The sequence below is a fragment of the Coregonus clupeaformis genome, chromosome 6 (assembly GCF_020615455.1).
Source record: "Coregonus clupeaformis isolate EN_2021a chromosome 6, ASM2061545v1, whole genome shotgun sequence".
NCBI classification, from domain to species: Eukaryota; Metazoa; Chordata; class Actinopteri; order Salmoniformes; family Salmonidae; genus Coregonus; species Coregonus clupeaformis.
In genome coordinates, this window is record NC_059197.1 from 48,569,895 (window position 1) to 48,804,843 (window position 234,949).

General features: G+C 43.9%; 10 protein-coding genes across 13 annotated transcripts; 5 read left to right on the forward strand and 5 right to left on the reverse strand.

Annotated features, from left to right (window-relative positions):
* The first annotated feature begins 3,004 nt into the window (after positions 1-3,004).
* Positions 3,005-25,001, forward strand: si:ch211-11n16.2 (zinc finger FYVE domain-containing protein 1). Its single transcript, XM_041877592.2, has 11 exons — positions 3,005-3,229; positions 16,429-16,933; positions 18,571-18,791; positions 19,017-19,123; positions 19,806-19,914; positions 20,168-20,265; positions 20,521-20,638; positions 21,000-21,170; positions 21,526-21,715; positions 22,171-22,269; positions 22,490-25,001. Exons 1-11 carry the CDS (start codon positions 3,041-3,043, stop codon positions 22,720-22,722), a joined length of 2,040 nt encoding a protein of 679 aa, XP_041733526.1. The 5' UTR covers positions 3,005-3,040; the 3' UTR covers positions 22,723-25,001.
* An 8,869-nt stretch (positions 25,002-33,870) lies between these two features.
* On the reverse strand, positions 33,871-110,112 carry LOC121567503 (numb-like protein). 2 transcript variants are annotated; one of them, XM_041877594.1, is made up of 9 exons: positions 110,067-110,112; positions 57,322-57,472; positions 50,651-50,725; positions 45,035-45,109; positions 42,887-43,027; positions 42,256-42,463; positions 41,312-41,575; positions 37,701-37,880; positions 33,871-37,196 (listed from the first exon to the last, which is right to left on the reverse strand). In XM_041877594.1, exons 2-9 carry the CDS (start codon positions 57,445-57,447, stop codon positions 36,307-36,309), a joined length of 1,959 nt encoding a protein of 652 aa, XP_041733528.1. In that variant the 5' UTR covers positions 57,448-57,472; positions 110,067-110,112; the 3' UTR covers positions 33,871-36,306. The 2 variants fall into 2 exon arrangements, with proteins under 2 accessions (XP_041733528.1, XP_041733527.2); XM_041877593.2 differs by lacking the exon at positions 110,067-110,112 and adding an exon at positions 85,503-85,803.
* A 1,426-nt stretch (positions 110,113-111,538) lies between these two features.
* coq8b (coenzyme Q8B) lies at positions 111,539-120,368 on the reverse strand. Its single transcript, XM_041877595.2, has 15 exons — positions 120,251-120,368; positions 119,641-119,822; positions 119,101-119,427; positions 118,548-118,614; positions 117,974-118,045; positions 117,555-117,671; positions 117,274-117,359; positions 116,970-117,110; positions 116,514-116,595; positions 116,219-116,312; positions 115,730-115,871; positions 114,721-114,828; positions 113,041-113,106; positions 112,731-112,817; positions 111,539-112,437 (listed from the first exon to the last, which is right to left on the reverse strand). Exons 2-15 carry the CDS (start codon positions 119,818-119,820, stop codon positions 112,129-112,131), a joined length of 1,878 nt encoding a protein of 625 aa, XP_041733529.1. The 5' UTR covers positions 119,821-119,822; positions 120,251-120,368; the 3' UTR covers positions 111,539-112,128.
* Positions 120,369-128,249: 7,881 nt separating this feature from the next.
* On the forward strand, positions 128,250-140,545 carry LOC121567506 (F-box only protein 46). The gene is made up of 2 exons (XM_041877597.2): positions 128,250-128,655; positions 137,041-140,545. The coding sequence occupies exon 2, from the start codon at positions 137,157-137,159 to the stop codon at positions 139,203-139,205; it is 2,049 nt and encodes a 682-aa protein (XP_041733531.2). The 5' UTR covers positions 128,250-128,655; positions 137,041-137,156; the 3' UTR covers positions 139,206-140,545.
* Positions 140,546-140,627: 82 nt separating this feature from the next.
* slc5a2 (solute carrier family 5 member 2) lies at positions 140,628-155,866 on the reverse strand. Of its 2 annotated transcripts, XM_041877598.1 has the most exons (15): positions 155,605-155,866; positions 155,305-155,376; positions 148,333-148,437; positions 148,143-148,202; positions 147,944-148,048; positions 147,438-147,543; positions 146,441-146,521; positions 145,352-145,581; positions 144,927-145,062; positions 144,585-144,692; positions 144,251-144,401; positions 143,934-144,102; positions 141,850-142,065; positions 141,515-141,650; positions 140,628-141,309 (listed from the first exon to the last, which is right to left on the reverse strand). In XM_041877598.1, the coding sequence occupies exons 1-15, from the start codon at positions 155,713-155,715 to the stop codon at positions 141,092-141,094; spliced, it is 2,004 nt and encodes a 667-aa protein (XP_041733532.1). In that variant the 5' UTR covers positions 155,716-155,866; the 3' UTR covers positions 140,628-141,091. The 2 variants fall into 2 exon arrangements, with proteins under 2 accessions (XP_041733532.1, XP_041733533.1); XM_041877599.1 differs by lacking the exon at positions 147,944-148,048.
* A 1,041-nt stretch (positions 155,867-156,907) lies between these two features.
* On the reverse strand, positions 156,908-160,801 carry si:dkey-260j18.2 (uncharacterized protein LOC325231 homolog). The gene is made up of 5 exons (XM_041877602.1): positions 160,295-160,801; positions 159,793-159,946; positions 159,575-159,653; positions 159,152-159,379; positions 156,908-158,971 (listed from the first exon to the last, which is right to left on the reverse strand). Exons 2-5 carry the CDS (start codon positions 159,944-159,946, stop codon positions 157,486-157,488), a joined length of 1,947 nt encoding a protein of 648 aa, XP_041733536.1. The 5' UTR covers positions 160,295-160,801; the 3' UTR covers positions 156,908-157,485.
* Positions 160,802-161,039: 238 nt separating this feature from the next.
* Positions 161,040-166,183, forward strand: sars2 (seryl-tRNA synthetase 2, mitochondrial). Of its 2 annotated transcripts, none has more exons than XM_041878833.2 (16): positions 161,040-161,334; positions 161,634-161,741; positions 161,856-161,885; positions 161,991-162,131; positions 162,304-162,358; positions 162,460-162,523; positions 163,489-163,594; positions 163,914-163,961; positions 164,198-164,306; positions 164,466-164,511; positions 164,633-164,720; positions 164,840-164,952; positions 165,180-165,273; positions 165,433-165,525; positions 165,651-165,716; positions 165,846-166,183. In XM_041878833.2, exons 1-16 carry the CDS (start codon positions 161,065-161,067, stop codon positions 165,984-165,986), a joined length of 1,572 nt encoding a protein of 523 aa, XP_041734767.1. In that variant the 5' UTR covers positions 161,040-161,064; the 3' UTR covers positions 165,987-166,183. The 2 variants fall into 2 exon arrangements, with proteins under 2 accessions (XP_041734767.1, XP_041734768.1); XM_041878834.2 differs by having other exon boundaries at positions 161,646-161,741.
* A 2,702-nt stretch (positions 166,184-168,885) lies between these two features.
* Positions 168,886-184,322, forward strand: LOC121567509 (golgin subfamily A member 6-like protein 22). Its single transcript, XM_041877603.2, has 6 exons — positions 168,886-169,090; positions 178,045-178,076; positions 178,770-178,845; positions 180,808-180,867; positions 182,943-184,012; positions 184,181-184,322. The coding sequence occupies exons 1-6, from the start codon at positions 169,045-169,047 to the stop codon at positions 184,250-184,252; spliced, it is 1,356 nt and encodes a 451-aa protein (XP_041733537.1). The 5' UTR covers positions 168,886-169,044; the 3' UTR covers positions 184,253-184,322.
* Positions 184,323-193,020: 8,698 nt separating this feature from the next.
* LOC121568276 (proteasome subunit alpha type-6) lies at positions 193,021-198,368 on the forward strand. The gene is made up of 7 exons (XM_041878835.1): positions 193,021-193,320; positions 193,723-193,817; positions 194,118-194,199; positions 194,283-194,438; positions 197,300-197,478; positions 197,603-197,697; positions 197,884-198,368. The coding sequence occupies exons 1-7, from the start codon at positions 193,245-193,247 to the stop codon at positions 197,939-197,941; spliced, it is 741 nt and encodes a 246-aa protein (XP_041734769.1). The 5' UTR covers positions 193,021-193,244; the 3' UTR covers positions 197,942-198,368.
* Positions 198,369-215,925: 17,557 nt separating this feature from the next.
* Positions 215,926-219,121, reverse strand: LOC121567510 (homeobox protein otx5-like). The gene is made up of 3 exons (XM_041877604.2): positions 218,353-219,121; positions 217,035-217,186; positions 215,926-216,867 (listed from the first exon to the last, which is right to left on the reverse strand). The coding sequence occupies exons 1-3, from the start codon at positions 218,447-218,449 to the stop codon at positions 216,235-216,237; spliced, it is 882 nt and encodes a 293-aa protein (XP_041733538.1). The 5' UTR covers positions 218,450-219,121; the 3' UTR covers positions 215,926-216,234.
* Positions 219,122-234,949: the final 15,828 nt, after the last annotated feature.

Consider the following 234,949-nt stretch of genomic DNA (forward strand, 5'->3'; position numbering starts at 1 on the left):
CAGTGATAATCTTCATAGGCCAATTAATAATGATATCATCTATTCTAGGTGAGCCGATGCTGAATAGGTTTAATAATTGACCGTTTTGGGGGACAGTGGAGTAGGGAGGATAATTGATTATTTTAGGATTTGCCTCTTCATCTGTTGAACCAAGACAGTGGGCACAGCAGTGATGGGATTTCTCTCCACGTCAGTTTAGCAGCAGTGGCGCCACTGAAGCCACTCTGTGACGTGATATTTATAAATCTCTGCTAACAAATATTTAATGAACATTAGCAAGGTCATTCTATGGAAGGACTATTCCAATAGAATATACCCAGGCAGAAATTGTTCTGGATTTACTGTGGAGTGCATGACATACCAAGCAAAAGTGCACTAACTGCACATTTGGTCAAAAAATGTGTTACTGACATTTTTGATACATTCAATACATGCTTTATCATGTGGACGAATATCCTGCCTCCATTGTGTTGTGTTATGGAGAAAATGGTGGGTCATGTTTGTAGTAACTGCAAAAAAGTTACAGTGAAACCAAGGAAAGAAGCAGTAACTGCCATCACTCACATCAGTTACTGCCTTTTACCTTGGTTTCACTGAGCTTTGGGCTGCAGTGTCTATGGTTTACCTTGGTACTATTGATTGTTCTTTACTGATCCAAGTATCAAACTACACTACATTACCAAAAGTATGTGGACACCAGCTTGTCAAACATCTCATTCCAAAATCATGGCCATTAATATGGAGTTGGTCCCCCCTTTGCTGCTATAACAGCCTCCACTATTCTGGGAAGGCTTTCCACTAGATGTTGGAACATTGCTGCGATGACAGCCACAAGAGCATTAGTGAGGTCGGCACTGATGTTGGGCGATTAGGCCTGGCTCGCAGTCAGCGTTCCAATTCATCCCAAAGGTGTTAGATCAAATCAAATCAAATTTTATTTGTCACATACACGTGTTTAGCAGATGTTATTGTGGGTGTAGCGAAATGCTTGTGCTTCTAGCTCCGACAGTGCAGTAATATCTAACAAGTAATATCTAACAATTTCACAACATATACCTAATACACACAAATCTAGTAAGGAATGGAATTTAAGAATATATACAAATATGGACAAGCAATGACAGAGCGGCATGGACTAAGATACAGTAGAATATTATAGAATAGAATACAGTATATAAATATGAGATGACTAGGGCGGCAGGTAGCTTAGTGGGTAAGAGCGTTGTGCCAGTAACCGAAAGGTCGCTGGTTCTAATCCCCGAGCCGACTAGGTGAAATATCTGTCGATGTGCCCTTGAGCAAGGCACTTAACCCTAATTGCTCCTGTAAGTCGCTCTGGATAAGAGCGTCTGCTAAATGACCAAAAACAAAATTAAAAAAATAATAATAATAAATAAATAAAATAAAATAAATAATATATAATAATAAATAGTGAAAGATATGTAAACATAATTAAAGTGACTAGTGTTCAATTTCTTAATGTGGCCAGTGATTTCAATAGGCAGCAGCAGACTCTAATGTGCTAGTGATGGCTATTTAACAGTCTGATTTAACAGTCTTGAGATAGAAGCTGTTTTTCATTCTCTCGGTCCCAGCTGTGATGCACCTGATGCTCTCAATTGTGCATCTGTAAAAGTTTGTGAGGGTTTTAGGTGCCAAGCCAAATTTCTTCAGCCTCCTGAGGTTGAAGAGGCTCTGTTGCGCCTTCTTCACCACACTGTTTGCGTGGGTGGACCATTTCAGTTTGTCAGTGATGTGTACACCAAGGAACTTGAAGCTTTCCACCTTCGCCACCGCGGTCCCGTCGATGTGGATAGGGGGGTGCACCCTCTGCTGTTTCCTGAAGTCCACGATCATCTCCTTGAAGTCCACACATTCCTGCCGCCAAAAGGACCAACCGCATGGACAACCGGCAAGTACATTAAAATATAATTTTATTCAACATTCTGGCTTGTAGAGCCATGAGAGGAAACTTCCCTGATTCAAACGCTAATTTCTGCCAGTACTCAGGCCTATTTGATTTTTTAAAATATATACAAATATGGACAAGCAATGACAGAGCGGCATGGACTAAGATACAGTAGAATATTATAGGAAGGACTATTGGCTAAATTCTGCATACATTATTTACATGGAAATTCAAATAATTAAATGTTATTTTCAAGATAGTTAATACAAAAAAATAATGTACATACTGTATGTAGGCCTATTCCCCTAGAGCAGGGTTTCCCTAAATCGGTTCTCAGGATCCCAAGGGGTGCACGTTTTGTGATTTTTGCCCTAGCACTACACAGCTGGTTCAAATAATAAAACTTTTTTTTTTTTTTTTTTGGGGGCTTCTACTGAGCTAGAAACACATTGAATAACATATTCATACATGGAATATTTAATTAAAATAAAAAGGAAGTTTGTTTTGAAGTGTCTTTCCTATACCTCAGCGATATGAGAAAGATCAGGAAAATATTAGTAAAAATAAAATACTCATACAGTAGGCTCTCTTTTTTTCCCCTTCTTTTTCTTTTTACACTAAATTCTTCCATATATACAGTACTTCCTAGAGCAAAACCGACATGTATGCTACATGTTCGTGACATTCTCACCTTTCCATAGAGGGGTCATAATAGTTAGGAGTTATAACCTTTCGGATGCTACAGATGTTTTCGTGATAAGACCGATTTTCGGGAAGTCTCATGGTCTGACAAACACTGCTGTAGCTATGCCACCTTTCACCGCAGATGTGGAAGGCTGACATCGGCGGATGCAGTAAATTGAGACGCAGCCCATTGCAAAAAAACATATCTCTAGATTAAACGGAAGGATTTTTAGGTTTTTATTTTTACTATGCTAATTCGACTCTAGGCGGTCCAGCATCTAATCAGTTCAGTGGTTTTCACAAATCATGCCGTGTTCATTGATTTCGTGTCAATTTGCATATTCACCACAAGATGGTGGTGCTGCTGGGCATACGACAGAACGCTTCTCACGTAACTACGTTGTCTTTTGGGTGCTCCATTGCTGATGGCTCCTCCCTCAGCAATCCATGCGTTGTGTTGTTGTTATCTGGAGTGGGGGAAGTTTCTGCTACTGTCAGGCCAAGGATGGTTTAATAACAATGTCAGAAGTACTGATGAAAGAAATGGAGGATGTATCGCTTTGTCACATAAAAACAGAAGAACACCCGGAAAATGGTCGGAGTTTTCTTCTGGTTGACGAACAAGAAAATCTGCAGGTAACGACGTCTGTTTGCTAGCACTCAACTAACGTTAACTGGCTAGGCTACAAATAATGAAAACAAGTCCACACTGGTTGGTCAAAGGGTAACATTAGCCAGCTGTCATGTTTGTGTTAACAAAATTAAATATGTCACGTTGCCATCCCGTCTTGCACAACTAACAGCCAAACAACGGTGTTAGTTGGCTGTCGTTAACGTTACTCGTTATTTTGACATGGGCCTCGTGTAAGCTAACCTAACCTTGCTACGGTAGCAAATGAACAGTAACGTTAACTACTAGTAGGCTAGTATTTTGTAGAACTTTTGTCAATGGTCGACACGCAACTAACTTGATAGGCATGAACTAACTTAGCCATGTAAGTATGACTAGCTAGTCAAAGTTAACGTTAAAGATGGTTCGTTTTCAAAAGGGCTGGAGGATTATACCTTGTCTGTCACATAGAGAATTATAGAGGCCTCTAGTGACCAAAAGGCTATTTTAACATGCACAGCGCCATTGAGGGCTTCCGCCATTTTAAAGTAATCAAAGTAGTCAACTGGGTGGTGGTTCCAATGGGTTGTAGCCTCAATGGCGCTGCCCATGCTGTCACAGACGCTATAATGGCACATATATAAATATTAGTCCTCTATCTATCTCTATGGTCTGTCAGCATGACTGGCATTGTTTCAGTTTCCTTTCAGGAAAGTCCCCAATGACACACCACACTCTAGCTGCTTTTAGCAATGCTGGTGTATTTACATACACGTTGCTCCCAGTTGTATTGGGTTGCACAAAAACAGTCCGCAGGAAGCCAGAAGTTAAATACAATTCCAAATTGTACCGGTGGGCAGGATGGTTGGTCATTATGACTGGGGGGTATTTGAGACAAAATATTTTAATGATCGTATTATTAAACAGACTTTCCAAACGTGGGTCTGTTGCAGACCCACTTCCTCTCTGCTTACCTCATGTCAAAATAAAAGTCCCCCACAAGTTATTCATGGGCCAGCATCCCTGTGGAACGCTTTCGACACTTTGTAGAGTCCAGGGAGGGGTGAATTTGAAAGGCCTAAATTGTCCTATTAAACATTCCAGCTGTCTTGATATCCTAGCAAGAAACCATGTTGATATAGCAACGCTCCAAGAAACACACCTGCTCCAAAAGGACTCATAGAATAAAGAACCATTTGTACAAACTGGCTGCTTTTTCATCAACCCCAAACAAAACTAAAGGTGTAATCATAATCATACATAAGAAACTCAAAATTACCATCTTGGGCAAAGGAGACCAAGAAGGCAGAATCACTTTCCTTAAATGTATACATAATGGAAAGAAAATTGTCTTTATTAATGTGTACACTCCAAATTCATATGACCCTATGTTTTTTGATTCTCTGAATAGCATATTGTTAGAATTAACTGAATTCCATCTGGTTATTGGGACAGACATGAATGCCATTTTGGACATGTGGGACAAATCTAATAAGAATAACTACAATCCACATGCAACCAAGGCAATCCATTTACAACCTCATTGATGGCTGGCAAGCACATATTCCTAAAGCAAAAGAGTACACTTTCTACTCAAACAGGCAAAATCATTCTCGCAAATCAATTTCATACTACTATCGACACCTCTAGTTTCATTAAGAAAATAGAAATTCGACATAAGAGCTTGTCTGACCGCCACACTTACTACTGCCAACTTCAAATGTCAGATTCTCGTAAAAGAGCTGATGGCGTTTCAATGTTTCATAACTACAAAATCCTACATTATGTGATCAATTTGAGATTTAACTAAATTAATTCATAATGATAAATAAAAATTCAGTCGAAGACCCCGGGATTCTATGGGATGCCAGCAAAGGTTTTATTAAAAATAATAAAAATGCAACCGAGTTGAATAAATCACAAAAATATATCAGATTTGGAAATGTTGTTAAGTTTTGTCGTGGAAATTCTACACATGGGACACTCAAAGTAAATCTTAAATTAATCATTGTTTGTTATCAGCATGCTGGAGAGGTCGCAGTCAAACTTAGATGCATAAAGTACCAGTTTGAAGTGAGCTCCCTCGGGGCAGTCCCTTTTAGATCTCTTATACAGTGCATTCGGAAAGTATTCACACCCCTTCCCCTTTTCCACATTTTGTTACGTTACAGCCTTATTCTAAAATGGATTAAAAAATTAAAAATCCTCATAAATCTACACAGAATACCCCATAATGACAAAGCGAAAAGAGGTTTTTAGATTTTATAAAAAATAAAAACTGAAATACTTTATTTACCTAAGTGTTCAGACCCTTTGCTATGAGACTCGAAATTGAGCTCAGCTGCATCCTGTTTCCATTGATCGTCCTTGAGATGTTTCTACAACTTGATTGGAGTCCGCCTGTGGTAAATTCAATTGATTGGACATGATTTGGAAAGGCAGACACCTGTCTATATATAAGGTCCCACAGTTGACAATGTATGTCAGAGCAAAAACCAAGGCATGAGGTCGAAGGAACTGTCCATAGAGCGCCGAGACAGGATTGTGTTGAGGCACAGTGTGGGGAAGCATACCAAAACATTTCTGCAGCATTGAAGGTCCCCAAGAACACAGTGGCCTCCATCGTTCTTAAATGGAAGAAGTTTGGAACCCCCAAGACTCTTCCTAGAGCTGCCTGCCAGGCCAAACTGAGCAATCGGGGGAGAAGGGCCTTGGTCATTGAGGTGACCAAGAACCCGATGGTCACTCTGACAGAGCTCCAGAGTTCCTCTGTGGAGATGGGAGAACCTTCCAGAAGGACAACCATCTCTGCAGCACACAACCAATCAGGCCTTTATGGTAGAGTGGCCAGACGGAGGCCACTCATCAGTAGAAGGCACATGACAGCCCGCTTTGAGTTTTCCAAAAGGTACCTAAAGGACTCTGACCATGAGAAACAAGATTCTCTGGTCTGATGAAACCAAGATTGGACTCTTTGGCCTGAATGCCAAGCGTCACGTCTGGAGGAAACCTAGCACCATCCCTACGGTGGTGGCAGCATCATGCTGTGGGGATGTTTTTCAGCAGCAGGGACTGGGAGACTAGTCAGGATCGAGGGAAAGATGAACGGAGCAAAGTACAGAGAGGTCCTTGATGAAAACCTGCTCCAGAGCGCTCAGGACCTCAGACTGGGGCGGAGGTTCACCATCCAACAGGACAACGACCCTAAGCACACAGGTAAGACAATGCAGGAGTGGCTTCGGGACAAGTCTCTGAATATCCTTGAGTGGCCCAGCCAGAGCCCGCAGTTGAACCCGATCTAACATCACTGGAGAGACCTGAAAATAGCTGTGCAGCGACGCTCCCAATCCAACCTGACAGAGCTTGAGAGGATCTGCAGAGAAGAATGGGAGAAACTCCCCAAATACAGGTGTGCCAAGCTTGTAGCGTCAAACCCAAGAAGACTCAAGGCTGTAATCGCTGCCAAAGGTGCTTAAACAAAGTACTGAGTAAAGGGTCTGAATATTTATGTAAGTGTGATATTTAAGTTTTTAATTTTTTATACATTTGCTGACATTTCTAAAAACCTGTTTTTGCTTGATCATTATGGAGCATTGTGTGTAGATTGATGATGAAAGAAAACAATTGAATCAATTTTAGAATAAGGCTGTAACGTAACAAAATGTGGAAAAAGTCAAGGGGTCTGAATATTTTCCAAATGCACTGCTTACAGACACGTTACATAGGCATAGTTCATAGGGTTGGTTCCGGCATGTGTCTGGCACTGTCTCCTATCTTAACTTATAGAACATATTCTGGACGTTCTGCCAGATGGTCCTAAGGAGGGGGTCATGTCACCCCCCTCCCATATCTTTACCAAGGATTATTTATGACACTAAGACAAGATGAACATTTTCAAGGCTGTCTCTTCACATGATAACATTTTCCATCACATTCCTTCCTCTTATCACTCAATCTGTGATAATTATCATTACATTTTAATGTAAGCATTTAGATTTTAGCTTCTATATCAAATTACATGATTATAATGAATCATAATAAAGGTTATACTTCTTAATGGGAGTGAATCTAATTTAATTCATAATCATCATAATAAAGCTACAAATCTACAATCAAATAAGTAAGTAAACAAAATCAACGCATAAAACCACAGACACTTTCAAACCCTTCATTCTGGGTTGTACAATCTAACTTGTAAAACCATGGCTTAAGACCTTCGCTTCATATAGTTACACATGCTTCATTACACAATTTTATTTATGGATTCTGACATTGACAGTTCAGCTGGAGCTTTTGTCGCGAGTGGCATGTTAATGAGAGATCGGTATCTCAATGCATTTCTAGTCTAAAGTACTATACATTTTGCAGTGTGCAGACCTCCACAATCAACCTGATACCCCAAATAAACAATTTTGGATAAGCCTAAATCAATTACGGGCACTGTTGACCCTCCCGGCACTCATTCTTCTGCCATTCTTTAATTTTCTTCTTCAGATAGTGTTTCAGTTCGTCCTCCCAATGGCACATGTTCAAAGTGGATGGCCCTTGATAATGTCCCGATTTCTCTCACCTGAGCCGTCACTGCCCTTTACAGTCCATTATGTCTTGTCCATTTTCCTACCAGTACACCAGCAGCATGAGAGAAGTTTGGACGGGATCTCTCTCCATGCTCACTCCACGTGGACTAATGTCGCACTCCTGAGAGAAAAGGCATGAAAGAAAAGGCAGTTGATAGCTTCGACTGGATGCTGTGTACAGGTTGCTGGCTCGGACTCAGGAAGGACAGGGTCATGGTGAACACCATTGACGCCATTACTTCAGCCGGTTAGAGGGGGTGAGGCTCACACATTTTCGGTCGAATTATCCCTTCCATGCCATCTGTGGTCACCTTCGCCATAACCTCGAGAGAGGACAGACCAGAACAACAATTTAGTTTAGGGCATTTCTGGTTCAGGAAATCCAGACAAACTATTCCCTGTATGTCAAATTATTACTACTACCAATATTCTTAATACAAATGTCTAAGACAAATGTCAAAGAGACTAACAACACACAGTTGAAACCATTTTTTTTCTCCCAAATTGGCTTATACTCCCCTATCATGTTGGCGATCTCACTGCAGAGTTACAGGGTCAGGGAGTTAGAGGGCTAATCCTTAGGGAGAAATCCCGACCATCCACCAGACCCAATCTGGTGAGATTTGTATTGAAGGAAGACAAAAACAAAGAAAACAAAACAACAGCAATACACTTCTTCATATATCACTTGAGGTGGGGAAAACTTCAATCCATTTGGAGTAACTGTCAACCATTACCAACATATATTTTTTTCCTTTTACTGGCAGGCATGTGAAGAAAATCAATTTGCATATTTGCTAAAGAGCCCCAGGGGACTGGTAATTCAACCTTTGGACACGACTCACATCGTGATTCATTTACATTACATTTACATTTACGTCATTTAGCAGACATGCGTCCCAAAAAAACAACAACACTTCCTGTTAAATCAAAATAACAAATAAAATTAGAATTACAACCCTTGACTCCATAAGGAAATAATTGTATCCCATAAGGTAATGGTAAAATAGACTGTCCTTCTCGTGGTCCGAATCACACATAGGACTATTGCTAAATTATAAACTTCTTCCTAATTATTAGTGTTTACATAGTCCATTTAAATGTCACCCAGTGTCTCTAGTCTTTCTAGTGAGGGTGATAAGGCCTCACCAGAAACTCAGGTCAGAGGTCATTCAACCCCATTAAGTGAGTGTTTCATTCCCTGTACTTCAGACATTATTTAAAAACATTCCAAACATTTTGTGTACCAGCTTTACATTGGGGTTTTCAGTACATTTCTTATCAAGATAATTTACATGTGTGCAACCAAAACTCTGACAATAGATACTTCAGAAAATGTCATTTGTGTTCCCTTTAAGGTGCATCCTTTCTAACCTGTGAAAAACCCACTAAAATAAGACCCCACACAATAAATCAGTATTAACACCACTAACAAATATTCCTTAACAGGTGGGTTGTGTGTGGGTGCTAAAACAAACAAAATTGCCAGGACTTACTTATTTTGGGAGCTCCCTTAACAGCCGGATTGGGGTACCTTTATACTAACTGTTCTCCCAAGGCAAGTGCCTCAGAAAGCATCTTAACATTTTCCGTATTGACTGACCTTCATGTCTTAAAGTAATGATGGACTGTCATTTCCCTTTGCTTATTTGAGCTGTTCTTGCCACAATATGGACTTGGTCTTTTACCAAATAGGGCTATCTTCTGTATACCTCCTCCCCCCCACCTTGTCACAACACAACTGATTGGCTCAAACGCATTAAGACGGAAATAAATTCCACAAATTAACTTTTAAGAAGGCACACTTGTTAATTGAAATGCATTCCAGGTGACTACCTCATGAAGCTGGTTGAGAGAATACCAAGAGGGTGCAAAGCTGTCATCAAGGCAAAGGGTGGCTATTTTGAAGAATCTCAAAGATAAAATATATTTTGATTTGTTTAACACTTTTTTGGTTCCTACATGATTCCATATGTGTTATTTCATAGTTTTGATGTCTTCACTATATTATTCTACAATGTAGAAAATAGTAAAAATGACTTTTGACTGGTAGTGTAAGTCCTGGAAAAAGAAAATAAACACATCTTAATCAGTCCTAAAAATTCTTCATCTTAATTGAGTTTACTGCATCTTGGGCAGGAAGTCTTGATAAAACCATGCGTATACAGAATTATACTTCAGACACATCAGATGATACAGTGTCCCGTTAACTGGAATAGGCACCTTCTAAAGTAAACAATCCCAGAGCCCCTCTCTTCTAATCTTATATTTTTGACCTGTTGCATTGACATATGTCCCTGTGACATCAACTAGTCAATATATGAAACCTGTTGTTTAACAAATCTGCTAGTACCTTCAAAAAGTTGGTGTTGGCTTATTAGCTCAATATCCGGTACTAAAACATTTACTTGGATCTACTTCAATTCTGGACACAGTTCCACGTAATGGAAACAGATTATTGTTTTAGATGACATTACCTTCTTGCTTAAATCATTTGTGTTACCCAAACTATAGAATTGAGTAATAATAATTGGAAATTGTCAAAAACATATCTTATTCAATTATTCATACCTCTGTCCCAAATTTCCCACTATGTCCCTTACAGCCTGTTTGAGTTCAGTGAGGGCTGGCGGCTATCTTGTTCCACAGGAAACTTATGTCTAACCCAAACACCAGATGGCGACCTCTAATTTAATATCAGTCCCAATGCTCAATTCCTCTGTTCGTCATGTGACCTTGTATCGAAACATTATTTCTTCAAATTACTAAGATATTGCATTATTAGAGTGCTATCTGAAAGCCACTAATATTACCATTCACTTTGTTACTTTCACTAGTGTCCATATCTGTTTCCCTCAACTATGACTCCCTTCTTCCCAATAGGGAGCCCTTCTCAATCTCTACTGCTAATACACTCTGATCACTCTCAAACAATGTTCTGCTTTTCCCCCTATTGCAAGGTTTTAAACAAAACAACTTTCTCCATATTGGAAGGCATTGTTTTAATTTTAGTCTACCCTAACAATGTTACCTCTTAATATTTATTAACAATTTCTGTTGGATATTCACTTTCTCCTTCACACTTATTAAATATCTATTATTTTAAGATTAACATGTAATGCGCTGAATTTATAAAATACATCTGCCAGTTCAGAAGGGAAGAGAAACTTTGGAGGGAGCTTCCTTTTTTAAGGTAGCTCTCGAGACTAGTCTCTTTCTGGGATCAACTTTCACAATAACTGTCCTGGCACTGTCTATCAGTCCCCTATAGATGGCATGCTCTATCCAGGCTAAGTCACTACCTAGCAAGTTAAACTCTAGTAACCCATTATACATTGTTACTTTATCAAATCTAGTAACCCATTATACTATTCATTTCTCGTAATACTTTTTACACCACTTACGTACGTCTACGTATTGGGTGTGCAAGGTTTTTTTTATTTTTTTTATTTCTTTCTTTTTTTTTTCTTCTATTGTTACTTCATCAAATCTCTAGTAACCCATTATACTCGTCATTTGTTACTTTAGCTCTAGTAACCCATTATACTCGTCATTTGTTACTTTAGCTCTAGTAACCCATTATCATCTTCATATGTTACTTTATCTCTAGTAACAGCATATTCGGCAATAGTACTTTCTCCTTTCATATCTCCGCATACATAATAACGTTATACCATCAAACTCCACTGATGAGACATGTTATCCTCGTTACTAATGAGACGTGTTATTATGGTATCCTTGTTACTAATGAGACATGTTATCCTCGTTACTAATGAGACGTGTTATTATGGTATCCTTGTTACTAATGAGACATGTTATCCTCGTTACTAATGAGACGTGTTATTATGGTATCCTTGTTACTAATGAGACATGTTATCCTCGTTACTAATGAGACGTGTTATTATGGTATCCTTGTTACTAATGAGACATGTTATCCTCGTTATTAATGAGACGTGTTATTATGGTATCCTTGTTACTAATGAGACATGTTATCCTCGTTACTAATGAGACGTGTTATTATGGTATCCTTGTTACTAATGAGACATGTTATCCTCTACCTGTAGATCCAACAGGCAGTGGTGACTTAGGTATTTACATCCACACCACCCCATGTGCATCTTCAACGATTCCTAAATGCCTACAATAACAATAACACCTACACATTGGACACCCTAAGTCAAAATTAATAATTGTTTATTATCAGCATGCTGGAAAGGTCACAGTCAAACTTTAGATGCATAAAGTACTGGTCTGAAGTGAGCTCACTCGGGGCAGTCCCGTTAGATCTCTTATATACTGCTTACACAGACAAGTTACATAGGCATGGTTCATAGGGTTGGTTCCTGCATGTGTCTGACACCGTCTCCTATCTTAACTTCTAGAACATATTGAGGGTGCTCTTCCAGATGGTTCTATGGAGGGGGTCATGTCGCCCCCCCCTCATATCTTTACCAAGCACAGGCAGGAACCAAGGATTATTTATGACACTAAGACAAGATGAACATTTTCAAGGCTGTCTCTTCACATGATAACACACTGACCAAAGCGGGTTTGTTAAAAAGTGTTTATCCTCAGATAACCTGTTGTCGACTATTACATATCTTAGATGCTTCATCAGAAACAACATGATAGACTATAATGGTAATATCTCTGGTCTGTCTTGGAACATATGGGAATTGGCTCCAATTTCATTAATATGATTAAAATACTATATGCCAATCCCTCAGCCATAGTTATAACAGGCAATATCTGCTCTGCTCTGCTCAGAATCACTAGAAGCAGCAGACAAGGCAATCCAAATTCGCCTTTGCTATTCTTATTATCCATGGAAGCCCAGGCCATTCGTCAATCGAAGGAAATAACACACATTTCTCTAAAATCTACTGATCACTTCATCTGATTATACGCAGACAATATTTTACTATATCTACACAATGTATCACAATTGCTCCCAAACGCATTGAAGATCCTAGATAAATTCAGCTTAATCTCAAGCTACAACATGTATCTAACCAAATCGGCCCTACTGCCTCTCAAGACCTCATCTCTACCATCTCAGGACTCCATCTCTACCAATCATCTTAAGTATTTGGGAGTAGATATATTTCCTTCCTTAGATAAAACCATTGCCAGAAACTTTAACAGAATGCTCAAATCAATTCAATCCGACCTCAGTAGATGAAATAATAACATAGTTGCTTTAACCGGCAGAATATCTATTTTCAAAATGAATATATTGCCACTGCTGAATTTCTGTAGTTCAATGCTTCCCATTGTTCCCCGTTCTGTCTATTGGGATGAAATTTACAGTGCGGTTTAAAAATGTATATAGCAAGGTAAACGATTCAGGATCAAATCATTTTTTTTGACAAAGAGGGAAAGACTTAGGAGGACTACCCGTACCAATCTTTAAATTGTATTTCCGCCCCACACTAAATTGGTTTAGACATGATTCTTCTGCCCCCCTGGCCGAGTATAGAGATAAATATGGAGTCTCCAATTGCCCTGGAAGAGGTGGTCTTCACTGATATACAGTATCTCTTAAATAATGTAAACTACACTTTGGGCTTATTATTGCTCACACAATTTGTATTTGGCGCAAAATTGAAAAGCAATGTAACTGGGAATCAAAATGGCATGCCCATACTCCAATATTTCACAATAATGCCTTCTTATCTGGAGGGCGGCCTTTTGCATCCCCCCCAATGGTCCAAATGTGGAATCCTTATACCCTTACCGATATCATGGACAGCAAGAGTTTGAGAACATTCCAAAATTTGAAAGATACCCCACTCTTCCACCAAGGCACCTGAAAGTTCCTGGACATTTCTGGGGGGAATGGCCCTAGCCCTCCGATTCAACAGGTCCCAGACGTGCTCAATGGGATTGAGATCCGGGCTCTTCGCTGGCCATGGCAGAACACTGACATTCCTGTCTTGCAGGAAATCAAGCACAGAACGAGCAGTATGGCTGGTGGCATTGTCATGCTGGAGGGTCATGTCAGGATGAGCCTGCAGGAAGGGTACCACATGAGGGAGGAGGATGTCTTCCCTGTAACGCACAGCATTGAGATTGCCTGCAATGACAACAAGCTCAGTCTGATGATGCTGTGACACACCGCCCCAGACCATGACAGACCCTCCACCTCCAAATCGATCCCGCTCCAGAGTACAGGCCTCGGTGTAACGCTCATTCCTTCGACGATAAACGCAAATCTGACCATCACCCCTGGTGAGACTAAACCGCGACTCGTCAGTGAAGAGCACTTTTTGCCAGTCCTGTCTGGTCCAGTGATGGTGGATTTGTGCCCATAGGCGATGTTGTTGCCGGTGATGTCTGGTGAGTTCCTGCCTTACAACAGGCCTACAAGCCCTCAGTCCAGCCTCTCTCAGCCTATTGCGGACAGTCTGAGCACTGATGGAGAGATTGTGCGTTCCTGGTGTAACTCGGGCAGTTGTTGTTGCCATCCTGTACCTGTCCCGCAGGTGTGATGTACGGATGTACCGATCCTGTGCAGGTGTTACACGTGGTCTGACACTGCGAGGACGATCAGCTGTCCGTCCTGTCTCCCTGTAGCGCTGTCTTAGGCGTCTCACTGTACGGACATTGCAATTTATTGCCCTTGCCACATCTGCAGTCCTCATGCCTCCTTGCACATTCACACAGATGAGCAGGGACCCTGGGCATCTTTCTTTTGGTGTTTTTCAGAGTCAGTAGAAAGGCCTCTTTAGTGTCCTAAGTTTCCATAACTGTGACCTTAATTGCCTACCGTCTGTAAGCTGTTAGTGTCTTAACGACCGTTCCACAGGTGCATGTTCATTAATTGTTTATGGTTCGTTGAACAAGCATGGGAAACAGTGTTTAAACCCTTTACAATGAAGATCTGTGAAGTTATTTGGATTTTTACAAATTATCCTTGAAAGACAGGGTCCTGAAAAAGGGACTTTTCTTTTTTTGCTGAGTTTACATACACATTACCAGGCAACTCATTTTTTCTATATTTACAACTAAGGTCAGCTATGCTGGCCTATGGAGTCCCTTGGGAAATCCAACTACCGAACCATCCAATGATGGGATTTAAATAAATAAATAAATAAATTATCTGGGCTCCCGAATGGACTGATCTCTATAATATAGAAACATATTTTGGAAAGCTCATATTCTGAGCTAGCCATTAAAAAAGTATGGTCCACAGATCTAATTGAATCTGAACAATCCTTTAACTGGAAGAGAATATGGAAAAATATGACCTTGGCATCCCGTAAACCGAACCATCAACTTATACATTTAAAGTTTGTTCACAGACTGTATTTAACACCAAGGAAATGTTTAACATTGAAATTGGCCCCAACTGTTCACTGTGTCGCCTACATCAGGTAAGCACATTCCTTCATATGATGTGGGAGTGCCCTGCAGTTATATGCTAATGATGCAAAGTTTTAAAAATTCATTTAGAAGTACATGATTTTAAATATTCAATGCTTTGCATCTGTTATGTTACTTAATGATGATAGCCCATTGAATCTCTCAATAAATCATAGAATATTACTGCTGGCAGGCAGCACTGCTGGTGTGGGAGGCATGGTTTCTGGTTGGGGAGGGAAGATGCGGGCAGGTGGATGGAGACTGAGGAATGGGTTATCTTTATATGCATTTCTTTGATAATTTTTTGTACCTGTAACTCCCCCATAAAAATAAAACAAAATAAAAGTGGGTCACAAAAAATACAATAAACGTTCCTAAACCAGGGCTTTACGCTGACCTTTTTTTACAGGGAGCACGTGTGCGCCTAAGTTGAAAAATTAGGAGCACACAAAGAAATGTAGGAGGTCAAATAACTATTCTAAGTAACAAGCCGTTTTCTTTGTAGTAGTGGTGCAAGCATGACGGTCATGGCACCTGGGCTGCGGTACAGTGAAGTAATCATTGCAACAATTATCATCTGGGTGATGTTTTTTCTAGGCGCACTGATGCACCTAAATTCAAATTCCAGGTCGCACAGCAAAATATTTAGTCGCATATGCTATTTAATATGGTTGCACTGTAGAGCTCTGTAAACTGCATATAGTAAGTATCGTTTGGAGTAGAACAATTCTTTCTCGCTTATATGAATTAAGTTCCAATTACAAATGTTAAAAAAACTGCAACGCGTGTGAGGCGTATCATTGGAGCGTCGGGACATTTTCCTCACAAGGCTAAAGGGGATGTCCAATGGCTCAATGTAATGAAATGCAATTTGAGTCATGAATAAGGGTAAGGTTGAGCCTTGTGACTACTTTTCACCATAGTCAGTGTAAAGTTACTTCGATAACATAATTGTTAGGCCAAATGGTAATGTAGGAGCCATTTTGGCCTATTTATGTGGTAATTACATCTGCATGTATTCTCTCCAGACCGCTGTGATTCCATACTTCCTGGTCACCTGTGTGCCTATACATGTGACTCATGACCCAAATCGATATAGTGCCCTCTAGTGTACACATTAAGTGAAATAAAGATAGACAAACTATATCCACAACACAACAACCACATAAGTAAGCCAAAATTGCTCCTATATGTAAAGTAATATGACATGTATTTGACAACATAATATCCTACAGCTAACTATAACATAACTTGATCTCCCATCCTTTCCAACATCACCCCAGGTCCATGATGAGGCTCAGTTCCTGGAGAGGCTGGGCTGCGGGGACATGCAGGGCGTCAAGGTCCTCTCCATCTTTGGCAACACGGGCGACGGCAAGTCCCACACCCTCAACCATATCCTGTTTGGCGGGGATATCGTATTCTACACCTCCAAGTCCCCCAGCTCCTGCACAGTGGGCGTGTGGGCCGCCTTTGACCCCGGGCTGGGCCTGGTGGCTCTGGACACAGAGGGCCTGCTGGGGGCTGCGGCCAACCAGAACCAGCGCATGCGTCTGCTGCTGAAGGTGCTGGCCGTATCGGACGTGGTGGTGTACCGCACGCGGGCCGAGAGGCTGCACAACGACATGTTCCAGTTCCTAAGCAGCGCCTCAGGGGCCTACCTGAAGCACTTCACCCCTGAGCTGCGCGCCCTCTCCAGCCGCTGTGGCATGGACGTGCCCCTCTCCTCCCTGGGGCCGGCGGTCATCGTGTTCCAGGAGACCACCCACACCCAGCTACTGGGCCATGGTATGTACAGGAGAGGCCCAGTCACTAACATGCACCACATGCAATCATATACAGTTGAAGTCGGAAGTTTACATACACCTTAGCCAAATACATTTAAACTCAGTTTTTCACAATTCCTGACATTTCATCCTAGTAAAAATTCCCTGTCTTACGTCAGTTAGGATCACCACTTTATTTTAAGAATGTGAAATTTCAGAATAATAGTAGAGAGAATGATTTAGTTCAGCTTTGTTTATTTCAACACATTCCCAGTGGGTCAGAAGTTTACATACACTCAATTAGTATTTGGTAGCATTGCCTTTAAATTGTTTAACTTGGGTCAAACGTTTCGGGTAGCCTTCCACAAGCTTCCCACAATAAGTTGGGTGAATTTTGGCCCATTCCTCCTGACAGAGCTGGTGTAACTTAGTCAGGTTTGTAGGCCTCCTTGCTCGCACACGCATTTTCAGTTCTGCCCACAAATTTTCTATAGGATTGAGGTCAGGGCTTCGTGATGGCCGCTCCAAACCTTGACTTTGTTGTCCTTAAGCCATTTTGCCGCAACCTTTGGAAGACCCATTTTCGACCAAGCTTTAACTTCCTGACTGATGTATTGAGATGTTGCTTCAATATATCCACATCATTTTCCTTCCTCATGATGCCATCTATTTTGTGAAGGGCACCAGTCCCTCCTGCAGCAAAGCACCCCCACAGCATGATGCTGCCACCCCCGTGCCTCACGGTTGGGATGGTGTTCTTCAGCTTGCAAGCATTCCCTTTTTCCTCCAAACATAACGATGGTCATTATGGCCAAACAGTTCTATTTTTGTTTCGTCAGACCAGAGGCGTTTGGAAATTACTCCCAAGGATGAACCAGACTTGTGGAGGTCTACAATCTTTTTTTCTGAGGTCTTGGCTGATTTCTTTTGATTTTCCCATTTTGTCAATCAAAGAGGCACTGAGTTTGAAGGTAGGCCTTGAAATATATCCACAGGTACACCTCCAATTGACTCAAATGATGTCAATTAGCCTATCAGAAGCTTCTAAAGCCATGACATCATTTTCTGGAATTTTCCAAGCTGTTTAAAGGCACAGTCAACTTAGTGTATGTAAACTTCTGACCCACTGGAATTGTGATACAGTGAAATAATCTGTCTGTAAACAATTGTTGGAAAAATTACTTGTGTCATGCACAAAGTAGATGTCCTAACCGGCATGCCAAAACTAGTTTGTTAACAAGAAATTTGTGGAGTGGTTAAAAAACGAGTTTTAATGACTCCAACCTAAGTGTATGTAAACTTCCGACTTCAACTGTATTTCTATGCATGCATTACACAACAATTTGCTTATGAGTTGTGTTAGACAACACGTTGGGGAATGCTGTCATGTTGTTGTTGTTGTTGTTGCAGACTCATTTGCCCAAAGTAATTGCACCTTGGGGATCAATAAAAAAATTGTTTTTATTGAATTGAACAACAACACACTAACATATTATGTAAGGTCAGAATCACATCCAACCATCACACTGGCTTAGACACACCCACAGATACAGGTTTACCAACTACTACAGTCACACCCACACATGCTACACTATTTACACAACAGTCAGGTGTTTGTGGGAACTCAACCCATGATGTTGTCCTACTTTGTCCCCACAGAGCGAACAGATGTCCCTGGCTATGCAGACACTCAGCTCCAGAGGCGCTTCCATGACCTGGGCCTGGGTACAGAGGCCTTCAGCTCAGTGCAGTACGTGGGCACACAGACTATCACTCCTCCGACCAACTACTCTCTGCTCCTGGAGGCTGTACGCCAGCAAGTCAGGAACACTGCCACACGATCGCCCCGCCAACCGGCCATCGTCTTCAGCGCTCTGCAGGTCTTTGTGTGTTGAGATCTCGTTGCATTGTTGCATAATTCATTTGTTTGATAGACGGGTAATGCCGGTACTAGCGAATGTTAATGGGAATTGGGTGCTTGTCTGGGTAAATAGGCCTTTCCAAAACCAATTAATGTTTGTTTGTTTTGACCTCATGACCCTGCTTGGCTCCTCCCCTTCCACCCCTTGGTCTCCTCATCTCTCTCCTTCTCCCCTCCTCTCCAGGCCCTTAGTGACAGGTTCTGTGGGGAGATCTTAGATGACAAAATCCCCCTCTACTCCTTCTTCCCTGACGAATACTTCACCTGCTCTTCAGTCTGCCTCAGCTGCAAGTAAGTGACTTACCTGCATCTGCTGCATGCGTCTGCTCAAAGTAACTCTATCACATGAATCAAAACAAAATGGGGAGGGATTAACCTGAATTTGTCCAAAAGAAGCTCTCGTTTTCGTTGCAAACCATTTTCCATTGCAAAATGTTTTGCTACAGTGTGCACTAGTGAATGGTGTATTCACCTGCTGCACGTGACCAGGTAGTGCTAGGATATGTGTCCCTCCCAGATGGGTTGCCGCAAAGGAAGCATAAAAGTCTGTTTGTCCTATGTAAATCATACCTCTCTATGGGTTTTCATTCTGTACAGTACAGTGTCTTCTTTGACTTGGGAAATTTGAGCTAGATTAGAAACAGAATATTTTCCCTTAACACATTGGTGTTCATATCCAGAAATAGGCATTGGTTTAACAGGCTCTCACTGCTTGAGTATAAAGCCTTGTTTGTCCCCGTTATAAATGTGTTATGGTGCACGTCTAACATCTTAAGCCGCTAGGAGAAAAGGAGCAATGCCTTTTGGCCATCCACCAAAATGGCAGGTAATCAATCAATCAGAGATAGTCAGCCCAATAGTTACTGTACACCTTCACATTTTACACAAGTAACTTGGATGTTAGGTATGTGATGGATGGATTCAGCCATCCTTCTGATTTTTATAGGAGTTTTCCTTGTTTTCTTCCCCTCAGTATCCGCTGTAAGAACGGGATGAACCATCTAAGAGACAGGGTCCCTCACCTGGCAGACGGACTGTGTCAGTACGCTCACCAGTACAACAACAAGGTCCTCATCTGCAAGGTAAGCCATTTCACATATGGTCTATGTCTGTGATGGGACATAAGAGAGAAAGTTGAAAGCAATAATGACTTATTAATGTGATCTGAAAAGAAAATGGACAATAAAGTATTCTTCTATATACGATATAGGATTTAATCCTGTGGAGATGGTGTTGAACAATTTGAAGTACAAGCAAATGCATGAACCAAGGGTATGAAGCTAGCCTTAATCATATTTTGTGTGCTCTCTCCCTGATCTGGTCCTACCCACACAGAGGTGTTATGAGGGGGGCAGGGAGGTTATTGTCATTCCTAAAACCTCAGCCTCCACAGACAACCCCTGGTTTGGGCTGGCAAAGTTCGCCTGGTCTGGGTGAGTTGCTGATGTAATCTGGACTCTTTGCAGACACTGAGACACACACACAACACACACATTTACTTTTTGATGGTATAAAGATGTCCCTTTCAACCAGGCCTCTCGAATCCATTCAATAAAGTACCACTCATACACAGATACACACATCCAAACATAGAATCCACTCTGCCATCTAAGCTAATGCACTATATATTTCCTCCCCATCTCATCCTTTCCCCCACCACCCTCTCGATGGTGCCCCTGTCCTGCCAGGTATGTCCTGGAGTGTGGCAGCTGTGGCATCATCTACCGCAGCCGGCAGTACTGGCTGGGCAACCAGGACCCAGAGAGCGGCGTGGTGCGGCCTGAGGTCAAACACGTCTGGGAGGGGGTGAGCTGAGCCTCTCAGTCCTACACACCCTCACTGTACTGACAGGCACAACATACAAACAGTCACTCAAGCTCAATTGAAGTATCAGGGAGAATATTTTAGAGGCATTTGCGACAGGTTGGAATATATATACAAAGTCTCTGGCATATATTTAACTTTCAAAGTATGTCAGCTATCAAAGGTTAATAAAGATAATGTTACTTGCACTGGCAACGTCAACACTGCACACTGTACTTCAATGTGTCATGGTCATCATCAATTATGAATGGATGAATACACACTGCCAACATAGATATCAAATACATTCAAAGATGGCCTCCCTCTCCTCTGACCGTTGCTCTCTCTGTCTCTGTGTGTCCAGTCTGAGGCCTTCCTGACAGACCACCAGAATGCGGCCCAGAGGGTGCTGGATGGGATGAACTTTGTGATCCAGTCTGTGTCGGAGTACAGCACGGGCCCCACCAAGGCTGTCACCTCCTGGCTAACTGACCAGGTGGCCCCACCCTACTGGAGACCCAACACGGACATCACCGTGAGTCATCACTCTCACAGCATCAGAGTCTAGCATCATCATCGACCAGCAACATGGCATCTAGACCAGCAACACACACACAGGCTTTATGAACAGATAGCACAGCCTAAGAATAGCTGTTTTTATTGAGGCGATAGACCCAGTGCCCAAATACCGAAAGGATGCAGCATTAGTTCTAAACCCAATATATCATCATTATAGTGAGTAAAACCAACAATTGGCTGTTGTAATTCTCAAATGTGGCACTGAACAGAGTTGTTTGTGTGGTATGATATGGTTGTGAGTGTATAGTATAGTTTTGACTACTGACTCTTGACATTATAATCCATTATTGTGCTGTGTCCCTGTCCCCCAGGCGTGTCACTGCTGTAAGAAGCCCTTTGAGGAGGCGGAGAGGAAGCACCACTGTCGTTCGTGTGGTGAGGGCTTCTGCCAGGCCTGCTCCACCCGCAGGATGCCCGTGCCCGAGAGGGGCTGGGGCAGCACTCCCGTCCGGGTCTGTGACGCCTGCCACCGCCAGGGAGGGACTGACACCACCAACCAGGGTCAGCTAATGTTACCTCCACCAAAGTCTGGTTTAGGATCAGTGTTGGGTCATGGATGTTAATGTAAAAGCTAATGTTACCTCTCCAAAGTCTGTTTTAGGATCAGTGTTGGGTCATGGATGTTAATGTAAAAGCTGATATTACCTCCTACTTAGTCTGATTCAGGATCAGTTTTTAGGCAAATATTTTTTTGTAATAATACATTTGACTTACCAGCTTACTTTACATACTCACTTGGACCCATTGAGCTCTGGCCAAAAGTAGTACACTAACAAAGGGGATAGGGTGCCATTTGGGAGGCAAACGAGGTGTTTGATGTGAATAGTAAGTGTTCATTCATGTCTCCCTCGAGAAAGAGACGACTCATCTCAAGGGACTTCCTGGTTAAATAGAGGTTAAAAGAACGTGGTCCAGTGATCCTGATGGCTCTGTTGGTCCCTCTCTGTGTCCTGTAGTGGCTGTGGTGGAGCCGCGGGGGCTGATGGCCCGCAGGGTGACAGAGGTGGCCCAATCTACTCTAGACATGGTCACCACTGCAGTGGACTACCCTCTGTGTGAGTACAGCTAGTGTCATGTTGGAGCGTCGTGTTTGAGAAACGCATCACAGAAACACTTGGGAAAAACTTCACACCAGGAACCATTGACATTTTACAGTATATGCAGACAGAAATCCACAAGATACAGCATTTAATATTATATTATATTCGGCTCTGACTGCCAAAGGCAACTACTGTATAAACAAAGCTATTTATTTCTCTCTCCTCCATGTTCCAGGCTTTGTGAAGGGAGTGGCCCGGCCTGACTACTGGATCCCTGACCCCCAGATCGTGCAGTGCCACCAGTGCAGCAAAGCCTTCACCCCCAGTATGTCCAAGCACCACTGCCGGGCGTGTGGCCAGGGTGTCTGCAGCGGTTGCTCCTCCAAGAGCCGCCCCGTGCCCTCCCGTGGCTGGGACCACCCTGTCCGCGTCTGTGACGGCTGCGCCAGCCGCAAGGGCAGACTGTGAGGCAAGGGCAGAGACCAGGGACACTGCTGCTAGGCATCTGAAATCTAGTCAGACGCCACGGCACACTACATGTTGCTTATCTTTGTCTCCCTGTGCACTATGCCCCACTGACCTTCAAGAGAAAAATACCCAATCCAGGTGACCCCTGCCCTATGGGGAAGGTACTCGAGTGATGTCCTGAAGTAGCACTCTAAACATGGGACTGACTCATCTGAAATCGACTGCCTAAAACCAAGAACTGAACTAGCGGGACAAGAACTGGACTTCTGAAAATTGGAAAGCCGAGACAGTTGTAAAAAGCCCCCAACTGAGAAAGCCCCCAACCCCCCTCCCCCCAACCCAAACAACCCACTGTCTGCACTGAAAGACATTAGCCTGACAACTTTTCTGTTTGTATACAGAACTCTCCTTTACTTGCGACCGGGAAGAATCTTAATATCATTCTTATCTGTTGGGAATGGCTGAACATTGAGTTAGATTAGATTTTTAAAATGTAGATTAGATTTTAATTCAGGTGTGGGCTGTAGTGGCCAGCCAAGCCTTTGCCTCAGACCACATCAAGGAGTAACAGCCCTGTAACCATGGTAACCTGACAAGGAGACACAGGAAGTGACATCAAAACATGCTCTTCCTCCCTGATGCGATCTCAGGCAGTGTGCCATGGTTTGAGTTGATGCACAAGACAGGAAAATGAATAAAGATGTCACATGCAGACATTCCAGTTTACATGAGTACCCTTTTTGACACTGTTGTGCCGACCCCATCCATACTGTGCTGGCTCATGTATTTTCCATTAACATTGTCCTTCCCAGCATGGTTCCAGCAACTAGGGTGGATTATTAACCAGGTCAGTGCAGTACTGCTGGGCTCAGCTCACTAGTGTGAAAGGGGTATAGTAAGTATGTTAATTTAGGCTCTGCTTATCTTAACAGGTGTGCACTTTAGGGATCCATTGATGTTTGAAACAAGCACATTATTTTAATGAATACTGAGGGTTTAGTTAGTGATAAGGCACAAGAGGCAGTGCTGTATCATGAATACAGTCACAGGTAAATGGCGTTGTTCGGCCCCACGCTACAGCAGAGTCAACCCATTTGCCTGTGACTGTATTCATGACACAGCACTGCCTTGTGTGCCTTATTGCTTTTATAAATCTGTTACCAACATATTAAAATAACAGTGAAATACATATTTTCATTAACTTTATTTTGATAAGTGATTCCACCAGAAGATACAGTGCGGACAAAAATCTGGTGGTTAGTTATTTTGGTCATGTTGCTACAGATGCGACCCAGTCGTTAATGATTTTTGCATAGTCCGTTCTACTAAACAAAATGGTTGCTATGCAGGCTGGATAACGTTCGTGTCACTAGCTAGCCAACTTCAACTCAGTCACGTCAAACACTCGACCTGGAATGACAGTACATTTGCTGCATTTTCGTTTGAGCTGTTTTCTATTGGCATTTACTTGGATTTGTTAATGATAATGACGTTGATGCGTGAATTCGCCTAGCTCAGAAGAAGTTGTCTCGTCTGGTCATGGTGATCGAAATGCACAGATTATTTGCATTTTCAGTAATATCATCTATCCAGTATCCATTGATGTGACTGACATGACATGTTTGCCGAATTAAAAATGGAATTTCATTTCTCCATCAGATTTTATTCTCTTTACAAAGTACTGGATCCTATAATACTGGCCTTCTGTATAGTCATAACCAATTGTTGTTTTATTCAATGTGTATATACTATGAGATTCTGGGTATATGACAATCTTGATTTTTTAAAAGTCAGGCTTCACTGAATTTTAAATAACTTAAGCCATCCCACTGGGCACACACTGGTTGAATCAACGTTGGTTCAACGTTATTTGTCAACCTATTGTGATGTGGAATCTGTGGAAAACAAGTAATCAACCAGTACTGTTTTCATCTCATTTCAACCAGCGTTGTAAACATTGAAATTAGGGTAAAATTTCAACTTAAATACAATGACTTAACCTGACTAACAGGTTGTTACATCAATCAAATTTCAACATAATCATCAAAACTATGTATATGTTGAAATTGCGTTGAAAATTCCACATCCTATATTCAATATACAGTATATTGGCGTGGTTGAAATAGTTGAATTTCATATTTGATTGAAATTTGATTTAATTTGACCTTGTTTAAATGTTGATACTAAAATTGTATGTTTGAATCAACGTCATTGTGTCAATGTCATGCCATCAACCTAAATAAAGAGGTATATTTAAATAAAATTCAACCAGTATGTGACCAGTGGGATGTCTTTTTTTTTCTCCCAATGATATGTAATCATATATATATATATATATATATATATATATATACTGCTCAAAAAAATAAAGGGAACACTTAAACAACACATCCTAGATCTGAATGAATGAAATAATCTTATTAAATACTTTCTTCTTTACATAGTTGGATGTGCTGACAACAAAATCACACAAAAATTATCAATGGAAATCAAATGTATCAACCCATGGAGGTCTGGATTTGGAGTCACCCTCAAAATTAAAGTGGAAAACCACACTACAGGCTGATCCAACTTTGATGTAATGTCCTTAAAACAAGTCAAAATGACGCTCAGTAGTGTGTGTGGCCTCCACGTGCCTGTATGACCTCCCTACAACGCCTGGGCATGCTCCTGATGAGGTGGCGGATGGTCTCCTGAGGGATCTCCTCCCAGACCTGGACTAAAGCATCCGGCAACTCCTGGACAGTCTGTGGTGCAACGTGGCGTTGGTGGATGGAGCGAGACATGATGTCCCAGATGTGCTCAATTGGATTCAGGTCTGGGGAACGGGCGGGCCAGTCCATAGCATCAATGCCTTCCTTTTGCAGGAACTGCTGACACACTCCAGCCACATGAGGTCTAGCATTGTCTTGCATTAGGAGGAACCCAGGGCCAACCACACCAGCATATGGTCTCACAAGGGGTCTGAGGATCTCATCTCGGTACCTAATGGCAGTCAGGCTACCTCTGGCGAGCACATGGAGGGCTGTGTGGCCCCCCAAAGAAATGCCACCCCACACCATGACTGACCAACCGCCAAACCAGCCATGCTGGAGGATGTTGCAGGCAGCAGAACGTTCTCCACGGCGTCTCCAGACTCTGTCACGTCTGTCACGTGCTCAGTGTGAACCTGCTTTCATCTGTGAAGAGCACAGGGCGCCAGTGGCGAATTTGCCAATCTTGGTGTTCTCTGGCAAATGCCAAACGTCCTGCACGGTGTTGGGCTGTAAGCACAACCCCCACCTGTGGACGTCGGGCCCTCATACCACCCTCATGGAGTCTGTTTCTGACCGTTTGAGCAGACACATGCACATTTGTGGCCTGCTGGAGGTCATTTTGCAGGGCTCTGGCAGTGTTCCTCCTGCTCCTCCTTGCACAAAGGCGGAGGTAGCGGTCCTGCTGCTGGGTTGTTGCCCTCCTACGGCCTCCTCCACGTCTCCTGATGTACTGGCCTGTCTCCTGGTAGCTCCTCCATGCTCTGGACACTACGCTGACAGACACAGCAAACCTTCTTGCCACAGCTCACATTGATGTGCCATCCTGGATGAGCTGCACTACCTCAGCCACTTGTGTGGGTTGTAGACTCCGTCTCATGCTACCACTAGAGTGAAAGCACCGCCAGCATTCAAAAGTGACCAAAACATCAGCCAGGAAGCATAGGAACTGAGAAGTGGTCTGTGGTCACCACCTGCAGAACCACTTATTTTTTGGGGGTGTCTTGCTAATTGCCTATAATTTCCACCTGTTGTCTACTCCATTTGCACAACAGCATGTGACATTTATTGTCAATCAGTGTTGCTTCCTAAGTGGACAGTTTGATTTCACAGAAGTGTGATTGACTTGGAGTTACATTGTGTTGTTTAAGTGTTCCCTTTATTTTTTTGAGCAGTGTATATACATACACACACTACTGTTCAAAAGTTTGGGGTCACTTAGAAATGTCCTTGTTTTCCATGAAAACATACATGACATGAGTTTGAATAGGAAATATAGCAAAATGCATAGGAAAAGTAGTCATTGACAAGGTTAGAAATAATGATTTTTAATTGAAATAATTTTGTCCTTCAAACTTTGCTTTCGTCAAAGAATCCTCCATTTGCAGCAATTACAGCCTTGTAGACCTTTGGCATTCTAGTTGTCAATTTGTTGAGGTAATCTGAAGAGATTTCACCCCATGCTTCCTGAAGCATTTCCCACAAGTTGGATTGGCTTGAACTGCTGCCACAACAGCTCAATAGGGTTGAGATCCGATGACTGTGCTGGCCACTCCATTATAGACAGAATACCAGCTGACTGCTTCTTCCCTAAATAGTTCTTGCATAGTTTGGAGCTGTGCTTTGGGTCATTGTCCTGTTGTAGGAGGAAATTGGCTCCAATCAAGCGCCGTCCACAGGGTATGGCATGGCGTTGCAAAATGGAGTGATATCCTTCCTTCTTCAAGATCCCTTTTACCCTGTACAAATCTCCCACTTTACCACCACCAAAGCACCCCCAGACCATCACATTGCCTCCACCATGCTTGACAGATGGCATCAAGCACTCCTCCAGCATCTTTTCATTTGGTCTATGTCTCACAAATGTTCTTCTTTGTGATCCGAATACCTCAAACTTCGATTAGTCTGTCCATAACACTTTTTTCCAATCTTCCTCTATCCAGTGTCTGTGTTCTTTTGCCCATCTTAATCTTTTATTTTTATTGGCCAGTCTGAGATATGGCTTTTTCTTTGCAACTCTGCCACGAAGGTCAGCATCCCGGACTCGCCTCTTCACTGTTGACGTTGAGACTGGTGTTTTGCGGGTACTATTTAATGAAGCTGCCAGTTGAGGACCTGTGAGGCGTCTGTTTCTCAAACTAGACACTCTAATGTATTTGTCCTCTTGCTCAGTTGTGCACCGGGGCCTCCCACTCCTCTTTCTATTCTGGTTAGAGCCAGTTTGCGCTGTTCTGTGAAGGGAGTAGTACACAGCATTGTACGAGATCTTCAGTTTCTTGGCAATTTCTCGCATGGAATAGCCTTCATTTCTCAGAACAAGAATAGACTGACGAGTTTCAGAAGAAAGTTATTTCTTTCTAGCCATTTTGAGCCCACAATTGATGATGCTCCACATACTCAACTAGTCTCAAGGCCAGTTTTATTGCTTCTTTAATCAGCACAACAGTTTTCAGCTGTGCTAACATAATTGCAAAAGGGTTTTATAATGATCAATTAGCCTTTTAAAACGATAAACTTGGAATAGCAAACACAACGTGCCATTGGAACACAGGACTGATGGTTACTGATAATGGGCCTCTGTACGCCTATGTAGATATTCCATTAAAAATCAGCAGTTTCCAGCTACAATAGCCATTTACAACATTAACAATGTCAACACTGTATTTCTGATCAATTTTATGTTATTTTAATGGAGAAAAAAAATGCTTTTCTTTCGAAAACAAGGAAATTTGTAAGTGACCCCAAACTTTTGAACGGTAGTACATGTATTTTACATTTACATTTACGTCATTTAGCAGACGCTCTTATCCAGAGCGACTTACAAATTGGTGCATTCACCTTATAGCCAGTGGGATAACCACTTTACATAAAAAAAAATTGTGGGGTAAGGGGGGGGTTAGAAGGATTATTTTATCCTATCCCAGGTGTTCCTTAAAGAGGTGGGGTTTCAAATGTCTCCGGAAGGTGGTGAGTGACTCCGCTGTCCTGGCGTCGTTAGGGAGCTTGTTCCACCATTGGGGTGCCAGAGCAGCGAACAGTTTTGACTGGGCTGAGCGGGAACTGTGTGAATAATACATATAGCATCATTGGCTTTTCCTACACTCCTTTCTCTGACTAAGGGTACTGCTAATGTACTTTCAGACGAAACCACAAGTAGCACAGCCAGTAAGTAGGAAGATAGACAGGCAGACCACCAGTACTAGCTCTAGAAGGAAGTCTGACTGCGAGGTTGTCTCCATTGTGTACATATAGGCCATTAGCCCTGCAATTTCTCTAACCTCCACCAGGATCTATCCACCCTCAACCTTGTTCTTCAGAAATGTCAGGTGAAGCTTTAGAAAGAATTGAATTGCATAAGAATTTATGTGATGTCGGGTCAAGCTGTATAAAACCAGCTACAGTGGAGTGAAGGTATTAAGAACAGACCCGGGAACATAGATGGAGGTTCTGTTGACGGAGCGCCTTGGGCCATCGCTCTATTTCTTCCTCTGATTGGCTAGTTCCTGAAAGACCAAGGTCATGTGAAGGTGATTGGTCTGTTTTTCTGTGTAGGTTTCTCTCAGGGAAAACAGAGGGTGGTCATCAGACTAAGAGCCATGAAATGACAACAACAATTTCCTTGGATCAGACCAATTACAGTATATAAATGGATTTGGCCCATGCCATGAGGAGTTACATGCCCCTCGTGGAAAACATGCCTCCTTCACGGAAGGAACACATTATTACCCACAATTCCCATGTAAAGCTAAGACATAAACAGGAATTGTGCTATAGATTGATTAGAAATATGAAGTAGCTTACAACTAGGTATATTATTACAACAACTGTCTCATAGGTTTAGCATTGTAGCAGGGTTGGGGTCAATTGGAATTGAAGTCAGTCGATTCAGAAATGTAACTGAAATTCCAATTCAATAATTGAAAAAAGGGCTTATATTTCCAATGACTTCTCAATAAACTAAAATGGAGAACATACTGTATATCAAAGTTGTTTACATTTTATTGACCGACTTCAATTCGAATTGACCCCTGAATTGTAGCATACTGTAGGCAGAGGAAAGGTCACCAGTACAGCACCTGATCACCTACTGTATATCCATTATGGTCTAAAAGAGTCTGGATTAAGATAAAATACTGGATTAAATGAACCTGAACCAGCATAAAGGCTGAATTTTATCTTGATGTATGGTTCTGTTCTACTAATCCATTATAGTGGCATTGTGATTAGTAGGAGGGTTCAGTGAGCAGGATAGCAGGGATCTAAGTCTGCGTTTACACAGGCAGCTCAATTCTGATATTTGTTCCACTAATTGGTCTGTTGACCACATCAGATCATTTCACATCAGATATTTTCATCTTATCTGATTGGTCAAAAGATCGATTAGTGAATTAAAGATCAGAATTGGGCTGCCTGTGTGAACGCAGCCACAGTGAACTGTCCCCAGAACACCACCCAACCATGAAATTCATCACATAGCACACTGCAGGTACGGCCCACTGTGATTTGTGAGTTCTGGAGCATAATGGAGAGGTGATGGGGCCTATATTATATTATGACAGGAGAAATTAAATGCGTAGAGTGTAATCATGCACGTGCACACACAAACACACACACGGCTACAATTCCTACTCCAACTACATCATTTTATCAATGGGACTATAAGTGTGGACATAAGACAGGCTCTAAGACATATTCAACCTGCTGAAGGATATGGGACAAAATAGATTCCTATATTAGATGATGCCCCGACAATGACTAATGCAAAACGGATCAGTTGTGTAATGCTCAATAATCCTTTCTCGCCACTAGGTGGAGGTACATCAACAGCAATGTCATTCTCTGCCTGCAGCATCAAAACACAGTGACTGACAGTGACAGTGATTGGACAGGATTTCTTGAAGTAGGCAGCCTAGCCACTATAGCCTACATAACTACTGATATCATTTAACATAGTACGTTTTGACATCAATGGTTAATTCAATTGAATCTTGTCTGTTTTGAATGATGACTGAATGATGATGTACTGTTTATCCATGTTGGCTTACTGTAATACACGAATCACATGTAGAAGCAGGCAGCATGAGATCAGGATGGCAGACTGCAGATTAAACACACTAGTGATGACCTGACCCTTACTGCATCACATTCTGTACACCAGCTTTTAACAATTGCATAATGTCTTGCATCTGTTGTGTACACAGATTCAGACTGCAATGGAGGTGGTGAAAAATCTAAGCATTATGTTTGAAATGTATTAGGCATCTGTTCCAACTATGTAAGTCTCTTATCTTATTCCCAATGATGGTCATAATCGATAGTCCCCTACTGGAACAGGTAGTTATCATGTCCACATACTGTAGACTACCCATATTGGTCTATGGGTAGCCTATGTGGACATCATGCCCTCCCTGGGACACCCTGGCAGCAATCAGGCTTGGTATTTATGAATGACAACTGCTGGCAGGGGTTGGTAGGAGCTGGCAGGGGATGAAGTGGCGCCAGTGCGGTTGGGCAGTGCCAAGGCGCCAGTCAGAGCTCCAGGGCTGGGCACAGTGGTGGGGAAAAGAGTGGGAGGGGGTGAAGAAAAAGCACTGAGTATCCAACCAATCAGGCAACCAGTCAGGCCTCACAGGCAACAATATCAACCAACCTTTTAGAAGGGTGGAGGCTTTGTTTGTGTGCGTGTGGGTGTGGGTGGGTGGGTGGTTGGGTGGGTGCACATGCAAGCGTGCGTGCGTGCGTGCGTGCGTTTATATACACTACATGACCAAAAGTATGTGGACACCTGCTCATTCCAAAATCATGGGCATTAATATGGAGTTGGTCCCTCCTTTGCTGCTATAACAGCCTCCACTCTTCTGGGAAGGCTTTCCACTAGATGTTGGAACATTGCTGATGAGACTTTCCTCCATTCAGCCACAAGAGCATTTGTGAGGTCGGGCACTGATGTTGGGTGATTAGGCCTGGCTCGCAGTCGGCATTCCAATTCATCCCAAAGGTGTTCGATGGGGTTGAGGTCAGGGCTCTGAGCAGGCCAGACAAGTTCTTCCACAACGATCTCGAAAAATGATTTCTGTATGGACCTCACTTTGTGCACGGGGGCATTGTCATGCTGGAACAGGAAAGGGCCTTCCCCAAACTGTTGCCACAAAGTTGGAAGCACAGAATCGTCTAGAATGTCATTGTATGCTGTAGCGTTAATAATAATAATAATATGCCATTTAGCAGACGCTTTTATCCAAAGCGACTTACAGTCATGCGTGCATAAATTTTTTTGGTGTATGGGTGGTCCTGGGGTTAAGATGTCCCTTCACTGGAACCTTCAGCACTCGGCAGCCCCGTTCTGTGAGCTTGTGTGGCCTACCACTTTGCGGCTGAGTCATTGTTGCTCCTAGACATTTCCACTTCACAATAACAGCACTTACAGTTGACCGGGGCAGCTCTAGCAGGGCAGAAATCTGACGAACTGACTTGTTGGAAAGGTGGCATCCTATGACGGTGCCACGTTGAAAGCTACTGAGCTCTTCAGTAAGGCCATTTTGCTGCCAATGTTTGTCTATGGAGATTGCATGGCTGTGTGCTCGATTTTATACACATGTCAGCAACAGGTGTGGCTGATATAGCCAAATCCACTCATTTGAAGGGTTGTCCACATACTTTTGTATGTGTGTGTGTTTTGACACTTGAGGTTGCTTGGAGTCATCAGGCTTCAAACCACCATTCTTATACTGACGATAAAGGATTCTTTAAGCAACATAATAAATATAAAAATACACCATTCATATGTTCAAATGACCTTGTTGAATGACTGTATGTGTGATTAGCAGCCTGCTACAGGGAGAGAACAATAGGCTCTGAACTGATCAATGTCTAAACGTATGTAATTAATCTACTTAATTACCTTCCTCTCTCTACCTCAAGGACTTTAAAGGTCACATGCGAGCACTTACATTTCACATCCATAGCAATTACCAACGTTATTCTAATGGTGGTAAAGCAACATTTAACAGCTGTGAACTGTAAACAGATGTGTCACAGTATCCATACACCAATACTAAAAACAATAGCAGTGAATGTATTATCCGCTCATTCCACTATCTGGGTAAGAGCTGTTACACAAACATGATTACTGATTCTGATTATTCTATCACATGCTGCCATCACAGCACTGTGTGATGCACCAGATTGAAAGTAGATAAAAACCATTGCATAAATTTGCACAGGTTTTTATTTTTTAGGGGTTTGTTTTAATGAATAACTTTAGGGGATTATGCACCCATCTCATAAATTGAATTGGGGTAAAGTAGCAGCAGTAATACACATTAAGAAGATACCTGCAGGAAGTCATATTACAATACCTGGGCCCGTATTCATAAAGTGTCTCAGGGTAGGAGTGTTGATCTAGGATCAGGTCCCCCCTGTCTATGTAATCTTATTCATAATGATCTAAAAGGCAAAACTGATCCTAGATTAGCACCCCTACTCTGAGATGCTTTATGAATATGGGCCCTGCAGTACAGTATGTCCATAATAGAAACAGTGAGGAGTCTTAGATGACAGCTTCTCCTCAGGCCAGACAGACATCACCTAGGATTTGGCCTACATGTGAGCACATTAGTCTGCTTTATTATTTCCTTATGGCAGTTTAATTTATATATATATCGAGCTTTTTCTGCCTACTCTGGCAGTTTTGGGATGATTATAAATTACCCTTTCACTGCTGTGTCCATGGCAACCCATTTCCCTTGCACTGTTCTGTAGTGGTGGGGCCTGTCCTCGTTCTAACTGTCTGTCTCTGACTGTGTCTTTGTTGTGTTTCTTGTTGTCCCGTTTCTTCCTCAGCGCTGCAGTGAGCAGTAGGGGAAAGACAATGACGAGAGAGTTACTACTAAAATGACTCAAGTGTTGTGTGGCTGTCCTCTTTTTCATGGCCCTTGGGGAAGAAAAGGGGCCTTGTCTGGTCGCATTAGTGGCCTGAGCTTTTGTCAAGACACTGGAGAAGGCTGCTCGGGCTAATCTACGAGTCCTGTGAACAGTGGTAGAGTTGGCAAGTATAGACAAGGCGTTCAATAAGAGAGAATTATTCAATGCTTCACTCCATGACTTTCAGGGCATACAGTAGGTTTGAGATATAAAATACAGCTATGGAGAGAATTCACTGAATTTAATGACTGGTGCTGTTCAACTGTTGACCATCTTTAGAAGTAGACTATACATGAGTGATTTTTATGCCAATGGTACATGCATCCCCATTGGCACAGGGTGCAGATACATTTGACCTACTACTACTGGATCTTATGAATTGGTGGGGATAAGACAGGTACATGAACTGCATTAGGAGAAAGGCAGAGAGAGCATGATACAGAATGCAGAAACACAGACACCAACACTAGTATAATATTATATTATTTATTTATCTTTGTACAATGTAATTAAATACAAAATTCTGTAAATAAAGAATAAAAATAAACTCCACTGGTTTGTTATCACTACACTATGGTTTACAATCAAGTTTATGAGGTCATTTAGTTTCCTTATTTTGAACATCATTAACCTACATTTTAATTTAGAGGGTGTGCAAACAATGGGAATTTAACGAAATAAAAACAGCAATTTCATGAATAACTACGTCTTTTCTCTTAAAAGACAGGGAGAGAATTAATTTAGAAAATCAATTTGTCTAAACGAGCAAAAACATGGGCCCCTCACTGGTGATTTATATCTTTGGGAAAGCGAATGAATGTCAGTCAGTATTGTGCCGCATGTAAAAATGGCAAAGCCTGATTGGCCGAGTCCTAAGGAGTTAATGACCAGGAGAGCGGGATGGATGGAGCCTGTTTGTCTAGTTGTGATGTCCATTCAATAACACTGGTCCCCTGGGTCCCACTCCGTCTCACTCCCAGACACTCATGCTGTTTGGGGCAGGATTGTACATAAAGCAGTATAATGGCAAATAGCATAACGCATCCCATCTAAGCACATGCGTTTGCCCCGTCTTGACCTGCCAATGGAAGTCCTGCCAAGTGGGCTAAAATTCCGATATGGGGTTGTAGCTATAGTATACTGCATATTTATTGTCTAAAGTCACAGAAGGAAATGCTTGCCTTTTTTGAGAATATGATCAAACAGTAAAGTATTGTTTCTATGGAGCGCTAAATGCATGGTGAGTATCATTCTAACAGAAGTGCCTTTGTTTGGGAGCAGTGAAAGGAGTTTAAAGGAATGAAACAACCAGTCTGTTTAAAGTAACGTTGTTTGACAGTGCATTGCCTGTATGGTATTTGATTAATCCACCCTTTTCTTCCTTAATCTTTTCTCAGTTCATCACAGCCTTTCAATAGTCCACCTCCTCAAACTCATTCTCGTAAGTATGGCTTCGGTCTCTCCGTCTATCTTTCACCTTCTCGTTCTTTCTCTCTCCCCCGACTATCCGTATCACTTTCATGTCTTTGTTTGCCCTCTACAAAGATGGATGCCTTCCTCTGTCTGTTTAAAATGGTAAATGACTCATCACTTCCTCTAGGCATCTTTACTCAGCCTGGTAGAGCACACACAGCAGGTGCCATAACTTCTGCCCGTCACAATGGCCTCAGGACAAGAGCCTGGATCCAGAAGCCTCTACAAACTGACTGTAGTCCCATTATGTCAGAAGTGCAGCTTGACCCAGCCCACTGGGCACACACCGATTGAATCAACGTTGTATCCATGTCATTTCTATGAAATTGCGTTGAACCATCGTGGAATAGACGTTGAATTGACGTCTGTGCCCAGTGGGAGGCACTACTTTTGACCAAGGCCCTATACGGGAATATGGTGCCATTTCAAAACGCAGCCCCAGTGACTCGCCCCAAACTTACCCTCTTTATCTTACGACGTGCTCAAGCTCTCCTCTCTTGAATCTCAGGCTCAATATTTCTAAATAGACCCTCATAGCGTTGACTGACTACACTCGTACAGGGGTGACTACAACCATGTTTTAGAATATAATGCGAGACAACCAACCACGTTGGAATGTGCCGCACTACTTGGACCCTTTCCAGAATGTTCTAGGGTTCTAGTGTGTCTGCCCTGCAGGTGGAGTGGCACTGGGACAGTGGGGTGCATTAGGTCACCATAGTGATTTAGCTAACAGTGACTAATTTGGGTTGAATAGCAAATTGACGGTTCCACATGGATTGGGAATTAATAGCGAGTGAAAAAAGCATGCTATTTATTTACACTCGTTTCCAACCTCTCGTTTCATGACTCACTCCCTGTTTTTGCTCCCTCCGTTGCCGTAGTTACAGTTGCTAGTATTTCCCTCCTCTTTCCAGTTCCACAACAATAAATGCAGGGAGAAACAACACTGATTTTTAAAAACGATGTAAAACTTGAACGGTTCAAATCTAAGTAAAAATCATAAATATAACAATTTTTTGCCGCCAAACTGTCACTCTTATTGGTCGATGCCTCCTTTGGGGTCTCTACCATCGAGTTGTGTCATTGGCTAGTCAACCAGGGCCTTTGCTGTGCTTGGGTAACACCAACGTAATCTCTCTCAGTGTCCTGTGATGTGTCCATATTCTCTGGCTCCTCCACAGATCCCCACGCAGAACATGATTGCTAGAGAGCCAGTGGAATGCATCGCGAGGAGCCCCACACACAGTCATCATGTCCCCCCTGCATTCAGACCCAATTTACATCCTGGGGTCTCAACAGAGGAGAAAATCAAGAGGAGGGGGAGCGAAAGCATTTAGGGGCAGGGGGCTGGGGGGAAGTGGAGTGGTTCTGTCTTGTTGGGGGTCTGCATCATTATAGTCTATGCAGTGGCCCGACCTGGGTTAATACCGAGTTAAAGCTCGATCTCAAAGGTCTTTTGCAAGTCATTGGAGAAGGGGTTGGGCGCCGCCCTGGGTTGCGATTTGGTCTCCAGCGCGGCCCACTTTGCCTCGAAGCGATCAACCTCCTGGGCATTGGCTGGGGGCGGGTTGGCCTGCTGTGCGCCTTCCGGTGGCCAGCTACTGCTGCTGCCGCCGTTGCTGCTAATGCCGTTCTGCGTGATGGTGGCGGGGGAGGAGGTGGGAATGTTGTGGGGGAGGCCGTTGACGGTGGGATGAGCTCCGAAGGGTGGCATAGGGAACCCGCCCGGCTGGCCGGAGAAAGAGTGGCGGTGCCCACCGCTGAGCGTGCCCATTTTGGGCCCTGTGCCCATGCCCATGGAAGGCCCGCTGGTAGAGCCCCCTGCCGTGCAGAAGACATTAGCCACCATCTGGGAAGGCGTGATGCCCACCACAGGCACACTGGCATTGGAGTATGTCATGCTGTTGGCCAGGGTGGGCATGTAGGCCTGCATGGGTACAAACGCTGGCTGCAGGGGTGGCTGGGCATACATGCCCACGGGCACGGGAGTGGCATCAAACGCCAAAGGAAAGGGCTGCATGGAAGTGGGCAGGGAGCCAGGTACCCCTGGCATGGATGCCCCCATTAGGGGCACACCTGACATAGGTGGGCCAGACATAAGTGGGTTAGACATAGCTGCGCTTGACATGGGTGGCCCTGGAATGGCAGGGGTGGGCTGGATGGGTGGCAGGGGCAGGGTGGGGGTCTGTTGCTGGGCCTTGACGGCCTTGGCCACCTCCTCCAGCCAGCGCTCAGCCTCGGAGGGCGTCCTCCTGTGCCCGCTGTGGACAACCGGGGGAAGGGACTGGACCGGGGGCTCCGCCTGCACCCAGGAGGACGTGGCTGTGGGAGAGAAGAAGAGAATACCACGTCAATCACGTTACATCAACCCTGCTGCTGGATCTCTCTAGTGCTTTACCATGACAAGCACAGAGAACACACACACACACATCCTTTTCAGAAGCCTTTTCTGATTAGGGCCGGTATTCAATGCAAGGTGCGCTATATATATAACAAACTTTTGAGGGTTAAGCCAACATCCGCAGCGTTTACCATGAATTTGATCTCTACAAACATCGGGGAAAAGGCCTTTAAAAAGCTGCATTGCCGGCTGTATAGTGACCTGCGTTATAGCAAACCACAGATTGAATCCCGGCCTAGAGATACACACAAATAACTTACACTTTTCAGGCAAATCAGTCTTACAAGCATTAGAAGCAAATCAGCATTAGTAACATTACAAATACAAACACATTACAAATACAAAGTTGGAGTTGAGCTGTAAACTACATGTTAAGCCAGACTAGAGCTCATAGAGAGAGAATGATAAGGTAGTCAATGAGTTACCTTGCAGGGGGGCGGCTGGAGGGGGGATGGCTGGGGGCACAGTGCAGGCTGGCAGGCCGTTGGGGGTGGGGTTGGAGAAGAGTTCCTCAGAGGGCTTGGTGAAGGAATGGTTGATCTGGCTGCACAAAGCGTTGATGCTGCTGTCTGCCTCTCCACACACTGACAAATCAATCTCTGGGACTAAAGAGGAGGAGAAGGATTGAGGATTTGCTTTCCTTTTGATGATTTGATGGCAAGATTAAAGTCTTGAGCCAAACATACACTTACGTAAGTAAGTATTTGATCCCCTGCTGATTTTGTATGTTTGCCCGCTGACAAAGACATGATCAGTCTATAATTTTAATGGTAGGTTTATTCGAACAGTGAGAGACAGAATAACAACAAACAAATCCAGAAAAACGCATGTCAAAAATGTTATAAATTGATTTGCATTTTAATGAGGGAAAAAATAATTTGACCCCTCTGCAAAACATGACTTAGTACTTGGTGGCAAAACCCTAGTTGGCCACCAGGTTTGCACACATCTCAGGAGGGATTTTGTCCCACTCCTCTTTGCTGATTTTCTCCAAGTCATTAAGGTTTCGAGGCTGACGTTTGGCAACTCGAACCTTCAGCTCCCTCCACAGATTTTCTATGGGATTAAGGTCTGGAGACTGGCTAGACCACTCCAGGACCTTAATGTCCTTCTTCTTGAGCCACTCCTTTGTTGCCTTGGCCGTGTGTTTTGGGTCAATGTCATGCTGGAATACCCCTCCACGACCCATTTTCAATGCCCTGGCTGAGGGAAGGAGGTTCTCACCCAAGATTTGACGGTACATGGCCCCGTCCATCGTCCCTTTGATGCGGTGAAGTTGTCCTGTCCCCTTAGCAGAAAAACACCCCCAAAGCATAATGTTTCCACCTCCATGTTTGACGGTGGGGATGGTGTTCTTGGGGTCATAGGCAGCATTCCTCCTCCTCCAAACACGGCGAGTTGAGTTGATGCCAATGAGCTCGATTTTGGTCTCATCTGACCAAAACACTTTCACCCAGTTCTCTTCTGAATCATTCAGATGTTCATTGGCAAACTTCAGACGGGCCTGTATATGTGCTTTCTTGAGCAGGGGGACCTTGCGGGCGCTGCAGGATTTCAGTCCTTCACGGCGTAGTGTGTTACCAATTGTTTTCTTGGTGACTATGGTCCCAGCTGCCTTGAGATCATTGGCAAGATCCTCCTGTGTAGTTCTGGGCTGATTCCTCACTGTTCTCATGATCATTGCAACTCCACGAGGTGAGCTCTTGCATGGAGCCCCAGGCCGAGGGAAATTGACAGTTATTTTGTGTTTCTTCCATTTGCAAATAATTGCACCAATTGTTGTCACCTTCTCACCAAGCTGCTTGGCGATGGTCTTGTAGCCCATTCCAGCCTTGTGTAGGTCTACAATCTTGTCCCTGACATCCTTGGAGAGCTCTTTGGAGAGTTTGGAATCTGATTGATTGATTGCTTCTGTGGACAGGTGTATTTTATACAGGTAACAAACTGAGATTAGGAGCACTCCCTTTAAGAGTGTGCTCCTAATCTCAGCTCGTTACCTGTATAAAAGACACCTGGGAACCAGAACTCTTTCTGATTGAGAGGGGGTCAAATACTTATTTCCCTCATTAAAATGCAAATCAATTTATAACATTTTGACATGTGTTTTTCTGGATTTTTTTGTTGTTATTCTGTCTCTCACTGTTCAAATAAACCTACCATTAAAATTATAGACTGATCATTTTTTTGTCAGTGGGAAAACATACAAAATCAGCAGGGGATCAAATACTTTTTTCCCTCACTGTATATAATGATATAGGATTAAAGTACATGACACTGGATGTAAACATTTCGAAGCCCTTAATTGAAATGGAATCTGTTTCCATGGTCCTATGAGATCTACATAATCGTTTGCACTTCAAAGTAAGAAAATAAAAGTTCCTCTGTAACACACCCAACCAGTCTGTTTTTCATGCATGAGATTCCCTATAGCCTAAATCTTTAGTGTAGAAAACAGAGGAAAAACATTCAACATATCACCAGTAGATAAAAATAGCTAATCATTTGTGTAATTCCTCTATCAGTGACCTGTCCCTGACAGAGAGAGAGCTATGCCTGTGGAGAGCAGAGAGAGTTGTGGGGCCAATCAGAACCAGAGGGGTCAGTGGTGGATGTAATCCCTATGGAGCTGCTGCTGCACAGTTGCTCTGTTGGGTCCTATACATTAGGGCACACCGCAGCAAAATCTTTTGCAACGGAAAACAAAAATGGGCATTTCTTATTGGACAAGTTTAAGTAGTCACTCCCTGTTTCAGTCTGTTTTCTTCTGTTTGGTGCCTAATGAATATGACCCTGCTTAGAAGAACAACTCCAGGTACAGATGTAGAGTGTCTTTCTGTCTGGAGAGCCAGGCCCTGCTGCTTTGTTCATGACAGGCCTGCCTTGTAAGGTCTCTCTTTCTGAACATTTGATTGGCCCATAGGTTTCAGAGAGGACGGGAGCAGCTGTGGGGTTTCTCTGTGTAGTAGTGTAGTGTGTGTGTGTGTGTGTATGCCTGTGTGCGGGCATGCGTGTGTGTGTGTGTGTGCGTGTGTGCATCCTTGTGTGTGTGAGTGTGTGCATCATTGTGTGTGCGTGTGTGTGTGTTTGTGTGAACTACAATCCCTGGTTCTATGGCTGTGAGATGGGCTGGCTGGGGGCTGTCTCAGTGGACAAGACAGCTTTAAGGTCTAGTGAAGACTGCTGGTAGAACCCTGGATCATAGACAGATTGTTCACTGAGAGAGCTGGTGGACTACTGGGGAGGGGGGGAGGTAGTCAAGTTAGCTGCTACTGTGTGTGTGTGTGTGTACATGTGTCCTGTGCTTGCGTGTGTTCATGCTTGTGTGGCTACTATTGCTAGCTAAGTGCGTGTGTGGGTGTGCGCTTGTCTTCTATGCATGCGTGGGATTCAGATAGGGACAGATCCTATACGAAAGAGAGAATCTCTGTACACTATTCTACTACTGCTACTGCTACATACATTCATGTAAATAGATGTCAGGCACAATTGTGCTGCCTCCGGTCTCATAATAACTATAATCAACATAACTGAGAGGTTTAATATACCTCACTACAGCAGAAATAAAGCCATGCTGGGAATCCTTATTATTATACTTGTTAAAAATAACCATTACATGGACTCAGTAATCAGCCACAGCAATCAACAACAGCCTTAATAACACAGTAATGATCAACTTCACTGCTATTATGACCCCAATCAATCAATCCCTGGCTTCACTTGTTCCTGGTCAAATACTACTTTGGTATAATTATAAACACCACCATACGTTGTCATAAGGGTCCATAGTTTTTCCTGACCCATGATCTGACCAGGAAAAAGCCCTGAGTTATCCTTGGTCAGAACATGAAGGCAGGAAAACTCCAGGCACTGGTTGACATTAGCCTTTATTTCCAGGCTTCCTCCGAGTGATGAACACGACATGGAAGGGTGGCATTGCCGGACTATGTTGTCCTAGACTGGTGAGGCTGAACACTCTTTGTCCTAGTTCGTAGAATGCAGAGACTTAGCTAAGCTAACATAAACAGGTGAGGCTAACCTGGGTTCTTGCTCTGGAAATCGGCGGTCTTGCGCTGCAGGTTGGAAGGCAGGTCATTGAGGCGCAGCGAGAGCTGCCTCTTGAACGGCGAGTTCTTCCCGCTGAGGGCCGGGAAGCCCCGGAAGGAGCCCTGCCGCACCAGCTGCTCAATGGGCGCGTGGCGCCGCGGGATGGCGTGCTCCACCCCCTGCCCCAGAGGCGAGGCCGTGCCCTCAGGGGGTGAGGAGGTGCCAGGGGGGATGGCTGGGATGGTACACAGGGGCTCTGGAGACAGACAGAGGACAATGGCTATGGTTAATGTTGGACTACAATGACCTGGGTTAATGTTGGACTACAACGATCAGGGTTAATGTTGGACTACAATGACCTGGGTTAATGTTGGACTACAACGATCAGGGTTAATGTTGGACTACAATGACCAGGGTTAATGTTGGACTACAATGACCAGGGTTAATGTTAGACTACAATGACCAGGGTTAATGTTGGACTACAATGACCAGGGTTAATGTTGGACTACAATGACCAGGGTTAATGTTGGACTACAATGACCAGGGTTAATGTTAGACTACAATGACCAGGGTTAATGTTAGACTACAATGACCAGGGTTAATGTTGGACTACAATGACCAGGGTTAATGTTGGACTACAATGACCAAGGTTAATGTTGGACTATAATGACCATGGTTAATGTTGGACTACAACCAGTAACCACTACAGCCAATAACACTGATAAAGGTTACTACCAGCCAATATACAGTAGATGTGTTGTTACACTTCAGAGTGATTGAGGTGAACAACAGCAACCATCAACATCCTCCTGTTCCTGTTAGCTCTATAACATAGGCCACATTTGACTTTCCAGTAACTTTCCAGTGATACATTAGAATGTGAGTGACAGACGTGTCTGGCTGTGGGTCTGCTCTCCTTCTCCTGGTGAGTCATACCTTTCTTCTTGTCCTGCAGCTGCTTCATGATGTCATCGTGCTCGCCCCCCTGCTGGCTGGACGACGTCATGCGGAACGAGCCCTCGCGCACAAAGGAGGTGCGGCTGGCGTCGAACGAGGCTGTGACGCCACACTCCTTCTCGCGGCGCTGCTTCCTCTCCAGACAGGCGGCGAAGGCACAGCCCACGGCGTGGCTCATACGCTCGCCCTGGTGACCACAACACACCCAGTCAACACTCCTCCTCAACACCCTTTTGGTGTGCGTAGGTGGGCGCATGCGTGTGTGTAAAATTCTATTATGTGTGAATGGGCACTAATACTGAAAAAGCCTGAATATAGCCTAAAGCCAGTCAATTTCCCTACTGGAAAATGCTTTATCAAACCAGAACCATGTCTGTGAGGAATGACTTGGCACTCCATTTTCATTCCATTATGCTATAAAAGTGGTTATCACCCTGGAGGAAATGTGGCTCAGAGTGCCAGGAGGTCACAGTGGATAGCGCTCCAAGAAGCAATTGAGATAGAGATAACCCTAGCGTAATCCTTATCTTAATCCCTGGGCGAGCGATGCGGGGATTGAATTAATCTAGTCGCTGGGCCTGGGCCCACTCACACACACACACACCCTCACCGAGTCCTTCAGGGCCATGAAGCAGTGACAGATCCAGCGGCGTGTGGTGCCGTCACGGCAGATGTAGGAGAAGGCCTTGTCATAATTGCGGTCGGGCGCGCAGAAGGACACCTTCTCAATGGTCTGGTCTACGATGAGGTCCTAAAGACAAAGAGATTTGACCACGGCATAAATGAAACGTATCACATAAATTGGTAGCCCATAGAGAATGCATGTGATTAAAACACACATACTAAAATGTCAAATGTAATTATTTGCTGAGGAAAGATAATCTACCTAGAATCAACCTTTGTTACGCTCAAGCACTAGATCTTGTTTACGGCTCTACAAAACATGTTCTAAAACATGGACAACCACTTTGTTTTTCTCTTGTTCCAGAATCTGTATCAAGCTGGTTCAGGAGTCTCAGCTGGTGACTATAGGGAACTATAGGGTGAGGAAGGGGCCTCCTCTCTTACCCCCCCCCCCCCCCCACTAGTGGCCCCCGACAACCTTTGAGTCAGAGTGGAATGAGAGGGAAGAAAGAGATGAGAGGGAAGAAAGAGCTGAGAGGGAAGAAAGGGAGATGGGGTTCACACACTCATCCAGGCACTTCCTTCCACTCTTCTTTCTGGGAATAGGAAGAGGGGGATGAATGAAGCGGGCAAGGAATAAATAACAGTCTTTTCATTCAGAGACAATTAGTAGATGAAGAGAGGCTGGTGGTGGAAGTGAACGTCTGGTTATGTGTGTGTGTGTGTGTGCTGGGCTGGGTTGCCTAGGGGTGGGTGGAGGTGAGGGGGATAGCAAGGGGTGTGGGGTGGTGGGGGATGGAGGATCACTCAGAGGCATGTCACTGAAAAACTGAAAGGGGGCACAGTGCTGAGTCATGTCACATGAGTCAGATATGGAGGCGGAGGGAGAGGGGGCTTTCTTTCTCTGTGGCGGTGGTGTTCTTTGACATTGACTTTGAGAGGGCCAGGAGAGGGAGGGAGGGGAGGGTGAGGAGGGGAAATGGGGGGGTCAATTTGTGTACTGCCACACAGGAAACAAAAAAGACTGCTTAGTGGGACTGTTCCCCACCCTTCTTTTCTCTGGCCTGAAAAGAAAAGTGGGTAATTGCACTCATTTTTACATTTTTAGCAGACGCTCTTATCCAGAGCGACTTACAGTTAGTGAGTGCATATATTTTTCATACTGGCCCCCCGTGGGAAACAAACCCACAACCCTGGCGTTGCAAGCGCCATGCTCTACCAACTGAGCTACACGGGACCACTCGAGGTGTGTGTGTGTTTCTGTGTGTGTTTATTAAATACAAATAAAATGCTATGTGTGTGTGTGTGTACTGTGTCTCCCTCCCCTACCCAAAGCCCCCTTTGGCATCCATCAGTAACACATATCAAGTGTGAAAACTCAGCAGTCCGGTCTAAAGTAAATCTGGCCTGCGAGGATAAACACAGTCATCGGGACAGGCACACGGTGCGGTCCTTGTGCTCTGAGCCTGAAGGGTGACATCATCAATCTCAGCCCAGACTGAGAATGGCAGGTGACCTGGGAAAGGGGTAGAGAGAGACCTGCAGGGTGGGTAAGGAGAGGGGGGAGGGTAGCAGCCGAAGGGGGGAGAAGGTGCAGGGTATGGAAGTAGTGCTCAGGCTTCTGGGTAACTGCCAGCTTCTCGCCTGCTGAGCAGTTTTCTCTCTTTGTCTTTCCAACATACTTTTCCTACTATAGACGTAGGATCTTAATTTGAGGCAGTTTGCTACAGCAGAATATTTATTCTGCAGAAACAGGAATTGGGAATTATTATGTGGATTATAATTAATGGAAATGTTTGTAGGGGTTGATACATTTTTCGTAAGGGAACATCAAGTCTGAAATTTCAAAGTGAAAATTACAAACTTCAGAAGCCTTTTTAAACCTCAAATACCTCAAATACACTGCAAAGTTCTCCTGCATCAGAGTGATCAAATTAAGATCCTACATCTGTACACTTGCTCTGTCATACGAACTCTGGACTTACTGAGATAGAGACCACCAGCAGGGGTATCTATGGTCCCAGGCTGCTGTTTCATGTTTAGCCACTGTTTACATCTGGAAGCAGACTGTGCGTGTTTGTATGTATGATTATCACACACGTTTATGCTAACATCCCTGCAGGCACACTCTTACCTTGGTTTTGTCATCCACCACTCTGAGACCGTCTGCCGACACCCACAGCACTGCTTTCACTGTCTTCTTCCCACTCTGTGGAGAGACAGAGCGAGAGAGAGGGGGGGGTTCTGTAGTATTATAAATGCAAGAGTTCTAAACTTCCTTAATAAACACGTCTTGAGTAAAATCCAAACACCGCATGACTGATCATATTTCCACCCTACACACCCTGAAAGTTAAACATATCAACCAAAATAAGACCAAAATGTACGCTAGCTTTATTGACTTCCAAAAAGCATTTGATTCTATTTTGGCATACAGGACTGTTCTACAAAGTTAATGAAAGTGGTGTAGGGGGTAAAACATATGACACAATTAAATCTGACTGGCAATACGTGCAGCATCAAAATTAGCAAGAAAATAAGATCATTATTTAACCATGGGCGAGTCCTTCGCCAGGGTTGCAATCTCAGCCCTGCGTTCTTCAATATTTACATCAAAGAATTGGCCACTATTCTAGAAAAATCCTCAGCCCCTGATCTAAGTCTCCACAATTCAGAGGCTAAATGCCTGCTCTTCGCAGATGACCTGTGCCTGCTGTCACCCACAGCACATGGCCTACAGCAGAGCCTGGACCTGCTAGAGCAGTACTGCCAGACCTCAGGGAATTAGACCAAAGTTCTCAATTGGTACAAAATACATCCTACACACTACAAGATTTCACCGAATGGGACAAACACCCCATTGAAACCCTGCATGCAGAGTTCTGTAAGATTCTCCTACATGTCCAGAGGAAAACTACAAACAATATCCACTAATAATAAAAACTTTAAAAAATAGCTATTACGTTTTGGAAACATCTAAAATACAGTGACCCCCTCTCATATCATTACCAAGCTCTGCAATGCCAAGAGCTGAGAAAAAAAAAAAGTCCCCTCATCCAGCCGGTCCTGGGGCTGAGTTCACAAACCTGTTCTACTAACACACTGAAGCCTCAGGACCAGAACATCCAATCAATCAGAATAAACCAAATTACAACACAGTCTAAACAAAACTACATGACCTATTGGGAAACACAAGCACAAAACAAAATGCAGTGCTATCTGGCCCTAAATCGATAGTACACCATGGCAAACTATTTGGCCATGGTTACTGATCAAAACCTTACAAAAACCTTGACAAAGTACAGGCTCAGTGAGCACTAGCTTGCCATTGAGAAGGGTATACAGGAAAACCTGGCTCCCTATAGAGCAAAGGCTGTGCAACCACTGCACCACAGCAGAACTCGAGACAGAGATGCATTTCCTGACAAAATGTTTAAAAAAACAAAAAACAATTAGTGTCATTTCCCCAAATTTGAAACTCTTATTCAAGGTTTCAAAGACCTCTCTGATGAGAATAGGCTACCCGTCCTGCCAATAAAGCAATTTGAATTGAATTGAGAGGGAGAGAGAGACACAGAGAGAGAGAGAGAGAGAGAGAGAGAGAGAGAGACACAGAGAGAGAGAGAGAGAGAGAGAGAGACACAAGAGAGAGAGAGAGAGAGAGAGAGAGAGAGAGAGAGAGAGAGAGAGAGAGAGAGAGAGAGAGAGAGAGAGAGAGGGACACAGAGAGAGCGAGAGAGAGAAAGAGAAGGAGAGACAGAGAGATAGAAGGAGAGAGAGCGAGAGAGAGAAAGAGAGCGAGAGAGAGAGAAGGAGAGAGAGAGAGAGAGAGAGAGAGAGAGAGAGAGAGAGAGAGAGAGAGAGAGAGAGAGAGAGAGAGAGAGAGAGAGAGAGCGAGAGAGAGGGGAGAGAGAGAGCGGTGCCTGGTCTTGGGGCTAGGATTTAGCCCTGCTGCAACACTAGGGGCAGTAGCAGCACCAAGGGGCTTCCCCTCTCATCCAACACACTCACACCACACCACAGGGCCATTCTATCACTCCACCTGCCATCAGCAGTTGTGAACTTATCTGACTGATGCTGCAGGGCTGGTGCAGTCAGATCACCAGAGGCCTAAAACATATGGCTGTATAGTAGATCTAATGTTTTTCATTGTCCTCAAGTGGCAATAGTGGAATGTATGGCCTCGTTCTTCTGTTTCTCTGTAGGAGGCAGTAGATAAAGAAATAGAGGTGGGTATCCTAAAGAGGGGAGCCAGCTGGCTGTCTCTCTCCACAAGCCTCTCTATCTATTCAACAGCGGGCACTAGCAACAGAACAAGACCAGGCTAAAAATACCATCAAAATAAGAGGGTAGCTGGGAGAGCAGTCCTCCTGCACTCCAACTGAGGGGTGTGTGTGTGTGTGTATGTGTGTGTGTGTGTGTGTGTGAGTGAGAGAACGAGAGAGAGGAAGAGAGAGAGAGGAAGAGCGAGAGACGAGGGAGACTGAGCGTGCTGCAGGAAATGACTTTGAGAAAAAAAAAGCGTGGCAAACCGATAAAGCGTCAGTATTTTGCATAATCCCAAAGAGAAAGAGCGAGGGGAGTAAAGGAGAGGGGAAGGAAGAGAGTTGAGGCAGGGAGAGAGATGAACCAGAGGAGAGGAGTAGGAGGATGCAAAAGATAGGGAATCGTGGGAAAAATAAGGTAAAGCGATGGACAGAAGGTAGCAGGAGAGGAAGAGGAGGAGGAGAGCCTCTGAGAGAAGCTAAGAGTTGCTCCCTGACTACCAGCCAAAGGACAGACATTACAGCCAATCACTATCCTGCAGAACGAGAAAGAGAAAGAGAGAGAGAAAGAGAGGGAGAGAGAGAGGGAGAGGGGACTAAATGTTTGGAAAGGTAAAAAAAGTGACAAATGAGATGACAGGGTGCAGCAGACTTGCTGATGAAAGGAAAAAGGCTAAAGGATACACACACACACACACAGACACACACACACACACACACACAACTACCCTGCTGAGCAGTGGACAAAGCCCAAGGAAGACGATGGGAAAAAAAGGGTCAGGCTGGGAAAACAAACAAGACAGTGAAACACTGGAGCCGTCTCCAGGCTTCTCCGTGGGTCTAGGCCTGCTCTCTCGACTCCTTCCCCAAAGACAGAGCCCCAAGGGCGGGAGAGCCTGGGAGCTGACAGGGGGGTGTCACTTCCTTCCTGACCCCACTCTTACTGCATGCCACCCTATCCCCAAGACCATGTCTAGTATACCAGCCTTTTCAGCAGCACTGGCCCGGGCAGCAGCACATGCTATGGTCGCTTTCTCACTCTTTGCAGCTTGTGCTTTTGTGACCCCGCTTGTTCTGTGTCACACTGTTCGCACGGCCTGGGCGAGCCTGCATTCCCAGGGGGCCGAGCGGCTGGCGGCTGTTCTAAAGCTGTGATACGGTGATGGTCAGGTCTGAGTAGCTAAGCTCATTACTGAGTCTAAGGAGGGCTCAGCCCCGCCAGGAGAAGGAGCAAGGGGCTTAGATTAGGAATTTACTGCAGATGCTTGGGGTGGGATTGGGCTGAGCTTAAAGACAAAATAGAGGTACAGTGAGGGAAAAAAGTATTTGATCCCATGCTGATTTTGTACGTTTGCCAACTGACAAAGAAATGATCAGTCTATCATTTTAATGGTAGGTTTATTTGAACAGTGAGAGACAGAATAACAACAAAGAAATCCAGAAAAACGCATGTCAGAAATGTTATACATTGATTTGCATTTTAATGAGGGAAATACAGTGAGGGAAAAAAGTATTTGATCCCCTGCTGATTTTGTACGTTTGCCCACTGACAAAGAAATGATCAGTCTATAATTTTAATGGTAGGTTTATTTGAACAGTGAGACAGAATAACAACAAAAAAATCCAGAAAAACACATGTCAAAAATGTTATAAATTGATTTTCATTTTAATGAGGGAAATAAGTATTTGACCCCCTCTCAATCAGAAAGATTTCTGGCTCCCAGGTGTCTTTTATACAGGTAACGAGCTGAGATTAGGAGCACACTCTTAAAGGGAGTGCTCCTAATCTCAGCTTGTTACCTGTATAAAAGACACCTGTCCACAGAAGCAATCAATCAATCAGATTCCAAACTCTCCACCATGGCCAAGACCAAAGAGCTCTCCAAGGATGTCAGGGACAAGATTGTAGACCTACACAAGGCTGGAATGGGCTACAAGACCATCGCCAAGCAGCTTGGTGCAATTATTTGCAAATGGAAGAAACACAAAATAACTGTCAATCTCCCTCGGCCTGGGGCTCCATGCAAGATCTCACCTCGTGGAGTTGCAATGATCATGAGAACGGTGAGGAATCAGCCCAGAACTACACGGGAGGATCTTGTCAATGACCTCAAGGCAGCTGGGACCATAGTCACCAAGAAAACAATTGGTAACACACTACGCCGTGAAGGACTGAAATCCTGCAGCGCCCGCAAGGTCCCCCTGCTCAAGAAAGCACATATACAGGGCCGTCTGAAGTTTGCCAATGAACATCTGAATGATTCAGAGGAGAACTGGGTGAAAGTGTTGTGGTCAGATGAGACCAAAATCGAGCTCTTTGGCATCAACTCAACTTGCCGTGTTTGGAGGAGGAGGAATGCTGCCTATGACCCCAAGAACACCATCCCCACCGTCAAACATGGAGGTGGAAACATTATGCTTTGGGGGTGTTTTTCTGCTAAGGGGACAGGACAACTTCACAGCATCAAAGGGACGATGGACGGGGCCATGTACCGTCAAATCTTGGGTGAGAACCTCCTTCCCTCAGCCAGGGCATTGAAAATGGGTTGTGGATGGGTATTGCAGCATGACAATGCCCCAAAACACACGGCCATGGCAACAAAGGAGTGGCTCAAGAAGTAGCACATTAAGGTCCTGGAGTGGCCTAGCCAGTCTCCAGACCTTAATCCCATAGAAAATATGTGGAGGGAGCTGAAGGTTCGAGTTGCCAAACGTCAGGCTCAAAACCTTAATGACTTGGAGAAGATCTGCAAAGAGGAGTGGAACAAAATCCCTCCTGAGATGTGTGCAAACCTGGTGGCCAACTACAAGAAACATCTGACCTCTGTGATTGCCAACGAGAGTTTTGCCACCAAGTACTAAGTCATGTTTTGCAGAGGGGTCAAATACTTATTTCCCTCATTAAAATGCAAATCAATTCATAACATTTATGACATGCGTTTTTCTGGATTTTTTTGTTGTTATTCTGTCTCTCACTGTTCAAATAAACCTACCATTAAAATTATAGACTGATCATGCCTTTGTCAGTGGGGAAACGTACAAAATCAGCAGGGGATCAAATACTTTTTTCCCTCACTGTAGGTAGAGGGCCGAAGAGGAGATATGGATCTGGTGATAAGAGGTAAGAGGTGAGTAAGGGAACAGGGGGAATTGGAAGGAAAAAATCGAAACAGGTGAAATGAAAAAAGCAGACCAAATCTCAAGGGAGGGAGCAAGAGACTGCAGTGGTATCGGTGTATGTGTGTATGTGTGTGTGTGTGCATGCGTGTGTGTGTGCGTGCGTGTGTGTGTGTGAGTGTGAGTGCTTGCACGCATGTGTGTGTGTGTTGAACTACTGTAAAATGTGCAAGGTGCAGGATATGTTATAATGAGTTGATAACTCCACCTGGATAAGAATACCTGCCTAGACAACAAAACATGGCAGCTTACGTAAACAGAAATACAAGAGAGGTATCAGCAGGGGGTTAGAGTGGAGGGATACTTACAATTTTGAGCTTTTTCACAGCCTCCTCACACACATGCATCCCTCTGGATTCCTCCACCTCCACCAGACCCAGGTACTACAGATAGAGATGGAGAGAGAGAGAAAGAGAGATAGAGAGAGAGAAACAACGAGAGAGAGATGGAGACAGAGACAACAACAGAAAGAGAGAGAGAATGAGAGATACATTAAAACTCAGAGGGAGACGCAAAGGCTATTATGAAGATTTATACAAACTGCATGAACACACAAATATGCCCACGTACCCTATGCAATCTAGTTAATATCATCTACATTCACATTATTACAAAATAGTGTAAGTCAATCCATTGCAAAGTAAGCCGCCAGACTGTCAGCTGCTATTAATGAGGATGAATGAAAGAGACCTTTTTCGGATTAGATTTCCAGTCCCACAGAGTTCCCTGTGGTGCGTCGAAGGCCCTTGGAGAGACAATTAAGTTGCCAGAACTTTTTTTGTAAAATACAAACCCATTCCTCTGAGCCAAGCCAGCAAAGTGAAAAACATACCAAAAAGGTGCCTCAAATACAGTAGATTGTATATTATCTTTCCGCTCAATTTATTTTCATCACTGAGCAAATTTCAGGTCTCTGAGCGCAAACTTGAACAGTTGTGAAAATGCTGTGCAACTTCCGGTGCGCTATTACTGTGAACACCGAGGCTGTACCCTCTTTAAGTTAGTTTTAATAGTAGTCAAGTAGGCTACTGTGGCTATTTGATCATAATGTAGGCCTAACAGAGTGGCCTACCATCAAAAGCAATGGAGAAAATGCATCCTATAACATTTTTAAATGGAAATAGCTGTTCTATCGTTCAGCCTACAGTAGCAGCCAATGTGTGGTGTTCAGTGTAGGCCTACATTCCATGAGACCTTTGAAAAAAACATGCAGAACTTGACTTTAACCTGTTTATCCACTTGTCCTTCAGACAAGTAGGTGACTGTAACTGTTGTTTGATGCAAGAAACCACTTTACAAAATAAAATGCATCATTATTCCCATACCATTATTACAGAGAATTAGACAAATGATGCTACCCTCTGCCTATTGGCTACTTAGTTCATTCAAGCCTGTCTCAAAATACAACACTGCCCCTTTAAGACAAAAAAAAAGCTCCTTACCTGACTGGCTTTTCAAAGATGTCTAGAAATGCACACGTTTTGTGCTCTTGTAAGAAGCAACTCCTCCATTGCTGACTACAAATGATCTATAACTGGGCTAATAACTCACTAACTAGCAAAGGATATGAAAAAATTTACACATGTGCACACGTCGCTACATGTAGCTCTCGCTTAGATCTCAAAACAAGCGTATCTACTCATGACCGCTGATGCTGTAAAAACAGTCCAGTTCAAAGTGAATGGCACAGATCCATGTATGGCAATGGTCTATTTGCATATAGGCCTACGGCAGCTCTGATTGTTTATGCCGCACCTGTCTGTGTAGAGTACGGGCTGAGTCAATGCAATAGAATCCTACTCCGATGCGTTCCTACAACAAAATCTCTAGCATAGTTTGTTTTGTTTCGGTATGTTGCATTGAAAGTGGCTAATTTTGCGTTGATTTGATCACAATTCCCACAGTAAAGGGAAATGTTGATAGTGTTAACTAATGGTGAAAACTCTAGAAAGTAGTGAAGTTAAATCTCGTGCTACTCTGCTGCGTGCCCACGCGCAGTTTAGAGGGAACATTGGAGAGATGGAGATAAAGAGAGAAAGAAAGAGAGCGAGAGAGAGAGAGAGAGCGAGAGAGAGAGAGCGAGAGAGAGAGAGCGAGAGAGAGCGAGAGAGAGAGAGAGAGAAAGAGAGAGAGAGACACCTTGTGTAGCCATTGGCCTGCCTCCAAACACTGCTGATATGTGCTCCAAACAACTGCTGCTATGCTCTTGTAGCAAGATGGCACCGACAGACATATTCGCCTTGTTTCTAGCTCTATAAGCATTTCGCTGCACCTGCTATAACACCTGAAAATCTGTGTAAGCGACCAATAAACTTGTATTTGTATAGAACCTTTTTAACAGCTTTTGGAGGAGGACCACAAAGAACTTGCGGTGCGTTTGTAAACAACAGCTGTTCCAATGCGGCTGTAAACATCTAGCTAGCTAAGCTAGCTAACTTAGTCTAGTTCAGGGTAGATCGCGAGCTACCAGTAGCTCGCAGCCCAGCTATGAGTAGCTTGTCAAGCAATTATGAAAGTACATGCATTTTTTCATTTGTTCCATTGCAAACTGTCATAAACATAAAGCTCCCAGCTACTATCCAATCAAAGCCACATTTACATTATCCCACTCCAGTTTTGCCACTATTGGCTTAAAAAGCCAAACGTAAACTAATATCGGCCAATTAATTTCCAGCAATATTGCCCGTCTGTTTTGTGTGCGCGTTTGTTTATTACTCCATGTAGCCAATTAGCGGTGCTAATGATAACCGTCTTGTGGGTAGACAGAAAGACTTTCCCCAATAACCTTCTCAATTAAATGTTAAATGCAAAGTAGGCTTGCCTGACAGAACTATATCATGATTAGTTGTATCAATTGGGTGGCCATTGTTTTACAAACTCATGACGTGCTGCAGCAGTACACCTAACAACAGAAACATCGCTAGACCCACACCAAAGACAGTACAATATGAAGATAGGCTAAATCTGCTTCTCCGATAAGCCTCCCCGAACACACTTGTAGGTGATGTCATGGCGACATTGGCTAGCTAAGCTCATGAGTAGAAACACGTTATCGGTTCTAACGGTCGTCTCATGCCGAACTGCGCATGTGCAGGCCGTCAAATTTCGCTACACCCGCAATAACATCTGCTAAACACGTGTATGTGACCAATAAAATTTGATTTGATTTGAAATTAAAGGCACTCTTTCGATATAAAGTAGTTTTTTTACCAAAAAAAAACGTGTCAGTTTGTCACTCACGAGGTTGGAGTAATAACATGTTCAACTCCTTAAAAAATTGTCTCGAATCTAGGTTGTGCCTTTAGATTCCGAGAAAATTAACAACTAAGGAAGATTTTTTCACTTCTCTCATTTACTTCTCAAACCCAAACCCTGGCCTGGTCTGTTTGGTCTGTTTCGCAAGTGTTCCCGTAAGTCTTGCGATGTTGCGCCTCTGGGTTTAGAAACTCTGTGGCAACACATTCCTCTCTTGCTAGATGCGCAATTAAAGGGGAATTACACTCAAAAATCAAATATTTTTTTAACCTAAAAACTTTCTCTATGAATAATTGTCAATTTCCGTTGTTTCTCTTTGAATAATTGTACTATTGAGAGTAAAATACTGAAAACAATTCTAAACCAGGTCAAATAAAACTGCGAAAACAGAATTTGGGAAAATACAAAAGATAATTTCATGGGTCCTGTCATGCCAGATACTGTTTATTAACCATTATTTTACCAGCTATAATGACATCTCTTGTACACCAAGCACCCAGGGATGAGTTGCAGGGTAGAGTAGAAGAGAACAATGTCCTTATTTAAAAGCTATTTAAAAAATGTGTAGCTTGCGACATGCTTAATTTTTTAAAAGTAGCTCTCATGCTAGAAAAAGTTTGGAGACCCCTGGTCTAGTTGTTTTCTTACGGTTAAGGTTAGAATTTTGACCATAGTATTTGCAGGTGGGATGGTCCTGACGACCAGGGTTTAATCTATTTTTTCAAAAATGAATGTTTATAGATTTCCCAAAGAAGCATTTTGAAGAATCTCAAATATAAAATATATTTAGATTTGTTTAACACTTTTTTGGTTACTACATGATTCCATATGTGTTATTTCATAGTTTTGATGTCTTCACTATTATTCTACAATCTAAAAAATAGTACAAATAAAGAAAAACCCTTGAATGAGTAGGTGTGTCCAAACATTTGACTGGTAGTGTATATTTTTATGACACAAATGTTAGCTTGATCTGCTAAAAACAACAATGTTAGCTACCTAGCTAGTAGCTAAGCTAGTTAGTTAATGAACAGATTTTCAGTCCCAAAGAGAGAACTATGACAATACAAAAACACAATTGCAACGAAATATCAAATATTATATCACTTGAGAATAATGAAACAAGTCCTGGTCTAATTTCTATGTTTCCTAACCTCAGATACAGAGACCTGTGACATCTGCTAAACCCTGTCTGTGGATGAAGAACCATAAGAATGTCCCAGGTCCTGGAGAAACTGAAGGGTATATCTCCAATGGGCTATATATACTATTGGTTTACTGTTAGAATTGGTTGTAGGACTACAAAAATACTGTTAAAAGTAACAATGCATAGACCTAGAACATGCATAGCCAACCTTTCTCCTTGAGCTCTAGCTACTGGGTGTGCAGGTTTCTGTTCCAGCCCAAGCCCTGACATTATGCATATTATTTGTATTAGACACTATTCATTTAACTTTCTTCTTTGTATGATATTAAGTAAAGTGTTGATTCTTTGAATTAAGTTAGCGTATTTTTTGGTCATTGAACTTTCCCTGCTTGTCTGTTTTATTTGGTTGTCACTCACTCTCACTTTGTTTGATGATATTGCACAGCTGATGTCTTTGATCATTGGTGTGGGTGTAACAATCCCTGTATGGTTGCCCTAGGATGCAAACCCTGTCCACAACAGCACTTCATACCCAAAAAGAAATGTCCATTATTCTACCAAAACCATGTGACAACCAAATAAAACAGACAAACATGGAACATGTACTGTCCCAAAAATACACTGTAAATTCAAAGAATTACACTTTATTTCACATCATACAAAGAACGCCTATGTAAATGGTTAATGGGTTTAGACAACCATCTTACTCCAAAACAAGAGATGATTGAATAGTGTCAAATAATACTCAGAATGTCAGGGCTGTAATGAAGGTAAGCTATTAGGATGACATGCACAGGACAGAGACATTATTAGCAAATATCATTATGATGAGGGTGTGCAGAAAGGAATATTTTAAGGTTAATTTGATTGTCTTTCAAAATACATGTTGCTTGAAATAAAGTTGCAATTTGTTTGCTTCATGTTATGTATCATCCTGATGTAATTATATGCAGTTCAACATTATCACCACAAAGTGTCACCGCTAGCATTTGTACTATAGTCTAGCAGCTACCATTACTACAAACCAAACCACTTGCTAGGTCTCATAACATGAGGTTGATAATACATGCCTAGCACAAGCTAGCAGTTCATTAAAACTACAGTACGTTTCTTAATTGAAACTAAGTAGACAATACACTTAGGTAAAATATCGTTTCATTTTGAAGGAAGCAGATGGAGAGCTAGGAGAGAGATTGGTGAGGGGGAGAGATGGGTTGCTAGTGGGGTAATGACTGCTGCTAGATAACTTTTTTGAAAACAATGTGGCCGTCAAACATTGGACTCCTATGCTAGTTACATTTAATTTAGTTATATTTTTGGCTGTCGTGTTAGCTGGCTAACAAGTTGATCTTTCTCTACATTCACATTATGCTATCGCCGAGGTTATTTGCTGTGCTAGCCAAATGCAACACCACCAGAGCAAACGGATAATAAACAGGAAATAAACTTTGTCTGATGATTTTGTTTAGTGGCTCTGGTAGCAACAAGTCATTGTGTCTATATAACTCGTGTGTTTGTTTTTTTGGTTGGATCAAGAAATATGAACTTGTCATTTTGTCTAGCTAGCAATTATGGCGCGCTGTAGCACTGGATGTTTAGTGGGGAACCTCTTGGTTGTGCGTGCATATAGAACGTGTTATTGCTTTGAAAGTTGAAAAGGTCTATTGACTCCCCTCTAGCTCCCAGCCCTTTTACCAGCCTGGCATGCTCACCACTTTAGGGCCCCTTTTCCTGCTGGGGATCTGAAGCGTGCCATCATGGGTATTTTCCATTAGAAAGGTTCCCTCCTCTCTCCCCCCCTCCATCTCGCTCTCTCTCCCTCTCCCTCTCCCTCTCTATCGCTGGCGTCATCCCTCACTTCCCCCATCCCTCCTCCCCTGTGTCCCTCTTTCTCTGTCTCTTCTCTCTTACTGTTCACCTCTCTTCCTCCCTAGAGCAGCACTCTGATAGTAGGAATCTACTCCTCCACTATTCTGTTCTTTAAGGATCCATCCATCCTATGCATAGACTACAGCTGAGATTTTGGGGAACCAGAGTGGAATTACTCAGAGCGGGCTTACATACCACAATGCAGTGGGGCTGTCATATAATGCTTAATTGGGGAGAAAAAGGCAAATCCCCTCTGACAAATGAGGGGAAGAGAATCACGCAGCAGTTTCAGCAGGGAGGAGGTAGAATTGATCTATCCCCATCCACCCTTCGGCACTATTCACTATTGATCTCTCCCCATTCACTGGGCCTCCAGAAAGACTTAGAGACAGCTAAGTCTCATCACTAGAACTAGGCTCATCATTACAGTCAGGTTATGTTCTGTTCCACTGATCACACTGCCACAGGACTTAGGATAAGAGTTAGGATAGGAGTAAAAGTCTGAACTAAGTTAGATCTAAAGCTAGAGTTAAGTGTGATTTTGTAAGAGGAAATATAACTTCCTTCCCTGCTGTCACAGATAGTATGCCAATTGAATCTTATACCTCAACATTTTGAACCAAAAGCTTAAGAGTAATAAGAGTTAGGTTGAGGTTTAGTTAAGAGTCAGTTTAAGACCAGGTCCCAGGACAGGGGTCTCAGTCTTACCCTGACGGGGAAGTTGCATTTGCCCTTGCGTACGGCCTCCTCGTCGGCCTGCCACTGGTGAGGTCTACTGGCCTCAGGCACGTAGGTGGGCTTCTTCCTGCGCAGGCTCTGACGCAGCTTATTCATCTCCGGGGTCTGGGGCTCCCTGTTGCTATGGAGACAGAGACACACAGGGGGGCGAGGTCAGTATGTGTTAAGGGTGTGCTCGTGACAGCGAAGGGGCGGGAGAGCATTACCATAGGGGTGAAACGACAGTGACAAGAAATGACACCTCTGCTCTGAAAGCGAGAGAGACAACTATGGTGGCCCAGAGGGGCAAACTCTTTTTTAAAGAAAGAAAGCATTTGCCCCTATGGGGCTGTTGTCAACACTGTAACTGAGATAAATGAATGATACTATTGTTTTCACACAACTATCCTTTACAACCTAGTAATTTAATCCATATGATCATCATTAAATATCTATACAGAGCTATATCTATTAGATTAGTTTAATCACATTTCCATCAATGTTTAGGCTTGTAGGTAGAGCTACCCACAAAGCCCAGACATCCTGTGGACTTTGAACATCATAATTATTGCCAGATCTAAACACACACACACACACACACACAACCACACACACACACACACTCACACACACACACACACTTAATTAGGCCATTCAGCATGAATATCTAATTTGCATTGGTAATTTCAACATCTTCATAATGAAACATGATGACACTATCAAAACAAGCCCTGTATAAAAATGCTAATGAGTATTTTTTTGTGGGAGTCAGTTTCTCGCTCTACAAGTACCAGAAAAAGAGAAACATCTCAGAATATCGCACGGCCCAGTTTAAAGCGGAACAGACATCCTCTCAAATGATCTTACCATCTTGGGCATCTCGGCGGTCTTGCCCCAAGCTTCGGCATTCTTTTCTCCTGGACTTTCCAAAAGTGTGATCAGAAAGTATAATCAGCTGATCTAGATAAAGCTCTTCCAAAGCAATCTGTCAGCCCTGTAGAGCTGTTCTCCTCCCTTAAACACACAGGCCAAGCTTTATATACTGACTCAAACACACTGTTATTAGATAAGTCTATGACACACACATACACACACTCACCGCTTCCCATAAGCTCTGTCACCTTACGGGATGGGTAGCATGTGTGAGGCATGGCACGGCGGAAGTGACTGTGTGTGTAAGGTTGGGTGTGTGTACACGCACATTGGGATCTGTTTACGTGGTGCGTTTAAATGAGTCTGGTGTCGCTCACTCAAAGTGGCTTTACTCATCGTTGGCATGTGGCCTCTGCCAAGAGCGGCAGGTCCCTCAGAGGCCAGGCGGGAGGGGTGTTTCTGGGCAGCATGCCGGCAGCGTGGCACCTGGCCGGCGCCTCCCACTGGAGCAGGTGCGGGGGCGGGGGGGCGGCTGGCGTCAGATGGCCCCCAGGGAAGGAGCAGGGGAGTGGGCTTAGCACCCTGCCACAGGCCCCGGGACATGGGGGGACCAGCCCAGCCCAGGGAGGGGAGGGGCCAGCGCTCTGGGTGTTGTGCTCCAGTTTCAGGGCTGATCTAATCGACTTGCTATGAGGTCATGTGATCTAATGGCTGAGCTCCTGCCAAGGAGGCTGCAGAGGGACAGAGGGGAGGAGAAGTAGAGAGAGAGAGAGAGAGAGAGAGAGAGAGAGAGAGGAGTGTAAGAGAGGGTAACAGAGAAGGAGGGAGATTGAGAGAGTGGGGAAAAGGAGAGGAGAAGAGAAGAGGAAGACAAGATGAAGACGGGGCAGAGGGAGGGAGGGGACTTTGAAATCTCAATCTCATCTGATTGAGGTCACAGTGTTGCTGTGTGCCTCTCTCTGCCAGGGTGTCAACCCCCTGCACCCAGCGCCCTGCCACTCACCCCAGTCAGCATTCAGAGGGACCAAACTACAGCCAGAGGGCAGTGAAGGAAACTTTGACAACACTTCATCCCCCTTTACACCCTAACCTCTCATGCTTACCGTCTAACTTCTCATTGGCCTAGACTACTGTAGCTTTACAAAACATGCATCTCCAAGGCTGAGTACAGACAGACCGACACACAGACAGACACAGACATGCACACACTCAGGCCCAAGTCTCATCCAACGCCTTCCTGCAATGAGAACCAGCTGGAGTTCACAGTTCAGCACAACAAAAAAAGAAAGGAACAGAGAGAGAGAGAGAAAAAGAGAGTGTGAGTATCCCAGTCTACAAATCACTCACATAAATAAGACACACATGCATATTAAACGCACAAAAAAAAAGACATACAGTACGCACGTTTGTTTTACTATCCTTGTGGGGACCAAACAATTGATTCCCATTCAAAATTCAATTTTCCCTAACCCATAACCCTAAACCTAACCCTAACCATTAACTTAACCTTAACCTTAATACTAACCTTAACCCCAAACCCCTAACCTAACCCTAACCCTAACCCTAACCCTAACCCTAACCCTAGCCCCTAAGCCTAAAATAGCATTTTACATTGTGGGGACCGGCGAAGGACAGTAAAACCAGAAAAACACACACACACACACTGTATAGGCTTATGCCAAGTTTCAACTAAGAACAAATAGTTGCACCTCGCCCAATATGTTCATTTAAAGACATCTGGAAACATCTGAAGTACATTGTAACGGGAAAGTGTGTTTGGTCAGGGAATTACTTATGGCTTTTTGTCTTTCTTTTGTTTACCGTAGACTGAAGTCATCCTCCCGGTTTGCCCTCTCCCTCACCCCGGTTCTCTCCCCCTCTCTCTCTGACTCCCTTTGCCTTTCTCTCTCTGTCTCTCTCTGTCTCTCTCTCCCCCTCTCTCTCTGCCTCTCGCTCCCTCACACTGCCTCTGTCTCTCCCCCTCTCTCTCTGCCTCTCTCTCCCCCTCTCTCTGTCTCTCTCTCCCCCTCTCTCTCTGCCTCTCTCTCCCCCTCTCTCTCTGCCTCTCTCTCCCCCTCTCTCTCTGTCTCTCTCTCCCCCTCTCTCTCTGCCTCTCTCTCCCCCTCTCTCTCTGTCTCTCTCTCTCTCTCTCTGCCTCTCTGAGATTCACATTCACAACACTAATCAGGCAGGAAACACATTTTTAAAACACTACTAAAATATTGCACAGCACTGTTTAAGAGATCAATGTAAACATTCCGCACAGCACTCCATGTTTGGCAACGGAGACCTTTGAATGAAACAGCGACAATATAAGAGTTATTACAATGGAGGGAGGAGTGTGTGTGTATGTGTGTGTATGTGTGTGTGTGTGATGAGTATGCCCTTCAGCCAGAACAGCACCATTAGAACAGCATTCAGCTGGAGCCTGAGGGCAGACTGTCATGGCACCAATCACAGCCAATCAAAATAACCAGGAGGAGCCACCACACAGCTGGCCAATAACACAGAGCCAACCCAGCTGGCCAATAACACAGGGCGCACAAGAGTTAATGGAGACACACACACACCTAACACACACACACACATACAGTACTTTCCATCACCTATACCCATCCTCACTCACAGACTCCTCCTTCATACACACTCCTCCCTAAAACCCACTCCCACTGTTTGGCTGGCAGACATAACCACTGTGTCGCTGGATCTGTGAGCATCCAATGCCAAGTCCAACCCTCCCTGCATCTTAAGGTCTATTGTATTGTACAGTGTGAGGCACTGTGGGCTTCAGATACAGTGGGGAAAAAAAGTATTTAGTCAGCCACCAATTGTGCAAGTTCTCCCACTTAAATAGATGAGAGGGGCCTGTAATTTTCATCATAGGTACACGTCAACTATGACAGACAAAATGAGAAAAAAAATCCAGAAAATCACATTGTAGGATTTTTAATGAATTTATTTGCAAATTATGGTGGAAAATAAGTATTTGGTCAATAACAAAAGTTTCTCAATACTTTGTTTTATACCCTTTGTTGGCAATGACACAGGTCAAACGTTTTCTGTAAGTCTTCACAAGGTTTTCACACACTGTTGCTGGTATTTTGGCCCATTCCTCCATGCAGATCTCCTCTAGAGCAATGATGTTTTGGGGCTGTCGCTGGGCAACACGGACTTTCAACTCCCTCCAAAGATTTTCTATGGGGTTGAGATCTGGAGACTGGCTAGGCCACTCCAGGACCTTGAAATGCTTCTACGAAGCCACTCCTTCGTTGCCCGGGCGGTGTGTTTGGGATCATTGTCATGCTGAAAGACCCAGCCACGTTTCATCTTCAATGCCCTTGCTGATGGAAGGAGGTTTTTCCCTCAAAATCTCACGATACATGGCCCCATTCATTCTTTCCTTTACACGGATCAGTCGTCCTGGTCCCTTTGCAGAAAAACAGCCCCAAAGCATGATGTTTCCACCCCCATGCTTCACAGTAGGTATGGTGTTCTTTGGATGCAACTCAGCATTCTTTGTCCTCCAAACACGACGAGTTGAGTTTTTACCAAAAAGTTCTATTTTGGTTTCATCTGACCATATGACATTCTCCCAATCCTCTTCTGGATCATCCAAATGCACTCTAGCAAACTTCAGACGGGCCTGGACATGTACTGGCTTAAGCAGGGGGACACGTCTGGCACTGCAGTATTTGAGTCCCTGGCGGCGTAGTATGTTACTGATGGTAGGCTTTGTTACTTTGGTCCCAGCTCTCTGCAGGTCATTCACTAGGTCCCCCCGTGTGGTTCTGGGATTTTTGCTCACCGTTCTTGTGATCATTTTGACCCCACGGGGTGAGATCTTGCGTGGAGCCCCAGATCGAGGGAGATTATCAGTGGTCTTGTATGTCTTCCATTTCCTAATAATTGCTCCCACAGTTGATTTCTTCAAACCAAGCTGCTTACCTATTGCAGATTCAGTCTTCCCAGCCTGGTGCAGGTCTACAATTTAGTTTCTGGTGTCCTTTGACAGCTCTTTGGTCTTGGCCATAGTGGAGTTTGGAGTGTGACTGTTTGAGGTTGTGGACAGGTGTCTTTTATACTGATAACAAGTTCAAACAGGTGCCATTAATACAGGTAACGACTGGAGGACAGAGGAGCCTCTTAAAGAAGAAGTTACAGGTCTGTGAGAGCCAGAAATCTTGCTTGTTTGTAGGTGACCAAATACTTATTTTCCACCATAATTTGCAAATAAATTCATTAAAAATCATTTTTTTCCTCAATTTGTCTGTCATAGTTGACGTGTACCTATGATGAAAATTACAGGCCTCTCTCATCTTTTTAAGTGGGAGAACTTGCACAATTGGTGGCTGACTAAATACTTTTTTCCCCCACTGTATACATTCAAAGCCAATAAATAGTATTACTGTTATTCATTGTCATCATTATCAACACAAAACAGCAGCTATAAATGGCTGTTTACCAGCCGCAGGGATTCTATCCTCTCTCCCCCTCAGATACCCATCTCTCTCTCTCTCGCTCTCTTCAGCTCCTCTATCTTTCTCTCTCCCTCTCACTATCTCTCTCTCTCTTCTCTTGATTACCCATGTCCTCGCTCTCCTCCTTTCTCCTGTGTCTGAGGCTGCAGGAGGGAGATGCAGCAGTGGCATGTCCCTTTAAGAGTGTCTCTCTGAGAGTTGGACCTGCTCCATGGGTGGGAGAGAGAGAGAGAGAGAGAGAGAGAGAGAGAGAGAGAGAGAGAGAGAGAGAGAGAGAGAGAGAGAGAGAGAGAGAGAGAGAGAGAGAGAGAGAGAGAGAGAGAGAGAGAGAGAGAGAAATAGAGAGAACGAGAGAGAAATAGAGAGAAATAGAGAGAACGAGAGAGAGCGATAGAGTCAAGATGCAGCTGTGAGCTGGGAAAGCGACAGTCCTCTCCCACTGTGTGTCCCTGGCCAGCATTACCGTAAGCCGTCCAGACACACAGCTAGTAGGGCAACATACCACCCCGTATGGCAGTGTCTCCACAGGCAACATGGGATTGGGCTGGTTTAGGGGGTGGGTATTAGTGTGTGACGGTGTGCATAAACAACCTGTCTCTCTCTTGCTCTCTCTCTCGCTGAATGTCTCACTTTCTCTCTGTGCATCTGTCATACAAACCATTGCGTGTTGAATACCTCTGTTTTTACAACCTTTTCTATGGTTTTCTCTCCTTTGTGATTTAATCAACCTTCTTCCTCCCTCTATCTATGTCAGTCTGACCTATATTCCTCCTCTGCATCTCTCCATCACTTCCTCCTCCTCCTCCGTTCACCTTGCTCTAGCCACAGATATACAAGCCTGGAATCAGAGCACTAGATTACAGCTACATAGGATTTATTTTCTCTCTCAATCACAGTGCACATAAGCCCCTGAGATATTAACAACAGGAATCAGAGAAGTAGAGCAGGCGGTAGGGAGTGTGTGTGTCTGTGTGTGTGCATGCGTGTGTGTTTGTGTCAGAGAATATGAAGTGAAAATATATCAAAACAAGGCCAGTAGGTGATTATGAGAGAGACCAAAAGGGAACAACAACACACAAAGATGAGAAAGAGGTGTGTGTGTGTGTGTGTGTGTGTCTGTGTGTGTGTCTGTGTGTGTGTGTGTGTGTCTGTGTGTGTGTCTTGTGTGTGTCTGTGTGTGTGTGTGTGTGTGTGTGTGTGTGTGTGTGTGTGTGTGTGTGTGTGTGTGTGTGTGTGTGTGTGTGTATTAGTGGGTGGAGGTAAACGATGGCAAACATTTGCAGAAAGAGAGAAAGAGAATTGTGATAGAGAGGAGGAGTGGGAGGATAGGGGACAGGAACAAAGAGAGACAGATAGTGGTGAAACACAGCCAAATAAAACTAGGATGGACTAGAGCATAGTAAAACATCAGTAAAACAGAGTTTACACATTGGGCCACCACACATAAACACACAGCATTGAGGCCATTCGCAGTGGAACATCTGAGTACACACACACACAGACAGTGAATTTAGAGATAAACCATCCTGAATTCATTTGAGAGGGACCGACTTTCAATTTGACTATGGAAAATATGTATTTCTGTTCAAGCCTGTGGAAACAGTTTGAAACAAAACCACTCCACATGCTCACTAGGTTTGTACAACATTGGACTAGTTCGTTCAGTCACATTCACACAGCCTTCGGAGAGAGAAATATAGTTATCTCAGCAATGTATCATGGTCTCCCACAGTTAGAAAAGCCTGACCGCGGGGCAGGGAGCAGGGAAAACGTTTATCAAAGCGAATGGGAAATAGACCAACTAGCCGTCGTCAGGGGTAAGCCGCCGCCACACTGTGACAGACAGCTAATGATTTGATTCTACTGGAGATCAGGGGGCGTTGCGGGAACATTCCCCGGCCATGTCAAAAAGAGACAATTTACTGAGGGTGTGGTGAGGAAAAAAACGTATATTGTATTAAAACAGGAACCATCTTTATGATGTTACATGCATTATATTTTCTCGGCTCATCTGCCTTTCTCTGTGTATTTGATGTGGAGAAATACATTTTATTAATAGTTCACACACACACACTGTGCTGCCTCAGGATGATCCAATTTCCAGGGCCTCTCAGACACCAAATGTAAATACTGAGCAATATTTATATAATGAATATGAATTCGGAGGGAAATAATTATTACATATTAAAGCATTGGACCTCTCACTAAAGGCTTCAATCATACAAAAACTATACATAAATCCAAACTGGTTCTCTAATAGATTAGTAAGAATGGCTCACTCCGTGTTCAAGAATATGCTTTTTCCCTTCATTCAGATTACAGCCTCTCCCTTTCGGTTATTTGAAAACGAAATAATCTACAAAATATTGCTATTTCTATAACAAGCAATAGAAAGCTGGTTGCAAATTCAGTTTAATCCACCAGAAAAGACAGAACAAATAATACAACAAATATTGTGGTTAAACTCAAATATACTAATTGATAAAAAAAACATTATTTTTCACACAAAAAAAATATTTGTAAATGATATCATAAATAGGACATGCTGCTAACAAAAATAAATGGAAATGTCTGCTCTATCCAAAATTACAACCAACTGATTGAAGCATTACTGCAAAAATGTAGGAGGCCAGTGGAAAGGGGAGAAGGTAAGGAACTTGTCTGACGGCCCTGCATTAAAGACCAAAATTGTGATAAATAAAAAAGTATACCAATTTCATTTAAGGACCAAATTTACAGCTGCACCATACAGGTTGCAAAATGGTTAGGAGGAGATTTTCAATGTACTGATTCCATGACACATGGTTTATGAACTGATATACAGGACGATGCCGAATTCAAAATTCTTGCAACCAATAGAATGTTATATATATGTGGGGGATACAACCTTCCCAGCTGTGCAGGTTTTGCTGCGAGAGACAGAATCATTAGATCACTTGTATTGGTACTGCCCATATGTAAGGGGAAGGGGGATACCTAGTCAGTTGTACAATCAGAGAGGTGTGGAGGGCTGCCTTAATCAACATCCACGTCTTCAGCACCTGAGGAACAGTGGTTTAACTACCTTGCTCAGGGGCAGAACAACAGATTTTTACCTTGTCAGCTCGTGGATTCGATCCAGCAACCTTTCGGTTACTGGCCCAACGCTCCTACCCGCCAGGATACCTGCCGCCCCATGTAGCTTGTTTTTGGTTGCAGGTTCAGGAAAGGCTGAACAAAACATTTACTTGGAGCTAACTCTGCAAATAGCACTGCTGGGTGATTTGAAAAGTCATAGTCAATCGATCAATAATATAATAATACTCTTAGCAAAGGTGTTTATCTTTAATTAACAATCTGTAGAAACTATGAGAATAGAAAGGTTCAGAACTTTTGCGAAACATCACAGCACAGTAGAAATATATATGGCAGCTAGAAATCAATACTGGATGGTCTTCAGAGATCGGTGGTAGGGTTTGAGGGCAATGTTCGCAATGTTCCCTCTAATTTTTTTAGTCTGCTGAGCGCACTTGAACGCTGTGAGAATTCTGTGCAACTTCCAGCGCGCGTTTACTGTGAACACTGAGGCTGTACCCGCTTTAAGTTACAGTTTTAACAGTGGCCAAGTAGGCTACTGTGGCTATTTGAACATAATGTAAGCCTAGCATTGTGGCCTACCATCCAAAATAATGGAGAAAATGCATCCCATAACAAGGAGGTGACTGAAAATGTTATGTTGTTTGATGCAAGATACCACTTTACAAAATAAAATGCATTATTATTCCCATATCATTATTACAGAGAATGAGACAAATTATGCTACCCCCTTATTGGCGTAGGCTAATGGGGATCCTAATAAATCAAATAAATCAAATCAAATCAAAATTATTCAAGCCTGTCTCAAAATACAACACTGCCCCTTTAAGACAAAAAAAGCTCTTTACCTGACTCGCTTTTCAAAGATGTCTAGAAATGTAGACGTTTTGTGCTCTTGTAAGAAGCAATCACTCTCCTATTGCTGACTCCAAATTATCTATAACTGGGCTAATTACTCACTAACTAGCAAAGGATATGAACAAAATGTGCACACGTGGCTACATGCAGCTCTCGCTTTGATCTCAAAACAAGTGCATCTACTCACGACTGCTCATGCTGTAAACACAGTGCAGTTCAAAGTGAATGGCACAGATCCATATATGGCAATGGTCTATTTGCATATAGGCCTACGGCAGCTCTGATTGTTTATGCCGCACTTGTCTGTGTAGAGTACGGGCTGAGTCAATGCAATAGAATTCTACTCCGATGCATTCTGCCTACAACAATAGCTCTTGCATAGTTTGTTTTGTTTCGATATGTTGCATTGAAATTGGCTTATATTGCGTTGATTCGATCATAATTGCCACAGTAAAGGGAAACATTGATACTGTTAACAGGGAAAACTAGAACAGTGGTCAAGATCACTTTCTGAGTCAAAATGCAAGCCGAGATCTACTGCTCAGATTTTTTTAACATTACTTAAAAAACGTAAGCCTATGCAACATTAACCAATTAAAAACAGTACTGTTTTTGCAGTAAGCTATAAATTATCACCGCATATTGGCTTTGCTTGAATTGCCCTGCCAACGCATTGACGTTCCTGCCATTTGTGAAAATGTTATTTCAAAATTTGAGGTAGGCTATATGATCATACTGGTAATAGATCCGTTGTTGTATTAGTTGTGAGGCACAGCTGCGTGAGAATATGTTTAAATAATGTGCTATTTATTTTTATTTTACTGGGCTGACGGTGCCTGCATCTGATGGTCAGTCTCATCGGAGGGAGCGAGCAGCAGACTGAGGGTCCGCCTCTCAACATACCTCTACTCTCCCTTTCCTCCACTGACACTGACCAAAAAGGGTTACCGTCTTCCAGCTGATGGCGAAACTCGAGTCGCACCTCATTATTTCTGCCTCATGCACAAATTGATGTTGTTACTCCTATGAACAGAGGAAGTGAAATATTCCTTGATATTAAAAAAGACCCATGCCGCTAATAATAACAACAACGCAAGCCTATCGATACACTTTCCTACTCATTCATTACTGCTGCAGTGCTTGTTGTAGCGCTGAGTGGAAATAGGAATCATTTTTTTATTTTTTATTTCACCTTTATTTAACCAGGTAAGCCAGTTGAGAACAGGTTCTCATTTACAACTGCGACCTGGCCAAGATAAAGCAAAGTAGTGCAATAAAAACAACACAGAGTTACATATGGGGTAAAAAACATAAAGTCAGAAATACAACAGAAAATATATATACAGTGTGTGCAAATGTAGCAAGTTATGAAGGTAAGGCAATAAATAGGCTATAGTGCAGAATAATTACAATAGTATTAACACTGGAATGCTAGATGTGCAAGAGATTATGTGCAAATAGAGATACTGGGGTGCAAAAGAGCAAAATAAATAACAATATAGGGATGATATTTGTAATTTGTATTTGTAATTTATTTTGTACATAATGTTTATGCCATCGTCTCTTATAACCAAAAAGAGCTTCTGGATATCAGGACAGCGATTACTCACCTCGCATTGGACGAAGACTTTTTCTTCAACGAGTCGGACGCGAAGGATATTCTACAGACACCCGGCAAGGCCCAGATCCCCGTCATTCGCCTGAGGAAGAGACGGAGATATCGTGGACGTAGGTCGGGGTGCCTTGTAAGGATCCGACGGCGAGCGAGTAAACTGCCTCTCCCATCAATACTATTAGCCAACGTTCAATCTTTTGAGAATAAAATTGACGATTTAAGATTACGGTTATCCTACCAACGGGACATTAAAAACTGTAATATCTTATGTTTCACGGAGTCGTGGCTGAACGACAACAATGATACCATTCAGCTAGCAGGCTACACGCTACATCGGCAGGACAGAACGGCTGGCTCCGGTAAGACAAAGGGTGGCGGTCTCTGTATATTTGTAAACAACAGCTGGTGTACAAAATCAAATACTAAGGAAGTCTCGAGGTTTTGCTCGCCTGAGGTAGAGTATCTTATGATAAGCTGTAGACCACACTATTTACCAAGAGAGTTTTCAGCTATATTTTTCATAGCTGTCTATTTACCACCACAAACCAATGCTGGCATTAAGATTGCACTGAATGAGTTGTACAAGGCCATTAATCAACAGGAAAACGCTCATCCAGATGCAGCGCTCCTAGTGGCCGGGGACTTTAATGCAGGGAAACTTAAATCCGTTCTACCTAATTTCTACCAGCATGTCAAATGTGCAACCAGAGGAAAAAAACTCTAGACCACCTTTACTCCACACACAGAGACGCATACAAAGCTCTCCCTCGCCCTCCATTTGGCAAATCTGACCATAACTCTATCCTCCTGATTCCTGCTTATAAGCAAAAACTGAAGCAGGAAGCACCAGTGATTCGGTTAATAAAAAAGTGGTCAGATGACGCAGATGCCAAGCTACAGGACTGTTTTGCTAGCACAGACTGGAACATGTTCCGGGATTCTTCAGACAGCATTGAGGAGTACACCACATCAGTCACTGGCTTCATCAATAAGTGCATCGATGATGTCGTCCCCCACAGTGACCGTGACGTACATACCCCAACCAGAAGCCATGGATTACAGGCAACATCCGCACTGAGCTAAAGGGTAGAGCTGCCGCTTTCAAGGAACGGGACTCTAACCCGGAAGCTTATAAGAAATCCCGCTATGACCTCCGACGAACCATCAAACAGGCAAAGAGTCAATACAGGTCTAAGATTGAATCATACTACACTGGCTCTGACGCTCGTCGGATGTGGCAGGGCTTGAAAACTATTACAGACTACAAAGGGAAGCACAGCCGCGAGCTGCCCAGTGACACAAGCCTACCAGACGAGCTAAACCACTTCTATGCTCGCTCGAGGCAAGCAACACTGAAGCATGCATGAGAGCACCAGCTGTTCCGGACGACTATGTGATCACGCTCTCCGTAGCCGATGTGAGTAAGACTTTTAAGCAAGTCAACATTCACAAGGCCGCTGGGCCAGACGGATTACCAGGGCGTGTACTCCGAGCATGTGCTGACCAACTGGCAAGTGTCTTCACTGACATTTTCAACATGTCCCTGACCGAGTCTGTAATACCAACATGTTTCAAGCAGACCACCATAGTCCCCGTGCCCAAGAACTCTAAGATAACCTGCCTAAATGACTACCGACCCGTAGCACTGACGTCTGTAGCCATGAAGTGCTTTGAAAGACTGGTCATGGCTCACATCAACAGCATAATCCCAGAAACCCTAGACCCACTCCAATTTGCATACCGCCCCCAACAGATCCACAGATGATGCAATCTCTATCGCACTCCACACTGCCCTTTCCCACCTGGACAAGAGGAACACCTACGTGAGAATGCTATTCATTGACTACAGCTCAGCATTCAACACCATAGTGCCCTCTAAGCTCATCACTAAGCTAAGGATCCTGGGACTAAACACCTCCCTCTGCAACTGGATCCTGGACTTCCTGACGGGCCGCCCCCAGGTGGTAAGGGTAGGCAACAACACATCTGCCACACTGATCCTCAACACGGGGGCCCCTCAGGGGTGCGTGCTCAGTCCCCTCCTGTACTCTCTGTTCACCCATGACTGCATGGCCAGGCACGACTCCAACACCATCATTAAGTTTGCCGACGACACAACAGTGGTAGGCCTGATCACCGACAACGATGAGACAGCCTATAGGGAGGAGGTCAGAGATCTGGCCGTGTGGTGCCAGGACAACAACCTCTCCCTCAACGTGACCAAGACAAAGGAGATGATTGTGGACTACAGGAAAAAAAGAGGACTGAGCACGCCCCCATTCTCATCGACGGGGCTGTAGTGGAACAGGTTGAGAGCTTCAAGTTCCTTGGTGTCCACATCACCAACGAACTATCATGGTCCAAGCACACCAAGACAGTCGTGAAGAGGGCACGACAAAGCCTATTCCCCCTCAGGAGACTAAAAAGATTTGGCATGGGTCCTCAGATCCTCAAAAAATTCTACAGCTGCACCATCGAGAGCATCCTGACTGGTTGCATCACCGCCTGGTATGGCAACTGCTTGGCCTCTGACCGCAAGGCACTACAGAGGGTAGTGCGTACGGCCCAGTACATCACTGGGGCAAAGCTCCCTGCCATCCAAGACCTCTATACCAGGCGGTGTCAGAGGAAGGCCCTCAAAATTGTCAAAGACTCCAGCCACCCTAGTCATAGACTGTTCTCTCTGCTACCGCACGGCAAGCGGTACCGGAGTGCCAAGTCTAGGTCCAAAAGACTTCTCAACAGCTTCTACCCACAAGCCATAAGACTCCTGAACAGCTAATCATGGCTACCCGGACTATTTGCACTGCCCCCCCACCCCATCCTTTTTACGCTGCTGCTACTCTGTTAAGTATTTATGCATAGTCACTTTAACTCTACCCACATGTACATATTACCTCAACTACCTCAACTAGCCGGTGCCCCCGCACATTGACTCTGCACCGTTACCCCCTGTATATATAGCCTCCCTACTGTCACTTTATTTTACTTCTGCTCTTTGTATTTCTCAACACTTTTTTTTTTTTTTTTTTTTTTTTTTTTTGTTGTTGTTTTATTCTTACTTTTTTGTTTAAAATAAACGCACTGTTGGTTAAGGGCTGTAAGTAAGCATTTCACTGTAATGTCTGCACTTGTTGTATTCGGCGCATGTGACCAATAAAATTTGATTTGATTTGATTTGATTTGATGAGGTAGTTGGGTGGGCTAATTTCAGATGGGCTGTGTACAGGTGCAGTGATCGGTAAGGTGCTCTGACAACTGATGCTTAAAGTTATTGAGGGAGATAAGAGTCTCCAGCTTCAGAGATTTTTGCAATTCGTTCCAGTCATTGGCAGCAGAGAACTGGAAGGAATGGCGGCCAAAGGAGGTGTTGGCTTTGGGAATGACCAGTGAGATATACCTGCTGGAGCGCAGACTACGGGTGGGTGCTGCTATGGTGACCAATGAGCTAAGATAAGGCGGGGATTTGCCTAGCAGTGATTTATAGATGGCCTGGAGCCAGTGGGTTTGACGACGAACATGTAGTGAGGACCAGCCAACAAGAGCGTACAGGTCACAGTGGTGGGTAGTGTATGGGGCTTTGGAGACAAAACGGATGGCACTGTGATAGACTACATCCAATCTGCTGAGTAGAGTGTTGGAGGCTATTTTGTAAATGACATCGCCGAAGTCAAGGATCGGTAGGATAGTCAGTTTTACGAGGGCATGTTTGGCAGCATGAGTGAAGGAGGCTTTGTTGCGAAATAGGAAGCCGATTCTAGATTTAACTTTGGATTGGAGATTCTTTATGTGAGTCTGGAAGTTGAGTTTACAGTCTAACCAGACACCTAGGTATTTGTAGTTGTCCACATACTCTAGGTCAGACCCGTCGAGAGTGGTGATTCTAGTCGGGTGGGCGGGTGCCAGCAGCGTTCGATTGAAAAGCATGCATTTAGTTTTACTAGTGTTTAAGAGCAGTTGGAGGCTACTGAAGGATTGTTGTATGGCATTGAAGCTAGTTTGGAGGTTTGTTAACACAGTGTCCAATGAAGGGCCAGATGTATACAAAATGGTGTCGTCTGCGTAGAGGTGGATCTGAGAGTCACCAGCAGCAAGAGCGACATCATTGATATACACGGAGAAAAGTGTCGGCCCAAGAATTGAACCCTGTGGCACCCCCATAGAGACTGCCATAGGTCCAGACAACAGGCCCTCCGATTTGACACACTGAACTCTATCTGAGAAGTAGTTGGTGAACCAGGCGAGGCAGTCATTTGAGAAACCAAGGCTATTTAGTCTGCCAATAAGAATGCGGTGGTTGACAGAGTCGAAAGCCTTGGCCAGGTCGATGAAGACGGCTGCACAGTACTGTCTATTATCAATCGCGGTTATAATATCGTTTAGGACCTTGAGCGTGGCTGAAGTGCACCCGTGACCAGCTCGGAAACCGGATTGCATAGCGGAGAAGGTACGGTGGTATTCGAAATGGTCGATGATCTGTTTGTTAACTTGGCTTTCGAATACTTTCGAAAGGCAGGGCAGGATGGATATAGGTCTGTAGCAGTTTGGATCTAGAGTGTCACCCCCTTTGAAGAGGGGGATGACCGTGGCAGCTTTCCAATCTCTGGGGATCTCAGACGTTATGAAAGAGAGGTTGAACAGACTAGTAATAGGGGTTGCGACAATTTCGGCGGCTAGTTTTAGAAAGAAAGGGTCCAGATTGTCTAGCCCAGCTGATTTGTAGGGGTCCAGATTTTGCAGCGCTTTCAAAACATCAGCTGTCTGAATTTGTGTGAAGGAGAAGCGGGGGGGGCATGGGCAAGTTGCAGCAGAAGGTGCAGAGTTGGTGGCCGGGTTAGTGGTAGCCAGATGGAAAGCATGGCCAGCTGTAGCAAAATGCTTGTTGAAATTCTCGATTATTGTAGATTTATCGGTGGTGATAGTGTTTCCTAGCCTCAGTGCAGTGGGCAGCTGGGAGGAAGTGCTCTTATTCTCCATGGACTTTACAGTGTCCCAAAACTTTTTGGAGTTAGTGCTACAGGATGCAAATTTCTGTTTGAAAAAGTTAGCCTTTGCTTTCCTGACTGCTTGTGTATATTGGTTCCTAACTTCCCTGAAAAGTTGCATATCGCGGGGCTATTTGATGCTAATGCTGTACGCCACAGGATGTTTTTGTGCTGGTCAAGGGCAGTCAAGTCTGAGGAGAACCAGGGGCTATATCGGTTCTTAGTTCTGTATTTTTGAATGGGGCATGTTTATTTAAGATTGAGAGGAAATTACTTTTAAGGAACAACCAGGCATCCTCTACTGACGGAATGAGATCTATATCCATCCAGGATACCTGGGCCAGGTCAATTAGGAAGGCCTCCTCGCTAAAGTGTTTTAGGGAGCGTTTGACAGTGATGAGGGGTGGTCGTTTGACCGCGGACCCGTTACGGACGCAGGCAATAAGGCAGTGATCGCTGAGATCCTGGTTGAAGACAGCTGAGGTGTATTTAGAGGGTATGTTAGTCAGGATGATATCTATGAGGGTACCCATGTTTACGGATTTAGGGTTGTACCTGGTAGGTTCGTTGATAATTTGCGTGAGGTTGAGGGCATCTAGCTTGGATTGTAGGATGGCTGGGGTATTAAGCATATCCCAATTTAGGTCACCAAGCAGTACAAACTCTGAGGATAAATGGGGGGCAATCAATTCACATATGGTGTCCAGGGCACAGCTGGGGGCTGAGGGGGGTCTGTAGCAAGCGGCAACAGTGAGAGACTTATTTCTGGAAAGGTGGATTTTTAGAAGTAGAAGCTCAAACTGTTTGGGCACAGACCTGGATAGTATGATAGAGCTCTGCAGGCTATCTCTACAGTAGATTTGGCAGTTCTATCTAGACGGAAAATGTTATAGTTGGGGATGGAAATGTCAGCATTTTTGGTGGCCTTCCTGAGCCAGGATTCAGACACTGCTAGAACATCAGGGTTGGCAGAGTGTGCTAACGCAGTGAATAACTCAAACTTAGGAAGTAGACTTCTGATATTTATGTGCAAGAAACCAAGACTTTTGCGATTACAGAAGTCATCAAATGATAGCGCCTGGGGAGTAGGAGTGATACTGAGGGCTGCAGGGCCTGGGTTAGCCTCTACATCACCAGAGGAACAGAGGAGGACTAGAATAAGGATACGGCTAAAGGCTTTAAGAACTGGTCTTCTAGTGCGTTGGGTACATAGAATAAAGGGGGCAGATTTCCGGGTGTTATAGAAAAGATTCAGGGCATTATGTACAGACAAGGATATGGAAGGATATGAGTAAAGTGGAGGTAAACCTAAGCGTTGGGTAACAATGAAAGAGATAGCATCGCTGGAGGCATCAATTGAGTCGGTCTCCGCGTGTATAGGGGGAGGGGCAAAGGAGCTATCTAAGGCAGGTTTAGCTAGGCTGGGGGTCTACAGTGATATAGTACAATTAGAAATAACCGAAACAACAATAAACTAACCATGTTTGGGCTGAGGCTAAACATAAACAGGATGTAGTACCGTAAAAAGGAACAGTCCAGCAGATATCAGCTGTATAGCTGAGTTATCATAAGGTCCGGTGGTGAAGCACTAGTGAGTAAGAGGCCACGGCTAGCGTGTGCTAGCGGGCCAGGGCTAGCAGATGGATGGAATCTTCGTGGTTAACGTCGTAACCACATCAGACGATTTCGTCGGCAGACCAGTCGTGTAGGATCGGCGGGGCTCCGTGTCAACACTAGGTGGTCCCGTCCGGTTGACAGAGAGGTAGATAGCCGGGAGATGGGCCTAGCTCAGGATGATTAGCCAGACCACAGCGTCCGTTTTGTTGTAGCTAGCTGGTAGCGATGAATCCGGAGTTAAAGGTCCAGTGATTCAGTGATTCTGGCGGAAAAACTGATATGTTCTGGGTCGATAACGCGCTGTGCAGACTGGCCGAATATCCGGTGATCAATGTCCAGTGATTAAAATTAATCCCGCAGAAAAAAATCCAATGTTCTGGGTGAAACACCGCTAGCTGTGGCTAATAGAAAGTAGCTAGTTAGCTGGCTAGCTAGTTTCAACTGGAGATTCTAGATTCTAGATAAAGGTAGCTAAGTCAATAATAGAATCCGTTCCACATTGAGTGAGGCGGGTTGCAGGAAAGTATATCTTGTAGAAGGATGAAAAGTCTGATGGGGAAATATGTACGAAAAATAGGGTATTTACAGGCTATTTACAGACATACGATAAAAACACAACTGCACTACTACGCCATCTTGGATATCTAGAATGTGCATTTTATGGCTTATAAAAGTGTTGAATGTTTGACTCGGTACCGGTACCCCCTGTATATTTTTATATTTGTACTTTTATTTAGTAAATATTTTCTTAACACTTATTTTTCTTAAAAAGGCATTGTTGGTTAAGAGCTTGTAAGTAAGCATTTCACGGTAAGGTCTACAACTGTTGTATTCGGCGCATGTGACAAATAATATTTGATTTGATTTGAATACAAAGTGTTGACAGTGCTGAGTAAGAACTTAAACATGAACTCACTCATAAAAACAGTAGCTCTTTGCTGAAGTCATTGACAGTCTCTCTCTAGTCACGGTTTTAAACATTTTGAAAACTCACAGTATCAACTTTGCTGTAGCTTTCTTTTATGCCTGCTACGTTACTGCAGACACGGTCATCTGAGCCACCCGATTGGCCAATAGTAGGCCTATAATGCACTTGATTTGCTCTCCGTGCCCGCCGGGAAGGCAGAGGTTTTACCTTCAGACATATGAAATGGTTCAACATGGCAACATTTCGCCTACCCAACCCACAGGGCAGCTGAATCGGGTGCACCTACCACCAACAGCCTGAGACTAATACAAAAAATAGGAACCCAAGGCTTTATCGTTTGGTTTTTTACAGAAATGTTTGGCGATCGACTAGGAATGCCTTGGAGATCGACCAGTGGATCGATATCGACCGGTTGGTGACTGCTCTAGAAAGTTGAGTGAAGTTCAATCTCGTGGTTCTCTCTGTGGGCTGATATTTCTTCTGCAAGGCAGTCCCGGGGGAGCTGCGCGGTAGTCCCACGCAGCTTAGAGGGAACATTGGTTGAGGGTAGCTGAAGGCTGGGACTAAAAACAAACAAAAGATAACTAATGTAAAACATACTGTCTGTGAAATGTATGTAGTATGTATATGCTGGAAGTGGAAGCCTAAGTATTGTTGTCCATTAGTTTACTCCAATTAGGGGAGGAGTGGTAAGGTTAGGGAAAAATAATAAAGAAGGAAAGTATATTAATTTATTTACAAAAAAAATAATATATATATATACTGTATATGGGGGGATTGGAGATGTTGCAGACAAAACATTTTAATACTGAGAGACCCAGAGCACTCCCCCCTCTCTCCATCCCACATATCCAACCCCCCCTCCCTGTCACGGTATCAGCCGAGGCTGCTCCTCCTCCTTGCTCGGGCAGGCTTCGGCGTTCGTCGTCCCCGGAGTACTAGCTGCCACCGATCTATGTTTCTGTGTTTGACTTGTTTTGTCTTGATTGTGTACACCTGTTTCCTATTATGTTGTATTGTATTCCCTATTTAACCCTCTGTCGTTCATTGTGTGTTGTGTGTGATTGTTCTCGTCATTTTCGGCAGTTGCTAGTGTGCGGGTATTCCCCTCCCTGTTTGGAGGTTGTTTTGTATTCTGGTTACTTTGTTAGTAAAGTATCGTTTCCAGTAGCTCGGTGTCCTGTGTTTGACTTTGCCTACCGCATTCACGTCGCAATCTGACAGAATCACACACCTCTCATGGAGTCGGCAGGAGAGGCGGTGCCAGCTGGATCTATGGAGGCACGCGTTGAACACCAAGCGGCCATGATCCAGGCTCTCGGCACCGCCATGGAACGGGTGGTGAACACCATTGAGCGATGGGAAAGAGGGGGTCTACCTATACCCCCTCCAACGATACCACCACCATCGGCGATGCCCATCGTTTCACCTCCGGGGTCCAGTGGGATTCGGCTCTCGCTCCCGAGGGCTTATGATGGCACAGCGGCCGGGTGCCAGGGTTTCCTACTCCAGGTTGAACTCTACCTAGCAACCATTCACCCGGCGCCCTCGGGATACGAGAGCGTGTCCGCCCTCATCTCCTGTCTGTCCGGCAAGGCGCTGGAGTGGGCCAACGCCGAGTGGGGTGGGATAGATGCCGCTACGGTCAGCTATGCGGAGTTCACCCGCCGCTTCCGGGCAGTATTCGATCATCCACCAGAGGGTAAAGCGGCGGGTGAGCGTCTATTCCACCTTAGACAGGGGAGGAGGAGCGCGCAGGAGTTTGCGCTGGACTTCCGGCCGACCCCTATGGAGCTCGGGGGTGCTGGTGCTAGGGAGACCAGGAGGGAGACCAGGAGGGAGGCCGTCCCCTGCACCAACTGTGGCCGCAGAGGACACACTGCTGGTCGGTGCTGGGGAGGGTCTCCTAGGAATCGATGCAGTGGATGACGCACTGATGGGTCATTCCAGGTGAGTAGGCACCCAACTCACCCAGAGCTCTCTGTTGATCATATGTGTATTAAAGTGGTGTTTCCCGAGGTTTCTCCTCACTCCCAGCATAAGGCGCTAGTAGATTCAGGCGCAGCTGGGAATTTTATCGTTCGCCAGTTCACCTATAAGTTAGGGATTCCTTTCGTACCTGTTGATGTGCCCTTCCCTATTCATGCCCTAGATAGCCGCCCTTTGGGGTCAGGATTGATTAGGGAGGTCACGGTGCCTCTCCGGATGAAAACGCAGGAGGGACATGAGGAGATATTACGTTTGTATTTGATTGATTCTCCTGCGTTTGCCGTGGTGTTGGGGCTTCCCTGGTTAACATCTCATGACCCCAACATTTCATGGCAGCAGAGAGCTCTCAAGGGATGGTCTGATCAGTGTACTGGGCGGTGTGTAGGCGTTTCCGTAGGGGCAACGATGGTGGAAAGCCCGAACCAAGTTCCCACCTTGCACATTCCACCTGAGTATGCCAATTTGGCACTTGCCTTCAGTAAGAAGAAGGCGACTTAATTACCACCTCATCGACAGGGGGATTGTGCGATAGACCTCCAAGTAGGCGCTGCACTTCCACGTAGTCACGTGTATCCTCTGTCTCAGGAGGAGACGGCCACTATGTACACCTACGTCACCGAATCTCTGAGACAGGTTTACATACGGCCGTCCACTTCCCCTGCGTCCTCAAGTTTCTTTTTTGTGAAGAAGAAGGATGGGGGTTTACCGTCCTCTCCCTCTGATTGCTAGTATGACGGAGTCATTACACGGGGCGCGATTCTTCACAAAATTGGATCTCAGGAGCGCGTACAACCTGGTGCGCATTAGGGAGGGAAATGAGTGGAAGACAGCATTCAGTACCACCTCGGGTCACTATGAGTACCTCGTCATGCCATACGGTTTAATGAATGCTCCTTCAGTCTTCCAATCATTTGTGGACAAGATTTTCCGGGACTTGCATGGACAGGGTGTTGTGGTATATATTGATGACATTCTAATATACTCCGCTACACGAGCCGAGCATGTGTCCCTGGTGCGTCGAGTGCTTGGTAGACTGTTGGAGCATGACCTGTATGCGAAGGCGGAGAAATGTCTGTTCTTCCAGGAGTCCATCTCCTTCCTGGGACATCGGTTGTCCGCGTCAGGGGTAGAGATGGAGATTGACCGCGTTTCTGCCGTGCATAATTGGCAGACTCCCACCACGGTAAAGGAGGTGCAGCGCTTCTTGGGTTTTGCCAATTACTACCGGAGGTTTATCCGGGGCTTTGGACAGGTAGCAGCTCCCATTACCTCTCTGCTAAGGGGGGGGGTCCGGTGCGCCTGCAGTGGTCAGCTGAGGCGGGCAGGGCGTTTAAACGTCTGAAGGACCTGTTTACCTCGGCTCCGGTGCTGGCGCATCCGGATCCCTCTTTGGCATTCCAGGTGGAGGTGGACGCTTCCGAGGCTGGGATCGGCGCTGTGCTGTCTCAGCGCTCGGGTACGCCACCTAAACTCCGCCCCTGTGCTTTCTATTCTAAGAAGCTCAGTCCGGCGGAGCGCAATTATGACGTGGGGGACAGGGAGCTGCTAGCTGTGGTTCAAGCCCTGAAGGTGTGGAGACATTGGCTTGAGGGGGCTAAACACCCTTTTCTCATTCTGACTGACCATCGTAACCTGGAGTACATCCGGGCAGCGAGGAGGCTGAATCCTCGCCAGGCAAGGTGGTCTATGTTTCTCTCCCGCTTTGTATTTAAGCTCACCTATATACCAGGGTCACAGAACGCTAAGGCAGACGCCCTGTCCCGACTATATGACACAGAGGAGTGGTCCATTGAACCCACTCCCATACTCCCGGAGTCTTGTCTGGTGGCACCGGTGGTGTGGGAGGTTGATGCGGAAATCGAGCGGGCGTTACGTTCCGATCCTACTCCTCCACAGTGTCCAGAGGGTCGGAGGTACGTGCCGCTCGAGGTTCGCGATCGTTTGATATACTGGGCTCACACGTCACCCTCCTCTGGTCATCCGGGTATTGGTCGGACAGTGCACTGCCTTAGTGGGAAGTACTGGTGGCCAACATTAGCGAAGGACGTTAGGGTTTATGTTTCCTCCTGCTCGGTGTGCGCCCAGTGTAAGGCACCTAGACACCTGCCCAGGGGGAAGTTAAAACCCCTACCCGTTCCACAACGGCAGTGGTCTCACCTATCGGTGGATTTTGTCACGGACCTTCCCCCCTCCCAGGGGAACACTACGATCTTGGTCGTTGTGGATCGGTTTTCTAAAGCCTGCCGTCTCATTCCCCTGCCAGGTCTCCCTACTGCCCTACAAACTGCTGAGGCCCTGTTTACACACGTCTTCCGGCACTATGGGGTGCCTGAGGATATAGTGTCTGATCGGGGTCCCCAGTTCACCTCTAGAGTCTGGAGGCGTTTATGGAACGTCTGGGGGTCTCGATTAGCCTTACCTCAGGTTTTCACCCCGAGAGTAATGGGCAGGTGGAGAGAGTGAACCAGGATGTGGGTAGGTTTCTGAGGTCGTATTGCCAGGACCGTCAAGAGGAGTGGTCGGGATATATTCCCTGGGCAGAGATAGCCCAAAACTCACTCCGCCATTCGTCCACTAACCTTACGCCTTTCCAGTGTGTGCTAGGTTATCAGCCGGTTCTGGCACCTTGGCATCAGAGCCAGACCGAAGCCCCTGCGGTGGACGAGTGGTTTCGGCGCTCGGAAGAAACTTGGAACGCTGCGCATGTCCATCTGCATCGGGCTATCAGGCGGCAAAAGGCGAGCGCCGATCGCCACCACAGTGAGGCTCCGGTGTATGCACCGGGAGATCGGGTCTGGCTCTCGACCCGAAACCTGCCCCTTCGCCTGCCCTGCCGGAAGCTGGGTCGGCGGTTTGTGGGGCCATTTAAAGTCCTGAGGAGACTGAACAAGGTATGCTATAGGTTACAACTGCCCATTAATTACCGCATTAACCCCTCGTGCCATGTGTCTCTCCTCAGGCCGGTGGTGGCTGGTCCACTCCAGGAGAGTGAGGTACGAGAGGCTCCTCTGCCCCCGTTGGACATCGAGGGGGCTCCGGCGTACTCAGTCCGTTCCATCTTGGATTCGAGGTGTCGGACGGGGGCCTGCAGTATCTCGTGGAGTGGGAGGGTGCGGTCCGGAGGAACGGTGCTGGGTCCCCAGGAGGGACATCCTAGATCCCTCCATGTTGAGGGACTTCCACCGGAGTCATCCGACTCGCCCTGCTCCGCGTCCTCCTGGCCGTCCCCGAGGCCGGGGTCGGCGCACGGCTGGAGCCGCGCGTCAAGGGGGGCGTACTGTCACGGAATCAGCTGAGGCTGCTCCTCCTCCTTGCTCGGGCAGGCTTCGGCGTTCGTCGTCCCCGGAGTACTAGCTGCCACCGATCTATGTTTCTGTGTTTGACTTGTTTTGTCTTGATTGTGTACACCTGTTTCCTATTATGTTGTATTGTATTCCCTATTTAACCCTCTGTCGTTCATTGTGTGTTGTGTGTGATTGTTCTCGTCATTTTCGGCAGTTGCTAGTGTGCGGGTATTCCCCTCCCTGTTTGGAGGTTGTTTTGTATTCTGGTTACTTTGTTAGTAAAGTATCGTTTCCAGTAGCTCGGTGTCCTGCGTTTGACTTCGCCTACCGCATTCACGTCGCAATCTGACACTCCCGCCACCCCTTCTCTCTGTCTGTGTGTGTGTGTGGTTGTGGAATGAGGGAGCGGAACCAAGCCCACATAAACGGGGGCAGCAGTGTTTTGGCAACTGTCTGACCCTGGGTGAAGAGGTCAGCCCCACTTCATTCCAGTGATACACAACTTGGGGTCAGCGGCCCTTCCTGCTGATGTCACATTAGCCATAGTTCATTTGATACAGAGAAACCCCTGAGGAGAGGACAGGACAGAACTGTATAGGAACACTGCTAATACATCATCATCTGTAGTCTGTATTGGCAACACTACACTAATACAACAACAATGCCCTGGTGGTTACAGTACAGTATGAAGGTCTATACTGTGTACTGGAATGGGATGGTTATGCATATTATAATGAGCGTGGGCTGTGTGCGTGTGTGTGTGTGTGTGTGTGTGTGTGTGCGTGCGTGAAAGCTGATGTGGAGAGACAGCTGGGACAAAGGCTGCCATGTGTAGAGGCAGTCTTCAGCCTGACGGACTGACACTATCTCTCACCAGCACAGACTTCCTGTCTGCCTGGGACGTTCTCCTCTCTACCCCCCACCACCCTGTTCATCCACAGTTCACCAGCACTGGGTCCTAAAAAAAAATGGTTACTTGCGGGTGGGTCCTTATGAATATAACCCAGCTCTCTCCACCACTGTCACTATGCTAGCTACTGCCTGTAGCACCACCATCCATCACATAGCACCACTCTCTCACCCATCATTGTGTAACTAAACATTGCAAATGTTGCTTCTCCTCAATCCCCACCATACATAATTCCACCTTCACACTTACTCTACAGTACCTTTCCACCCCTCTCTCTCTTTCCCTGTCTCTCTCTCCATCCCCTCTCATAGTTCATCCAGCAGACACTCTCTCATTCCACGTCTACATTCATGTCACTTAGGCCGTGCCGTAATTCAATCACCCTCCAACACGGTAACATGAACCATGCATGCCTTGCGTAGGCTGTGATGGCAGTGTGGGCGACAGGCAGGACTGTGGACTCTGATGTAAGGTAGGTTATACTGATATATAACCTCTGACACAACACAACCACAGGGAACAACAAACACACACACATCGTACGCATGCAGCACACACACACAAACATATATCTACCCCCCCAACCCACCAACACACCCACACACCCACACTTCCAAACAGCGGTGACCCGGATGACCCGGATGGGTGCGGGGGTCAGAACACACAGGGCATCTGTTCTGGTGGTCAGATAATTCATGTACCTCGGCATGGCAACGGACATAATTAGCTTTAAACAGGCTGCGACACAAACACACCGTCCTTCCTGTGGCCCTAATGCAATTAGGAAGAAGAAGCCACAGGCCGAGAGGCTTCTGGGAAGACCACTGCTGAGAAGGTCCAAGGCCCAAACTCAATTAGACTGAGCCACAGGCTGGTCAATGAGTTAGTCAGTTGGTATAATGAGAATGATGCCATGCCCTGGTCTCTGGGTGCCTGTCACTTACACCACACTGCTCTGCTCTGCTGGTCTCTGGGATTCCTCAGCATATAAAGGACATGAATAAGGTGCATCACCATGACAACAGGTGAGGTGGTGGGACTCTGGAAGTAGTTCCACAAACCTACTAAAAGAACACCATATTAGTACTGAACACACCTAACAACACAGTCATGGGAATACGTTGAAAGTTGTCACATTATTGATTATTTATGGCTGTGGAGACACATTTCAAGTGCTAACAGCTAGTGTGAGGGAGGGTGCAAAAAAACAAAAAAATATTAAATGCATAAGTCATAACGCTAAAAGGCATTAAATGTGCCTCATCAGTATTTGTCTTGTTTCTGCAGAGGCAGCATTTTTCTCTACAGAAGATTAGTAACATTTACAGCTCAGAGAGCTTCCTGAATCCTACTGTAATGTAAGGCACAGTAAACAACGTGCTGCTATTCTGTAAGGCTACAGGTCAAAATAACCGTCTGCATGTGTATGTGGATAGGGTCAAGTTTCAGCGTGTGTGTGTGTGTGTCAGTGTGGACGTGTGTGCGTGCGAGTGTGCGTGGGATCTTCTGCTCTCTGTTTCCATTATATATACACATCATCGAAGAAGGGTTTGAGTGAGAGTGCCAACTGCCAAGGCCGATTTTAAATTTCCATAGTGATTCCATAGCAGTGACTTTCCAATTCTCAAACATACACCCACCCAGACCAGTACTACCAAGCATACATACTGCTAACTAGGAGAGAGCAAATTGACTTCCTATTACAGTCATTACTATTTAGTACCAATGCACATTTATCAAAGCATTTATCAGAATGTATATACAGTAAAGATACAGCAGCAGTGTCTAAGGAGTGTCATTTCATTTTCCGGCCACAAATCAATCTGCTTTCCCAACCACTTCCCTGCATCTCTGCCAAATAAACGATGACTCATCAAGGACATCAATATCAAATTGGACAGGAGAAACTTGAGACCAACAATTATCTAATATTGTATCAGCCTTTCAGATAAGATCACTGAGAGAGAGACACGTGGGTGCGTCCCAAATGGCAGCCTATTATCTATGTAGTGCACTACTTTTGACCAGGGCCCAAGTGGTGCACTACATAGGGAATAGGGTGCTGATTTGGGACACACCCACAGTGAGTCCTGTTAGGGAGCATTGTGGCTTGGGAATAACAAGCTAAGGGGTAATGGTAATACGGTATCGGTTTGCAAAGTGAAGGTAAGACTTTCTATACCAGGGGCACAGAGCCATGTAGAGCCTTTTATCATCTCATAGACCTGCTACAAAATATGAACATTTTGACTTATCATCTGTGTGGGTGGAGTAAATCCTACCCCAAGACTGTTTAATGTCCCTCCCTCTTCTCAATGTCCCTCCCAAACACACACAGTTGCCCTCATAGCTTAGTCACACTCCTCTGTCCCTCCCTTCCTTCACAAACACAGGCTAAGCCCTCAGCGAAGGGCCTCTGAGTGAAGATGAGATACACAAGCTTGTTCCAAGACGCAATGAAAGACATGGAGATTAACAACAAAAACGCCTAAATCCCCCTGTGCCCTTTGCGGCAGGCAGAGCGGGCAGAGAGAGATAGAGAGTGGGCATGGCCACCGTGGGCGGTCCAGCTGGTCCAGAGTGTGTGTGTGTGTGTGTGTGTGTGTAGGGGGGGTTGCTCCCTAAACAGCAGGGCTAATGTAAAAACCACTCAGACCGTACGGCATGCTATCTCGCATGTTATCCTCGCTCTCCTCTTTACCATGCCTTATCTGCCCAGGCTAGACCCAGGCTAGATCCAGGCTAGACCCAGGCTAGATCCAGGCTAGACCCAGGCTAGACGTCTGCCCCAAGCTACCTAATCCCAAGGAGCAATTCGGACAAGAGCAAGTGTGCAGACAGCACTCACATCTCACCCTCTTCAAACACACACACACACACACACACATCACACACACACAAACACACACATCACACACACACACAAACACACACATCATAAACACACACACACACGCAGGAAACAACGTATGAAAAACGCTTCCCTTTTATCTCTCGTCTCAACATAAGAGACGTGTTGCATTTGCCAATCACTCAAACAGACAAAAACAGTCCCACTTTCCTCCTGTGGCTGCTTAACATGGCTTGGCTACATGGCTTTTGCTGGCGCTGCGTCTTGTTCTTCTGTGGTAGTGGTAAGATGACTAAGATTCATCCTTTTCTGCTATGAAAAAACCCCTAAACATTTAATGTCGCACACTCAGCACATAAACAAATGCTGGGTCTTTTGGCATATCAATAGAGACTCTAATCTGCTCCATATGGGAGCGGGGTCTAATACAGCTGCTAAGACTATAAGCTCTTGGAATAAGCTAGTAGACGCCCCGTCAGTTTTGACAGCTGCTGAAATGGCTATGGCCAGTAATAACCGAGGCTAATGCTATCGCTAACAAGACACAAGCTAGAGCTAGGCTATTGACCTGTGTTTTTTGGTAGATAGGGTCAGTGTAGAGAGGAGAACAGATGGAAAGTCACTACCATACTGTAACACATCAGCCTATCTACTTACTGTAGCCTAATGTAACCACACCCCCCAACCCCCCCCAGCCACAAACACTCACCTTAGCTCGATGGCCTCCCCCATCTCAGCGCTCGAACTCATCTCAGAGCAGTGAAAGCAGAAGAAGAGGCAGAGAGTAGTAGAAGAAGAAGTGGAGAGACGATGATGATGATGATGATGGGTGTTCAAAAATGAGAAAAAGAGAACATCCTGAGACTCGCAGTAGCAGCAGCAGAGGAGAATTAAACTAACAGAACATGTGATGAAAATCTGCTCGGGGATCGGAGAGAGAGAGAGTGAGTGAGAGAGAGAGAGAGAGAGAAGAGAGAGAGAGAACCACACCTCTTCTTAAGGGATTAACTTGGAGAGAAGGCGACCGACACATTCACACATCCACACAGCCCCCTGTCACTGTGTGTGTAATGTGTATGTGTGTCTCTAACACACAAACACACACACACACACACACACACACACACACACACACACTCCTGTCTGAATTGCCAGTGAGAGGGATGGTTTGGTTTCAGTCTCTCCTAAACCTGTCCGAGAGGGGAGCAGGGATTGGGAGGATGAAGAGGAGGGACAGAGAGACACAGAGAGATGGAGAGAATGAGAGAGGATGAGAGAGGAGAGAGGGGAGCGGAGAGGTGATTAGGCTAGCTTCTGCGGGCGGTGACACAGTTTCATCTGCGATGGCCAGTGAGGCTGGAGGCTGCAGGCAGGGGCCTGGGATGGATGGGGAGGGTTTTTCTGTGGCTGCAGCCTGCAGCCTGGAGCCTGCCTGGTCACACGTTCACCTCTGCCTGCAGCCTTGGAGCCACTCATTCACTAAGCGCTTCACTGCTCCAAACACAAAGACACCCAGACCCAAAGACAGAGACAAGCAACCACCACCTTTCTCTCTCTGTCACTCTCCCTCCCCCTCCCCCTCCCCGTCTCCCTCCCACTCTCTCTCTCTCTCTGCTCCTCTGTTGTTGGTATATCTACAGCTGGAGAAGAGAGAGATGAAGGGAGAGAAAGAGGGAGCGAGAGATAGCTAGACCTATAAAAATAGACAGTGCGTGAGAGGAGGACAAATAAAGAAAGATAGAGATGAGATGTCAGAATTACTAAGAGAGAGAGGAGAGAGAGATAGAGACAGATAGCTACATACAATGAGAGACAGACAGAAAGAAAGTGTGTCCATCTGTGTTGTGTCATATACAGAGATTAGCTTGTTAATTCACTGTGGGCAAAGTGTACAGCGGTGAGCTGAGCTCACCCATAAGCCTATTAATGCTATAGTTATGGGACACAATGACCTCACATGCTGAATGGGAACACATACTGCTCAGATTCCTCCTTACGTAACAAAAAATGGCTTCCAAAGAATTCAATCAACCAGTGTTTTAACCTCACAATCACACCCTAACCTAACCATTCCCATGGTAGCACTAGCTTGGCTATTCACCACTCACCAGAGCCCTGTTCTTGCTGTTGATTACACTGGGGCTAACCATATAATTAGAATCTATGGAGCTAACTAGAGTGCACACCTAAACGAATTGTAGAAATTCAACCAATAATGTAAACATTACGAAAACCAGCAAAACTGTTTGAAAACAAACTATGAGTAACCTTCCACTGTGGATTCCATTAAAAAAATAAAAATAAAAATAAAAGTTTTCCCCATAGAATTAGGAATGAGAATACAGGATCTTGATGGTTTTTCCAACTGTGTTGTTGTTCTTTTTCCCCATGGGATCATGGAGTAGAGCAGAGGAAGGCAAACCGGCGACCCGCGGGCCAAAACCGGCCCGTGAGTGATTTTTATTTTTACCCCAACAGAAACAGCCATGCAGCCTGGTGAGGTGTGGGGTGCTGGACCGTGAGCCCTAGGCACTGTGAGCATTGATTGCTCTGTGTTGTTAATTGAATCTGTCCCAATTTCTCGTGACCCAAATGAAGGCCCACCAGTAGAGATGGCTTGGTGTGTGTGTGTGTGTGTGTGTGTACATGTTTACCTACATTATCAAGACCACAATGTCCTGACAAGTCACCAGAATGTCCTGACAAGGTAGGAAAACAATACACATTGGAAGGCTTAGGTTTAGGGTTTGGGTGGGGTTAAAGTTAGTGTTAGGGTTAGGGTTAGGTTTAGGGTTAGGGGTTAGGGAAAATAGGATTTTGAATGGAAATACAGTGCATTCGGAAAGTATTCAGACACCTTCTCTTTTTCCACATTTTGTTACGTTACAGCCATACTGAGCAATCGGCGGAGAAGGGCCTTGGTCAGGGAGGTGACCAAGAACCCGATGGTCACTCTGACAGAGCTCCAGAGTTTCTCTGTGGAGATGGGAGAACCTTCCAGAAGGACAACCATCTCTGCAGCACTCCACCAATCAGGCCTTTATGGTAGAGTGGCCAGACGGAAGCCACTCCTCAGTAAAAGGCACATGACAGCCCCCTTGGAGTTTGCCAAAAGGCACCTAAAGGACTCTCATACCATGAGAAACAAGATTCTCTGGTCTGATAAAACCAAGATTGAACTCTTTGGCCTGAATGCCAAGTGTCACGTCTGGAGGAAACCTGGCACCATCCCTACAGTGAAGCATGGTGGTGGCAGCATGTGGGGATGTTTTTCAGCAGCAGGGACTGGGAGAGTCAGGATCGAGGGAAAGATGAATGGAGGAAAGTACAGAGAGATCCTTGATGAAAACCTGCTCCAGCGCGCTCAGCAACTCAGACTGGGTCGAAGGTTCATCTTCCAACAGTACAATGACCCTAAGCACAGCCAAGACAATGCAGGAGTGGCTTCGGGACAAGTCTCTGAATGTCCTTGAGTGGCCCAGCCAGAGCCTGGACTTGAGATCCATTTTAGAATAAGGCTGTAACGTAACAAAATGTGGAAAAAGTCAATGGGTCTGAATACTTTCTGAATGCACTGTACATTTTTACTCCCCAAAAAGTCCTAGAAATTCACGAAAACAAAGCTGTGTGTGTACTCTGATGTTCCACTATAGAGTGGCCTCAATGCTGTGTGTTTATGTGTGGTGGCACAACGTGTAAACTCAAATGTTTTACTGATGTTTAACTATGCTAGTGTAAGCACAGGACCTGCGGTGGTAGACATATTCTTTCATGTCCATGAACCAACATACACGCGCAAACAAGCGCACACATACGCACTCACGAACAGCCGAAACAATTATGATCAAATAGCCTGCCAGTACAACACAGGAGGCTGCTAAGGGGAGGACGGCTCATAATAATGGCCAGAACGGATCGAATGGAATATATTTGATACCATTCCACCTGATCCGCTCCATCCTTTATTATGAGCCCGTCCTCCCCAATTAAGTTTGCTGTACAAACGCTCGATACTAAATAATTTGTGCTTGTGAAAAAAACATTAGACTCACATGCACTACCATGCAAACCCACAATACACATCCCACAGGGCACAAAGTGGTTGAATCAACGTTGTTTTAACTTAATTTGTCAACATATTGTGACGTGGAATCTACGTGGGAAATGCATTGGATTTGAAAAAGGTCATCAACTGTTGTTTTGAGGGCGGAATTTCAACAATAGGATTATGTCATCATGGTAGCCAATTTTCAACATAGACTTTTTATAAAATATGTTGAATTTGTACCTTTGAAACAACCTCAGATCTTCAACGTTATATCCACTATCAGAAGAAAAAAAACAGTAGGCTGGGTAACATCGCCTACTGGAGAACTGATCTATATACAGCTAACAATTTGGTTTCCCATCCAGGGTGTTAACCAAGCCCAACCCTGCTTAGCTTCTGTATTTGTCGCTGACTATTACAAATGTGCTATCGTGAGAGTATTGAGAGTGCTCTTAATAACTAGATTCCCTGTTGTTATCAAAGTAATTCCAAAGGGTAGGTTTAACAGAGAAAATGAAATGTAACCATACTTTCTAAGTCATTTATCATCAATATTTAGGCCTATGTAGGATTTGATAAGTCATCAACAGCTATTGTTTCAATTTAACACAGACAATACATAAAGGCCTGGGGTTTCAAGCTTAGATTAATTTCAAATGTAATCTTCAAGTTGTTAACTAATATGTTGGAGTCACGTCTCCATCTCAACCAAAAATCTAAGTTAAAGAATAGGACTAAATCAAATCAAACTTTAAATGCACTTTAAATGAAGTGTGATTTGATTTAGTCCTATTCTTTAAGTTAGATTTTTGGTTGAGATGGAGACGTGAATCCAACATATCAATTATTAATTTGTAGACATGAAATTAAAGCCAGTGGCACTAAGTCAGTGGCACAAAAAATACATCTCCTTCAAATGTTGACATTTCGTTGCGTTGACAACCAAACACAATCAATATCACTTTTACAATACATTAAGTAGCCTATCTAGCATTACAAACGAATGTAACAGTATTTATTCAACCTTAAAATTAGTAACACATCCATGGCCACATTCTGAGATTATGTAACTATAAATGTCTTCAAACGTAATCATAGAACACGTGCATGTTCAAGATATCATGCAAAGGTCGCAGGTCTGTGGAGATCTTCACAATATTTCTATAATAATCTGCGCAGAATCTCGAACAGCATTGAGCACTTTTAATGTAATCTCAACTGCAATCCAGGTCATTTGTTTTTGCTATTAGATGAAGCACAGTGATAACACATTGTTGTTGTATAAATACAAAATATCTGACATTGCATTCCCATTTGTACTTTGCTGTGCTTTTAAATGGTTGAAAGCGAAGTTATAACACATTTAGTTGACAACTAAACCAGAAATCTGACATAGTTTTTCTATTGGAATTTGGTTGTGCTTTTAAATGGTTGAAAGCGAAGTTATAACACATTTAGATGACAACTAAACCAAAAATCTGACATAGTATCTCTATTAATAATATGCCATTTAGCAGACGCTTTTATCCAAAGCGACTTACAGTCATGTGTGCATACATTTTTACATATGGGTGGTCCCGGGGATCGAACCCACTACCCTGGCGTTACAAGCGCCATGCTCTACCAATTGAGCTACAGAGGACCACGAATTTGGTTGTGCTTTTAAATGGTTGAATTCGGAATTCAACAAACTTCTGGCTGTCTTTTTGAGTGAGTGAATAAAGGTTGAAATCTCATTGATCAATGTCTCAACCAAATATTACGCAAATTTCCACATTGAAATTACGTGGAGTGCCCAGTGGGATGTGTGTACACAGGCAACCCCCCGAGCACGTGCTAGCACAATATAGGTTACACATAAATACCACTGCAAATTCAATAACTTACATATTCTCACGGTAGGCAGCAACACAGTACCAAAATATAACACAATAAATCACTAAGCCTTGTACAAATTCAAGTCAGACTCACATTATCAGACAATATCTGAGTACAAGGTTTTCTGAAAGTGCTCATCACATCTCTCCATTCTCAAACTCTGTGTCAGTTATTTTCATTGAACAGACTCAGCTTGTTCTCTCTCTTTCCCTCTCTTTCCCTTTTTCTATCCATGTCAGCGATTCCTCATCTCTTCTCACAACTCTCTCCCCCTCCTTATATCATCCTCCTTTTCCTACTCTCCTTCCAAATTTTAGACAAACTTTGGTTCTTCTTCTATACACAGTCTATGAAAAAAATATAGCCCTGTGTTTTCTTTTTGTATTCAACTTTATTGCACACGATTCTTCCAACATTATGGCAAGCCCAAACAGACAAACTATTTCCATGGGTTTGGGATGGAAATTAGAAGCCTGCACCAACTGCTGCTGGATTATGTAATTTCCTGAAACATACCACAAGCCGCAGGCATTTCCCAAACCTCAACAGCAAGTGTGTGTGCACACAAAGTACTTCCATACTCAAATGCAGTATACTGCTAGGAGTATACGAACACAGTACACTAAAGATACACTGGGCCAGTTTGAGAGTAATTATGTATGCAGTTGACTTGTGTTGCTATGCTACTATGATTCAAATATTATGTGCATGGATGAGCTCCAGTGTAAGTGTGCTTTCAGCCAGGCTCATGTCAAGTGTGTGTATCAATTGTCTGGGAATGGTTTGATCCAAAATTCCTGTTCGCCACACTGTATGAGAGACAGCTCAACTTCCCAAACGATTGTCACAAATCAGATACCTGTTTTCCTCTCCAATCAGCTAAACCCACATAAGCAAATAACTTGTGACTCTCCTCCTGTCCAATCATCTTCTGAGCTTCAGGACACAGCCCCACTGTCCGGTCCAGTGCTGGCCAGAGCCAAGGCCAGACACTCATCTAAAAAGCACGGGGATCGATGTGTGGCTCTGTTCAATGCCTATCCCTCTCTCTCTCTCCCTCCCTCTCTCCCTCTCTCGCTCCCTCTCTCTCTCTCCCTTTACAACCAAAAGCCTGTTCTGTTCCCCACTACAAAGACACATTGTCACCAATCTGGTAAAAAACCATGGAGGATAGTGTGTGTGAGTATGTGAGTGTACCTCTTTGCGGCATCCCAAAACATTCAGAATGCAGTCTATTTAACGGCACCAACCAACCATAAAGGAAATGCTCCAGCCTCTCTTTTTTACTGTCTGGTAAATAAACTGTGTCTCTCACTTGTAAATTGCCTGAGAGAGAGAGGATCGATGGCTTTCCTCTCTCCAGGGTGTGTGTGTGTGTGTGTGTGTGTGTGTGTGTGTGTGTGTGTGTGTGTGTGGTCGCGCGTGAGTGTGTGTGTGTGTGTGTGTGTGTGTGTGTGTGTGTGTGTGTGTGTGTGTGTGTGTGTGTGTGTGTGTGTGTGTGTGTGTGTGTGCGTGCGGAGGGGGCAGGCAGACTGAATTGGGTCACATGTCTGGTGGGCTAACAAAAGGACAGCAGTGAACCTGAGACCTGATATACAACACCAGTATTCTGCGCGCACACACACACACACACACACACACACACACACACACACACACACATAGACACACACACACACACACATAGATAGACACACACACACACACACACACACACACACACACACACACACACACACACACACACACACACACGACCACACATAGACACAGACACAGACACTCATAGTATCAAAATATAACACAATAAATCACTAAGCCTTGTACAAATTCAAGTCAGACTCACATTATCAGACAATATCTGAGTACAAGGTTTTCTGAAAGTGCTCATCACATCTCTCCATTCTCAAACTCTGTGTCAGTTCTTTTCATTGAACAGACTCAGCTTGTTCTCTCTCTTTCCCTCTCTTTCCCTTTTTCTATCCATGTCAGCGATTCCTCATCTCTTCTCACAACTCTCTCCCCCTCCTTATATCATCCTCCTTTTCCTACTCTCCTTCCAAATTTTAGACAAACTTTGGTTCTTCTTCTATACACAGTCTATGAAAACAATATAGCCCTGTGTTTTCTTTTTGTATTCAACTTTATTGCACACATGTGGGGCACTCAACCTCTAATTGTGTCCACAAGGCAGGTCATTGCAGACGGCTGTAATACTGCACATGGTACAGTTTGTTGATGTTGATGTTGAGTTCTCTGTCAGGCCTGTTTTCAGCACCTGAGGACTGGAGTGTTAGGCAAACCACTGACTGCTTGTCGTAGTAACAGAGTACTGCCCTATCTGTCTCCTCTTTCAGTCCCTCTCACAACTTGTATTTTCCCATCCTGTACACCTTGCTACTAGATTATCTTTAGCCTCCCTCCATCCTGCCCTCGTTCTCCTGTGTCTTTCCCAGTTGTGCTGTTTGATGCTGTTTGGTGGGGATCCTGAGTATAATGGCTGTGGCACGGGTCTGTCACGCTAGCAGACCTCTAGCTGTTCTCCACACAACACAGCCTTCTCTCCTATCCACATCCTCTCCCCCCACCCTCCCCTCCTCCTCCCCCTCCCCACCCTCCACCCCCAACCACGCCAAACCTCACTCTTGGTGCATGGCAACCGGCTCCCATGGCAACGACTGCTAGCTAGCATGGGCTTACGGGGAGAGAGAAAGAGAGAGAGAGAGACAGAGAGAGAGAGAGGGTGAGAGGGAGGGTGAGAGAGTAGTGATGGCTGTTGGGGAAAGAGGAGAAGAGGCTTAGGGAGGAAAAAGCGACGGAGAGAGAGTGAACAACAACAGAAATAACCCAAGAGCAGCTCTCTCACTCTCCCTCTCTCTACCACTCTGGGCCTGCTGCTACTTCAAAATGCTGCTAGTGCTGATCAGGTCTTTCCCAATTTGTCAGGTATTTGTCTCCTAATCCCTCGGCCTTCTGGGACTTTACTCCTCTCTGATGAGGTTGGCGCTGCTTTAACTTGAGATGAGATGAGAAGAATGCAAACACAACCTTGTGCTGAAGAGGAAACATGCCCGTGTTTACAGCAACAACACCTATTAATGACCAGGATCAGAGCAGAGAGTGAGACAGAGAGGGATGAGAGATAGAGAGACAGGGGAATGAGACAAGGCCAAGCTGAGCGAATGAGAGAGACAGAAACAGGGACTGATAGACAAAAGTAGTAGGATGCTGAAAACACTTACCCACCCACACACAGTCACACACACAGTCACACACACAGTCACACACACAGTCACACACACAGTCACAAACACAGTCACAAACACAGTCACACACACAGTCACACACACAGTCACACACACAGTCACAAACACAGTCACACACACAGTCACACACACAGTCACAGTCACAAACACAGTCACACACACAGTCACACACACAGTCACAAACACAGTCACACACACAGTCACACACACAGTCACAAACACAGTCACACACACAGTCACACACACAGTCACACACACAGTCACACACACAGTCACAAACACAGTCACACACACAGTCACACACACAGTCACACACACAGTCACAAACACAGTCACACACACAGTCACACACACAGTCACACACACAGTCACACACACAGTCACACACACAGTCACACACACCAAACCATTCAGAACCTGCTACTCTGGTGTTGAGAGGAGGGTGTGTGTTTACGCTGGGCCCACCCACACACATCAAATCACATTTTATTTATCAAATGCTTCATAAACAACAAGTGTAGACTTGAAATGCTTACATATGGGTTCTTTTCCAACAATGCAGAGTTAAAGATGAACAATAGTGACACGAGGAATAAATACACAGTGAATAACGATAAAGAAAAAAAATAACTTGGCTATATACAGGGAGTACCAGTACCGAGTCCATGTGCAGGGGTACGAGGTAATTGAGCAGCGTATGTGGTGAGTGGGAAAGTGTGTGTGTGTGTAGGTGTGTGTGTGTGTGTGGCATCAGTATGCATGTGTGCGCATGTTATGTGTGTGTGCGGGCGTATGAAGTGTGTGTGTGAAATCAAATCAAATGTTATTCGTCACATGCTTCGTAAACAACAACTTAGTGCAAAAAGGGTCAATGCAGATAGTCTGTAAAATATAGATGAAAACTCTCTTGGTAAAATAGTATGGTTTACAGCTTATCATGAGGTATTCTAACTCAGGCGAGCAGTACCTCGAGACTTCCTTAATATTAGAGATCGCGCACCAGCTGTTGTTAACAAAGACACACCCTTCCCCCCTAACAACGACACTAATAACCCTAATAACGACGCTGCCGTACGGTCTTGACGATGCATGGACAACCAGCTAGATGTATATTATCCATGTCCTTGTTCAGCCACGCCTCCGAGAAACATAGTGGGTGTGTATGTGTGTGTTGGGGTGTCAGTGTAAGTATGTGTGAGTGTGTTGGTAGAGTCCAGTGTGTGTGCATAGAGTCAGTGCAAGAGAGTCAGTGCAAAAAAGGTACATGCAGATATTCCGGGTAGCCATTTGATTAGCTATTTAGCAGTCTTGTTTAGCAGTCTTATGGCTTGGGGGTAGAAGCTGTTCAGGGTCCTGTTGGTTCCAGACTTGGTGCACTGGTACTATTTGCCATGCGGTAGCAGAGAGAACAGTCTATGGCTTGGGTGGCTGGAGTCTGACAATTTTTTGGGCCTTCCTCTGACACCGCCTGGTATAGAGGTCCTGGACGGCAGGGAGCTCGGCCCCAGTGATGTACGGGGCTGTACTCACCACGATCTGTAGCGCCTTGCGGACGTTTGCCTTGCAGTTGCCATACCAAGCGGTGATGCAGCTAGTCAAGAGTATAACTTTTGAGGGCCCATGCCAAATCTTTTCAGCCTCCTGAGGGGGAAGAGGTGCTGCTGTGCCCTCTTCACAACTGTGTGGGTGTGTGTGGACCATGTTAATTCCTTAGTGATGTGGACACCGAGGAAGTTGAGCTCTCGAGCCGTTCCACTGCAGCCCCATCGATGTGGATGGGGGCGTGCTCGTCCCTCCGTTTCCTATAATCCACGATCAAACCATTTGTCTTGCTGACGTTGAAGGAGAGGTTGTTGTCCTGGCACCACACTGCCAGGTCTCTGACCTCCTCCCTATAGGCTGTCTCATCGTCGTCGATGATCAGTCCTACCACCGTTGTGTCGTCATCAGACTTGATGATGGTGTTGGAGTCGTGCGCGACCACGCATTCGTGGTTGAACAGGGAGGGTACTGAGCACACACCCCTGAGGGGCCCCCGTGTTGAGGGTCAGCGTGGCGGATGTGTTGTTGCCTACCATCACCGCCAGGAGGCGGTCCATCGGGAAGTCCAGGATCCAGTTGCAGAGGGAGGTGTTCAGTCACATGGTCCTGAGCTTGGTGATGAGCTTGGAGGGAAATATGGTGTTGAACGCTGAGCTGTAGTCAATCAACAGCATTCTTACATATGTATTCCTTTTGTCCAGGTGGGTCAAGGCAGCGTGGAGTGCAATAGAGATTGTGTCATCTGTGGATCTGTTGGGGCAGTATGCGAATTGGTGTGGGTCCAGGGTGTCTGGGATGATGATGTTGATTTGAGCCATGACCAGCTTTTCAAAGCATTTCATGGCTATAGATGTGAGTGCTAAGGGGTATTAGTCATTTAGGCAGGTTACCTTGGCATGGGGACTATGTTGGCTGCTTGAAACAAGTTGGTATTACAGACCAGGTTGAAAATGTCAGTGAAGACACTTGCCAGCTGGTCTGCACATGCTCTGTGTACGCTTCCTGGTATTCCATCTGGCCCCGCAGCCTTGTGAATGTTAACCTCTTTAAAGTTCTTCCTCACATCAGCTAAGGAGAGCGAGATCAAACAGTCGTCCAGAACAGCTGGTGCTCTCATGAGGTGAGCATAGAAGGCATTTAGCTTGTCTGGTAGAACGTGCCCAGAAATCGTCTGGTAGAAAAGTGTCCCCGCCGAGCCCACTTGGCCTTCTCTCAAATATCAGCCTAATAGAAATGGAATTACTAGATCGGGTATTCCCCATTCAAGTCAATGAAACCATGATGGGTGGACCGGTGGCCGTTCTAGTAATCCTTTTTCTATGATCAGGGTCTCCTCAGAGAGAACACCGCTCACTTTTAATGAAAGCTTCCACTGCCGGCCGGGCACCACGTTTACATCCAGCACTGAGCGCCGGTCGTGTTTTACTGAGGGTGTGTGAATCTAATCCTGGGATATGATAGGCTGAACCGTGCTAGAGCCACATAGCGTGAGGCTAGCTACTGTTTTCACTAGGGATGCATAAGAGTTAGTCACTGGATGAACTAACTGCTACATGGCGGTGAGGAATAAGAGTGCATATCAATAACAGTATAGAAATATATGATAAAATTATATTTCAGCAGGCAGCAGGGGAGGAAGGTGTGTGATTTTCAAGCCGCAGGATTTTTCCATGCATCATATTCAGTATGTAAACATCCAGGACCTACATTTCACAACAACCACTAAAGCAGTTAACTGACCGCAAACGACCTATGAGAAGAAAACAAAGTGCTATCAGCTTCCACTTTCTTCCTCAACAGGTTTCACGCATGACATCACTTCCTGTCCCTCCCTCTCCCTCTCCATTTCATCCACACCACCCTCTTCATTGTGGAAAGATGGAGAGGTAGTGGTAGTGGTGACTGGGTATTTCTGTGTCTGTCTGGGCCATACCATCTGGTTTAAAAACTACACTCACATTCTTACAACATCCCTCTAAGGCTGTAGTTGGAGTGACAATGGCATGTTTAACTTTGTCTCGCTCTGATAGGGTGTAATGTGAATTACCTCATGGTAATATAGGAGGCCCCAGTGGTTTGACTGTCTGTCACACCCTGCCCTGCTCTGAGTGACTCACAGTAGGAGAGGAGAGAGTAGGAGTAGAGGCCCAAACACAGATGGCCCACAGCAGGGCTGGCCCAAATGGCCCCACCATGACAGCTAGCAGCGTACCCGATGGGGAGCAGAACCGCGGCACTTTGTAATGTTAATGGAGGGGGACAGCTGCCGGGAGTGGGGGCGAAGGGTGGAGGTGGGGTACGGGACCAGACAGGAGGGGGACACAAAGGAGGCAGAGTGAGCCCCATACAATCGCCCCCACGCACCAAAAAAGACCTTAAAGCCAGGTCGCTCTTAGCTTCTGACCGTTGACCCCAAGTGAACCCACACATGCGATGCGAGACAGCCAGGAATGCTTTCACCCTGGGCAGGCGGGCAGTCTGTTGTTGTGATCCACTGGGGGATCAGACAGTGGAGTTGGAGAGAGTGGAGTTAGGCTAGCTCGGAGAGATCGATAAGCTTTTACAGCAGCATGTCTCTGTGACTCTGTCTCCCTCCACTGTCTGTCTACAGGCGGGCGCTCTCACTGGAAGCTGAGGGAAAAGCTTGCAGAATTTTCTAGGGCAACGAGAACAGCAGGGTTCCCAGCAGCAGCAGCCTAAAAACAGGCAGCCAGTCACATCACCTAGCCAATCCTACATTTAACTGAAAGTGTTGAGGGTTCGTGCAGAAAGGCCCCACTGGGCACACACTGGTTGAATTTCAATGAAATTATGTTTAACCAACGTGGAATAGATGTTGAATTGACATCTGTGCCCAGTGGGTCCAGACTCGTGACCGAACATCTGGTGCCACACAAAAACAGGCTGACTTTTAAAAAATCCTGCCAAATTATTTAGTTCAGAACCATCCCTGCACCCTATAAGAGGAGGACTCACCCCTTAAATAGAGGTAAGGGGTAATTGTAGTAAACAACTTTGATTGCAGTTTGGCCGGTGGTGTTTTAGACGCAAGCCCTGTTCCCTGAATGACCTTGATGAAAACAGTATTGATCCCAAACTAATCCCAAACCAGGGCTGCAGTGGGTCAATGTCAATGTACACTTGTAACAGGGCAGAGAGCACTTATCCAGTGAGAGAGAGAGAGCGAGGAGAGAGAGAGAGAGAGAGAGAGAGAGAGAGAGAGAGAGAGAGAGAGAGAGACCAGTTGTTTAGTCTCGTTGCTATAAAACAAAGCGTCAGAGTGGAGAGTGGCCCGGAATCAACAAAAGACACTTTCAGCTCCTCAGGCTGAGAGGAGAGGAGAGGAGAGGAGAGGAGAGGAGAGGAGATGAGAGGAGAAGAGCGATAAGGAGAGGAGATTAAAGGAGAGGAGAGGAGAGGAGAGGAGAGAGGAAGAGAGGAGAGGAAGTGAGAGGAGAGAGGAGGAGAAGAGAGGAGAGAACGTCAATCTTCACTCCCTTACAGAATGGCCAGGGCAGGACAGAGAGGAATAACTCAGAGCCCAGGACACTCACAGCACCATGTCTCTCCACTCCCAAAACCCAGTGAGAAGACAGGCTAACTACAACAATGAGAATGCTCCCTAAACAAGCGTGCCAGGACAAAAGCAGGGATTTCTGGGCAGAGAGGGAGGGAGGGATCATGGGAGGAGTATGGGTCCACAGTGTGGGCAAAGCACAGATTAGAAGCACGAATCACAGATGGCCGCCGCTTCTCCTCTTTTCACTGTAGCGCCGCAAATAATTAACAGAGGTGTCCCCCTTTTCTCTTTTGTCAGCACGCGTCTATCAAATGAGAGCGTGTGTCCGACACAATGGCTGCCACACAAAGTCCCGCCCACCCCCCACCGTCACCGTGAATAGAGAGACACGTGCAACTTGTCAGAGATTGGAACAATGGGACAGGGGAGGGGAGGGAGGGAGGGTGTGGCATCAGGCCAGCACGCAGCAGCCCACCCTCGAGGCCACGGAGCCAGCCACTGGATTGTAACTACAGCCCCAGGCTTCTACCAGTCCTGGAGGCCTCCGAGGCACACAGCCAATACTTGATCAAACATTTGTCTCAAGGGGGATTGTATAGGTGTGTGTATGAGTGACAATGAGTGTGTGCGTAAGTGTATGTGAGTGTGCACACATAAGTGTATGTGTGTGCGTAAGTGTGTGCATGCGTAAGTGTGTGTGTGTAGTCAGGTTTGTTCAGTTGGTGGGAGAAGGAAAGTAAAGACCCTGGAACAGCTGGGTCGGGTCTGGGGGGACACAATAGAGAGAGAGAAGGGGGAGGGAAAGAGATGAGCAGGCAGGCAGCTAGGCCACCTCTCCAAAAGCTTGACAGGGGTCTTTTGTGACAGCAGCTGGTTTTGGAGGGGGTCAGACCAGCTCTGTCTCCATTGACCCTCCTTCCCCCTCCTCTCCCTCCCCCTCTCCTCCTCCTCCACTGCTCCCCATCCAAACAGTGCCAGCTGTAGGCTGGGGAGAGCGGCGAACAGAGATTTGAGGAGAGGGGTTTTCCTCAAACCAACTGCATGTGGTCATCTATCCCTGGTTCTTAACACTGAGCCTCATGCAGCCTCCCTTCACAATCCACCTGGCTTACTCCAGGACTAGCACTTACTCCAGGACTGTTTCATAGTCTTACTCTGTACTAATCCTAATCATACCCGTCTCTCACTCCACATCCACTTCAGCTTGAAAACGTGTAGTTATGGAAATAAAACTAGTGTCTATCTGACTATTCTCACATGACACTCGTAACAGGGAGCAGAAACACAGAGAGAAAGACAGAGAGTGAGAAAGACAGAGAGCGAGAGAGAGAGAGAGAGAGAGAGAGAGAGAGAGAGAGAGAGAGAGAGAGAGAGAGAGAGAGAGAGAGAGAGAGAGAGAGAGAGAGAGAGAGAGGGGGGGGAGAGAGTGTGAGGGGAGAGAGAGAGAGAGAGAGAGAGAGAGAGAGAGAGAGAGAGAGAGAGAGAGAGAGGAGAGAGAGAGTGAGAGAGAGAGAGTGAGTGAGAGAGAGAGAGAGAGAGAGAGAGAGAGAGCGACAGAGAGAGAGTAGAGCGAGAGAGAGAGAGAGAGAGAGAGAGAGAGAGAGAGAGAGAGAGAGAGAGAGAGAGAGAGAGAGAGAGAGAGAGAGAGAGAGAGAGAGGAGGCCAAAGATCTAATTGAGAGAGAGAGAGAGAGAGAGAGAGAGAGAGAGAGAGAGAGAGAGAGAGAGAGAGAGAGAGAGAGAGAGAGAGAAAGAGAGAGAGAGAGAGAGAGAGAGAGGAGGCCAAAGACCTAATTTCGCTGCCAGAGAATAAGCAGGGACAGGGTATGGATGGGGGAGTTGTTACGCAAGGCCTTGGCCCAGTCTCTCAGAGGACGAGTACAATGGTGAATGGGTGGTTAGAGAGACTGCACTGTCTGCAGAGGGATAGAAAGGAGCAACTTACTGTAAGTGTTACTGTAGTAATTGATACTGTAAGTGTTACTGTAGTAAGTGATACTGTAGTAAGTGATACTGTAAGTGTTACTGTAGTAAGTGATACTGTAACACTAGAATATAAATAGAATGAAATAACTTTATAATGTGTAACATACTGATGCATTCTGGGGGTGGGAGAAGTCTGATTCAGTGTGGGGCAGTCAGGTATATAGGCCCATGTTTGAGCCTAGTGTGATGCTACCTGAACATACTCTAACTCTACATCCATGCCATGTAGCTAGGCCTATAGTTTCTGGCTATATTCTTTCCAAAAGCACCTTAAACCCCAACCCACCTCAGACAGACTCCCACCGGCCAATCCCCAACCAACCACCACGATGTATGCCAACTCCACCCCCATCTCTCCATCCATCTACTTCCTCTGAAATGAATAGAGTTTTCTATAACAAAGTAATTCATAAATACCATCATAGCTAAATATATTTATACGAGCAGCCCTGTATGCCTCCTACTCCTGTCAATCTAAGCTTGGTCGGCTTTCCCTGAAACGGCCCGGAGAGTCTTCCAGAAAAGTCTGTAGTTTACCACCAGGCATGCACTCTTCTCTCACTCTCCTCTTGGATCGGATCGATGATAGGGAGGGAGGCCATGGCCATCTCCTCTCCCTGGAGGCAGCATGGCTGAATATTAGATAGAGACAGAATGCATTAGATAAGCGCCCGGGACCCAGATAGAAGCAGGGCCAGGCAGAACAGAGTAGTATGACTCAGGGAAGATCACACACCACCATGGAGATGGAGGAATGGAGGACGCTCGAACACAACAACACAACCACAGACACACCTACACAGCACAGACACAACAGGCATGTCTGTGTCCGACTCCTAGCTGCTCAGGCTTGTTAAGTTGAGACTGTCCAGAGAATGAGACAGAGATGGCGACATACAGTGTGTTCTCCTTACAACTGTATGTCGATCAGATCACACATTCCTGTAAAAATGCACAACGCTTCTGAGAGAGATCCTGTTGAGGAATGGGAAAACAACCGACATTGCATACATTCCAAGTTCCATTTCCACATGATGGAATGGAAGAGAGTGGCTCTTAAGTGCCTCATGGTATGGCAGCGATTGTGTTATTTTATTAGTGAATAACATTATCGGGCCCACACAGCCAAATTAATCACTGAGCGATGGAAATTAAGCCTCCTACAGAGTCGTAATGCATTACTTTAATTCACCAGTTCAAGGAGGAGCCTCGGGCACCATTTTACTACTTATATATTTGGATATGTTTGGAAATGTGAGACTCCCCTCCGTTGGATTGCGATACCCAAAAAGCAGCAGCTCGTAGTAAATGGAAAAAGCAAAACAAAAAGATCAGTGACCGTATTCATAAAGCATAAAGCTCAGAGCAGGACTGCTGATCTAGGATCAGGTCCCCCCTGTCCATATAGCCTAATTGTATTCAAAACTGATCCTAGATCAGCACTCCTATTCCGTAGCGCTTTATGAATACGGGCACAGGGTGTCTAGCCTACTAGCTACAGCCTTGGGATCTGCGTTGTTCTGTGAGATTCCTCTGCTTTTTGAAAAGTGTGTGTAACTATATTTCCCCTACTTGTCATGAAGGTCACATTGTGACCGAACCACCTTGTTATCTATGTAGCTGCATTGTAAATGGGAAGCCAGACAGGAGGAGTACACAAGATTTGTCTGAGGGAGGAGAACACTCTGCTGCCATGAATCACAAGCAGGGATTTTCCACAGAATCAGTTGGATTCATCGGCTGAGCTGGAACTGCAACAATCTCCTGCCAATACTAACCACAGAGGAGTTCAGTAAGGGCAGACACACAGAAACGTGCACGTGTGCACGTGCACGCACACACACACACATACACAGTGTAGTAGTGGGCTAAAAAAACGACAAGGAGTCATGATAGGCATATCTCACAACTGCCGGCTACATTCATGCCACCGGCACCATGTGTGTTTATGCGGCTGCTGCTGCTGTTGGGGGATTGGAACTGTGCTGCGCTGTCTGTCAAACCCTGTCTCTATGGAAATGGACACAGGCGGTGGATGGGAAGAAAACAGCATGTTAAGCAGCTCCTCCACCCACCATATCTCATACAGAGTCATAGAGAGAGACAGAACAGCTAGCTAGCTAACCACACCCAGACGAATGTCCAGTCCAGCGACAGCAGCACAGACACACAGAGACATGGACCAGAGACAGGGATCACAGACATGGACCAAAGACATGGACCACAGACATGGACCAGAGACATGGACCACAGACATGGACCAGAGACATGGACCACAGACATGGACCAGAGACATGGACCAGAGACATGGACCACAGATATGGACCAGAGACATGGACCACAGACATGGACCAGAGACATGGACCAGAGACATGGACCAGAGACATGGACCAGAGATATGGACCAGAGACATGGACCACAGACATGGACCAGAGACATGGACCAGAGACATGGACCAGAGACATGTACCAGAGACATGGACCAGAGACATGGACCAGAGACATGGACCAGAGACATGGACCAGAGATATGGACCAGAGACATGGACCACAGACATGGACCAGAGACATGGACCAGAGACATGGACCAGGCAGGCCTGAACAGCTTCCTCTGTGACTGTGGAGAGAAGCATTGTGCGAGGCTGTTGTGAGGATGTCAACAGAGCCCATATGAAAGGAGCAGTGTGGCTGTGTCTTTGAGGGTTCAAAGACATGCAGTCGGGGGGAGGAGCGGGAGGAGGGAGGGTGCTGTTTGGGGTTAGGATTTTCCTCTGGGTTTCTTGAAATGCCAAGCCGCGAAGCTGGAGCAACAACAAATTCCCCATGAGGAGCAGCCGGAACTGTAACCCACAAGCCCATCCATGTCAACAACAGCACAGGATCGGAAACATGAACTGAGCGACATACAGTATGCTATTCCTATTCACTTAGCCACTTAGCCTCAATTCCAGGCTTCCTGCACGAGAATTGGGACTGGGAGTCAAGTAACACGAGACTGCTATTCACATTGCTTAGCTGGTGGAAGTCATTGTTAGACAGTGTACTACTACTATAGGCTACAGGCAGGTGGAAGGAGATTGTATGGATATGGAGGGATAGTCATGGGGGCTGGCTTTATGAGCGAGACAATAACTCCCACCCCCTCCGCAGTGCAATTTGCCTGCAGCCGGGTCCTCATTTGACACCAAAACCTTTCATTACCTGCTCAGTTTCCAATCGGCTCTTCATGTGGCTCCTTCCTGGAATTTAATACCATCACACTTAAGCCCCTTTGAAGGCTGATGAGAAAGTGAAAGTGAGAAAGAGAGAGTGAAAGAGAGCAAGAGCAAGAGAGAAAAGAGACAGAAAGAGAATGCTAAATCCACATATGGCATGCTCAGCAGACATATTGATTTTGCACCAGGAGGTAAACAGAGAGAGAATGATGGGTAGACATATGTGATGATGTAGTATGTAGAGGAGGAATGGGAAGAATGGCTTTCATTACTCAGGATAGATGCTGAAGATATCAGCAGATACAATCTAAAGCTCCTCCAGCCTTCTCTCTCCTCTCCTCTCTTCCTCTTCAATTCCCTACAGCTCAACCTTCTGTATCAGCACTTCCTCAGCCTATGGGTAGAGCGAGTGCACTGGTCTGGTGTTTGAGCAGAGGACACTTCTCTGCTGCTGCTGCTAGTGTTAATTGATCCCCAGTGATGGATGCAATGCAGCCCTGGAGCCTTGCCTGGCCAGAGCTCTCTCCCTGGCTCTCTCTCAGGCGGGAGAGACTGTGGTGTGGACTGGCCTACTGGCTGAAGACTCTGAATGGCCCCAGCGCTCATCATGCAGGCACGACAGACAATGGCAGGCCTGTTTGTCTGTGGGCGCAGACTCTCTGTCTAGGGACGACCACTTCCCCCGTTCGATAACGGTAGAAGCTGAGGCATTAGGTCTATGTGAGTGACAGACAGGGTAGGCCAGAGGGGGGCTTTGAGAGGCAGACAGGCAGGCATGTTAGCTGTAGTCAATGTCCTGAAAAGGCCACTTTCTCCATTCAAATCCCTGAGGTTTCTCAGGGATACAGCAGGTCCTCAGTTTAAAGTGCAACTATCTTCAGAATCGGCAGAATAATGTGTTTTTATGACTTCTTTATGACTAAGTAGTAGGTTATCTCATGTAAACTGAAAGCACAATCTTCAATGAGCAACAATGATTGTTCCTGTAAGACACCAATAATGGGACCTGACCATGTAAGCCTGTAGGCCTACATCTTCATACGGGGAATGTATGCAGTTCCCAGGCAATGTGACCAGGTTTCTGTGTGATTCTGCCTCACACAGCAAGGACCTTCCACTATAACTTGGTTCCCATGCAGTTCCCACTCCCTCTGTGGAGGACATCATGGTCGGACATCTTAAAAAGGAAACCACCAAGTAACACATTCTAGACCCTCTATGAGCAAACAACTAGGATCTGGCCTCTTCTGCAGCTGAAAGATTGGTGTCGGTTATGAAATAAGATCCATCTCTCTCTCCCTCCCTCCTCCATCCCTCCTCCCTCCATCCTTCTCTCCCAACCCCCATCCTTCTCCTCCCCGTAACAGCTGGGTGACTCGGCCACATCTGGAGAGAAGCTGGGGGGTTGCAGACAGGCACACTGGGAGGCAGGGCTAAGAGGGGCATGGGAGGGCATAGAGGGGCAGAGTGTACAAGGTAAAGTGGGAGCGAAAGCATGCCGAATATCTCGTGTCGAAACAGATGCGCCAAATTGGCCATGATACCACCATGGCTACGGTGAGTAATGGCCATAAAAAGAGAAAAGAGCATGTCTCGTTAGCAAATTTACAACGAGTAGTCATCCAAAGCCAGCAGACTCTCCCAACAAAAAGATTTAAGCAAGCCTAAAATGGATGGAAACTGGATAGGAGATGTTGTACAGAGATGATGTGCAGCCAGAGTGCATCTCAGATGTAACTTTGATGTTGTAACCTTTTCTCAGGGCATGAGTCATTGTCTGTGACTTTCTACACAGCTGGAGGGATCACGCGTATCTGCTTTGGATCTCAATTAACTGTCTCTTCTAAAGCAGTTTCTTCTATTTCTGCACTCTGCCTGGCTTGAAAGGTAGAAAGCATTGCTTCTAAAGCACTGTTTTCAAAGGCAAAATACAGAGGCAGATACTAAACAAAAGAGAGTTACTTTCAGTCAAGTATCTTCAGTCAAGTATCTCGGTCAAGTATCTTCAGATGAGGCAAAGAAGTTTGAAGTGTGCCATCAAAACAACTTCTGAGTAGGCGCTGGTGCCGTCAGATCTGTGGCCTGAACTGTGATGTTCCAAATGAAGAAAGATTGAAACCTCAATGAAGATGACTCATGTCTTGAGCTTGATTGCTAAGGTTATAGCTAGAGTCATTTTCTCTGTAATATCAAATGAGGAACTGTGATAATGTCCTCTGCTCGTCCCAGGTGAGGGAGGACATGACGAAGCAGGGGTCAATCTTCAGTTCCGTCTCAGATGTGATTAGAGTGACAGGCCCTGATGGAGAATTGAATCTCACAAATATTTTAACCACCAACCGTGTTCCAAAATTAGACGCTTGACAGAGCAGAGATGTGCTCTGAGACACAGACACACACACACAGAGATATGCACACCAAGACACACACACACACACAAAACCTGCCAGGGACTACTGTTTACCCCAGAAAAAGTCCTTCCCTTCTGGCTGCTACCGTCCCCTCCTCTCTGTTCAGAGTTGCTTGCCTGGATGAGTTGGGATAATTCAGCCTGTGAAGTCATCCAATCCAACACCCACCCCCGCGAAAACCCCCAAAAGCACCCAGCCTCACCAACCCTACCCACCCCCCGCTCTGTCTCCCTTCTCTCCACTCTTGACGGAGCGAGATGAATAGCGTGCTCTGTGCTGGGCAGATTGTGCTTCAGAAAGTCCCGGTAGGCTGCACTTCTCTCCTGTCAGAAGACAGAGAGCTCTACCTCAAACTAAGCCCACCATGCAGAACAGAGTCAGACCTGTTCAACCGTGAACCTGTGTATCACACAAGATCATGATCCCAATCATCTCTTGGTGATTGCACTTGTTTGTCACACCGATGGCATGGCATTCATAAACACACTGACCACATCCAACTTGGACCTGCTAAGAAACAGCGATTCACTTTCTTGTTATCTGCAGCCAAAATGCCCCACTGAAGCAGAGGAATCACTGATTACCAGGGGAAATCGGCAGACGCAAACACACATGCATGATTGCTCTCACGCACCATTTCCTTCGCTCATTCACACACAAACACACACAAACACATACTCATACATTTCTTATATGCCTGTTGGAAATACACAGCCATTGAGTGCTCTAATGAAAATGACAATAGGCTGAATGCAATTAACCAGGTATAAACCCAATCACTTAGCATATAGGCACAGAGAAGATCAGAAAGTCCTGATGTACGAATGTCTGTGTACAGAATTGTGGGCAACAGCAGCTGACAGAAATACTAAATTGAGGAAGACAAGAGAATCTTCTGGCTCAAAGCTATGCACACGTTGATGTAATCATTTCCAATGACCTGAGGATTTTTCTGTTGGGCTGAGAGAGAACAGGAGAAAAATAGCTTTTTTGTCCCTGTTGGCTAATTCCCATCTCTCTCTCACTCTCTCTCCCTCTCTCTCCCTCTTTCTTCTGTGATTAATTCAGCCACCTAAAATAGACTGCTATAATTAATGCTAGTGGAGCGTAGTCCCTTTCACACAGACTCAGAGCGCAAACATGAGAATTGTCAAGAGGCTAACAAAAATAGCACATCCCAAAGTCACTTCCTTTAGTAACCTATATATCACTGGGCTGACAAAAAAGCCACCTCCCATGTTCTCGACTGGAAGAAACACTGCCGGTCAGAGTGGGGTGGAAGTTCAGCCCGTTGTATAGCAGTCACACCCTGATTATCACAAAGGGAGCAACGCCCTCCGCTGCCGGCTGCCGCTCAGCTCGCCGCTGATTGGATGACCTTTGACCCCCTCCCATTGTGGGACCAGCTGGTCTGTCCCTCCGTGTATCCGTCTGGCTAACAAAAGGGTGCCAACTTTAAACGCTGCAATCTAACTAAAAGGAAGGAGAAACAGTTTGGGGAGATGAGAGGTTGCAAGGCAATCAGTTGCTCTTTTAACTGTACATGCTCCTCACCCAAATCCTCAACCATTTCCTACTGGATACCAGCCAAGACAATAGGCCTAAGTTTAAAGTCATTGTATTACTGTGCTGCACCCAGGTCAGACCCAGCCCAGCCCTGGAGAGTCCTGCCCATGCAGCTGTCTAGCTACCCAGGCAGGTGGTCCTGGGTCCTGGGTCCTGGGTCCTGGGCTGAGCCACACTATCCCCATGTTAATGCTCGGCATGTGACACCAAGAAGGGGAAACCATAACACTCAGAGGCCAACAGACTGACAGACCCCCCGAAATAACATGACTCGCTGTGCTCAAGAATGTAAGGTATGCAATCAAGACACATGTAAAGAATGTTTTAATGCACTGTTGTTTATCGATACATTATATGCATACCTTTATGTCAACTGAAGCATTTAAACAGCTTTTTATTTTAAATTACAAATACATAGGGTACTCAAGAGATCATTCCTAGTGTTGCTTTGCACATTGGATGGTGGGGGTATTTCACGGGTGGGTGGCTTTGATGTAAAACTTGTCTTGAGTTGTCAACACTTTGGCCTCAAAGAGTCCTTGGGAAGATCTCAATTGCATACTCCTCGAGAGGGGAGGAACTCTGGCTTTCTCATCCAATGGGTTTTGAGAAGGAGACGAGTAGAGAGGAGAGAGGATGCGAGGACTATGCAATTGAGATCTACCCCTGTTCTCTGTCTCAGGGCGGAGTAACAGATCAATACAGCACATAAGCACCACCTGTCAATTTATTACATTCATTGATTCCTTTCAGACGGGCTGCTGAGTCAGATATTTTGCCTAATGGTGACAACACGGCCCCAATGGCAGGGCCTATAAGTATGGCCATGATGGGATGACAAGAAACTTGAGCGCCTGCTACAGTATGATGCATCCTCATCATCATCCCCAGCCTCAATCATCATTGGTTTCTAACAAGAGGATGAGTGTATAGTGTGGGGGACATCTGGGGTCAATTTCTGGACGCTGGTCTGGACCCATATCTCAGCCATCCTACCAGAGTATCAGAACCCGCAAGTCATTGTGTCATAGTATTACCATAGTGTTGGGTTTACAATTCAGTGAAACCAGTCATATATTCTGTATAATGTTAGTGTTGATCCCTCCATACCGGCCCTGGCCTGAAGTCTTTCTTCACCCATTCCCACATGGCAGGAAGGAAGGTCCACAGAACTGATGTGCTTTATAGCCTTCCATTACAATTAGGATATAGCCAAACTACACTTCCTTTCAGCTGCACCTATACTATTCCAGTTGACTGTTCCCTTCGCCATATCAAAGGATGCGGACAGGTAACCTACATGAGAGTACAAGGTGGTTCATTGCAGGCACGCGTCGTATAAAAATGCAGGGCGCGTTTTTGAAATGTTTTACTGTAGAGATGGATAGGCAAAAACTACTGCCGCACAGAACACGATAGAATATGTGTATATGGCTTTATTACACCAGACACAGATATTTCATACTTTACTTTTCAATAAAACCCAGATCATGTTTCCACACCACAAGCAGAATACAATGGTATACATCTGACTCGACAATGCAGAGGGGCTTGTAAGGGTGGTCTTGATTGAACCATAGGCTACTGCAGACACTGCAATTAGCATATTACATGCATATAAATAGCCTATTTCAAAATATTGGCTGCAGTTATTTTTTAATAGCTCTGAATTGTTTCGTATGTTGTTCCTACTAAGTGATCCCATTTCTTGGATTTGAAAACGAGGAAGACTTCGGAGACATCCACGCGCGGAGAATAATCCATTATTAACCATAAAAAATCAACAAAACATCAAGTCCCCATAAATAACGGTATGGGGTATAGGGAATATAGAGTGAACTCACCAATGAGAAGACTGAATAATTGTGTGAGTCCGTGCCGCCTGTTGTGTAATCCAATCCCAACGAAATATGGAAGAACATGTAATTTCAGAATGTCTTCATGAACATTGGATGGAGCGATGATGCGATGCGGGCAAGTGATCTTCTTGATGCAAATACTTGTACGAGTCAATCCGGTTATAATAAAATACAACAAAAAAACAAGACGAGCAGTAAATAACGATTTCGATAAATTTTTTGTAATCTTTATGCTTTAGTTGACTGTGCAGTTACTGTCGCACAGATTGGGTTCCTCTCCCAACTCCACTCGCTGGCCCTGCCTTCTGAGCGAGCCTATTTGCACGGACGCCCGGACATGCAAATGTACTCTACCCATTGATGTTTTACAAAAACACCACGGATCCATGTTTCAGACACTCTACAGCGCCACCGTGTGGTTGTATAATTCCAAAAAGTGACTACACTATTGCCACTTAAGTGACAGCTCTTTTCTTTCAAGTTGGATTATAGTAAACCTAAATTCGTATTGAAGACAAAAATAAATGGCCTTTAAATTGACACATCTGTTCTTGTCAGGCAGAAGATGCCATGCTGTCCTGCCTTCAAGATTGTGGATGAGAATCTACTGAATGGCTGATGTGTGGGCTAAAAAGCTTCAGAGATAAGTTCTGACTCTGAACATCCTAAAAAGTATCCAGATTTAGCTTCTATAAGAAATGTTTCATTTTTCCCCAAATGACTGTGGTTTCAGTAGACATCATCAGCATTTAGCAAGACACAGTGAAATGTGGTGCCTAATAAAATGTGTGATTTAGGGCCAAAATGTTCATGCCAATATAAACTAAAACCATCTGGTCATTATTAGCACCGTTGCAATCCAACTTTCCATTACCCAAAACTAAAACATCCCTGAGCCTTTCCTTTCCCAGAGTATGTAGTCATTACATCTTATTTGATAAATGTCTTGAGAAGTGGCAGTTAATACTAACACTCGTACTCGTTTGGCCCTACATGCGTACCTTAAAGCTTGTGACTACAGGACTGCAGCACAGCACTCCTATTCTCAAAGACAATACTTAATGTTTTCTAAACAAATACACTGATGTCTTATCATACTGTACTAGGGTTGAATAGGGTTCAGGTGCAAACTCAACTGTGGTAGAACATTATTGATAGCTTCAGGGTCAGACAGTAATAGCCTACTTAGTCAATATTCTACCTTGACAATCAGAGGTATGTCTGGTACAAGGACAAGGTAGATGGGCCAGAGATGACTAAACATAATGGCTTTTTACAGTTGGTGTCATCTAGCAGGGTTATTTTATCACACTGTTTTCAAGGACATCTTCTAGTGTTTCCATCAAACAGTCCTTTAAAATACATATAACACTGCTCTTCTGACATGCCATGGAAATACATTCACAAGACGGCTTAATAATGCAACAAAACAAGGCAGTGAAATAAGATTGCAACAATATCTGAAAGAGTAATCTTTGTAGTGTGTACAACAATGTCCAAATAACTTTTCAGTGTCAAACTGCCTTTTAGGACAAACACTTCCATTTTCAGAAACAAATGCGATGTTTCTGTGGCATTAACATGTGTGAGCACATATAATAATCAATCTGCATTAAATTGACAGTTCAATGGAAACCATTGGACCATGGCACATCATAAACACAACCCAACACTCAAAACATTATATTACCTTTTCCCTCAACAGACACAGCTCAAATCAGTTATATGTCCTTCATACCTTTACATCAAACAAATATTATTAACACCAATCTCAAGTGATTCAAACACACAAATGCCATAGAGTTTCTTTCTGTGTTTTTATACAAACAGAAGCTCCGCCTCCCACTCCTTACTGTCAGACCACCTCATTGAGTGGTCTTACAGTAACTGACAGAGTCAAAGTGCTGGGAGTCTGTGGATCACCCATGTAGTACAGTTACACTATCTTAAATAAACATAGTCCACAGCCATGGGAGTTGGACAGTCAGTTCTGCCCACTAGGGTGCTGTCTGAGAGGGTGACCACTAGCAATGACCTTTGACCCTATCTAGGCCTGAACTTGGGCAGATTGCTCCTTCTCCAGCCGCCGCTGTTGGTAGGAGTTGTAGATGTCCAGGAACATGTCCTTGCAGGCGATTTTGGCACCAAGCTTGGAACAGATGAGGAAGGAGCCGGCCATCTTGCGGTGCAGGGAGTAGGTCTCCTCGGGGGGCGGGGTGAGGCGGTGACGCAGCATGACGGGGATCAGGCTCTGGATCCGCTGCGTGGTGCTCTGGGTGCCAAAGTCAAAGGGTTCAGAGTTAGCGAAAGCCTCACCCAGGATCATCACCGCCTCCACGTGGGCATTCTGGAATGCCTGGGGAGAGAGGGCATTTTCAACACAACAACTCGGTAACACTCTGCATGTATAACGCTTTATTACTTGTTATAAGCATGTATGAACCTTCATTATGTCTTATTAGAAGGCTTATAATATTATGTTATGTCCCTCTGTTTTTTTAGTGACTCAAAAGTGTAGAACCCCATCCCAGTAGAAACAGGAGAAAGTGAACAGAGAGAGAGGGAAGGGTGATGTCATAAACCACACATAAAAAAAATGTATGTGCTTCATGACACCATGGTTTTCACTGCACAAAAATAACCTCTTACCTTGGCCTCAAACCCTGTGAGGAACTTGAGGTCCTTGGATTTCTCCAGCACTGTCTCCCTATCTCCGATGGAGGCTGCATGCACCACCTTAACACATACAGACCAACTTACTTCATCAAAAGATTTCAGAGAACAAAATCAAAGCCATTTGATATGCTGTGCTCCTGGGTCTAAAATATTAATGGGATCTGTCATTCATCAGGTATTTGTTAGTGCACACTGTAGCAAAACGTTGTCCAGGTAGTCCGTCCCTGCTTCGGTCCATTTTCTTCTGTTTGGTGTTTAATGCACACGACTCAGGTTAACTTACCTGTACATAATCATCTGTGAAGGCCTCAGGGTAATCCCGGCATGCACCAAAATCCAACAGAATAATCTGGAGACACAAAGTGGGCAGAGGTTTAACTACGTCACATCCCCACCAAAACAACAATCGCCATCATACATGTTCATAAATGCAGGGAATAAAGTGGTATGTTCTTATGACATTTCTTTTGTACATTTATTCAGTTATAAATCCATTATCAATCAATCAATCAATCAATTTTATTTTATATAGCCCTTCTTACATCAGCTAATATCTCGAAGTGCTGTACAGAAACCCAGCCTAAAACCCCAAACAGCTAGTAATGCAGGTGTAGAAGCACGGTGGCTAGGAAAAACTCCCTAGAAAGGCGAAAACCTAGGAAGAAACCTAGAGAGGAACCAGGCTATGAGGGGTGGCCAGTCCTCTTCTGGCTGTGCCGGGTGAAGATTATAACAGAACCATGCCAAGATGTTCAAAAATGTTCATAAGTGACAAGCATGGTCAAATAATAATCAGGAATAAATCTCAGTTGGCTTTTCATAGCCGATCATTAAGAGTTGAAAACAGCAGGTCTGGGACAGGTAGGGGTTCCATAACCGCAGGCAGAACAGTTGAAACTGGAATAGCAGCAAGGCCAGGCGGACTGGGGACAGCAAGGAGTCACCACGGCCGGTAGTCCCGACGTATGGTCCTAGGTGCTCAGGTCTCTCAGTTGGCTTTTCATAGCCGATCATTAAGAGTTGAAAACAGCAGGTCTGGGACAGGTAGGGGTTTCGTAACCGCAGGCAGAACAGTTGAAACTGGAATAGCAGCAAGGCCAGGCGGACTGGGGACAGCAAGGTGTCATCATGCCCGGTAGTCCTGACGTATGGTCCTAGGGCTCAGGTTCTCAGAGAGAAAGAGAGAGAGAATTAGAGAGAGCATACTTAAATTCACACAGGACACTGGATAAGACAGGAGAAGTACTCCAGGTATAACCAACTAACCCCAGCCCCCGACACATAAACTACTGCAGCATAAATACTGGAGGCTGAGACAGGAGCGGTCCCGGAGACACTGTGGCCCCATCCGAAGAAACCCCGGACAGGGCCAAACAGGAAGGATATAACCCCACCCACTCTGCCAAAGCACAGCCCCCGCACCACTAGAGGGATATCCTCAACCACCAACTTACAATCCTGAGACAAGGCCGAGTATAGCCCACAGAGGTCTCCACCACAGCACAAACCAAGGGGGGGCGCCAACCCAGACAGGAAGATCACGTCAGTAACTCAACCCACTCAAGTGACGCACCCCTCCCAGGGACGGCATGAAAGAGCACCAGCAAGCCATTATAAAGCTATTTAATACAAAAACAACATGCTTGAAGGTCAGAGTCATGTTATTAATGAATGACACAGGGGTTGAGTCCCCTGTAGCTCAGTTGGTAGAGCATGGCGCTTGCAACGCAAGGGTTGTGGGTTCGTTTCCCCACGGGGAGCCAGTATGAAAATGTATGCACTCACTAACTGTAAGTCGCTCTGGATAAGAGCGTCTGCTAAATGACAAAAATGTAAATGATGAGTCCCAAATGGCACCCTATTCCCTACATAATCAGTGGTCAAAAGTAGTGCACTATATAGGGAATAGGGTGCCATTTGGGACAACCCCAGCATCTTGTCACAGGCTCACTCGCCCTCTCACCTTGTTCTGCTCAGCGTTGTAAAAGAAGTTGGCCCAGTTGGGGTCCGTCTGCATGAAGCGGAACTCAAAGAGCTCTCTCAGACACAGCTGTAGGATGTTGAAGCAGATCTGTGGGGAGAAGAAATGACGGACCACAGGGGTCAGTTTACCACTCCTAGGCAGCATCCCAAATGGCACCCTATTGCACCAAATAGGGAACAGGGTGACATTTGAGACGCAGACCTACATAGTGAGAGGTATCAATGTCACCACTGAACTCGGGTTACTGCCCTCTGCTGGTCAAAAGAGCCATGTGTGTAGTGTTGCATCAGAAACGTGGTTTGAGCGTCCTTTTAAGCTTTAATAATGCTCTCAGTTTTAATTTCATCCCAATGCCGCAGGTGCTGAATCATGAGTGAACAGTTGTCTGCTAACAAAGTAAGAACCCTGGAGTCATTTAAAAACCAGATTCTACCATCAGATTCTACAATCACTTGAGCCATCTAATAAATATGAATGATTCCTCTACTACTGGGTGTAGAGACAATAGCATATGTGATTCATTGCTTCAGGATTTGGGGTAAACACCTAATTTCTTCATATCAATGACAACTGAGAAGAGCACACTATACTATACAGGAGTGATAGATTAACAACCTATCTAACGGTTAAGACAGGGTTTCCCAAACTCGGTCCTCGGGACCCCAAGGGGCGCACGTTTTGGTTTTTGCCCTAGCACTACACAGCTAATTCAAATAATCAACAAGCTTTGATCATTTGAATCAGCTCTGTAGTGTTAGGGCAAAAACCAAAACGTGCACCCCTTAGGGTACGGAGGACCGAGTTTGGGAAATGCTGGGTTAAGGCTAGTCATAGCTACAAAAAAGGTCTCCAGTCAGTCAACCAGTCACTGAGTTAGACTAAGGGTAGGCAATGATGTGGCCACAACCTCACCCCACAGCGCTACCAGGAAAAAGGCCATTCACCCAATGTTTATTCTCCTGGGTGGAGGTCAGAGGTCAGCTCTAACCTGATTCCTTGTCTCCTGATCCAGATCCACACAGTTGTCCAGCGGTACCCCTGACACCAGCTCCATGGCCAGAACCCTCCTTCCTGAGAGCTCGTCCACCACAAATGGCACATGGAAAAATGGGTCATCCGCCAAAAGTGACCTGAGGCAGACAGAAATCATTAATCTGCTAAACAGGACTGAGCTGGTACATTGCTACGCATCAATACACAACAGGCCCACAAATTGTACTACCATCAGATTTACAGTGCATTAGAGAGCGTATCATCCTGATAGGAACTGAACTAAATAAAGATAGAAATCACATAAATGAGGGCCAGCGTCCAATAAATACTGTGGAAAGTGGTATTTAAAGTGGTATTTAATTTATACTCACTGTTTAGTAACATTTGGATACACTAAGAGGACTACTAGCGGCTATTCAAGTTCATGATCGTCCATCTGAAGACACTTCATGCTTTATGACAGACACAGGGGTGTAGGGCCTACTTAAAATGCTTGGCACTCTCCGCCTCCCTCTTGTAGTCGCACTCCCACGCCAGCTCTCTTTGAAGGACCTCTAGACTACTGTCTGCAAACAAGCCTGCGAGAAAATAAATGTCAATATAAGTTGGCCATTTTCCCAAGTACTTGGATATCTTTCTCACTACAAAGCATTCAATGCAGAGAACCAATTATTATTTAAGAGTTTTGAGATTATTTTTGTAATGAAAAGCGCTATATAAATTTTATAAATTATTAGCATCATCGTCATTATAATACGTTTGGATTTCTTAACCCTTACCCTCTGGTAGAACAACACTCATCTTCAGCACAGACATCAGGTTGTTGATGTCACTGTGGATGCTCTCAGCTACTCCTGGGTACTGCAATGGAGAGAGAGAACAGACATCCAGAATTACATGAGAAAATATCAAAGACTGTCTGAGAATATCAATAATCTAATCTTAGAGCTCCCATGACTAAACACAGCGAGAATATCTTTACCAGAACAATAACCTTTTTTACAAGTTAGTGTTAAAAAAAGGCACCCAACCATTAACTAGGGGTTGGGATGTTAGGTAGATCGTTTTTTTCAGCCAAAGAGTAATAATCTACATTTTATAATGACAAATAGAACCTCCTCTATTCATGGGTCAGTGACTGATAACATTACTATTGCTACCATTACATACTATTGAACCTGGCATTGAAGCCTGGTTCTCTTTGGATGTCAAAGGATATGTATGGAATCCCTAACCTGGATCTTCATGGCGACCTCCCTCCCGTCCTGCAGCATCCCGTGATGCACCTGGCCAATGGAGGCAGCGGCGAAGGGCTTGTCCTCAAACGACGACAGCTTCTCCCTCCAGCCCGCACCTAGCTCCTCCTCCAGAACTTTCTGCAGTCACACAGCAGAGCTGAAATCAGTCTAAAAGTCCAATTCAATTCCAAAATGACTTACTAACAGTCATTGTAGTGGAACGTCAAATATTACAGTATGTCTATCTGTACTATACAATATCTGACGTTCAAGAAGACATTTTAGTGTATGCATGACTCACATTCATCTGCCAGGCGGGCATGAAGTCTGCGCTCTGTCGGACCCGCTCAAAGATCTTCTGTAGCTGGGGGTTTATGAAGGAGTTATCTACAGAGAAGAACACAACACCTGTTAAATTTACCTAGTATACATAATGTGTTCAATTGGTAATACTTTCCATAGGATATAATGTAGCATCTAGAATACCTTTATAGATGCAGCATAACCATACAACAAGTATTCCAATTGAATTCATCAAAGATAAATGTGGTGGGTGACAGAGGGGAGGGTAGATCATTATACCTTGTATACTGAGCATCTGTCCTATTTTGAGGGCTGCCCCTCTGACTTTGCACAAGGTGTCCACTATCCTCTCAGCATTGGCCTCGGACAGGAGAGGGGAGTCCAACAGGGCACCCTCTGAGAGAGACATGGATGAGTTTATTACGGAATCAGAATGAAGGAGAGAAGCAAACAGAGTGAAACAAACTAAGGTCTGAATTCATGAGCAAGGCCGGAGTAACTACACTCTTACATGAGAAATACTGTATATCATAACATACAATGGTGAACCAAGCCATATTGAGAGGAACTTCAATTAGTCTAGATTCAACACAATGCCAGCCTGGCAGACAATAAAATCAGGTGACCGTCTATCTTGCCACCTATCATGCAGCTTCTTCATCTCAGGGTCTGTTTCAGAGATGCATGGAGGAACCTACCTGCACGCTTGGCTCCCATAGACTGCTTCGCCACCTCTGCAATGGCACCTAGTCCCAACCCGACTGCCAGACCTGCCAACGAGACAGACATAAGGAACTATTGTAAGTGTGCCTACCACTATATGGATTCACTTCTGAGACACACACCGATCTCTCCTTCATCTGGCCATCATACACACTAACATGTACCATTTAAGATGAGTCACAGAGAGCTTGGTGTAAGTGATCATTTAGAGGTATACTTGACTCAAGGTCATAGGGACTGGGCTGTGCAATGATGTAATGACTATAATAGTTGATTTAAGAATGTACTAGAAATATTGATTAATTGTAATATAGCTGCATGCTATTTTTTACTTTAAAATGTATTTTTCTTAAAACTGCATTGTTGGTTAAGGGCTTGTAAGTAAGCATTTCACTGTAAGGTCTACACCTGTTGTATTCGGCGCATGTAACAAATAACATTTGATTTGATCTGTTGTATGGCATTCTATCAATATAATCCTATAGGTGTACCTAATAAAACTTCAATATCTGGGGGTGATTTCCATTCATTGCAGTGAAACTCTCTTACCCCCGAAGTTGACCAGCCTGCTGATTCTCGTGGCAGGGACCTTCCTCTCTCTTGCACGATCACTAAGCTGTAAAAATGAGACTTCCATTAAAACAATATCTAACACCAAACATAATCAAATTAGCAAATTTGAGCTACAACATCTACATTATTTTAGGCTAAAAGACCCCAGTCTCGGGCCAAAGGACAACACTGCACAGTAAGACATGTTACATAACATAACAAGGGCCTGAGAGACTACATGCCACCATGTTTCAGCTACAGCACATGCCTGGAACAATACAGTACCACATGGGTAGGCCTATATATAATTGGTTCATCCCTGAGGATATGTTTAGATTTACAATATTCATTAGAAGCACAATACAGTAGGCCTATGTATAAAGACAGCCATTCCATACCTCTTCAGAAATTGGGAAATAATTTCCTAATATAGCAGACCAACTTAACTTAACCCCCTAAGTCCCCATCATGATTTACAACTACAATGCCCGCCCAAAACCCAGTCAGTGGAACAGCCCAGACAATCAGGAGGTAAGCCTACGTCACTGACCTTCTGCTTAAGAATAGGCCTGGAGAGTGCCTGCTTGGACTCCCTGGCCTTCTTGATGTCCTCTGGGGTGAGTCTGGCCACTACCGAGTCATGGACAAACCTGGTGTGGCGTTGCGTCGAAGCGATGTGCAGGAACCGGGCACTTTGGCCGGGCCAGCCTGCTCTCCCTGGACCCCTGGCTGGGCTGAGAGGCACTCCGCTGGGCATCTCTGTGGCCCCTGGGCCTGGGGGGAATTCGGAACCCACCGCCCATTTAGCAGCCTCGTCCGGGTCCATTTCCTGCCATCCCTCAGCATCAGGGAACACATCCTCCTTGATAGACTGTTGCTGAATATGGAAAAAGTCACATTCAGTGCCTCATTCAATGTCACTGCAGACAATAGACACCATGGTGCATGTAATTGTATTTGGCAGAGTACTATAACATTTTATGTAGCCTAAAAGCTGAAAGGGGCATTGAACTGTGATCATGTCTCCAAAGTACATCTATCTATTTGATGTGTTCAGAAAGGCTCCCTTCTCTCCCCTGTTTGAACATACCATGGCAGTACCACCCATGACTGTGCCCATGGCGCCCTCGACCACCTCCTGGAAAGCTTTGACCCCAGTGCCCAGCGTGGAGTTACAGGCCATTAGCCTCAGCATCTCCCCCTGGGTGTTGGCAAACGCTTGGCCAACCTTCCCTGCTCCTCGCAGCACCTGAAACACCTCAGCTAGCATCTCTGCAAAGACACACACACGCACACACTTTAAACAATCTAGCTACCTATACATTTAGTTTAAGCTTAGCTTATCATTTTAAATGATTCAGTGTGCATGACATGTATTACACACGTGTGACTGCGACCTGCACTCCTCACGAGTAAGGCATTAGCTAGCTAAGGAACTTAAATCCTTTCCCAAAGACGTTGCCGTTTGATTACCAAGTGAAGATGGTGGTGCAGTTACAACACAATCGAATACAAGAGGCAAAATTACATTTTAAATTTGGGTATCGTTGAATGCATAGATTTAACCTAAACCTGTTGTTCACACTAGCTACTAAGTTAGCTAGCTAGGCTTCACACCCCAACATCAGAGCTTATGAATCACTTAGTTAACTTTAGCTAGCTTGTTTAAAATATACCGAGGAATTGTCAAAGTCACTTACTATGGATGAAGGGATGCTTTCTATAGAATTTGGAATAGCTGACGTCTGTCCTCTTGCCCGTGAAGTGAATGGGAGCTGTTTTGCAACACCTTTCAGACCCGGAAATAGAGGTTTGACTAAATTGACAGACCTGCCTGTGGTCCAACTGCGCCCCACGAAATAGGAGAAGGCGGGCGTAAAATCCCTAAACCAATCATACGCCACGTTTCAACGATTTAACGTGTGATTGACGGATGAAAGTCTGTCCACTAAACAAATCAGAGAAGTGAAAGGTGTGGCTACGGCAACCCAATGGCCAATAACTTTTTAAAGGGCGCATCATGTTGGAGCAGCACTAAAATGCACGGGTTTGGAATGTAGTTACAAAATCATGAGGATGGTGCTGATGCTCAGTGGCGTGTATTTATGGATGCCAACGGAAGCCAGGCTTCTCCAAAAAAAATTACCAAGGAAAAAAAGATTTACAAATAAATAAGGATTTATCTTTCGTCTCTTTGTGTTTCATAATTGTCATTCAATTTGCAAGACGCTGAATGTATCTCACCGGCGAGCGAAACAGCGCACTTCTGTCTCTGTATGTACATCTATCTGATCCTATGTTGTTGCAGCAGCAAGCCAGCGCCAGCCGTCGGGTCAAAAAGACTATGATCTTGTTGCCGCCCGTAGCATTGAATGCAAGGGAAGCCAGCGACCATTAGCTTCCCTTGATATTCTTTTTTTTTTTTTTTTTTACAATAATAGCCAATCAGCATTTAACTAAACTGAGAGAACTCAATTGGTAATGGTCCTGGAGCACCAAAACAAGGTGTCAAGGGAAGACAGTTTGGATTTGCCTTCACACCAATCACATCACATTAAGCCATACATCATTGACAAGGAAAAAACTTGAATTGTTGCGTCTTGTTGTCCTCAGGTGGCTGGCTAGCTAAAATTGGCCGTTTCCTAAATTAGCCATGGTCGGAGATAGCGATTGGACTTGTGGTTTTACTTAATTCTCCATACTGGCCAATAAAGGCGATTCTGATCCAATCATAAATTCATACAGTGTGCCTCTGGCTGAGAGGATAGAAGTTCAATATGTAGCTAGATGTAGTAGGCTAGCTAATGTTAACTATCTGGCTAAACGTTGTCCATGAAAGGAAGTTAGGCTAGGGAACAAGCATTTTAAGACAGGTAGCCTAAGACAACAAAAACTAAAAGCGTGTACTGTATGACAGAGTCATAGACGGTTTCAGCAACATGAAAGAGAAGGTGGCATTGGAGTTTCTCTTCAAGGAGGGTGAGTCAACATGTTTTTCTACTTAGGCACACACACACACATAATTCAGTAACATGGATAGCCATGTGATATTTCGCTTATGTTGATTGGACTAAATAGTTTTTGGAATCTTTTAGTTTTCTTTGCTACTTGCAGTAACTCTCCAGTGTTCTAAATCAATAGTTGTTTAGTAGTCCGAAAATCTCGGAAACATTAACTTGATTGACCATGATGTAGGTAATGTAAATGTTTTGTGATGAAACAAAGGTGTGGTTGAATTTATTCTGCCGCTGTGCCTTCTTACTGTCTCGGCCTTAGGCCTATATATTACAGTGTCAAGGCATATAAACTAAGGGGTTATAGAGCAAACAACGCGATAGAGCCCCACAGTGAAGGTGTCATAATACCCATAAAACCTAGCGGTCAAACAGGAAAATGGTTCCAATCGTTTTTCCAACAATCATTTTTCCCATAGGGGATTGTAGAAACACTTAAAATAAGGGCTGTGTTTTGTGTAGGCTTACCCTGGCGTGACGTTTTGATAACCATGTAAATCTCTCTCAGACAATGTGACTTTTATTAATATATTCGCCTCTATTTACTCTCAGATTCAAAAAAATGCTAATTAACATCAAACACATGGTTCCCAGGTGTTTGATGCCATTCCATTTGCTCCGTTCCGTCCATTATTATGAGCCCCCCAGCAGCTTCCGCTTATTCTTACCTTTGCCTCTTAGATCATCATGGCATTTGTAGTTCTTTATGATAGCCACATTAGCAGCTAATCAGCATTTCATTTTTGGAGGGTACAGGCAAATATATTGATATATTCTGCAAACATAGCCGCGGGAAGTAGGGGTGCTGAGGGTGATGCAGCGCCCCATAAAAAATGTAAATTTTTTACATAATTCCACAACAAGACTAGTGAACTAGGCCTTTATTACTCCTGTAATCCTTCACACTATTCTAATGAGCCCCTGAAACAAGGCCAATAATAATAACAAGTGTGCTTTGCCAATTTTTCTTTTTACATTTACATTTTGGTCATTTAGCAGACACTCTTATCCAGAGTGACTTACAGTCAGCACATTTAACTAAGGTAGATAAACAACTACATATCACAGTCATAGCAAGTAAAACATTTTTTGTTACTGAGAATGTTGTTATAGTGAAGGCGTGTAGTTGCAAATGTATTTTGTGTCGAAATTACAAAATACCTCAATATACCTGTATTTGATGTAAATACCGGAATGGAATATTTAGCTGGAATGGAATGTTCGTATCCTGTATAAAATGATCTGCTAAATGACTAAAATGTCAAATGTAAATGTTTTACATACAGATATCATATTACTGTATTTAATTATATTTGTTAAACATTTTTGTAAATATTGTGGTCACAAATGTATCATTTGTACAGTTCTTTATAAAAAATGTAGTTATTTGTTACATTTGACTGTGTAAAACCCAAAATCTAGCAGTACTACTTCTCTGAGAGTGAGGCAGATATATAGCATTTTGTAAAAAAAAAAAACATGATTATTTGTCTCTCTGAAATGGAAACCATCAAGTGATAGATTTTAAATAAATACATGGCTGTCATTGAACAACCCAATGCCATGATTACATAGCTTAGCTTTTGACTGCCTGCTACAAACCTGGCATGCTCCAACAGCTGTGCTCCTTTGTTGCCTACATTGGGCCATGTTTGTGCAATGAAAAAACATGACAATAATGTTACAAAATCATAGATAGTTTAACAAATATATATGTGAGGAAATGAAGTATTTGATCCCATGCTGATTTTGTACGTTTGCCCACTGACAAAGACATGATCAGTCTATAATTTTAATGGTAGGTTTATTTGAACAGTGACAGACAGAATAACAACAAAAAAATCCAGAAAAACGCATGTCAAAAATGTTATAAATTGATTTGCATTTTAATGAGGGAAATAAGTATTTGACCCCTCTGCAAAACATGACTTAGTACTTGGTGGCAAAACCCTTGTTGGCAATCACAGAGGTCAGACGTTTCTTGTAGTTGGCCACCAGGTTTACACACATCTCAGGAGGGATTTTGTCCCACTCCTCTTTGCAGATCTTCTCCAAGTCATTAAGGTTTCGAGGCTGACGTTTGGCAACTCTAACCTTCAGCTCCCTCCACAGAGTTTCTATGGGATTAAGGTCTGGAGACTGGCTAGACCACTCCAGGACCTTAATGTGCTTCTTCTTGAGCCACTCCTTTGTTGCCTTGGCCGTGTGTTTTGGGTCATTTTCATGCTGGAATACCCATCCACGACCCATTTTCAATGCCCTGGCTGAGGGAAGGAGGTTCTCACCCAAGATTTCACGGGACATGGCCCTGTCCATCGTCCCTTTGATGCTGTGAAGTTGTCCTTTCCCCTTAGCAGAAAAACACCCCCAAAGCATGTTTCCACCTCCATGTTTGACGGTGGGGATGGTGTTCTTGGGGTCATAGGCAGCATTCCTTCTCCTCCAAACACGGCGAGTTGAGTTGATGCCAAAGAGCTCGATATTGGTCTCATCTGACCACAACACTTTCACCCAGTTCTCCTCTGAATCATTCAGATGTTCATTGGCAAACTTCAGACAGGCCTGTATATGTGCTTTCTTGAGCAGGGGGACCTTGCGGGCACTGCAGGATTTCAGTCCTTCATGGCGTAGTGTGTTACCAATTGTTTTCTTGGTGACTATGGTCCCAGCTGCCTTGAGATCATTGACAAGATCCTCCCGTGTAGTTCTGGGCTGATTCCTCACCGTTCTCATGATCATTGCAACTCCACGAGGTGAGATCTTGCATGGAGCCCCAGGCCGAGGGAGATTGACAGTTATTTTGTGTTTCTTCCATTTGCGAATAATCGCACCAACTGTTGTCACCTTCTTGCCAAGCTGCTTGGCGATGGTCTTGTAGCCCATTCCAGCCTTGTGTAGGTCTACAATCTTGTCTCTGACATCCTTGGAGAGCTCTTTGGTATTGGCCATGGTGGAGAGTTTGGAATCTGATTGATTGATTGCTTCTGTGGACAGGTGTCTTTTATACAGGTAACAAGCTGAGATTAGGAGCACTCCCTTTAAGAGTGTGCTCCTAATCTCAGCTCGTTACCTGTATAAAAGACACCTGGGAGCCAGCAATCTTTCTGATTGAGAGGGGGTCAAATACTTATTTCCCTCATTAAAATGCAAATCAATTTATAACATTTTTGACATGCGTTTTTCTGGATTTTTTGTTGTTATTCTGTCTCTCACTGTTCAAATAAACCTACCATTAAAATTATAGACTGATCATTTCTTTGTCAGTGGGCAAACGTATAAAATCAGCAGGGGATCAAATACTTTTTTCCCACACTGTATGCAAACTTTGTACACTGTGGTGACCATAAAGCCATTTGAAAAGTATTAGATGCACTATGCAGAAATCACTCCGCCATTTCCTGGTTACTAAAATTCGAATAGTTTGCTTAATTTTAATTTATGTGACAAAACAAGCAGTTATTGTGTAGAGAATCATTGTACCATCTAAATCGCTGTGAAATATATTTTCCATAACCAAAAATATTGTATTTTCAGCTGTTTGAAGCTGGTGTACAAAACAGAACGTAAAATAAGCAAAAACGAAAGAAGCATTGAAAGAGCGCACATAGAACAGATCTACCGCTTCTTAGACTTGCTTTCAATGAGAATGACAGATCTATAACAAACATTTCTATGTGAATTTGGTCAGGTCGCCCAAAAAGGTACATATTGCAGCTTTAATGAGAATAATTTATATTTTGACATTACTGTGTGCAACTGTAACTATATGTGTAAGGGGGTCTGGGAGCACTTATTTTAAATGTACACAATTGTCCAGGCATTTATAAAGAAATTACATGGTAAGATGGTAATTACACAATAATAATAACTAGCCATAACAACAATACATTTACTACAAATAAGATAAATAAAAGGTTTAATGTTCAGTTTATGTGTATTTACATGCATGGTTCCGAGTGTGTGTGTTTGTGTGTGTGTGTGTGTGTGTGTGTGCATGATTGTGTGAGTGCACACTCATGCACGGAGCCCAACACTCGGAAGTTCCGTCTGGCCCTCTGCTGGACTGTATTAGCTGCTCTAAGCCAATAAAGCTCTTTTAATTGAATTGAGAGAGAGTTTTGTTTACTATCTACTTCACTTGCTTTGGCAATGTTAACATACAGTACGTTGGTGGTAGATTATCAGACACTCAAGAAGAAGGTCTGATTTCATTATTACATGAAACATGATACAAGTGGAAAATATAAAGATCCAGTCCATTTTAAAAATTGGCGGCCCCTTACACTTCAGTGTTGTGATGCATAAATTCTAGCAAAATGTATAGCGCGTAGAATTAAAAAGGTATTGTCGGACATTATTCATTCTAATCAGACAGGTTTTTTACATGGGCGATACATTGGAGATAATATAAGGCAAGTACTGGAAACAATAGAACACTATGAAAAATCTGGGAAACCAGGCCTACTATTCATAGCAGACTTCGAAAAGGCATTTGATAAAGTACAACTGGGGTTTATATATAAATGCCTGGAGCATTTCAATTTTGGACAATCTCTTATAAATTGGGTTACTACCATGGAAAGGTAAATACCTGTAAATTTGTGGAAAAATCACCCTGATTAACTCTTTAGTATTATCCCAGTTTACCTATTTGCTTATGGTCTTGCCTACGCCTAGCGAACAGTTTTTAAAATTATATGAGAAAAAAATATTCCATTTTATTTGGAACAGCAAGCCAGACAAAATTAAACGGCCCTATTTATATAATTAATATGAATTAGGAGGACAGAAATTATTAAATATTAAAGTATTAGACCAATCACTAAAAGCTTCAGTCATACAAAAATTATACTTAAATCCGAACTGGTTCTCTAGCAAACTAGTAAGATTGGGTGAGACAATGTTCAAGAAGGGACTTTTTCCCTTTATTCAGATTACAACCCCTCACTTTCAGGTATTTGAAAAGGAAATAATCTCCCAAATATCACTATTTCTAAAACAAGCCATAGAAAGTTGGTTACAATTTCAATGTCATCCTCCAGAAATGACAGAACAAATATTGCAACAAATATTGTGGTTAAACTGAAATACTATACTAATTGATAAAAAAAACGTTATTTTTTGAGAAAATGTTTAAAAAAGGTATAATCTTCGTAAAAAAAATATTATAGGTAGGAATGGTGGAGTTATGTCGCACATGCAGCTAACAAAAACATATGGAAATGTCTGCTCTACCCAAAATTACAACCAAATGCAGCATTACCGCAAAAATGGAAGAGGAAAGTGGAAGGAGGAAAAAGTAAGGAACTTGTCTGACGGCCTTGCATTAAAGAACATAATTGGTTAAAGAAAATTGTGATAAATAAAAAAGTTTACCAGTTAAGGACCAAAAGATTGACAGCCATCCCATATAGATTGCAAAATAGTTGGGAAGAGATTTTTGACGTGGCATAGTGTTTATGAACTGATACGCAAAACGACGCCGGATTCAAAACTTACAATTTTTCAATTTAAATTATTATATAAAATTCTTGCTACCAATAGAATGTTATTTGTATGGGGGATACAATCTTCCCAGCTCTGCAGATTTGGCTGTCAAGAGACAGAATCATTAGATCATTTGTTTTGGTACTGTCCATTTGTAGCTTATATTCTGGACACAGGTCCAGGAATGGTTGAAGGATTGCAATATTTGCATGGAGCTGACCCTGCAGATAGCACTACTGGGTGATCTGAAAAGTCATAGTCAATCGATCAATAATATAATAATACTTTTAGCAAAAATGTTTATTTTCAATTCACAAACTGTAGAAACAATGAGAATAGAAAGGTTCAGAACTTTTGTAAAACATCACAGTACAGTTGAAAAATATATGGCAAATAGAAATCCAATATGGATGATGGGAGGTGTTGAATGGAGCTGAAGGATGGGACTAATAACAACAACTAATAACAACAAGATAACTAGTGTAAGACATGCTGTGTCCATAATAAGTGTATAGGTTATATATTGTGAGCTTTTGTGAAAGAGCACAGTTAGAAAGATATGGCATATAGAAGCATACCAGATGGACATCATGAAAATTATTGGAGGAAGTTCAGGAGTAAAAACAAACAAAATATAATTATTGACTGTGTCCATAAAATGTATATAGTATGTATAAGCATGAAGTAGAGGCCTAAGCATTGTTGTTCACTAGTTTACTCCAATTAGGGAAGGGATGGTGGGGTTGGAAAGTAATAAAGGGAAATATATATATTTTTAAAGGTATGTATGTATATATATATATATGTATGTATATGTGAGAAAAAAAAGAAAAAAAACATATGGGGGATTGGAAGTGATGCAGACAATTACATTGATGGAAGTTACAATCTATCTGCAATATTAAAGCTGATCTACCCCCTAAAATAAAAAAAATAAAAAAATAAACTACCTAGAAACAAATAATAATAAAAAAAAATAATAATAATGTTAACATACGTTTCCCATGCCAATAAAGCCCTTAAATTGAAATTGAATTGAGAGAGAGATAGATGGAGAGGGGAGGGGTGAGAGCTGGGAGGGGTGAGAGCTAAGAGGGGGGGGGGGGGGTGAGTGGGGCCATATATGCCATATATGGACACACCATCGACTCTGCCTTGCTATTGGCTGTGGGCCTTGTGCAGCTGCCTATCAACAAGATGGCCTTCCTCTCCACCGATGTTCTGACTCTGATTATTTTGGTTGGTCAGAGAACAGACCGTAAAGGCCAGCCTGTGTCAGTTCTAAAAAGATAGCCAGATGAACGAGGAAGCGTGTGAAACAGGCTTAGGATCAGTACAGATAGTTTGTGTATAATCGAAAAACTGAAAGTATGCTTCAATGTTAACGTTAGGTTTATATTAGAAAGTACTATGCAGCCAGTTATATAGCCGTTACGTCCGTGGACACGTAAAAAAAAAAAAGATAACCCGAGTCACCTGCACCTCCATCATTGCTCAATCCGATTCCTCGGTCGGTTGTTGGGAGGAAAACGGTCCTACGACGGGGGGAACTTACTAGTGCTGTCATTGGCACTGTTGCAGGTCAAGAGCTTGCGGATCTACAGGTAAAATGACGAAAACATGAACAATTTCACTTTACGTTAGCAAAGCTTAGCTGCATTTCAACGTCGTTAGCCAGCAACACACAATATGGGTTCCATTGCAATTTTGTTTGGCTAACTAACGCGTTAGCCTAGCCATCACACGTTACACGATAAGCCTTAACGTAGTTGGCTAACTCGTTTTAATTTTTACTTCGAAGACAGATATGTGGTACCTATCAGTTAGCCGCGCCTTAGCGAGTGTTTGTAACAATGTATCAACGAGATTGTTGTTGGCGTCTTGGGCTATAACGCGCTAACTAACCTAACGTTAGCTGGCTAGCTAACTAGGCTAATTTAGATAACTTGGTAACGTTAAGCTAACTAGCAGCTAGGAAATGAAGTTGGTTAGCTAACGTTACTGTACCTAAATAGCTAGTTTTGATAGCTACCTAGCTAACGTTAGTGTTTACTTCTTTGGGGCCTGCACATCAGATAGTTGCTAGTTAGCATAAGTGATTAGCAGATAATTAACCTAATGTAAGCTAACATTAGTTAGCTAGTTAACCAATTTGGCTTATTAAGGTCCTAGGGGGTTAACGTTATAACGTTAGTTATAAGAATAACTAAACCATCTGGTTAAACCACAAGCTGGATTTCTAAATATTTCGTCCTAGCTAGCTAGATTGCGCAATTATTGTTACATTTTTATGATATTTTTGGTCATTTCAACTGACTGTTTGGTTGATCAGTGTTAGACGACTGAATAAACACCAGGGGCATGTCAATAATTAGTCCTTGGCTAATCATGATTACCCATGTTGACCACCTGTAAGTTACAACCTAATGGAAATGTTCCCCTCAATTCTGATGGTGCTTTGTTTATAGCTAGAGTACTTCCTCAGTGCAGTAACGTTTCTCTGTTTTGTTTGTTTGATTTTCAGCTTCTTGATTTAGCATTGGCTAGGTGACCACGTTTTCCAAACACTCTGGTAAATATCTTCTCTGAATTAAGATTCGAAGATGTCTGCAGAAACAATGGGGTGTCAGCTATGACACCTTGACTTTGAAAAATCTATATTGGTTATTGAACTACAAATATGTGAAGTGGATTTACAGCTGGTAACAGAATTGCGGTAAAATTATTGAATCATGGGTCCCTGATCTGTACTACACTGAAATAAATGCATCATTATGGATATTAAGGTGTTTTATCCTAAATAGGCACACAAATGTAGAAATGTGCAGTATAGACCTCTGCATATTTGGGTATTATTCTACACACTGGCTATTTTAATGAGCTCCGCCTCCCGAGTGGCGCAGTGGTCTAAGGCACTGCATCGCAGTGCTAGCTGTGCCACTAGAGATCCTGGTTCGAATCCAGGCTCTGTCGTAGCCGGCCGTGACCGGGAGACCCATGGGGCGGCGCACAATTGGCCCAGTGTCGTCCAGGGTAGGGGAGGGAATGGCCGGCAGGGATGTAGCTCAGTTGGTAGAGCATGGCGTTTGCAACGCCAGGGTTGTGGGTTCGTTTCCCACGGGGGGCCAGTATGAAAAAAAATATATATATAATAATAATAATGTATGCACTCACTAACTGTAAGTCGCTCTGGATAAGAGCGTCTGCTAAATGACAAAAAAAAATAAAAGACCAAATTTGTTTGGACTGGACCAAATTTGAACCAGTCATAGACGTCTGTTTCCCCTTTTCCCCTCAGAACAGCCTCAATTCGTCGGGTCATGGACTCTTCAAGGTGTCAAAAGCGTTCCACAGGGATGCTGGCCCATGTTGACACCAATGTTTCCCACAGTTGTCAAGTTGGGTGTATGTCCTTTGGGTGGTGGACCATTCCTGATACACACGAGAAACTGTTTAGCGTGAAAAACCCAGCAGCGTTGCAGTTCTTGACACAAACCGGTGCTCCTGGCACCTACTTCATACCCCGTTCAAAGACAATATTTTGTCTTGCCCATTCACCCTCTGAATGGCACACACACAATCCATGTCTCAATTGTCTCAAGGCTTAAAAATCCTTCTTTAACCTATCTCCTCCCCTTCATCTACACTGATTGGTGGATTTAACAAGTGACATCAATAAGGAATCATAGCTTTCACCTGGTCGAGTCTGTCATGGAAAGAGCAGGTATTCTTAATGTTTTGTATACTCAGTGTAGTTCAATAGAGTACAGTACATTAGTGTACGCAACTCTAGTGTGCTTTACTGTGTACTGTACTGAAGTCTATTCTACTGTGCTGTACTGAACTATACTTTAATCCATTTTTTTTTACTGTACACTACTGTACTGTGCTCTCCAGACTTGTGAAACAGTCTGTACTGAACCAAATCTGAACCAATCATGGACGTCTGTTTGGGCCAAATCAAGGCCGGTCTGGACCGGACAAAAAATCAACATCTGTAGATGTTGAAATCAAGGCCGGGGGGACTGACCAAATGTCTAATACTTTTTCGATGTCCGGTGTCGGTCGGTGCTCAGTGGGTAAGGAAGCTGATTACAGTAAATGAAAAGAGCAGGGGCTCATGGATAGTTGTCAGTAAGTAGCCGGGAGAGGTGACGTTAACTGGAGGAAGAGAGGGAGAGGTGTTGTCCAGGTTGTTTTCACACTTGCTTTGACCATCAGACGACAGAAAGAGAAAGAAAACCATTATGATTTGTGGAAGGGAGGACTAGCAGGTGACCCAACAGTGGTTTGTGACTACTATAATTTCCCATTGTAGCAAATTCAATTGCAGTAATTCCCTTAGAGATGTTTTGGGAAATTCTGTTACCAATTTGGTAAAATAATTTTGTGTTTTAATCACTTAATAATTCATAACCAAATAGATATTAGTAAAATCACTAACTAATATGTAGGTATACCTTTACTTGTTACTTTTGTGAGCTTTCATTATCCTCCCTCACGAGGGATAGATTTTGGAAAATATCTTAAAGATATGTGGGTTTTTGGTAACGGAATTAAGGCACAGTGCAATGTTTCTTAAACGTACACAAGGCAAATAATTCCTCCAAAACTAAATATAAATGTTGATATTAGCTGGCAGGGGTCTTCACATCAACATTATTGTGTTTTGATGTATTTCTAATACCTTTTTAAGACGCTTTCTGGTAGATGTTTTCTAAATCCCCTTTTCCATCTGTTTGAATAGAAATCGAAGCCTTAGGATAGAAAATGTATATATGCCTTAATTTCTTAAATATAGACTCCTAGCTTTCATTAGACACCAGATTTAACATGATCCTATGAACTTGTTGATGCTCAAGGGTCCTTTTACATTGAAATGCTCTCTTCTTTTCTCAAAGACGAAAGAAGTAATCGAACTACAGGAAAAGCACATGTTGTTGGTGAGCTGGTATCTGTTATTCAGCTGAGAACTAGGCCTATACATTTTGATCTTTGGTACTAGAATCAGAAGTATGGGAATAGTGGAGCAACGGGGCATTGAAACATAAAGCTTTGGGCTTCTTCATGATTAATCTTCACATGTAGGTCTATATTCAATCGTTAAATTCCAGGGCTCATCCATTGATGTGCCTGCTTGGGTCAGCCTAATATCCTCTCAGAATAGCCTGTATCAGTTTTGTATTGATAGGGTTTGCAATGTTTACAGATAAACAACAATTCACCATTTTGGCGACCACTGTCCTGGCCCTTACAACCAAGACTATTTGAGTAAGGGGGTTGATGTGGAACTCTTTTGGTTGAAGCCAAATGGTGGAAAGAAACAACCTGATGAAGAGCTATAGTTTAAAAGGAGTGCATAGACATCCATTGCAGTTCAGCGCAGTGCTGTTCACTGCCAGAGAAGCACAGCTGACAGACCAAAAACTTCTATAGCCAGCTTGTTTGCCTGACCCTCTCATGACAAAGACAATCTGGGTTCATTTTATCGGGGATGTGTGGAGTCCATTATTCTTGTAGAAGAGCATCATCAGCCTCACCTGCTGCCCGGGCTACTGTTGTATTGTCCCTGCAGGCGCAGCCAAGGCGAGGGCCAGTGGCCGGAGTAATTTATCACCTCCCTGCACAGTCCACCATTCTCAAAGCCTCTGAAAGGGAGAGGGGAGTATATCGCTAGAGGTGAACGAGGGGCCTGTCTGAATTATCTGAGGAGAGCCTGGAATTAGGATTTTTGTTTAACTGTTTTTTAGTATGAAAGGTCCTTCCCTGCTTAGTATGCATCAGCTGTTTCTTCTCAATATTATATTTTCTCTGTGATAGAATAGGAATGGTGTAGTGCTAAACATTCCTTCAATGCCTGAGACTATTCTAATGGTGATATTTTAGTGGCCGCAATGTTTCGGAATGTTCCAGATAGAAACGCACGTTTTAGAATTGAAATTTATTCGGTGGCTGTCATGTGGCAAATAGACAACCGCGTTTTGTTTCTATACATTCCCTGTTAAATCTGGAGCCTTCTGTTACGACGTTGAGCCTGCTGAATATGCTCCAACAGAAAGCCTCTGGATTGTTTGAGCGAGGTCATATGATGGAGGAATGAATCCTCCTGCATTGGTGTGTGTAGTTCAGTGGTCGGACAACGTGGGGAGCCAGTGAGAGACGAGCCTCTGGCACGGCACTCAGCGACTTCTGTACTGCTGCTTGGCATGGACAGGATTTGGAGGATTATGCAAAAAGCTTAACCAGCCTTAATTTGCAGGAATTGTTTCAAATGAGAAAAAACTGCATTATCATTGCAGAGGTTTTATCAGCTGTCAAGGAATGAAGATACAGATTTTCGGCGACGTCCGGGCCATGTTTTGGTCCATGAATATCACTCTGATACAATAAAGGGTCTACTAGTCTCATGTCCTCATATTTCGTTCACCGCTATTACTCATTACCTGTATTACTTATTAAGCCAGTATAGATGTCTTTAAACATACTGTTTGTATTTGATGGTGTCTCCCTGCAGAGTTCAACTTTGTTTCAGCTGGTATGGAGACAAGTGTAGAATAGCTAGCCTATAGGCCACTCATAAGAACCTAGAACTGCATACTGCAGGCCGTTTATTACCATTGTAGCATTTTACTACCACCTGTTCATCAGCTGCCTTACTTACTAATTACATTGCAGGGGATGCCGTGGGATAGCCTATTTATTGACAGTGATGACTACAGGATTGATTATAGCCACTGACTGCAGCCTCTGGGTGACTGGTAGCGCGACTGCTGCCCCCCTCCATCTCTCCATCTTCTGAAGCACTGTTGGTGGCTCTGAATAATAGATACTGGTCAATAGAGAGGGAATCTGACTGGAGCCAAATGAATCATTCACTGGCTGCCACTCACTGCCTCTATCTCACTCTGCTTCAGGAAGTGCCAGTGTTTATCACAACGATGGACAAACGGACTGACACTCACTGTTCCTGTTACGCCATCCAATCTTTTTATGGGGGGGGATAAAAACAAAGTGGGGTGGTGGCCCTGGGATGTACTTCATACAGGGAGTAATCTGCAGGCTCTTAGCTGGAGCTGTGTGATTATAAAGGCCTTAACCAACCCAGGAGTAGTTCTGGCCTCTGACGCACGCACACAAACAGCCTGGGTAGCAGACTGGTCAGTGGAGACATTCCTCTTCAGCCGAAGATAGACATTTCACATTGTCATGCTTTCAACTGGCTACAAGCAGATATAGGCCTAAGTTTGGCTGGTAAGAGTCACCTCAGGGTAGTGCTGTCTGGCTCAACTTGTTTGGTATCACGGGATGGAAAGAGTGGGGCTTGTTCAGTCTTTTTTACGAGATGTTAAATATATACAGTGAGCTCCATAATTCACTGGACAGTGACCATTCTTTTGTTATTTTGGTTCTGTACTCTAGCACTTTGAGTTTGAAAGGATACAATGACAATGAAGGTGAAGTGCAGACTGTCAGCTTTAATTTGAGGGTATTTTCATACATATCGGATGAACCGTTTACGAATTATAGAAGCTTTTTGTACATGGTCCCCCATTTTCGGGCATCAAAAATCATTGGACAGTTTAACATAATGTAGAATAAAGTAATCATTGTTAATATTTGGTCGCATATCCTTTGCATGCAATGACTGCTTGAAGTCTGCGATGCATCGCCATCACCAGACGCTGGGTATCTTCCCTGGTGATGCTCTGCCAGGCCTGTACTGCAGCCATCTTCAGTTCCTGCTTGTTTCGGGGACTTATTGCCTTAAGTCTCCTCTTCAGCATGTAAAATGCATGTTCAATTGGATTCAGATCTGGTGATTGACTCGGCCAGTCAAGGTTTTTCCACTTTTTGGCCATCAAAAACCCCTTTGTTGCTCTAGCAGTATGTTTAGGGTCATTGTCTTGTTGCGTGATTAAGTGCCGTCCAATGAGTTTGGAGGCATTTGGTTTTATCTGAGCAGATAAAATATTTCTGTAGACTTCAGAATTCATTGTTCTACTTCTGTCTGCAGTCACATCATCGATGAAGACAAGTGAGCCTGTTCCACTGGCAGCCATACAGGCCCAAGCCATAACACCCCCTCCACCATGTTTCATGGATGAGGTGGTATGCTTTGGATCATGGGCATTTCTTTTTTTTCTCCACACTTTTGTCTTTCCATCACTCTGGTACATGTTAATCTTTGTCTCATCTGTCCACAATATTTTTTTCCAGAACTCTTGGGGTTCTTTTAGGTGCTTTTTAGCGAACTGTAATCTTGCCTTTCTGTTCTTCAGGCTTATCAGTGGTTTGCATCTTGTAGTGTACCCTCTGTAGTCCTGCTGGTGTAGTCTTCTGCGTATGGTAGACTTTGACACATCTACACCTGCATCCAGGAGAGTGTTTTTGATCTGTTGGGCTGTTATCAGGGGTTTTTTTCTTCACCATAGAGAGTATTCTCCGGTCATCCACTACAGTGGTCTTCCTCTGTCTACCGGGTCTTTTGACATAATTGAGTTCACCGGTTGTTTTTTTCTTGTTAATGATGAACAAAACTGTTGACTTGGGCATGGCCAGGGTTTTTGCAATGTTCCTGAATGATTGATTTTCATTTCTGAGCCTTATGACGGCCAACTTCATTTGCATCGACACTGCTGTCTTCCTCATGTTGTCACACCCCAATAACAACCTCCAAAGGCAATAGCAACGTCTAGAATCATTACTATTCATCAACAGCTCTCCTGCATTCACTAACGACACAAATGAATACACCTGCCTAACGACACACATCTGTGAAGCCAATTTAACAAATACTTGTAGTACCTTAAAATGGGGGACCATGTACAAAAGGTGCTGTCATTTTCTAAACGGTTCATCCGATATGTATGAAAATACCCTCAAATTAAAGCTGACAGTCTGCACTTCACCCTCATTGTCATTGTATCCTTTCAAACTCAAAGTGCTAGAGTACAGAACCAAAATAACAAAACAATGGTCACTGTCCAATGAATTATGGAGCTCACTGTATGTATGTGTGTATGTATGTATGTATGTATGTGTATGTATGTGTATATATATATATATACTTGTTTTTTGACAGGGAAGTCGTACTGAGACTAGGGTCTCTTTACAGATGAGCCCTGCATAAATACATCAAACACATACAATATACAAAACATAATATGAAAAACAGACACATTTATAAACATAGAGGTCTAAAGGTCTTGTTGAAACAGTCTTGTGCCACTTGTTCCTCTTAAGCACCCAGTGCCACATTTTTGGCAGGGTAACATGAAATGGCACGGGCACCCTGGGTAAACGGTTTTCCTGCAGGCCGCAGCCAAGGTCCTTTAGACTCTGCCTGGCAGGCAACATCAATTCCACTACTCTCCCCTTGTAAAAATAGGCTAGGCATATGCCTTCCTTGTTCTTCCTCGACTCCTATTAGGCAGGTCCTCTTTGAAGCGTCGGGATGGGAATCCATTTGCCGTTTTATACCTCCCTTAATCCCCTCCTTTATTCCTCCCTTCATCTGCCCCAGACACAAGGCCCTGAAATGGAAGCCTTTAATTAGATTGAAAGCCTTCAAGGTGAGAGACTTGACTAATTGAGTTTAGGTGTTGAGGCTGTCTGAAAGCATGAGTCCACTTCCTTGGGCACTGCGACTTGGTTTCTGAACTGCCAAGAAGCTAGAAGCTGATTTTCCTATCATTTGCTGTGCTCTTGCTGTAAAGAACGGCTAGAAGGTGAAATATTTGATCCAGTGAATCTCTCACACCCTTCCATAGTGGTTGCTTCTGAATCAGCATGTCACAGAATTAGACTAGGTGACTTAGGTACATGTAGAATGCATGGGAAGAAATTGTCCCTAACATTTTTAGGAGATTTGTAATGTAATTACATTTGATGAAATGACATTACTCATGTTTGTCTCCCCCAGCTAGATGACCTATAATGATGTTGAATGTTGTAATACTGCTTTCTAACTCCTCTCTTTCTCCCTACAGATTGTATGCCCTCTTCCCGTGGCGGTGCCTGCTGGTTGGCACAAAGAGAATGAGTGGCGTGGTGCACAGCAGATGCCCAGCCTAGACTCCGCCGATATGCTTCCCTTCGGCCCGTGATGGACAGAGACACCTTCTCCCACATCCGACTGTGGTGCCCACGCCCCTTTGGCACCTACTCCCAGAACAAGCCCCGAAGCACGGGTACGGGGGGAAGTGGGGCAACCCCCTCCCTCTGCAAGGCTGACACTGCAGGGTGCACGTTGCTGGAGGCCGGAGGAGGCGTGGATGGCCAGGAGGAGGAGGAGGAGGATGCCGGTTCCGAGAACACTCCTCCAGACGCCGACCCAGCCTCAGCACCACATGCCCCTTCCACCCCTCCCGGCGCCACTCAGATGGAGGATGGAAGGGTGCTGCTGGACACCTGGTACGTCATCAAGCCGGGCAACACCAAGGAGAAGATTGCCTTCTTCGTGGCCCACCAGTTCAGTGGGGTGGGCCTGTCTCGACCCAGTGCCATAAAGGTGAAAGGGAACTGGGCCACGGACTGCACTAAGGCCAAGCGTAGGCGCCGCTGCTCCTCCTATGACCCCCCCGCCCGGGCCCAGACCAACGTTATCCCCGCCCCCCCGCCCCCAGAGGCCTCCACCCCAGAGGACGTCCCCGGCGTGAGTGAGACTGACCTGCTGTCCGTGGCTGAGATGGTGGCCCTGGTGGAGCAGCGTACAGCCATGGCCCTGCAGGGCATGGTGGCCCAGGGACAGACGGCCCCAGAACACCCCGAGCACACACTCCTGCGGGGCACAGTCTCCGACCCCAGCCCCATGGTATTCCTGTCAGAGAGCCCTGACCCCCCGCACCCCTCAAATGATGCCCTGGAGGAGGAGGAGGAGCAGGAGTCGCGGCGTGTGGCTCAGGCTGTAGCCCACTTTGAGTCCCAGCATCAGCTCCTGGAGAACACACTGAGGCCCGCTTCGGGCCTGGACTCCCCCAGGGAGAGGGAGCGGAGCGGGGACTCTGGCAGCGCTGGGCCCACCCACGGCCGAGGTGAAGTGAGGATTGCCTTCCGGGTGTCCAGCCTGGATCCTCGCTCGCAGTCGGAGCCCGCAGGCCGGCCCCGCTGCATGTTCATGAGCTGTGGGGGAGGAGGGGGGCAGGCAGGGGCCCGGGCCAAAGAGAAGATCACCTGTGATCTCTACCAGCTGGTCAGCCCCTCGTCACGGGACCCCAGCCTCCTGCTGGCCGGCTCTCCAAAAGCTGACCCCCATGGGGAGGGCCATACGGACCGGCCAGCCTCCAGCAGCCCCGACCCCAGCCAGGAGCTTGGCTCTGGGGAGAAGAAGCCTGTTGCCCGGGAGAGGGTGACTGGCTTCCACGTGGAGGTGGTGGTCACGGGTGCTGTGGACCAGTGTGTGTTCTATGGCAAGGACAGCACAGAGAATGTGCAAGAGGAGACTGTGTGTTTCGCCATACCCAGTGGGGCCAGCCCTGCCGACGGCTCAGAGGACCCCCCTCCAGGCCAGCTGTTCTTCCTGCAGCCCCAGAGAGGGTCTGACGAGGACAGTGGCACCGGCAGCAGCAGTGGAATGTGCTCTTTGGACTGCGCCAATAACAACGGTCCTGCTGGGGATGCTGCTGACCGGCCGGACTCCCCCCTGGCCGGCGTGGAGGACTGCTCTGACCCCTCCCTGTGCCGTCTCTACCGCCATGTCTCTCACGACTTCCTGGAGATCCGCTTCCAGATCCAGCGGCTGCTGGAGCCTCGTCAATACATGCTGCTGCTGCCCGACCACATCATGGTCAACATCTTCAGCTACCTGCCCACCCGCTCGCTGGCCGCCCTCAAGTGCACCTGCTACGACTTCAAGGTTCTGATTGAGACGTACGGTGTGCCCGCCACCGACTCGCGCTGGAACCAGGACCCGCTGTACCGCGACGACCCCTGCAAGCAGTGCAAGCGGCAGTACGAACGGGGCGACGTGTCGCTCTGCCGCTGGCACCCCAAACCTTACCACCACGACCTGCCTTATGGACGCTCCTATTGGATGTGCTGCCGGCGCACGGACAAGGACACACCGGGCTGCCGCGTGGGGCTGCATGACAACAACTGGGTACTGCAGCCCTGTGAGCTGGTGCAGACCCGCGCTAAGAGGGAGGACGGGAGGTAAAGGGGCCCTCCCCAGGTCCCAGCACCCCTCTTACTCCCTCTAGACCCCATTGCCCCTTGGTGGCACACTAAAGACCAGGGTTGGGGTCCTCTCCTGTGTTGTCAGCTCTCTCTCTCTCTGCTCGCTATCACCTTGTTCTGAGTTCTTAGCAGTCGACTAGCTTCCTGCTCGGTTGTTAGTACATGTGAAAACTGGACTCCTGATGAGTGGGCTCATGCTGGTGGTATGGTATGGTGCTGCATGGGGCCTGATGCTCAACATTTCTGCCTATTGGTCAAGTGACAGTCAAGTCCTAGCTATGCTGTCAGTACTGGAGCTGACCCCAACCTTACTGCCCAGAGGGCCAGCCACTGAGGACTAACTGGCTGGCTCACAGAGGGAGTCTGTGAAAGTTTAAAGGTCGAATGCAGCTGTTTTTATGTCAATATCAAATCATTTCTGGGTAACAATTAAGTACCTTACTGTGATTGTGATCAAAAAGAAAAACAAATAACATCTTAGCAAAGAGCAATTTCTCAAGCATGAATTTTTGCTAAGACTGTCTGGGACTGGTCTGATTGGGGAGGGGAATACTGAAAACTAGCTGTTGTTGGCAGAGAGGTTTTGAACTCTTTGTTTCTTATTGGTCTATTAACTAATTTACTGCCTGGTGATGACACCAGGCAGGCCAAAAATCCATCCCACCAAAACAGGCTGAAATTTCAGGCTGTGTTTTCAAACAGCTCTTACACTAAAAGGACATTATCTTGCATTTTCACAATTGCACAGTATAATTCCAACCTCAGTGCGAAAATGTATATAAAACACAGGAAAATCACGTTTTTGACTGCACTGGGACTTTAATGAATGAGACTCTTAACAGTGTGGGGGCAAGAGAAGGCAATTTGATGTCACTTTGTACAAAGGTTTTGACTGCTTGTTTAGCAATTTTTGTTTTTTGGTGTGTAAGCGAATGTTTGCTGTTCTTTCCTGTTTTTTGAGGACTATGTTCTACCTCCCTTCACTTCCTCTCTATTTTTTTAGCCCCTCCCCACTACCACTAACCCCCAGTCCCAACTCCCTGCTAGTCGGCAGAGGGCAGTCTTTGCCAAAGCCGTTGTTTGCTTCAATGCGGGTGAAAAGAAACACGGACCATAGAACTCTCTACACCAGCTTCCAGCCTTAACCCCACTGGTCCCGCTCACACTCCCCAAATCTGCAAAACCTTGACAAATACAGTATAGAAAACTTTGTTCACTTGACCCCTCTGACTGGGTATGGGAGACCACTGTAGGTTTCAGATGTACAATGCTAATGGGAATATGTGCTTCTCAAATAAACAGAAATGATTAAAACTGGAATATGACACCTGACACGTTTCTTTCTGCATGATGACTTGTGTTGGTAACTTGATTTATATTTTGATAGAGAAGATGCTACAGTGTAGGCCTAATTGAAAATCTATTGATAACATTGAAATATTGGTTATATTGATTTAATTTTGCTTATTTATAGATTAGAAATGATTTGTCTTCCACATGACTCAAGTTGAAGCAAGACAGTGACACTTGATATATGCAATGGCATCATATGGCCACTAGAGGGGAGAGATGTATATGCTAATGTACAGATTTAGCAAAGTAGTGTAGTTTATTGGTTGTCATACCCAATTTCATAACTTGAATTGCATTTTTATAATGATCGTATTACAAGAAAGGGACAAGAAAGTGCTACACAGGACTATATTTTTCATGAATAGATGTGTGCGTGTTTGTACATTGAGTAATGTGTTCACTAACAAAAGGTATGTGAAAGTTATGACATGTACTTTTGGTTTAATTCAGAATTTAGTGAGCATGACCAAAAGTGCAATTATCAATGGTCACATTCCTGTTTTACTAGCCCCCTCATGCATAGTAACCCCACAGGAAGACTGCCACGGCCATCATAACCAGGGCATTAGCATCAACAACATGCTTCCAGAAGGGCTCCTCACTGATGTCAGGCAGCTCTTTGGACGCCTCAGTAACCTCCTCCTCTGTGAGCTCTGGGGCTTGAGTGGCGCTGACGCCACAGAACCAGCCAATGATACGACAGATACCAGATTTGGGTTCTTCAGCATCCACTAACAAAGGAAAGAAATCAAAAACAATATTATGGGCTTGTTAGACATTGCAGCTGACTTTGCAGGTGAGTCAAGACTGACTGATCTACAAAACACCTTGCATAACAAATAACTAATCAGTCACTTTACCCACAATGCATCATGGATTTGATCCGCTCGACTGCGCCGTGTGTGTAGTGGTGGGGGGAGTACGTTTCTGTCATACCTGGGCTGTCCTCAGACTTGTGTCTGCTTTTCTCCTCTGCCTCCCTGCGTGCGATCCTCCCCTTCACTTCCTGCTTCCAGTCAAGGTCATCCCTCTCTTCCTTGGAGTGGCGGAGGCTGAACACGAGACGGTGGAGCTAGGAGAAGAGAAGTTCAGTTCTATCAGACGTCACTCACAGAGCATTAGATGGGGAGATGCATACCACCATAGGTTTATTCATCTGGGTTTATAGTAAGTTCTCATTATAGTGGGTAAGATTCCCCTGCATTAATGATATCTAATGGATATGGATGCAGGCATTTGATAAAACAGACTATGTTGAGGCAAGCACTCACATGTTTGTCATCTATGGCCGGTGTACAGTAGCTGACAAGCAGCACCAGGATGGAGGTGCAGAAGAAGAGGAGCACAGCGAAGTAGAGGTAATGAACCCCACACACCAGAGTGGGGCAGTCTGAGGGGAACAGGCAGCTGCCTGAGCCAAACCAAAACTCTGGCCCCATACGGCACAGCCCCATAGCTAGGCCCCCCATCAGGCCCCAAAACGCCCCCTGAAAGAAAGAAATTTCAATTTAGTACCAAAGTAATCAAAGAAGGAAAAGTTGTCTGGGCCTGTATTCATAAAGAGTCTCAGAGTAGGAGTGCTGATCTAGAATCAGTTTTGCATTTTAGATCATATTGAATAAGGTTATATGAACGGGGGGGGGGGGGCTGATTCGAGATCGGCAGTCCTGCCTTGTGAATACGGGCCCAGATGTCTCTCTCACATTCATAGGCTGCATCGCCAATGCTTTCCATATGTCCTCTCTCTCAACTATGCCCTCTCACAACAATTTGCTCTGTAACTACAGTCGTGGTCAAAAGTTGAGAATGACACAAATACTACTTTTCACAAAGTCTGCTGCATCAGTTTTGATGATGGCAATTTGCATATACTCCAGAATGTCATGAATGATCAGATGAATTGCAATTAATTGCAAAGTCCCTCTTTGCCATGAAAATGAACTTAATCCCCAAAAAAACATTTCCACTGCATTTCAGCCCTGCCACAAAAGGACCAGCTGCCATCATGTCAGTGATTCTCTCATTAACATAGGTGAGAGTGTTGACGAGGACAAGGCTGGAGATCACTCTGTCATGCTGATTGAGTTAGAATAACAGACTGGACGCTTTAAAAGGAGGGTGGTGCTTGAAATCATTGTTCTTCCTCTGTTAACCATGGTTACCTGCAAGGAAACACGTGCTTCACAGGCAAGGGCTTCACAGGCAAGGATATTGCTGCTAGTAAGATTGCACCTAAATCAACCATTTATCGGATCATGAAGAACTTCAAGGAGAGAGGTTCAATTGTTGTGAAGAAGGCGTCAGGGCACCCAAGAAAGTCCAGCAAGCGCCAGGACCGTCTCCTAAAGTTGATTCAGCTGCGGGATCGGGGCACCACCAGTGCAGAGCTTGCTCAGGAATGGCAGCAGGCAGGTGTGAGTGCATCTGCACGCACAGTGAGGCAAAGACTTTTGGAGGATGGCCTTGTGTCAAGAAGGGCAGCAAAGAAGCCACTTCACTCCAGGAAAAACATCAGGGACAGACTGATATTCTGTAAAAGATACAGGGATTGGACTGCTGAGGACTGGGGTAAAGTCATTTTCTCTGATGAATCCCCTTTCCGATTGTTTGGGGCATCCTGAAAACAACTTGTGACAAGGTGAGCGCTACCATCAGTCCTGTGCCATGCCAACAGTAAAGCATCCTGAGACCATTCATGTGTGGGGCTGCTTCTCAGCCTTGGGAGTGGGCTCACTCACAATTTTGCCTAAGAACACAGCCATGAATAAAGAATGGTCCCAACACATCCTCCGAGAGCAACTTCTCCCAACCATCCAAGAACAGTTTGGTGACGACCAATGCCTTTTCCAGCATGATGGAGCACCTTGCCATAAGGCAAAAGTGATAATTAAGTGGCTCGGGGAACAAAACATCAACATTTTGGGTCCATGGCCAGGAAACTCCCCAGACCTTAATCCCATTGAGAACTTGTGGTCGATCCTCAAGAGGCGGGTGGACAAACAAAAACCCACAAATTCTGACAAACTCCAAACATTGATTATGCAAGAATGTGCTGCCATCAGTCAGGATGTGGCCCAGAAGTTAATTGACAGCATGCCAGGGTGGATTGCAGAGGTCTTGAGAAAAGAAGGGTCAACACTGCAAATATTGACTCTTTGCATAAACTTAATGTAATTGTCAATAAAAGCCTTTGACACTTATGGAATGCTTGTAATTATACTTCAGTATACCATAGTAACATCTGACAAAAATATCTCATAACACTGAAGCAGCGAACTTTGTGAAGACCAATACTTGTGTCATTCTCAAAACTTTTGACCACGACTGTAGAACACAACACACCCTCTGACCTCACCTGCTCATTGACCCTCTTCACAAACACAGCCAGGAAGAAGACTGAGGCGATGGGCGGGGCCAGATAGCTGGTCACTGATTGGATGTAGTCAAACAGCTGACCGCTCTGGGCCGCTTGGACCACAGGGATCCAACAGATACTGACGGCTACGATGACGAGGACCCACACTCTGAGAGGGAGAGACAGAGTAAGTGAGGCAGCCATTTTATTGGAACATACATTATATTGACCTACTCCAGCAAATGGTCTGGGACAGCTGAACTTGTCTACCTAAACCAAGTTTTTCCTATGTAAACCAAGGGAAAAAAGGCCCAGACCTGCCAACGACCATGAGCTCGCTCTCTCTGGCCTGTGGTCTGAAGCGGGTCCAGATGTCCATGGTGAACAGCGTGCTGCTGCTGTTGAAGATGGAAGCCAGGGAGCTCATCAGGGCCGCCAGCATGACCGCCAGCATCAGGCCCCTCAGACCTGGGAGAGAGGAGATGGAGGGGGAGGGGGGAGGAAGATTAAGGTAAGATGATGGGAGAGATAACCATGGTAGCCATCGACACACAACTGCACGCAGTAAATTGTGTGTAAAAATATATATATACAGTAAAAGTGCCACCCAGATCTGAGCAACTAGTTCAGCAGAGGAGAGAGACTTCTCACCATCGGGCATCACAGAGACCACCAGTTTGGGGTAGGCGATGTTGGAGCAGCCCACCTCCGTCCCACACACCTGCTTACACACTTCTGGCACCACACAACCCACCTCATCTATCAGAGAGAAGACAGGCTCTGTAACCATAATGACAGGAGGAATAGAGAGGGAACACCACACACACACACTCTCATACATCTTCAGGGTAAAAGAGAGAGGCATCAAAAGTGTAACAAGCTGTCTTTTATTTAGTTTTTTGCTCTGTGCTTGTTTCCCTGTTGATGAACCTAAAAGATCAAACTCTCCATTCAACTCTGTCAATCCTATGATGGCTTATTTTGGGAACTCACCTGGGAAGAGCACGCGGCTGATCATTCCGGGGAACACCATAAGGAACATGGGGAGCAGTTTCAGGTATCCACACATGATGCAACCCGCCTTCACATGGGTCAGACTGCGGGCCGCCAGGCAGCGCTGCACGATCACCTATACACACACAGACATGGGGGAAGATTCCAGATCAACTCAACCAACGATTCAATCTTCCAATCTGATCCATGTTGTTTCACATCCAGCGAATTTAAGTATCTCACACCATAGCAACAGAATGAGCAGACCAGACATCAACATTATGTAACCCATTCAAATTAGATTCAGTCAGCAATGTGCCAACTTAAATCTAATCACCGTTTTGAATGGGTCATCTACAGTAAATGCACTATAAAATAAACGCACATATGAATTCCATCCACTGTGTTCCTATGAGCTTATTTACCTGGTCGGTGCACCAATACCAGCCGCCCACGATAGCGATGCCAAAGATGACCCCCGGCCAGGGCAGGTCCCCGGTCACAGGGTCCCTGAGCAGCTGAAAGGCGTCGTCTCGGGGGGTGAAGCACTGGGGGGTGATGTTGTAGCGCTGGGGCTCCAGGGACTGATTCTTGGAGGGCAGTGCTAACCTGTACTTCTCCAGCAGAGCGTTGTAGCCCCCCACCTCAAAGAAGGCTGAGGACAGGAAGAGAAAGGAGGAGGGACACACGCACAATGTCACATAGGGAGCAGAGGTCAGGAGGAGTGGACTGGGGGATCTATAGTGGGTCTACAGTGAAGCTGGATCAAGGAAGTGGTAGATGAGAGAGGAGGGAGGTTGGATGAAGGGAGTGAGTGAGTGAGGAAGGGCTGCACTAACACATCCACTGGACACAGCAGCTAATTCATCATGACCAGTTGAGTCATGAGTTAGAAATATTTATTAAAGTGTCACTCCACAATGATAGAATAGTTTACAATACAAAATACACATTTTAAAAGTCACATTGTGGACCACTCAAATAGAGTTTTGAGACACTAAATGCAGTCAGTCAAAACATCGTACAGTATTTCATTTGGAGGTACACTATCTTTAATACATGACAATCTATACAGCATTGGTATCAGTTATTATACATTACGTCATATATACACGTGTGCATAAACAAAAAGTACAGTGGTCTTGGGGGCTCCCGAGTGGCGCAGCGGTCCAAGGCACTGTATCTCAGTGCTTGAGGCGTCACTACTGACCCCCTGGTTTGATTCCAGGCTGTATCACAACCGGCTGTGAATGGGCGTCCCATAGGGCAGCGCACAATTGGCCCAGCGTCGTCCGGGTTTGGCCGCGGTAGGCCGTCATTGTAAATAAGAATTTGTTCTTAACTGACTTGCCTAGTTAAATAAAGGTAAAATAATAAATAAAAAAAGATAAAACCACATTTAAGCACTGATAAAGAAACGTCTCCATTTATTGTTACTCCGTCATGCGTTGAGTAACAAGTGGAGTCAACAAGGTGGAATGTGTGGCACTCTGGACACAGGACTCTGAATTTACCGAAACCTGTGAGGCTGAAGGCGCCAGCGATGATGACGAATGTCTGGACGGTGTCCGTGTACATCAGAGCAGCTAGGCCCCCTAGTGAGCAAAACAGATCATTACAGATTAATACGTTTCAAGTTTCAATGTCACATGCACAAGTACATTGAAACGCCTTTCTTGCAAACTCAAAACCCAACAATGCAATAATCAATAACAATATATTACTAGAAAAAAGCACACTAGAAATAAGAAATATAAAATACACAATAAAGTAAGTAAGCATACTATATACAGGAAATATTTTAAAAAGTCAGTTCCAATACGATATTTACATGTGCAGGGATACTGGAGTGATGGAGGTAGATATGTATAGGGGTAAGGTGACTAGACAACAATAACCCAGTTGATGAACAAACTACTGAGGTCATATAGTACAGGGTTTCCCAAACTCGATCCTGGGGCCCCCCCTGTGTGCACGTTTTGGTTTTTGTCCTAGCACTACACAGCTGATTCAAATAATCAAAGCTTGATGATAAGTTGGTTATTTGAAACAGCTGTGTAGTGCTGGGACAAAAAACAAAAGGTGCACCCAGGGGGGGCCCCAGGACCGAGTTTGGGAAACCCTGATCTAGGACAGTGTTTCCCAACTCCAGTACCCCCAACAGCACACATTTGTGTTGTAGCCCTGGACAAAAACACCTGATTCCACTTGTCAAGGGTTTGATGATAAGTTGACAAGTAGAATCAGCTGTGCTTGTCCGGGGCCACAACAATATGTACTGACTGTTGGGGGTACTGGAGGATACACACACAAAATAGAATGAGTCTATATTCACCTCTAGATGATCCTACACCCTACATTTGGGTCGTGGGTAACAGACAAAATGCCCAAGGCCCTGTTTTTTCCTATGGGTCATCTTTTCCAAACATGACCTCTCTTTAATCGTGGACAGCCTTTTCTACAACAAGTAATGAAAGCATTTTGTGTATAATTTGATCAAACAGATGTTACCTGTGACTGTGTACAGAGCTGTGATGGAGAGGAGGGCTATCACAGCCACATAGATGTTCCAGCCTAGAGCCTGTTGTATGAACACAGCCCCAGAGAACATGTCCACCTGGAGAGAGAGATGAGGATAGTCAGATTGGTTCATGGGTATGTTTATACCTCAATACCTTTTATACCTCAATCCAAATGACAGAACTGAGGAGACTTAGAAATACCACAGATACTATCAATATTGAAGAAAATGTAATGATAAAGGACTGTGGGGGAAGTTTATAGCATGTTACAAACAATACCCCATAGTTTTGTCCTAGACCAGGGCTCTACAACCCTGTTCCTGGAGAGCCACCCTCCTGTGGGATTTCGCTGTAACTCCAGTTGTAACTAACCTGATTCATGTTATCAACCAGCTAATAATTAGAATCAGGTGCGCTAGATTAGGGTTGGAGCAAAAACCTACTCTCCAGGTAGCTCTCCAGGAACAGGGTTGGGGAGCCCTGGTCTAGACTCACAGAGATCTTGGTGAAGATGTAGAGAAACAGAGAAATGACAGAGAGGTACAGACTGATCCTGGTTCCCCCAAACCTCTTCTTCAGGTACTGAGGCATTGTAATTACCTAAGCAACGGAAATGCAGAAATTACAGACAAATGGACACAAATCTCCCCAGTATGCCATGTTAGCTGGCATATAATGGTCTTGTGTAACTTACCCCCGCTGTGAGGTAGACGGGGACAAACAGCCAGCCCAATAGGAGCACGATAAACAAAGCCTGGGTAGAGAAAGAGGGCTCCAATGTCAGAAGAATCTCAATTTCCTGATCAGCACATATTACAAAGTATTGTCACACGTGTACTCGAAACCCTGTAATAACATATTTTAAGGGGGCCAATTATACTTACATTCCACTCAAACCCCCCCACAGCAATTCCACTGGCCGCTCCAGTACCAGCAAGGCCCACAAAGTGACCACTACCAATATTACTAGCAAACAGGGACGCTCCAACCTAGAGAGAGAGACGGGGGAGAACTGTTAAAGGAAAAACACATAATCATGATAATGTGGCATGTGACACTTTGCTTCTTGAAAATCCTGTATCTTGAGAACTTGACTGCTGACATGCAAAACATTTTGGGACTGTATCAACAGTGTACTAATTAAACAAATACCAAAAAATCATTTTGGAGTGGTATTGTCCTTTAACACACATACAGGCTGTAATGTAAAGTGCCTTGCAAAAGTATTCATCCCCCTTGGCGTTTTTCTTATTTTGTTGCATTACAACCTGTAATTTAAATTGATTTTTATTTGGATTTCATGTAATGGACATACACAAAATAGACCAAATTGGTGAAGTGAAATGAAAAAAATAACTTGGTTCAAAAAATTCTAAAAAATAAATAACGGAAAAGTGGTGCGTGCATATGTATTCACCCCCTTTGTTATGAAGCCCCTAAATAAGACCTGGTGCAACCACTTACCTTCAGAAGTCACATAATTAGTTAAATAAAGTCCACCTGTGTGCAATTTAAGTGTCACATGATCTCAGTATATACCAGAGGTGTGGACTCGAGTCATGTGACTTGGACTCGAGTCAGACTCGAGTCATGAATTTGATGACTTCAGACTCGACTCGACAAAATGTACAAAGACTTGCAACTCGACTTGGACTTTAACATCAATGACTCGTGACTTCACTTGGACTTGCGCCTTATGACTCGAGAAGACTTGCTACTTCCCATGAAAACTGGGGAAAAAATTTCACACGGCCGCGCCGCTCTCCGTTTATCTGCATCTGTGAAAAAAATGTGCACCATCCACCTGTATGCATACAGAGAGCGCGCGCGCCGCCGCACGTTATCCAATCACTGTAGTCCCACGTTGTTTTGATTCGACAGCATCTAAGCAGGCACATTGCAAGACAACCAATGAAGCACATCAAGCAACAACGCGCCAGTTGTCAAAATGATACCGAAGATAGTTTGGTTTGGCAATAAAAATTACGAGGTAGTCGACAAAAAACGAGTTGCAATCTGCAAAACATGCGGATCGAAGATTACAGACGGAGCTGCCACAACGTCCAACTTTGTTCGACACCTGAAGTTGCACAAAGAAAGGTAAGTTTTGAAACGAATGCTACGCACCTTATCGGATGTACCGTAACTTACTAGCTAGCTGCTGCATATTTACTGTATCAACGAGACAAACGCACGTCTCCCTTGCTGGTTCATGCTTACAAAAATATGGATTTTTGAACTGCTATTATATGGACATTCTAAAACGCTTTCGTGAAAAACGCTATAACGTTCTTTAATGTACTAAGACAGTGTTATTAAAAGACCAAACTCTGTAAATATCATATTAATAAAGTATACTATGTACAAAACATCAGATGAGCCCAGAATATGAACGCAAACACGTTTAATAACACGTTGCGTTTTCCTCCCATAGAAAACTATTATAAGAAAAGGCTTAACGTGTCTTAATATACTGAGACAGTAATATTAAAAGACCAAACTATAAATATCATATTAATAAAGTATACTAAATGTACACAAACATCAGATGAGGCCAGAATATGAACGCAAACACGTTTAACAACACGTTAAGAGTTCTCCTCCCATAGAAAACCATTATAAGAAAAGGCTTAACATGTCTTATGTAGGCTACTATGTATTCTGGGCTCATCTGATGTTTTGTACATAGTATACTTTATTGATATGATATTTACTTAGTTTGGTCTTTTAATAACACTGTCTTAGTACATAAGACACGTTAGCCTTTTCTTATAATGGTTTTCTATGGGAGGAAAACGCAACGTGTTATTAAACGTGTTTGCGTTCATATTCTGGGCTCATCTGATGTTTTGTACATAGTATGCTTTATTAATATGATATTTGCAGAGTTTGGTCTTATAATATTACTGTCTTAGTAGTATTAAGCATTAAGCAACGTTAAGCGTTTTTCACGTTAAGCGTTTTAGAATTCAGTTTCAGAGTTGCTGGTGTGCTGCCTCATTGAGGTCGTTTATGTAATTTTGGTTAATCACAACTAAGCAGAACTGTCGCTGAAGACAAAATATCACAATTAAACAATGAATGCACCCCCTTTCACAACTCGGATGTAGTTGGTGCATCCCTAAACCCATCCAAGTACAACAGGAAACATAGTAAGACGTATACATTGTAAAGAGGAAAATGATAACACAGTCACAGTAGATCCACCATTAGCCTCCCTTTTCATATCATGCCCAAACAGCAGACAGCGCATGGACAGAGTGCTACCGTAGTCTACAGTAGGTCTGTGAGGCAGCGCACCACTGGGATATATACAGTATATAATAAAATAATAACGATTATAGTAGTAATGTTCAGAGATGCAATAGATTATTATAGTGCAGTTCTTAACTAATGGGAATATTGTTTAGCTTATTTTTGGTTTAATTTGGTTTACTTTAGTTATTTAATTTATTCAATTATTTTGTTTTTCTATACTTTTCATGCCAACTTGCTATGGCCCCCCTAGAACCCCCTCGCGGCACCCAAGGGTCCCCGTCCCCACTTTGAAAACCACTGCTATAAAGCATATGACTTCAGTTTCTTGAGGGAAAGGGCTTTCTTATGAATTTTGAAGCAGTGAAAATATTCTTAATATTGCATACACTGAAATGTATTATCGGTAAACCGTAGTGTACAATAGGCAATGAATATTAACAAACAACATTGATATGAGTAAAGAGTAGTTTCAAATACAACATGTGTGGCTGTAAAGGATTTTCTGACATCTGTTTCATATTCTTCTCTGTTACAGGTATGAAGAATACCAGATGAACAAAATCATCGTAGATGAACCACAACAGCCTTCAATCTCACAATTCCTTGACACTCGTGTAGGGCGTTACAGCCTGACCCACCCACAGCAGAAGGCCATCTCCAATGCGATACTGTCTGACTTGATTATTGATTGCAATTTCCCTCTGTCTTATTGTGGAAAATAAGAGCTTTCGTCACTTTCTGGCTGTGCTGGACAGCAAGTATACCCCAGTATGTCGCCGAACGCTGACCACAAAAAAAGAGAGCCTTGCTGAGGAGAGACGGTCAAAGTTAAAAACTCAATTGAGCAACACTGACCATGTTTCAGTCACTGTGGACATTTGGTCTGATCGAAAGATGAGGGGATTCCTTGGTGTCACTGTGCACTGGATGGAGCGAGATGCAGAGTGGGTACAGCTAAAGACTAATCTCTTGGCCTGCAACCGCTTCAAAGGCTCTCACACAGCAGAGCGAATCTGTGACCAATTTGAGGCAATATGTGATGAATACAACATCAAAGCTAAATTGGACTATATAATTAGTGACAATGCTGCAACATGCGCAAGGCATTTACAGTCTGTCCCCAGCGAACAGGAGGAAGATGAAGATGCTGGAGATAATCTTGATGATCCTGAGCTATGGCATGACTTAACCCAAGAAGACCAGCAAACCGTCGATGCTGCTATGGCAAAGAAACAGCGCCTGCAGTGTTTTGCACACACATTGCAGCTGGTTGTGGGAGACGGGTTTGAAAGAAAAACAAAAGCGGCATGTTCCTTCTCTCTCCAAGTTATCAAAACTTAGCTCTCCTGCTCCACACAAGCACAACGTTTAAAGACATCTTCGATGGTGAATTTGGGAAGCACAGAGGCATCCCTGCTGCAGTGAGCACGAGGTGGAATTCCACACTCGCGGCAGGTAAAAGCAGTCCTTCATTGTGATCAGCAAAAGCTCTTGCGCAGTTCTTGAGAAGGCCGGGCATAAAGAACTGTCATTCACACCACGGAGAGTGGAATCTGCTCTGAAGGAGTTGGTGGACATCTTAAAACCGTTTCGGAGAAGCAACTGATTTGACACAGGGGGAGAAAGTCATTACAATCAGTGCAGTTGTTCCATCCATCTTGTCCCTCAATCACCATCTTGAGAAGCTGAAGCCTCAAGTTCGTTTCCTTGAGTGGCCTGGTCAGAGGTCTGCAGGCATCCCTGAAAAAAAGATTTCTTGGGATCTTCATTAATGTAAAAATGGCCCAGTCTCAAGAAGGGATCACTGCCCCTTTTCAGACACAGTCTACCTGAAAGCAGCTGCCTTGGATCCAGCTTTTTGTCTGCTGTGGATTGAGCCCCATGTGCTGGTCAACCGTGACATCAAGGCAGAGGTGGCACAACGAGTTAAAGGTAAATATTATTGACTTGCAATGCAACTTAAATGCAACGTACAAATAATTTGATCTTAATCTGATATAGGATCTAATGTGATATTAATCTGATCTGAATTAACAATAAAAATTTAAGTCTCGTCTTGAACAGTATCATCAACATCAGAAATAAGGGCTCTTTTGTTTCTGCTGTTGTGACACGTTTTTATTTTTATTTTTAGAATTGATCCTGCAAGATGCTGCAGAGACAGAGCAGCCTGTGCGTGCCTGCTGAAGAAGAACTAGAGGACATGGAAGGAGAAGGGGCTGTTTGCCGCATACCATAAGAGGCAGAAAAGGGATGTTGGGACCCCACCAGCAGTACAGCTAAGTCACTACATTGACATGGCAGAAGGACAGAATGCCCTTTTGTTCTGGGCACTGAACAGTAAGACTCTTCCTTCACTCTTTCAAGTAGCCATCCGAGTCTTGGCAGTGCCTGCTTCTAGTGCTCCAGTGCGGAGCAGTCAGCCATGGTGGCATCATTCTGCGTCCCCATCGTGCACAAATGACTGACAGACTTTTGGCCAATTTGATCTTTGCAAATGCAATGCAGTATAGGGGCCTCCCTCCACCTGTCCACAGCACGCATGCGCGCATTCACACACTCACTCTCTGCTCATCACCTGTCCACACAGCTCTCTCTCTCTCCTGTGGTAGGAGTTTCACATGGAGTAAGATCTGTTCATTTGCAGTGCAGGTTCCCACACTGTTTTTACTTCCAGAGCTTTGGTGTTTGTCCTTCCCCGTAAACCATTTTCTCTCTCTCTCTCTCTCTCTCTCTCTCTCTCTCTCTCTCTCTCTCTCTCTCTCTCTCTCTCTCTCTCTCTCTCTCTCTCTCTCTCTCTCTCTCTCTCTCTCTCTCCCTCTGCATTGTTCTAGTGCAATATGCTGTTCAAATACAAGCATTTTTTTTTGAAAATTAAATGTGTTTTTTGCTGTATTTGATTAATGTTATTGTATAAAAAGGTTTAAATAAATACAAATCTTACAGACATACATGATTTGTATACATTTTATTTCTGTGGTAAGAGGACTTGAAATGACTCGAAACTAAAATGGTAGGACTTTGGACTCGACTTGAGACTTGATGGCTTTGACTTTTGACTCGACTTGGGACTTGCCTCATCTTTGACTCGACTTGACTCGGGACTCGAGGGCAAAGACTTGAGACTTACTTGTGACTTGCATAACAATGACTTTGTCCCACCTCTGGTATATACACCTGTTCTGAAAGGCCCCAGAGTCTGCAACACCACTAAGCAAGGGGCACCACCAAGCAAGCAGCACCATGAAGACCAAGGAGCTCTCCAAACAGGTCAGGGACAAAGTTGTGGAGAAGTACAGATCAGGGTTGGGTTATAAAAATATCAGAAACTTTGAACATCCCACGGAGCACCATTAAATCCATTATTACAAAATGGAAAGAATATGCCACCACAACAAACCTGCCAAGAGAGGGCCGCCCACCAAAACTCACAGACCAGGCAAGGAGGGCATTAATCAGAGAGGCAACAAAGAGACCAAAGATAACCCTGAAGGAGCTGCAAAGCTCCACAGCGGAGATTGGAGGATCTGTCCATAGGACCACTTTAAGCCATACACTCCACAGAGCTGGGCTTTACGAAGAGTGGCCAGAAAAAAGCCATTGCTTAAATAAGAAAATAAGAAAACACGTTTGGTGTTCGCCAAAAGGCATGTGGGAGACTCCCCAAACATATGGAAGAAGGTACTCTGGTCAGATGAGACAGAAATTGAGCTTTTTGGCCATCAAGGAAAACCCTGTCTGGCGCAAACCCAACACCTCTCATCACCCCGAGAACACCATCCCCACAGTGAAGCATGATGGTGGCAGCATCATGCTGTGGGGATAATTTTCACTGGCAGGGTCCTGGGAAACTGGTCAGAATTGAAGGAATGATGGATGGCGCTAAATACAGGGAAATTCTTGAGGGAAATCTGTTTTAGTCTTCCAGAGATTTGAGACTGGGACGGAGGTTCACCTTCCAGCAGGACAATGACCCTAAGCATACTGCTAAAGCAACACTCGAGTGGTTTAAGGGGAAACATTTAAATGTCTTGGAATGGCCTAGTCAAAGCCCAGACCTCAATCAAATTGAGAATCTGTGGTATGACTTAAAGATTGCTGTAAACCAGCGGAACCCATCCAACTTGAAGGAGCTGGAGCAGTTTTGCCTTGAAGAATGGGCAAAAATCCCAGTGGCGACACACCCCAAGAGACTTGCAGCTGTCATTCCTGCAAAAGGTGGCTCTACAAAATATTGACTTTGGGGGGGTGAATAGTTATGGGCGCTCAATTTTTCCAATTTTTTTGTCTTATTTCTTGTTTGTTTCACAATAAAACATATTTTGCATCTTCAAAGTGGTAGGCATGTTGTGTAAATCAAATGATACAAACCCCCCCCAAAAAAAAAAATCTATTTTAATTCCAGGTTGTAAGGCAACAAAAAATGCCAAGAGGGGTGAATACTTTCGCAAACCACTGTATACAATGGGACTGGGCAAGACAGGAAAGGTGACTGCAAAAACTAGTGGAAGCAGTCCCAAAGGGTTAGTTAAAATACAGGTTAATAAGGGTTAAAATACAAGAGTTGTCAAAGAGGTTAAAGATCAAGTTGAACTCACTGGCCACCATGTCATGGTCCGTCCTGCCAAAAAGTAGCCTCCCACAGTGCCACGGTTGGTCCGAAACATAGACTGGAAGACAGGACATTTACTGGATGTAAGCCCTAAGCAGTGGTTTACCTCATGACATATGCCTACTCTACTGTATTGTACATGTCAATAAGTGTTATGAGCTATACAAATACCCAGTTTGAAATGACATCATTATGATAAATTATACATGTATAATTTAAAACTATGTAGATTCAAAACTATGGCTACAGACCTGTAGACAGGTATACAGATAGGTGTACTACTAACCCAGACGCCCACTCCAATGACCAGAATGAAGTAGCCGATGATGACAAAGATATCAGATAGATTATTAATGGTCGCCTTCTCCGATGTGGTTTCAGACGAGGGATTCTCCATTTCTCAACAAAAAGGAAGAAAGGCGTCAACAGCCGTGATACTGTCAAACCAAAGGATATCAGTCCAAGACTTGGAACAAAAGATAACGATAATACAAGTGTCTATTAAATAGAGGGCTCACATTCTAATGGCCAATAAGGCACAAGTGAAAGGCCAAGTGAAGGAGAAGAGAGAATGGTCAGAGTGGTTGGCCAGTAAGACCTTTGGTCGCCAGAAAATAGGCTGATTCAGGAGTTTATTAATGACAGTAATAATTAACACCTAGCCTCTTCAATGTTCACTTACACACATGGTTTAGTTCTAGTTAAAAAAAAACTCCATTAGTTCAGTCCAACTTTCTATCGTAACATGTCAAACAAACTTGATTTCTCTTCCACGTGCAAATTATATGTTATATCGGTAACTTAATTAATTCAATCAATGTTACAGGTGTTTTAACATTTGGTTTACCGTGACCCAAAATGTGCCTAAAGCACAAACAAAGACCACATCCGCAGTCCTATCGGTCTCTGTCCAATGGTTTCACCCCCACCACTACAAAGACCCTGCTGGAAATGTGTTGAGGGAGACTACGAGATTTGTGCATGAGTGACTACAAGACCGTCCATTCTAATGTGAATCTGGTTAATGATTTCTTCTCTTTTAGTAACATACATAAAATGACAGAAGGACAAACGGACACAAGGACAGATGGACCGGTTGTCGTAGCCCAGAGGAAAATTGTAAAACAGGAGAATAATCCCAAAAATTTTAAACAAATATTCCTTTAATCATTTGACAGCATAACTGTCATCAAATTATCAATTTGATGACAGTTCAAAAACATAAATCAGATTACATCAGAGAGGTGATGTTTCTCTTAAGGGGTGTGAGGGATGGGGGGGGGTCCTCTGTTGTTACATACCATAATCCAACGTTCACGCCCCAACACACATACACATTTGCACTCAGAATATCTTCACACAGCTCTATTGAGCAAAGGGGCGTTCAACTAAAATCCTAAATAAAACTTGTTAGTCTAAAAACCAAATAGTCAGGTGTCAGGTATTCTGCGGGATCTGCCTGCTCTTGGTCTTATAAGTAATTAACCCATGCATCTGGAAATTCAATCGATAGCATAACACTATATCTGATTGGAGGAGGATAAGGGTGAATAGCGATGAAGAGAAACTTACCAAAAATAACAAGTGACTGAAATCTAGGTCATGTTTATTAGAGCATTAAAAAAACATTACAAAACATGTTGCAACGGAAAATGAAAATGAATGTTTAGGTTATTGGACAAGGTAGGTAGTCCTTCCCGGTTTTAGTTAATTTTCTTCCGTTCGGTGCCTAATGAACATGGCCTGGAATCACTGAAGCGTGAAAGACTAAAGTTACATAAAAGTGGGATCCTTTGGTGAATTTCAGAAAGTCTGGAATAGAAAAGGCAGAAATAAAAAATGTAACAAAAACACTTCATCAAATTTCAATAAACACATTTTAACCCTGCCAAACATTCACAGCCAGTCATTCACAACATAGGCCTATGCAGGCGTTAAAATCCTATAGAAGGTGGCAAAGGCTGAGGATGTGTTCAACAGGCAGACAAGTTTCAAACCATTTAAATGCATTCAAACTTGAGTGTTGTTGTGGCATACGGTGGTTACATTCAGATGCAAGTCCCCTTCCCCCCCACTGTCTCAAGGGTTAAAAGTTGATAACATTTCATTTCATTATTGAAACCCCATGAATGCTGGTCTTAGTCACAGCTTATTAGTCCTAATGTGGCTAGTCGTCATCATCAGGCTTGCAGTCCTCCCGAGCCAGTCTCAGCCGGGACAGGATGTGTTTCTTGGGGAACTTGAGGGTGGTACAGCCGAACTGGCTGACTCCCCCTGTGTCTCCAGGTAGTTTCTCCCGTCTCTGGACCCAGCTGCGCCAGCCAGGCTTCCAACAGTACACACTGTCATAGAAACGGGAGCCGTTCTCCCCGCCCAGCACGTATATCCTGCGTTTCCACCTGGCCACGCCCCCGGCAGCGATCCTTCTGGGCAGCCCCGGGAAAACCACCGGACTGGGGGCTCGGTCACTCCCCCCGCCCCCGCCCCTCTCCGCCACCACCGCCCCTGTCACCTCCCGCTCCACCCCTGAGCCCCGGCCCTCCCTGAAGAACAGCACTCGCCCCGTGGCGTCCAGAGGTTCCAGATGGGTGTAGTTCCCATCTATGAACTTCGTGGCGTCCCTCATGTAACCTCCAATGGCACAGACCCCTCCCCGCACTGCCACCCCTCCGGCCAGGCAGGTGGCGCCAGAGTCCAGTCCCACGCGGGTCCACGAGTCAGTCAGGGTGTGGTAGATGAGCACGCCAGCGTGCACCACCGCCCGGTTCTGCTCCAGCGTGGTGCCACCCAGCAGGTAGATGCGGCCGCGCAGGGCGGCACAGGCAAATGAGCGCAGCGGCAGGGGCAGACGGGGCCCGGGGCCCCACTGGAGAGAGGCCAGGTCCAGGATCTCACAGGAGTCCAGCATGGCTCCTCTGTTGCAGCCCCCCAGGGCATAGAGTGACTCCCCACAGCCCAGCAGACCCAGCATGGCCCGGGGCGACACCATGGGCGACCGCTCCAGCCAGCGATCCAACACAGAGTCATACTCATGGACCTCCGTGGACACCGTGCCCCCCCGCAGGATGCCCCCCGCTACGAACAGCCGCCCCCCAATTGCCGTGCAACCTGGGCACAGCAGAGAGCCCAGGGCAGCCAGCTTCTCCCATTTTCCTGTGCGTGGGTCGAAGCAGTCCACCGTGAAGTCCCTCTCGTTCAGCGACTCGTCCTCCCGTGGCTTCAGGTCCACACACACTATCTTCTTCTCGAACATGCCTTCCCGGGGCCTCAGCGGGCCCCCCAGGCCCTCCCCGGCCGACGCAGGGCCCAGCTCCTGGCTCAGCCGCCGGCTCTCCTCCAGGGATAGCAGGCCGGGGCGGAGGTGGTGGAGCAGGGCCGGCATGTGGCTGTAGCGGTCCAGGGGCTGGTGCTCGGCCCAGCGGCGCGCCGCGTCATACACCTCTGCCTCAGAGTCTACGCCCAGGCGGTCGGAGCCCAGAAGGCTGCCCAGGGTGCCTGGGTCCAGCAGCAGGAAGTCCTTCTGGCGGGCCACGCGGGGGAAGTGCTGGGCCACCAGCCTCAGAGAGGCCCTCAGGAGCAGCTGGTCATGGTGGGAGCGGGCCAGAGAGTACATGCCCAGGCAGTTGTCCACAGACAGGTGTTCAAACAGGAACCTATGGACACACAGATGTTTGAGGATAGAAAACCGGACAGTAAAAGAAAGCTGGCTTTTTAAAATGCTATCAAAACTCTGTGGCAGTTACTGAACTGCATAGGCTTAGGAGTATGAGCAGCATTCTGGACCGGGGAAAATACAACGTATCTGTGTCAGGCAGCACTGACTATATAGTTACCTGGAGCACAGATCCTGCAGGGGCATCACTTGAAGCCGATTGGCCGCCACAAACAGGTCCTCGGCCGTGTCCAGGCAGAGCCCTGCCTCCCCAGTGTAGACGAACTGGATGACAGTCTCCATGACTGACGGCGTCACCTCCTCCAATCGGATCTCAGTGAGGCGGGACTCCACCAACGGGCTAGTGAACATGGCACGGAAATACGGGCTGACCGCTGCCAAGAGGACTCTGAAGAGAGGCAGAAGCATGACGTCATTCACATAAGGGTGAGATAGGGTGTGACTACAACGAACTGCAGGAGACTGGAGTACTGAAACTGCAGTAGGCATTCGAGTATGTGTAACATATTCCTTTGTGTGTAACAACATGCACTGTTTGGATGTCTGTAGTACAATAGAATTGAGAGAAGGTCATTGACCCCACCTGTGACACATAAACCTCTTCCCCTCCACTAACAAAGTGACGTCACACAGCTGCTGAGCGTCCAGTAGCTGCTTCAACCCTGAGGGAGAGAAAAAGTAAAGAGTGAGGAGATAGAAAGAGGTACAGAGATAGACACTTATATGATATAGGCAGCACATGATGAGCTCTCTGTGTAACATCACTGATGCATTCATTTGGACGTTCCCATTCCACCATACCATGTGTGATGTAGTCTCCTAAAGGAGTGGTGCTGTCGTCGGGAAAGTCCTCTTCTTCGGAGTCGCTGTCCGAGAGAGGCTCCCCGCCCCCACCGTCGCCGTCCTGCCAGGGCTGTGGCCGCCAAGTGATTGTTCCTCCACGGACTGCACTCATCTGAAGATAGTCAAGAGTTGACATAGATACACAGGAATATCAGGAACCTTTAACAACAAAAAACATTATTTCTGTCAAGGAGCCAGATACACAAGATGGAGGCCAGTTATAATTACGATTTGATGTAGATAGATCTTTGGAATCTATCTATGAGTAATTATAGGGTCATGGTCAAGCACAACTTCAAAGCCCTTTATTAATCACATTCAACTCTAAGCTACAGGCTGAATGAATGAATGTCTTGCAAAGCTCTCAAAGGCATTCCCTAGTCCTCTCGCTTATTGAGAAAATCAACGGGGTACATTCAGGAATAGTGACACAAAATGACAACAATATTGTTGACGTTACCTTTATTAAAGGGAGACTACCCTACTTGGTGGTCCTGTCCTGGGCTCTGATTGTGTGGATGTCACCAGGGGCCAGCCAGTTAGTAGCTTCACTTTTGGGCCCGATTGTCTGTAGTCAGTCAATAAGGGAAGCCGACAGTTGACATCCGTGTGTCCCACCCTCCGATCCGCCTTGCCTGTCCTGGTCTGAGTGAGTACGGCCTCCAGTGTGGGGTGCAGCACGGCTCATGGTTCTCAGAACCACCATGCAAGCTATAACAACAGATCACCCGGCGGCGGCTAGCTAACGTTAGTTAGCAACTGCTGAACGCAGCTCTCTAAAAAAGCATCCGCCAAAGCACCCCTTTCTGTCTTATCCGGGGAATTAGTCAATCATGGCATAAAATACAAACATCTCAAACGCATTACGGATGTTAAAAATATAAAATACTGGTTTTATTGCCCCAGAGACCTGCCCGACTGTTTTCGGCCGCACAATTCACTTGTTCCCCTGTCTGAACCGCATTACCGCAATGCAATGGTTCCGCTAGTCTCATTGGCTAGCCTTTGAACCGGTGCACGGATGTGACGTTTTTTTAGGGACTCACTCGTGCTCTTATTTTATAACTAAAGCAAATTTAGGCGATATTTTATGTTTTCTACTTTCTAAACACACAGTCAGTACATTACATTTGTTACAAATTTTGTTCAGAACATTTTCAGGTCCAGTAATTTAATTGGTTGTCTTATTCGGTTCCGCCTCTATTTACAGACCTACTTCCGCATTGAAACATGGCGACTTGCATTGGCATGGTTGTCCGGCTTGGTGCATTGAATGTCTTAAAACCGGTTTCAAGGCACTTTGCAAGGCAGGGAACGAAAGTATTTACCCCGAGCCGCGCCACACATGAGGTGCGAAGTAGTCTGTACGAACATGTCCGCGAGGGCTACAGTGACAAGCCAGACTTGGACATGAGACTTGTGTGCGAGGACACTGACAAAGTCATTGCCAATGTGGAGACTCGGAAAGGGGATCTACGGGGAGCAGATGTCAGGGAGATTGTAAGCTTTTCTGTATATCCCATCTCACCACACCATGTTGAATATTGTAGATGTAACTTTAGTTACATGCACTTTGCGTGCTCTCTTGACCATCGAGTCATTGAAGTGTATTTGATGTGCAAGAGAGATTGCCTCTGTGCTTTCATGTGCTGTATCTGTCATTTGCCTTGAAGTACATGCAGATGAATACAGCCTCCCTGGATGTGGCAGTGTAGCCTACTGTATTTGTATGAAGCACATTGCCTGGTCTTATATATATATTGTGTAGGCTTACGTCAGGAGTGTGTTTCTGATGTAAGTGTGTGTTGCAGGTGTGTGTTTGGCAGCAACTTGAGGTGGTGCGCAAGGAAATCTCACAGCTGGAGGAGCAAAAGAAAGTGATCAGTCACAGAGTTCGGACTCTTGTGGTCAGTTAATATATTGACAATGATAATATCTGTGCTTCGAAACATTGTTTTCATGTTATGATGAGATATTATTTTGTGGGATTATTGTGATCAACATTTCCCTTCTCTTCACAGGATCAGAATGACAAGAAAGCCCTAGCTAATGTAAGTTCGGCCTTGCCTGCTGTGGCCTTATGGTATTTTCACTTAACATCAAGGCTGAACAGAAAGAATACCCTTGTGGAGTAAGTAGTCCCTTATCTTCTTCAGATTCCTGAGTTCAAGGAGGCTACGAAGGAGGGTCGAGAGATCCGCCACCGGCTGAGCCGGCTTTACCCCCGAGAGAGTGAGCTGGAGGAGGAGCACTACGGCCGAGCCCTGAGGCTACCCAACACCACACACCCCGATGTGGTGAGAATACACACACACACAGGTGTGAGGCAAAAATCTGTTAGAGAATCATTCTGAGAGCGACCTATGCATAGAGACCTTCAACTATAGGAAGACATTTTTTGCATACCTGAAAAAATCTATAGTTTGGAACTACAGTTTGATTTTCAAACTTACCATCTCCCTCTTTCAGCCAATTGGAGATGAGAGCCAAGCGAGAGTGGTGGAGCTGGTTGGACAGAAACCAGGTGAGGAGGCGGAACAATACAATTACATGTCCTCATGATCTCATAGACGTACACAGTAGGGCAGTATTTGATATGCAGTTGTCTCTGACCTTTTTCATCAGAGTTTGACTTCAAACCCAGGGGACACCTAGAGATCGGGGAGGAGCTTGGTCTTATCAGACAGAGGTTAGACACACTGGTCTGGTATCCTGTCTGGCTTTCGTTCTCTCTTCCTCCTCTCTCTCTCCATTTCCCTCTCTCTTCATGTCACTTTGCTTACTCTTTCATACGTTTCTCTTTATATCTCATTTTCTTCTTTCTCTCTCTCTCTCTCATTGTTCCTCTCAATACCCCCTCACTCTGTTCATTCTGATCAGTTGATCCTCCAGTCCCAAAGGCCTACGGGTAAACACATAAATAAACTTAATCAACAGTGCAGCCAAACAACAGGGGCTCACCAGCGTTATCCTCTGGTGTTGTTAACAATATGTAGCCTTGGGCTTGTCATTAGTAAATGGGTGCTTAATATTGCATGAGTTCTTTCTAAGTCTAGAATAAAAAAAATGTATACAGCAGGTGGCCAGGGTCTTTGTTAGGTTTTCAGATTAACAATCTTTTCTATTTTTTTCTTTTTTTACTTAATTTCCAGGTGAACAAAAAGGAGAGCAGTCGTTGGTAAAGTCAATAAAAAAATCTATCCGGTTTATTACAAGTTGCAGGAGGTAGACATCTCCTGCACAGAAGCAGAGAAAATGTCTAACTGGCCTGCTCTGAGAAGGTCCTTATATCCTAATCAGCAGACAACTGTTCTGTAAACACCAGCCAAGAGGCTTGTAGGAAGTCAAAACAAAAGGCAGAGACTTGTCAGGTGCTACAGAATCACACTGTTTCACAGAATACAATAATAATCAGTGTCCTTGTACCTCCAGTCTAACGTCATCAATCAGTATCAAGTAATTCATAACATTCAGCTGCAAGCTTAGTGACCATCAACCCGCACTTTGAGTGTAACAAATAGAACACTGTATATGATGTGTATTACAGAAACTCAAAATATGCTAAACATTGTCTAAATTAATTATGAACTTTAGTCATCTTAAATATTCCCATTACACCCTCTCTTGTGATTTACTCTGATCTTCTCTCTGCAGGCGTCTTGCCCATGTCTCAGGTCATAGGTCATACTATCTAAGGGGAGCAGGGGCCAGACTCCAGTCTGCTCTACAGAACTTCGCCCTGGAAACACTGCAGCAGCGGGTGTGTAAAGATACCCTCTGTTTGACTGTGTTATTAGGGAGAATGGCTGAATATATCTGCAAAATGTGTGATTATCATTTTAGATTCAGATTCTGAGTGTTTAATAGTAACATATACAGGGTTGCAGGTGAATGCAGGGTACAGTGAATATCTTAGGCTCTGAGCTCCAACATGCAGGACTAAGTGAAATAAAATAATTAAAATTGTAATAAATACAAAACAATAGAAATAGCACTATATACATCATAAAAACTGTAGCCGTGATGAAGATATATGTCTCACTACTTTGAAAGCAAATCTGTTTTTCCTTATCTCTCAGGGGTTTATACCCATGGTTGTGCCAGACATGCTGAAGGGGGCTGTATTTGTGAGTATCTGACTCTATCCTTCATTTACACTACAGTATGCACTGCAGACATGCATGCATAACAATATTCAAACTGGAAAAAGAGAGTGAAGCATTCAGAGATGAAGGTGTGATGTGTGTACCTAGTAGTGAGCCAGTTTTCACAAGTAACATTTCTCCAAACTGACATGTTTTCTCTCTTTCTTTCTCTGGACTCTCTCTCACTCTATCTCCGTCTTCCTCGCTCATACATACAGGAGGGTTGTGGAATGCAGCCCCATGCCCACAGGTCTCAGGTGTACTCTCTGGACCCCACCTGCTTCCCTGACCTCAACCTGGCTGGCACGGGGGAGGTGGGCGTAGCAGGTGAGGCCATGTATGAGTTAGGCTGTGATGGGGAGGTCGTGGGGTAAGGTCACCTGTGTGGTTGGGAATGGACAGGCCATGGAAAAACCTTCATGATTAGTAGTGATATACTAGTGTGCCGTTGTCGCTGTAACAAGAAAGTGTCTTTTTAACTTCTAGGTTATTTTATGGACCATGCTGTTAACTGGAAGGACCTTCCTGTCAGGTGAGGCACTTTATTTCTTATACTGTAGGTTTGGTTTGCTGACAACCCAGTGTAACATATATACAAGTGCCCTCTATATGTGTTTTTATTAGAGATAAATGGACAGATTTTTCCATTGTAGGTCTGTGTGCAGTAGCACATGTTACAGGGCTGAGACGGACACAGGCAGAGAGACTTGGGGCCTTTACAGAGTACATCACTTCAGCAAGGTAACGGGAAACAAAGCCAAATCTTTTAGAATCAACCAAGGACCAAGTCGTCCGCCATATTTGATGCATGGTGTTAAAGTACCCTTGTGTTCTCATCCTCTGCTGGTGTGTCTGTCCAGGTGGAGATGTTTGGTGTGACTGCAGATGAGACAGGGGAGGAGAGCTCTCAGATGCTGGAGGAGTTCCTGTCCCTGCAGAAGGAGATCTTCTCCTCCCTGGAGCTCCACTATAGGTCAGTGCTCCTCTCTGGCTCTCTGCATACACTCAATGTGGCTGGATAGATGCATAACTTATGCTTTGAGTCAAACTGTACAGTGTATTTTGCCATTTGTACACACCATAGCCATATATTTACATATAAATATATTGTTTGTGCAAATACTCCCACACAGTATTGATTTTATTCATTAAACCCTAGCAAGAGTGTTCCTCCAACCGCTGCGCTCTCTGTACCTGTAGAGTACTGGACATGCCCACCCAGGAGCTAGGTCGCCCAGCACACAGGAAGTACGATATTGAGGCCTGGATGCCAGGGAGGGACAGCTATGGCGAGGTAGGCATGATGGTACTACTATGATTGGTTAATCATATCCTGGATGGATGATGTTTTTGTTTGAAAATAATTTCCCATTATTGCTCTCAAAGTCAGAGCACTGGTGTCGGTTTTGTTATCCAGGCTTGATGTTTTTGTTTCTTCATTGGCTTGCATTAGATCTCCAGCGGATCTAACTGTACAGACTACCAAAGCAGACGCCTCAATATCCTATATGAGGGGGAGGATGGTAGCCTACACTATGCTCATACGGTGAGACCAGGAAGGGTACATTCTTTATGTTGTGAGATTCAGTATTTCAGTATACAAAAACAGATGAACCATTTTCTAAGTGTTTGAAGGTTATAATCACCACCATTATTTGCGTCCTGCTCTAGGTGAATGCCACAGCATGTGCTATTCCCCGTACTATCATTGCTATACTGGAGACTCATCAGACCAAGGTAAGAGAGAACACCTACTGTATTCCCAATACTTTGATGAATATATTCACCCATCATGAAAATAAGTGTATCTGATAACATGAAATGTATCTTTGTTACTCTATATCTCACTCACATGTTCATTTTCAGGAAGGGACAGTGTTAGTGCCGCGAGCCTTGCAGCCCTTCCTGGGGTTGGAGGTGATTGAAAAGCCTAAATACATTCCTTTGAAATACATCGGACCAAACCAGCCCAATCGCATGCCCCGCCCTGTCCCAAAGCTCAGATGACATCATGCACCAACACACTTACATCAAGAGAACAACTGAAGCCTTTTCCATCTAGCTGTTTACTTATTTTGTGTAGCTCTGCCATGTAAATATATTGTCATACTGTTTGTGAATGTGTGTCATGATGACACTGTATCATAAACTGTCCTGTTTTTGTCTGCAAAAGAATGAAACAGTATTAAATTAAACAAAAAGGTCATTTTCTCACCACTCATGTTGATCGTTAAAGAATTCCTGATTTGCAATCACACAGTAGGCTACTTTCAGAGAACACAGTTCCGCTCTAACAAATCTAGACTCTTTTATATATAAATATACTCAGAAACAACATATTACAGCAAATAAGTATTTCAGATCTGGTGGTTTTATTCATTGGGCCCCTGTTTATGCCCCACATAGTGCTGAGCCTGTGGCTGAACAGATTGCTCTGTCAGAGGCTTATCATTCAGGAGAGAGCACAGGATCCTTCACAACCACTGCCTCGAAGTACTAGCACACTGGAATTACTGAGTGAAGAGGCACCAAATAGTGCTGCATTGCTGTAATGACTGCGTTCCTATCCTTAATGCTGGGAAATGGATTAGAATAGAATTATAGAATTGGTAATGAAGCCCAGAGGTATAATGTGCCCCATCCAAAAGTCGGAAAACACAGGCAAAGATGTGGACAAAATGCTATGCCCAATAGGCTGAGCATTACATGGACATTACATGTAATGTGTTAATTGTGCTAGACACTCCTATAATAACACATAATTGAAATGAACACTCCTTGTCAAAATAAAAACTAATGTATCTCCCTTCCCCCTCTTCACGTAAAGCATGCATGCCTATAGCATGGCGGGTTATGTGTTGTAATACAAATCTGCTGATGAGCCATGAGATTGAACACCAGAGAATTGGCGTTACCTCCGGTCAGATGTGGTCAACTCAGCTTGGAGCGAGCAATCCTCTCGTTATCACCGCGTTAGTTGTTACGCCTTGACGGGGCACAGTGGCGGTTTTACACAGAGGCCGGGGGAGGCCCGTGCCTCCCTGGAAATGTCCCTGGCCACCCCTGTGGCCCCCCCGTGCTGACCAAATAAAAAATTATGAATTTATAACTATTTTACACGCGAGCGCCAAAAGCGGAACTAATGCAACGCTCTACACGGCAACGTTCTACACGGGTAAATTAGAGTGGCGCACCCGAAGGTCGAAGGTAAGCAAAACGATTTAATATCATAAGTGACTTGTTGTTCTTGCACATAGCCTACATGTTCCTTTTGTTCCTCACACATAAATCAAATCAAGTTTTTAAATGTCTGGTCTCGATTTGTTTAGAAATGTAATCATATCTAAGCAAACTCATCGAAGCAGAAGCAAATATCCAAATGTTAGTAGGCTATCCTTGCTAGGTCTACACAATGTTGTGATGTTAACCACGTAACTTCATCCGTCTTGGCTGTTGCATCGCGATAACAAATACATTTTTAGTAAAGTAATCAACAGGTTATCTGCCAGTGTTAAGTAGGGAGGGATGGTTAGGTAACAAAAATGTAATGCATGCCCCTACGTTTTTTCTTCTTCTAATAGTTATCATGAAACGAGGAAGGGACATAAAGTCATTTTTTGCCCCAGCAAACAAAAAAGTTAGATAGAGTTTATGATTTTATTCTTTTGAATTATCTCTGCCAAACATCTATCTACTACAAAACTTCAAGCTCCACAGATGTTTTATGGCATCCACTAAACCTCTTTAGATATTTGTAAATTATACAGTGTGATACCTTTCAACGAAAGTTTATTTTATTTTTTACCAACTATGATTTTTCCTTTTGAAAACAAGCAAAGCAAGAAAAAAAAGAAACAAAATCACTCCAATCATTGCACACTTGTGTCGTTCAGACTTTGCAGGTCCAGCTTTGACATGATGATCTAACTAACACTAATATTGTAACTAATATTGTAACTGAAATATGTATGATCCTATGATGAGCGATTGCTTACTTCCCTTTCACTCTTAAAAATTACTGAAAAAAAATGTGTATAAAAAGGTATATGTAGTATATGTTTGTTTAGTGAGCATTCATGCTGTCATTTTTCCTAATGTGAACTATGGTGGAAATGTGCTGTCCTAAATGGACTTGCCCATATATGTTGTAAAGCCTTTTTTTGTACACCTGCTCATCAACTGACAGTGAAGTACACAAAGACACAGACACACACACACACAGACACCTGTAATATTCTTGTTTTCATGTTGTTGCTGATATCCATCAGTGTTGTTCATATTGCTACATTGTGTTGACATGATTGTTGCTTTTAAACGAATGTTAACTTAATGTTTATTGTCTGCATCCTATTGGACTACTGGATTTTAATGTGTAACACGTTTCCCTGTTTATGTGCTTTAGCAATACTGTATGTCAATATGGTCATGCTAGTAAAGCCTCTTTGAATTGAATTTCTTTTCTGATTTGGTTTATTTTACCTAAATGGATACAGGGTAGTGTGTTTTGTTTATAAATCACTCAGAAAGTTTTCTTTCTTAAAACAAAATGTGGAATCAACTGTCCACAGTAGTGGGGCTTCCATAAATAGGAAATGGCACATTGTTGTACCCTTTGTTGTATCCTGGAGTTTTGTTCACATTGAATATGAACCCTGTATTTGTACCCTGTACTTTTTATTTTTATTTTTTTATTTTTTCATTTTTATGGCACTATCTCTCTTGCATCTGCACTCTTGTACAAAATACGTGTTATAATAAATGTCATATGATTTTAAAGTAAAATAAAGTTTATAATCTTTGAATATCATGTGTTGCCAGTTTTTTTTATGTGTGCCCCCCTGATTAAACACTGGCCCCTCCTTGGCCCCCCTAGTAAAATGTGTCTAGAACCGCCACTGACGGGGCATCATCCTCCCGACCTGTCCTCCTGCATCGACTGGCCCAAGCACACGCGCCTCTCAGCTCCTCCTTAGCGAGTCCTCGCTCGCTCGACTTGAGAATAAGGTCGCAGCATTATTATTTCAAGATTATTTCCTTTTCTTTAAGTCCTTTATATTCAGATCCTATGGAAGTTTTTATTTTCACGGCGTTGCTTTGGGCCTTCAGTGGAGGTAAGGAAAATCAGGGATTCATTTGTGAGGCTGCTGATCAATCAATGTATGAGCGTATCCAGTGTTAGATAACGCTTGCGTTAGCCGAGTCCATAGCCTGCCTGTTCTAACAGCCGATAGGCATTTTAGTTATAGTTTTGCTTGGGACATTAGCCAAAACGTGTGATTGTAGGCTATTGATTGCGGTTATGCAGAATGTTTATGTTATTTAGAGCATGTTTAGCTTTTGATAATATAGCCTATAAATAAACCGGAGGGGATAATGGATTGTGCGACAATTCAACCAAAAGGACAAAAGTACAAAAAGGTAAATTGGTAGGATATATCTTCGTGTTTAAGATTTAGGATCAAGATCTACTTATTACAGAATTTGTTTAGAGCGCACCTTGTCCGGTCGTCACTAAATCTGTCGGTAGCCTATCCAGAAAGCGCGTTAGGTAGGCTATGCATTTCCCCTGTGATTGTGTCTACATATTGATTGTTATCGCATGTGTGTGTATTGGAAATAGCCTTATGTAAGAATGAGGTAATAAATAAAGTGTATTTCTACATCACCCAACCTAAATAGGAATTATGTTTTCGCGCACGACAGGTGACGAAAACAGTGCACGTGCGCTCATGTAACTGTTAAACCTATTAATAATGAGCGCGCTTTTACAACCATGTCCTGTTTGAATATGTAAATATTGACCCAATGACCATGGTTTGATGTGAGCAGTTTTGTATCAGTGTCAGGGCCTGTCAGGGAGTGTTATGAGAGTAAAGATGTACGAATGTCATGTTGTGAGAAAGGGAGGGTAGGCTATACATGTATTATATAACAGTGTTGTATGAAAATATAACTGAGCTTAAGGGTAATGCTCTGTGTATAGTGCACGGTGTAGGGGTGTTACAATCACCTATGTGTGTGTGTGTGAACATACAGATCCCAATCTCCTTGCGAATTGCCTTGTGAATACAGAGGGTGAGGGCAGGCCTGCCAAGCCAATTAACATGTGATTGCAGCTTTAAAGGACCTATGTCCCAGTTTAGGAAGAGGCACTCTCCCCCACACAACCGCTGCTAGCACGTGCCTCCATTATCAATAACCAATTGATCCATGCACCACAGGACTGGCTTTATTGATACAGAGAAGAAGGCAGTGCCCTTAATGAGATATGTCAGGGGTTCAGTAACTCAGAGTCGTTTAGCACTTGTGTAAAATTCATTGGACACCCTGTGAGGCTGTGAACTAATAACATGGAGATTTCCACTTCCTTGTTGAGGGAGGATTATAAGATCCTTTCCTGTCCTGTTAGCTGCTTGGCATGTGACTGTCAAGGCCTTAAAAATAGATACTGCTACTTTCAGGCCCAACAATTCAAATACTTTCTTTTTATTTCCTGGCAATGTTCAATCACCTCACTATGTATGTGTTTTTGATTTGATTTGATTTATTAGGATCCCCATTAGCCGACGCCAATGGCGACAGTTAGTCTTACTGGGGACACATGACGAAAAAAGACAAAACACTTTACAATTTACATACATTTAAAAACAAAAACATGTAGTGTGTGTGCATATATCAGTTACACATACATGTCAGTACATACACACAAGATTGTCAAGTAGGTCACATGGGGGAGAGGTGTTGTGCCATGAGGTGTTGCTTTATTTGTTTTTTACATTTACATATTAGTCATTTAGCAGACGCTCTTATCCAGAGCGACTTACAGTTAGTGAGTGCATACAGGTTTGCTGTTCACTTGCGCTATTTGAGATGGAAGGGAGTTCCATGCACTCAGTATAATACTGTACATTTCCTTGAATTTGTTCTGGACCTGGGGACTGTGAAAAGACCCCTGGTGGCATGTCTGGTGGGGTAAGTGTGTGTGTCAGTTCTTTGTGGAAGTTAAACAATTTTGTATTTCCAACACATTAATTTTTCTTTTAAAAACAAGAAGTGATGCAGTTAGTCTTTCCTCAACTCTTAGACAAGAGAGACTGGCATGCATAGTATTAATATTAGCCCTCTGATTACAATGAATAGCAAGATGTGCAGCTCTGTTCTGGGCCAGCTGCAGCTTAACTAGGTCTTTCTTTACAGCACTTGACCATTTGACTTGACAACAATCAAGATAAGATCAAACTAGAGCCTGCAGGACTTGCTTTGTGGAGTGTGGTGTCAAAAAAGCAGAGCATTTCTTTATTATGGACAGACCTCTCATTATCTTTACAACCATTGAATCTATATGTTTTGACTATGATAGTTTACAATCTAAGGTAACACCAAGTAATTTAGTCTCCTCAACTTGTTCAACAGCCACACCATTTATTACCAGATTCAGCTGAGGTCTATAACATAGATTTGTACCAAATACAATGCTTTTAGTTTTAGAGATGTTCAGGACCAGTTTATTACTGGCCACCAGGTGTGAAAGTAGATTTAATTTCTTACCGGTATGGGACACCCAAGTCCGCGCGCACATTTTTTTTAATGGCACAAAAATTACAGGGTAGCATACTCTACTGACACTGACAAACAGATCAATAAAAACGATGTTATCTGATCCATATAATCGGCCTACGAAAAGGGGAGACACAAATACAATATGACGTCCATCTAACCTGGAGGATGAAATTATTGTCCAAAAACAAACAAAAGTGGCAGTGACCCAATGATAAAGACAGTGAATATGCACCTTCACCGGGGATATGGCGGATGTTCTTCGCTGGTGCCAATAAGATAGGCTACTGTTCGCTCAATTAAGTTATTAATGTTGATAACTAATAGACAGATTGGAGTCTTTTCATTGTCATCTCTTTACAGCAATAGCCATTTGGTTTCCAAACAGTTTTTCCACGATTGTATTTCTAAATATTGCGATATGCCTGGCTGGGTCTCTGCTTTTCACTGACAGTCGCAACTCAACAATCATATATTTGGTATTTGCGCGCTGCCCAAATTGCGGGCCCTTCAGACTGTAGGCTATGCAATTTAAAACAATCCACAGCTTTTTTTTTAAAGAAGCTAATGGCCAAATCATGCTTTCTGGTGTAGTAGCCTATTTTGAGTGATAAAAAAAAATCTGTATAGACTAATTAGGATATATAATTTTGGCAATGTAACTACATTTACTTTAGGGAAAGCTTAGCTCCCCAAGTCTTATGGACACAACTAGTCATGATGTTTTCATCTGATTGTCAAACAATCACTTAACAAAGGCGCTCCTGTAGGCAAACCCAAACAGTGCGCTGTGCAACCGCAATTTGATGAATGGAAAGAGACATCAGTTACAAAACACCTACGTGTAGTGTAATGAAATTCTGTGATTGTAATTAGGCCTACACATGTAGCCTGAATTGATGCATCCACTGTTGTCCACGCGCACCTCGGTCTCAGCCACTCATCTGCGCCTTGACAAAACTTAAGTGTTCTGCTCAAACCCACAGCACAATTTGGAGAGTACACCACCCGGTTTCCATTTAATTCGCTAATCTTTCATGCGGGCTGACATGCAATAATGTTAAATAATGGTGTAATAGCCTATAGTTTTTTAGTCATGTTGTATTAATTGTGATAGGCTCACGTTTTACCGGTAGGCGTACCCTCACTATTTATTTTACCTGGATGCAGTACCGGACCGTTTCGCCTTACTTTCACCACAGCCGGCCACCCATTCCAAAACTGACTGCAAGTCTTTGTTAAGGGTTTCAGTGACTTCATTAGCTGTGGTTGATGACGTGTATATGGTTGAATCATCAGCCTACATGGACACAAATGCTTTGTTTAATGCCAGTGGCAGGTCATTGGTAAAAATAGAAAAGAGTAGAGGGCCTACACCACACTTTACATGTTTGACATTAGAGAAGCTTCCATTAAAGAAAACCCTATGAATTCTATTAGATAGATAGCTCTGAATCCAAGATATGGCAGAGGTGGAAAAGCCATAACACATACGTTTTTTCAGCAACCGGTTACGGTCAATAATACACTATATATACAAAAGGATGTGGACACCCCTTCAAATGAGTGGATTCAGCTATTTCAGCCACTATTTCAGTGTGTAAAATCGAGGTGGCAGTAGAATGGCCTTACTGAAGAGCTCAGTGACTTTCAACTTTGTAACCATACCAAACGTAACATATCATACTAATTTGAGAGTCCTGGATTATGTTATGTCTAGTATATGAGACAGGGCTGGGCAGCAAGCTGATATGTCTGCTGTTGGAACCAGTAAAGGCAGGTTTACCACTCTTGTGGCTTTCCTCAGGTCTGCTGTTGGAACCAGTAAAGGCAGGTTTACCACTCTTGTGGCTTCCCTCCGGGCCTGAGGACAAACACTTTCCTCTAGGCTCAGATTAAAGATATGACGGATAGGAGTCGCTATAGAGTCAGCTACCATCCTCAGTAGCTTTCCATCTATATAAGTTGTCAATGCCAGGAGGATTGTCATTATTGCTTGATAACAATAATTTTTCCACCTTTCCCACACTAACTTTACAAAATTCAAACTAACAATGCTTTTCTTTCATTATTAGTTTTTTTTTATGCATGAATACGATGGCTCACTGTTGCTTTGTTGGCATTTCCTGCCTACGTTTGCCCACTTTGCCAATGAAATAATCATTAAAATAATTGGCAACATCAAATGGTTTTGTGATGAATAAGCAATCTGATTCGATGAAAGATTGAGTTGGATTTGTCTTTCTGCCCATAATTTCAGTTAAAGTACTCCAAAGTTTTTTTCCAACATTCTTTATATAATTTATCTTGGCTTCATAATACAGTTTCTTCTTCTTTTTGTTGAGTTTAGTCAGATCATTTCTCAATTTGCAGTAAGTCAGCCAGTCAGATGTGAAGCCAGACGTATTTGCCACTCATTTTGCACCAACTCTTTCAACCATACAGTTTTTCAATTCCTCATCAAACCATGGAGCCTTAACAGTTCTAACAGTCAATTTCTTAACAGGTTCACATTTATCAATAATTGGAAGAATCGATTTCATAAATTCATAAAGTACAGCGTCTGGATGCTCCTTATTAATCACATCAGACCAACAAATATGTTTAACATTATCCACATAAGAGTCACAGCAAAATCTTTTGTATGATCTCTTACAGTTTTTTACAATCACTTTGGCACTAATTTCAGAACCTTGACGTCATTTTTCAAAACTCTAGACACAAAACTCACAACCAATGATCAAAATGCAAATTTTTCAAAACTCTAACACTTTTTTCAATTGCTTGGATACAATACACATAAAACTAAGATCATTTGTTCATTTAACAAAAATCACCTGTTCAATATGACACAACTTAAAATCAAAGTACTACTATTTCAAAAGGCAATTCACACATTACATTTCAGATGAGTGTCTATTCATTTCATTACAATTATCCAACTATCAATTGATACAACTGCTCAAAAATGATAAGTAACTGTTGCATTGCTCTTAATGCATAGTTGTATGGAAACAGACAAACAATATTCCATGTTTAGATCATGAAAGTTTCAAAGTAACGAGATTCATTGTCACCAATTAGCGTGGAGCATGAACCAATTAGACTACATTATCTATGGATGTAATATTTCATCATCATTCTTTATCAGACACCGTTTCTATGGTCTCCTTGTAACCTTCCTTGATGAGCTCGATCAGGTCTGTAGAGCTGATGGCGTGACCTATGTCATTGTGTGGGATAATGTCAGGTTCCACCATGCTCATATGGTGCAAGCATGGTTTCAGGCCCATGCACAATTTACCACCCTGTATTTACCCCATACTCTCCTTTCCTTAACCTGATTGAGGAATTTTTCTCCACATGGAGATGGAAGGTTTATGATAGGCGCCCTCATGAAAAAGTCACTCTTCTCCAGGCCATGGATGACGCATGCAATGACATCACGGCAGACCAGTGTCAGGCCTGGATTCGCCATGGCCAAAGGTTTTTTCCAAGATGTTTGGCTAATGAAAACATCCATTGTGATGTAGATGAGAACCTGTGGCCAAATCCACAAGACAGAGTTGATGAAAATGTAGAAGTACAGTAATCACTCCTATGTTTTGCTTTTTACAGTACAAGCAAGCAAGTTGAGGAACACTGCATTTGATGTTTTACAGTACTGTATTGTTTTTCATCAATATATTTCAGATTTTGTTCAATGATTCCACTGTGTCTGTAGTATTCTCTCTACTACTGCAGTACTTTTACAGGGATGTATTTACATGTAGTACCATAATGAAACATGTATCACCTATTTTGTACTACAATATTTAATGATTGTACGAACAATGACACAGTGAAACTATCGGTTGCTTGTGTGTGGGTGATCTAAATTAACGTTTCATTGGTATTTCACAATAAATTAGTTTTTTGAACCAGTGCAAGATTTCTTTAAAGATATGAATGCACAATGCAATGTTTTGAACATTGGACAGCCTGTGTTACAAGTGATGACCGTTTTGAGTTTTGTGTCTAGAGTTTTGAAAAATGACGTCAAGGTTCTGAAATTAGTGCCAAAGTGATTGTAAAAAACTGTATACACAATTTTAGGCCCAGCTGTTGGAACTTTGGCTTTCCTGGATATAGCCACTACAGTGGGGGAAAAAAGTATTTAGTCAGCCACCAATTGTGCAAGTTCTCCCACTTAAAAAGATGAGAGAGGCCTGTAATTTTCATAATAGGTACACGTCAACTATGACAGACAAAATGAGAAAAAAAATCCAGAAAATCACATTGTAGGATTTTTTATGAATTTATTTGCAAATTATAGTGGAAAATAAGTATTTGGTCAATAACAAAAGTTTCTCAATACTTTGTTATACACCCTTTGTTGGCAATGACACAGGTCAAACGTTTTCTGTAAGTCTTCACAAGGTTTTCACACACTGTTGCTGGTATTTTGGCCCATTCCTCCATGCAGATCTCCTCTAGAGCAGTGATGTTTTGGGGCTGTCGCTGGGCAACACAGACTTTCAACTCCCTCCAAAGATTTTCTATGGGGTTGAGATCTGGAGACTGGCTAGGCCACTCCAGGACCTTGAAATGCTTCTTACGAAGCCACTCCTTCGTTGCCCGGGTGGTGTGTTTGGGATTATTGTCATGCTGAAAGACCCAGCCACGTTTCATCTTCAATGCCCTTGCTGATGGAAGGAGGTTTTCACTCAAAATCTCACAAAACATGGCCCCATTCATTCTTTCCTTTACACGGATCAGTCGTCCTGGTCCCTTTGCAGAAAAACAGCCCCAAAGCATGATGTTTCCACCCCCATGCTTCACAATAGGTATGGTGTTCTTTGGATGCAACTCAGCATTCTTTGTCCTCCAAAAAAAATATATATATTTTGGTTTCATCTGACCATATGACATTCTTCCAATCCTCTTCTGGATCATCCAAATGCACGCTAGCAAACTTCAGACGGGCCTGGACATGTACTGGCTTAAGCAGGGGGACACGTCTGGCACTGCAGGATTTGAGTCCCTGGCGGCGTAGTGTGTTACTGATGGTAGGCTTTGTTACTTTGGTCCCAGCTCTCTGCAGGTCATTCACTAGGTCCCCCCGTGTGGTTCTGGGATTTTTGCTCACCGTTCTTGTGATCGTTTTGACCCCACGGGGTGAGATCTTGCGTGTAGCCCCAGATCGAGGGAGATTATCAGTGGTCTTGTATGTCTTCCATTTCCTAATAATTGCTCCCACAGTTGATTTCTTCAAACCAAGCTGCTTACCTATTGCAGATTCAGTCTTCCCAGACTGGTGCAGGTCTACAATTTTGTTTCTGTTGTCCTTTGACAGCTCTTTGGTCTTGGCCATAGTGGAGTTTGGAGTGTGACTGTTTGAGGTTGTGGACAGGTGTCTTTTATGCTGATAACAAGTTCAAACAGGTGCCATTAATACAGGTAACGAGTGGAGGACAGAGGAGCCTCTTAAAGAAGAAGTTACAGGTCTGTGAGAGCCAGAAATCTTGCTTGTTTGTAGGTGACCAAATACTTATTTTCCACCATAATTTGCAAATAAATTCATAAAAAATCCTACAATGTGATTTTCTGGAGAAAAAAAATCTCTGTTTGTCTGTCATAGTTGACGTGTACCTATGATGAAAATGACAGGCCTCTCTCATCTTTTTAAGTGGGAGAACTTGCACAATTGGTGGCTGACTAAATACTTTTTTTCCCCACTGTATATTGTGATCACTGCATCCAATGGGTATGGATACAGCTTTAGAACAAAGTTCTACAGTATTAGCAAAAATGTGATCAATACATGTGGATGGTCTTGTTCCTGTAGTGTTTGTAACACCCTGGTAGGTTGATTAATAACCTGCACCAGATTGCAGGCACTGGTTACTGTAAGAGTGGACAGCTTGATGAAAACCAGTCAATATTCAGGTCCCCAAGAAAGTAGATCTCTCTGTTTACATCACATACACTATCAAGCATTTCACACACATGTTTTAGATACTGACTGTTAGCACTTGGTGGCCTATAGCAACACCCCAAAAGAATAGGCTTTAGATGAGGCAGGTGATCCTGCAACCACAACACTTCAATAACACTTGAAATGAGATCTGGGATACAGGGATATGGCTCTGAATATATACAGCAACACCTCCCCCATAAGCATTCCTGTCTCTTCTATAGATGTTATATCTTCATATTGCTACTGCTGTATCATCAAAGGAATTATCTAATTGAGTCTCAGAAATGACTAATACAGTATATGAATGTTATCTGATGTTAGCAAGTTATTGATTTCATGAACCTTATTTCTAAGGCTACATATATTAATGTGGGCTATTGTCAGCCCTTTCCTGGGTAGCTTATCAGAGATAGACATAATATGTAAAAGAGCAAACAAAGCAAGAGAAAAAAAAAACATTCAAGGACCATTAATCAGTTGGTGTGTTACTGTTGGCACAATATGCAGTTATTTGGAAATACTCCATTCTCTCTCTCTTTCTCGCTCTAGTGGGATGCCTGCCTCTATCCTCATCTCTACAGGTCAGAGACAAAGCATTTTTGTTTTCTCTATGATGTTTTTATGAGTGTATTATAACACTGCTAACATATTGTGTGTAATTGATATTGATATTTATACTGTAATAGTATACTGCTAAATGACTGTGTCCAACTGTCCTCTGTGTTTGTGTGTGTGTATGTTTGTGTGTGTGTTTGTGTGTTTGTGTGTTTGTGTGTGTGTGTGTGTGTGTGTGTGTGTGTGTGTGTGTGTGTGTGTGTGTGTGTGTGTGTGTGTGTGTTTGTGTGTGTGTGTGTGTGTGTTTGTGTGTGTGTGTGTGTTTGTGTGTGTGTGTTTGTGTGTGTGTGTTTGTGTGTTTGTGTGTGTGTTTGTGTGTGTGTGTGTGTGTGTGTGTGTGTGTGTGTGTGTGTGTGTGTGTGTGTGTGTGTGTGTGTGTGTGTGTGTGTGTGTGTGTGTGTGTGTGTGTGTGTGTGTGTGTGTGTGTGTGTGTGTGTGTGTGTGTGTGTGTGTGTGTGTGTGTGTGTGTGTGTGTGTGTGTGTGTGTGTGTGTGTGTGTGTGTGTGTGTGTGTGTGTGTGTGTGTGTGTGTGTGTGTGTGTGTGTGTGTGTGTGTGTGTGTGTGTGTGTGTGTGTGTGTGTGTGTGTGTGTGTGTGTGTGTGTGTGTGTGTGTGTGTGTGTGTGTGTGTGTGTGTGTGTGTGTGTGTGTGTACCCTCAGGTTGCTGACTGTATTCAGGACTCTCTAAAAAGTAATGGTGGTGTGCAACATCCTGTCTGTGACAAACGGAAAACAGGTGACAACTCCTATCTTATCTCTTATCTGACATAACCTCCCTCAGCTGCACAAACGCAGTAGGCCACACAGTGTACTTTTTCAACTGTATTCACTATGTAATTGTAATGCGTCAACATTGAGATTTAGTTAATCATGATGATGGAATCATGACATTGATTACTATACGTGAGGAATAACCTTTGTTTGAACTTACTACATTTGACTATAATGCTGTTCATTATTTAATCAATTTAATCAATTTTCCATTACAAATATTCATGGAAACACCTGTCACTCAGGCAGATACAGTGGGGGAAAAAAGTATTTAGTCAGCCACCAATTGTGCAAGTTCTCCCACTTAAAAAGATGAGAGAGGCCTGTAATTTTCATCATAGGTACACGTCAACTATGACAGACAAAATGAGATTTTTTTTCCAGAAAATCAAATTGTAGGATTTTTAATGAAATTATTTGCAAATTATAGTGGAAAATAAGTATTTGGTCAATAACAAAAGTTTCTCAATACTTTGTTATATACCCTTTGTTGGCAATGACACAGGTCAAACGTTTTCTGTAAGTCTTCACAAGGTTTTCATACACTGTTGCTGGTATTTTGGCCCATTCCTCCATGCAGATCTCCTCTAGAGCAGTGATGTTTTGGGGCTGTCGCTGGGCAACACGGACTTTCAACTCCCTCCAAAGATTTTCTATGGGGTTGAGATCTGGAGACTGGCTAGGCCACTCCAGGACCTTGAAATGCTTCTTACGAAGCCACTCCTTCGTTGCCCGGGCGGTGTGTTTGGGATCATTGTCATGCTGAAAGACCCAGCCACGTTTCATCTTCAATGCCCTTGCTGATGGAAGGAGGTTTTCACTCAAAATCTCACGATACATGGCCCCATTCATTCTTTCCTTTACACGGATCAGTCGTCCTGGTCCCTTTGCAGAAAAACAGCCCCAAAGCATGATGTTTCCACCCCCATGCTTCACAGTAGGTATGGTGTTCTTTGGATGCAACTCAGCATTCTTTGTCCTCCAAACACGACGAGTTGAGTTTTTACCAAAAAGTTATATTTTGGTTTCATCTGACCATATGACATTCTCCCAATCCTCTTCTGGATCATCCAAATGCACGCTAGCAAACTTCAGACGGGCCTGGACATGTACTGGCTTAAGCAGGGGGACAGGTCTGGCACTGCAGGATTTGAGTCCCTGGCGGCGTAGTATGTTACTGATGGTAGGCTTTGCTATTTTGGTCCCAGCTCTCTGCAGGTCATTCACTAGGTCCCCCCGTGTGGTTCTGGGATTTTTGCTCACCATTCTTGTGATCATTTTGACCCCACGGGGTGAGATCTTGCGTGGAGCCCCAGATTGAGGGAGATTATCAGTGGTCTTGTATGTCTTCCATTTCCTAATAATTGCTCCCACAGTTGATTTCTTCAAACCAAGCTGCTTACCTATTGCAGATTCAGTCTTCCCAGACTGGTGCAGGTCTACAATTTTGTTTCTGGTGTCCTTTGACAGCTCTTTGGTCTTGGCCATAGTGGAGTTTGGAGTGTGACTGTTTGAGGTTGTGGACAGTTGTCTTTTATGCTGATAACAAGTTCAAACAGGTGCCATTAATACAGGTAACGAGTGGAGGACAGAGGAGCCTCTTAAAGAAGAAGTTACAGGTCTGTGAGAGCCAGAAATCTTGCTTGTTTGTAGGTGACCAAATACTTATTTTCCACCATAATTTGCAAATAAATTCATAAAAAATCCTACAATGTGATTTTCTGGAGATTTTTTTTCTTCAGTTTGTCTGTCATAGTTGACGTGTACCTATGATGAAAATGACAGGCCTCTCTCATCTTTTTAAGTGGGAGAACTTGCACAATTGGTGGCTGACTAAATACTTTTTTCCCCCACTGTAGGTATGATTATGTGTATGTTGATAAGATGGACATGGTCAGTGTTGAGCAACCAGTGTTGTGTTGTGCAGATGATGCTGTCCACAGGCACCAGGGTCTCCTGAGGGAGCTGCAGGAGCTGGCCCAGAAGGGTCAGTCTGACTACGGTTATTAACTAATACTTTACTAGTGAAGTACCCAGGGACGGACTGGGATCAGAAATTGGTCTGGGTATTTCTAACACACCTGTACATTTTTCCCTTGAAAATCATTTTGCGCAAAACACCCAATTTAGACAAGCCCACAGGGCTACAAATGGACCAGCCCATCTGGCATTTGACAGTCCATCCCTGGAAGTAGCCCTGCCTATGGCATCATCACCACAGTAATATGGAATATCAAAACATACTGACTTATTAAGAGAAGCAGTCTAATTGTTGCAATATCATTGCTGTGCTATGTTGGTTTTAGAGTCAGGTAATTATACATGTAAATCACATGTAAATCAAGATAAATTCTTCATAAACATGTTTTGTTGAACTTGCTTTAAATTGTACAGTAACTAACTACAGTTGAAGTCAGAAGTTTACATACACTTAGGTTGGAGTCATTAAAACTCGTTTTTCAACCACTCCACACATTTCTTGTTAACAAACTATAGTTTTGGCAAGTCGGTTAGGACATCTACTTTGTGACACAAGTAATTTTTCTAACAATTGTTTACAGACAGATTATTTCACTTATAATTCACTGTATCACAATTCCAGTGGGTCAGAAGTTTACATACACTAAGTTGACTGTGCCTTTAAACAGCTTGGAAAATTCCAGAAAATTATGTCATGGCTTTAGAAGCTTCTGATAGGCTAATTGACATCATTTGAGTCAATTGGATGTGTGCCTGTGGATGTATCTCAAGGCCTACCTTCAAACTCAGTGCCTCTTTGCTTGACATCATGGGAAAATCTAAAGAAATCAGCCAAGACCTCAGAAAAAACATTGCAGATCTCCACAAGTCTGGTTCATCCTTGGGAGCAATTTCCAAATGCCTGAAGGTACCACCTTCATCTGTACAAACAATAGTACGCAATTATAAACACCATGGGACCACGCAGCCATCATACTTCTCAGGAAGGAGTCGCGTTCTGTCTCCTAGGGATGAATGTACTTTGGTGCAAAAAGTGCAAATCAATCCCAGAACAACAGCAAAGGAACTTGTGAAGATGCTGGAGGAAACAGGTACAAAAGTATCTATATCCACAGTAAAACTAGTCCTATATCGACATAACCTGAAAGGCCGCTCAGTAAGGAAGAAGCCACTGCTCCAAAACCACCATAAAAAAGCCAGACTACGGTTTGCAACTGCACATGGGGACAAAGATCGTACTTTTTGGAGAAATGTCCTCTGGTCTGATGAAACAAAAATAGAACTGTTTGGCCATAATGACCATCGTTAAGTTTGGAGGAAAAAGGGGGACGCTTGCAAGCTAAAGAACACCATCCCAACCGTAAAGCACGGGGGTGGCAGCATCATGCTGTGGGGGTGCTTTGCTGCAGGAGGGACTGGTGCACACAAAATAGATGGCATCATGAGGAAGGATAATTATGTGGATATATTGAAGCAACAGCTCAAGACATCAGTTAGGAAGTTAAAGCTTGGCCGCAAATGGGTCTTCCAAATCGACAATGACCCCAAGCATACTTACAAAGTTGTGGCAAAATGGCTTAAGGACAACAAAGTCAAGGTATTGGAGTGGCCATCACAAAGCCCTGACCTCAATCCTATAGAACATTTGTGGCCAGAACTGAAAAAGTGTGTGCGAGCAAGGAGACCTACAAACCTGACTCAGTTACACCAGCTCTGTCAGGAGGAATGGGCCAAAACTCAACCAACTTATTGTGGGAAGCTTGTGGAAGGCTACCCGAAACGTTTGACCCAAGTTAAACAATTTAAAGGCAATGCTGCCAAATACTAATTGAGTGTATGTAAACTTCTGACCCACTGGGAATGTGATGAAATAAATAAAATCTGAAATAAATCATTCTCTCTACTATTATTCTGACATTTCACATTCTTAAAATAAAGTGGTGATCCTAACTGACCCAAGACAGGGAATTTTTACTAGGATTAAATGTCAGGAATTGTGAAAAACTGAGTTTAAATGTATTTGGCTGAGGTGTATGTAAACTTCCGACTTCAACTGTACCTCAATTTATTTTATTCTTACAGAGAGCGAAAGAGAGAGAGAGTATGGGAAGGAGAAAGAGCGATATGAGGAGAACCAGGCTGAGGGAGAGAGGGACCGAGAGGGGAGGGAGGGGGAGCGGAATGATGACCAGAAGGAGACTGAGGAAGAAGAACTTAGAAAGAAAGAGACGAAGGCAGAAGAGGTAGAGGAGGAGGAGAAAGTGGAGATGAAGGACAGAATGAATGAGGAGATGAGGGAAGAGCCCAGACTGGAGGAGGAAAGGGGGGATGAGGAAGAGCGCACCAAAGAGCTGGAGGAGCTCCTCGCGAAGGAGATAAGGAAGATAGGAAAGGAAGAAAAAGAGGACAGGGAGCTTGAGGAGCTGAAGAAGAAAAGGTACGAGTCGGTGAAGGAGAAAAGGTACGAGTTGGTGAAGGAGAAAAGGTACGAGTCGGTGAATGAGAAAGAGCTCCAGAGAGGGTCAGAAGCGGAGGAGGAGAGGAAGAAGGATGAGGAGGAGCAGAAAAATGGAGAGAGAGAGCGGCTAGACATTTTTGAGAACGAAGAGAGGAAACGCAGCGAGGAGAGGAAGAACAACGAGGTGGAGCTGCTGGTGGAGAAAGAGAAGGTGGAGCGGGAGCTCAAGGAGCTGCTGGAGGAACAGGACAGCAAGAAGAACGTGGAGAAAGAGAAAGAGAGGGAGGAAAAGCAGGAGGAACTGGAGGAGCTCCTCAAAAAGATGAAACGCGTGCAAGAGGAAGAGGAGCAAGAAGAGGAGGAGAGGAAGAGCGAGAATACCGGGGATGAGGCGAAAGTGGACAAAGAGAGCGAGAAGGAGGGAGCGATTCGCAAGGAATTGGAGAAGGTGAAAGAGGGAGAGAGTGAGGAGGTTAAGGAGCCTCAGCAGAAGAGAGTGATGGAGAAAGCGAGTGATGAGTCGACCCGTCAGTTTGAAAAGGAGAGGAACAGGGATGATGATGATGACGATGATGAAGAAGCAGATGAGGAAGATGAGGATGAAAACAATGAGGATTGGGAAGAGGAAGAGGAAGAGGAAGAGGAAGAGGAGGATGAGGACAAAAAGGAGGATGTTGAGGAGGATGAAGGAGAGGTAAGTGGGCGAGAGTCAACATGATTTAGATTGACTATGTCTCTTTCTCTGTGTGTGTGTGTGTGTGTGTGTGTGTGTGTGTGTGTGTGTGTGTGTGTGTGTGTGTGTGTGTGTGTGTGTGTGCGCGCGCACCTAACACACGGTCTGACCTGTTCTGTGTGCCTACAGGAGCTTCTGGAGATTGAGGCAGAGCTGCGAAAAGTAGCTGCAGAGCTTCGGGAGCTTCACAGGGGTCGTTAAGTTCTAAATTACACACACACACACACACACACACACACACACACACACACAACACAACACAAGACAGACAGATAACGACACAGTGCAGCTCTCTCTCTCTCATGCTATCACACACAGAAACACACAGCTAACATACTTAGTAACATGGTATAATCATAATGCTTTTGATGGGATGTACTTCTGTAAGTAGTTGCATTTTAGTACAAACATACATGTACACTTTTCCCCATACCCTAACTCTCATAATGCATTCAGAGATTACAAGCTCTTTAGATGTCAGTCTTTCTGTGTGCTGCCATTATCAGAGATTGTTTAGTAGGCAAGATGTACAACCTTGCCCATGTAAAGCTATAGTTAGTCTACATCTCATAATACAAGGTGGGGAAAAGCTCTCCTTTACGATATGTTTCGTGTATATATTTTGTGCAATAATTAAAAATCAATGTGTGAGATTTGTTACGGTCATTGAGACTTTTAATGTAAGCAATGAATCACAGTTATTTATAATATTGACATTTTGATTTCTATGATTGTTTTCCATGTGTATGTCAACAAAATGTGAGGATTGTGCTATCTGGCTAATGCACTGTTAATATCAGACTGTTAATGAAGAACTGAGGTGACACTCAGGGAGAATCTCAATTGCGAACTCCTCACGTCCTCTCGCCTCGCCTTCTTCTCAAAACCCATTGGAGGAGAAGACCAGAGGGGAAGGACGTTTTGCTTTCTCATCCAATGGGTTTTGAGAAGGAGATGAGGAGCGAGGACGTGAGGAATATTCAATTGAGATCTTCCCTCAGAAAGAGAAGGCGTGTGACCACGGAAACCTCTTTAGTATTGATGTATGTCGTAGTATTTGCTATGCTATAACATAACAGGGGTCATAACATAATGATATATAATAATAATGTTATATAATAAGATGAGTATGATTGTTCCTTTAGTTCTTTTTGTTTGTAGTTTGGGTCACCCAGGTGGTCAAGAGTAATAGAAATAGAATGAATGGGAATGTCTGTTCTAGTAATTATATTTCTATGGCCAGGGTGGCACCCCAGCTCTTCTCCCAGCTTTGCACTCTTATCTTAACCAGCCAAGGAAGTCTAAAGAGGGGAGCGACAACACTAAGCCATTTCTAGTATTTGGTCATAATAAACAATAACTGTTCTAAAACTTTTTTTAAATTTGGGAAGATATTGATATTCATCGTCATCCTTTTTCATAGTTTGTGATCTCCACTGTTATGCAGCCATGTTTGAATAAGAAATATTAGGAAACAGTGCCCCCACATGTTAAATCAATATAAGTGCATTATGTGCTACACAGCTGCATGGTTAATAACATAGGTGGAGGAACAGCAATAACTGCAGTACAAGAATAATAATAATAATAATAACAAGTCAGCTAATTAAAACATATAAAGCTATACAAATGTACATATTAAAGCCAAATTATGATGATTTTCTGTAAATGTACTTTATTATGTAATTAAAATGCATCATAAATAGACTTTTAAATATAAACACTCCTTTTCTATCTAACATTGATTTACAATTATAAACAGGGTGGTTCGAGCCCTGAATGCTGATTGGCTGACAGCCGTGGTATATCAGACCATATACTATGGGTATGACAAGACATTTATTTTTATTGCTCAAATTTAGTTGGTAACCAGTTTATAATAGCAATAAGGCACCTCAGGGGTTTGTGGTATAGGGCCAATATACCACGATTAAGGGCTGTATTCAGGCACTCCGCGTTACGTCGTGCATAAGAACAGCCCTTATCCGTGGTATATTGGCCACATACCACACCCCCTCGGGCCTTATTGCTTAATTATATAACACTGGTAACTGTTGAGGCGGCAGGTAGCTTAGTGGTTAAGAGCGTTTTGCCAGTAACCGAAAGGTTGCTGGTTCTAATCCCCGAGCCGACTACGTGAAAAATCTGTCGATGTGCCCTTGAGCAAGGCACTTAACCCTAATTGCTCCTGTAAGTCGCTCTGGATAAGAGCGTCTGCTAAAAAAGGACACAAAAAAAAGAACAAAAAATAAAATGTTGGGACTCATATATAACTCATCAACACCATGTAAGAAGTCAAACAGGCTACTCACTATGAGTTGTGAGATTTACTCAAGAATGTATACCATTTCAACATTTAGAAATGTATTTAACCAGCAAAGGGTTGTGGATTGTACGTGGAATGTAAAGGACAAATTAGTGGAAGTCAACCTTTATCATTGTACTGGCCCAATCAGAGTCTTGTATCTGTGCCTACTGCGTCTTACATGCTACATGTCAATCAATAAAAGCACAGTGTATAATATCTCTCAATCATTGTTACTTCTATAATAGTAGTGGTTGGTTGTCTTCATTGACTGATCACAGTCTCTGTCTATTCATACAAAATCCTGACACCTATGTGTCTGCAAGGAGAGGTGTCTCAGACCCAGATTATAAGATGTATTTAAAGGCAACTATCGTCAATTAGGTCTCCTACTTCCAGGGGCTTACTGGATGTATCAGAGAGGATGAGCCAGGTCAGGGTCAAGGGTCAACGTTGAACCCACATCAGAGTTCAGAGTTCAGCCTGGGGGGCTGAAGGAGCAAGAGGACATGTTGCCTGTGGGACTTCCAGTCCCCGGTGGTCCAATACTGACTCAATGTGACTGAGGAGGGAGGAGAAGAACTGAGGCACTCCCTCATATCCTGGAAGAGGGGGACGCAAAGATAGGGTTAATGAGAGATAGAGAGAGAACATGAAATTGAGTAAGAGTGAGCAAGAGTGAAAGTGTAACTTGGAAGCAAATACAGCAGTATAAAGTGACTTTCATGGCTGTAAGTCGCTCTGTATAAGAGCTTTTCTTTTTACCTTTATTTAACCAGGTAAGCCAGTTGAGAACAAGTTCTCATTTACAACTGCGACCTGGCCAAGATAAAGCAGAGCAGTGCAATAAAAACAACAGCACAGAGTTACATATGGGGTAAACAAAACATAAAGTCAAAAATACAACAGAAAATATATATACAGTGTGTGCGAATTTAGTAAATTATGGATTAACACTGGAATGACAGATGTGCAAAAGACGATGTGCAAATAGAGATACTGGGGTGCAAATTAACAAAATAAATAACAATATGGGGGATGAGGTAGTTGGATGGGCTAATTACAGATGGGCTGTGTACAGATGCAGTGTGTAAGCTGTTCTGACAACTGACGCCTAAAGTTAGTGAGTGAGATAAGAGTCTCCAGCTTCACAGATTTTTGCAGTTCGTTCCAGTCATTGGCAGCAGAGAACTGGAAGGAATGGCGGCCAAAGGAGGTGTTGGCTTTGGGGATGATCAGTGAGACATACCTGCTGGAGCGCAGACTACGGGTGGGTGTTGCTATGGTGACCAGTGAGCTAAGATAAGACGGGGATTTGCCTAGCAGTGATTTACAGATGACCTGGAGCCAGTGGGTTTGGCGACGAATATGTAGTGAGGGCCAGCCAACAAGAGCGTACAGGTCACAATGGTGGGTAGTACACTGCTCAAAAAAATAAAGGGAACACTAAAATAACACATCCTAGATCTGAATGAATGAAATAATCTTATTAAATACTTTTTTCTTTACATAGTTGAATGTGCTGACAACAAAATCACACAAAAATTATCAATGGAAATCAAATTTATCAACCCATGGAGGTCTGGATTTGGAGTCACCCTCAAAATTAAAGTGGAAAACCACACTACAGGCTGATCCAACTTTGATGTAATGTCCTTAAAACAAGTCAAAATGAGGCTCAGTAGTGTGTGTGGCCTCCACGTGACTGTATGACCTCCCTACAACGCCTGGGCATGCTCCTGATGAGGTGGCGGATGGTCTCCTGAGGGATCTCCTCCCAGACCTGGACTAAAGCATCCGCCAACTCCTGGACAGTCTGTGGTGCAACGTGGCGTTGGTGGATGGAGCGAGACATGATGTCCCAGATGTGCTCAATTGGATTCAGGTCTGGGGAACGGGCGGGCCAGTCCATAGCATCAATTCCTTCCTCTTGCAGGAACTGCTGACACACTCCAGCCACATGAGGTCTAGCATTGTCTTGCATTAGGAGGAACCCAGGGCCAACCGCACCAGCATATGGTCTCACAAGGGGTCTGAGGATCTCATCTCGGTACCTAATGGCAGTCAGGCTACCTCTGGTGAGCACATGGAGGGCTATGCGGCCCCCCAAAGAAATGCCACCCCACACCATGACTGACCCACCGCCAAACCGGTCATGCTGGAGGATGTTGCAGGCAGCATAACGTTCTCCACGGCGTCTCCAGACTCTGTCACGTCTGTCACATGTGCTCAGTGTGAACCTGCTTTCATCTGTGAAGAGCACAGGGCGCCAGTGGCGAATTTGCCAATCTTGGTGTTCTCTGGCAAATGCCAAACGTCCTGCACGGTGTTGGGCTGTAAGCACAACCCCCACCTGTGGACGTCGGGCCCTCATACCACCCTCATGGAGTCTATTTCTGACCGTTTGAGCAGACACATGCACATTTGTGGTCTGCTGGAGGTCATTTTGCAGGGCTCTGGCAGTGCTCCTCCTGCTCCTGCATTTATTGTCAATCAGTGTTGCTTCCTAAGTGGACAGTTTGATTTCACAGAAGTGTGATTGACTTGGAGTTACATTGTGTTGTTTAAGTGTTCCCTTTATTTTTTTGAGCAGTGTATATGGGGCTTTGGTGACAAAACGGATGGCACTGTGATAGACTACATCCAATTTGCTGAGTAGAGTGTCGGAGGCTATTTTGTAAATGACATCGCCGAAGTCAAGGATCGGTAGGATAGGCATGTTTGGCAGCATGAGTGAAGGAGGCTTTGTTGCGAAATAGGAAGCTGATTCTAGATCTAACTTTTGATTGGAGATGCTTAATGTGAGTTTGGAAGGAGAGTTTACAGTCTAACCAGACACCTAGGTATTTGTAGTTGTCCACATACTCTAGGTCAGACCCGCCGAGAGTAGTGAGTCTAGTCGGGTGGGCGGGTGCAAGCAGCGTTCGGTTGAAGAGCATGCATTTAGTTTTACTAGTGTTTAAGATCAGTTGGAGGCTACGGAAGGAGTGTTGTATAGCGTTGAAGCTTGTTTGGAGGTTTGTTAACACAGTGTCCAATGAAGGGCCAGATGTATACAAAATGGTGTCGTCCGCATAGAGGTGGATCCGAGCGTCACCAGCAGCAAGAGCAACATCATTGATATACACAGAGAATAAAGTCGGCCCAAGAATTGAACCCTGTGGCACCCCCATAGAGACTGCCAGAGGTCCAGACAACAGGCCCTCCGATTTGACACATTGAACTCTATCTGAGAAGTAGTTGGTGAACCAGGCGAGGCAGTCATTTGAGAAACCAAGGTATGGGCAAGTTGCAGCAGAGGGTGCAGAGCTGGTGGCCGGGGTAGTGGCAGCCAGGTGGAAAGCATGGCCAGCCGTAGCAAAATGCTTGTTGAAATTCTCGATTATTGTAGATTTATCGGTGGTGACAGTGTTTCCTAGCCTCAGTGCAGTGGGCAGTTGGGAGGAGGTGCTCTTATTCTCTATGGACTTTACAGTGTCCCAAAACTTTTTGGAGTTAGTGCTACAGGATGCAAATGTCTGTTTGAAAAAGCTAGCCTTTGCTTTCCTAACTGATTGTGTATATTGGTTCCTGACTTCCCTGAAAAGTAGCATATCGCGGGGGCTGTTCGATGCTAATGCAGTAGGCCACAGGATGTTTTTGTGCTGGTCAAGGGCAGTCAAGTCTGAGGAGAACCAGGGGCTATATCTGTTCTTAGTTCTGAATTTTTTGAATGGGGCATGCTTATTTAAGATTGAGAGGAAAGTCCTTTTAAAGAACAACCAGGCATCCTCTACTGACAGAATGAGGTCAATATCCATCCAGGATACCCAGGCCAGGTCAATTAGAAAGGCCTGCTCGCTAAAGTGTTTTAGGGAGCATTTGACAGTAATGAGGGGTGGTCGTTTGACCGCAGACCCATTACAACGCAGGCAATAAGGCAGTGATCGCTGAGATCCTGGTTGAAGACAGCAGAGGTGTATTTAGAGGGTAAATTTGTCAGGATGATATCTATGAGGGTGCCCATGTTTACAGATTTTGGGTTGTACCTGGTAGGTTCGTTGATCATTTGTGTGAGATTGAGGGCATCTAGTTCAGATTGTAGGTTGCCCGGGGTGTTAAGCATATCCCAGTTTAGGTCACCAAGCAGTACGAACTCTGAGGATAGATGGGGGCCAATCAGTTCATTCTGTTAATGACCAAAATGTATAATGTAAATGAAAGAAGAAAAGCCCAGTGACCTGGGAAAATGTTAATGTCGATGATAGTGAGGGTGTGTGTTTTGATGTTGACGATGACATCCACCCTGAACAGAGCCATGCCCAGCTCTGCCCTCAGCTCCCTCACTAGGGCCACCATGGCCTCACCACTGGGGGAGGCAGCCTCGGCATCTTCTCATCCAGCTGAGACACAACACCACAGGACACAGGACAGATGATCAGTTCATCTGTTCAGGGTCCGTATTCACAAAGTGTCTCAGGGTAGGAGTACTGATCTAGGATCAGGTCCACCTGATCAGGTCCACTTCATCTTATTCATTATGATCTAAAAAGCCAAACTGATCCTAGCTCAGCACTACTACTTTGAGACGAATTATGAATACGGGCCCTGGATAGCACAAGACCTATTGCAGACAGTGGGTCAAGTAGAACAGGGTAAAACAGATTGAATTAGTTTGTACAGGAATCAGTGCCAGTTAATCAAATTGAACAGAGTTGATTGTCAGAGTGGAGGTCGTACTAACTGCAGTGAGGTGGGAGCAGGACTCTGGCTTGGACACCTTGTGGCTGTTGAAAAAGATTGTCTTCCTCTCTGGAGTCACAAAACACACCATAGACATTAGGAATAAGTTTTATTGCAACAGATGATTAAAAACAGTATAAGCATGCATGAGAATGAGAAAGAGAGAGAGAGAGAGAGAGAGAGAGAGATTTTTATTTTCCCATTTGTACTTTAACTATTTGCACATTGTTACAACACTGTATATATACATAATATGACATTTGAAATGTCTTTATTCTTTTGAAACTTCTGAGTGTAATGTTTACTGTTAATATTGATTGTTTATTTCACTTTTGTTTACTATCTACTTCACTTGCTTTGGCAATGTTAACACACGTTTCCCATGCCAATAAAGCCCTTAAATTGAAATTGAAATTGAAATTGAAATTGAAATTGAATTGAGAGAGAGAGAGAGAGAGAGAGAGAGAGAGAGAGAGAGAGAGAGAGAAAGAGCGAGCGAGAGAGATGGAGAAGAAGAGGGAGAAGAGGTGAGGGTGTGTCCACACTGACCATGGGGTCCAGGGGGGAAGTTCTTCAGCGAGGGCCTCTCCACAGTGAAGTGCTCCTCTCCCACCACAAACACCTTGTGCAGCACGGCACCGTGGTTGACGAAGCTCTGCAGCACACAGGGAGGTTGGGCATCTGACAGACCAGCCATACTGAAGATCAGAGACATCTATGGTATGGAGAGAGAGCAGGGACACTAAAGTCTGAAGAACTAGAGGAAGAGCCATGGGCCAATAAACACCAATACACATATAGAGAGAGAGATCACAGTGTCAACAAAGCAGCAATACACTGAGCCACACAAAAAGGCAGAAAATAGTAACAAATAAATGGGAAAATATGCAAAAACACTGTGAGCAATAGAAAGACAAACAGTCTCTTACCTCATGGGAGCTGGATCCATGAGCCACCCTGGTTTTACAGACTAAGAGGAAGAGGAATAGTGAGGTGTGAGGAGACACAACACATGATCTTATGGGACAGTTTCCCAGTCACAGGTTAAGCCTAGTCCTAGACTAAAAAGCACTTTCAATGGACAATGTTCAATGGAGGATGTTCCCCAATGCTGGAAGAGGGGCCTGAGTGAAAAAGTTTTTCCTCTAAAAAAAGTGGTATAACATACAGAACTGGTGCATGATCCAGATAAATATTTTCTTATAATTTATTTTGCCAGTAGGCCTATATCCTTCCACAGACAACTTCCTTATTGCGATCAAATTATAGCCAATCTTACCAGTGTGTTGTTAACAACATTAGCGTGAGCAACAATAGTGGAATCGGCGATTCACCTTCAGAATAAAAGTTCCCCATTGAAACTGATGCGAACGGATCCAAATGTTGGAATTATTCCACAACTGGACTAGATAATGCTAAACAAAGTTGGAATGTTGATATAGAAATTCAACAAAACATAAGAATTAGTTAATTTGACACAAAAAACGTTATAAATCTGTTGAAATCACAATGCGGATGTATATTATTGTACTTCCGAATTGCATTGGGGCATACTTACATTGCAATGTACAGACACACCTATGGATCCTGGGTCCATGAAATGAGGTATCAGCCTACTCAGTGACACTCACAGAATACAACTATGTAGAGTGTATACAAACATTATCAGCATTGCTCTTATTGAAGGAATTTAAAGGAAACTCCACCCAAAAACTATATTTTGGTATTTGTTTAATTGGTCTATTGTTGATATAGTCCCAAACAACTAAATATTATTATATTTAGTTGAATTTGTATAGCAACATTCCAACCTTGTTTAGCATTATAGTCCAATTGTGGCATGATTCAGTTTCAATTTTGGAACTTTTATTTTGAAGGCAAACCACCGATTCCACTATTGTTGCTCACGCTAATGTTGTTCACAGCACATATGTGCCAGCCTTCTCATGGTTCATTGAAAAAAGAAAGAGAAAGTAAAACTCCACGGGAAGCTCAACAAACACCCTTTTCATCGTCTTCTCTCTATTGTAGAGTGATCTTCTTGTTTTACTGCAACTGAAAAAAAACGGTGAATATAGTCCTATAAGGCTATTAGGCTACTGCAGAAAAGGTAACAGGTAACTCGCCGAAAGTTCACTTTAGGTGAGCATCATTTGACGCAAAGCAATGTCCCGTGGTTCGAATGCTGGATTTGACCGACACATTACGATTTTTTCTCCTGAGGGCCGCCTCTATCAAGTCGGTGAGATATTTTGCTTCATTCCTCCAGTTTAGTTTCATGCAGGGGACGAACTAGGCTAATCTAGCCTCTGTATATGTATCGTTCTATATCATCTCAAATGTAAAATAATCGCGCTGTGAATGTGTTACGCTGTAGCTGTATCTGATTATGAGCATCCCCATAGGCCAAAAGTGTAGTATATTGTGATTGTTAACGTATTGTGATTATGTATTTCACATAGAATATGTGGGTTGGGGGAGGGGGGGTGGGGGGTGGGGGGGGGGTTAAAAGTTAGCCTATATTTAAGAAGTATAATCTCATGTTCTCATGTGTTGTCCCCCAGAGTATGCCTTCAAAGCAATCGCCCAGGGTGGGTCTATATTTAAGAAGTATAATCTCATGTTCTCATGTGTTGTCCCCCAGAGTATGCCTTCAAAGCAATCGCCCAGGGTGGGTTGACATCACTGGGCGTGCGGGGGACAGACTGTGCTGTGGTGGTCACACAGAAGAAAGTGCCGGTAAGATATTCAGCTTCGGTCCTTAGCTACATCTCCATGTACCAGGAGCTTCTGTCTTAGTTTTCTTTGACTTCATCCAAATTAGAAAAATAATGTTGATATCTGGCTTTAGAGAAAGAGTCAGTCATGAACAGTGAAGCATGACAGAGTGGTGTCTCAAGCATTTCTGCTGACAGGGCACACGCCGCTGATTTGTTAAAGCTTGTCCAAGGAAAGCTTATATTGTGGAACCAATATTCCTAACAACAATGAGGTATCATCTACTATATGTATATATGTGACCCTGTCATTATAACACAGGACAAGCTGCTGGATTCTGCCACTCTGACCAACATGTACCCACTTACCCCACGCATTGGATGTGTGATGACAGGACACAATGGTGTGTATAATGGCACAGACGACATCTCACATCACACACACACACACACACATCCTTTTACTCTCTCTTCCTCTCCCCCTCAGCGGACAGTCGATCCCAGGTCCACAGGGCACGAGTGGAGGCCGCCGAATGGAAGTACAAGTTTGGCTATGACATCACAGCAGACATGTTGTGTCGGAGAATGGCGGACATCTCCCAGGTCTACACACAGAACGCTGAGATGAGACCTTTGGGATGCTGTGAGTGGTGTACCCCTGTCCTCCTGTCACCATGTCTCTCTGTCCTCTTCCTCTCCATTGATTCACTCCCTCTCTCCCTTACCATTAATCCACTGTCTACCTCCTTTCTTTCAATACCTCTCACTCTATACACCCTTTTTTCCTCTCCCTGATTGCCCAGTAATACAGTTTTTTTCAATCACTTTGCCGCATTTTTCAAATGTAAGTGGTATATTTACAAAACTCTAAACTGATAACACATGTAATGCCCTCCTATCTTAGGTTCAGAACCTTTGATTGTGCATTCATTGGGGTTTCACACAACTTTCACCCATGAGTCTTTCATGCAAAATCAAAGTTTTATGTGAAATACCCTGAGAACATTTTGTTTAGTCACCAATACATCAGATAATGATAGGCTCACCATTTAGTAATTTTAACTACCATTTATTCCAATAGAAAAAAAATACAAGATAAACATTTCAAAATGTGTATTTCTGAAGTGTCAATAGAAAGAGTAGTAGATGGTGAATATCATTTTCCATACAGTATTTGACTATAACTTGACATGCACAATTATTTTATCATTTGTATCCAATGGCAGGTTGTGAGCATGTTGAGAAATATGTCAGTCTTACGGTTCCATTATCTTTTTACAGTACATTAGTAGGACAAAAAATCGGGGTATTGTAAAACAGTTGGCTACTGCAAAAACATAGCACAGTGTTGGAAGCCATTTCTGGCCCATGCAACATTGTACAAGATCACCTTTTCTACGTGACTTGTCAACTGAAACAGTATCGCCTGTCTCTCTGCTTGAAATTCATCATCTAACAGTGTATCAATAAAATTCAGATAATGAGTGGAATATATTGTTTGATAAACCGGGTGGTTCGAGCCCTGAATGGTGATTGGCTGAAAGCTGTGGTATATCAGACCGTATACCATGGGTATGACAAAATAGTACTATTTACTGGTCTAATTACGTTGGTAACCAGTTTATAATAGCAATAAGGCACCTCAGGGGTTTGTGGTATATGGCCAATATACCCCGGCTAATGATTGTATCCAGGCACTTCGCGTTGCGTCGTGCGTAAGAACAGCCCTTAGCTGTGGTATATTGGCCATATACCCCATCTCCTCGGGCATTATTGCTTAAATATACAGTGGGGAGAACAAGTATTTGATACAGGAAAATATATAATTTAATCAATTTTAGAATAAGGCTGTAACGTAACAAAATGTGGAAAAAGGGAAGGGGTCTGAATACTTTCTGAATGCACCGCACATTACCTAGGCACTACATCATTTTGGTTCAGTAGTTATCCGTTTTGAGCAGTTTGATTAAGAAATAGTTAATTATATTTTTAACAAATGACAAGAAAATCATAAAAAAAGTAATGTGAATATTGCATTTTGAAACGCAGATACTTATACTGAACCAAAATATAAACGGAAAATGCAACAATTTCAAAATCTTACTGAGTTACAGTTCATATAAGGAAATCAGTCAATTGAAATCAATTCGTTAGGCCCTAATCTATGGATTTCATATGACTGGGAACACAGATATGCATCTGTTGGTCACAGACGCCTTAAAAATACAGGTAGGGGCATGGATCAGAAAACCTGTCAGTATCTGGTGTGACCATCATTTGCCTCATGCAGTGCGACACATCTCCTTCGCATAGAGTTGATCAGGCTGTTGATTGTGGCCTGTGGAATGTTGTCCCACTCCTCTTCAATGGGTGTGCGAAGTTGCTGGATATTGGCGGGAACTGGAACATGCTGTCATACACGTCAATCCAGAGCATCCCAAACATTCCCAATGGGTGACATGTCTGGTGAGTATGCAGGCCATGGAAGAACTGGGACATTTTCAGCTTCCAGGAATTGTGTACAGATCCTTGCATCATGGGGCCGTGCATTATCTTGCTGACACATGAGGTCAGGGCGGCAGATAAATGGCACGACAATGGGCTTCAGGATTTCGTCACAGTATGTCTGTGCATTCAAATTGGCATCGATAAAATGCAATTGTGTTCGTTGTCCGTAGCTTATACCTGACCATACCATAACCCCACTGCCAGCATGGAGCACTCTGTTCACAACGTTGACATCAGCAAACCGCTCGCCCACATGACGCCATACACGTAGTCTGCGGTTGTGAGGCTGGTTGGACGTACTGCCAAATTCCCTAAAACAACGTTGGAGGCGGCTTATGGTAGAGAAATGAACATTACATTCTCTGGCAACAGCTCTGGTGGACATTCCTGCAGTCAGCATGCCAATTGCATGCTCCCTAAAAACTTGAGACATCTGTATTATTGTGTTGTCAGACAAAACTGCACATTTTAGAGTGGCCTTTTATTATCGCCAGCACAAGGTGCACCTGTGTAATAATCATGCTGTTTAATCAGCTTCTTAATATGCCACACCTGTCAGGTGAATGGATTATCTTGGCAAAAGAGAAATGCTCTCTAACAGGGATGTAGACAAATTTGTTCACAAAATTTGAGAGAAATAAGCTTTTTTGTATGGAACATTTCTGGGATCTTTTATTTCAGCTCATGAAACAAGTGATCAACATTTTACATGTTGTGTTTATATTTTTGTTCTGTAGATAGAATATGTATCCAAATTGAAAGAGTGATTTGGTGCAGTGAACAAAAGACTGTGAATTTATTAGTTGCACTCAGTCAACTGAAAATGTGCTTAGAGTTTTGAAACATTAGCCATTTTGATGATCTGTTTAGATTTTTGTGCTTAGAGTTGTGAAAATGGCACTAAAGTGATTGAACAACTCTGTAAGTGCAGTAGGTGAGTCCTAACTCCCACACAGAGGACTCAGACCCAAAACCTTCTCCTCCCCATGTCTCCAGGTATGATCTTGGTGGCCATGGACCCCCAGCTGGGTCCCATGCTGTATAAGTGTGACCCGGCAGGCTACTTCTGTGGCTTCAGGGCCACCAGCGTGGGGGCCAAGCAGACAGAGGCTAACAGCTACCTGGAGAAGAAACTCAAGAAGAGGCCGAAGCTGTCATATGAGATGACTGTGGAGGTAGGGGGATGGATACACCTGGATACTCATGGAAACATCTGGCGAAAAGTGAAAGTCTGTACAGGATTCAATCTCTCTCTCTCTCTCTCTCTCTCTCCATTTCTTTCCCACTCTCCTCCTATAGTTGGCCATCTCCTGTCTCTCTTCTATTCTGTCCATGGACTTCAAGCCCAGTGAAATTGAAGTGGGTGTAGTCACTAAGGAAAGCCCCAAGTTCAGGTACTATACTATCACAGTAACTGCATTTCGTCATCACTGTGTTTTTCTATATGCTCATATGGTAATGATCAAGGATTTAGACAAGGGAACAACAGCCAAATGATCAATAGTCAATTCATTTTTCCTTCTCTCTTTCTCTCTCCCCAACAATGTTTCTAACATCCACTCTCATCTTCACCCTCACAGGACCCTCTCTGAGACAGAGATCGACACCCACCTGGTGGCCATTGCTGAGCGGGAATAGATTAGCAGCCATCCACATACAGTACATCAGGCGTCAGGCTGACTAACTAACAGACTAACCTAGTGGTTCAGTAATAGGACATCAATACTACTTCAGACTGCTTTTGCAGACGGGCCCATCTTATACAATACTAGGATATTTTTCTACTTTCCAACTATTTTCATCCGCACTGGTTGATTTTCACCTTCAGTCTGCATATCAAAGCTTCTAGGACATACAGCCAGGCTGTAACTAGAATGCCCATGTTGTTGGATTGGTTTGATCATGTGGATTGTTTCATCCATCATATTTATTGTCTGTATCTCATTGATCCCCATTGTTTATGACCACCAAATGGGTTTTAGCTGCCTGTGTCCAGAGCATTACTCATGTCATCTATCACCTGCCACAGAAACACTGTCTAACAGAATAAAACACATAAAATAAAACAAAAGAGCACTAATATCCCTTTTTTATTCTGATATGCTTAGATGTTTTCTGTAGAGTCACAAAAGAGACAGTAGTGCTTAACCTTTCGTATTTGTTTCATTCGATACATGTAACTAGAGTCCTGGGTCCATATTCACAAAGCGTCAGAAAAGGTCCTAGGAATCCTGTTAAAACGTCTTTTAAGACAGAACAACTCCCAGCTCAGAGTAGGTTTTAGGATGATGTTAAGACACTGCTCAGACAATCTCTGAGCCAGGAGTAAAATCAATTCATAAAAGTTTATCTCAGCTTGTAATCGCGACAGTTTGAGGTACCGCAAAGGAAAGACAGTGATGACGCTCATTGACATTGTTGCATATGATGGGGAATAACCATTGGTGGTGAGGCATCGCCAGCTGTGAACTCTATAGCATACTTCAGACAACCATCAAATGTTGCAATGGTAAAACGTTTGACATAATTTTCGCCTGATACGATCACTCTTCCTTCTCTTAATTCTTGCCTAATAGCATCCATAACCTTTTTTTATTTGTTTTACCAATTCTGATGGTTGTTAAAAGCGGAATTTTGATAATATTACTGTTAAATCAACACACTCGTCACTCCCGTTTAACAACTCCTAATCGCTTTGGTACAGTAGGCATCAAGTCACTTGCCGATAATGGTGCATAAAATGTTTGAAAGGTCTCATTTTCATCGAACACAATCAAAGTTAACATAGGACCTAGATGGCTTTAATTGCCCAATTTATAGTCGTGCCCAATTAGGCATATTTTTTAACAATGTGATATTGCGCTCCAAAGGAATAACTTGATTTAACACGATGTAGGTGAATTAAATAATCGAAAGAAAATCGTGATTATTGATTAGCCTAGTGGTTATAGGTATTTAGGCAATAGGCATATCATGTGAAATAAGCCTCGTGAAATCCTTGTCAAAAGTGCAATAGATACGGTTGCGTGTAGCCGTAGGTCTAGATTATTTATAGATTGATTATATAGAAATATCAAAACATTCTAACAACTCCAAAGCAATTGCATGTGGCGCTGGAACCACTGACTCGCTGCATTTTTCTATTATCAAGAAACCTGCTGGTAACTCAACTGGTTAGGACCTATCATGAGGTGTCCTAAATATCTGTCAACTAGGTGGGACTCTTATGACGAAAGAGGCTTCTTGCATAGCTTTTATTTTTACCCATCAGAGTAGGAGTAAAATGTCTCTATTCTCAGCACTTACGACCAATTTTCTACTCTGAGACGCTTTGAGGATACAGGCCCTGATCTAGGATCGGTTTTGCCTTTTAAGTCATAATGAAAAAGAGGGGGTACCTGATCCTAGATCAGTACTCCTAATCTGTGGACAGTTTGTGAATATGGGCCCAGACATCAAACAATAATTTAGGCACAATTCTCCCACTGACCATGACCTCACTTTCCCTCTGAATCCCACTGTAGAAGAGGCTACACTTCAGTACTGGGCCAGTAGATGGTATGATAGAGATAATGATGGGAGTTTCAGCAGGTATTAGGGATAGAGGAATCCAGTTCACAATACACCAGATAACCATTGGATGGCGATGTTGCTTACCTTGTGATATCCTCTCCCTTGCGGACTTACTGCCACTTCAGCACAATGCATGCACAGGTGCCTCGTTGGTACTTCATATAGCCATGTTGATATTTTTATTGCCTGTTGATAATGCCATGATACATTATGTGTGCTTTATAATTCAGGTTTATTAATGATAGAATATTGTCAAAAGTAGTGCACTATATAGGGATGGGTGCCATTTCGGACGTAGCCACTGTCTGATAAAAAAAGGTATCTTCCGTATAATATAGCACTAGGATATTCTGGTAAACCCAAACATCATCACCAATCTCCCCCACTCAGACAGTGTTCTCTGTAGGTGATTATAACCCTGGGATAAAGCCAGCCTCAGCCATATTCATTACAATGAATCATACAGACACAAACAAACATCTAATCAAAGACACAATTCTAATCCTGTTGTTTTGAATGGGCCTCACTTCCACAACACTGTCACAACACTGACACAACACTGTAACAAATAAAGGGGAATATTGCAATGAGTGAGTCAACCCAGTAGCCAGGGTTTGGTTCAATTCCATTTAAATACAGACAATTCAGGAATTAAACTGAAATTCCAATTCCATTTTATTCTTATAGAGCTCAGAAAAATTTGAATACGATTTTTAGTTTACTTCCTAAATTGACTGAATTGACCCCAACCCTGCCAGTATCAGGGAGTAAGGGCCTGTACAGTATGAAACAGTGGTACCATGCTAGTTGGTTGGACTATATTGGATTGTTCTGCTAAAAAGGAAATGGGATGGCCTTTATTATGTTTGCACAAATGAATGCATTCAAACAAAATGTGTCTTCTGAATTTAACCCAACCTCTCTGAAAAAGAGAGGTGCAGGGGGCTGTCCTAGTCAACGACCTGGGGAGCAGTGCCTTGCTCAAAGGCAGAACAGCAGATATTTCCACCTTGCCTGCTTAGGGATTTGAACCAGTGAACTTTCTTTCACTGGCCCAATGCTCTTAACCACTAGGCCATGTGTTGTATTATATGCATTTGGGCATGTCCAGACAGACAGGTAGCAGCGGCAGCCAGCTGTAGTACAGTCGATTACATCTAGACAGATCATCATGGCTAACTCACCTGAGCACCCTCACATCAAAACCCAGATCATTTACAGTACAGTACATCTAATGCCTTCACTGGATCAGCTTTTACTTAGCCTACTACAGTAGCAGTATGCTAACACACTACAGCCCATGTCTAAAGTAGAGTAGGATACCATTCATTAAAACACTTGTGTGAAACTTTGTACATGGCAGATTACAGTAAACTTGTAATATTCGTTTGATTTCATTCTTACAGAAGAAAGCAAACTTCATAATAACTTAGTTATGAAATCAAATTGAAGGATTAGGGGACTGTATCAAAGAGGGTTTTGTTACAGGATGTAGGCCTGGTCATAGTTCCTGTAAGAAACCTTAGCATGTGATCTTGATATTCCAGAGAGGCTGATAACAATACATTGTATTGGGAAAGTATTTAGACCCCTTCATTTTTTCCACATGTTGTTACGTTACAGCCTTAATCTAAAATTGATTAAATAGTTTTTTTGCCTCATCAATCTACGCACAATACCCCATAATGACAAAGCAAAAACAGGTTTTTAGACATTTTTGCAAATTTATAAAATATACAAAACTGAAATATCACATTTACATAAGTATTCAGACCCTTTACTCAGTACTTTGTTGAAGCACATTTGGCAGCGATTACAGCCTCGAATCTTCTTGTGTATGACGCTACAAGCTTGGCACACCTGTATTTGGGGAGTTTCTCCCATTCCTCTCTGCAGATCCTCTCAAGCTCTGTCAGGTTGGATGGGGAGTGTCGTTGCACAGCTATTTTCAGGTCTCTCCAAAGATGTTAGATCGGATTCAAGTCTGGGCTCTGGCTGGGCCACTCAAGGACATTCAGAGACTTGTCCCGAAGCCACTCCTGCATTGTCTTGGCTGGGTGCTTAGGGTTGTTTTCCTGTTGGAAGGTGAACCTTCGCCCCCAGTCTGAGGTCCTGAGCGCTATGGAGCAGGTTTTCATCAAGGATCTCTTTGTACTTTGCTCCGTTCATCTTTCCCTCGATCCTGACTAGTCTCCCAGTCCCTGCCACTGAAAAACATCCCCACAGCATGATGCTGCCACCACCATGCTTCACTGTAGGGATGGTATTGGCCAGGTGATGAGCGGTGCTTGGTTTCCTCCAGACGTGACACTTGGCATTCAGGCCAAAGAGTTCCATCTTGGTTTCATCAGACCAGAGAATCTTGTTTCTCATGGTCTGAGAGTCCTTTAGGTGCCTTTTGGCAAACTCCAAGTGGGCTGTTTGGCCGGGCGGCCAGCTCTAGGAAGAGTCTTGGTGGTTCCAAACTTCTTCCATTTAAGAATGATGGAGGCCACTGTGTTCTTGGGGACCTTCAATGCTGCAGACATTTTTTGGTACCGTCACCAGATCTGTGCCTCGACACAATCCTGTCTTGGAGCTCTACGGACAATTCCTTCAACCTCATGGCTTGGTTTTTGCTCTGACATGCACTGTCAACTGTGGGACCTTATATAGACAGGTGTGTGCCTTTCCAAAACATGTCCAATCAATTGAATTTACCACAGGTGGACTCCAATCAAGTTGTAGAAACATCTCAAGGATGATCAATGTAAACAGGATGCACCTGAGCTCAATTTCGACTCTCATAGCAAAGGATCTGAATACTTATGTAAATAAGGTATTTTGTTTTTGTATTTTTTATAAATGTGCAAACATTTCTAAAAACCAGTTTTTTCGCTTTGTCATCATGGGGTATTGTGTGTAGATTGATGAGGACATTTAAAAAAAAAATCAATTTTAAAATAAGGCTGTAATGTAAATTTTTTTTGGAAAAAGTTAAGGGGTCTGAATACTTTCCAATTGCACTGAATATCTCCTGTACATCTGAATGGCATCGGGACAAACAGAATTCATCAGTATCCACAGCAGGTGTGTGCACACTGTGTGTGTGTGTGTGTGTGTTTGTGGTAGTAGTGCGTTGGTCTCTGTCGACCTAGTGGGTCTGAAACAGGACGCAGTGTGTGTGTGTTTGTGTTCACCTTCCCCAAGGTCTGCATAGTGCCGCTCCATCTGTGCCACTCCGGGGATTACAGCCCAATCCGTCTGTCTGCCTCTCAAAGTGCTGACGGACAGACCCCAGATTAGCAGAGCACAGGGCTGCAGAGCACTGCCTCCACCAGTAGCAGAAAGGGTAGGGGGGGGGTGAGGGACCAGGGAGAGAGAGAGAGAGAGAGAGAGGAGGGGAGGAGATAGCGAGAGAGATAGAGAGAGAGAGAGGAGGTGAGGAGATAGAGAGAGAGAGATAGAGAGAGAGAGAAGGGGAGGGGATAGAGAGAGAGAGAGAGAGAGAGGAGGGGAGGGGAGAGAGAGAGAGAGAGAGAGAGGAGGGGAGGGGATAGAGAGAGATTATCAGAGCAGTTCCAGAGACAGGGGTGAGGGGGGGTGTTGGGGGGGGCAGATTAGAGCAGCACAGAGAGGCATGGAGAGATTAGTACGGCATAGTGCACAAAGAGATGATGGGGGGAGGAGGGGGGAGGAAGGAGGGGCCCGGGCCAGGAGATTAACCTTGTTCAACCACGAGCAACAGCACAACCTGGCCCCACAACAACCATGTGCATGTCCCAAATGGCACCCTATTCCCTATATAGTGTACTACTTTTGAACAGGGTCTACAGGGCTCTGGTCAAAAGTAGTGCACTATACAGGGAATAGGGTGCCATTTGAAACGTATCCTGATTCTCGAGTCTACATTATACTGCATACATTATTCACCCGTCCTACTTTATGACAGGCCTTAGTCTTACCTAGAGTGAGTTATAGTATAGTTCAGAGAGTATTGACATACACACTAAAATGTCACACACTCAAGTACACTGAAATGCTACTGGTAATATTATACTGAAATGTAACAGGTTGAGGCTAAAGTATACAGATACATTATCATTCAACGTATTCTGAGATTTTAGGATCCTACTGCATGCTACAATATAGACTACAGTAAACTAAAACACAACAGTCTAGTTTACGGGAAACATGCTGACACAACAACCCTATCAGAAGTTTGCTTCGGTGTTATAGTCTTGTGTTGTACACCTTCGACTAATACTACTACAACTACAACTACAACTACTAATACTACAACTACTATTACTACTACTATTACAACTACTACAACAACCACTACAACTACTACTATTACTACTACTACTACTACTACTACTACTTCTAATACAACAACAACTACTACTACTACTACTACTACTACTACAACTACTACTACAACTACTACTACTACTACTACTACTATTACAACTACTACAACAACCACTACAACTACTACTACTACTACTACTACTACTACTACTACAACTACTACTACTACTACTACTATTACAACTACTACAACAACCACTACAACTACTACTATTACTACTACTACTACTACCCGTGTAGCTCAGTTGATAGAGCATGGCGCTTGCAACGCCAGGGTTGTGGGTTCGATTCCCACGGAGGACCAGTATGAAAATGTATGCACTCACTAAGTCGCTCTGGGTAAGAGCGTCTGCTAAATGACTAAAATGTAAAATGTACTACAACAATTACTACTACTACTACTAGTCTCCCCTCACAGCTTCCAATTTAAAAATAGATGTGTGCGCACAAATACACTGTTAACTGCGGGTTTGATTGAATATGGTCATCAGATGTACTGGAATATGAGTACAGGAACAGAGTGAGGGCCTTATTGTTCAGGCCCCTCACACTGGCCCTCACACTGGCCCTCACACATGCTCCCGGTCCATGTGTTCCTCAGGTCTCACTGTTCCAGTAGTAGGCCAGGTCAGAGGGGAGGGAGTGGCGTGGAAATGTTTCAGCTGGAGCCTGTACACACTCAGAGCTGCTCTCTCTCACTTTCTCTCTCTCTGTCTTGCACTCTGACCACCTCACTGTCATTGACTACTCTGCTCTCGGCCTCCCACTACTGACTGCTGTTGTTATAGCACCTACAGTATTCAGACCCCTTGACCTTTTCCACATTTTGTTACATTACGGCCTTATTCTGAAATTGTTTAAATTAATTATTTCCTCATCACTCTACACACAGTACCCCATAATGACAAAGCGAAAACAGGTTTAAAAAAAACAGAAATACCTTATTTACATAACTATTCAGACCCTTTGCTATGAAACTCGAAATTGAGCTCAGGTGCATCTTGTTTCCATTGATCATCCTTGAGATGTTTCTACAACTTGATTGGAGTTCACCTGTGGTAAATTCAATTGATTGGACATGATTTGGAAAGGCACACACCTGTCTATATAAGGTCCCACAGTTGACAGTGCATGTCAGAGAAAAACTACTCCATGAGATCTAAGGAATTGTCCGTAGAGCTCCGAGACAGGATTGTGTCGAGGCACAGATCTGGGGAAGGGTACCAAAACGTTTCTGCAGCATTGAAGGTCCCCAAGAACACAGTGGCCTCCATTATTCTTAAATGGAAGAAGTTTGGAACCACCAACACCCTTCCTAGAGCTGGCCGCCCGGCCAAACTCAGCAATCGGGGGAGAAGGGCCTTGGTCAGGGAGGTGACCAAAAACCTGATGGTCACTCTGACAGAGCTCCAGAGTTCCTCTGTGGGGATGGGAGAACCTACCAGAAGGACAACCATCTCTGCAGCACTCCACCAATCAGGCCTTTATGGTAGAGTGGCCAGACGGAAGCCACAGCCCACTTGAAGTTTGCCAAAAGGCACCTAAAGGACTCTCAGACCATGAGAAACAAGATTATCTGGTCTCATGAAACCAAGATTGAACTCTTTGGCCTGAATGCCAAGCATCACGTCGGGAGGAAACCGACATGTTGACTTGAAGTTCCAAAAGGTCATCTCTGATATTTTGAAAATTAATGGAAATACTTACCCCCCCACTCGCCGCCTGTGATTGGTCACCACTTCCCGGCAGCACAGATTAAGACATGTTTCCCCACTTTACCTCCCCTGTTCCCCACGCCAGCGTCACATGACCCATTACATCACTGGATTGAGGTCAGCGCTGGATTAGGATGCTGGGAGAGCGGTGGAATTACTGAAAGTGAGGGAGAAGTGGCGGGAGGAAGGGGGGTCCAGAGGGTACAGAGAGAGAGAGAGAGAGAAGAGAGGAGAGAGAGAGAGAGAGAGAGAGAGAGAGAGAGAGAGAGAGAGAGAGAGAGAGAGAGAGAGAGAGAGAGAGAGAGAGAGAGAGAGAGAGAGAGAGAGAGAGAGAGAGAGAGAGAGAGAGAGAGAGAGAAGAGAGAGAGAGAGAGAGAGAGAGAGAGAGAGAGAGAGAGCCAGAGGGGAGAGAAATAATGTACAGTGGAGGGTTTAACGTAAAAAGGGGGATTGTACAAAGCAAGCATCTTAAGTTCCTGTTAGAGTTCTAACAATAATTTGTTATCAGAGGATAGATAATAACTGAGATAATGGTCTTCTAATGGCGACATAAATGAGGAGGAAGGATATGTGACCCACAGGAATGGGGTCACAGTGAAATGATTTGTTGACTGTTGTGGAGATCACTCCACTGTGTCTCTATTTGTCCTCTGTTGATCACTCTCTCATGTATTCATTGTATAACTTTGTTTTCATCAAGCCATATGGACAGTCACCTCCGCCTGTTTGTTGCACTGTTCTCTCCCCTCCCTCTCTATTCCTCCCTCCATCTCTCAGGAGATTACGTCTGGAGACTTGTTATTGATGGTTGATGATGATAACAGTCAGTGGTAGCAGCTCCTTAACAGCATTCACTAGTACATACCATATCAACACGCACTGGGAGATAACAAACAGCCACAGGTTCATAACAGCAGACTAAATCTATAACAATGACAGGTTCATAACAGCAGTCTAAATCTGTAACAAAGACAGGTTCATAATAGCGGTCTAAATCTATAACAAAGACAGGTTCCTAACAGCAGTCTAAATCTATAACAAAGACAGGTACATAACAGCAGTCTTAATCTATAACAAAGACAGGTTCCTAACAGCAGTCTAAATCTATAACAAAGACAGGTACATAACAGCAGTCTTAATCTATAACAAAGACAGATTCATAATAGCAGTCTAAATCTGTCACTATCTGCGGTATGTTGTCAGACGTATCATTTAGGTGAGATGGAAATCCTAAACGGACTAGGACTAGTTGCTATAACCCAGTGAATTCCTCTGAGCCAGAATCTCCAGATTAGTCTGTGAGAGACCGGCACAGCAGGGCCTGACAGGACTGGGACTGGCTACTGGAAGAAGTTACACTCCAAATACGGCCAGCATTGCCATGAAGACCCATGATAGGGATGGAATGTATTTTACTGTAATTTTCAGGTATTCTGTCTAGTTTTCTTCATGTTTTTTCCAAATGTATTTGTATTCCACTCTTGTTCCTGTCTATATGTAGGCCTCATTCTCTTTCCTCATTTATGTACTACAGGTCAAAGTTTAATTAAATATAATTTTTCCCAGGATGCACTGGGCTTCGAGGGCAGCTGTCATGGGTAATGTTGGAACTAATTTGTCATCTGTAGAGAGAACGACAGTAAACCTGCCAGCAGAGAGAAACATGTCAAGAGAATAATGCACATAGAGATGGAGAAGAAGAAAGGATGGAGAGACAGCGACACCATAGAGAAGAGAGAGAGATAGGAGGAAGAAGAGACTGTAATCCTGTCTAATTCACTTGGTGAAGTGCTGAGGGGGCAAGACACTAAGAGGATTGGGACATTCTCTAAATTAGATTAGTAAAAATAACAAAGTGCAAGGAGAGGTGAGAAGAAGTGTGGACATGTGGGCACATGGACACAGGCCAGGGGGACAGGACAGTGGGGCAGGCCAGGGGGAAAGGACAGGGGGACAGGACAGGGGGCAGGCCAGGGGGACAGGACAGTGGGGCAGGCCAGGGGGAAAGGACAGGGGGACAGGACAGGGGGCAGGACAGGGGGGCAGGCCAGGGGGATAGGACAGGGGGACAGGCCAGGAGGACAGGACAGGGGGCAGGCCAGGGGGATAGGACAGGGGGACAGGCCAGGAGGACAGGACAGGGGGCAGGCCAGGGGGATAGGACAGGGGGACAGGCCAGGAGGACAGGACAGGGGGACAGGACAGGGGGGCATGCCAGGGGGACAGGACAGCAGAGGGGGACTAAGGATGATAATGGACATGTTTACTGACAGACATCAGAACAGGTTGACGTAGTGCTCCTGTTTGAGACTTCTCTCCAAGTCAGAGAAGGAACCAGAATCCCCTAGTTAGTTCTACTTCAATTTAACCCTAATTCTAAGGCTGACCTACACCCTTTCCCTCCCTCCTCCAACCCTGACTACGCTAAAATCAGACTTCTCTCATAAACAAATCTAATCCTGACAATAATCTCAGTCCAAGACATTAACAATAATCTTTGATCCAAACACTGACTTTTACTCTCGATAATAACTAGGTGTTAAACTTTAAGCCCCAGTATTGACTTAGTAAAAGTATATAACATGATTGTCAGTCAAGTGTTGCTCCAGTGATAGGCCTGACCATAATACTGATCTTATTACTACACTAAATTCAATTGAGCATACTGTACTTACCCTTTAAATGAATTATGGAGTGAGTCATTCCTGTTAAAACTCTATTTGAGATAAATCATAACAATAATAATCACAGAACATTTTCATAAAAACTATTATAATAATAACTTGATTTGTATCGCACTTCTTAATACAAGTAACAAAGTGCTTCACGTCATAAAATAAAAGTACTAACAAAGAAACAAAAACAAGAGGAAGGAGAAATGAAAAAAGGAAGATAGCTAATTCAAATCATACATTGAAATCAAACATTAAAATCATCTTTATAAAAGTGCATCTTCACAATATAAAAAGAGTCACTGAATCTGCAATATGATGGAATTAACAGTAATTGCAGTGATAATGATAGAATATGATTGCATTCATACTGTAGTTCTATTACCACTAAGAGGTTTTCAGCCTTGTCATATCAAACAACCAATATCAGAATTAGACACCATTTAAAGATTCAAATGGACATCCATGACGCCATTTGGTGGATTGAAGAGAAATACAGTGAATGGTACAGTGGGGGAAAAAAGTATTTAGTCAGCCACCAATTGTGCAAGTTTTCCCACTTAAAAAGATGAGAGAGGCCTGTAATTTTCATCATAGGTACACGTCAACTATGACAGACAAATTGAGAAAAAAAATCCAGAAAATCACATTGTAGGATTTTTTATGAATTTATTTGCAAATGATGGTGGAAAATAAGTATTTGGTCACCTACAAACAAGCAAGATTTCTGGCTTTCACAGACCTGTAACTTCTTCTTTAAGAGGCTCCTCTGTCCTCCACTCATTACCTGTATTAATGGCACCTGTTTGAACTTGTTATCAGTATAAAAGACACCTGTCCACAACCTCAAACAGTCACACTCCAAACTCCACTATGGCCAAGACCAAAGAGCTGTCAAAGGACACCAGAAACAAAATTGTAGACCTGCACCAGGCTGGGAAGACTGAATCTGCAATAGGTAAGCAGCTTGGTTTGAAGAAATCAACTGTGGGAGCAATTATTAGGAAATGGAAGACATACAAGACCACTGATAATCTCCCTCGATCTGGGGCTCCACGCAAGATCTCACCCCGTGGGGTCAAAATGATCACAAGAACGGTGAGCAAAAATCCCAGAACCACACGGGGGGACCTAGTGAATGACCTGCAGAGAGCTGGGACCAAAGTAACAAAGCCTACCATCAGTAACACACTACGCCGCCAGGGACTCAAATCCTGCAGTGTCCCCCTGCTTAAGCCATTACATGTCCAGGCCCATCTGAAGTTTGCTAGAGTGCATTTGGATGATCCAGAAGAGGATTGGGAGAATGTCATATGGTCAGATGAAACCAAAATATAACTTTTTGGTAAAAACTCAACTCGTCGTGTTTGGAGGACAAAGAATGCTGAGTTGCATCCAAAGAACACCATATCTACTGTGAAGCATGGGGGTGGAAACATCATGCTTTGGGGCTGTTTTTCTGCAAAGGGACCAGGACGACTGATCCGTGTAAAGGAAAGAATGAATGGGGCCATGTATCGTGAGATTTTGAGTGAAAACCTCCTTCCATCAGCAAGGGCATTGAAGATGAAACGTGGCTGGGTCTTTCAGCATGACAATGATCCCAAACACACCGCCCGGGCAACGAAGGAGTGGCTTCGTAAGAAGCACTTCAAGGTCCTGGAGTGGCCTAGCCAGTCTCCAGATCTCAACCCCATAGAAAATCTTTGGAGGGAGTTGAAAGTCCATGTTGCCCAGCGACAGCCCCAAAACATCACTGCTCTAGAGGAGATATGCATGGAGGAATGGGCCAAAATACCAGCAAAAGTGTGTGAAAACCTTGTGAAGACTTACAGAAAACGTTTGACCTGTGTCATTGCCAACAAAGGGTATATAACAAAGTATTGAGAAACTTTTGTTATTGACCAAATACTTATTTTCCACCATAATTTGCAAATACATTCATTAAAAATCCTACAATGTGATTTTCTGGAATTTTTTTCCTCATTTTGTCTGTCATAGTTGACGTGTACCTATGATGAAAATTACAGGCCTCTCTCATCTTTTTAAGTGGGAGAACTTGCACAACTGGTGGCTGACTAAATACTTTTTTTCCCCACTGTACATAGAGCTTGACAGGGATAGACATAAGCTATTTGTTAAGGTTGGTCATATTTAGATGTAAATTTACAACCAATAGCATATTAGGATTAGGCTTTATGTCATAGGGAATACAGGATTTTGGGGATTGTAAATGATCACAGATGGTATTTAAAACAAAGGCAGACAAATTGTCTCCATCTTCTCTATCTACAAAATGTAACTTTCTCTCTCAGCGTCTGTCTTCTTCCTCTTTTAAGTCTTATTTTGGACTTTATGAGATGAACAAATTCAATGGATTTTCCTCCTTTCAATAAAGGAATTTTGCACCCATAAAATTGGAATTGACTTGTAATCAGCTTGATTTACAAACAAAACATGTGGTATGCAGTATCCTTTGATTGGCTCCTTTCTGTTCACATAACCTCCCAGTTGTTTTAACCAACAATAAATGACAAACGATTGTAGATAAAGAACCATCCAACCTATCCCTGAGAGCAGTCTAGAACCTTGCCTAGAACCCAGTCTTCAACCAAAAGAACCTAAGCATGCCACCGCGTTCTCACAAACAATGGTCCCCCCACCCAACTCTTATGTGACGCCAATTGTAGATAATGTGACGATTGTAGATAAAGAACCATCCAACCTATCCCTGAGAGCAGTCTAGAACCTTGCCTAGAACCCAGTCTTCAACCAAAAGAACCTAAGCATGCCACTGTGTTCTCACAAACAATTGTCCCCCCCCACACACACACACCTTCTAGTTCCATCCAACCTTTCCCAGAGAGCAGTCTAGAACCCAGTCTAGAACCCAGAGCCAGAGAACCCAAGCATCCTACATGCCATCATGTTCTCACAAACAATGGTCCCGCCAACTCATCTCTTACGTGACGCCAATTCATCTCTGTGAAACTATGCCTCGGACAGAACAGAATTGGGAAATGTGATTTATTTTTCATTTACTTTTATTCCTTATAACCCACCCACCCCGCTCGTGCAGAATGTTGGGGTGGACGGGTGGGGGGGTTGTTGGGTTGTTGGGATTAGGAATCGATTAAGAGTAAATTAGACTGTAGGGCTGGCTACGTCTCGCAGGGCCGCCGGCCCGGCCGCAAGATGATTACAATATTTACAGAACAGCCCGGTGGCCAGCTTGTTTGCCAGGGATTAGAGGCAAAGAAATGAATCATATTTTTAAGTCCTAAGTGTATCTGTGTCTCCCACTCTGTCCCACTCCGTGTCTGTCCTTTACTAGTCCATATGCTGCTCCCAGGGATTACCATGGGGGAGTTTCTGGTCCTCTCGTCTGTTTCCTCCATCGCTCTACTCCTCTTTCTCATCTCTTATCCCTCTCCTTTCTTTTCATCTCTCTTTCCTCTCCTGCCTCATTTCTCATTTCTCATATCTCTTTATCTCTCTCTCTATTCCTCTCTCTCCTATTTGTCTCTCTCACTCTCTACCATGTCTCTGCTCCCTGACTGTAGACACGCAAATGAATACAGGGGCAGCAGGTACCCTAGCAGTTAAGAGCGTTGGACAAGTAATTGAAAGGTCGCTGGTTCAAATCCCCGAGCTGGCAAGTTGGAAAATCTGCCGTTCTGCCCTTGAGGAAGGCAGTTATCCCCCAACAACTGCTCACAAGGCGCCGATGATGTCAATTAAGGCAGCCCCTCGCACCTCTCTAATTCAGAGGATGCATTCAGTTGTGCAACTGACTAGATATCTCCTTTCTTAATCTGCACTATCTTTTAGGTATCCTTACCATCTATGTCAGGGGTTCCCAAAGAAAATTCACTCAGGCCCCCTTTCCAGCATTGAGTGACTCAAACATTACAACAAAATCTATGGGCGAAAAAACCTAGCTAAAAAATGATATCTGACATGGACTAGTTGATCTGGACATTTCTGACAAGTTATAAATAGCTCTCTAAGCTATACAATGACTGACATGACAAGAAGAAAACCGATGATGCACTACCCAATTTCGAAATTGCACCTTGTGCATTCTACTGTTACAACTTTCAAGAGTAAGTTGAAAGCCGGACTGAGTTCCTAAAAAATATATAAATAAATAAAAGGAAGTTACATAGATTATATAATCTATGTAACTCCCTCTGTGGACATCATGTTGAAATGCAAAGATCTACAGAGCAAGAATATTATTCACCAATGAGATTTTCATCTGAACAGTGATGCTGTGCCATTACAGTCCTAAAACAAACCTTGACCCAATTATGTCAATGCCATACTCAGTTGATAGTGTGGAAGTATTTTTTATACAAATCAACAAATATCACAATGGACTCATAAAACAGGTATTCTAGATGGTTATACCAAGTTTTATTTAGGCTCAATCACCAGGGCCCATATTCAGAAATAGTCTGAGTAAAGTGCTGATCTAGGATTGGTTTGGTCTTTTAGATAATAATTAATATGATGACATGGACAGGAAGGACCCTGATCCTAGATCAGCACTCCTACTCTGAGATGCTTTGTGAATACGGTCCCAGATGTTTTTTGTTTTTTTTACATGCGTTGGTCTTTTTTACAACCAATTGTCCAGTGCACTTTTCATAACACTGGTCTAGCTGACCTTACTGACAAAACACATGGAAATATATGTTAGCCATCCAAATCCCTACCTCTCTCATGTCTCTGTTTTAGGAGGTTAATCAATGGGCTCCCACAGACTTAGGCCTACTTCTAATCTTCATAACTTGCATCTACCTTGTTCTTTCTCCTCTCAACATCTCCCCTCTCAAACTTTTACATGGATTAGAGTAGTGTCCCCGGACGTCACATTTCAGTATCTGTATGTATGACAGATACTTTACCTCCTGCTCTCTTTGCAGGGATACAAGGATACAACAGGATAACACATGTAAGAGTGGGAAAGTGATCTAGGAGAGGCCTGCGATCTAAATAGCAGTTGCTTCATTCTTATTGGTTGGATGATTAAGTGCCACTAAAGTGTACAATGAAGTTGGACTGCTGCTGTTCATTGCACACGTCATTGCACACTGGTAGGATTGTGTTATTACTTTGTTGGGCACATTTTTATGCACGTGGTTATTATGCAAGCATTTATGTACCAGTTTTAAAAGAGGAATGTTACATATTTGATTTGATCTGTGGTGTGTCAACATAGTGAATGAGCTTTTCAGCATAATGAACTAGATGTAATCAGTGTGTAGGGATAATCTTTGATTGTTCTGGTCTTTGATGAAATGTTATTTACTTAGCTGCAAAGCAATTTTTCTCTCGGACAATAAAGTTATACTACTCCTATTAGTAGTACTGTATCCATCAACCACCAGTTAGTCTTTTAGCCTGTTGTGTGGCTCAGGGTACAGGAACATGGCCATGAAACTCAATGAACCCATAGGTTTTCTTCAGTTGTTTAATGTCTTAAAACTAAATAGCTATCCCATGTAGAGGTGGGGGTGGGCAAACACACAGGAGATATGTCTGATATACAACTACTAAAGAGGGGGAGTCATTGGTATCAGAAAAAAAGCATAGGATAGAAGGCAAATAATTAAAGTATATGATCAAGAACTATACACAGCATTGTATCCTATCACCACTAACTTTATTGGATAAACCCCTGAGTTTGAAAAACAGTGTTCAGAAAACATAAAAATAAAAATTGACAGTCTTCTAGAAATTAAGAGTGAGAGTTGCATTTTCAAGTAAAGTTTAATATTTAAAAAAATAACAACAAACAGAATAATAGCAATATTCATAATAGCTTTAGAATTAATAATAATAATTATTATTATTATAGTAATAATGATAATATTAACTTCAAACAAATTACCACAATTTTACTTCAAAGGACTCACAAATTTAAAGAAACATAATATGTTATACTCTAATACAAAAAGATGAAATGATACATCAACACAAAATGGTACCCCTCGCTCCTTTACAGGTAACAACTGAGAGAAGCTCCATGCTTTCTGTGCAAGGCTAGCGCAATCATGGCCAGACCCTTCCCTTTCTACTGTTGAGTCTTCTCTCCTGCAAATATCTCATTGTAACAGTATATTCGGCAACAGGGTTAGTTAAGTCATTAGGGAAAATTTTGTATTTAAGTACTGGTGACGTAATCATCAAAGTCCCCCCACACACCCAACAAACACAGAGTTGGATAGAAACGCAAAGGCTACACATTTGTCATCCTTGCATATCCCAGAATGCCTTGTGCCCAGATGTGATTCATTCCACGATTGGTGCTCAAAGACAAGAGGTCTGTTACTAACCCGATAGCCCTAACCCAGCCCCCCTCCCTTACACCCTTACCACCCTTGCACTCCAACACACTGCCTGCCAAGGGTCCCCTCCCTTCAAAGCTACTGGGGAAAAGGATACATAAATAGTTATGGTATCAACTTGACAGTACCAAAGACCCATGTTATCCTTGCTTTACCCATCCCCTCTTGCTTATTGAGAAACACATGTATGTCTGTGCAGCTGTCTGTGTGTCTGCCTGTGTGTCTGTTTGGCTCCAGGATCTCTCAATTCACCAAAAATGAAAAGCAGCTTCATAACAAAAATAAACCATAAAACAAATGACAGAGGGAAAAAGAAAACAACATTGTCCCCATTGGAGTCAGGCTTCACCTATGGCTGGAACTCCCTCTGTTTGTTCAATATCAAATTCAAGGCAGAGTCCTTTTCTTCATTACAACGTACACAACTTTCAATTGTTATGAAGTAATTACAAAAATAACCACTGGATCAAATTTGGTCTAAAGTCAAGGCCAGCCCACCCATCTTGGGGGTTGAATTCCACTTTTACCATTAAGCACAACAAGACCACTAAAGGAGTGACAGATCTTGTTCAGAAATCAACTTGGGGTTGACTATCAGCTACCTGACCAATGGGATCCATTGTAACCAATATTTTAATCTCCTTTTTTCTCTTTTCTCCTCTTTTTAAATCAATTGTTCATTCCCTCCATCAAATTGATACTTCATCCATCCTTCAAATTGCAATCTCTATTCATTTGGTCCACAAAACCCTGATTATGGCATACAAGAATGGACCTTTGTCAATTATGCTGTTTTTCTAAATGTAATCATGAAATTATAAATGTATTCAATTTCATTCTACAGGTATTGCTTTCAATAGTGTGGTATGTATTCCTTTTTAAAATCGGTTCTCAATTTTGGTATCTCAATTCTCTTTTTACATATCGATTTGTTTGTCATCACTTCTATATGACTAACTTTATTACCTCAATGTCCCATTGATTGTGCATCCTCACATTGATAATACTGTATTAATTGGAGATCATTGATTTAACAATATTGATGTGGTCACTGATTTCTTGTCACCTTCCCAAAAATCACAAAGCCCAACATCATTGGATCTGCTTCCACATTGCTTTCCATAACACAAAAAATAATGACATTTTCTCAGTCAGTGAGTTCATGGACTGAAATGATTAGTTGACCATCTATGTGTCCAAGTCTTTAACACTGAATGGAATGGGAGCTTCTCCTGGCTGGTCCCTTCCTTACCTCCTCCCCCCTACAAGACCTGGAACTTCCAGGAGTTCTGGTCTTTGTAGTCCAGGCAGTCAGCTGCGTTGAAGTTGAGTTTCCAGGAGGAAGCTTGGTCCTTGTAGTCCAGGCAGTCGACGGCCCCGAAGCCCAGCGAGGCGGCTGTGTAGCCCTGCGAGGACAGAGAGGCAGGGGACTGGCTGAGGTGCCCGCTCATGCAGGTGATGGGGCTGAGGGCGCCCCCGGTGGCGGAGAGCTGTGAGTGCATGGGGGACAGGTAGGAGCTGCAGTCCAGGCCAGTGAAGTAGGAGGACGAGCCTGCGTAGCTCTGGGTGTAGGCCGGGGCCTGGGTGTAGGTCATGGGGTAGGCAGAGGAGCGCTGCATGCAGGGCGTGGTGGAGGCTGACAGGGGATCTGGCAGCGGGGAGATGGAGGCAGGGCTCCAAATGGACACAGTCGCGTTGGCACTGCTGGAGCTAGGGGTGATGGCGGTGCCAGGGGGAGGGGGTACTGGACTGTAGGAACCGTTAGTGTTGGCACTGGCCTCCGAGTTGGCCTCTCGGGCTGGAGAGGCCTTCTTCTTGGGTGGACGAGGTTTAGACTGACCCGTGCTCTGCTGCGCCTGCTGGCGGCATTTAGCACGGCGGTTCTTGAACCATACCTGTGGAGGAGCACATGGTGAGTTCTCAGACAACTCAGCTCCCATTCTGGCCAAACAATCACTGACGTTTTGTAAAAAGACAATTGAACCACACTTTAATTTTTGCAAGATAATTTAACAAATTCTGGTGGGCATTTATGCATGAGTATATATATCCTGTTTATTACCTGTACACGAGACTCTGGTAGGTTGATCTTGAGGGCCACTTCTTCCCTCATGAAGATGTCGGGGTAGCGCGTTTTGGAAAACAGTGCCTCCAAGATGTCCAACTGTGCGCGCGTGAACGTGGTCCTTTCCCGACGCTGCTTTCTGGGGATGTCTAAAATACACCCACACACACATTTATTTATTTTTTCTTATATTTCGTTAACTCATCATATATTTGGTTTTGTGAACGTTTTCCCCCTTTGCCAACATGCTTTCAAATGGAACATGAGAAAAAGAGAACGGAAGAACGAACTATGAATCACTTGTTTGGTGTACAAATGTTGTCGAATTGCCAAATGAAATAATAGTCTAAATTCAATTAGGCTCATTTAGAATTGAATTCGTGTATATTCGTGTAATAAAATGTTACTAGTAAGTACTTATACTGAGGCATACATGATGTTCTCTACTAAAACATATATTGTATATTCAGGGACGCTTTGTTTCCAATGTTATAGAAAATAAAGTCGTTTATTTTGTTACATCATTAGATAAACAATACTAATTTTAATATTGGTTAAAATATATAGGCTATATATATATTTCCCTTTATTACAAATGTGTGTTAGTTAATGTTCGAGTGTTCTATCTTTAATAAGAATATTTCACATTATCCATTGATTCAGATTAACACTGTGGCTTTATAAAACATAAACAAACATGAAATAAAATACGTTTGATAAAGGGAACGAACAGTATCTTGATAAAACATGAATATTTTCAAATGAAGCTCTATAAACCTTGATTTCACAACTGACAGGAACCTACAATATATAGAATTACAGGTCTTTGTGAATTAGACAGGTGTTCATAACGCCCTGGATAAATCATTGAACAAAAACAACAGCATTTTTTCATACAAATAGTTGTTACACTTACACATCAAGTATGTAGGTCATCTCATTTTAAAGCTGCCATTTTACTCCTAGGCCCTTGAAACAAGTTACTATGGACGTTGAGGTTTGTTGTAAGTGCGCATAAGGCATTTCAGTTTGAAACAATGTAGTTCAATGATGACCCTCGAAATTTGGCATCAGCTAAGAATAATATATGGAGTCCGTAGTATGAATATATATTATCCACAATTCGCTGTCATAAGTCTAACAATAAGAACGAAAACAACATAATGGATGCTCCTTTTACGCACTCGTTGCTCATGGATAGGTTATCAGTACCGCTTGGAATTGAGGCTGAATTCCGCCAGTTTCTCCATAATATAAAGTGCAATTGTTGAGACAAACAGTTCTAAAACATGCAAAAGTTAAAAATATTACTTACTTGGGTATCCGACGGCAGAGTGAAGTAGATCCATGCCCGGGCCAGACAGAGTTAACCCGTTCATGGCGTAATGAGGCTGCTTAATGTAGGACATCATGCCTGTGCCGGCTTTAAAACGCTCCCTCACCCTCTCTCTCTCTCTCTCTCTCTCTTACACTCAGGCCGGGGGCCGGGTCTTCTGCTATTCTCCAAGGTGTGTCCCTCTCTCTCTCTCTCTCTCTCTCTCTCTGTCCCTCCCTCTCTCTCTTTCTCTCTGTCACTTGTTTTTCTTTATAACTGTCGATCTGCTTTTAGTTTTAGTTTTCCTCTTTTGTCTCTGACCCTGTCGCAGTATTTTGCCAACTTTTGAGGCTACAGTAGCACCTGTGCTCGCCGGTAAAGAGTTCAGGTGCAGGGCGCCGGTACTTCTTGTTCTGCTGCCTTCACACCTGTTGATCAAGCTGTTTCAAAGCACAACCAATAGGTATTGTGGTGCCGGTGTATTTTTTTAATTTCACTTACAAAGTAGCCTGAAACCAACTATTAAACACACTAACCAATGGTATGATCACAGTTTTAAGTGTGATAAACCTTTCAATCCAAGACGTGCACTTTCGAAGTGCGCATCGGCATCAAGAAGGGAAGGTATGGTTCCTTATTCTTCGCGTGTCAGATCTAGCGTACCCTGGACAGAGCTCGAGCCTGTCTGTTGAAGCAAAGAGGATCAAGTCGTGCCTCCCGTGAGTGGCGATAAGCAGGGGTGAGAATTCGGAACTGAGCGAACCAAGAAAGAAGTTGGCTAATTAGAGTGAATTTCTTGCGCGGAGTAGACGCTGACCCCTCCCTCTCTCTCTCTCTCTCTCTCTCTCTCTCTCTCTCTCTCTCTCTCTCTCTCTCTCTCTCTCTCTCTCTCTCTCTCTCTCTCTCTCTCTCTCTCTCTCTCTCTCTCTCTCTCTCTCTCTCTCTCTCTCTCTCTCTCTCTCTCTCTCTCTCTCTCTCTCTCTCTCTCTCTCTCTCTCTCTCTCTCTCTCTCTCTCTCTCTCTCTCTCTCTCTCTCTCTCTCTCTCTCTCTCTCTCTCTCTCCCTGTCCCTGTCCCTGTCCTGACACACACTTTGCACTTTGTTGGATTTGATTCCGTCTTTCTTTTCACAGCACACCATTCACATTCATCCAGTCAAATAAAACAACAGTTTGATATGTGTAGGCTAAAGAACAACAGGTGGACACAAACCAAATTGAACACTGGCGAGACAAACTGATTTGCCCTGTTATTTTTTAGGATCTCCTTTATCCACATTCGGGTTAAAAGGGGAAACTTTGGTATTACAATTTGGAATAAAAACGTACAGTAACTGCATAGCCTACCAATCCACTTAACCAAAAAAATTGAATGTTACACTCATTCATGAAAGTTAAATTGTGAAATTAAATAGATGTGCCACTCATCGTTTCTGAGTAGCCTATACGTTTTGTTAAAGACAAAAGGACAAGCTATCAACTCCGTTCAAGTCATTTTCCCGGAGACGAAGAGGACCTTTAGGAGTTGAATAGCAGTGCTGCACTATCAGGGAAAGCTTGATAGCCATCAGAAGAGTACATCCGTATCGAATCTCTTGTCTTGTTTGGGGAGAGCACATTTCATTAATTTTACACCGCTTTTAAAAAACAGAAATAATTGGGCGATGTAGTCTGAGTGAGGAAGTTCAAGGGATGGAAGGGGCTGGGGGTGGAGTGGGTGTACAAGCAGGATTAAAACAACACAAAGGCCGCGTTGTTCTCTATTAAATCCCCTACTGATCCCCAACATACTCCATCTTTTGCTATTCCTCTTTCTGTAATAATAATAATAATAACAATAATAATACTTATAATTATGATAATACACAAAAATAAAATAATAATAATAATAATAATAATAATGGAATGCTGTTATTTGTTATAATATTATAATTAACAGGGATAACAGTGCATAGTATTATTGTCTATCAAAATAGTAACATGATAACAACATTATGGTCATGATTGTAATTTAAATCCATAAATTTTTAAAGTCTCTTGGTGCATTTCATTCCAAATAAGTGGGTGAATTATTATTGGCAAACTTTGCAGAAGTCTATTTAAGTTGTTCTCGTTAGCGCATGTCCCTCTGCGCATTTAATTATAAATCATGACCATAATGGTTTGATTGATAGTTCCGTCTGTTGTGGTGTAAAACAATGTTAGAGGCAGCATTAAGATTGGCCAAAAATGTATAATAAACCGCAAAGCCACTTGTTGTTGAGTTGGGACTCTGAACATTGCTTTGCTGTAGGTGACTTTGTCCAGTGTTTTTATTCGTTGTAGAAATCTACCCAGGTGATGTAAATGGTCTGTCTAAAGTTTTGCTGATGCATTTCTTTAAATGCGACGAGTTGTTGTCCATCCTGCGATTGTTGGCCTGTGCCTCATCCTATCCCTGTGGCCAGACAATTTCACAGTGTCCAAAGCCGATTCTCTGCTCTTGTTAATTGAATCGGATTTCTTATAGTTTAAAATCCACACAGACCCATGTACTGCCCAAACTGTATAAGGGGTTTATCTGAATCTGTAAAGCCACGGCGGAGATATAAAGAGAGAGAGACTATACCCGCATGTTGAACATTTTAAATCTCAAATAAACGTCTTTACCTGCGGCATCTGCCAGTGCGCACAGCGTGAGTATGTGTGTTGTTTTAACAGTCCAACTTTGGAATATCTGTTTCAAGAGGCCACATCACCTGCTCAACTAGGCTATCAGGTATGGTTTTGGTCTTTACATTTTCATATAGATAATATTGAAAGCTGGCGATCGAAATAGCCTATTTGTAAATAGGACAAGAAGCGCAACGGTCGATGGTTCAAGACTTCAAAACTACGTGTCACATACTTTCTGAGAAGCAAAACCAAGAGCGCGTGTCAGAGTAGGCCTACACGTGCACTCATACATGCACCTTCTCGTCTGCCCATCTAGTTCTCGCTCTCTTACCATTCCTTCAGTACAATTTTAGTATATGCTTTTATGCGTTGAGAGAAACAATTAACATTTACAAAATATTTTAAAATATAGTATTTAACATGAATTATGTCAGTTTTTCCACGCATTTCGTGATTGTATATTCTTTAACCATGATCAAACCGGTAGCCTTTTCAAAGACAACCAAATTGTATTCATAAAAGTTATTGACTTTTTGTCAGGCACATTTCCATGCACAACATTGAAAATTCCATACTTTTTCAGATTATTTTTGTTTTTGTATGCGATTTTGTTGCATAAAATGCAAATTTGATGCATTTGGTTTATCGAATTAATTCGATAAAAGGGAAAGACACACGCTCGGTAAAGGTGTTTGGGTTTGACCTACACTAGCCTATTTCTTCATTCATTATTTTTAATTCTAGTCAACACGACTTTATCCTAAGATTGTGTTTAAAACGGAGGACATTCTAAATACAAAAAAATATAGCCTACAAATTGTGCATGAAGAACCACTGCATTCTGAGACATCTGGCAGTAGCCTAGCATTATTAAATGTCTAGTCTTCCGGAACATTGTAAACTCGTACCAATTTATTTTCTGAAAGTGTTGCTGTTAAAGCAATTATTTTTGATGTTGTTCTTTTGTCCTGTTAATAATAACTTTAATAATTGTTGTGAATTGGTTTTTAGGAGGTTCTTGTCTTGGAAATGTACTGTGCAGTGCAATTAATTGTACTATGGTTGCACTAGGACCCAGGGCAGATACAAATTCAGGACACAACCACCATATAAGAGGCTTACCATATCTAATCTATGCACTCACACAATAACACAAACACACACACACATACACACACATACCACTTAGAAACATCATATTATTTTAAACTGGCATGCAATCGGTCTCAGAGGCATGCATAACAACTGCTGTATTTTGATAAAATGTTCATCTTCTCCAAACTATTTTATTCCCCAGTTGACCCCGACTTCTCTCCCACTTTGTCAGAAGACTGCAGCCATATGTTGCATGATTGCTCTTGTCTAATTTAATTACCAAAGATGCAAGCTCTTTCACTATACAATTTGTCCAAGTCATGCACTCTGTTTGCTGTCTGGCTACAAAGAAAACGGATACACATTACAATAAACAATGTCTAAATGTGAAACAAACAAAATAATTGCACCAGACACGTAGTAATCGGGCTATACATGTATTGATATATTTTACTGGGGTCATTAGTTTGTGGAGCCAGTCTCCCCTCCTGGTGCCTTCTGTTGTAAAACAAGCAGAGGCAGGTAGCTTAGTGGGTAAGAGCGTTGTGCCAGTAACCGAAAGGTCGCTGGTTCTAATCCCCGAGCCAACTAGGTGAAAAATCTGTCGATGTGCCCTTGAGCAAGGCACTTAACCCTAATTGCTTCTGTAAGTCGCTCTGGATAAGAGCGTCTGCTAAATGACTAAAATGTAAATGTAAAAATGCTTGTATATATTCAGGCACCCACTGAAAGAACTGTCATGAATGTGAGGATGTGACTTATTAGTGAGGGATATTAATGTATTTTTAACATCCAGGCCATGTTAAGACAATGTAACCTTGATTGGTTGCGTAACCAATTTGAGTGTACTTATGTGAGTGTGTGATATCTTGGATGGACAGGGCCTATGGTCATGGATGACAGTGCTATGGCTCTCAGGGAATGTATGTGTGTGTGTGTGTGTGTGTGTGTGTGTGTGTGTGTGTGTGTGTGTGTGAGAGAGAGAGAGATTGTGTAAGCACAGAAAAGAGGAGATTACCCACTGATCACCACAGAGTTTAAGAGGTCACCGATATAACGCATTGGTGATGGGTTGCATCAAGCATGGGCCAAAAAATACAAACCAAACACAACAACCCCCTCCTCCAAACCCCCAAAACCCCACCAGTGTTAGTGTGCAGCTGCTAGAGCCCTGACATCGTGGTATTTGTTCGATACACACAGTGTGACACCAACACGCTCACACACACACACACACGCACAGAGTTCAGCCGATTTATCATAATATGCTTTATCTGAAAAGTAAGTATCTTACCTCGGGATAAAGGGAGGATAGTGGGGCTTGTAGTCAGATTGGCAGAGGAAGGGAGAGGATGGAGGGAGCGAGTCTGCTGGTCCATAGGGAGGACATGAAGGACCTGTTTGGAACGAATTGATGACTGATAAGATACAGGGGCCCGTGCGCCAATATAATGGGGAAGTGTTGTACCCAGGAACATAGGTCTTTGTGGCACTGGGAGATATGATTGACAGATGGACATGGAGGGACCACCGTCGTACATAGATGAAGGGATTGATGGATGGATGACCAGGTAACCCCCGAGGAGGAGGGTAGAGTGTTTGGACCCCACTGGGGGCCTTTTCTATAGTTGGAAGGAAAAATAATAACGTGATTCCTGTTGAAGGAGTGTAGAGAGAGAGAGGAAGGGAGGGGCATAGTGGGAGGGGCGTGGGGTCGGACCTGTCCACAGAGACATTACAAGGGGCATAGCTAAATGCTTTTTACAGGTGTATGTTTGGTTAAGAAAGACATTTAGAGTGGTTTGAACCCTTTTGTTGTGCTATGTTTTACATTTGGATTCCAATAGGTTTCTGTATGTGTCTTGCGTGATTGTGTTTTTGTATGTGATTGTCATGTGTAAATCTTGAAAATACTGCCATTTCCATTTAATCGTAAAGGGTTAATGGTGAAGGGTTAACATCCATGTCAGTGGTTGTCGTGGTATCAAGGTCAGTCTGTGTTAATAATGAAATTAAACTGATGTAGGGATTACATTGTGTAACTAAGCCAGGCAGTGACAGTAGTGGGTCTGTGTGCACAGATACACTGACTGTACAAAACATTATGAACACCTTCCTAATATTGAGTTGCACCCTTTTTGCCCTCAGAAAAGCCTCAGTTCGTCAGGGAATGGACTCTACAAGGTGTCAAAAGCGTTCCACAGGGATGCTGGGCCATGTTGACTACAATGCTTCCCATAGTAGTGTCAAGTTGGCTGGATGTCATTTGGGTGGTGGACAATTCTTGATACACACAGGAAGCTGATGAGTGTGAAAAACCCAGCAGCATTGCCATTCTTAACACACTCAAACCGGTGCTGGCACCTACTACCATACCCTGTTCTAAGGCACTTAAATATTTTGTCTTGCCTATTCACCCTCTGAATGGCACACACACAATCCATGTCTCAATTGTCTCAAGACTTAATTAAAAATCCTTCTTTAACCTGTTTCCTCCCCTTCATCTACACTGATTGAAGTGGATTTAACAAGTGAGATCAATAAGGGATCATAGCTTTCACCTGGATTCACCTGGTCAGTCTATGTCATGGAAAGAGCAGGTGATCCTAATGTTTCGTATACTCAGTGTATATCATCACTTCAAATCAAATCACATTTTATTGGTCACATACACGTATTTAGCAGATGTAATTGCGGGTGTAGCGAAATGCTTGTGTTCCTAGCTCCAACAGTGCAGTAGTATCCAACAATTCACAACAATACACACATCTAAAAGTAAAATAATGGAATTAAGAAATAAATAAATATTAGGACGAGCAATGTCGGAGTGGCATGACTAAAATACAGTAGAATAGAATACAGTTCATACATATGATATGAGTAAAGCAGTATGTATACATTATTAAAGTGACTAGTGTTCCATTATTAAAATGGCCAGTGATTCCACATCTATGTATGAAGGGCAGCAGCCTCTAAGGTGCAGGGTTGAGTAACCGGGTGGTAGCCGGCTAGTGGTGGCTATTTAACAGTCTGATGGCCTTGAGATAGAAGCTGTTTTTCAGTCTCTCGGTCCCAGCTTTGATGCACCTGTACTGACCTCGCCTTCTGAATGATAGCGGGGTGAAAAGGCTGTGGCTTGGGTGATTGATGTCCTTGATTATCTTTTTGGCCTTCCTGTGACATCGGGTGCTGTAGGTGTCCTGGAGGGCAGGCAGTGTGCCCCCGGTGATGCGTTGGGCAGACCGCACCACCCTCTGGAGAGCCCTGCGGTTGCGGGCGGTGCAGTTGCCGTACCAGGCGGTGATACAGCCCGACAGGATGCTCTTTATATTTACATTAGTAGTTCCTGCTTTATGTTACATACATTGTTTTATGTTTTATGTATATTACAGTATAATGTAAATTAGAGTTAATGGATCCTATGGTATGGTAGCATAGCACTTCTCATTATGAACGTGTATTAAAGGAGCAATCTGTGATTCAAACAACAGCAAAGCAAAAATGGATGTACCAATCCCAGATTGCCATTTGTTATCACAGGCCATTCAGTCTGGGTACATTTGTTAGGATAGGGTTCCTACTACAGTACATGTGCATGGGGAAGTTTAAAGATTTACAATGTAGTAAGCCTTGTATAGGGTTTCTCATAAGACGGATGGGTAGGTAAAGTAAAAATGGCCTATGCCCAGACACCTTTGAATTACTATATCTATGAACTGTCACAAATCCGGGTTAGAACTCCGGTCTCAGAAGTGTAGAGCTGGGGGTACTACCCCTAAGCCATAGAGGAGATGTTGTAGGACCCAAATAAAACACCCAAGGCAATACTCCAGGCAAGTAGATTTAATGTTCCAAAACAGGAGGCAAAACAAAACAACTCCACGAGGGGAGAAAAACAAACTAAAGATAACTTCAAAAACTTACTAGGACTGACACGGTGAGACAAAGCAGGAGACACACAGTCAGGACGCAATAACCAAGTGAGAAACAAGGGGAAAACACACAGCTAAAATACACAAGGGGAAACAAGGCACAGGTGACCTGGATAAGCTAATTAGGACACATGAGGAAGAACTAAGGCAAAGGGGAACACAGCTGACCTCTAGAGGCCAGGAGACAAACAGGGGAAGCAGGAAGCTGACATGAACTATTGCTTCTGTGTGAAAATATTGGGCCTTCTCATTATACAGTCCAGGTCTGGTGCTGCTCACCAAGATATTTACTCATAAATTATTCTGCCCATTGTTTATGCATCTAATCAGTCCTGCCAAACTCTGAGAATGTGTGCTATGCTGCATATCAATATGAGACATACTGAAAAAATTGTAATTAAATAATGCTTTCAAAGTTTTCATGTTTGCATTCATTCATGGTTAGATTATGTTATCTGTCTATTTTTGCAAGGGTTTTGTTGTTGATTGTATTATCAATATTCCTGTCTTATTAAAGTTAGTATTGTAGAGATATTGGATATTGACGGAGACACATTGTGTTGCAGTGTTAATACACAGTCCTCAGCCAGGATTTGTGACTGCGTCTGAGGGCAGACGGGCAGATTCCTAATCCTGTGCAGATGGCAGCAGGTGGGGTCTGGGACTGCATGTGTCAGCAGGGCAGGCAGCAGTTTAACTGTGCTAATGGCCAGTGTTTAGAGTAGACACCCTGTCTTGGCCTGGACCACACTGTCCTGTCTGGGGATTACACAAGTTAACACCTGCCATGCTGCTTAAACATGCACTGGGCCTCCACTCAAATTACCTTTTCAATTATCTTTTGGTAAAATCCACTACATTTCAACCTATGCTGCTATGTCACATAGCATAAGTGTACTTACTAGTATCAATTCATGCAATCTTTTATTGGTATACATTTATCATATATGTATAATCTGTCAAATGACTTTGTGACCTGCCCCTGAATTGCTAATAATTTGCACCAGTCCCCCCCCCCCTCCCCCTTCAAGGAATACGAGCTGCAAAGTTGACCAAGTCTTTCTCCCATTTCATCCCTCCTTGGAGTAGGGGACAATATGTATTTGTATTTGTACTGTACATCCATTTAGAGAGGGCATTCTGTGGTGGACAGGGCTAGAGTTAACATCTCTGCAGTAAGACAGGCGTAATATAAGAGAAGCAGGACACAAAGTACGTGAGGATAGCTGGGGGGTAGTTTGGAGGGGTGCCATGCCCCCGGTCCATCAATTGGAGAATTTTCCATTTTTCAAACACCTGAAACAGCTTTTTACTGCAATCTAGAGCCATAATCATTATGCTTGATTCTATGTCAAGAATATGTATATTTTTCTGCATATCTAAGCATACCTCTTGAGCTGTCTGTATGCTCCTGACAGGTGGTTCTTTTTTTAAAGAAACTAAATATGCTTCTCTGCATCTCTGCTAAAATGTGTGTAAAAGATTGAAAGGAATGTGAGTCTTATTCAGTACATTTAGTTATTGCTTGCTTTTCTAAAGTCTACTAACCTTGCCAGCAGGCATGCCAGCTAAGCTAGTTAGACAAGCTAGCTACTCTAACTTGATTTATAGCCTGAAATGGCTTCTTGGTAGCTAGTTATGAGGGTGGGACATTGGGAACCTAAAGCCAACTTCATAAAATTGCTAGGTGGCTAGCTAGTAGTATTACAGAGAACCCCCCTTTGCCCCCTATGGGCATGACGCCTCTGAAGAGAAGTTATGTTCCAATAGTGTCAGTGTGTTTGGAGGAAGAACTCTGGTTGTTAATCACAAAGTAAATTTGTTGCCGCATAAAACTAAGAGCAGTGTGAGGATATTTTCCTTTCTTTTCACATTTCTAGAACACATCAGTAACTCATCTACTACACTAATTCTGTCAATACTACTGAAAATAAATCCATAGTTATGTTATTCTTAGACAGACTAAATCTAAATTCATAGATTTAACCATTCATTCAAACCGCTCGTTAGAAATAGAGCCTAATGTCTGATTCATAGATGCCTGTGTAACCAGGCTGGCAGGGTTGTGCTATAGGTACCAGACACAGCCCAGGGTAGGGTAGGGTAGGGTAGGATAGGTTAGGTTAGGGTAGGGTAGTGTAGGGTAGGGTAGGGTTGGGTAGGTTAGGATAGGGTAGGGTAGGGTAGGGTACGGTAGGGTAGTTTAGTGTAGGGTAGGGTAGAGAAGGTTAGGGTAGGTTAGGGTAGGTTAGGGTAGTGAAGGGAAGGGTAGGTTATGGTAGGGTAGGGTAGAGTAGGGTAGGTTTTGGTAGGGTAGGTTAGGGTATGGTAGGGTAGGTTAGGTTAGGATAGGGTAGGTTTTGGTAGGGTAGGTTAGGTTAGGTTAGGGTAGGGTAGGGAAGTGTAGTGTAGTGTAGGGTAGGGTAGTTTAGGGTAGGGTAGGGTAGGTTACGGTAGGGTATGGTAGGGTAGGTTTTGGTAGGGTAGGTTAGGGTAGGTTAGGGTAGGGTAGGGTAGGGTAGGGTAGGATAGGTTAGGGTAGGTTAGGTTAGGGTAGGGTAGGGTAGGGTAGGGTAGGGTAGGGTAGGGTAGGGTAGGGTAGGAACACACTGCTCTCCATAAGGCATCGCATATGAGACCACGTATGAATGCACATATTAGCTTTATTGTTTGTGCTGGGGCACATTGGCAGTGTGTGTGTGTGTGTGAGTGTGCCCATGTGTCCTGACAGATAATGTGTGTGGTGGTGTGTTGGTGGGCCTGAATGGGTCGCGGGGGTTGAGTGGGGTAAGAGGGGTGTACAGTGGCTTGGGGACCCTCCCCTGGCCCATATGGCAGCAGACAGCAGTAGTAATCAAGGAAGTGGAGCAACAGGCCTGAGCCCTTATAATCCCTAGCCACACTCTGACACGTGCCATGCTGACGCCTACACCACCGGCCACACAAACACACTTGGATGCATGCGCACGTACGCACAGACGCACACACACACATGCATGCAAACATGTACATCATGTACACACATACATACGTACACATACAGATGCACACAAAGAAGAGATGAGCGCCACACCATTGACATACAAAACATCTAAAAACACACTCACAAAATAAAAAAATGTTTTACCCCTTTTTCGTGATATCCAATTGGTAGTTACAGTCTTGTCCCATCGCTGCAACTCCCCTACGGACTCGGGAGAGGCGAAGGTCGAGAGCCATGCGTCCTCCGAAACACGACCCTGCCAAGCCACACTGCTAGCTTAACCCGGAAGCCAGCTGCAACCGGTGACCGAAGTCAGCGTGCATGCACCCCGCCCACGACAAGGAGTCGCTAGAGCGCAATGGGACAAGGACATCCCGGCCGGCCAAACCCTGCCCTAACCCGGACGACGCTGGGCTAATCGTGTGCCACCTCATGGGTCTCTCAGTCGCGGCCAGCTGCGACACAGCCTGGGATTGAACCCGGGTCTGTAGTGGTGCCTCATGACCGCTGCGCCACTCGGGAGGCCCCAATTTTCTTACATTTTTGTCATTTAGCAGACACTCTTATCCAGAGCGACTTACAAAATAAATTAGGCTTAAATGCCTTGCTCAAGGGAACACCTAAAGTTTATTTTCACCTAGTCAGCTCAGGGATTCGAACCAGCGACCTTTCAGTTACTAGCCCAACATTCTTAGCTGCTAGGCTACCTGCCACCCTGCACTCATACTGTTTACCAACTGCATACTACCATGCTTGCCTTACCTACACAGGTACTACTCACGAAAGGGTAACATAGAGTACACAGTCTGTCACAATAAGTACAATAAACATTGGCACACACATTACTGTTTGTTTATTTATTTGGATCCTCGTTAGTTAAAGCATCAGCTACTCTTCCTGGGGCCCACAAAAAACACAACACAGGACAAGTAACAGAACACTGATACACTGATAGACAAGGACAGTCACACAATTTTAAAATACAACGATATACAAACAATACAACAAAAAAATTATGCACGAACCAAGGGTGTCATTCATGCACTTTGTGAAATGCTGTCACACACACTCATAGACGTGCAGGAACTTCTACAGCACAGCTGTCTCACTGTATATCGTAACTACACACATCTATCCTCATTTAATGCACAAATAAATCACAGGGCCACATTTGCACATACATTTACATACCTTAACACAAATTATCAATTTATCACAAAACACAATGTTAACCCACCAAAACTCACATTGCACGCACACAGACACACACACAAACCCCTTTGCGGTGACGCACAAGGACACACTCTCACAATGGTCCTCTTATTGTTAATTGGCTGTTTAATCCTGTGGAATGTCTCTAATTAGTACACGCTGGCGGGTGAGGATCTTACTCAATCTGCTGCATTACAATAGACTGGCTGTAATGGGGATCTCGGACCACACTCTCTTACCTCCCTTTCCCCAACACTCACAAACACACAACACACACTCACACACACTCATTCACACATGCACACACACACACACACACACACACACACATAGCAGAATCTGTAGACTGTTACAGTCACACACTGTCGCCTCATCACATGCAAAGTCATTCATACTCATGATTTTCATTTCCAATCAGGTTTCCATGATGAGGTCAGTTTGGGGTGTCAGTGACAGTAATCCAATGCATTTATATTGATTAGTAAATAGAGCATCTAGGACAGTTGAATGCTTGGCATTTGAAGAAAAAAATATGCACATCTAATACATATGATAAATGACAAACGGATAATCATTAGCTACAGTACACCATTCAATAGAACACACTTTTTCTTACTCCCTCAGACGTACTTCAGAAGCCATTATCTGGCAACAAGTCATGTTATTGGATGTCTTGCTAACTGTTGGCAAACAGTACTGTAAACCTTGAGCTCACTTTACTGAATCTCCATGGTAGATCTAGGCCCAGCCCGGCTATAGAGTCACAAGTTGTGTTTGTCGTCACTAGACTAGGCCTCAGTGCATGAGCAATGAACCATTTACATTTTTACACTTTTAGTCATTTAGCAGACGCTCTTATCCAGAGCAACTTACAAATAGTGAGTGCATACATTTTTCATACTAGTTACTGTTTGCTAGATTTTGCTGTGATAGCTATCCCACTAAGGCCATGCATTGCTTCGCCTGCAATGGGGTGTGAACATTTTTTAAAAAACTCTATGATATGACTGGATTCTATTCAGCCTGACTCTGATAAAACATTTCCTGATGAGGATAACAGCACCACCAAAAATGATGGAGTTAATGATGACAAGGCCTTCCAGAGCCAAGCCTGTTCACTGGGTAAAGTGCATGCTGGAGGGCATGCTGGAAGCAGACACAGTCAGCACTGGGCCTAGTGACAGGCGTCATGCTGAGTAGACTGTGTGTAAGTCTGTACAGTGACAAAGTGGTGGCAGTACTGATGCCAAGAGCTGATGATACACAGGTTAAATGATGCAGATGAGTAGTAGACAGGAATATTGAGAGGAAAGGAATGAGACAGAAAAGGGAGGGTGGAGGGAGAGGAGGTCAGACAAGAAGGAAGAAGGGGGGGGGGGGGGACGTGTCAGGTGGCGGTGGGTGGGTCGAAGGAGGACCGGGCAGCATCACTGCTGACACACTGCTGCGGTCCAAATCCCAGCTTAGTGGGTCTAAAACAGGCCCGAGAAATCTGCTGCGAGGCCCCTAATACTGAGACCGCTGTCACCCCCAATCACTCACACATGCTTAATCCCCATGCCGTGACCCAACACAGACACACACACAGCCGCCCGCCCACAGCCACCGCACACCAACACCGGGCGGCCCATTGGCCCTGGCGGGTGGCCGGTCCCAGCACTGGGTGACACGAGCTGCAGGGTCAACCTTCTGTGCCAGGGGGGAAGGGAGAAGCGCAAGGGGGGGAAGTGGGGTACAAGAGCCAGCTGAGTAGAGTTGGAGTGTTGGTTTTAGTAGTGTTTAGCATAGTAGGGATGCTATAAGATGGTTTAGGAGAATGTATGCTGTAGACCAGGACACACATACTAAAATAACAATTTCCAACAACACAGATATCCTGGTTCTATTGTCCTTGTCATATCGAATGATAAGCATTTGTTTTTTTGTTTATTCTGCAGGTACTATGTGAACAATATATCTTCTGTGCTCTGAGAATGCATTTGAGAGTCAGACATGCTCATGTTGCTGATGTCGGTCTCTTTTGTGTCTCCCTGTAGGTCCTGTCACTATGTCTACCAACTCTGCACCCCTGAAAGGTCCAGAGAGCCACAAGCCTATGAAGACAGTGCGCTCGGCTCGCAGTAAACCAAAGTGCTGCAGTGAATTAGAGGAGAGGGCCTGGATGAGAGGGGATGCAGGGGTTTCTCATGTTCTCACTTAGAATGGTCTCACTTACTTAGAATTAATTGTCAAAGCTTCTTTTGGAAGTGTTAATCCTAATTTAACTGTCTGCAAACAGATAAAGAATTATATTAAGTGAATGACACAATTTGGCCATATCAACATAAAGCTGAAACCCAGCGATACTCATGTAATGTTTCATATACTACACTGAACAAAAATATAAACGCAATATGCAACAATTTCAGTTCATATAGTTACAGTTCATACAATGAAATCAGTGAATTGAAATAAATTAATTAGGCCCTAATCTATGGATTTCACATGACTGGGAATACAGATATGCATGTTGGTCACAGATACCTTGAAAAAAAGATAGTGGTGTGGATCAGAAAACCAGTCAGTATCTGGTGTGACCACCATTTGCCTCATGCAGCGCGACACATCTCCTTCGAATAGAGTTGATCATGCTAATGCAGTACGCCACAGGATGTTTTTGTGCTGGTCAAGGGCAGTCAAGTCTGGGGTGAACCAGGGGCTATATATGTTCTTAGTTCTGAATTTTTTGAATGGGGCATGCTTATTTAAGATGGAGAGGAAAGCACTTTTAAAGAACAGCCAGGCATCTTCTACTGACGGATTTGTTTTACATTTTAGACATTTAGCAGACGGTCTTATCCAGAGCGACTTACAGTTAGTGAGTGCATACATTTTTCATACTGACCCCCTGTGGGAAACGAACCCACAACCCTGGCGTTGCAAGCACCATGCTCTACCAACTGAGCTACAGGACGTCAATATCCATCCAGGATACCCGGGCCAGGTCAATTAGAAAGGCCTGCTCGCTGAAGTGTTTTAGGGAGCGTTTGACAGTGATGAGGGGTGGTTGTTTGACCGCGGACCCATTACGGACGCAGGCAATGAGGCATTGATCACTGAGATCCTGGTTGAAGACAGCGGAGGTGTATTTAGAGGGTCAATTAGTCAGGATGATATCTATGAGGGTGCCCATATTTACGGATTTAGGGTTGTACCTGGTAGGTTCCTTGATCATTTGTGTGAGATTGAGGGAATCTAGTTTAGATTGTAGGATGGCCAGGGTGTTAAGCATATCCCAGTTTAGGTCACCAAGCAGTACGAACTCTGAGGATAGATGAGAGGCAATCAATTCACATATGGTGTCCAGGGCACAGCTGGGGGCTGAGAGGGGTCTGTAGCAAGCGGCAACAGTGAGAGACTTATTTCTGGAAAGGTGGAAGTAGAAGCTCAAACTGTTTGGGCACAGACCTGGATAGTATGATAGAGCTCTGCAGGCTATCTCTACAGTAGATTGCAACTCCGCCCCCTTTAGCAGTTCTATCTAGACAGAAAATGTTGTAGTTGTGGATGGACATTTCTGAATTTTTGGTGGTCTTCCTAAGCCAGGATTCAGACACTGCTAGAACATCAGGGATAGCGGAGTGTGCTAACGCAGTGAATAACTCAAACTTAGGGAGGAGGCTTCTGATGTTAACATGCAAGAAACCAAGGCTTTTACGGTTACAGAAGTCAACAAATGATAGCGCCTGGGGAGTAGGAGTGATACTGGGGGCTACAGGGCCTGGGTTAACCTCTACATCACCAGAGGAACAGAGGAGGAGTAGAATAAGGATACGGCTAAAGGCTTTAAGAACTGGTCTTCTAGTGCGTTGGGTACAGAGAATAAAAGGGGCAGATTTCCGGACGTTGTAGAATAGATTCAGGGCATTATTTACAGACAAGGATATGGGAGGATATGAGTACAGTGGAGGTAAACCTAAGCGTTGGGTAACGATAAAAGAGATAGCATCACTGGAGGCACCGATTGAGCCGGTCTCCGCCTGAATGGGGGGTGGGACAAAGGAGCTATCTGAGGCAGGTTTAGCGGGACTGGGGGCTCTACAGTGAGATAGTACAATAAGAACTAACCGAAACAGCAATAGGCAAGGCATATTGACATGGGAGAGAGGCATAAAGCAATCACAGGTGTTATTCGAGAGAGCTAAGACAACAACTGGTAATGGCGACGAAAGTTTGGGCTGAGGCTAAACAGATAAACAGGATGGGGTACTGTGTAAAGGAACAGTCCAGCAGGCATCAGCTATGTAGCTGAGTGATCATAAGGTCCAGTGAACAGCAATAGGTGAGTCCGGGAGCAGTTCGGTGGCTGCTACGGCACAGGAGGCACGGCTGTTGATTGCGTGTGCTAGCGGGCCGGGGCTAGCAGATGGATCTTCGTGGTCGTCGCAACGGGAAGCCTGTTGAAACCACTTCAGACGATCGGCGGGGCTCCGTGTTGACACTAGGAGGTCCCGTCCGGTTGACAGAGAGGTAGCTAGCTGGGAGATTGGCCTGGCTCGAGGCTAGCTCAAGGCTAACTGTTGCTTGTTTCGGGACAGTGGTGATTAGCCAACAACAACAACATCCATTCGGTTGCAGCTAGCTAGTTGCGATGATCCGGTGTTAAGGTCCAGTGATTCAGTGATTCCGGCAGAATATTCTATATGCTCTGGGTCGATAGCGCGCTGTGCAGATTGTGCAGAC

What these genes read in the sequence shown, in the direction of transcription:
- sars2 (XM_041878833.2), top strand. Translation starts at nt 161,065, where the DNA reads ATGGCGACTTGCATTGGCATGGTTGTCCGGCTTGGTGCATTGAATGTC. An exon ending in TCCCTGGAGCTCCACTATAG is followed by an intron (nt 164,953 to 165,179) that starts GTCAGTGCTCCT and finishes CTGTACCTGTAG; the next exon opens with AGTACTGGACATGCCCACCC. An exon ending in TGGAGACTCATCAGACCAAG is followed by an intron (nt 165,717 to 165,845) that starts GTAAGAGAGAAC and finishes GTTCATTTTCAG; the next exon opens with GAAGGGACAGTGTTAGTGCC.
- LOC121568276 (XM_041878835.1), top strand. Translation starts at nt 193,245, where the DNA reads ATGTCCCGTGGTTCGAATGCTGGATTTGACCGACACATTACGATTTTT. An exon ending in CATATGAGATGACTGTGGAG is followed by an intron (nt 197,479 to 197,602) that starts GTAGGGGGATGG and finishes CTCCTCCTATAG; the next exon opens with TTGGCCATCTCCTGTCTCTC. An exon ending in AAGGAAAGCCCCAAGTTCAG is followed by an intron (nt 197,698 to 197,883) that starts GTACTATACTAT and finishes TCACCCTCACAG; the next exon opens with GACCCTCTCTGAGACAGAGA.
- LOC121567503 (XM_041877593.2), bottom strand. Translation starts at nt 85,543, where the DNA reads ATGAGTTCGAGCGCTGAGATGGGGGAGGCCATCGAGCTAAG. An exon ending in GGGGAGGCCATCGAGCTAAG is followed by an intron (nt 57,473 to 85,502) that starts GTGAGTGTTTGT and finishes CTGTCTCCATAG; the next exon opens with CAACAGGGAGCCCCAGACCC. An exon ending in TCATGGCCCTGAAGGACTCG is followed by an intron (nt 42,464 to 42,886) that starts GTGAGGGTGTGT and finishes TGTGGTCACCAG; the next exon opens with GGCGAGCGTATGAGCCACGC.
- coq8b (XM_041877595.2), bottom strand. Translation starts at nt 119,820, where the DNA reads ATGCTAGCTGAGGTGTTTCAGGTGCTGCGAGGAGCAGGGAAGGTTGGC. An exon ending in CAGGCTGGTCAACTTCGGGG is followed by an intron (nt 118,046 to 118,547) that starts GTAAGAGAGTTT and finishes TCTCGTTGGCAG; the next exon opens with GTCTGGCAGTCGGGTTGGGA. An exon ending in TCACAGATGATTATGTACAG is followed by an intron (nt 112,818 to 113,040) that starts GTAAGTTAACCT and finishes GTATGTGTTAAG; the next exon opens with GTGGTGCATGCAGCCTCCAT.
- LOC121567509 (XM_041877603.2), top strand. Translation starts at nt 169,045, where the DNA reads ATGGAAGTTTTTATTTTCACGGCGTTGCTTTGGGCCTTCAGTGGAG. An exon ending in CTCTATCCTCATCTCTACAG is followed by an intron (nt 178,077 to 178,769) that starts GTCAGAGACAAA and finishes GTGTACCCTCAG; the next exon opens with GTTGCTGACTGTATTCAGGA. An exon ending in GCAGGAGCTGGCCCAGAAGG is followed by an intron (nt 180,868 to 182,942) that starts GTCAGTCTGACT and finishes TTATTCTTACAG; the next exon opens with AGAGCGAAAGAGAGAGAGAG.
- LOC121567506 (XM_041877597.2), top strand. Translation starts at nt 137,157, where the DNA reads ATGGACAGAGACACCTTCTCCCACATCCGACTGTGGTGCCCACGCCCC.
- si:ch211-11n16.2 (XM_041877592.2), top strand. Translation starts at nt 3,041, where the DNA reads ATGCGTTGTGTTGTTGTTATCTGGAGTGGGGGAAGTTTCTGCTACTGT. An exon ending in ACAAGGTCCTCATCTGCAAG is followed by an intron (nt 19,915 to 20,167) that starts GTAAGCCATTTC and finishes CTACCCACACAG; the next exon opens with AGGTGTTATGAGGGGGGCAG. An exon ending in GCAAAGTTCGCCTGGTCTGG is followed by an intron (nt 20,266 to 20,520) that starts GTGAGTTGCTGA and finishes CTGTCCTGCCAG; the next exon opens with GTATGTCCTGGAGTGTGGCA.
- slc5a2 (XM_041877598.1), bottom strand. Translation starts at nt 155,715, where the DNA reads ATGGAGAATCCCTCGTCTGAAACCACATCGGAGAAGGCGACCATTAAT. An exon ending in CTTCAGCCTCACAGGTTTCG is followed by an intron (nt 145,582 to 146,440) that starts GTAAATTCAGAG and finishes TCCTGTCCTCAG; the next exon opens with CCTTCTTTGAGGTGGGGGGC. An exon ending in GGTATTGGTGCACCGACCAG is followed by an intron (nt 145,063 to 145,351) that starts GTAAATAAGCTC and finishes GTGTGTGTATAG; the next exon opens with GTGATCGTGCAGCGCTGCCT.
- si:dkey-260j18.2 (XM_041877602.1), bottom strand. Translation starts at nt 159,946, where the DNA reads ATGAGTGCAGTCCGTGGAGGAACAATCACTTGGCGGCCACAGCCCTGG. An exon ending in AAGAGGTTTATGTGTCACAG is followed by an intron (nt 159,380 to 159,574) that starts GTGGGGTCAATG and finishes GCCTCTCTTCAG; the next exon opens with AGTCCTCTTGGCAGCGGTCA. An exon ending in CTGCAGGATCTGTGCTCCAG is followed by an intron (nt 158,972 to 159,151) that starts GTAACTATATAG and finishes GTGTGTCCATAG; the next exon opens with GTTCCTGTTTGAACACCTGT.
- LOC121567510 (XM_041877604.2), bottom strand. Translation starts at nt 218,449, where the DNA reads ATGATGTCCTACATTAAGCAGCCTCATTACGCCATGAACGGGTTAACT. An exon ending in CTCTGCCGTCGGATACCCAA is followed by an intron (nt 217,187 to 218,352) that starts GTAAGTAATATT and finishes GGTGTATTTTAG; the next exon opens with ACATCCCCAGAAAGCAGCGT. An exon ending in TACCAGAGTCTCGTGTACAG is followed by an intron (nt 216,868 to 217,034) that starts GTAATAAACAGG and finishes GCTCCTCCACAG; the next exon opens with GTATGGTTCAAGAACCGCCG.